Genomic DNA, 243,793 nt, shown 5'->3' on the forward strand with positions numbered 1-243,793 from the left:
GAGGAAGATTAAGGCCTGGGGACATCGGAACCTTTGTTCCAGGGAGAGCAGAGGACCACCCCACCCCTTGGGAGCAGCTAACTGCCCAGGACAGGAATGCTGCAGCTTCTGAATCTCGAAGCCCTCACCCCACCTTGTGTGTCCTCCCCCACCCCCTTACAAAAGATCTGGCCAGGAAAGAGAAGGGAAGATGGGTTGTTAGGGTCTGAACCCGCCATCTTCTCAGACCGCCGGCCATCTGAATAAAGCCCCGTAAAAGATTCATTCGCTGGCATTGATTATTGGATTTGGCAGTGACAGGCAGCCCAAACGCCGGTGTCTTTTCTGGTTACGGTTGGGGTGAAGGGTAAACCATTGACTCCTAAGTGTCCTCCTGTGACGGGACATAGCTGAACAGCAGCCGTTGTCAGGTAGGCGCTGACCGGCCGCTGTTCCCGGACAGCAGCCTTTCCCCGGGAAGCAGTCTTGTGCTCGCTCACAAGGGCGAAACACTGACCTTCGCTTCTGCTTCTGTGTGCTTGCTTTTAGCAGTTGCTCCCCCCTCCATTTTTGCCTTGTAACAAGCACATAAAGGAAGCTCCAGCTTGAGCTCATGGCCCAGAATTCAGATTTTTTATCTCCTCTGGGTCCGAATGCGTGAACAAGCCCCACTTCGAAAACTCCGAGGCCGTCTGAGTGTTCTTTTCCGTAACACTTGCTGGAGGGAGGTGGCATTTCCCAAATGGCTGCAAAGTGCTCGTTGGACTGCCTGTCTCACTGTCCCTCTTCCGCTGTCCTGCCCTCCTCCATGGGACCAGAGAGGGCGAGGGAGCGTCTCGGGGGGCCGGGGTGGCAGCGGGTGGAGGGGAAACCACTTCCCTGCAGCGGGACCACACAAGGTCACAGGGAGAGCAGCTTCCTCCCCAGAGCTTCCAGCCAGGGGCAGGCACAGAGGCCCAGGGACCCAGCCTCTCCTCCCCCTTCCCCCTGGATTCTTGGAGGAGGGAGCATTGGCCTGAGCTGTCTGTCATTTGTGTGACCAGAGTGGTCCCTCCTGTCTCTCCTTTCTTCCTGGGATGCCCCCAGTCTGCATTCCTGGGGAGCCCTGGGTCTCTGTCTGAAGATCTCTGGGAAGTGGAGAAATCTGTGCCTGAAAAGTGAGGGTAGACCCACTGTGGTGTGGATGGGGCGGGCGCTCAGGAGTGGGAACATCAAGAAGCCTACTAGGTAACAACTGTGAAAAGCTGTTGTTTCAGGAACTGCAGGTAGGACCCAGCCTGTGGTGAGGAGAGCACAGCCATTGACCTTTGTCCTCCAGGAGAGACCTGGAGCCATCCAGGTGGTTTCCCAGCCCTGGGGTGCCAGGGACAGACAGAGGACTGCCCGGGCCCCAGCCCATGGCTCGGAGCAAGAACCCTGCACTTTGCTTCCATCCAGTCTTCCCTGAATTGGACACCCCTCACCACACTTTGGTCTCCGTTCTAAGAGGTTGGCTTGGAAGGAAGGTGGGGCACTGTGTCAGGGCACAAACCCTGGGCCTCCTCTGACCCCACCCAGTTGAATAGAGCACCCGGAGACCCCACCCCTGTGTCTGCTCATTGGGTCTGGCAGGTGACCGGCAACTCGAAGGCTGGCTTTTTGGTTCCAACGTGAACATCTTACTCATCCAGAGACCCTGGGTCTTTTCAGTGTTTTATCAGCACTCAAGAACGTTTGTTCATTGTGTTTGCAGAGAGAGAGAGAGAGAAACACTGATAGTTGCCTTCCCACCCAAGCCCCGAGAGGACGTGGAACCCACAACCTACCCAGGCGCCCTGACCGGGAATTCCAACAACTGAGCCACACGGGCCAGGGCCACTCTGGGCCTTTTTCCAGGAGAGGCTCTGGGCCCAGCTGACTTCAGTCCGGGGCCTCACCACCCCCAGGCCACGAGGGGAAGGCCTGGCAGAGAGGGATAGGGGAACTGGGGGCCTCTCCTGGGTCCCTCCAGGAGCAGCCTCTGAAGACCTGGAGAAAGATTTGGAAGCAAACAACGTTGTTTGATCGTCAAAGCAAAGCTCCACTGCCAGGGACCAGCACATCTCCAAGGCCTGGTCCTTGTCAGCGCGGGTCCCCAGGGCAGGCACCCATTCCAGGCCCAGCCACCCTCAGTCTGCCAGCCCGCCCAGCACACAGCCGGGAGTCACCTGGGCCTCTGATCAGAAGCAGCTCCTTTGCTTTCCCGGACAAAGTTCTGTTTTCCCCTCGTTTGGGATTGTTTCCCTTCCCACTCCTGCAACTTCCTGGACTTGAACTCAAGAATTGGAGCCCAGGTTCTTTGACTCTCAGCTCGTTGAGGGAAAAGATCCTTTATTTTCTGCACTGGAGTTGCCAGACAACGTTGTATTAGTCTCGGGCGTGCACCCCAGTGTGATCGGCAGAACTGAGCGAGCACCCCAGAGACTCAGTGCCCAGCGACACCATCCTTGGTGCCCATGGGACTGACTGTGTTCCCTGGGCCGCGCCTGACACCCCGGGACTGTTTGTCATCCCGACCAGTGCTTCCGGTCCCCTCACCTTTCTCAGCGGCCCCCAACCCTGCCCCTCTCCCCGTATCTGCGGTCCTCTTCTCTTCTCCTTGTTAGACTCCCCCACAAATGGGCTCGCGTGACTTTGGTCCTTCTCGGGCGTATTTTGCATGGCCTGATGCCCTCTGGGTCCATCTGGGCTCTCGCAACTGGTTTCCCCTTTCTGCAGGGCCGAGCCCCGTCCGTGGTCTGTCTGCTCCGCTTCGCACGCTCTCCTCTGCCCCGGGCAGCCTGCTTGCTCCCTTCTAGGGGCTGTTTAAGCGCTGCAGCGGACACGTGGTGCCTAGGTCTCGTCGAATGCGTTCCTCCAGCCTGATCGTCAGCAGTGGAACTGCCGGGTCCTTCTTTGCCTCTTGTCACCGTCTGAGATACAGTGCATTTCCTGTGGCACGAGTATTGGTACCCCAGCTTTTTTTGTCTGTTCCCAATGTCATGAAATATGTTTTTCCACTCTTTTCCTTCAGTCTGTGTATGTCTATTTTTTAAAAGATTTTAGTGATTCACTGTTAGAGGGAGGGGAAAGGAGGGGAAAGGAGAGACACAGTGAAACGGATGTGAGAGAGAAACTAATGGAGGACTCAAGAGTTGGAACATTTTAGCTTAAGGGAAATAGTTATAAGCCTAGTGAGTCATGCATATGTTAAAGCTTTTGTTTCATGGGTGGGTGGCCTGGAATGGGAGTAAAAGGCAGAAAACTGTAGTTCAATAGTGATTAAAATAAAATTTAAAAATTTAAAAAAGCTTTTGTTTCAGAAACCACAGATAGATAAGGCCCACCCTGTCTCCGGGGAGACTGCGGCCTCCTGGGGGTACCGCTAGAGACTTCCGCCTGTGGTCAAGTGGAGACATCTGCGCCCTTGTGTCCCGGAGACAGTCAGACCAGCACCAGCCCCTGGGAACAGCTAACTGCCCGGGGCAAGAATAGCACTGTTTTTTTCCACCCCCTGCTTTTCGAAACCCCTCAGCACACTTGGTCCTCTGTGATAAGTCTGGCCTGGAAAGGAAATATAAGATGGTCTGTCAGGGTGTGAACCCACTGTCTTCTCAGGTCGCTGGCCATCTGAGTAAAGTGCCCAGAAAGATTCAATCCCTGTGTCTGCGCCTTAGGTTTGGCAGTGACGGTGGCCCAAACGGAAGTGTCTTCTCTGGTTTCAAAGCATCAGGGGTTGCCTCTGGACCGGGACCCACTGGGACTGAACCCACAAGGCAGGCCTGGGCCCCGAGAGGGCGTGGGCAGGGGTGGAACCCATGACCTTTAGCTTTGCAGGACCTTCAACCACCTGAGCCCCAGGGGTCAGCGCTGTGTGTGTCTGTGTGTTTGAGGTGTCCCCTGTAGACAGCCTTCGCAAGGGTATGGACTGCTATCCCTTCAGCCCCGCCCACGCGGGTCTTGATTTGCACAGTAAACTCTCCCCAGACAGCGCATACGGGGAAGGGGCTTCTGTTCCCAGCCCGGGATCTGAGCTGCTGCTGGCTCAGCCTCCGCGGGGACCGTCTGTGCGCTGCACCCCGGTGGTCCCCCCTTTCCAGCGCCCCCACCCGCTGAGGCGCGAGCTGGCGGCGGCTCCGCTGGAGGCCGCGGGGGCCGGACCAGCTGGAGCTCCTCTGGCGAACACTGAGCTCGTCCACGTCCGGGGAGACGGAAGCAAAAGCTGCCCCCGCCGTCCCTGGGCCGCGAGGACAGGTCCGTCTGGCCGCTGCCGGGTCCTCCTCGCCTCCCCACCCTCCAGTCCGCCGCCGCTTGGTCTCTCGCTGTCCCGGCAGCTGCCAGGTGAATTACGACGACGGGGAGGAGGGGCCCACCATTCCCAGAGCCAGCGCGCTCTCCATGCCCCCCTAGGAACCGCAAGTCCGCCGCTCCCTCCCCAAACCCACCCCGCGCACGTCACTTCGGGGAAACAGAAAACAGCTCCGGGGGAAGGCGGGGCGACTTGGACCGAACCGCCGCGCCCCAGTCCTGGCCACGCCCCCCGCCTCCACCCCGCCCCCTCCCTGCCGCGCGTACCCCGAGCCCCCGCCCCCTCCTCGCGCGGTCTCCCCTCCACGCTCGCAGCCCTCCAGGCCAGCCGGGCCCACCTGGTGAACCTGGTCCAGCCCCTGGCACCGGCCCCGCCCAACCACAGAAGCCCCCGTCCTGCCCCCAACGCAGCTCCTTGACCCGCGCCCCTGCCCCTCGGGATCCTCTCCCGTCCTCTGGTGCGGCGCCCCAGCCGCATCCCCCCGCGGCCTGGAGCGTCCCGGGTCTAAAGCACGCGGTTTCTCCGGCACCTTCTGGACCACCGTGACCCAGCCCCGGCCGCAAGTACAGGGTCTGGTCTGGTCCCGGGGACCTTGTGCACGGCCTCCGTGGCGCGCCGGGAAACGGGGCCCCCTCCCGACACACAACACCAGCTCTCGGGTGGCTCAGGCCCGGTCGGCCGCCCGCGGGGGCACGTGCGCACCCGGAGCAGCGAGGCCGCCAGCCACGCGTGGTCCTGCGCTGCCCCCTGGCGGCGTCCGGGCAGACAACGACCGCAGGGCCTGTGCGATGCAACGCGAGGGGGCGCGGAGTGGGATCCCCGCGGGGAGACGTCACCAGATCGGTGCCGTCAGTTCCCCGGGCCCAAAGACAGGGAGGGGCGTTAGACCCCGCAAGGCCCGAATTCTGACTTCATCCGGATGCTGTCCCAGAGTGGTCCCCACCGCGTTTGTGATGAGACTGAAGTCCAAATTAGGACCCGCTTTAACTAGGGGCCCGGAGGTGAGTGGCTGGACCCAAACGTGGTGGTTCTTGGTTTAACCTGTGGCTGTTGACCCCAGGCACTGGGGACGACCCACAGAGATGGCGGAGGTCAGTCCTGGACCTGCCCCTGGCGGCCTGAGGTCAGGGCCAGCGTCCCTAGGGAGGGATCGCTGCCTTTGCCTGGGGTCCTCCAGCGCTGCCCATCAGTCCCCCAGGACACCCGTGTCTGAGAGCTGCAGGACACATACCCCCAACAACAGCCTGCCGTTGTTGAACAGCCGGCGGCCAGCAGGGCGGGAGCAGGTGCCGAGAGTTCAGGCGGACCCCTCCGCTGCCACCCACCCCCTTGAAGAGGAGGTTGGGTGAGTCCCCACAAGGGCTGGGGACACGCAGGCAGGAAGGTGCAGGCTGAGTCCCCAGGGAGCTTCAGGTGCGGCAGGGTAAAGAGGGAGGAAGAGGGAAGCAGGGTGCTTTCAGAGCCTGTGAGGCGGGGAAGCTGTCTGAACTGAGGCGAGGGGAGGCCGTGCCAAGGACCCTGCCAGGAGGAGGGGGGTGAGAGCCCAGGCCGGGGACGAGGTGGGGGGGAGGCCTCAGGAAGGCCCTGGGCTGCGCCAGGGCTGTCTTCTGCTGGGTGAGGGGATCCGGAGGGGCAGTGGTCAGAGTCGGGTCTGGACCCAGGGCAGTGGCGTGGTCTGTGTTTTGTTGGTCTGGAGCTGGGTCGCATCGCACGTGGGGGATGTGTTGCTGAGGTGCTGGGTGTCACCGGGCCCCACTCCACAGGTGCCAGGATGGCCAGGGAAGAGCAGGATCACAGCATTTGGCCTCTGTCGGCAGTGCCAGGGTTGCCACGACAGGCTGTACACACAGTAGGTCAGGTCACAGCTGGAGGGCCCAGGGTCTGGGGCCAGCAGCCTCCCCACCAGTACCCGCCCCCCGGGAGCGAGCAGCTGATGGTGGTCACACTGAGGCCCCTTCACTTGCCAAAGGCCACAGAGTCCTCCCCAGCTTGGACAGTTGGCCCTGTGGTCTGGCCACTCAGCGAGGACATGCAGGACCCCCCCAACAGTCCTACCCTCAGCTGAACTCGGGTGGCCACAGGCCTGACACGCTGGTGGGCTGGGGGCACACACGCTCACGTTGTCCTGTGCGTGCTCTGTCCATCCACTCGCAGGGTGAGGTGACCCGCAGAGCCGACCTCTGCCTCGCTCCCGGGGCCCTGAGTCAGAGCACGAGTCGGGGGGGTGCCTTTCTGAGGGCCTGCCAGTGACAAAGCCCCCAGAACAGCCAGAGGGGCTCCCCACTCAGCACGGAGGCTTCCAGGCTGTGTGCTGCCCCTTGTGACCCACACAGGTGCTGGGTCGAAGCCGCTGGCCGCAGGGCTCTGCCATCCGTGCCGCCTGGCAGGTGGGGTCCGGACCGTTGGCCCTGGGCACGGCCCCCACCACCTGGAGCCGGTCCTCACCCTGCTGCCTGAGGCCAGGCGTCTGTCCCGCACCGGGACAACCTGGCGGTCCAGGCAGAGGACTAGGTCTGGGGGTTCGGCGGCAATCGTTAGGGGTGGGGGGGCCCGCCCTCTCCACACCTCAGCACGCAACCCCAGTTGAACTCGGTCCGGATCACCGGTTCATCGGTTGCTTAAGCCACGGAAGCAATGCCACTGAGCATTTGCAGCCTCCGCCACCGTACATGGCAGAACCCAAAACCCCACTTGGGCACAAATGAAGAAAATAAGTCCCAAGAGAAATAAAAGAAATTATAAAGTGCAAAACAACTTATTTTCCCCGAAGGCTGGGAAGGCAGCAAAGGCGGCGCTCGGAAGGAAGTCCGCACTGCCCGACGTGAACCTAAAAGGAACAGGAGAACATAAACACGAAACCGGAACAGAAGTCGGTGACACTGAAAAGAGGAAAGTGATTTTTTTAAAACAGTGAAACCCAAGCTGGTTCTTTGGGGGCGGGCCGGGGGACGTCAGGAGGACTGAAACTCCCACGGCCAGGTGACCAGAAACACAGAGAGAAGTCCCTGCCAGGAGAAGCGAGCGGCAGCCCCTGCTGTGCCTGTGCACAGGGCGGGGACCACGAGGACGCTCAGGGCAACTGCGTGCCCACAGGTTTGACAACTGAGGTGGAAGGGACCGATCCCTGAAACGCCCATCCCTAAATGGACCCGTACCCACACTCACACAAGGAAAAAAAGATAAATAAAATAGGCCTGTATTTATAAAATCAGTTGTGCCTGGCTGGTGTAGCTCGGTGGATTGTCACTGGCCTGTGAACCAGAAGGTCACGGGTTCAATTCCCGGTCAGGGCACGTGCCTGGCTTGCAGGCCAGGTCCCCAGTGGGAGGCGTGAGGGAGGCAACCACACACTGATGTTTCTCTCCCTTTTTTTCTCCCTCCCTTCCCTTCTGTCTATAAATAAAGTCTTTAAAAAAATTTTTTTAATCAATTGAAGCAATAATTAATAACCTTCCAAACAAGAGAGCACTGGGCCCAGAAATTTATTTCCACTGGTGAATGGTCTTAAACTTTTAAAAAGATTTTTTTTATTTATCTTTGGAGAGAGGGGAAGGCAAGGAGAAGGAGAGGGAGAGAAACATCAGTGTGTGGTTTTCTCTCACCCACCAGGGGCCCCTGCCAGCAACCCGGCCACGTGCCCTGACTGGAAATCGAACCGGCAACCCTTTGGTTCGCAGTCTGGCACTCAATCCACTGAGCCACAGCAGCCAGAGCTGAATTGTATTAAACTTATATATATATATATATATATATATAATTTGGGCGATTTAATTCATTTTTTAAAGATTTTATTTATTTATTTTTAGAGAAAGGGGAAAGGAAGGAGAAAGAGAAGAAAAGAAACATCACTGTGTGGTTGCTTCTCGTGTGCCCCCTACTGGGGTCCTGGCCTGCAACCCAGGCATTTGCCCTGACTGGGAACTGAACTAGCGACCCTTCGGTTTGCAGGCCGGCACTCAATCCACTGAGCCACAGCAGCCAGAGCTGAATTGTATTAAATTTTTAAGGAACAAATATTATCCATTGTCTATAATCTTTTCCAGGAAATAGAAACAGGAAAAAATGCTTCTTACCTCATTTTGAGGCCAGTATGACCCTAAGGAAGCCAAAACCAGACAAAGACATAAAAAGGAAAAAGAATCCACAGATCACTACAGGCCAATACCTCTCATGCATGCATGCAAAAACCCTCAGCAAAAAATGAGCCAATCAAATCCAACAATGAATTGCACTCCACAAAAAGAATTCTATGCCTCTACCAGGTAGGACTGATTCCAGGTGTGCAAAGCTGTTTGAATATTTTAAAAGTTAATTAATGTATTTCACATCTACAAGCTAAGAAAGAAAAATAATGCCCTGGCTCATGTGGCTCAGTGGACCAAGTGCCAGTCTGAACCAAAGGGTCGCCGGTTCAATCCCCAGTCAGGACACATGCCTGGGTTGTGGGCCAGGTTCCCAGTAGGGGGCGTGTGAGAGGCAACCACACATGGATGTTTCTCTCCCTCTCTTTCTCCCTCCTTTCCCCTCTCTAAAAGTAAATAAATAAAATCTTTATTAAAAAATATCTTCAAAATGGGCAATAGATCTGGACAGATACCTCACCAAAGGAGACACAGCCAAGGGGCTGTCCTCAGTGGCCAGAGCTGGGGCGGTCGGAGCAGCACAGGAGGGGCAGTGCTGCGTCAGGACCCCAAGTGAGAGCGCGTGTCCGCGGCCACGCTGACCAGGACACGGGTCACAGGGGTGGGGGGCCGCTATCCCACGCAGCGAGCGCCTGCAGCCCTGAGGTCCGGCGTGCGCAGCGACACGCTGGTCCTCACCGGGACGGCGGCTGGGCCGTGCTGGTGGCACTCCCACCATACTCCCATCGCCCAGAGGCAGCCGGGCTGACGGAACGGGGGTGGGGGTGGGACGGGCCCTGGGAAACGTGAGGCACCAGCTGGTGGCTACGCTGTGGAGCTGGCAGCGGGCCCTGGGCTGCGGCAGAGGCTGAGTCAGCGAGGCACGGCCCTGCCACGGGCTCCAGGCCCGGGTGTGCGGAGGTGGCCGTGGCGGTGGCGGTGTTGTGATCCTGGACGGTCCGTCCTCTGGTGAGACACCTGCTTCCTGGCCAGGCACGCAGGCCCCCGCGGGGCCAGGCTCCTCGATTTGGAAAGGGAGCGGCTTTAGGGTGACCACGACCATGGCCCTGGCACCGAAAGTCCCACACCCGAGGCCTCTCTGTCCTGGGCCGGCCCCAGGGGACGTTCCCCAGCAGACACACGGGACAGGGAGGTGAGTCTGCCACTTCTGCCTGGGGGAGCGACCCTGAGCCGGCTGGGGTGAGGGGTCCCCTGATGGAAAGCGGGGCTTTCGCTGCGGAACAGGGATGAGGAGGGCAAGGTCGGGGCAGCGGGAGGTGGGTGGGGAACGAGAACCACCGGGACCCCGAGTTGCCCCACCGGCGGGGCACAGAGGGAACATGGGCCAGGGCGTGGGGGTGGGGACAGAGACCAGCGACACACGCGTGACCTCAGGGACACCCCCAGGGACCAACGCTCACACGGCACTCGCAGGTTCCCCCCGTCCTCTCCCTCCCCTTCCATCTACAGTGACCTTACATCTCAGAGTTTGCCCCGTGTCCGGAAACATCTGCACGAATCCCATCCTTAGAGTGCACGTGACTCAGAGTCAGCGTCACCCGAAGGTGGAGAGAGTGACGGGGAACCTTCCTTCCATCTCCCCGGGGGAAATGCCCTGCTTGGGCTGGGGCAGCGGCACCAGATGAAGCCGAAGCTCGATCCCACCCTTGCGTTTACTTGGAGGCTGGACAGGTTTGGGGAAATTGCGTGTGCGTGCCGGGCCGTCGGGAGGGGTACCTGCCAGGGCAGGGGGTGCCGTCAGCTCGCGGGAGCTGGAGGTCGGAGAGGTGGGGGGGGGGGGTTGCTGCGCCTGGGGTGGCTGCAGGAGGCACAGAGGTGTCTCCCACCCTCCGGCCACCTGCTGGTTTCCAGCGCCTGCCTGCTATGGTTTGTCTACTTCTCGGATCAGCTGTCACTCCCCCAAGCGGGACCACCCTGCCCGAAGAGACCCTCCCCTCCAACCCATCTACCCGTTGCCCTGTACGTCCTTTGCAGCACTTACCAGGATCTGAACCTGTGACTTGTGCCCGTTTTTGCCTCTGCTTGGAAAAACATAAACTCTGCCCCGCCTTGCTCAGTGCATTGAGCAAGCCAACGGGTTGCTAGTTCAATTCCCAGTCAGGTCACTTGCCTGGGTTGGGGGCCAGGTCCCCAGTGGGGGGGGGGTGCGAAAGGCAACCACACACTGATGTTTTTCTCCCTCTCTTTTCCCTCACTTCCCTACTCTCTAAAAATAGATAAATATTGTTTTAAAAAGGAGAAGTGTTCTTCAAACAAAAAAAGAAAAGAAAAATATAAACTTTGGGCCTCCTCAGCCCCGCCTCCATCACGCCCCAGCCCCCTCACCTACCCACGCGTGTCTGTTCCCCAAACTTCCTCTCTCCCTCCACCTTGAGCCCCACTCCCGGTTGGCTGTTTGCAGGGGGCTTGTTCCAACTCCAAGGCCAGGCTGCCCCCCACACGCATGAAGCCCCCGGTGTCCCCGCCGTCGCCCCCCACCCACAGCCCGCACCTCGCCTCGCGCTCCCTCCCTGCACACCCGGGTGCTCCGCCCTGCGTTCCGACCCCCGCGTCCCCGAGTCTCCCGGTCCTCCGCACCTCCCCTTCTTCGCACCTCCCCATCCCCTGTGCATCTCCGACCCGTGCCCCGAGCCCCGCGTCCCCGCACCTCCCCACACCGCCTCCCCACCCCCAGCCCCGCGCCCTGTCCGGCGTCTGCCGCCGCCCTTCGCATTCCCTTGTCCCCGCGTCCCGCATCCCCGTCCCTTCCTCGGCTCTCGTCCCATCCCGGACGCCAGCGCCCCCGCGCCGCACAGGCCGGCGCGCCCAGGTGGATGCGCGCGCGTTGCGTGGAGACAGGCGCCCGGCACACCCTAGCACGCCGGCCCGCCTCCCGCGCCGCGGATTGGCTTCCCGCGGGCTGGCGGGACCCGATTGGCTCGCGCCGCGCGCAGGCCGGGCCCGTTTCACGGTGGGTAGCACCGCATCGTGGATGCTGCTCAGTCCCGCCGCGGCCCCCAGGAGCTTGGAGCCCCAGCGCCCGGGCGGGGCCGGGCGGGGGCACCGCCTGAGCCGCTCCGCCGCCGTCCCCGGGCCCGCGGCCAAGGGCATCCTAGGGTCGCGGCCGCAGCCTTTGGTTGCGGGCGGCGGACAAAGGGCCATGCAGGGCCGAGGGATGCGGCGCGGAGCGCGCGGGAGCCGCTGAGCGCGGCCCGGGGCGGGGCGGGACCGGCCGCGATGCCGTGGTTCCCGGTGAAGAAGATCCGCAAGCAGATAAAGCTGCTACTCCTGCTGGTGCTGCTCACCTGCGCCGCGTGGCTCACGTACGTGCACCTGAGCCTGGTGCGCCAGGGCCGCGCGCTGCGCCAGCGGCTGGGCTACGGGCGAGGTACGGGAGGGGGCGCGCGCCCTGGGGAGGGGGCGGTGAGGGCCCTGAGCAGGGTTGGTCCCAGCCCTCCCGGCGCCCGGCTCCCGACGCGGGCCAGACCCACCCGCAGCCCTCGTCCGCCCTTCCCAGAGCGGCTGGATTGGGGCAGGGGGCGCAGTTTGGCCGGTCCAGGACACCCAGTGACGTCATCAGTGGCGAGCGAGCGCGACCCTCTTGGGAACGTCCCGGAACCTGGGCAGACCGGGCTTTGGCCGGGCCCGGCGGTGACAGGGTTAACAGGGATCTCCCCGGGCGCGCTGGGAGTTCCAGAAGCGGAGCCCAGCTGCTGCCTCCACCGCTGGTCTGTGCACTTAGCACAGCCCCGGATTCCCCATCCGCTGGGGGGTGGGGGTGGCGGGCGGGGGGCGCAGAGAGCCGCGGGAAGGCGTCCCGGAGCGCGCGCCCCAGGTGCACCTGTGCCCCGGGCCGTGTGATGGGGGAAGACTTGGCGGCGGAGCCATCGCGGGGTGAACTCGCGCGGGCTGCTGGCGCTGACCCTCCAGTGGGGACAGACAGCGCCCCCGGGAGACACCTGGGGCCCTGGTGAGCTCGGTGGGCGAGCCAGAGGAGGGGGCCCTGGAAGGCCCTTGACGCAACCTTTGGGGGAAGGGCGCTCCAACGGCAGGAACAGCATGGCAACCGAGTGCCGTGAGGAGGAAGGACAGAGCGCCGGGCCCCGACAAGAGAACAGGGGAGAGGGAACCTCCTCAGGCCGGAAACATCCCAGCCAGGCTGCCCCATGCCTCTCCAGGAGGTGGGGTATCCTTGGGGGGTGGCGGCGAGAGTCCCAACAATGACTCTGACTCACCGCCTCTGGGGCCCATCCACTGAGGGGTCCAGACCTCCCGGCTGGGCCCCATTCCCTCCCCCGCTCACCGAAGCCCCTCCCCCTCCCTGCGGTGTGCCGGATGCCTGGCCCCATGGACCCCAGGCCAGGGGTCTGGCCTTGACGCCACCCCCACCCCCAAGCCATGCCCCTCACAGACACCTCACCTTCAAGAGGCCTCCAGCAAGGCTCAGCCCCCAAAAGGAGCACCCTCCCCCGGCCTCCCCTCCACCCCGCCACCTATCAGCGAATAAGGCAGGACCCCGGAGCATGAGCCAGGACTGGGCAACACCAGCCCGCTCCTCACACAGCTGTGTGGTTTTCGGAGCAGCCACAGTCCTCCCCAACCTGACTTCCTGAGCAGCGGGGAAGCCTAGCTCAGCAAAGCGGAGTGGGAGGAGGTGTGGGAACTCCACTCCTGGGGCCTGTGACGCCGGGCAGGAGCTGTTCAGGGTCCTGGAAGACCAAGCCTCACATGGCACCCTCCAGGGGCGGCCCCCGCCCCCAGGCTGCAGCCCCTCCTCCTGCTCAGGCGCCTGTGCCCCAGCCAGGGCAGGAGCTGGACATGCCTGCGGCCATCCTGACTGTGGGTCCGTGATGCCTTCACCTCCAGCAGGGAGGCCACCTTGGGACGGGGCAGCAGTATCTTCCCAGTGTCCAGCATCCTGTGCAGTCAGAGGTCCCCCAGGGAGGAGGGGTGGGAGCCAGGGAGCCTGTCCAGACCTCGCCGTGCTGGGGCTGAGCCCCGTAGGACCACGGTAGCAGCCTGGGCTGGGGTCCTATTCCAGAAGGCTCCCCCGGGATGGGCACGGATATCACAGCCCAGGCCTGGCCCTGGGACAGAGGGGAGATCCTGGGTTGGGTGTTTCTGGGAGGGGGTCCTGGAGGGCAGAGGTGGGGTGCAGTGAGGCCTCCCCTCAGAGGCCTAGACCCAGGTTTGGACTCCCAGTGGTGGGAGATGTTCAGGAAGGAGGCCTGGGTGTTGGGGGTCCAGAGGTGGTCTGCCCCGGGCTAGGAGGCTGGGGTTACCACGTGCACAGACGGACCTGGGACGGGTTCTGAGCCAGAGCAGCGTGCCTGTCCCTCCTCTGCTGGGGGGGGCAGTGCCCGGGCTCCTTTGGTCCCTGGCCCCCGTCTCAAGGGCAGGAGGTGGTGCAACCACAGCGGGGGTGGCTCAGCCTCAAGACAAAAAGCTCCAGCAACAACCAACCCTTAGCGCTTGGTTCTGGGAAGGGAGGCAGGCGCAAGACACCCCGGCACACGGGAGGAGAGCTGAGGGCACAGAGCGGTGCTGGGGGTCATCCTGGAGGTGGAGTCCCCGGGGAGGCTAGCCAGATGCGGGGGGTGTGCACACACATAACTCTGATCTGCTCCCCCACACCCGCCAGGGCCTGGGAGAGCCAGGTACAGGGCTCCAGGCCGCTGCAGTGGGACATGGGAGAAGGCCCCAGCACCTGTCCCGCTGAAGGGCAGGATGCCTGGTAGCACGAGGGAGCTGAGGGCGGAGGGGCCTCAGTGGGAGACGCTGGCCTTCCTGCCCTGGTCCGACCATGGGGATGGCAGTGCCTGACCCCAGCAGCAGGGCCGGTGGCCCCGGGGAGATCCTGGGCCCTGGTCACACCCACGTGTCCCCCACAGACGGTGAGAAGCTGACCGGTGTGACGGACGGCCGGGGCGTCCGGGGGGCGCTGTCCACTGGAAGGGCAGAAGACTCCAGCGAGAGCCGCGAGGAGGAGCAGGCGGTGAGCAGGGCCGTGGGAGAGGCCCCCGTGTCCCACACACGGGGACCCTGAGTCCGTGCGTGTGGCTCGGGGGTGGCCCGGCACCACTCTCGGCCCAGACTCAGGCAGAGGCGGGCCTGGAGGTCCAGTGGGCGTGGGGCCGAGCCCGGGCCGAGAGGCCCTCCCCGCCTTCACGTTGCTCAGCTCGGCCCCGGTGCGCTTCCTCTCCTGCAGCCCGACGGCCAGGGCCCAGACATGCTGCTTCCTGGGGCCACCGGAAGGCTGCCCCCCCTGAACCTCACCCATCGGGCCCCCCCGTGGCGGGAGGAGGTGAGCTCTGAGCCTGCGGGGGCCTGGGGGCCGGGGGGGCCGGGTGGGCCGGGCGGGCTGGGCGGAAGGTGAGAGCCTCCTCCCTCCCCAGTACCTGGGGCAGGCCAACCTGCATGTGTTCGAGGACTGGTGCGGCGGTGCCGTGGGCCACCTGAGGAGGAACCTGCACTTCCCTCTGTTCCCTCACGTGAGTGCCTGGGGGCCGGGCCGGGTGGGGCCCCACTGGCCCTGGGGGGGGAGGGGTCGAGTGGGGGCTGACGCCAGAGTCCCTGCCCAGATGCGCACCACCGTGAAGAAGCTGGCCGTGTCCCCCAAGTGGAAGAACTACGGGCTCCGCATCTTCGGCTTCCTCCACCCGGCGAGGGATGGTGCGTGGAAGGGGCCTCGAGGGGGGTGGGGGCCTGCCCTGCAGGGCCCACAACCCCCTGAGCCCCCATCTCGTGGCCTAGGAGACGTCCAGTTCTCTGTGGCTTCGGATGACAACTCTGAGTTCTGGCTGAGCCCCAATGAGAGCCCGGCAGGTGCCCGGCTGGTGGCCTTTGTGGGCAAGGTACCCTGACCCCAGCCCTGCCCTCCACCCACCCCTGCCTCTCTCTTTGCTGGGTTCCCTGTGGCTGCGGTCCCCGAGCTCCTCCAGCTCCTCAGAACAGGGTCGGGTGGGCTGGCGCCCCCACAGAGAGGGTGAGCCCCCGCCTCGTGTCACCCCCCTAGACTGGCTCTGAATGGACGGCGCCTGGAGAGTTCACCAAATTCAGCTCCCAGGTGTCCAAGCCCAGACGGTGAGTGACAGGGAGCATGTGCCCACACGAGTGCCCGCGTGAGGGCCGGAGGGACGGGTCCTGAGCCCCCCACCTCCTCTGGGGTCCTTGGGGCGGAGCAGAGCATGCCCCCCTGATGCCTCGTGCCCCCAGGCTCATGGCCTCCCGGAGGTACTACTTCGAGCTGCTGCACAAACAGGACGACCGAGGCTCGGACCACGTGGAAGTGGGGGTGAGTGCGCCCCAGCCCCCCCACAACCCCGCCGCCCCCCCCCCCCGCAACCCCGTCCCTGTGGAAGGAAAGACAGCTGTGGGCCCTGCCCACAGGGGCTTCCTGTCTCATGACATGACAGGCGTCAGCACTTTTGGGAGGCTTCCTGGAGGAGGTGGCCCTTGAGTGATGAGAGGCTGGGGGGAGGGAGTGGGGGGAGGGGGCATCGGGAGCCGTCCCGAGCAGCAGGGCCTGGGCCGCTCCGGCTTCCGAGAGTGAGGCCGCCGTGCGGAGGAGAGAGCCTGGGGGTGCTGGTGCAGTCTCGGACGGGAGGTGGGTTTGGGAGAGCGGCAGCACAGAGGCCTGCGCCCGGCTGAGGGTGGGCCGGTGACCGTGGTGGGCGAGGGGACGCTCGGCCCAGCTCTGGGGCGCCCCGGGTGTGTGGCGTGTCACCTCGCTGGGTGGCGGGTCGGGGCTGAGATATGGGTTTGGGGTGAGCTTTCAGAGGCCAGGTGTGGCGGGCTCAGGATGAGTGAGGAAGAGAAGAGGGCCTGCCTGGGGCAGCCCTCGGGACCCCCAACTTGAGGGGGGCCGGGGAGGGACAGCCCCTGCAAAGGGGACTGGGGAGCAGCTGCAGAAGTGGGGGGTGGGGGAGGCGTGGGCTCTGGCCCTTGGAGGGGCCATGGCCTCCAGGACCTCAGTGGACTGCAGACTGGGGTCGGGGGCAGGTGAGGGAGCACCTGGGATGCCAGGACAGGCTCGGGGGGGCCCTTGCCTGCCCGCAGGGTGCCCAGCCTTCTGGGCCTCCCCTGGCTTCCTGCAGCCCCTCCCTGGGACCCCTGGGGGCTTCCTGCGTCCTTGAGGGGCCGGCCCCGCCTCATCCCCTGCTGTCTGGTCAGGGAAGACCCACACCTCTCTGTCCCCGCTGTGTCCCCACCCCTCCCCACCCCACCCTCCGGTCGTGACCACCGTCTCCGCCCCCCAGTGGCGAGCCTTCCTGCCGGGCCTGAAGTTCGAGGTCATAGGCTCTGCGCACATCTCCCTGTACGCAGGTACGGGGCTGGGGCCTCTCCAGGTGCGTGGGGGGTGGCCTCCGGGTGTGGGCAGGGAGGGGGAGGGGCGTTCTGGGCAGCGCGCACACCCTTCCTTCCCCAGAGGAGTCAGCCCTGAAGATGGACCACGTGGCCCACGTCCCGCAGTCCCCAGCCAGCCACGTGGGGGCGCGCCTGCCGCAGGAGGAGCCCAGGGCCGACATGCTGAGGCCAGACCCCCGAGACACCTTCTTCCTCAGTGAGAGGGGGCCCGCCGGGTGGGGAGGCCGTGGGGGCTCTGGGCTGCTGGGCTGAGGCCAGCCTTCCCGCAGCTCCCCGCGTGGAGCCCTCGCGTCTGGAGAACGTGCTGGAGCCCTGCGCCTACGCGCCCACCTACGTGGTCAAGGACTTTCCCATCGCGAGATACCAGGGACTACAGTTTGTAAGTGCCGCTGGCCAAGACGGTCCGGGGCCCTGAGTCCGGGGCCCTCCCCACCAGGGTCCCCGGAGCGCCCCCAGCCCTGCCCTGAGCCCTCTGCGCCGCCCCAGGTGTACCTGTCCTTCGTTTATCCCAATGACCACACGCGCCTCACTCACATGGAGACGGAGAACAAGTGCTTCTACCGAGAATCGCCGCTGTACCTGGAAAGGTGGGTGGGGCGGCGCCAGGCAGGGGGCGGGGCCTCTGCGAGCGGGCTCTGATGCTCCGCCCCCGCAGGTTTGGGTTCTATAAGTACATGAAGATGGACCAGGAGGAGGAGGGGGAGGAAGACGAGCAGGTGCAGCGCCGGGCCTTCCTCTTCCTCAACCCGGGCGGTGAGCGCCCCCCCCCCACCCCGCCCACACGCCCCCAGCTGGCGCCCGCCGGGCGGGTCGGGCTGAACAGCGCTCTCCGCAGACTTCCTGGACGAAGAGGACGACCGGGAGCTGCTGGACAGTCTGGAACCCACGGAGGCGGGCCCGACGAGGAGCGGCCGCCGCCGGGCGGCTGCCAGAGCCCCCACGGAGGCTGGCGCCACCCCCACCCCGCCCACGCCCCCTGGGCCCACGCACCAGCGGATCCCCAGGCGCTCCCGGGCGCTGAGCTGGGCCGCCAGGGCCGCCCGGCCGCTGCCCCTGCTCCTGGGCCGCGCCCCGCCGCCCCGCGCCGCAGCGGCTCAGCAGCCCGCAAAGGTCTATGTGACTCGGGTGCGGCCGGGCCCGCGGGCGCCCCCTCGGGCCCTGGAGGCGCTCAGCCCAGGTGGCCCGCCGTGGCCGCCTTTCCCCGGGGTCTTCCTGCGCCCGAGACCTCTGCCCAGGGTGCAGCTGCGGGCGCCCCCACGCCCGCCCCGATCTCGAGGCTATAGGACCGGAGGCTCCCAGGCCACAGGGCCGAGGCCTCCCTCCCAGGCGCAGGCCACCCAGGGGAGCCGGCAGGGCCCGTCACAGCCGCTAGTACACGCAGCGCCCACGGAGAACTTGAATACGTCGTCCGAAACCCAGCCCGTGACCTCCTTCCTCAGCTTGTCCCAGGTGTCCAGGCCGCAGCTGCCTGGCGGGGAGGAGGAGGAGGAGGAGGAGGAGGAGGAAGGGGACGACGGGGCGCCGGGTGACGAGGCCGCCTCGGAGGACAGCGAGGAGGCCGCGGGCCCTACGCTCAGCCGCTGGCGCGAGGAGGCCATCGACTGGCGGCGCACGTTCAGCGTGGGCGCGGTGGACTTCGAGCTGCTGCGCTCGGACTGGAACGACCTGCGCTGCAACGTGTCCGGGAACCTGCAGCTGCCGGAGGCCGAGGCCGTGGACGTGGTAGCGCAGTACATGGAGCGGCTGAACGCCCGCCACAGCGGGTAGGGGGAGGGGCACGGGGGTGGAGACCCCGCCTCCTTGGGACCCTCAGGGAGGGTGTCCTCTCCTTCCTGGACCCGTTACTGCCTGGGGCCCCGTCCGATGCTGGGAACCCCACGCCCACCCCTGGCAGGGCTGACTCCCTGCCCCGCACCTCCAAACCCCAGCCTGTCCCTTGGGCCCGGGTCCAGCAATGCCTCTGAATGCTCAGGCCACTGCTGCACCCCGAGGTCAGGCTGAGAGCCCCCAGGCCCCTCCTCTGCCGGCAGAGCCTCCCTGGGCCCCGCAGTGGGGTCTCCTGGGGAGGGGCTAGCCCAGGCCGGCTCCTGCCCCGCTGCCCTCGGGGGTCAGCCCCAGGCTCCGGGCACCCCCTCTGGCCTCGGGGAGGCGCTGGGGGCTGCGCAGAGCTGTGCTGTGCCTGGAAGGGGGGCAGAACCCGGTCGTGGGTCCCGAAAGCCACAGTCAGGGCTGATTCCATGCCTTGTGACACAGCACTCTGAGCAGGAGGGTGTGACCTGTTTGGGCTGGAGGCAGCCATGGTGCTGCCGCGGAGGAGAGTGGACGCGGGGGAGCCCATGGGGACCGTGACTGGTGGGTGGGTTGACGTGACCTTGGCAGTGACTGATGGGCCATCCTGGCCTCTGGGGGTCGGGGAGGTTTGGGTCTAGAGGCTGAGGGGACGAGCTTGCCCTCAGCTCTGTGCTCGAGTGTCCCCTGGGCTCACGGGGTCTGCTCAGTAGAGTGGTCGTGGCCATGGCCCCAAGACAAGAGTGCAGACAGACCCAGGGCATGGGGGGCAGAAAGCCCCTGGCTTTGGGGCAAGTGTGTGGGCATGGCAGGGGTGGCAGCGGGGCATCTGGACCCCTGGGGAGCCAGCCAGGCCCCCACTGCGGGGGCAAGGACAGGCCGGCGGGAGGAAGCTGGGCCTTTGTCAAGGTTAGGGTCCTGTTTTCCCAAGATGAGGAGAAGCCTCTGGGTGCTTTGCAGGGGGAGCGGGCAGGGAGGGACCAGAGGGCTGCTCAGGGCGGACCCAGGGCCTCTCCCCAGAGACCAGGGCAGCCCCTGGGTCAGTGCCAGGGAGGCAGAGGCTTGGAGGGGCCACGCAGGGCCTGGGAGGGGCTGGGAGGGAGGGGAGGAGCTTGCCAGAGGGACACCCCGGGGGACGGACGAGGAATGTGCCCGTGCAGTGTGAGGGGACACAAGGCCACCAGCTAGAGACTGCTGAGGCCTTAGAGGGCTGCTTTAGACCCCTCCTGTGTGCAGGGGGCACCGCTGAGTGGTTCTGGGCCTGCCGGAAGGGTTGCGGCTGGGAGACGACCAGAGAGGACCGGCCTGGGCTAGCTGGCCGCCTCCCCTTGCGAGCTGCCCTGCGTGGGGGTCGCAGCCTGGGTCTGCCTTGGGGGATGTCCCCCCCAAGGGGCGATGGGCGGAGCCTCGTTTCCCCGGGCTGGGGGCTGATCCGGCCTCGGTTCCCAGGCGCTACGCACTGCTGCGGATCGTGAACGTGGAGAAGCGTCGGGACTCGGCACGCGGGAGCCGCTTCCTGCTGGAGCTGGAGGTGCGGGAGCGCGGGGGCGGCCGCTTGCGCCTGTCGGAGTACGTCTTCCTGCGCCTGCCCGGCGCCCGCGCTGCGGACGTGGATGGGGACGGAGAGAGTCCGGAGCCCACGCCCGCCGCCTCCCTGCGCCCCGACGGCCGCCCCGAGCTCTGCCGGCCGCTGCGCCTGGCCTGGCGCCAGGATGTCATGGTTCACTTCATCGTGCCAGGTGCGGGGGCGGGGGGGGGGCTCCGGTTTGACGGGGACGGTCTAGGAGGCTCTGTGGGAAGGGGCGCCGGCGTGGGGGCTGCGCGCGGGTGTGTGTGTGTGGGGGGGGGTCGGATGGGCTCAGTGGCCCCGTCCTCTAGTGAAGAACCAGGCCCGCTGGGTGGCACAGTTCCTGGCGGACATGGCTGCGCTGCACGCACGCACCGGGGACTCGCACTTCAGCGTGGTCCTGGTGGACTTCGAGAGCGAGGACATGGACGTGGAGCGGGCCCTGCGCACTGCGCGGCTGCCCAGGTGGGGGCACACCCCCAACACCGGTGGTGGGTGGGGGTTCCTAGCGCATCCTCCCTCCTGGGGAGACCGGGTTCTCCGGCGCCCAGGAACCCTTCCCTGTCACGCGCACCCGCAGCTACCAGTACCTGCGGCGGACCGGGAACTTCGAGCGCTCGGCGGGGCTGCAAGCGGGAGTGGACGCGGTGGCGGTAGGTGGGCAGGCCGCGGGCGGCAAGGCGGGACCTGCCTTTCCGAGGGGAGGGCCGCTGGCCGACCCCCCTGCTGCTTCCAGGACCCCAGCAGCATCGTCTTCCTGTGCGACCTGCACATTCACTTCCCGCCCGGCATCCTGGACGCCGTCCGCAAGCACTGCGTGGAGGGCCGGCTGGCCTTCGCCCCCGTGGTCATGCGCCTGGGCTGCGGGAGCTGGCCGGGGGACCCGCACGGTAACGCCGGGGCAGCAGCCAGACCTCCTGGGGCCTCCCCCATCCCGAGGCTGGCCTGCACCCCACCAAGGCCCCCGTAATGCCCTGTAGCGTCTAGGACACCCCCCCTCCCCAGAGTACACACGTCCTCCCCGGGTACCCCAAGGTCATGCCCCGCCGCTGGGAGCCTCCTCCCTACCTAGTCGTGTGCGGGGTTCCTAGGGTAGGACCCACAGGGAAGGGTGACCCTGGGAGCCCCCGGCTGAGGGGACCCGCCCCATCAGGGGACTGGGAAACCACCCGGGGCCAAGGTCCGAAAGCCCCCCTCGGCCCCCCAGGGTACTGGGAGGTGAACGGCTTTGGCCTGTTTGGGATCTACAAGTCGGACTTCGACCGCATCGGGGGCATGAACACTGAGGAGTTCCGGGACCAGTGGGGCGGCGAGGACTGGGAGCTGCTGGACAGGTGACCCTCCCCCCGTTGTGTGGGCAGACTCCCTCACCCAGGACCTGCGGCCTGCAGAGACCCGCAGCCCCACCCCGGGGTCCTGCAGACCAGGGACCAGTTCTGCCCCAAGACCTTGCAGGCCCAACGGGCGGGCACCCCCAGGCCCCCACCGGCCCCCGGGCCCTGCCGTGTGGAAGCCCTGGCCAGCTCCCTGCCCTGTAGCCCCCAGACCGGGGTCCTGGCGGCCCCCAGCCCCCAGCCCTGACGCCCGTCTCCACCCAGGGTCCTGCAGGCGGGGCTGGAGGTGGAGCGGCTGCGCCTGAGGCACTTCTACCACTACTACCACTCCCGGCGGGGCATGTGGGGCACACGCGCCCGCGGCCGGAAGGGCGCCCGCAGGGAGGGGCCTTGAAGAGCCGACGCTGCCCGGTGCCACTGCAGTCCCCAGCGCTGTCGGGGGCGGGGGGGCAGGGGCTCGCCGCAGGGGCCCAGCCCCACCTGTGCCTGTTCCCCGCGGCCTCCCGGGCTGCTGCCCCTCAGGCCCCCACCCAGACAGGCAGCCCTGACCGCGGGTCAGGCCCGGGCTCGCCCCCACCCGCTGTGCGACAATTTCTGTGAAATTTTGCCGTAGCGATGACGTTGTTTTCAGGATTTCCAAGAGTTCCGTCTGTTCCGTTTTTTATTCAGAATGAAATGAAATATTTTTTTTAGTTCCGACTGGTCCTCTGCCTGGCTCTCTTGGGAGGACAGAGATGGGCCCCCGTGGCGGCCAGAGGGCCCTGCACCTGTGGGTGGCCCTGGGCCCTACCGCTGCCCCCCGCGACCTTCCCGACCCGCAGCCACAGCGGCCTCGCTGACCCCGCCCTCCACCCCCAGGTCCACTGTCCCCTGCCCCCTGCCCGTCCATTCCCTTTGGACTTCGGCGTGGGGCCCTGGAGGGGACGGGCCGCAGACGGACACCGTCCTCACCACCGTGGCCCGTGGAGTCATGTGGCCTTCCCACCTGCGAGCAAAGCGCCCTCGCCACGCACTTGGTCCCCCACCCCGGAGACCCGAGACCCCGGAGACCCGAGCGCCAGCCCTGCCCCTCGCTCCTCGGGGGTGGGGGCCCGCGGCACCCTGGGTGGGGGCTGACCTGGGACCAGGCGCGCGGCGTGTGTCAGCTACATGCGACTGTTGCTCATGGAGCCGGCAGTTCAAGGGCGGCAGGGCACTAAAGAGTATCGGCCCAGAGGCTGAGGACCAGCTATTCCGGGGCACAGCCCCAGTTTCCAGCTGGGTTCCGGCGGTGGGAGGGAGGCGGTGGTCCGCCTGGTGCCAGGGGCCCGCCTGCATGAGGCGCGTGCAGCCGCTGCCACAACTTCCACAAGCGGTGGCGTTTCTGACCTTGCGGTTCTGAAGGTCACATCCTGAAACCGCCGTCCGACAGGGCAGCGCCCCTGGGGGCTGCAGGGTGGAAGCCGCTTCCGTTCCAGAGGCCGCCTGGACTTCTGGGCTCCGGGGCTCGTGCTCTGTCTTTGGAGCCAGCGCCCTCCCATGTCCCCGTGTCTCCGTGTCCCTCCCAGCCCTGCACCCGTCCTCACGTCCGCTCCGACCCTGGCGCTCAGACGGTCGTCCCCGCATCTCAGTCGACACCCTTTCCTCACTCACAGCCACAGGCCCCTTCCCCACGCGAGGCGGCCGTCGCGGGTCCCAGGGCTTACGGCGCGGACCCTTGCCGCTGTCGGCCTGGGCACCTGCTCCCTGGCACTCAGTGGGGAAACCGCCATGCATCTGCCCGGCGGCCCAAACAGTCCTCCAGGGATGCGCCCAAGTCCTGCCCCTAAGGCACTCCTCACTCAGATTTGTAACCTACGGACACAAAGCAGCAGGAAGAATTTGATAGAAGGAACCAGAGAGACGCTCCCGCGTGGCCCCGAGAACACCCTAGAGGTGTCCCTGCTGGAGGAGCAGCGGGAGGCACTCGGCTCTGGGCTGCCGGCTGCAGCAGCCAGCAGGTGTTCAGAGATGCCAAGTCACCTGTGACGTTCGGGCGTCATCGTAAGTCCCGCTGGCCCACGTGGGCAAGTGCCCACGGGGTGGAGCACACAGCTGACCGGCCACCTGCCCCCTCAGAAGCCCCCTGATGCCCCCAGCTGACGCTGCCCACTGCTCCCTGAGTACCCAACCCGGACGGGCCGTCCGCACTTGCAGATGCCGCGCGGCGAGGGAAGAACACGCTCGGGACTCAAGAGTCCACACGGGGCGGGGGTGGGGAGGGAGAGGAGCGGACTTCAACACATGGCGTCGGGACAGCTGGACAGACACGTGCAAAAAAAGGGCACTAGACCACTCGGTTACACCACACACAAGGCTAAACCCGAAGCAGAGGAGGGACTCCCACGTGAGACCGGAAACCGGGAAGCTCCCGGAGGGAGACAGGCAGCACAGCCTCCAGCTCCACCCTCAGCGGGGCTCTCTCTGTCTCTCGGCCGCGTGTCCCCGGGGCGGGGGGCGGGGGGACGACGACGCGGCAAACCGTGAGACCGCATCCCACTGGACAGTCCTGCAGAGGGAGCCGCCCACAGAACGACAGCCCGCTGCACGGGGGGGGGGGGGGCATCCGCCAGTGACTGACATTCTGTGAGGGGTCGCCGTCCGAAATGCACGAGAAACTCACACCACTTCCCACCGAAACACCAGACCGTCTGACTCAAAGACGGGCAGAGGCCCTGAATAGACGTTTCTCCCAAGAGGACACACAGATATCAAACAGGCATTTGAAAAAATGGTTGCTCGACATCACTAATCAACAGAGAAACGCAAGTTAAAACCACAGTGAGCCCTGGCTGGGGTGGCTCAATGGACTGAGTGCCGGCCTGTGAACCAAAGACCCTCTGGTTCAATTCCCAGCCAGGGCGCATGCCTGGGATAATGGCCAGGTCCCCAGCAGGGGGCGTGCGAGAGGCAGCCACACACTGATGTTTCCCTCTCTCCCTCCCTTCTCCTCTCTAAAAAATACATAAATAAAGTCTTAAAAAAAAAAAAAAGAAGAAAAGAAAGAGGAGACTTCCGGCCAAGATGGAGTCGTGGCTAGGCACACCTAGGATAACTCTCTGGTGGGTTTTTTTTTTTTACCATTTTATTTAAAGTTTTTATTCATTTGTTTTTAGAAAGAGGGGAAGGGAGGGAGCAAGAGAGGGAGAGAAACTGTGTGTGTGGTTGCCTCTCCTGTGCCCCTCCCACTGGGGACCTGACCTGCAACCCAGGCACATGCCTTGAGTGGGAATCAAACCAGTGACTCTTTGATTCACAGACCCATGCTCAGTCCACTGAGCCACACCAGCCAGGGCTACTCCCCAGTTTTAATCACATCTACTGAGTTCCTTTTGCCTGGGCAGGTAACTCACAGGATCCTCATATTAGGGTGTGGCATCCTAAGATTTTTTTTTTTAAGATTTTATGTATTTACTTTGGGAGCAAGGAGAAGGGAGGGGGAAAGAGAGGGAGAGAAACATCACCATGTGATGGATACATCCATCTGTTGCCTCTTGCATACCCCCAGTGGGGGACCTGGCCTGCAACCCAGGCATATGCCCTAACTGGGAATTGAACCAGCGACCTTTCGGTTCATGGTCTGGTGCTCAATCCACTGAGCCACACCAGTCAGGGCAGATTTTTTTTAAAGCTTAATTCAGCCCTGGCTGGCATGGCTTAGTGGATTAAGTGTGGGCCTGTGAACCAAGGGGTTGCTGGTTTGATTCCCAGTCAGGGCACATGCCTGGGTTGCAGGCCAGGTCCCCAGTAGGGGGACACATGAGAGGCAATCACACACTGATGTTTCTCTCTCTTTTTTTCTCCCTCCCTTCTTCTCTCTCTAAAAATAAATAATAAAATTTAAAAAAAATCGATGATAAAAACACTACTTAGGGACAAAGTAGAAAAAAATACAACTTTCTTTTCTCTTTTTAAATTGCTGTTCAAGTACAGTTGTCTCCATTCCCCACCCCGCCATTCTCCCCCGCCCCCCCAAACCCACCTCCCTCCCTCAATCCTACCCCCCCCCCCGCAGAAAAATAAGAGCTCAACAGAACTACAGGCCGCTTGAGCAATTCCCCAAACCAGAGCAGCCGCTGCCGGAGGCCCCGTGGAGAAGAGAAGACGGGTCTGGGGAAGCACAGGACGCGCGGTGGGAGAGAAGAGCTGGACGTGACGCCGGCCGAGAAGGCGGCAGAGGGCGGGGCACAGACCGGCCAGGAGACAGACAGGGACGGGAGCGGGGGGGCAGCGACACAGCGGGAGAAAACGCCGTGGGTCGGCGTAAACACAGGCCAGAGGCGCGGTTGGAAATGCTGACGCCAAAATGGGACCCTAGACGCACGTGCGGGAAGTCCCGGGCTGGGGTGAAGACCCGTGGGCGGCGGGCGGGCGTGCGGGTCCCAGCCCACCGTGGGTGAGGCGAACTCCGGCTCCTCCGCCGTGGGGGTCAGCAAATCGCCGGCCGAGTCCTGAGGGGCAGAAAGGACCGGCCCCAAATTACGCCCCGCTGCCCTGCGAGCCAGAGGCTCCTGGCGCCCAGGAGCTGACCACCACGCCCCAGAGCGAGGGGCTGCGAGCCCGGGGCGGGTGCCTGCCTAGGCCTCCGTGCCACCAGCCAGCACCAGCCCCCGGCACCGCTCCTGCCGTCGGGCTGTCCCTCGGTAAGACATCTCTCTGCACCCCCCAGCTTGTGATGTCACTTCTGGAGACCTACTTCGCCTCAAGGGGCCTCGGTTTCCCGACTGCAGCAAGGAGGGGGTCCCGGCTTTGCCTTCCTGAGGTTCCCGTGAGGGTCAAGAACGGGGAGTGACAAACTTTTTCAGCACCCTGCCCGGTACATGGGCCGCCCTAAGGAATCGGTGCCCCTGGCTGCCTCCTACCGGTTCTCTCAGGACCGACGAGGGAGCGTGGGCTCGCTCTCCTCCAGGGACAGGGGACTCACTGCTGGGGGAGGCGAGGCAGCTGTCCGCCCCCAAGCCCCCCGCCCCCACTGGGCCCCCGCCAGTCTCCCAGCTCACTCGAACTCACTCTCCCCACAGAGACTGAAGCTCTTCTGAGACACGAATCTGATCACCGCCCCCTGCTGGAAGCCCAGGGGATTCCCATGGCTCCTCCTACCGTCCCCACCTGGCGGTGCCTCCCGCCATCCTGCGCCAGGCAGGGCCCTCCAGTGCAAACAGGCTCCTCTCCGGGGCTCTGCCCAGACAGCAGGGACAGGCGCGGAGGCTGCGGCTGCCCTGCGGTCCCCGCAGGGTTCGCTGCCCGCTCACTGTCCACTCCCCCTGGACCCCAGCAGCCCCCGCAGAAAGATGCAGCTGTCAGGGTCACACACGCCTGTCTCCTAGAAGCACCGGGCTACAGGAAGGGCTACAGGAAGAGCTCAGAACGAGGGGCGGGCGATAGGTGGGGGGGGGAGCGTAGGTGAAAGGTGACAACCCGACCCCTGGGACCAGTATCCCTAGGGCACCATCCACGCCAAAGGCCAAGGCGGGGTGGGGGTGGGGGCACAGAGGCGGCCAGGTTCCCCGCCCAGGGTCACCTAGGGTTAGGAGAAGGTCCCAGGACGACAATCTAGGCAGGCTCCCCGGAGGAGGTGGGGGCGGGCTGGCCTGGAGGGAGAGCCCAGACCGCAGGAGGTGGGGAGACTTGCGAGCGTGGGCACGTCACCGCGAAGCGAAGCGCCCTGACGCCCCTGGCTGCAGGTGAGGCGCCACACCTCCGGGGGCCTCGGGGAGCGCTGCGCCCACGCCCTTCCGGTCCCACCACCCTGAGCCAACCCGGTCCCACCCCTGCAGGTCCCCCACCCGCAGCTACTCGACCTCTCTGTGCGCCTGCGTGTTCCTGGCTTTGTCTGGTCTACTATTCTGCGTTCATGCGCTCCCGACTTCTGCCGCTGGCAACCCCTGCAGCCTGCGACCGACCGCAGGGAGGCAGAGGGGTCTCCCTCGTGTCCCTCCTCCGCCTCCGGGGCGCGAGGGCTCCAGGGGCCCTCCTTCCACCGCACCCCAGTCTGGCTCTCAGCCCGAGGCCCCTCGTCGTCCGGAACCCCTGTTCTTTTCCCCAGCTCCTCCTCCTCCACAGCGTTTGTGGGTCCCCTGCCCACCAGTTCCACCCGGCAGGGGGAAGGGGTGTAAATGTGACCTGCCCCCCACCAGCCTCCCCTGGGCAGGCTTCAGGCCCTCCCCGGCCCCCCGCCGCCCGCCTGCCCAGTAAGAGAGCTGCTCACTCACCATCAGAGGCTCCCGGGTTCCAGGGTCTCACCCGGGCGATGCACCCGACACACATGGGGGGTTGAATGTGGGTCCCCAGGCTCCCTGGGCAAACCCCCTCCCTCTGTCACAGACCCGCCTCCTCCAGGAAGCCCCCCCGGAACCCTCCTGGTGCTCCCTCCCCTTGCACTGGGCCCTGGGGTAAGAGGACCAGCAGGAAGCTGTCCGGGGGTCAGGCTGGCCCCAGCCTGAGGTCGAGAGCGGGGGGAACAGGTCCAGGCCACGGCTGGGCCCCTGGCCCTGCATCAGTCAGGGAGAGTGCGCCGGGGGCCCCAGGCTTCTCCCCAGACACTGAGTCACAGAAGCACGAGGTCCGTGCTGGGGAGGGGTCTGCCTGTCGGGGAGGTGTGTCACGGCCTGGGCCCCCGCAGCCTTCCCTGCCCAGAGGAGAGGGAAAGTTCCTCAGAACTGGTCCCGGGCCCCCACAAGCTGCTGAAAACAGGGCCGCCCCACGCCGGGTGCCTCCTCTCCCTCCCGTGGCTGGGACCCCACCCGAGTCCCCTCCCCCCGGGACCTCCCCCGGGCCCGTCGGACCCCCGACCAGGCGCCGGGCTGGCCTCCGGGGGCCCAGGTGGACCCCCACGGAGGGCGGGCCCGGCCCTGCCCAGGCGTGTGCCTCCGGGTGCGCCCTGCGCCGTGAAGACTAGTCTCCCGGGATTTTTCCACCCAGAACACGTCTCCCCAGGAAGCAACCGGTCCGATGAGCTGGGCGTGCGGGCATCCCCTCCCTGCCCTGTGGCGCCCCCACAGCCCTGTGCCGCAGTGAGGCGCCTCCCGGGACAAGCTCTCTGGGCCAGGGATGGAGCTCAGGACCCCTCTGCGGGCAGCAGCAGCTTCTGGGATGAGCCACGAGCCCGGCAGTGTGTGGGCCACCAGCAGGGTAGGTCTCCCCCCCGCACCACCTCCTCCAGCCCAGAGGCCCCACCCCAGCTTCACCCTGACCTTTCCAGGGACCCCTAAATGCCCACACTGCCCCATAAACCCCCCTACACTCTGCCCTCTGACCATGCCCGGCTCCCTCCGCCCCACACTAACCCCCTCTTCCTCCCCGCCAGGCCCCTGCCCCCAACACCATTCCCACCTGGAACCACAACCCTGCCAGGACTGATTGCACAGTAAGGCAAATATCTCTGGGGGGGACCCCTGGGGGGCAGGGCGGGGCCAAAGGCAGCCTCTGGGGGAGGGAGGCTGTGAGAGTGGCCCCACGGGGCTTTGTGGGGGAGTGAGGGGGGATCAAAAGGTGCATGAGGCTCCCACCCCTCATTCCCACTCCGTCTACCAGGGGCCTCTCCCGGACACACGCCAGGCCCACCGAGAGGCCGTGCAGCTGCCGGTCGGGCTGGGTGAGGGGCTCAGGGAGATCCCCGGGCCTCCGGCACCCCCCACTCTGACACCGAGTCCTGGCTTGCAGGACTCCTGGGTTCTGTTCCTCCAGTCCTGGCCAGCAGCTGGGAGGGGCTCCTCTGAGTCAGCCCCCTGGGGTGGCCCCACCTGCGAGTCCCATCACAGCCCTGACTCACGTGCTGGGAACGGCTCCCCACCCGCATGGCCCTGGGGCCAGGGGCCCGGGAGGGGCGCCAGGGAGGCCCAGCCAGCCCTTGAGGCCTCTGCAGAGGTGTTGCGGGAGCTTCCAGCACCCGGGGACTGGGAGGCTGTGCCCCGGAGAGTGAGCTTCCGAGGCCTTGCAGCCACTGAGGACGGTGACCAGGACTCCTTGGGCCCCTTCCAGCCGCAGCCCCGCATCCTCAGTCCTGACCCTTAGCACTGACCCGACTCCCGGTAGTGACCCTGTGTTTTTCTAAACGTTCAGCCCCCGCCTAGGCCCACCTCAGCCTCCAGGTGGGGCCCCTGGAGCCGCCAGAGGACAGTAGGGCCCGGTTAGCTCAACCCCACACCCAGGGGCCGTGAGGCCTTCTCGGTCAGGGAGCAAATCCGGGCCCAGACCCGGCAGCCGGGTCCAGGCCGGGGCTGGAGGCGGAGGCAGCCAGGCCTGGACCTGGGCCTGTTCTTCCACCTAAATTCCACCTTAAGCGGGCGGTGGCCCCTCCCTCCCACCTGGCCCAGGTGTCCCCGCCCCCAGCCGAGCTCAGGGCTGGGCGGGCGTCCGCCTCCCAGCCAGCGGGGAGGGAACTTCGGGGACAGGGCCGCTCGGGACGGCACCGAAGACAGTTCAGGCTGGAGGCGTCCACGGCGGCCCAGGCCAGGCGGCCCTGGCCCCGCGCGCCTGCCGCCATGCAAGACGGCAACTTCCTGCTGTCGGCCCTGCAGCCCCAGGCTGGCGTGTGCTCCCTGGCGCTGCCCTCCGACCTGCAGCTGGACCGCCGGGGCGCCGAGGGGCCGGAGGCCGAGCGGCTGCGCGCCGCCCGGGTCCAGGAGCAGGTCCGCGCCCGCCTCCTGCAGCTGGGCCAGCAGGCGAGGCACAATGGGACGGTGGAGCCGGACGGGGCGGCCAGAGGTAGGCGGCGGCTGGCAGGGTGGGCGCCGGGTGGCGGGGGTGGCGGGGGCGGCGGGGGCGGCGGACAGCGGTGGCCTTGGCGGGTGTGGTGGTGCCGGGCCAGAGGCCTCGGCGAGGCTGGCTCCAGGGTTCAGCTCCCTGACTCACCCGGGCCCTGCACTGAGTCACCCACCCCGCCCAAGAGGGTGTGGGAGAAGCCATGGGTGGGGCTTCCCACCACCCCTCGGGGCCCAGGGGGTCCCCTCGGCCAGGCCTGGCTGGGCCCTCCTGCCCCTGCCCCTCATCCCTGACCCCCCCCAGGGGGCTGACAGGGCGGCCGGCACTTGGCACACGGCAGGCCCGTCTCCAGGGGCACACCTGCAGCACCCCTGGCACACGTCCCGCCCCCACGACAGGCTCACACACGGTCCCCGGGACGGGCGGACGCGCACGCCGGTGCCAGGGAGGCAGACGCCCCGGCTCCGGTGCCCGCCCCACCCCCACGCCCCACAGGGACGGGCAGACAGAGACGTGAGGGCGGGTCTGGGGATCCTGGACCAGCGCCACCCGCCTGCCCGTCCGACCGGGGCCCCCTGCGGGACTGCAGGGGGCCCCACTGCAGTGACCCAGATCCTCTCCGTGACAACAGCAGCGGGGGGCTCGGGGCCAGGCAGACCGCCCTGTGCAGGAACCCTGGCTCCACTGCATGCGTGTGTGCACACGTGTGTGCGCGTGTGTGTGCACGCAGGTGTGCATCCTGTGTGAGCGTGAGTGTATGCTGCCATGACTGTGAATGCCATTTCCCCACTCACCAAGCCACAGCGGCGGGGGCCAGGGTCAGGGAGGCGAGCCTCCCAGGATGGCAGGGGCAGAGACCTTGGCCCCCAGGGGTCCCCGTGAAGGTCAGCCAGTACAGGGGTCACCAGAGCAGCCTGGGTCTCTGGGTCCTCCCCTGCCCCCCACCCCCAGGCCCCGGCCTCCCTGATGGCTTGGGTGGCGCCCAGGGGTCATGGGGTGGAGGGTGGAGCAGAGAAGGGTTAATTACCACCCTGGCTGCCCTGCCAATTAGGGGCAGGAAGATTATAATTTGGGGTGGGGGTAAGTTCCCCAGGCTGAGCCTCGCTAGCGTCAAAGGGTTAATAGCCCCTGCCCAGAAGCCTCATTAGCCAGGGCAGGTCGGAGACAGAGGCCGGAGGGCAGGCCAGGCCCCTGGCCTTCACCCCAGCCAGAGTCCTCCGGGGAGACCGGACCGACCCCTGCAGGTGTGGCCCCAGCTGGACTCTGGCAGGGGCGGATGCCCCAGGCAGCCCCTCCCTGTCCAAAAAGCCCACCCGTCCCCAGTCCGCCCCACTGCCCCACCCTGGTGTGTCCCCCCATCCGTCCATGCACCCAGTTGTCTGCTCCGCATCCTCCCGGGCTCCCTTCCCCCAGCTTGGAAGCCCAGTCATCCTCCAGTCTGTCCGTCTGTCCACCCGCCCATCCTCACCACAGCTCATCTCCCATCTCTCCGCCCTCTGCCCGCCCCACCCCGTCTGTCCACTCACCCACCAGAGTCAGGCCGGCGCCAGGGCCCTCGGTTTGTGAGTGGCTGGGCAGCCCGGGCGTGGCTCTGCCAGGTGGGGCAGGGGACCGCCCCTCAGGACAGACTGGTCCAGGGACACTGTCGGCGAGCAAAGCCTTGCCCTGTGTGGCCACGGCACGGGACGGGCTCCCGGGAGGTCACTGAGGCTTCCTGGAGGAGGGGCCCGGCGCCCTGCCCTGGCAGAGATCGGAGCGCTGACGCAGGGGCCCTGCCACGCCACCCGAGGGGCTGCAGGTCATCGGGTTGAGCGCGTCTGCCCCCAGCGCAGCTCGGGGAGACGGAGGCGGTGGCAGAGGGGCCACCAGGGCTGACATCAGCGGAGACGGATGAGGCGATGGCAGGGACCGGGGCCAAGGCCCCTGCCCCCCACCCCCTGCCCTTGGGCCCAGGGCCCCGGGGACAGGCAGGACACCGGTGCTCTGCCGTGCGGCCTGGCCCAGCTCCCACTGCCCCTGTCTGCAGGCTCGTCGTGGGGCCAGTTCCACACCCTGCAGGCCGGCTTCAGCTCCCGCTCGCAGGGCCAGAGTGGGGACGGCGCCTCGGTGAGTGACACCTGCTCCAGCCGCAGAGTCGGGGCTCCGTGGTCCCAGGGGAACCGCTCCGGGGGAGGCTGTGGTCCCCAGGGTGGGGGAGAGCCCCGGCCCTGCCTCACCGCCCCCCACCCATCCTGCCCGCAGACCTACCGGCAGCTCGCCAAACCCTCCTACAGCCCGGCCGCCTGGTCCTCGCGCTCGGCGGTGGACCTGAGCTGTGGTCGGAGGATGAGCTCCGCCCACAACGGGGGCGGCGCCTTCGGGGTCGCAGGGTACGGAGGAGCCCAGCCCGCCGCCTGCCTCAGCACCCGGCCTGTGTCCTTCCACGAGCGCGGAGGTGGCGGAGGCAGCCGGGTGGACTACGACACCTTGTCCCTACGCTCACTGCGGCTGGGCCCTGGGGGCCTGGATGACCACTGCAGCGTGGCATCCGAGCAGCTGGAGCCCGCGGCCACCTCCGCCTACAGGGCCTTCGCCTACGAGCGCCAGGCCAGCTCCAGCTCCAGTCGGGCAGGCGGCCTGGACTGGCCGGAGGCTGTGGAGGGGCCGCCACCCAGCCGGACTATCCGTGCCCCCGCCATGCGGACCCTGCAGCGATTCCAGAGCAGCCACCGCAGCCGCGCGGGGGCTGGGGCGGTGCCGGGGCCCATCCTGGAGCCCGTGGCCCGAGCACCTTCGGTGCGCAGCTTCAGCCTGGGCGAAGCCGGCCACCTGCCGGATGTGCGTGGGCTGGACAGCTACGGCGGTCAGCGCACTCTGCAGAGGCTCAGCAGTGGGTGAGCTTTGCCTGGCGTGGGGAGGGGGCTGCTGCCGTGGCCCCAGGTGTCCCCAGGGTCAGCCTGACCCTTGGCCCCTGTTTCTGCAGCTTCAATGACATTGACCTGCCGTCGGCAGTTAAGTACCTCATGGCCTCGGACCCGAACTTGCAGGTGCTGGGAGCGGCCTACATCCAGCACAAGTGCTACAGCGACGCTGCGGCCAAGAAGCAGGTGACCGCCCTGTGAACGCCCCTGCTGACCCCAACTCTCACTGACCTCTCTGCCAGCTGACTGGGCACATTCCACCCTGCCCAGAGCATCCCCGGCAGGGGAGGAGCAGGAGGGAGTGCTATGCACACCTCTGCACACACTTGCACACCTGCACAACCTGCACACACCTGCACACCTCTGTGCACACCTGCATAGTGCACGCACACGTGCCAACCTGGCATACCTGTGCCCGCAGGCCCGCAGCCTCCAGGCTGTGCCCCGGCTGGTGAAGCTCTTCAACCACGCCAACCAGGAGGTGCAGCGCCACGCCACGGGCGCCATGCGCAACCTGATCTACGACAACGCGGAGAACAAGCTGGCCCTGGTGGAGGAGAACGGCATCTTCGAGCTGCTGCGGACACTGCGGGAGCAGGACGACGAGCTGCGCAAGAACGTCACAGGTGCCCGCGCCGCCCCCTGCTTCCTGCCGCCTGTGGCCCTCCGCCTGCTCCGGCTCTGTGCTCGCCCGCCCCCTGTCCCGTCGCTTTCGCTGGCTCCCGTGACTGCCTTTGTGGCAGGTCTCCAGTGCCCAGGGCCCTGTCCCCAGGGTCTGCTGCAGCCCCGGGGCCCTGCAGGTCACACTCCAGCTGTCCCCAGTGGGCTCTCGGGTGAGGCTCACCGTGACAGGTGAGCTCTGGGTGGGGGCGGGGTGGCTAGAAGCTTCCTCTCAGCATCCAAGGAAGAGCCAGAGGGATTGCCGGGCTGCCCCTGACCACGGCTTTGGCCCCACCTGCCGCAGGGATCCTGTGGAACTTGTCCTCCAGCGACCATCTGAAGGACCGTCTGGCCCGAGACACGCTGGAGCAGCTCACAGACCTGGTGCTGAGCCCCCTCTCGGGGGCCGGGGGCCCACCCCTCATCCAGCAGAATGCCTCTGAGTCCGAGATTTTCTACAATGCCACGGGCTTCCTCAGGTGCGCTGGGCAGGGGGCAGTGCTGGGCAGGGGGCAGTGGGCTGGGAGAGGCCGAGGCGGCAGCCATGGGGCAGGAGCGGGAGTCCGGGAGGCCTGACACCAGGGCAGAGACGGCCAGGGAGCTGGGAGCAGAGAGACCAAGCAGGGCTGGGAGCTGGCGCAGGAGGCTGCCAGGTGTGGTGCCAGCAGACTCAGGGCTCATTAAGTCAGGGCTCGATCTGACCTTCGTGACCTCTTCTGGACGCTTCGGGGTGTGAACGGGATGGCTGTGCAGTGGCACCTGGGCCAGCGGTGTCTCAGGGGGACCAGGGGCAGGAGGTGCCCGAAGGACCTTCGGCCCTTGGGTTCAGGTCCCTGTGGGGGTGGGATCTTCCTGGGGGTCCCCGGGGGTGTCTCTGATCTGCCTCCACCCACAGGAACCTCAGCTCAGCCTCCCAGGCCACTCGCCAGAAGATGCGGGAGTGCCACGGGCTGGTGGACGCCCTGGTCACCTACATCAACCACGCCCTGGACGTGGGCAAGTGCGAGGACAAGGTGAGGGGCGGCCAGTGCCGAGGGGGTGGGGGGGCGCCGGCCCGTTCTGACCACCGCCTGCCCGTCGCAGAGCGTGGAGAATGCCGTGTGTGTGCTGAGGAACCTGTCCTACCGCCTGTACGACGAGATGCCGCCGTCAGCCTTGCAGCGTCTCGAGGGCCGGGGCCGCAGGGACGTGGCCGGGGCGCCGCCCGGCGAGGTGGTGGGCTGCTTCACGCCGCAGAGCCGGCGGCTTCGAGAGGTGGGCTCGGGCCCGGCGGGCAGGGGCGGGGAGCCTGGCCCGACCTCGGCTGACCCTCCGCACCTTGCTGACCAGCTGCCCCTCACTGCCGACGCACTGACCTTCGCCGAGGTGTCCAAGGACCCCAAGGGCCTTGAGTGGCTGTGGAGCCCCCAGATCGTGGGCCTGTACAACCGCCTCCTGCAGCGCTGTGAGCTCAACCGGCACACGACGGAGGCGGCCGCAGGGGCCCTGCAGAACATCACCGCCGGGGACCGCAGGGTGAGGGGCCCCGGAGCGGGCACCCGGCCGAGGGGACCCACGCCTGGCCACCTGCCGGGGACACGAGGAGCGCACGGGGGGTGGGAGCCTGCAGTCTGTTGGGGGAGGGGCAGCAGACACACACAGACTGGTGGGCGGACCAGACAGAGGGAAGAAGGCAGGCGAGCGTCGGCCTCAGGCTGGGCAGGAGGGGCGGGAAAGAGGGACGTCTGAGGCGCAGCAGGAGTGAGGCCAGCGTCCCAGCTGGGACAGCCCTTGGGGCTGTGGGCTTTCAGGCTGGGCTCTAGGTCTGAGCGGAGGTGCCCCGGGAAGCCTACGCCGGCAGGGGCCTGACCGGAGCCGTGCTCCGTGAGGTCCTGGCCGGGGTGCACAGGGGATGGGAGCCAGTGCTGCCTCAGTTTCCCCACGAGGGGACCGGGAGGATGCAGGCGGGCACCGGCGCCTTCACCTGCTCTCATCAGCCCCTCCCCCACCTGCAGTGGGCGGGCGTGCTCAGCCGCCTGGCTCTGGAGCAGGAGCGCATCCTGAACCCGCTGCTGGACCGCGTCCGCACGGCCGACCACCACCAGCTGCGCTCGCTGACCGGCCTCATCCGGAACCTGTCCCGGAACGCCAGGAACAAGGACGAGATGTGTGAGTCAGTGGCCGTGCGGGGCCCCGCCCTCGGCTGCCCAGCGGGCGCTCCCCTGGACCCGGTCTGAATCGCTGCCCGGCCGGGCTGGCTCCTCGCCAGCTCCCTGGGGCTGCGAGCGGGGCCGACACTGACCGCCTGGCCTCCCCCAGCCACCAAGGTGGTGAGCCACCTGATCGAGAAGCTGCCGGGCAGCGTGGGCGAGAAGTGCCCCCCGGCGGACGTGCTGGTGAACATCATCGCCATACTCAACAACCTGGTGGTGGTCAGCCCCATCGCGGCCCGAGACCTGCTGTACTTTGACGGGCTCCGCAAGCTGGTCTTCATCAAGAAGAAGCGCGACAGGTGAGGCCGCCCTGCCGCCCAGCCTGCCTTCCGGCTCCGCCCGCTGGCCCCGCCCCCGCTGGCCCCGCCCCCGCTGACCCTGCCGGCTCTCCCCAGCCCCGACAGCGAGAAGTCCTCCCGAGCGGCCTCCAGCCTCCTGGCCAATCTGTGGCAGTACAACAAGCTCCACCGGGACTTCCGGGCGGTAAGTTCCAGCGGCGATGGCGCTGGGGCCGGGGGCAGCGCGTGGGCGGCCTTGCAGACCGGGGTGGAGCCGCAGACCCAGGGAGAGGGGTCCCCATCAGCGCCCCTGGGGGCGGGCGGGACGCAAGGTGGCTTGCACCCTCTCACTCACCCCCTCGCCCCCAACTGCAGAAGGGTTATCGGAAGGAGGACTTCCTGGGCCCCTAGGCAAGGCCTTCCTGGAGGAGGAGGACGCAGCGTGACCCAGCCTCCGAGCGACAGGCTCGGCTCGGCTCCGCACCGCCTGCCAGCCGGCCTGCAGGAGAAGGCCGGTGGCCCAGGGGCCGCTCGCTGCCGCCCCACGTGCAGCTTGGAAAGGCCTGGGCCACCAGGGAGGAGACGGGGGTGGGGTGGGGCAGGGGGGCTTCCAGCTGGGGACTTGGCTTCTGCAGGGCAGGGAGTGGGGCAGGGCTTGAGGCTGCTCTGGTGTGTGGGCTGGTGGCCGTGGCGGAGGTGGGGCCGGCGGGGCGCGGCGGGGCCTCGGGACAGCCGGCGCTGGGAGTAAATAAAGGTGGTCATGGCGACAGCAGCCACAGTCCTGCGTGTTTTCTGGCCACTCTGACCCCTGGGTGTTCCAGTGTCCCCAAGCACAACCATGCCATCCTCTGGGCCTCCTCTCAGGCTCGGGGAGGGGGTGTCCAGTGAAGAGAGCTGGCCAGGGGGGGCAGCGGAGGCAGGGCACCCCGCAGCGGCCTCAGTGCCACCCCAGGCCCAGACGCCGCAGAGCTGGGGACTTCAGGCACAGGGCATGACCACTCCTGACTTTGGTGCTGTCCTGCTCACGAGACAAAGGCCCCCAACACTTCTCCTTGCCCTGCCCCCTGGGGGATCCTGGCTGGGGACTGTCCTGCTATCCATCTGAGGCTCGGGACCCAGGAGGTTCTGGGCCCCACCCGCCTCGCCCTGAGTCAGGCCCCTTGGTGGTGAAGCGCTCACTGATCTTCTCAGGGCTTCCTGAACAACAAAGGGCTTCCTCTGCAAAGCTCAGAACCTGGAGTCTCTTAAGGGGGTTGACTCCCCCGGCATCTGTCTCCGTCAGAGGGGGCTGGCGACAGCCACACTGCCCCCCACCCCCAGCCCCGCAGAGGGACCCAAGGAGGCCACACCAGAGCCCGGCCTGAGCTGGCTCTGCATGGAAGCGGATGGAGAGAGGGAGGGATGGAGCGGACGCCCAGATTCTGTGGCGGAGTGGCCATCAGCGTGGAACAAGGGAGGGGTTGACGGCCCTGAGGAGCCTGAGACGGAAGTGAGGGGTGCCCAGCGCCCAGGACACTGAGTGCCCCCTCCTTGCCCCGGGAGAGGACAGGATGCGGCCCCAGCAGGGTCCAAAAAGACTTTATTTTTCTGGCATGAGGACAGGTCCCAGGGCCCCAGGGCCCCAGGCAGGCAGGGCTCAGGGTCCCACTCCCAGCTGTCCCTGGCCTCCTGCGGCACCATCGGAGGCGAGGGGCCAGTTACATGTCCTCCTCAGACACCAGGCAGTAGAAGTCCGTGCGGGCGCTGTAGTTGCGGGAGCCAAGGTCAGAGACGTCCACCTCGCTGCCCCGGGCCTCTCCCGGCGAGACCCCACTTGCATGCGGTGGAGCTGGTGGCTCCCCAAAGACAGGGCCTCGCACACCTGCGGAGGGGACACCACCAGGCCTGAAGCTGAGCTCCCTCCCTGCTCACCCTCCTGGGAGGTAACATTCGAGGGCCCAGAAGCTCTGGGCACGCCTTAGGCCCACGCGCCTCTGGGGAAGCTGTGTGGTGAGGGGTCCTGGGGGTGCCAAGCCCATTCACAGCCTGCAGGGACGAGTCCCGGCCACCTGAACCCCTTTCAGAGCTCCTCGAAGCTGTGAGCCCCCCTTCCATCCCAGGTAGAGTTCCTCAGGGTCAGGGGTGGGGCTGGGTGCACATACCCAGGTCCCCCTCGGGGTCCAGGTCCAGCTCCGGGTCCAGGGTCCGACCCTCGGAAACCTGGCCTCGCACAATCAGCATGGGGTCCTTGTCATCCTGCAGCCGGGTCTGCGGGTCTCCCTCCCTCGTTCGGTACTGCACCTTCCGCGGCAGCGCCAGCTGTAGCTCTTTCCAAAAGTCGGAGGAAGGCGTCTGGGGGCCAAGGTGGGGCTCTGAGCACGTGTGGACACGTGGGGGAGGCCCACGCTGGAAGTCCTGGCCCCAGACAAACACTCCAGGAAGCGCCCGCACTGGCTCCGGGAGCCTCAAAGGAGGCTGCTCGGGCAGCGCGCCACGGAACTCCGCCCACCCCGAAGCCCGCACCACCCTCCGCACCACGGAGCCGGGCCTCCAGCGCAGCAGGGTCACCAGGTGGCGGTGTTGGCGCAGCAGGAGCAGCGCAGGATGCTCGGGGTCGCGCCGCTGACCCTCGAAGGTGATGAAGATGGGTCTGCGCGTGAGCTCCAGCAGCCGGCACAGGCCCTCCCTGCGGGGGCGGGACCGTCAGCAGATCGCGGTTGGGCCCCGCCCCCACGGCCCCGCGCGACACCCACCGGAAGCTGTGGCTGCACCAGGCCCGCCCCAGGAAGGCGTCCGACAGCACCACGATGAGGCGCCGGCAGCGGCTCAGGTTCACCAGGAGGTCGGCGGAGGGCTCTGCGAAAAGCCGGTAGGCTGGGGCCCAGGGGGTCAGGGTCCACGGCGAGAGAGGGTGGGGCCCAACGAGAGGCGAGGCCAGGGCCGAGGGGCGGGGCCAGGGCCGAGGGGCGGGGCCAAGGGGTGTCTAGGAGGGGCGGGGCCCAGCGCGGGGGCGGAGCCCCGGAATCGCGTGCTGTTGTACCTGCCCGGGGCAGGAGGTCGCGGTCGTCCAGGAAGAGCTTGTAGCCCCGATGCCGCTCCAGCTGCGGCTTCAGGATGAAGTTCACGAACTTTCGATCTTCGGGGCTGTCGCTGTAGGAGACGTACGCGTCGTAGAGCTTCCCGTCTGCAGACGGCGGCGGGTCAGCGCGGCCCTTCCCAGGCCCGGCTGCCACTTCCAGGTGCCGTCCCTTAGGGCCCCCTCACCCTTCCCCCACATGGCGCACAGGACCGAGGCCCGCACCCCAGACGCAGACCCCGCCCACGACCCCTCCCCAGTACAGGATTCTTAGGGGGGCTCTAGAAACAGCAGACTGGCCTCCTGGCCCCTTTCTGCCGACCCTCTGCCCTCCCGGGCTGCGTGTGTCCCTCTCTCCTGGAATGCAAGCTCACGGGAGCCCTGCAGGGCTGGTGCGTCCTTATTGCCCACCTCCAGAGCCCCTCCGCTTGCCCGGGGCAGCCCCACCCTGAGGGAGCCGAGGGAGGCCGATCCGGCCAGGCCACCCGCCCACCTACCGTTCATCTCCACCTCCCCGTAGTTGTCTTGGTACCAGAGCTGCACGTTGAGCCGGCACTTCACGTAGAGCAGGGCCGCCAGAAGCAGGGCCAGCAGGACCAGCAGCGAGGCCAGCACGGCCGCCAGGTGGCCTGCGGGGCCTGGGGACAGAGCTGCGGCCTGAGCGGCTGCGGCCCTCACCCAGCCCCCTCCAGCCCCCAGCCTCCTCGGCCCCCTCCTACCTGTCCCCCTGAATCCCCCTCACCAGCTCTCCAGAGAGTGAAGGAGGAGGAGCTGACATTCCAGACAGAGCAGGTGAAGGCCCCGTAGTCCTCAGCACCCGTCAGGTTGACCCCCAGGACACTGGATACGAGCACCTCGGACGAGTTGGCCTCGACCCTGGGCAGACCGGGCCCCGCTCTGTCACCTGGGGCCTGAGGGCATCGGCGGACCCCCAGAGCCCCACCTGTCTGGGGTTCGCCGAGAGGCTGCAGCTGGGCCTCCCGGGGCAGCCCTCAGGCCATACGCTGAGAGAGGTGACAGAACCCGCTGAAGGCAGGTCTGTTCAGCGACGGTCGCCCTGATCCCGGGTCTGTGTCTGGGTCCCAGGGGCCCTCGGGTCCCAGGCTGGGGCCAACGGCCCACGCCTCGTTCAGGCCTCAGGACACTGCTGGCCCCCGTGGCCCTGGACGGTGGTGTACGGAGAGTGTCCGCAAGGGCCCTCTGTCCCTGCGGTTGCTGACTCTCAGTCTGTGTCCAGAGTGGCACTCTGCCCACGTCCCGTCTGGGGAGTCACTCCCCAGGTGGTTACGGACCAGGTGTGGGTCAGAGAGGCCGCCTGACGTGTGCGTGTCGGGGGTCCCTTACCAGGAGTCCTCGTGAAGGCCGTGGTGGCTGCCGTTGCCCAGTGGCAGCCCGTCTTTCAGCCACTGGACTGAGGGCAGAGGACAATGGGGCAGAGAGACCACCCAGGCCGTGCAGTTCAGAGTGACCACACTGCCCAGGGCTGGCGCCAGTGTCTGGTCTCCAGAAGGGGAGAGGAAGTCGGGGGGCCTGCTGCAGACATCTGCAGAAACATGACACACGGCAGGTCAGCCGCGCTCAGGGCACCTGGCTCCCACTCCCCGCAGGTGGTCTGTGGGCAGGAAGAACAGGCTGGCCAGAGGCATGTGTGGCTTGGTGGCCACACTATGTCTGTCCCAGGGTCTCATGGAGGGCAGGGCCTGGCATCTGGCTGCACGTCCACCCAGGACAAGAGCCCCAGGTCAAGGGGCAGGCACTGTAGCCTCAGCCCTGCCCCCTCCTGGGGGAGTTGCCATGAGCGTGGGCACCTTCCACCTGGGATCGGAGCCTGGGATCACAGCAGACCATGGGCGAACCTTCCCACCTCCCTGAGACCGGGACTTTCTCATCCTCAAACCGGGCTGAGGAGCACTAGAAGCAGTCAGAGAAGACAGCCCTCATCTCATACCACGTCCCCCAGCCACCCACATCTCCCTGCCCCCCCCCCCCGACTGTGCCCACCCCCACCGGCCTGAAGGAGGGTGAGCAGAGCTCGGGCAACATGGCAGCCGGGAGCCAGGGAGGTTCAGGAGGTGGGTGAGAGTGGGGCGCGTACCCCCGCCACCCGTCTACCTGCCATGGTCTGACCGGGCCCTCCTCCGGCAGGTTGGGCACGGTGCCAGCCCTGGCTGAGTGGGCTCCTCAGCTGAGCCGACCGGACCCCGAGGGCTGGGCGGGACTCCCTCTCTGTCTTCTCAGCGGGTCGGTCAGGGCGCCAGGATGGGTCAGAGGCTGCCGCCATCCCCAGAGAGCGAGTTAAACAAGAACAGGATGAGTTAACATGTAACTTTGGCCACAAACAGCACCTGCTGCCCCTTGGATGCCAGCGGAGCCCCAGAACAGTGTTGGAGCTGGAGCACCTCACACAGGCCTGGGAGGGGCCCTGGGGGGACCTTCCCCTGCCCCAGGGCCACTGTGATGGCCAGGGCAGGAGAGTGGGCACACACCCTCCGGCACCCTCTCCTTCACAGCCTCCCCCTGCACACCCCTCCCCTGCAGTCTCTGTGTGGCACACCCACCCCTACACACACAGCCCCTCCCCACACACCTGCACCGAACCCCACACCTCAGCACTCCGGTCCACACGCAGGCACGCACGGCACAGACTTGGATCGGTCCCTGCAGGGGCAGAGCCCCACCACACCAGGAGCCACGCACCCACCTCCTGTTGTCCCTCACTGTCACCAGCACGCATGCTGCACATGCTGCGGCCTCCCCTCAGCCAGGCCTGACGCCGTGGAGGGGCCTCGGGCTGGGCAGGCAGCAGAGGAGGAGGGTTCAGGCCCACGGCGGCCCGAGCAGCAGGCCGCCGTGGGAGGGCACCGAGTCACCTGGTTCCGGCTCTTTTCTCCAGCAGGGGATGCAGTCACAGAGGTCATTGACCTGTGCTTGGGAGCAAATTCTGCCCAGCTGGGCCCCTGGCCCAGCCCGAAGCCCCGAGGCCGCCCTGGACACGGCGCCAAAGGGGGTGAGGACCTGGCTTTGTTCTGGTGTTTGATCCGGACTTTTCCGTAGTTTCCTGGCCTCGCGGTCACATCCTCTCCTGAACCGAAACCCCACCCCGGCACCCACCCCTCCAGGCAGGCGGGCAGTGAGGTTCTCACAGCCCCGCCTGTCCCCGCCAGCTCCGCCTGCCACTGCTCTTCCTGTAGCTCTGAGTCAAGGGCTCCTTCCTCTGGGCCCGCCCCAGCCCACCGGGGCTGCACTTCCTGAGGCCAGGCCTGAGGTGTGGGGGAGGTGTCAGAGGCTGGAGCCGAGGGCAAGGTGAGGGGCTCTGGCAAGGAGACCCCTGGTTGGGGCTACCCTGCACACACAGGAGGAGGGCCAGCTGGGCAGGGTGGCCTGCTTCCTGGAGACCCCCCACGATGCCACCCCGGGAAAGCAGGGGACTCTCCATGTCCTCCCGCGCCCCCCCACCCCCACATCACAGTGAGCAGGCCCATGTGTCTCTAACCTCTGACCTCTCGGGGAGAGGGGTCCTATGGAAACTCCTGCCAATAATAGGGCCTTGATCAGGGATGTTTGCCCCCCCCCCACCACCACCTCCAAGGTGTAGACCCCAAACAGTGAGCAGTTACAAGTGGGCTGTGGTGTCAGTGTGGCCCTTGGTTTCAGGCTGGGGTGTGAGGATGGTGCCCCCCTTTCAGGAGAGGAAGTAAACAGGGGGCCTCGGAAGAGGCTCCCAGCTCTGTGCTGGGGGCAGCCAGCTTTGCCAGTTGTCACTGCTGACTCCGCCCCCAGACTGACCTAGGACTCGGAGGTCCCGCAGCAGGTGGCTGGTACTGATGTCCATAGACAAGGGTCCCTGCCCCAGCCCTCACCCACAGGGGGCCAGCAGCGGGGCACCTCTGAAGCAGCATCAGCTTTGCAACCCCCTTCCTCCGGCCCCAGCCCTGCCAGCCTCGCTGTGGCCCTCCAGCGCCTGGCCCAGGAGCCCAGGCAGGAAGCAGGGTGGAGCTCTCCCAGCGACCCCCACCAGCCTCGCTGCCTCTCAGAGCGTCCGCCAGGCTGCCCCCATCTGTGCCGCCAGCTCCCAGCTGCGCCTGGATGCCCCCTCCTGCACCAACATCTGCCCTCACCTCCGGGGGGAGCAGAAAAACCACCCACATGGTCGCAGGCTCGCTCTCAGAACAGTGTTTCTGAAACCAACCCCGCCCCCCCTTGCACCACCCAGCACCTTGGGCCCCACAACCGCGGTTTCTGGAAAGTCCAGGCTCCTTCCCCTCAGGTCTGCGCGGTGGGGCTGCTACCCCAGCCTCAGGAAGGGACTGGCCCCCAGCCGGCCACCGGGTTTGCGGCTCAGCACCCCATAGTTTCCTAGCGTCTGTCTCATCCAGGGCGCGCGGCCACTGCGCCTTGCGCGGTGCTGCGCCCCCGGAGCGTCTCTCCTGAATGAAGGAACCTGCGTGGAAAGCTGTGGCCTCGCAGGCCCTGGGGCTCCATCCTGCCCTCTCAGCCCACGATGCCCAGCTCTTCTACCCCACCTCACACCCCACACACTGCGACCCGCAGTCCCTGGGGTGGACCGGACTGAGTGCCTCCACCGTCCAGGTGCACCGCTCAGGCGGCCGGGGGCGCGCACAGACGGCGGGCACGCGCCGGCCGCGGCTTGGAGCGCGCAGGTGGCGGCAGCTCTGCCGGGCGACCGGCGCGCCCCGGCTCCGGCACTCTTCCCGGGTCGTTCCCCCAGCCCTGGGAGGCCTCTGGTCTGGGGTCTGGGATTGGGGCGTTGGTGGGTGTCCCAGCGTGTCCCGCTCCCCTCCCTCTCCTGCGCAGAGGCCACGAGGAAGCCGCTGCCTGCGTCCCGAGCCGCTGGGAGGCCCAAGAGGCGGGTAAGCGACGGGCTCGGGCTTCCGGGCGGGCGACGCGGGCAGCCAGGCGGACTCCGAGCTACTTCCTGCGGGACCGCGCCCGCGCAGAGGCTCCTCGGGGCAAGCAGCCCCCGCCGCCCCAAGTACCGGGCCTGGATCTGACTTCTGGGACTCGGCGACCTCCACTCACCCAGGTGGCTCTGAACCGTGACTGCCACTCGTCTGCTGCCAGGACGCGGGCCTTGCGAGCGACCGCGGGGGGGCGGGGCGGCTCACCTGGGGCAGGTGCGCAGCGGCGACAGCCCCGGCGGCGGCAACAGGTGCAGCCCCGCCCAACACCCAGGGCCGAGGGCGGACCCAAGTGTCCCGCTTTGCGCCCAAGGCTGGCGGGGAAGACAGTTAGGCGGCTCAGCGCCTCAGTCGGGAGCCCCAGGCCGGGCTTGTGGCCAAAGCGCACCAACGGGCCCTGAGAGCCCTGCATCCCAGGAGGGACCCCTTGGAGGTCCCTCTATCCCCAGGGGCACCTTTTGTGGCTTCTTCCTCCAGGAAGCCTGCCTTGACTCCAGCCCTGAAACCCCAGGTGCGGGGACCCGGGCCTCGGTAAGGTGCCCCTCCCTCGGAAGCCCATGGGAACCAGCAGGTGGAAGGCCAGGAGGCTACCACATTCAGACCTTTCCCCACCTGGGCCTCAGTTTCCCATCTAGCCCCGAGAGCAGACACAAGCCACCAGGGGCCCAGAAGTCGACACAAAGAGGTTTTTATTTTATTATCAAAAGTTCTGCTGGGTGGGGGGCAGGGCAGAGAGGAAGGGTCGGGGCCCTCTGACCAGCCAGCATGTGGGCGGGGCAGGACGGGCCCAGAAGTCAGAGGGAGGCCCGGGAAAGGCTGGTTTTCCTGTGTTGGGAGGTCGTGACGGCGTGAGGAGCACCCCCCCCCATTGTGTGGGTGGCCCCCCAGAGTTCAGGTGAGGGTTGTGCGAGCCTGAGCCCTAGCAGACAGATGGGGACAGATGGGGGCGCTGCTCACTGGTGCCGCAGACACACACACGGCGTCCCAGGACCCTCCCCCAAACACGGGCTTCCCGGGACACCCCTGCATACACACCCACATGCACACGAGCCCTCTCGCAGCCCCCCCACACACACACAGCCACGGGCGGGGGTCTCTCTCCTCGTGCCCAGCGAACACCTCGGGGCCCTTACACGTCTGTGCTCTTGGCACTGGCGCTGGAAGCAGGAGTGCAGTTGTGGGGGGCTCCAGGCCCCGGGCCGGGCTCGCACTGCCACCTCAGCCCCCCACACCACATCTTCTCCCGGAGCATCCGGTACTTTTCTTCCAGAACCTTGTTCTTCACCGACTGAGGCACGTCAGGCACGAACCAGGCGGCCACGAGCTTGATGCACAAGGCCACGTGCTGGGGGGACAGGCAGGGACTGAGCGGGGGGGGGGGGCGCACAGACGGGACTGGGGCCCAGGGAGGGGGCCCCCCAGTTCCAGCCCACCTCGAAGAGGATGAGGAAGACCAGGCGGATGGCCAGGAGGAACCAGAACTGCTCCGACAAGTTGTAGTCCTGAGCGTTGCGGTAGTCCCGGTACCTGGGGCGGGGAAGGGCCTAAGGTCAGGGGTCAGGAGTTCGGAGGGCACTCGTGGTGCACAGTGGCGGCGGGCGGGGGGGGGGGGCCCGAACCTGCACTCGGTGATGTTCTCGGAGCCTTCCGTCACGACTGGGTTCTCGAAGTCAGCCGTGCGGAACACGGACAGGCTGTGGTTGACGTAACCCGTGAGGCAGCTGGGGCGGGGGGAGAGGGGGCTGCAGGCGCGGCCCTTGCAGGCCTCCGGGGTGCTTCCCTGGAGCTAGTTCCTGTCTGGTGGGCCACCGGTCAGGGTGGGACACAGCGCAGACCCCCTCCTCCACCCCCCTGTACGGGAGAGGGGCCACCAGCCACCTCCACGGGCCGAGGGGGAACCTCAGGGTGGGAGCCCTTGAAGGCTGGAGGGGCTGGACGAGGACACTGCCCCGCCCTCTGGTGCCGGCGCAGGCCACCCAGGCTCTGACTTTGGGAGACAGGTGTTCAGGGGCTGCTCAGGACACAGCTGGTTCTGCGCCCCGCCCCCCCACCCAACACTGGGGCCCCAGTGAGCACTCGGGGCTCCAGCCCAGGGTCTGCAGGTCAGTGCAGGGCCCATGACTGGCAGCCTGCGCCCTTCTGCGGGCGGCCCTTGCGGGGCTGTGGTCGGGCCGGGCTTCCACGGGTCTCTGGACAGTCTGGGGCCCCCAGGGCCGTGTGGCAGCCCGTACTCGACCGAGGAAGAGGCGTCCTGCTGGCACGGGCCGTAGCGGTACTTGTACACCACTCGGGGGATGAACTCGGAGGTGAAGGCGATGACCATCCCGTTGGCGATGACCGCCAGCACGCCGATGGTCTCCAGCACCTGCAGCCAGGTCCCTGGGCCACAGCAGCAGGGTCGTCTGGTTCCTCGACCCGGAACCTCGCTCGGTGCAGCCCACCCCGCCCCACCTCCACCTGCCCATGCCCCAGGGCCTCGTCACGCCTCTGGGAAGGGCACCCCGTCGCTGCCGTGGGGCCAGGCCACTGATGAGGGGACCTGGCCCAAGGCCAAGGGGCCCCTCCTTGCTCTCTGTTCGTCCCTGCTGCCTGCCCGTCTCCGTGAGGCCAGTCTGGGTGGCTGAGGACACCTGCCCTCAGTCCCGCCCCAGCTGCTGGGCGCCCCCCTCCCTCAGCACCCTGTCCTCCAAGTCCAGCTTCTCTGCCTGGGCCCTCGAAGGGGGCTGCAGGCCCTTCAGCCCGATCCCGGGTCCGGCCGGAGGGGCCTGCAAAGTGCATGCCAGCCCCAGCTGTGCCTCTCCTGGAAGGGGCCTGAGCACACCCCCAGCCCCAGCCCCCTCTTTTCCCGCCCACGGAGACCTGGGGGAGTGTCTGCGGGGGCAGAGGGATCAGCGTGGGCTCAGCCCCCCTCGCCGCCCACGCCCCCAGGCTGGGCGCCCCGCCCTGCGCGGCAGCCCCGCGGGCCCCCTCACCGATGTCCTTGGCCTTGCGTGGCACCAGGCGCCGCTGCAGCCGGACCATCTTGATGGCGTCCAGGCGGATCTCCACGACATTGCTGAAGAAGGCGAGCAGCGGGGCGAGCGGGAAGGCGGCCACGAAGATGGTGGTGAAGCCGTACTGGATCACTGCGCGGGGCGGCGGCGGCGGCAGCAGCGCCCTGAGCTCCGGCCCCAGGCCCCGCCCCCTCCGCGCAGAGCCACACCCCGCCCGCCCCGCCCCGCCCCCTCCGCACAGAGCCACGCCCCCGCCCCGCCCCGCCCACGCACTCATCTCCATGAACTCGTCGAACAGGCTGAAGGTGTTCACCCGGTTCAGGCGGTAGTTGCGCTGCCAGCTCCTCAGCTCGGGGTCTTCGGACTCCCAGCCCCGCAGGGAGCGATACTTGAGAGTCAGCCACCTGGGGGTGACAGGGACCAGGTAGGAGACAGGGGAGGTGCCGGGGTGGAGGGTCCCTGTGGGCAGCCGGCTGGGGGCGGGGGCGGGCAGGGGGCGGGCAGGGGCGTCCTCACGGGCCCAGGTACTCCATGCAGTTGCTGAGCGTCTGCTTCAGACCCATGATGACGGCCATCTGCACGAACAGGTCCATCATGCAGCCGCTGAGGTGGCACTGCGGGCAGCGGGGGACGGCGGTCAGGCCCAGGAGGGGCAGCTCGGGAGCGGAGTGGCAGGGCACCCAGGGCAGACTGACCTCCTCCAGCTTCCACAGGCCCGCCAGGCGCAGGTACTTCCCAGGGTGACCGTTGATCCTAGGAGGACACCACAGCTTGCCTCTGGCCGGTGGGGGGGGGGTCGGGGGGCAGGAGGACCGAGGGGACGTGGGGACAGTGGTGAGGAGGGAAAGGAGCCTGTCCCCCCCTGCAGGTGAGCGAGACGCACACCCACATGGGCCACATGCATGCACACAGGTGCACCGGAGAAAGCCCGAGGTCACGTGCTGTAGACACAACCTGTTAGGAGGGGCCTCGGCCCCCCCCTTGGAAACTGGGCATGGGGTTACTCTGTGTTCAGATGGCCCGCTTTCCCTCGCGTGACAACAGACAGTGTGACCTGGGCCGCTCCGAAGGGCAGGCGCGGGTGCAGGCGCCCCTGCTGCGGTGCAGGACGGCTACCATTTAACTGACGCAGTTCCGGAACTGCGGTACACAGTTACAAAGAAAAAAGTTACAAAGTTTACAACAGTTGTAAAGTTACAAAGAAAAAAATCATTCTTCCGGGAAATGTGGCTATGTTCCTAGGACAAAACCAGCGGAAAGGCTGGATGACCAGCTGACAGGGGCCCAGAGGGGACACAGCCGACGGCGGGCTCCCACGGGTCCCTGGACGCTGCGAAGACCTCGGGAGCCGGAGCAGGAGGCGTCTGCTGCAGACACCTCCCACGGTGGTCGCACGAGGACGGAGAAAGTCGCATCTGGGGGCCCCACGTGGAGAAGGCTGGAGAACGTTACTCAAGAACATTAACAAAAACCTGCTCTCCGGTCGGTCGGAAGCCCGGGGTGGGGGCGTTTCGGGGTAGACAGGAGGATGCCCCACCCCCACCCCCAAAGACCTCCACGTCCTCCTCCCTGGAGCCTGTGACGGTCCTCTGACTCAGAAGAGGGCATTCAGGTTGCTATCTGCTGGCCTTAAAAGGGGGCCGTTCGTCATCCAGGACCAGCGGGGTGTGCCCCAAGCCGCTGGCTTTGCAGGCGGAGCAGGGAGGGGCCTCTGGGAGCTGGAGGCGGCAGAAGAGCCCCCCCGCCGCCCCCCACCCCCCACCCCCCGGGGCTTCCAGACAGACTGGGCCCTGCAGCACCTCGGCCGGAGCCCTGAAGTCTGCTCAGGGCGGCTGGTCCGCAGGACCGCACGCTAGTTAACTCCTGTAGCTGAAAGCCTCTCAGCAGGGGTCACTCGTGACGGCCGCGGAGGACACGAACCCCTGCCCGCCCCCCGGCATCGGTGCGGAAGCCTCCTGCGGCCTGAGACCGAACCTCACAGAGCGTCGATGGCGTCTGTCGGAGCGACCCTAAGGTTCGCCAGAGTGAAGAACCGAGCGGTCACCCGCCAGCACGGGGACAAGGACAAGGACAAGCCAGGAGAGAAACAGACGCTGGCCCATCCGGCAGTGAAGCCCGAACACCCAGCATGATGTCACAGCCGCTCTCCGAGAAGCAGAGCCCAGGAACCGCCCACAGCCAGGGCCCGGGCATTTGGCGGCGTGGAGACGGGGGCTTCCCTCCTCCGCCCTCCAGCGCCAGGAACCCCTCCTGCCCCGAAGACCTGACGCTCCAAACGCTGGAACTGGACCCATCTCAAGGGAATCACACGTTTGCATCGGGGTGGCAGGTGGCTACAGCCCGGGAAAAGGACGCCATAAGGAACCACGTGGAGCCCCGGCTGGCGTAGCTCAGTGGGTTGAGCACGGGCTGCGAACCAAAGTGTCGCAGGTTCGATTCCCAGTCAGGGTACATGCCTGGGTTGCAGGCCACAACCCCCAGCAACCGCACATGGATGTTTCCCTCTCTCTCTCTCTTTCTCCCTCCCTTCCCTCTCTAAAAATAAAATAAAATGAATAAAATCTTAAAAAAAGAAAGAAAGGCAAAAAGACAAGGTGAAGGAAAAGTCAGCTGTGATTGAAAAAGGAAAAAAAAGGTGAAGGAAATCTCTCCTGATGTTGACTCCAAGGACCAATGGGGGCTGTGAGAGAAAAGATAAAAAACCACACAGGACAAGAGTTCCGCAAAGACAGAGCGGAGGGGAAAGAATGCTTTGACCCAAGGAGAAGGTTAAAACTAAAAGGTGGTGAGCCAGAACAGGGTTGGGTTAGGAAGGACCCAGCAGCTTACCCGCGTGAGGGGGAGAGGAGCCCTAAACCATCCCCCAGTTTGAAGACGAGACCCCAAACTTCCAGCAGGGAAAGAACACAGTCCACCAGGAAGGAACAGCACTCAGACCCCCTGCACCTCCCTGGGCACCGGTTCCGCACGCTCGAACACAGCACAGCCGTGTCCTCTCGCGTCCTGGAAGGAAAACCCCCAAGCCCAGCGCCCGCCCCTGCGCGGTCCACTCGTGGGCGTCTCCGGGCTCACGGGGACTCGGAAAGCTCCTCTCCGACTCACTTCCTTCAGCAAAAAACAGATGCCAAGACCCAGGGGGAGAGGGCATGGGAGCCCCGGAGATGACAGTCCCCGCCCAGGGGCACGGGAGGCCCACCGAGCCGCCACCACCCAGCGCGGGGAGGGAGCTCGGCTCCCAGGGAAGGTGTCTGGGAAGAGAGGCGCCCGTGACACGGACGGTGTGACCGCGGGAGGCCGGTCAGCTTGGCGTGACGGGCGTGCAGGGAATGCAAGGCAATCGGAAACGCCGGGAAGACAGAGAGCCGGGCAGCAAAGAGAGGGTCAAAGGCAGAGCAAAGCGAACCACGCGGCGGTTTTAAGAAGCCGCTGGAGTCGAGTGGAAGGGAACCGCTCGGCCGAGACGCCACAGAGACCAGCAACGAGGCGCAGGCGAGAGGAGCAGCGTGCAGGAGAGCGACTGCGACGGTCAGGGAGTGCCGTGCAGCTGTAAAAAGAAAAAAAAGAAGAGAAAAGGGAGAAAAAGAGTAAGTGTCTGGGAAGAGGTCCGGCTGCAGCCGTCAGACGAGCCACGGTGGGCGCCACAGGCCCCCCAGGAGCCACGGAGGAGGAAGTGGTCCGTGCCTCGGGGGGCCGCGCCAGGACCGCCGGCTCTGTGCGCTGCACGGCCCCACCCCCGCCCCACCCGGCCGATAAAGCCGCAGGCTGGGGCACCGGGCCAAGCAAGGTCACGTCACCCATCGGATGGGTGGGCGCTGCGGTGGCCGCAAACACCCTGTCCCTAAGGGCACGGCCCTTGGTGAGCCCGTGCATCATGGCGTTGACCAGCTGGCATTTGCTCGGAGACCCTGTGGGGCCTGGAGGGGCCTGAGTTCTCCTGGGGGGTGACGGCCCCACGGCCATGTTCCCTGAGGTGGTGCCCGTGAGGCTGCCGGAAGGAACCCTGACACCCAGTGGGTCAGCAGACCGGTCCCCAAGCACAGGGAGCGGCGAGGGCTGCCACATGCACGGGGCACGAGCCATGGCCTTGCAGACACATCCCACCACACTCCCGGCAGCTCTTGCCCTGCAGCCTGGAGATGGCGCAGCATTCTCCTTTTTACCTAGTAAACAATTTAGGACAGTCAAAAAAAGACTCTCACTAATACCTTTTTTAAAAGGCACCTTGAAAATGAAAAGCCACCCCTAGCATGTGTGGCTCAGTGGATTGAGCGCCAGCCTGCAAATCACAGGGTCGCCAGTTCGATTCCCAGTCAGGGCACATGCCTGAATTGCAGGCCAGGTCCCCAGTAGGGGGCACACGAGAGGCAGCCACACATTGATGTTTCTTTCCCTCCCTGCTCTAAAAATAAATAAATCTTAAAAACAATTTTTTAAAGCGCAAGAGACTCAGAAGGGACAGAACCAGTGGCAGAGTGGGAGAAAAAGAGGCCCCACCCCCAGACAGGAGAGGCTGGTGGCTGCAGCAGAGGCCAGAAGGAGCGCCTTGCATTTGGGACATGAGCAGAAGCGAGACATCCAGTTGCAGGGCTGGACGACAAAGTGAGAAAAAGTCCCAAAAAGCTGGAACAAAAGCAGAGAAAAAAACCCACAAAAATTAGGTGGCCGCTTCAGAAGATTAAATTTCCAAAAAAGATTTGCAGAAGAGGAAGCAGAGGTAACAGATACAAGATGCTCAAAAACTCCTCAGGACTGAGGTTGTGAGGTCCTGCCCAGTGAGCCGACACAGCGGGCCTGCTGGTGTCCCCAGAACTCAGCAAAGGACAGGTGCCACCCCTGTCCAGAGCCACCTTCCTGAGAGACAGGGAACGCAGGTGCAGGGCAGCCAGGTGGGGCAGAGTGGGCAGCGGGGCCTTGAGGGGAAGAGGAGTCCGGGGGACCAGGGTTCTTGCTGAGCCCGTGCCAAGGGGGAGGCTGGGGGTGAGCCCGCGGGACACCCCGCCGGAAAGGCCTGTCCGCCTGGCGCCAGGGAGAGGTCTGGGCTGGAGCCAGGAGCGTGGGCCCCGCTGGTGGCTGGAGTCACAAGAAGGGGAACAGGAGCAAGCGAGACTGAGGAGGGAGAGGCAGGCGGGGCATGTCACCGTGGAGGGCTCTGTGAAAGGAGCGTGGCAGCCTGTGCGTGGCAGTGGGGACAGTCTGAGACGAAAGCCAGCCAGGCGGAGCAGGGACGGAGCACTGAAGCTCGTGAGAAAGACCTGCCGGACACGCAGCAGAGACATTCAGAAGCCAGGGGACAGGAGGAGAGGTTCAGTCACAACTGCCGTAGCAGGGACCCCTGGGACGGAGCCGCAAACGAGCACCTCCAGCCCCGGGGAGGGGCCGCCACTTAGAGGCCCCCACGAGCGAAGAGCATCTGATTCCCACCTGCCCTCCTCAGGGGGCCACGGGGACCTGGGGGCCTCCGCAGATGGAAGGGGCTCACAGGGCCCCGAGGGGAGGGGACAGACGCCAGACGCCGTCCTTGGCGTCTCTGGACACACTGGAGAGGCAGGGGCTCTTCAAAGCTCTGGGGGAGCTTGGGATCAGCTGCCCGCGTGTGTGTACTCGACAAAGTTAACCAGACACTGAGCAGACGGGGCAAGGATTTTCTCCAGAAAAGACAAAAGCATCTGTCGCCCTGGCTGGCGCAGCTCAGTGGATGGAGCGCGGGCTGCGAACCAAAGCGTCGCAGGTTCGATTCCCAGTCAGGGCACATGCCTGGGTTGCAGGCCACGGCCCCCAGCAACTGCACACTGATGTTTCTCTCTCTCTCTTCCTCCCTCCCTTCCCTCTCTAAAAATAAATAAATAAAATCTAAGACAAAAGAGTGTGCACTGATCGAAGCAGACACAGGCACTGTGCTGGGGAGGAAGGTAAGGGGAAGCATGTGCACATGTGTGACCTGGCAGCCCCGTGCGGCTCATTGGCGAAGCTCAGCGCTGGGAACAAGGCGCACACTACCCACTGCCCCGGCGGCACCCCACAAAGAACGCTCCTGGCGCACGGTGAACCGAGGCCCCCACCCACGCGGCCCCCGACGCAGCCCCCAGCACACTTCCGGCGTGGGGGGGGGAGATATGATCCGCAGGACAGAACCGCCCGTGCCCACGAGAGAGCCTGTGAGCGTGCAGGAGTCCCCGGCTCAGACCCGCGGACGGCGAGGCGGCGGCGCCCAGGGAAGCCCGGCCGACTGGGGCAGCTGCGGGCTTCCGCCACACCGGTCTGGAATGCGTCTCCTCCTGATCCGAGCGTGCGTTACTTTAAAACTGACAAAGAGCAGGCGTTCCCCTTTTTAAGGGGCAGAGAGCGGCCCTCACCTGCCCAGGATGAAGGCGATGTAGACCAGCGAGGAGAAGTGCGCAAAGAACTGCAGGGTGAAGAACTTGACGGTGAACTTGCTCTCTCTCTCCGAGAAGGTCCTGGGCTTCTCTGGAAAAACGCCCGGGCCGTTCCTCGCCCGTCCCTCAGCCCGTGACAGTCCCCCACTCCTGGTCAGTCCCGGTTCTGACGCTCAAGGACACCTGAACCCTCACCTGTGTCCCAGGCGGCGGCGCCTGCCCTCTGCTGGGAGAGGCCATGGAGACCACAGGAGGGGCCCGCCCCTCCCCACGTCCACTCCCCAGTATCCCCGGAAGCCAGGGCGGGGCTTGGGGTCCCTGCTCTCACCAAAGTCACAAAGCTTCAGGGCCACACGCTTGTTGATCTGCAGGGAAGGGAGACCAGAGGGCTCGCTCCGGGCCGCAGGAAGACTCCCCCCACCGCCCCCCGCCTTCCCCGCCCTGCCGACCCACCTTGGTCATGATGAGGATGGTCACGTAGTGCACCAGGGCCCCAGTCACCACCACGGCGGTGGTCACCTGATCCTCCAGGAAGGGCAAGGCGGAGTTGCTGAACATGTCGGAGGCCAGGACGCGGTAGACCACCAGGACGTGGGCCATGCCGATCATGATGCCGATCTGCGGGCGGGTGGCCAGGACGGTGGGCTCCGAGGGCAGCCCCCCGCCCGGCGGACAGCCCGCCAGGGGCTCCCCAAGAGTACCATGAACAGGGACAGGACCAGGATGACGGTGCTCCTCCAGTAGGAGTGCTGGTGCGTCTGCAGCTTGTAGTCCCGGCAGTTAATGAGTTCGAGCGCCACTTCCTCCTGGGGAGGGCGCCAGGCACGGCTCAGACACACACGGGACACGTGCGTCAGACGCGGGGGACACGTGCGTCAGACGCGGGGGACACGTGCCTCAGACGCGGGGGCGTGTGCGTCAGGCTCGGCGGAACCACGTTCGGGCCGCACAGGGCCCTGGGGAGAGACAGCTCCCGCCCGGGGCCGCCCGGCCCCACGCACCTGATCCTCGTCCCAGCCGTACAGGTCCCAGTGCAGGACCACGCGGGCTCGGTGCCGCTTCCAGAGCTCCAGGAACACTGTGGCTGCAGCGGGAGTGGGGAGGGGCGTCACGTGTGTCCCTGCGGTGGCGGCCAGGGTGCTGGGGGCAGGAGTGGCCCTGGAGCCCAGGCTGCGCCCCCCCAGGTGCCCACAGCAACTCACCCCACAGCGCCATGAAGATGGCAAACACCACAGTGCCCTCGTTGTCAAAGAGGTGGGTGAGCTGGGGGGAGGGACACTGGGGCTGGCCGTGTCCTCCCCCCACCACCTCCCCACCCAATGACACCCAGCTTCGCCAGGGCGGGAATAAGCCTGCACAGCCCTCCCGCGGGGCGAGCGGGCCTGGCGTGCCCCCCACGGCGGCAAACCTTAGCAAAGGTGCAGGTGTCCGAGAGGCGCTGGTACCTGCGGCGGTAGTCGCCGCGCGGGCACATGAAGACTTGGTGGGCTTCACAGATCTCCTTGCTGCGAGTGCAGGGACCGCTGGTAGGCTCCGCCCTAAGGCTCCGCCCCTGCCCCGTCCTGACCCCGCCCCACGCATTCCCCCCCACCCCTGGCCCCGCCCCTCCTCCCACTCAGCCGGGCCCCGCCCCCTGCCCGCCCCGCCCACCTGATCTGGCTGGCATTGAACAGCGAGAAGCCGCTGAGGAAGACGATGAGGCCGACCACTGCGGCCGGCACCAGCATGTAGGTGTACCAGCCCAGCCAGGCGAAGTACAGGGCCACCTTCTCGCCGAAGTAGTACCTGCGGGCACAGATGCCCCTTCTCAGGGGCCCCGCCTCACGGGGCGCGGGGGAGTGGGGGGGAACGGTGCGGGCCAGGGCAGGGTGGGTGGGGCAAACCACGGGGCGGGGGGGCGAGGGGAGAGGACTGACGGCGTAAGCGGGGCGCGCGGACACGTTTGCTATAGGTACAGGCGTGTCTGTGGGTGCACAGGTGGGTCACGGTGGCACACAGGTGTGTCTGTGAGGGGGACACAGGTGGTTTTCGGGGTCAGGGTTACCTGATGTCGTCAATGGGCTGCTTGCGGAACAAGTTTCTCCACCGGGCCCATTTCACCTCCAGCTCTTCCTCCCCCTGGGCACGGGCGACCCACAGGGTCAGTGTCCTGCCTCCAGCCCCGCCGCCCCCCCCCCGGGGCAGCCCTCACCCCGCCACCCCGCCTCTCACCTGGTGCAAGGGAAACCTGGTCTCGAAGACCCCGTCATTCATCAAGTCCCCGAACGTGTCTAAGGCCACAGAGAGTCTCGGGTCCCAGGGGAGCGAGGTGGGGGAGGACCCCGCCACCTTCCTCCCACCTCAACACCCCTGGTGGGCCACCGCCTCGGCCACCCGCCCCTCCCGTCCTCACCACCAGCCGCCGTCTTGCTGTTCAGGATGAAGTTGACGATTCGGATTCTGGAACGCAAGGGCTGGTTCAGGGGGGCCCCGGGTACCTCAGTGGGGCCCACCCCCTCTCTGGCCAGGTATGGAGCCCCACAGCCTACCTGCCTCACGGCCAGACCCGAGCCCAGACCCAGGGCTCATCTAGGAGCCGTCCCTTGACCTCCTTGGGTCCTCCCAGGTGCAGCCACCTCGTGGCTCCAGGACAGAGCCCCGCCCCCCCGGGAGTGGCCCCTCTCCTTCCAGGGCCCCAGGAGCCTGGCCTGGCCACCCCACTGCCAATCGCACGCTGGAGCCCCCACACGTCCAGAGCCCACCCTGTGCCTTCAGGAACATGAATCCTGTTTTCTCTCGCTTTTATTGAAAGATTTTATCTATGTATTTTAGAGAGGAAGAGGGGAAGAAAGAGAGGGAGAGAAACATCGGTGTGTGGTGGCCTCTCTCGCACCCCCTGCTGGGGACCTGGCCCACAACCCAGGCCTGTGCTCTGACTGGGAATTGAACCAGCGACCCTTTGGCTCACAGGCCGGTGCTCAGTCCTCAGAGCCACACCAGCCAGGGCTTTTTTTTTTCTTTTTTTGTGTGTGTGTACATGAATCCTCTGTATATCCACAGAAGCTCTTTGGCCTATGTGAAGACTAGAGCTCAGAGAGGTTGAGTAATTTGCCTAGGGCCACACAGCTAGGAAGTGGCAGGATGGAGCATCTCACTGCAGAGCCACACTCTTCCTGAGCACCCTCCGATGAGACGTGGTCCCCGGGACTTCCCAGGGCACTCACCCCCGCGGCTCCCCCCAGGCCCCACCAAGCTGCCTCTCCTCCTTGTCCTCGCTCTGCTCCTCCCCGAGACCGCTGCCCTGGGTTCCCAGCAGCCCCCTCCACGGCCTCGAGTGCACGTGCCGGGAGGGTCCTTTGCCAGTTTCCACTGACAGTGCCCCGCTGAGCTCGGGGGGCCTGGGATGAGGCAGGCAGGTGATGGAGGAGGGGTGTGGGGAAGGCGGGTGGACCAGCTTGCAAGGCTGGAGGGTAAGGGGGAGGAGCAGGTGCTGGGGGAGAGAGGAGGGGGGGTTTCCGGGGAGGCGGGGGCAGGTGGCTGCGGAGGGCCATGGGGTCTGGAGTGGAGAGGTGGGGACCGCATCTGGGCGCAAAGCCAGGAGGGATGGCTCTGGGGGTCTCTCTCAGAGCCTCTCTGAACCTGCCCATGTCACTTCCAGAACACACCAAAAGGACTGTCATCGCCCTTTTCACAGGGGTGGGGACTGTGGCACAGGGCCCAGAGGCCGTCCTTGGGAGCCCCTCCTGCCTGGACCGGGCATGCGCGCGGTGGGCAGGGTCCTCCTGGGCGGGCCCCTCACCTGGTGGTGGCTGGGATGGGCGTCGGCCAGGGCGGCTCCACTTTGGGCGCCGGCTCCTCGGGCTCCATGAGGAGCGTGCGGTACAGGCTGAAGATCCTGTTGTCGGCTTTGATGGCGAAGAACACCTTCTCCTGGTCCTTCTTCACCTGGGCAGGGCCGGGCCGGGCAGGACTCTCCGTTCTACCTGGGGACCCTCCCGCCCTCCACCCACGGCCGCTGACCTGGCCCCTTCACCCCAGGCCCAAGGCCACGGGAAGCCCCTCCAGACCCCTCCCCGGACCCGCCTGGCGCCCACGACCCCTGCCCGCTGTGCCGGCCCACCTTGTACTGGAAGCCCTTTCTTTTCAGTTCCTCCAGGAACTTCCACTGCTTGTGGACTGCCCTGGGGTTTCGCTGGGTGCGGTAGTCGGCGACGAGGATGTAGTCCGGCTGGTCGGTCTGCAGGAGGGAGGCAAGGGCCAGGCGCAGGGCTGGGCTCGGCGCGGGAGAGCGGGAGGGGCCGGGCCTAGGGGGGCTGGAGCGGAGACTCACCTCGGCAGGGCTGACCTCCATCAGCGGCAGGCTCTCCCCCTCGTTCCTCATCAGGATGTGCAGGTGCTGCGCGCCCTGGGGCGGGGACAGAGGCGGGTTTGGGGACAGAGGCCCAGAGCCCCTGAAGCCCCAAGATGCAAACGGGGGTTTCACAGGCAAGGAGCACCCACAGGGGAGGACCGGGTACGCCAGGTACACGGGAAGACCGGGAAACACAAGGCAGGTGACCCAGAGGCACTGCCTTTCACCTACTCGGTCGCAGACATTTTAAGGGGCTGGCAGCTCCGGAGCCGGCAGAACCCCCGCGTGCTGCCCTGGTGCGCGCTCGGCCGTGTGAGTTGGGAGGACAGCTGGTCTCCCACGGCCGGGCCTGACCCCGCCTGGAGACGCGGTCAGGGCGCACGGGGGCAAACGGTTTTCACAGCGGACGGTGGAAAGAACCTGCATTCCCACCAGCGGGCGGAGGGGTGGAGACACCGTGCTCCCCCTCCCACGGTGGCAGGCCACACCCCCGAAACTCGAAGGGGCCGCGGCCTCACACACACGGGGCATCGGGGACAAACCTGACCTGGCACCTCGGTCGGTGAGACTCACTCGGACGAGGACCTGCGGGGGCATCTGGGACAGACACACGGACGCTGCCACCAGCGAGCGGCACCGCAGGAGAAAGTGGCTGCATGCCGGCCACCATCTGCCCGAGTCTCCTGCCTCACGGCACTGGCGGGGGCCCCCGGGTGCAGTATCAGCCTACCCTGAGGCTGCGCTTAGTGACCGGTGGAAAAGGCGCCCACCCCCAGGCCGTCACGGTCAAGGTTGCGGGACGTCACTTAGATGTGAGGGGCCCTCAGGGACTGTGCTGTGACCCTGTGCGGTCGCCTCGCTAAAACCCGTGGTCCCGCCGCCTGTCACGGGGCCCCCTGCAGAGCTGAGCTGCGGACAAGGAGGGGCAGAGGGGCCATCCCAGACGCGAGGGGGCCAATGCCACACAGGCCCCTGCACCGGCTGGGGCAGGAAAGGACCCAGGGGGGAGGCTGGTGACCTCGAGGCGTCTGTGGTGGGCTCCTAGTTCTGACCAGTGCCCCAGGCGACGGGCAAGACTTCGGGGGAAGCCGGGCAGAGGGCGCCCCGCTCTCTATCACTCTTTTTAAAAAATATTTCATCTGTTCATTTCGAGAGAGGGGAAGGGAGGGAGAAGGAACGGGAAAGAAACACCCATGTGTGGCTGCCTCTCGTGTGCCCCACGCTGGGACCTGGCCTGCAACCCAGGCTTGTGCCCCAGACCGGGAATCGAACCGGCGACCCCTCGGTTCGCAGGCAGCACTCAATCCGCTGAGCCACGCCAGCCAGGGCTGGTGCCCTTTTAGCCCTGACAGGTGTGCCGAACCTGCGGGAGCAGGAGTCGAGGTGGGGCAGCTGGGGGCCCATTTACCCCAGCGAGCAGGCTCTGAGGGCTGAGACAAAGTGACCCAGGGCCGCTCCGCTGGGGGAGCCGGGTGGCTGAGGGGTGGGGGACAGGGCAGACTCTCAGAGCAGGTCACTCGAGGGGGCCCTGGGCTGACACGCAGGAGAGGACCCTGGCTTTGGAGCTGAGAGCCAGGGGACGCCGACACTGTGCGCCCTCAGGGGAGGTCAGCCACCTCCTCCCGTCTTGTCCCCGACGCCCCACGGGGCTTGACGCCACACACCCAGCGTCCTGTGCCCCCAGCACGGCCTGAGCACACTGGCAGTGTGTGTAACTGGGACCCCCACCTGCCCCCCAAGGATGCACAGGATCCCGGGGGGACAGGCACCTGCTGCATCCCCGTGTAGGGCTCAGGGGGCAATCTGGGGGCTGTGTCCACAGGAGAACCCGCCCCAGGCCAACTGCTGGCAGGTCTGGGCACCTCCCGCTCCCCCATGGCCCTGGGCTTCTGCCCCGGCCTCCTGCCCCTGGGGAGTGCTGGCCCCTCTTCCCGCTCACAGCCCTCACACCCCGCTCCAGCCGCCCACGACCAGCACGTTGGCCCCGCTGGCCCCCGCCTGCTAGCCTGCCCCTTCTCCAACCGCATTCCTGCCAAGCTCACGCAGGCCTCTTCCAGGAAGCCCGCCCGGACTGCTCCAGCCAGTCTGACCTCCAGGATGACCAGCCGCATTTGAATTTCAGATACACAATCCTCATTCGCGTACGTATGTCCCAACTGTTACCATGGGGCGTAATTATACTAGGAAGATTGTTGCCCTGGCCGGTGTGGCTCACTGGATTGAGCTCTGGCCTTCGAACTGAAGGGTCGCTGGTTCGATTCCCAGTCAGGGCACATGCCTGGGTGGGAGGCAATGCTTCTCTCCCTCTCTTTCTCCCTCCCTTCCTCCCCTCTCTCTAAAAATAAATAAATAAAAATATTTTAAAAATTGTTTATGTGCAGTGTTTAGCCACAGGAGCCAGAAACCGCTGAACCACAGGTGCTATGGCATTGGACACCATGGTCCCGCAGAGATGGGGCTGGTGCCGGCCCAGGCACTGAGCCTGTCACCCCTGTGGGCCACGGGGCCCACCCTGGCCCTCTGTCCCCCTTTCCTCCAGCATCTGCTCTCTCCCTGCCTGGCCTCCCCCCCCCCCCGCCCTGCAGGCTCCTGGGCACTCCCTGCCCGCCCACCAGCGGCCCACACACACCTGCACTCAGGTGTGGCTTGCGGCACCTGAAACTGCTCCCCCGTCCTGGGCCAGAGGACAGGCCTGCCTTTCACAGACGAGGGTTCAGGAAGGAACAGGGCTGAGGTGCCGCTGTTCCGGGGAACAGAGTCGAGGCTCGACCAGAAAGGACGGGGACTTTAGTGTCACCAACGTCACAACTGGACTCTGGACGCCCGGCTCCAGGGTCTGTCCCGGAGGGTCTTCACATCCCTTCCAGCCCCACCCCGACAGGCTCACCCACGGCTCCGACGAGGGAGCTTCCTGAGACGCGCAGCTCCGGGAGACCCTCCCCAACCCCCCGGCCGGGACACTGAGGGTTGCAGCTGACAGAGCCCCCTCTGTCCCTCCCATCCAGTCTGGCCCCGGGTCGCCGGCGGGACCCAGGGCACGGCTGTGCAGAAGCGACCACCACCCGGCCTGGCCCGGCGGCTGCGTGGAGCGCACGCTTGTGACACCGCCCCACCTGCATGCAGACACCTGTGGGCCCCCCTCCGTACTCCCGAGGGTCACATCTCACCCCGGCCCTCCTAGCTCAGCCTCGAAGGCACGGTGCAGTGTCACCGCTCAGCGAGGGGACATGCCTGTCCCCACCAAGGTGTACACCACCCTGGCTGGCCCAGCCCGATGCCCTCCGACCACCTTTCCTGGGCAAATGCCCCACCTGGATCCGCCTGCTCACAGCTCCCGGAGCAGGTTGTCGGCCCCTCCACCACCCCTCCAGCTCTCCAGCTGTGTCATCCGTCAGTTCCTTCTCCTGTGTGCCGGCCACCCCCCACCCCAGACCCTCACTGAGGAGGCGGCCGGCCCTGTGCGCAGCCCTCAAGGGCAGTGGAAGTGGACACCGGGGCCTGGAGCTTGGCCTTGTGGGGCAAGGGGTTGGCAGGAGGCGAAAAAATGGGAGCAGCTCCTGGGAGGGGGAAAGGTGTGTGGACAGGCCCTGAGGGGCAGGTGCGACCAGCGCCCGGGGACTCGGCCCTCAGCACCTCTGGGGACTCTGGAGTCGCACTCCTGGGGACCTGGCCCTCGGTGCGGCTGAGGCTTGGTAGTCAGTCACTCCCCGCCGGGGACAGGGCCCTGAGCACTTCGGAAGCACAGAGAGCAACACGGTGAGGCTGGGGGCTGGCAGGAGGCAGACCAGGGAGGGCTGTGCGGGCATCTAGGGGCTTGGACTTCCCTCCGCTGGGGGCACCTGGGAGCCGGGGGGGCAGGGACGTGGGCAGGGAAGGGGCACGCTCACACCTGGCTGGGGGCCGAGTCTGGCCGTCTGCATCGGAACCTTCCCTTCGAAGGTGGTTGCTCTCACCTCGGCCGGGCCAGGCGCGGCCTTTCCACCCACCCTAAGCCAGCCCCAGGCCTCTCCTCCGCCCCAGCACGGACCCACCTGACTTGACCACTTGACCGGCATGAGAGGAAGGGGCCAGCCGGGGCCTGGGGGTCCTGCTGAGGGATGCCAGGATACCAGGGTGCCAGGGCTGGCTCTGGAAGGACTGAGGAGCCGCCCCCGCCCCGCCACGGCAGAGGTGGGGCCGAAGGCTACCTCTAGGCCCACACCTGGGAGGGCCCTGGTGGCCCAGTGGGAGGCTGGTTTCGCTCTCCACCTCACGTGGGTCTCCTTCTGGCAGCCCAGGTGCTGACCCTGCCCTGCGACCTCTTCCTGGTGCCAGGAACACAGGTATCTGCCTGGGCTGTTCTCCTGCCCACCTTCCCGGGGCCCCTCACAGCCTCCTGCTCTGCTCCCCAAATCAGAACCCGGCAGCCCTCAGCCGGCTTCCACCGTGCCCGGGGCAGGACCCCAGGGAGCAGAGAGGGCCCAGCTGGCCACCCTGGGCCTCCCCAACCCAAGGTCAGCCCACGCTGGAGGCCCCCACCCCCCACCCCGGCCCTGCCTCCTTGGTCCCAGCTGCAGGGCAAAGCTGCCCAGTCTGAGGGTTCTCGCCCTGACTCGGGAACTGGGGGTGGACATGCCTGCCAACTCGAGCCCCCACGCACGGGGACCCCCACCCTGCAGTCGCCGCACCCACCCGGGGCTGCTCTGCCCCTCTGCCCCGCCTCAGAGATGGGAAGCCAAGCGCCCGCCCAGGACTCTCTGGGATCCTCCGCCCGCTCCAGGAGCCGGCAGGGACTCCCCAGATGGGGCTGGAGGGGCTGGCTAGAGGGGTCGCTGGTGTGGGCCCCTCCCGGCGCCAACTCACCGGCATGGTGGCGACCCCGCGGTGTCCCCGAGTCCGGCCAGCGGAGGCCTCTCGCACCGGCGGGACTGCCGTGTCCCGGGCGGTACCTGACTTCCGCGTGGGACTCACCTCCCTCCTCCCGCCCGGCCTCCTGCCTGCTCCCGGGTTGGTCCCTCCACCCGGCCGCCGGTGGCAGTGGGGAGGAGCCAGCAGCACGGGGGCGGCGGAGGGCACACCCTTCCCCTAGTCCCTTCACTCTCACCTGCTCTCACCTGCAGAGAAGGTTTCGCCTGTAAGACACCCCGCCACAGGGGGGCGGGAGGGGGTGGGGGCGGCACAGGAGCACGCCCCAGTGCCCCAGCTCCGTGGCTCGCCTGCACTGTTCCTGACCCCAGGTCCCCTCCAGCACCCAACCCTCCACCCACTAAGTCCAGAGTCAGTTGGTTCCCTTGGAGGAGAAACTGGGGCATGGAGGATGGAGGATGAAACAGATCCCCAAGAGAAACTGTGTCTCTTCCACCCAGAGCCGCTGCTTTGTGGAAGCCAGCTGGGGGGGTGGGCAGCGAGGAGCCCTTGGCGTCCAAGGATGCATCGCTAGCCGCCCCCCCCCCCAGAGCATGTCTGCTGTGTTCCGTGGGCGCCCACAGCCAAGGGGAAGGCTCTGGGGCTGCCTGCTGCCCCCATGGGGAGGTGGGCTCTGAAACCACCCGGGCTCTGAACGCTGAGGACGCCTGGGGACACTGAGCAGCTTGGGGGCACACCCAGCGTCACGGGGGGGGGGGCGGTGGCTCCCAGGACGTCCTGGGAGCAGGGGGCACCGGGTGCTGGGGTGCGTGCGTTCTCATCATGCAGCCTATGCGCAGCCTTGTGGTTCAGACCTGGGATGGGCACGTTTGCTCTGGGTTCCCCAGGACCTCACGGCCCCACCCACATTTCCGCTTGGGGGACCCATGGCCGGCTGGGACAGCGGCCAGGGCCGGGACTGAGCGCTGCGAGGCTGTGACGGTGGCACAGACGAGGGGGGGGAGGGGCAGCGGAGACCCCGCGCCGCTCTGAGGGCTCGCCCACGGCGCCTCGTGACGGGTGCGACAGAAACGCCCTGCGGTGGCTGGGAGAAGCGTCTGCGGGCGCCCGGTCCGCGACGCCCTACCGACGGCTGCGTTGCCACTTTAAAAACGGGTGCCACCACCTGGCTGCAAACGGCTGCCCCAGCCCCAGGGACCCTGTCTGCACTTGAGGCGGCAGGGAAAGGAGGGCGCGAAGGAGAGACACTCCCTTCACGGGACTCGTCTCCCGGCCACGCCTCGCTGCGTGGAAGCCTGAGACCTGGGACCACTGTCCCCAAGATAGAAGGCGGAAGGGCACAGAGGGCAGCCGGGGTCTCTGCCACAGGCCCGAGGGCCTCCCGTGCCGAGTTCGGGCGCAGGAAACGGGCAGCGGGGGGTGGAGCTTCGTCGGAACTCCTCCGGGTCCACGCGGCACTCCGACCCCCCCAGGCTGCCGCTCAGCCCGGGTGCGTCTGCGTTTGCGTTCCGCGGAAACAGTGCGTCTGCACCGCTGCCCTCCCGTCCCCGTCCCACGTCCTTACTGTCCGCACCCAGCCACACTGCCGCGGACACACGGCCCTCACCCCCACCTTCCGGGCGGTGGGGTGCTCAGGGGTCCGCTCCTGCGGCCTCTCTGACCTGGGGCGCAGGGGGCGGGGGGAGGGGCCCGCGGCGCACAGGCCGGCCCCCGTGGGGGTGGGGGAGGAATGAAAAAAGGGCAGGTCTCCTCGAGTCCCCTCTGCAGAGAAAACAGGACGAGCCCTTTTGGAACGTAACTCAGCGGTCAGGATCAAAAGCCTTAAAATTGTTTACACTTTGGTCCACTGATTTAACTTTTTGTAAAGTTAACTGCCCCAAGGAAAAGTCCCAGAATAAGGCATCTATGGTGGACGAGTGCGTCTGCGGAGGTGAAGGCTGTGAGCCCCGCGGGCGGTCGGCCGGCCCTGGGGAAGCGTCTGAGCGCCGCGCTCCGCCCTCGCGCGGAGTGAGCAGCCGTGGACATGCCGGCCTTCCACGACTGGGCGAGAGCACGGGAAGTGCTTGCCTCACGCTCCGTGGAAAGCGGGCTGCAAACGCGCATCCGTGCTGGTCTCGCCCGGGTTAAGATGCACGCACGCGCTGGAAGAGCAGCCTGGAGCCGGGCTGTTCGTGCGGCTTTCATGCCAACGGCGGACGGTGGGGCGGGGGCGTGGGGGGGTGCTTCTCTTCCTTTCGGTTGCTGTTTTCACGTTCTCACACTATAGAAGGCACTTTCATACACTTTATTACTAACTTCACTTTACTGCCGCGAGTGTGTCCCGAGAAGAAGCCGCCACACGGTGTGGCCAGCCCCACGGAGGCGGGTGGCCCCGGCGGCCCGGCCGTGGGCAGGGCCGACCCTGTCCTGTCTGCCGCAGAGAACTTCGGTCTTCCGTCGCGGCCCACGTGGCCCTCTGGCTCTTCCCTGTGGACCCTGGACCCTGCTCCCTCCCCTCCCCTCCCTCCTCCAACGCCAGAGAGCCCTGCCTGCCTGGGGCAGGCTCCCCTCCCACTTCCCCCGGGGGGCACCTCAGACCCTCTCCACTGGGGGCAGAGGCCGCCCCACAGTGGAGGTGCAGACGACCAAGCCTGCAGGTGTGCCCCGGGGAAGCCCCACAGGCAAGAGCGAGCACCCCCCCACCCCCGTCCACCCAGCCCCAGGGGCCTGCATGGGCCCCTGGGGCTTCCTGAGTCATCTCTGGGCTGGTCCCAGGCCCCCGGCCCCCACCTCTTTGGCTGCAGGCCCCTGCAGGGGAGACCCCTCTCCCAGCTGGGCCTCTGGTCCTCGGGTCTGCAGGGAGCGGGTCCTCCCTTGTCACGCCAGGGTGGGGACCCGGCCGCTGAGGTCCCCACCTGAGAGACACTTCTGTCTCCCTGCTGCTCCCTCCAGCCTTAAGTTCTCACCAGTTCCCGTTTCCTGTCTTAGGGAGCAGAGAGCCGTCCCGGTCCTCCCTCAACCTTGGGCCAGCGCCCAGATGGCAGGTGTGCGGGCGGAGGGTGGGGTTTCTTGTGATACATTCACCTTTACACACTTACCGAAGCAGTGGAAGTCGCGGGCATTGTTCCTTCACAGATTTGCAGATTGCCCGGCATGTTTAGCAAGCATTCCCACTGTTTAGCAGCATGAATGTGTCCTGCAGGCCTAAGGAAACCTTGGGATCTGAGGCCAGGTCATGTCCACGTGAGCCTGACCCTGAGGAAGGCCAGAATCAGACACCTTTAGAGCCCTTGCCTCCCCCTGGTGCCCTTGGGCTTCTGGCGCTCGTCCCCTCTGCAGAGGAAGGTCAGGGCCTCTGCCACCTTCCCCAGGTGGGACCAGTGAGGCCTGCTGTGTGGACAGCCCTCCCCCGCCCCCCCGCCCTGCCTCCCCCCAGACCTCCACACAAGTCACATCCCGTGTCCTCAAAGCTCTCTGCTAACTCCTCTCACCTGCCACCCGACCACTTGAGCCAAAACCACAGGCCTTCCAGCGCCCACTCCACTCCCCCTCGCCAGTCTCCAAAATCGCCAGTGGACCCTGCCCGCCCATGCGTGTCTGAAGGATAGGGGTGAGCAGGGCTGCAGCCAGGGCGAAGGGTAGTGGTCAGGACAGGGGCCGGTGGAGGTGAGACCCAGATACCAGGCCCCAAGTGCGAAGCCGCAGGGGGAAGGCTCACTGCGGAGTGCGAGGGGGCTGGTGCGGGAGTGCGGGGTGTTCCGGAGAGAGGCTCCGGGATCCAGGAGGGCAGAAGGAGCTGGGCGCGGGGATCGCCACCCTTCCTGTCTCTAAACCAGAGACGAGGACAGGACTCAAGGGAGTGTGAAGATACTATAGTTGACATTTCTAAAGCCTCGGGGACTCTCGCAAGTACAAGGCCAGAGCTCCATGGCGATTGATTAACTGGGGTCAGCTCGCCAGGTAGAGGGCGCCAGGCAGTGATCCGGGTTGGTCCCTCCCGCCCTACGCGGGGCCCACTCCGGCCACGCCCACAACGGACTCCCCACTCCCGCCCGACATCTGTGGGTCCCACCAGGCCCCGCCCCTCCCCGCCCACAACGGACCCTCCCATTCCGTGTCCCTGTCCGTCTCACCCAGGCCCCGCCCCCAGGACGGCAGGACCTGAATAAACCCCAGGCGCTCCAGATACCCCAGGGGAACCGAGGTCGCCCTGCCGGGCCTCTGCGCCCTGGAGAGGCCGCCTTGGTCCCGCGCCGCCTTGGGAGGACGGCACTGGGTGCAGTTTGGCAGAAAGACCCACAACCAGGAATGGATCCCAATTGCGCCTAGTCAGCCCGGAACCTGAGCGCCCGCACAGCTGGGGTGGGAGCAGAGGGGCCCTGAAGGATGGCTCAGGCCCACGGGGGTGTTGCTGCAAAGACTTGGTGGCCAGGAGCCGGCTTGCTCTGGGCACTTGTTGCTCGTGGGTCACTTCCCAGGACATGGGGACTGCTGGTTCCCCCACAGTGCAGCCCGTTGACGCCGACCTCATCGCGACTCCCTGTGGCCCTCAGGATGAACCCCGGGGTCCACCTCCGTCTGTGCTCTGCAGCCTCGCCGCCACTCCCTCGTGCACACACTGGAGATTGGCCACAGGGAAGCTGGCTGCCAGGCCACTCTGGACCACCCTGGCAACCCTAGGAGCGTGACGCTGCGGCCCCGGGGCAGGGAGCGGGCCCAAGGGCAGGCAGAGGGCAGCAGCAGGCCCCGGAAGGCCCCACCTCCTGGAGCCCGCGTTTCCTGGCCCTGAGCCCCAGGTGGTGGTCAGGGGCTGGGACTCTGGGCCCCATCACAGCCACACCCCATGCGGGGCGGGCCTGGCGGGCGGGCGGGAAGTCCCCACAAACATTCTTTTACACGTATGTTTTAACAGCTTGATGGATGTGTAATTCACATGCTATACATACAATCTACCCATTTAGAGTGCACAGCTCATGAGTTTCGAGTGTATGCACAGATATGTGCCCCCTCGGCGGTCCGTTTTAGAACATCTGGCCCTGAAAAGGAACCCGGGATCCTCTGGCAGGCGCTCCCCGTGTCCCTTCCCCAGGCCCTGGCCGCCACTCGTGCTCTCACTGTCCGCACGCGTTTGCCTGTTCTGGACACTTCGCACGAACAGATCGTAGCCTGCGCAGTCTTCTGTGACCGGCCCCTTCCACTTAGCACAGTGTTTTCCAAGTTCGCGCGTGTTGTAGCCTGTGTCGCTACTTCCTTTTGTGGCCAAGTAACTTCCCGCGGCATGGTCGCACACCTTCGTGCGCCCGCTCAAGGGTGGTGGACAGCGCCCGGTCCCTGTTTTGGGCTGCCATGAGTAATGCTGCTGCGAAAGCGGAAAAAAGCAGCCTCATTTCAATGGAGCCGGCAGGCCTGCAGGAGCGGCCCTCCGGACACCCCAACGGAAGAGGCGTCGCCTACAGACGCGACAGAAGACGCCATGAATTCCCAGCAACAGGCGTCTCTACCACGCCGGCCGGAGGAAGGCTTCCTCCTCGCCCAACAAGCCCAGCGGGCACCGGGACACGGCGGCCACGCGCTTTCCTGCAATGGACTTCCATTCCCGGGACCCTCTTTCGCCAGGAGGGGACGTCCCTCCCGGTCTGCTCTGCGGCCCCTGAACGAAGCCCCTCTGCGGCTAAAACAACGGGCCGTTTTCTTCCGGAGGTCGACCCTGCTGGGATCGCGCAGGCGCGCGTTCGGCGCGCGCCTTTTCCGGTCTCTTGGACAGCCCCCCCCGGGGGGTGGGGTGGGGGGCTGCGGGTCACGTGGTCACTGCGCTCGGCCGCGCCGTGTGGCCGTTTCCCAGGGGGCGCAGGGCCGCGTTAGTGCGCGGCCGGCCTGCACCCAAACACTGCGTCCCCCGCGTGAGCAGGTCTGCGCCCTTCTCGGGCGCCAGCGTCCCGCAGAAGAACGACCGCCGGCCGCCGGACCGCCCCGCCGGCTGGAGTCCGCGGCTGCCGGCGGCTTCTGGCGGCCGAGGGCTCTTTCCCGGAGGCTTGGGTCCTATGACTCGGGCAAATCCTGTGACTCCAGTCCCTGGGCCAGGGTGACGGCGCGAGAACAGCTGGCCCCCTGCCACGACGGGTGGAAAACAGCTGCCGTCGGTCGCTCCCAGCGAGGCCCACGCTCCCTGTGCAGAGTGGGCGGAGAGGCGGGCCTGCCAAGAGAAAACTCGAGGTGTGGCCGGGATGCCGAGCCCACGGCGGCGCCTCGGCCGGGAGAGGCCAGACGCGAGGGCTGTCCCAGGCGCGCAAGGGGCATCGTGGCCGTGACGCTGACCGCACCATCGACAAGGCAACAGCTGGGGAGCCATGCGGCTGGAGCAGCGGGCCCACTAGGAAGGCGCTCAGGAAAGCGCGGGCGGGGCTGGGGGTGCACTCGGGCCAGGCCGCCTGGGGAGGTGGGTCTGGAACAGCGCCTGAGTCGGGCAGCTCCGGAACCACTCCGCTCCACCTCGGGAGCCGGCTCCGGTTACCTAGCAACTGGGCGGCATCCTTCCCAGCAAGCACCGCTTCAAATCCGTGAGGTCCGGGACTACGATGCCCAGCGTGCCCCGCGGCCCAGGAGCACGGACTACAAGTCCCACAATGCATCGCCCCCTTTCCTAGCCGCCCCCAGCCCCTGTTCTCTGGAGACCCCGCCGGCGAGCCGCGCGCCAGCGGTGACCCGTTGTGCGTGAGGTTAAGGCGCGGGGCGGAGAGGCTCGGGGCCGAGGCACCATGCGGCGGGGAGAGCGCAGGGGCGCTGGGGGGCAGCGGCCCGGGTCCCCTGTACCCGCGGGCAAGGCCTCGCTGGAGGAGCCGCCGGACGGTGCGCCCGTGGGCCGCCGCAGCACCGAGTCCGAGGTCTACGACGACGGCACCAACACCTTCTTCTGGTGAGTGGCGGCGGGCGGCCGGGGTCCGGCTGGGGTCGCGGGGGCGTGGCCACGTCGGTCGGAGCCCTGGATGGAGGGGGGTGACCGAGGGACTCCGGGACCGGCGCCGCCCTGCCCCAGCCCGGCCCCCTTGGGGGTCCCCAGCATCTCCACCCCCGTCGCCCGCATCCTGGAGGACTTGACTCGCAGCACCTGCGACCGGCTTTTCCTGACCTCCCTGTCCAGAACTCACCTCTGCCCTCCGTCACGTGCTCCCGCCGCGCTGCTGCTGCGCAGCGCGAGCTCCTTAGCCCGGTCGGGACCTGAGTGGGTGTGTGTCCCAGCCACGCCGCCAAGCTTCGGGGTCGAACTGTCCCCCGGTCTTCCTCGGTGGGGTCGGGGGTGGGGGCACGCGCCTCTGTTGGAACAGTCCGTGCTCTTCATGCGGTTTTTGTGCGTTTGAGGGATCGGGACCTGCAGGTCCCAGGGGTGCTGCTCCGCCTGCGTGCTCCGTGACCTTGGTCCGGCCCTTCACCTTTCTGAGGTTCTCTGCTCACTTGTAAGAGACTCAACGCCCGTGGCGTTCGCTGGGAAGCATGGTTCATGCTTTTCTTTGGTCGGTGCCCGTTCCTGTCCGGCTGAAGGACAGACTGTGCTGGCCTCTGTTTCCCGGGGTGAGCCCTGGAGGACGGGAGAATACATGTGGTGTCTGCTTCCTGGAAGCACGTGGGGGAGACAGCCCTGTCACAGCAAGGGGGTGCCGTGTGGCAGCAGCCCTAGGAGGCCTGCGTGGTGGGGCTCATCAGAGGTCTGACCAGGGAGCAGGGAGAACCTGCCAGTGCCACAGAGAAGAAAGGTCAGGAGAGCTGTGCCCAGGCCGTCTGGTGCCCGGTTTGTGCCGGACTCAGGGGAGATGCAACAGGAAGGCGGGTGTTGGGCTTCCCCTCCTGTGGGTGCCAGCAGCTGCAGCAGGGGGGTGGCCACGGAGCCCAGCTCTGGGGAGGTAATTTGTTTGGGGTGCAAAGCAGCCAGTGGGGGGAGAGAGGGATGGGGTGTCCACAGGGCTGTGGCCCAGAGCTGTGACACAGCACTGCTGGGTCCAGCTGTCCCACTCGGGCTGCAGGAGGGAGGCACCACCTTCTCACAGACCACCTGATGACCCCTGGAGACTCGGAGGTCCTGGAACACTGTGGCTGAGCCCCTACTGGGTGCCAGGGACTGTTCTAGCACTGAGCAGGAAGCTTCTGGCAAGAGGCACAGAGTTCACTGAAGGGATGCAGGGTGTTGTCCCCACAAACCAACAGGTCACCGGTTCAATCCCCGGTCAGGGCACACACCTGGGTTGCTGGTTCCTGGTGGGGGCACGTGAGAGGCAGCTGGTTGATGTTTCTCTCCCTTTCTCTCTCCCTTCTCTTGTCTCTAAAAAATAAGTAAAACCTTTTTAAAATGTAATGTTACAGAAAGTTAATATAAAGGCTGAAAATACATATTTGTGGAAATGAGTTTATGTTCTGGAATCACTCAAAGGAACTTTTGCACAGCTCAAAACCATGCTTTTTAAGATTTTCCTTTTCGAAGAAGGGTGATTGTTTGGGCCCATGATGGTGGTGTGGAGGCCACACACGGGGGTTGAGGCTTTTTCTGTTACTACGTGTCAGCCACAGGGCGTGGGCTCCCACGAACTGGGCCCCTGGGAGTGGGCGTGAGGACCACGGGGGTTCCGTTTACTGTGGTCTCCAGTGGCAACCTCAGCATCCGCAGAGTCAGAGGAAATGCGCACAGATGCGTCTGCTCACGTGTGAAAACTGTCTGGGGGGTGCTGTGGGGCCTGGCGCCCTGCCCCGTAGAAGTGACGGTGACTCGCCACCTGCAGATCGATCGAATGGCCACTGGACACCACCTTTCCTGGTCCCTCCCGACCCAGGCGCTGGCTGTGCTGTGTGGGCAGTGGCTGCCCGGTGCTCAGCCTCACACGCTGCCCTGCAGCGAGCATCTCGGGGCCTCTCGCCCACCTGTGGCCTGTCCCCCCGGGAGCTGCCGCGGTGTGGGGTGCTGCACCCAGATGCCCAGGTTCCAGAGCACACCCTTCTCTCTCAGTCACCGGGCGAGGGGCTTGCCGGCCTTGCCCACATCTGGGAAGCTGACTGCCCAGCTGTTGTCTTTTCGGTCATGCAGTCAGCGTCCCGGCCACGATGCCCCTTGCGCGCCTGCGACAGCCCTCGCGTCTGGCCTCTCCCGGCCGAGGCGCCGCCGTGGGCTCGGCATCCCGGCCACACCTCGAGTTTTCTCTTGGCAGGCCCGCCTCCCCGCCCACTCGGCACAGGGAGCGTGGGCCTCGCTGGGAGCGGCCGACGGCGGGTGTTTTCCACCCGTCGTGGCAGGGGGCCAGCTGTCCTCGCGCCGTCACCCTGGCCCAGGGACTGGAGTCACAGGATTTGCCCGAGTCACAGGACCCAAGCCTCCGGGAGAGAGCTCTCGGCCACCGGAGCCCAGGGTGGAGCCTGCTGAGCGCCCCGCCCCCCTTGCTGCCACACACATGGAAACACACTGTGTGCGAGGCAGGGACCCCCTCTGTGGGACCAACCTAGAGGGACATTTTTATTTCCCACCCCTAACTTGCAAGTTGGTGCTTCTGTCCCCATTTCAAAGACGGGGTAGACAGTCCGAGGGACGGGCCGAGCAGAGTTGCTGAAGGTCACAGGTCCAGTGCGTTGCGAAGCTGGTGCCGAAACCCCCATTTCCCCGCTGTGCCGCCTGTCCGCTCCAGGGAAAAGTGTCCACGCTGCAAGCTGGGCCCTCACGAGAGCCGTGGAGGGAGCGCCAGGGGCGGCGCCGCCCGGGCCTTCCTCTGCCACCACCGGCTGCGTGTCCCGGCGCTGCGCAGGGCTCCAGGCTCACGGCGCAGGCGCGGCCTCGCCCTGCCCGCCGTGGTCTGGTGGGCGCCGCACTCCCCCCCCGCCCCCCACCCCGCCCGGGGAGACCGGGCTGACCACACTGCGTCTCTGTCTGCCGATGTGCTGTGACGGTGAATGCGCGGAGGGTGGTCCCAGCTGGAACGAGGTGCCTGTTCTTGAGGAAATACTTGCCTGTTGATTCTTTAGAGAGAGGGAAGGGGAGGAGAGACCGGGAGAGGAACGTCGCTGGGCTGCCTCCTGCGCCGCCCGACCAGGGACTGAACCCGCCACCCGGCACCTGCCCCGCCGGGGATCGAACCGGCAGCCTCTGCTCCGTGGGGCGACGCCCAGCCCGCGGAGCCACGCCCCCGGTCAGGGCAGCGTCTGCGCACCACTGCTGTCGGCACAGAAAGTGTATACAGTGGGTTTTAAAATGCGTTGTCGGGGAAACCAGGGTTATTTATTTACCCTTGACCGTCCTCACGCATCTCTCCCCCACCCCCACCCGCTTCCGGCTGCGTCCGTCTGTCTGTCCCCCGGAACCCGTGCGTCTGGGGCGTCTGGGTTCCGGTCACAGCCGGTGGTACCGGGACTCGCTTTCTCCGCTGGCTGGCTGGCTGACGATCTCAGCCGGTGCCCCCGGGGTCCCTCACGTGGTTGAATGTGCGGTTCCGTCCTTTCCGACGGCCGGGGGACCCGTCACCGTGGGTCTGCGGCACCGGGAAGCGGCCGGGTTTCCGCCACAGCCGGGCTTCTGTGCGCGCGGGCGCCCGCGCGTTTCCCAGCGGGCGCTTTTGTTTCCTTCGGGTGGGTGCCCGGGAGCCGGGGGTCGCGGGTCGAGGGCAGTTGTTCCACTTTAACTCTCCGAGGAACCTCCACGCCGCGCCCCAGTGTGCAGGCCCCCAGCAGCGCAGGGGCCCCTCTCCCCACCTGCGCTGACCCCGGCTGGCAGGTGTGCGGGTGGGGCCACCCTGACCCATAAGGGCCACCCTGCCCGGTGTGAGCGCTCTGCGGGCGGCGGTGGTTTGCGTCCTTCCGACCGTCAGCGTCTCCTCGTGCGTGCGCCGGCAGTCTCTGGGTCGTCTTTGGAAAACTGCTATTCAAGTCTCCTGCCGTTTTAAATCCGATGGTTTTTTGGCTATTGAATTTCACGAGTTCTTCATATATTTTGGGTGTTAGCCACTTATCAGTGATGCGATCTGCCAGTAGCGCTTCCCAGGGGGTTTGCCGCTGAGCAGAGGAGGGAGCCTTCCCAAAGACGACTCGTGTCACCTGCAGGACCACTGGGCTCTGCTCCGAGTTCTCCACCGCCGCCGCCCTCCCCTCCAGCCCGGCCGGGACAGGGGGCGGTCCTCTCCGTTCCTCCTCTCTGCTTCCCGGGGCCCCGAGGGTGATGCCTGAGTGGCGGCGTGGACACACGTGTGTCAGGGTCAGGAACACGCATGTCAGGGGCAGGGGCTGTCTTTTCAGGTGACCTTGTGTCCTGAAGATGGAGGAAAGATGCGGGGCCATAGCTGCCCCGGCTGCATGGCCCGGTCTGGAGAAACCACCAGAAAACCTCTGAGTGCGAGGAGAGTGGTGTGAAGGACACAGGGCGGGGGTCTGGCGCTGTCCTGTGGCCCCTGCAGGGACACGCTGTGCCCACTGCGGCCGTGCTGGCTGCCCCAAGCGGCCCCCATCCGTCCTGGATCTCGCCAATCCGGTCTCCCCCCCTCCCACCTAGGGTGCCCAGACCACGTCTGTTCTGTCACAGGCACCTCCTGGGCACGAGGGCGCTCCTGGCGGGGTGGCCATCGGTCCTGTGGCCGCGGCCCTGAGACAGGTCATCTGTTTCCCTGGTGGACGCCGCCCTCCCAGTACCCCTGGGAGCCCAGCACACTGTTGGGCCACCTGCTGGAGGCTGTGTGCGCCCTGGGACGCCCCCCCAGGGGCCGTGCTGCCTGCTCCTTCCTGCCCCGCTCTCTGGGGTCCGCCTCCTCAGAGGCCTGTGGGACTGCTCCGCTGGCCTGCACCCCGCCCTGCACCCTGCCAGCACGTGGTCCTAGGCCCCGACCCCATCCCCAGAGTGGTTGTCCCGTGACCTGTTGGGCCTGTTGTATTCTCTGAGTGACCATCCTGTGACCCTGAGCCTGGGGTGCGCAGCCTTGTGAGCTTTCGCTCAAGTGGCTGCTGGAGCCCCTCACCCCCCAGTGGGGCTGCCCGCCCCCTGAGACCCTGCGGCGACGCACCTTTGCGCCCGCTGCGCGGCAGAACCGGGTCCATGGAGCCGCCTCTCTGCGCCGTGGTGTCTGGGTCCTTGCGTGCGCTTCCGACACACCTGCGCGCTGGGAGCTCTTCCCCGCCCCGCCTTCCTCTGCGTGCGCTCCACCACGCCGCCACGCGCTTACTCTGGGTCTGGCGTGCAGGGCGCAGCTCCAGGGCCACGGTAAACGGCCCTGCGCCCTCCGCGAGGCCATGCGTGCTTTAAAGGACGCACATGGGGGAGAGGCGGCCGTCTGGTGCCGCCTGGCGCCACTGCCCCTCCGCCCGCCTGAGACCGCCTTACAGCTCCCTCCGCGCAGCCGCGCTGACCCGAGTCCCGCCCTCGCTCTCCCGCCTGCCCTTTGGGTCTGGAGGGTGTTCTGCTGGACTCCGAGCCCTGCACAGTTGGAAGCGTCTACCCGGACGGACACGCGGAGGCAGCGCTCCCTGACCGGCTGTGTGTTTGGGTTGCAGGCGCGCGCACACCCTGACCGTGCTCTTCATCCTCACCTGCGTGCTCGGCTACGTGACGCTGCTGGAGGAGACGCCTCAGGACACGGCCTACAACACCAAGAGGTGAGCAGGCCCGGCCCGGCGCCGCCCCCGCGTGGCCTCTCCCTCGGCCCCTGAGACCCCTCCCCAGCAGTTCCGGGGTGGGGGGTTGGCCGCCAGTGCCCATGCTCAGGGTGCCTCCGTCCCGGCACCACCCACCCAGAGGCAGCATCAGACCCCACAGCCTAAGGGCTCCTCCTGCGAGTCTCCCTTCCCCGCCCCCTCCAGACGCCCACAGCAGGTCCGCAAGGGCGCGGGTCCTGTGGCGGCCAGCCCCAAGTCAGGTCCCTGGGCCCCTGCTCAGGTTTGGAGATGTGCTGGAGTGGCCTCGGAACTCCGAGAAGCGTTTGCTCTCTGGCGCTCGGGCGCGGCCAGGTGGAGGAGAGGCGTGGGGCGAGGGGTGGGGCGGGCTCGAGGGGCTCCCGGGCACCCTCGGGTGCTGCTGTCCCGCATCCCCACGTGCTCTCACCAGCGCAGGAGCTCTCAGAACCTGCCCTGGGTTGCGTGCAGGCCTCGCCACACGGGCACTATCCCCGAGCTCACTGGCCACTGGCTGCTGGGCTCAGCCTGCAGCCCCTGTGCCCCCCCGAGGTCAGGGCGGGGCGGAAAGCTCCCACTCCAGTCCCAGGGGCAGCGAGCCCCTGTCCTCACTCACAGAAAAGGACACCTTTGCTGTCATCACGGACAGTCCTGTCATCATGGACAGGCCAGGGGGAGAATGGGCCCTGTGCTGGGGAGGGGCACAGAGAGCAAGCAGACCCCTCTCGGTGTGGGGCCTGGTGCCGCGCCTGCAGGTGTGGGTGTCGGGGGCGGGGGTGTCTGCGACCAGGGAGGCCCCCGTCAGTGCGCACCGTCCGATGCTGCCTCCACGCTGACGCTGGAACGGCTCTCGGATGCCGGGCAGCTGTCCGGCAGACCCTCTCGGGGGGAAGGGGCGGACGGTCTTCTCAAGGGCGTCTCCCACAGACTGGCCGCAGGCCCACGTCCGTGGCCTGAGTCCCGTGGGCTCTGGGCTGGACGTGTGGGAGGGCGAGCTGGTTCCACACCCCATTCCTGCGGTGTTCTCACTCTGGGTGGGCTCGCCGCTCCCCCTCCAGGCTCACGAGACCCCCAGTGCTCTTCTGATCTTGGGGCCTGGGCCCCGCATGCTCTGGTGGGACGGCAGGAGGAAGCCAGCAGGGGCCTGGCACTGGGGGGTACAGAGGCGGGGGAGGCACTCAAGGCTCAGCAGTGCCAGGGGCCGCTGGTCAGCTGTGGTGGGTGGGGCTGGGGCCGTGAAGCTTCCCCTTGGGAGCCAGCCCTCGGTTCTGTGGAGTGAGGGTCTCAGCACCTGCTGGGGGGTGTGGAGCGAGCTGCGCTCTGCCGGGGTCGGCAGCCGTCGGGTCGGCAGCCGTCGGGCCTGCGCTCGGCCTGCTGTCCGGGCAGGTGCTGGCCCACCTGCCACCGGCCCCGTCCCCCAGCTGGCCTCCTGGGTGGGAATGGCTGCCAGGGGTCTGCTCCGCCGAGGAGCCCCCACCTTGTCCTCACCTGGAGCTGTGGCCCCACTGTCTGTGGGGTTTCTGCCCCTCTCCCCCCCCCCAGCCGGCCGTGCTGGGTCTGCCTTTTCTCCCCGAGCGCTGGGTGTCAGCCCCCAGGTCCACACCTCTCCCCAGCGCTGCCTCTGCCCGCTGACCTATGGGCTGTGGGGTTCAGGCTGGGCCTGTGGGCAGCCCCCCGCCCCGGACTGCCTCCCTGCAGCAGGGCCCTGTGGGTGCAGGGGAAGCAGAGGCTGCTGGCAGGAGCCGGCGTTGGCCAGGAGGGGGGCGTTTCCGAGCAGAGCTTGGACTTTCCTGTGAATTCACCCAGCTGGGTCTGTGGACCGCGAAGGTGAAACAGACCGTTACTTGGCCGGGAGAAAATGGGTGTCCTCGGGAGCAGCAGAGAACTTCGAGCAGGGACGAGCGAGCCACAGTGTTGAGCAGGCGGAGGGAGGCGTGATCGTCCGTGGGGAGAAAGGGGGGTCTGCCGGGAGGCTCCCTGGAGGAAAGGGCACTGGCCTCGGGGAGGCGGCAGTTCTTGCTGGCCGAGGTGCTGGCTGGCATGGGTCCTCCGACCCCTTTCCTGTTGGGCTGTCCCTGGTGATGCTGACCTGGGGCCTGGAGGGGACGAGGGGTGCCATTGGAGTGCGCCCTCTCCTGCCCAGCTCCACGTCGGCGTGGAGGGCTTGTGGCACAGCAGGGCGGGGAGGCCCGAGAGGCAGGCCTTGGCCGCCTGGAGGCAGTGTCCCCACGGGCCTGCGCAGTGTGGGCAGAGGTGAGTGGTCACATCATCAGGCAGGTGTTGTCCTGGGGAGAAGGTGACCCCCTGCAAGAGTGGGCCCCCGAGGAGCGGTCTGGGAGCCCCTCCCAAGTGCAGGGGGCTGCAGGTGCTCTGGGGACAGCACCCTGCTGGCCTGCCGGGTCTGGGGAGGCTGCGGGGGCTGGCTGCGCACCCTGTTACCTCGGAGCTTCCAGTGCGCAGGGGAAGGTTTCGGGTGCAGGCTGTGCTTGTTTCCATAAATGCACACATTGTTGGAAATTCAGGAAATTGCTCTCCGTATGCTTTTACTCGTGGCCTGTGGACCACTGTTCTTCTTGGGGGGCCTGGTGAGCTCCGTGACCCCAGGGGAGCAGGGTCAGCTTTCTTCCTGGGCCCGCCTCTCGACCTGCGACCCGCCGCGCCCAGTCGCACCCGCGCACAGTGAGCGCCCACAGACGCACGGCCCGCCACTCGGGGATGCGGGCCGTTTCCCTGAGCCCTGCGGTCAGTGTGGTCAGTGTGGTCAGTGCGGTCAGCCACCACCGCTGCCCCCAGGTCTTGTGGCCGCCTCCACCCGGCCAGACGCCCGCAGGGCCCGGCGGCTCGTCGCCGGCTGCCCCACCGCGTGCGGGCGCCGCGCCCTTCAGTGACGCTTCTCCTGTCGGTGACGTCGGGACGGTCACACGTTCCGCATGGAGACGTGTGCTCGGGAGTGCGGCCGGGCCCGTGGAGACAAGGAGGGAAGGACAGGTGCAGGCTGCCAGCGGGTGTTTTTGGAACATACCTGACAAGGGGCTTGTACCCGGAGCACGCGGAGAACCCTTCGGACCCCACAGTGGGGACGGACGGCGCAGCTGGGCAGCGGCTCACCCGGGAAGATGCGCGGATGGATGGCCAGTGAGCACACTCGTCGTCAGGGAAACGCAAACTAAAGCTGAGACACCCCCACGCACCCGTTGGGACCCTTAAAAACACCCGCCCCCTGCACTGGCGAGGCCACAAGCAGGACCCTCCCGTGGCCACTGCCGGGAGCCATGATCTGGCCACGTCATGCGCCTGTGGGACACTCACAGCCGCCTGCGCACGGGTCCCGACGGCAGCGTCACGCGCGGCTGCCAGAGCCTGGCAGGACCCAGGCGTCCTCAGCAGGTGGTGGCCAGGTCAGACCACCCTCCCAGGTTCCTTCGGCTGCTGTGACTCAGATCCGCGGGAGACGGCAGATGGACAGGAGGAAGAACCGGCTGCAGCCTCCCGTGTGCGTGGGGGTGCTGCCTGCCAGAGGGGCGCGGGCACAGGACGAGGGGTGGACGGCCGTGCGGAGCTGAGGACCCAGTGAGGGACGGCGGCTTTGCGGGGGAAGTGCGGGGTGAGGGGATGCACAGACCAACAACCAGGTGCTCGCCCTGCCCCGTGGGCGGGTCATGAAAACCGGTTATTTCCGGCCCTGGCTGGTGTGGCCCAGTGGACTGAGTGCTGGCCTGCAAACTGAAAGGTCGCTGGTTCAATTCCCGGTCAGGGCACATGCCTGGGCCGCGGGCCAGGTCCTCATTGGGGGGCACACAAGAGGCAACCACACATTGACGTTTCTCTCCCTCTCTCCCTCCCTTCCTGTCTACCTAAAAATAAATAAAGTTTTTTTTTAAGGTATTTTTGGTAGTAACTCTTACAGTGAGCAAGGCCACAAATTTAAATTTTTCGAGGGAGAGGTGAAAGTTTCTCTCGAGCCCGTGGGGCCTCGACTGCCTTCCGCTCAAAAGAACCCCGTGCAGAGAGGCCTCGGGGAGCTGTTCTGAGCCCCTCCCACCCGCCCCCGAGGCTTCCTGGGAAGCAAGTGCTGGGTCTGCAGGGGGTCCCGTGTCCCGTGGACCCGGCCTCGCATGTGCGAGCGGTTCATTCGAATGGCTGTCTCGTTTTGGGAGGCGGGGATTCAGGTGGGCGCCCCAGGCTCGGCCCAGGTGTGTGGAGTCAGGCGGTAGTAATAAGAGGCCTCTCCGGAAACAGGAGAAACCATGGCTGATGGTTGCAGCCGACACACTCCCGGTCTCTGGGTCCTGAAGGTGGGCCGTGGGGTGGGGGAGACGTGCAGGCGTCGGTCTCGAAGCGTCTGGAGGTCGGGGGGCAGCGGCGTGACCGGCAGGTGCTCCTGCCTGCGGCTCGAGCGTCCGGTGCTGCCGGAGGTGCGGAGTCTGCCCCAGGGGCCCTGGGGTCCAGCGGCCCGGGCACAGCTCTCGCAGCCCTGGGCGGAGGGCGGCGTCAGTTCTCAGTGACTCTGGGAACGGAGGGGACAGGAGTATGGCAAGTCACGGGCAGGTGTCGGACGGAGCCGCAGGGACCCAGGGACCAGTCCAGCCTGCAGGCCGGAGCGAGGCCGGAAGGACGCGAGCGGGGCTGGAGCGGGGCTGTGAGGTGTCCTGCCGAAGCGAGACCTCCCTCTCTCCGCGGCCACCCCTGCGTCTCCAGCTGGCGGCCGAGTGGCCTGGTTTCCGTGCACTTGGCCTGCCACCTGCAGAGGAGGAGCAGCAGCAAGAGTCGTTGTCACCCATCATGGGCTCTTTTACATCCGTGTTGCCGGCATTTTTCATGAGGAGCTTCCAGACTGAACTGGACCTCTCAGGGCCAGCAAGGCCAAGGCAAGGACCTCGTCTGCGGTACCTGCGGTTGTGGGTCCTCCCAACAGCTCCAGTCTCCTGACCCTGCCAGGAAGCACCCTGGCCCGCTCACCTGGCGAGGCTGCAGGGGCGCCGGGCGGCACCTCCCAGGGTCCTCCTTGGTTCCTGTCTGTCCGTCAGTCTCCCACGTAGCTCCTTAAAGCCCTGCGGTCCCACCCGGCTGTCTGCGTGTCCCTCTCAGGTGCGACCTCCCTCCCCGTCTGAGCCCCGGCAGTGTGCCCAGTCTCCAGGAGGACAGCCTCCCGCTGAGCCCGGGCAGACGCAGTGTCACAGTGTGGGGTGGGTGGGGGGTGCCGGTGCGTGCGGAGCGGCTCGGAGTCTGGGAGCGTTCGGGGCGGGAGACCAGCGCTTCCATCCCGCTCACGGGGGTGTCGCCGCATCGCTCCTAGCACAGCTAACGTCGGAGGACTTCCTACCTTCTGTCCGGGAGACAGAAAGGTCAGAGAACCAGCCGTGTTCTGGGGCAGCAGTCACACAAACCGGTGATGCTCATCAGCCCCCCCAGCCTCGTGAGAGCACCTGCTCTGCCGGAGGCCAGTTTTCTGTAGTTCTCGCGACCTGGCCTGCCGGCCGTGGGGGAAGGACAGCACCCCGAGCTGGGACAGCACCCCGCGCTGGGTGCTGAGCTCGGTGAGGCGGTGTCCCGCTTGGAGGCTGGGGCGGGTGCGCCCTGCGCGCAGATGCCTGTTCTCGGAGCCTCTCCCTGGCGACGGCGCCCACCCAGCCCACCCAGGACTGGCGCTCGCGGCCACAAGCACGTGCTGGTGCCGTGCTGAGCCTCCGTGTGAAGTCTGGCTTCGAGGACAAAGGCTCGAAGACTCCGGAGACCAGGGCTGGCCGGCGCCCCCTGGCCCCACGCTCCGGGGCCCCTCCGTGGGTTTCGGGGCCGCCGCCCAAGCGTCTCCACTCTGTGGGTCCTGCGGCTGCCCCTTTTCCGTGCCCCGGCACTTCAGCAGAAAGGGCCGAGGACCCTGGTCTTGTCGACCTTCCCCTTCGTGGACCGGCCGACTGCCGGCCCAGGGCGTCTCGCTGCGACTTCTGCCCGCAGGGTCCTGCACTTCGCCCCATGAGCAGGGCAGACTCGCTCGGCCCCCGGATGTGCCCCCGGCCTGGCCTTTGGGGTGGCGGGTGGCAGCCTGTGCTGGCACCCCTCCAGCATCCACTCGGTGACTCCCCCCCCCCCCGGGTCTGTGACCTCTGACGGCCGCCCTGTGGGAGGGGTGCCCTGGCTGCCCTGTCTGCCTGCCTCTTTGGCTCCCACCAGTACCTGCCCCTTTCTCTTAACTGTGAATTATTCTGGTGTTTCCTCAGCACCTGGGGAGCGGAGAACACAGACTCCGTGAGGCTTCCCGAGCCAGTTTCTCTCTGTGAGGCTCGCAGTTACATTTCTTTGTACTTATTTCTGGAATAGTTGGGTCTCCCTGTGGGAGCCAATAAAACCACTGTTACGGTGAGAGCTCTCTCACAGTTCCCAGGTCGGAGGGTTCTCCTGTTCAGAGGGTCTCTGTCTGGCTGGCAGTGCTGGAGGGATCTCTCGCCTCCAACAGCAGCCTCAGCCAGGCAGCTTTCCTGGGAGACGGCTGGAGCTCACTCCCCAGGCTCAGCGTGAGGTCCAGAAGCTCGCGCCCCAGGGGGACGCAGCGCAGCCTCCGTCACCCAGGCCGCTGGATGGTGGCATGCACACAGGGTCTCCAGGCTCCACCAAACAGGAGACGCCTCTGGCCGCAGGCCGGCTGGTCCTGGCCCCCGCGGGCGCTCCTGGAATGGGGTTGTTCTGGCACTGACGGTGAGGTGACGTGTGTTGAGACAACAGGCCCTTACGGTCTAGGTTTCTCATGACACGCTCCCACGAGAGCTGGCACGGCCAGAAAGAGACACCGGGACCCCGGTCTGTTCAGCGTGCCACCAGGCGCAACCCGGTAGGCGCACCTTCCAGGGGACGGAGACTGGAGGGGAAGCCACGCCCCTGGGACGTAGAAGGCGACAGAAGGAGAAACCTCGCCCCGTCTCTGGTGGGAGGCCACTGCCACCCAGCCTCAGCAGGTGCCTCTAGACCCGGAGAGAGTCGCCACGCCCAGGAAGCCAGCCTCACAGATGTGTTTCCCTGCCGATCTACATTGAGAAGACAGAGGGAGGCCTTTCCACCCTAAACTTCGGCGGAACTTGAGGAGGAGGAGGCCAGGGAGGCTGCTGGGGAGCTGGCTGGCTCACTAAACTGGGGAGTTCTTCTGGCTGGACTGACAATGAAATGAACCTGAGACCAGTTAGGAGAGAGCGACTGAATTTATGATGGTGTCTATGTGGGTCTGCACTGGGCGTCTTGACCCGGGAAGCCCAGGTGTCACGGTAGTGACCTGGGCACAGTGCACGGCCCCCAGCAAGAGGGCTTCTCCCCCAGCGTCTGCCTGGGCAGGCGGCCGGCCGGCCGGCCCTACCTGCTGCCAGGTCATGCGGCTCTGCCCCCCAGGGCCTGCTTCCAGCTGCCCTGCCCCGCTGGGGTTGGGACTGTCACTGTGTGGGCGCCCCAGAGGTGTCTCCCGCCTGGCAGGAGCTGTGCAGACCTGCGCTGACACACACTGAGGGGCTGTTTGTTCTTTATTTGCAGAGGTATTGTGGCCAGTATTTTGGTTTTCTTATGTTTTGGAGTCACACAAGCTAAAGACGGGCCATTTTCCAGACCTCATCCAGGTAACTAGCCATTTTGTTTGCGTGTGTGCCCGCGCGGCAGTTCTGTTCCCAGCGGTCGCTCTGTCTGTGCTGCCAGGGTGTGCGTGTCCTGCCCTCCCCTTCCTGGCCCGCAAGCCGCACCGTTGCCACCTGAGGCCGCCCCGGGGGGTGCTCCTGTTCCTGCAGCCGCTGCCTCCCCGTCCTGCCCCGCAGCGTCCCCACCCTCCCGTCCGCCCCCTCCGTCTCCCTCGGGGTTCTTCTGCAGACGAGGTTTCCCCAGGGCCACCCGGTGGGGTCGGGGTGGGCCCCAGCGGGCGGCTCGGCCTCAGGTGAGAGGCGTCCACCCTGCCATCAAAACACTGTCTGCTGCAGTGAGTTGTCCTGGCCGTGTCCCCCAACCCCTGAAGTTATGGGGAGTCCTACTGACCTCGGGTCCTGGAGCCCAAGGGCGCGCCCAGCTCTCCTGAAGGGGCACAGCTTGGTTGTGTTTCTTCTCACAGGAGTGTGTGCAGTATTCATTGTAGAAAATTTTGAGAATACATTAGATGTTTTTAAGTGTAAATAAATACCACTCACAGGAAATAACTACTGTTAAGTTTCAATGTGTTTGTGTGTGTCTGCACATACTGAGCTTTGAAAAGTGGAGTCCTGTCACGTGAGTGGTTTCCAATCACGTGTGTTCCACCTCAGCCTTCACACAAGCAACTTCCTGATCTTTCATTTGATGATTGGATTTTCAGTGGCTGCTTGTGTAGCCGTCATCTGAACGCAGTACCGTTGGTTTAACCAGCTCCACGTGCTGTGTTGTTAGGGGTTTCCGGCTGTAACTGGCGCGAGCCTGTGCGCACGTCTCCGGTCCCCGTCTGACAGAGGCCTGGGAGGCGGGGCCGTGACTAGGTCCTAGTGGCCCTCAGGAGGGATGTGTCCACGGCCCAGTGAGCACCATGCTCGTCAGCGAGCTGCCTGTCTCTGGGCACCCGAATGGCAGGGCACGGCCATGCTGAGGGCTGGGGGCCTTTCCACGCGCCCGGGGTCTGCACCCGCAGCCCTGCCTCAGCACGGTGTGGCCCCAAACCAGAGCGGTGGGACCGGGATGTAACGGTCTGGAAACCTCTGAAATCGCAGTGCAGACTGGGTGCAGTCGGGTTGTTGAATCGATTTGGAGGGAAGAGGGAGCCTGGCTGGAAGCCCAGCCAGAGCTGGTCAGTTGTGGAAGGAAGGCGTGGTGTGTCCCTCGAGGGCACCAGGTGCTGACAGAGCAGGAGCAGGACAGGCGGCCCTGCCGGGGTCCAGCTGCCCGGTGGGCATCTGCCTGTCCCAGCGTCTGGCCCCATGGCGGCAGGAGATGGTGGGAGGCCAGTGGTCTTTGAAAGCCGCCACTGTGGCTTTTCGGAGCCGTGGGAGTGCGAAGCCAGCTCCCTGCAGAGAGACGGCGGCCCCCATCCGCCTGGGCCCTGCTCGGCCCTCCTTTCAGTTCAGTGGCTCTGCCTGAGCCCTGAGCCGAGCTTCGCTGCGAAGGATGTGGTGGCCTGGCCTGGAGCACTCCAGGTGTCCTGTTAGCCTGGGACGTGCCAGGAGACCCTCCAGCTTCTCCCGGCAGGCGAACCCCTGAGCAGCCCTGCACAGCCCGCCAAGGGGGACAGCGGGAGGGGTGTTTTGCCTCCACAGAGGGGGCGCTGTGGGGTGCAGCTCCCCGCTGGCCCCCCGGGCACTGCTTCCTCCGGAAGCTGGTGTTGCCCGTGGGAAAGATGTCCTTTTCTCAGATCTGGGGTGTCTTCTCACTGGCTCCCTGCGACGGCTGGGACAAACCAAGGCATGGTCAGGGCTGTCAAGGCAGCCAGCATCTGTGACTGGGAAGGAAGAAAGAGTGTGGGGAATGGGCTCTGAGTCAGGGAGACGGGAGACCAACCTCCTTTGGTGGACATGTGCAGGGAGGGCCGAGTCTGTCAGAGACCCTGGCAGGCACTACAAGGCAATAGAGACAGGAACTCTGAGGTTGCCCTCTGCCCAGGGGGACGTGGGGCCTGCAGGTGCACAAGGACGGCAGGCAGCGGTGTGGAAGGAGACGCCCTCACACTTGTTCTGCGTGCTGTGGGGAGCACCTGCAGGCAGGGAGGCCCCATCTCTCAGGGATCTGTCACCTGCCTACAGCAACCCTTGGGCCACGGGGACTGTTCTGAGCATTGCCCGTCCCCAGCTGTGAGTCTCCAGCCCCGGAACTGCACCCACAGGCTTCCCTGACAACCCACCGTGCTGGTGTTTTCTGCCTGTGCCAGGCTGGTTTGTTACACGGAGTGGGCAAAGGGAGGCTTGCAGCTGCAGCACGAACAACAGTAATGCGAGGTGAACCCTCTCGTGGGCTCACATCACAAGTGTAGACCTGCCTCCGCCCGCCAGTACCTCTTCATGGCTGATTGTCCTCCAGCAGATGAAATGAAGCACAGGCCCCTGAGGATGCTGGGCTGGCCCTAGAGACTCTTGGGGACACGCTGCCTGGCACTGCAGAGCCCTCCCCCCAGAATGGAACAGACTGGGACCCCCAACCCCTGGCCCCAGCTGGGGGTGTGCTGTGCACGGAGAACCTGAGGTTTCCCTAGACCAGCGTCAGCAAAGGGAAACTAGAGTTTTGGGCCTTCATTAAGCAGGATCATCAAGACTCTCGGGAGATACAAGTTACCGTTTGCATTTCAGACTAGTTCTAGGTCATCTCACCCTGCACTGAAAACAGCTTCTGCTGGACAGAGTGGAAGGCGGGTGGTAGAGGGAGGATTCCTCGTAAGTGCCTGGCACAGCATGAGTTCAAGGCATTCCAGGCGTATGACGTGGAGACTCCGTACACGCACACAGTGGGAAACCGTCACCGCCTCCCTGACTTTATGTGATCAGTTCTGGCGATGGGCGCACTCAGGATCTGCTCTTAGCAGCTTCAGGCATTGACACAGTCACCACAGGGGCGAGTTCCTACGTGTTGTGACCAAAATTGAGGAAGTCCCCTGAAACAGGTCATGGTGACCAGGCATCAGAAAAAAGCTGATCCTCCCAAGTGCAGAAAAATGACATTTCGTACTCATTTGTGATAAAAACTTGCCCTACCAGTGGTAAAAAGACTTGTGTTGACACGACAAAAGTATCCACCCAGACCTCCTGCAGGTGGCGTTGAGGGCTGGAAACGCTGCAGGTAAACGCAGGACGGTGCTTGTCCCCGTCCCTCCGTGCTGCTGCGCTAAGGCGAGGGAAAGTAGCGTGAGGGACTGGAGTGGACAACAAGGAAGGAAACACCTCCGAGAGCAACGGTGCTCACTTCCGAGTTAGGCCTTGCTCTGTCGAGGCTCTGCCAGACCTGGCGGCCGGGCCCTGACGCTGTGCTCTGTCTTTGTAGCCTACTGGAGGTTCTGGCTGTGCGTCAGCGTGGTCTACGAGCTCTTCCTCATCTTCATCCTCTTCCAGGTGAGTGCTCTCCTTGCTGGGGTACGCCGCAGTGTTAGGTGATGATGTGGCCGTGGCCACGCCCACCCTGAGTGCGAGGCCACCGAGAAGGCTTTGCACAGGAGCTCCTCCAGAGCTGTGAATCAATGCCCGCAATCGGTGCATGGAAGACGGTGCTGAAGGGCGACTTGACTCGCACGAACAGTCAGCAAACTGGCGGAAGGACAGGCTTGGAGAGAATGGAAAGCATGTGTTCTGAAGATGATGGGGAGGCTGCCCTTTATAGAGAGAATTCCTGCCCTGGTTCCTGATTGGTGCATTTCTATGTAAATGAGGGATCCAGAATTGCACAGTCTGATTGGTCCAAAAAACCCAGAGTGGTCAGCTTTCTGTGTCCTGATTGGTGGTTATGGAGCTGCTCCGATTGGTCCGTGTAATATAAGTGAGGTATAGGCGCGGTGCTCCAGGGGCACGAGGCAGGTCTCAGCCTGCTGGTGGGAAGGTGGTGCCAGGAGCTCTTGCATGGGGGCGCGCCGAGTGCGGTGGCTGCGGGCTCGGTCTGCGAGGGAGGCCCGTGCGCACGATGGCTCTAGGCTGGCCCCGAATCCTGCCCAGTTAACCACAGGAGTCCTTCCCCAGGCCCCCGGGAGTGAGGCTGAAGCCCAGCGCCCATGGGCGGAGGCTGTGAGGGGACCTCCGGAAGGTGACCCGAACATCGCCTCTCAGCAGACCCGGGTCTGAGTGCGGAGCTCGGGGCCTGGCCCCGCCGGCCTCCGGGGCGGGGAGCAGGTGGGCCGCCTTTGCTGGGAGCGGCGGGAGACCCAGACCTGCGCAAGGGTCGCAGCGGCGGAGGGAGGGCCGCACGCCTGACCCGGCTCCCCGTGCGCGGACTGCCTCGGGCGGACCTGCGGCCTGACCTCGCCAGGGGCTTCGCTTCCGGTTGACCCGCCGTGCCTTCGCGCGCGCCGTCCCCTCCTGGCGGCCCCTCTGCGGGACGGTCGGGGGAGGTGGGAGGCGCGTGTCCTTAGTAAGTGCCAGCCCGGGGTTCGTCGCCGCCCGGGTCTGCTGTACTAGTTTCCCCGTTCTGCCTGGGTTGACAACCGCCCGTTTCAGCGGCGGTCCGCGGTCTCCGACATCTGTCAGCGAGCGAGGCGCGAGGGTCGTGGTCGCCGGGTAAATTGTACTTTGGGGGGTAGGTGTGCAGCCCCGCGAATTCCAACACCTGTTCGTGTTTGCGTGAGCACCGCAGTGAGGACAGTCCCGTTCCGCCCTGCTGACCAGGGGCTGCTCTCCCTCCATCCCCACCGCTTTGTCCTCTAGTCTCCTGCGACCGGTGTGACCGTCCATGTCTCTGAAGTGCAGCCGGCGCGCGCGCGCGCGCCTCCCTGACAAGGATGTGCCTGTCTGCCCTGCGGCAGATGTTGGGAGACCTTTTCTAGTCGGGGCCGCGGGGGTGGCCCTGCAGCGAGCGCCCCTCCCCCGCTGCCGTGCGCGCGGGGCTGGGCTGCGGCGCCACGTTGGGCGCTGTCCGACACCCAAGGGCTGCCCGCTGCGCCCCAGAGCACCCGCCCCCGCTCTCCCCGCAGCAGCCCGCGGGCTCGGGGTGCCTGGCCCTGGTCCGCGCTCCGCACGCCAGGCGCTTCCTTCCAGCCTCTAAGGGGAGCGGCAGGTCTCGTCCCATTTCTCGGTGGCTGATGGTGACCAGCTTCTTGTGCCCCCGTTAGCCAGGCACACTTTCCCTTGGAGAAGTGTTCAAGTTCTTTGCCTTTTAAAGAAATTGATGCTTTTTCAGCAGCCCCTGCCCAAGGTCTGGTGCTGGAGCGGTTTCCTCTCCAGGAGCAGCGCTCATCCTTTCTTCCCCAGGCCGCCGGTCCGCTGTCCCGGCGGAGGCGTGGTCTCTGACACCACGATGTCAAGATTTCCTCCTGTATTTTCTTCTGGAAGTTTCACAGTCTTCCACGTTACGTTTATATCTTCAGCTCGGGGGTATTTGAAGTGTTTTGTTTTGAACTAATTCTAGACTCACGAGAAGCTGTAGGGAATTGTACCGTGAGGTCCGGGCACTCTTCACCCAGGTCCCCAGTGGGAACATTTTGCGTGAACACCGGAAGTGCCAGACCAGGAAATCGATGATGAGAGCTTACCACTTTTCACCAGTATCCCATGCACACACATGCACATGTATGGGCACGGGTGCTTGTAGAGTTCTCTGCAGTGTTTTAGCTTTGTTACAGCGCATTCAACATTTGAGTTTTTTAAATTTTAGTAAGAAACACAAAATATAAAATTTACCACCTTGCGCTGACGGGTGTGGCTCAGTTGGCTGGGTGTCCTCCTGCAAAGCGAAAGGTCGTCAGTTCGATTCCCAGGACGCACACCTGGGTTGTGGGTTCAGTCCCCCGTCAGGGCTCATATGAGAGGCCCCTGATAGGTGTATCTCACGTCGGTGTTTCTTTACCTGTCTCCCTGCCTTCCTCTCTCTCTAAAATAAATACATTTTTACAATGCCTCACCTTCATTTTTAGATCAGAGTTCAGTGGCAATAAGCACATTCACACAGTTGTACAGCCTTCACCACTATCATTTCCAGAACTTTCCATCTTCCCAAACTGACCCTCCTCATGAAGCACTCCCCCACCCACAGCCCTGGCTCCCAGTGTCCTGTGTGCCGTCTCTGTGGCTCTGACTCCTGCAGGGACCTCTTGCGAGTGGGTCGCACAGGGTTTGCCCTTGTGTGTCTGGCTCATTTCACTCAGAATAACACCCTCAGGTGCCTCCACATTGTCGCATGAGTCAGTGTTTCCTTCCTTGTTGAGGCTGGGTAATACTCTATCCCGTGGACACGCCACGTTCTGCATGTCTGTCCTGTCCATGGACACTGGCTGCGCCCCCCTCTCGGCAGCTGCGGACACGCTGTCAGCGTGAGTGCGCAGCTGTCTGCCACGGCCGGTGTTTCCAGTTCCTGGGACCATGCACGTGGGGGAATCGCTGAGTCAGAACGTAGTTTCACGTTGAACCCTGAGGAACCTCCTCGTTGGTTTCCCACGGCATGTCCACCATTTTGCATTTTCACCCACAGTGCACAGATTTCCAGTGCCTCCGCCTCCTCTCCAACACTTGTCACTTTTCCTTATTTCACCTTTTATTGTTGGACAGCAGCCACCTTCACGGGGGCGAGCGGTGGGGTCGTCCTTCCTGTGGTTGACTTGCACTTCCCTGGCGGTTCCTGATGTTGGCCATCTTCTCGGGCTCGGGGGCCCTCCGTCTTCTGGGAGACCAGCTTGACTTTTGATGTTTTTGTTGTCAAGTTTGTTGTATTTGTTTGTTTGTTAGTTTAAAATAAAGCTTTTATCTAAGGACAGAGGGATGAAATCGCAAAGTTAGTACAGAGAGGCCCTATACATCCTGCTCCCAGTTTCCTGTTAGGGACCAATATCAGTGCCTCATTATGAACCAAAGTCCAGTTTCTCAGATTCTCTCCACTCTCCCCTGTGAGCCAGCGGCCGCTGGTGCCAGCTCATCGCAGAGCGACCCCTGGTGTGGGGTGTGGTGCGGAAGGAAACGATGCAGTGCCAGCAGCAGGCTTCTGCCGCGGTGGGACCGCCGCAGCAGCGCCAGGAGACCTGGCCCCTCTCTGGCCGCACTGCTCACTCTGCCCTGGAGGGACCCAGCCGGGAGGCAGCCCTGGGTGCGGAAGGCAAGGGGCTTAGAGCCTCAGGGTGCTGGCTTCTTGGGACAGCAGTCCCTGCCCTGGCCCCTGATTGGTCCATCCTCTTGCAAATGAGGGCTCCAAATCTTTAGTTTGATTGGTCTAAAGGCACTACGCTGATTGGTCAGGATAGAGCCACTCTGATTGGGCGGAGCTGCATAGCTTGGATTGGATGAGGAAAGCCTCAGTCCTATTGGCTGAAGCAGGATCCCAGGCCGTCTGCTCCTGGCTCGGGGCGGCAGTGCCCGCTGCTCCCTGAAGGTGGGGCACGTGGGAGGCCTCCCGTGCCGCCGGCTGCGAAGCTGTGGGTGGGATAGCTGGTCAGTTGGTTTTTAGCCTCGTTGGCGACCGACAGCCCTTCTTAGCAGGTGTCTTTCTCAGGGTCCACACCCTAATCCCCAGGATCCCAAAACCTTTAGGGTCAGGTCCCCCCAGGCCCGCTGGGGTTGTGGCAGTTACCAGGTGCTCCCTGCTTCGTCCCCTGGACAGTCTTGAGGAGCGCTGGCCGGGCCTCGATCAAATGTCCCTCCAGCGGGACGTGGAATTGGGAGGTGATTGCTCCTGTTTTGCAGGGCGGCTTTGGTCCTGCGAGGTCTCCCACGTTTGCATGTGCCTTTTAGGGTCACCTTGTTCGTTTCTGTGGCAGCAGGTGGGGTGCAGTGCCTGACCGGGTCACCCTCCGCCGCGGCGCAGGGGCCTGCCGGTTTGTTCGGGCCTCAGTTGCTGCAGCGGCGCCTGTGGTTCTTGAGCGCGTTCCTGCTGTTCCTGTGAGTGGAATTGCCCTGTTTCGTTGTGGGCGTGGTTGCTGCCCGTCTGTAGAAACGCGGTTATCGCTGTGCATCAACCTTGTGTTTCGCAACCTTGCCGAACTTGTTTGTTCTGATGGTTCTGTTGTTGCTGCTGTTCTGGTGGGTTTCTGAGCGTTTTTTGGATACTGGGTCATGTCCTGTGCACGGAGCCAGGGTTCTGTCTTCCTGTCCATCCCAGCGTTGGCGGGAGAGACCTGGTTCCTCTTACATGTAAAGAATCACAGGTCAGCCCTGGCTGGTGTGGCTCAGTGGATTGAGTGCCCGCCTGCCAACCAAAAGGTCACTGGTTCGATTCCCAGTCAGGGCACATGCCTGGGTTGTGGGCCAGGTCCCCAGTAGGGGGCACTTGAGAGGCAACCACACACTGATATTTCTTTCCCTTTCTCCCCCCCTTCCCCTCTCTAAAAATAAGTAAATAAATGTAACCTTGAAAAGGAGAGAGAATTACAGGTCAGCAACTGCTAGCGTGACATCAGAGTTTATTAGTGCTCCGTTCCCGTGGAAGAGGACAGGCCTAGCGGGGGTGAGGGTGGTGAGAGGCTCAGGTTCAGGGCAGAAGCAAGGGCGGCTGAAAGATAGGGCGGTGATCCCCTGCATGGCCAGCGGCTGGGCAGCCTCAGGCCTGGTGGCCAGAGAGCCAAGAGGGTGCATCCTTTGTTCTGAGGACTCACACAGTTGGCGGGAGGGAGTAACACAGTTACACATCGATCGACAGATAAATGCGGTGCTGGCTTTCCCGGGGAGGGGGGCGTGTGCCCTGGCTGGGAGTCTGACCTGCAGCCGTCGGGCGGCGCTCCAGCTGGCCGGGCTCCACGCCCGGGGCCGCTGTGACGTGTAGCTCTGAGCACGCCCCTTTCTCTGGTGCCAGAACACACTCCAGGCCCCTCCTGGGCCGTCGTCCCTGCCCGGCAGGACCGGCCGTCTCTCCCAGGAGCCCTGGCCCTTCAGGGGAGGAAGGGCTTGCGGCCGAGGCCTGGGCGCCACCTTGCCCCTCACCCCGGGGTGTCGGGGCCCCTCAGGGCACAGCAGGGAGCCGCAAGCGTGCCGAGCCATGTGCCTGTGTGTCTGCGGATGGTGTCCTCGCCGTCCCGCCCTCCTTCCCCGCGCCTGCCCCCTCTCCTCCGGCCGCGGCCCGCCCGCCCTTGGGGGCTGCGCCGGCCAGGGAGGCCGAGGGTCAGGGCCCCGCTGGCTTCTGCGGGGGACGGAGGGAACATCGCCGTCTGCCGTCCCCGGAGGCGCCGGCCCTCGGGTGTCCAGACATTTGTCTCCTGTTGGTCCCGTTTTTCCCCGTCCGAGTGTCGCGTGTCCGGAGATCCGCCCGCTTGCTGGCCGGCCACTGGCTCCGACAGCCCTTCCCGCCCTCAGGTGCTGCGGTGACCGCCCCGTGCGGGCGCTTCGGTTGCGTGTCACGTCGCCGCCTGAGGGGCCCTCCAGAGCCCCCACGTGGAGCGCGGGGCCTCGTGGCAGCGCCGGTCTGAGTGCCACCTGCCCGCAACGCCTCGCGCCGCCTCCCTGCCGCGTCCCCCGGCTGCCGCCTGGACTGGGGCGCGCGGGGCGCCTTCCTCTGCCACCAGGGCGCACGTCTGCCGGTGGTGGCGCCTGCGTGTCGGGACAAGCTGCCCTGACACGTGGCAGCTGGGACCCCCGTCCCTCCCACGGAAGGCACGGCTGAGGCCCCACCCGGCAGGGTCTCTTGGGGGTGCCGAGTGTCCCCAGGACTCCCCGGTGTGCCCAGCCCCGAGGGGGCGGTGGTGCGTCAGCCACGCGGCCGGTGGACGTGCCGTCTGCGCACCACGGACCCCACGTGCGGCCGCAGTGACGGTGAGGGCAGGGTGCGCCCCGCTCACCGGGTGCTGGCCTTGCAGACCGTCCAGGACGGCCGCCAGTTCCTGAAGTACGTGGACCCGAGGCTGGGGGTCCCTCTGCCGGAGAGGGACTACGGGGGGAACTGCCTCATCTACGACGTGGACAATGAGACGGACCCCTTCCACAACATCTGGGTGAGGCCCAGCCGGGGGGCCAGGGGCCGTGTGGAGGGGTCCCCAGTGCTGCCCTGTGCGGGGTGTTGCTGGGACCCATGTCACCGCACGGTGGGGTGTGCCGCCCACACACACCACGACGCCCGTGCGGGAGACCTCGGGTCGCCCCTGGGTCCCGGCACGGGCACCGCTCCACGGGCCCTGGCGGGGGCGGGGGGGGGCAGCGTCCGTGAGCGGCTGCTGGGGAGGCCGGCCCCAGGGGCCAGGAGGGGTCCGGGCTGCCGGGGAGGGGGGGGGTGCGAGGCCCACGTCCGGCCCCCGCCCGCAGGACAAGCTGGACGGCTTCGTGCCCGCACACTTCATCGGCTGGTACCTGAAGGTAAGGCGAGCCGGCCGGCCGCGGGCAGCCCGGTCCGCAGCGGCCTGGGGCCGGGCCGCGCAGCGTGGTCCGAGCTGAGGGCGGCGTGGCCTGGGGGCCACGGCTGGACCCGGGCCCGCTGTGCAGAGGGCTCCTGAACCGCCTGGGAGCCGTGGGCGGGGCCCCCACGCACCCGTCCTCGGCACCCGGTGGCCGGGAGGACAGTGGAGAGACCCCGAGGCCTCTGACCGCCGCGCGCGCGCGCCCGCCCGCCCGCAGACCCTGATGATTCGGGACTGGTGGGCGTGCACGGTGGTGAGCGTCATGTTCGAGTTCCTGGAGTACAGCCTGGAGCACCAGCTGCCCAACTTCAGCGAGTGCTGGTGGGACCACGTAGGTTGGGGGCGGGGGGGGGGGCTCGACCCTGGCCTGTCCCCGGGGCCCAGGCCCACTGCCCCGCCCTCGGGGAGGGGGACATGGGTGCAGGGTGCCCTCAGGGGGGCCGGACGGAGCTGCAGGGCCCACGGCGCCCGCCCCCCCCCCCACAGTGGATCATGGACGTGCTGGTCTGCAACGGGCTGGGCATCTACTGTGGCATGAAGACCCTCGAGTGGCTGTCGCTGAAGACCTATAAGTGGCAGGGCCTCTGGAACATCCCCACCTACAAGTACGTCCCCCGAGGGCCCTGCTCCGGGGCACCGGGCGTCCGCACGGGCCCTGGAGGTGGCCCCGAGGTTCCGGCCAGGCGGGGTGACAGGCGAGGATTTTGCCTCTTACGGTCTCCGCCTGGGACTGGACCCGGGCAGCCCTCGCAGTGGCTGCACGGCAGCCAGCCCCGCCTGACCGGCGTTTTCTCCCCAGCGGCCCTCGGGCGGGCACCCCACAAAGCGTTTGCCAGCTCTGTCCTTTTCACTTGGATTTCGAGAGAGAAACGGCTCTGGAAAAGAGCTGGGGGATTGCGGGGGGTGGGGTCTCCTCTCCCACCCATCGTGGTGCCTGGGGGCAGGTCAGGGGACCAGGACCCTGCTGACCCCCACCCCCCCACCCCGGCTCCAGGGGCAAGATGAAGAGGATCGCTTTCCAGTTCACGCCCTACAGCTGGGTCCGCTTCGAGTGGAAGCCGGCCTCCAGCCTGCGCCGCTGGCTGGCCGTGTGCGGCATCATCCTGGTGGTAAGGCCGGCAGCCTCCCGCACGCGCCTGGCGGGCCCGGGGCTCGCCGCCCACCCTCCTGCCCGCAGTTTCTGTTGGCAGAGCTGAACACGTTCTACCTGAAGTTCGTGCTGTGGCTGCCGCCCGAGCACTCCCTGGTCCTGCTGCGGCTGGTGTTCTTCGTGAACGTGGGCGGCGTGGCCATGCGGGAGATCTACGACTTCATGGACGACCCGTGAGCCTCGGGCCGGGCCGGGCTGGGGCGGGGGGGTGCCTCGAGGCGGGGCGCCCCTCACCACGTGCCCCCCCCCCCGCAGGAAGCCGCACAAGAAGCTGGGCCAGCAGGCCTGGCTGGTGGCCGCCATCACAGCCACGGAGCTGCTCATCGTGGTCAAGTACGACCCCCACACACTCACGCTGTCCCTGCCCTTCTACATCGCCCAGTGCTGGACGCTCGGCTCCGTGCTCGTGCTCACCTGGACCGTCTGGCGCTTCTTCCTGCGGTGAGGGGCGCGGGCGTCGGGGTCTCAGGGGTCTGTGCTCCCCGCCCCGGCCATGCAGGGCGGGCTCCGAGGCCTCCGCCCGCAGCCAGGTGACGCGCCGCCCTCCCCTCCCCCTCAGGGACATCACCCTGCGGTACAAGGAGACCCGGCGGCAGAAGCAGCAGGGCAGCAGCGGCGACCAGGGCACGGCTGTGGACAGCAAGGACGGGTGCCCGCCTGGGCCCTCGGAGGCCACAAGGGCAGCGGCGCCGGCTCTGCACTGACCTGCCCGCCCACCGGGGACCGGGCCTGCTGTTCGCCCGCCTCTGGTTCCCACCAGGAGCCTCCACAGGGGGCGGCCCGTCCTGGCTGCCGTGCGCCGGGGGGCATGTGCGCACGACTGTGCTCCGTGCTCCTGGCTCTGGAGCCTTCTCCGGCCGGCAGGCGGGGCTGGCGCTTGTCCGGGGCAGCGGCCCGCTGTCTGCGTGGTCTGCCTCTGGACCACACCGAGCCCTGGCACCCAGAGGGCCCGGCCGGTTCCTCCACTGGCCCCTGCCGCGCCCCCTGGCCACACGTGTCGCTGGCACGGTCCTCCGACTCCCGAGACGGCCGAGACGGGTGGGCCTGCGCCGCGGCCCTGAGCCGTCCTCCCGGGGCCTCCCCCAGCCCCGCTGACCGCAGGGGTGCGGGCAGGGGAAGAGGTCTCTGGGCAGGGCGTCAGGTCGGGAACCCCAAGGCCCAGCGCCCGCGGTCGGAAGGAAGGGTCCTGGGGTCTCTGGCCGCGAGCTGATGGTCATCTCCACGAGCAAACGGAACAAATAAACGGAAGGTGGTTTGAGGTTTGCACCCTCGCTGTCCGCAGCCTTCACTGTGCCTGCCGCTCGGGGGCGGTGCCTGGGGGGTGGGGGTCGTGGGGCGGGGCTGCTCAGGGGCACGGGGTCACCTGCTCTGCTGGCTCAGGCCCCGGGGACCTGGGGGGTTTAGGGTTAGGGTGGGGAATGGTTGTGGTTGGGGGGTGGCTGGTGATGGACCCTGGACATGCAAACAGGCGGGAAGTGGAGAGGGTCCCCCCCACCCCTGTGGACCGCGGGCAGCAGACAGGACCGGGACCTGTCTCCTTGAGCCCAGCCGCCCTGTCCCCAGTGCTGGAAGGCCCCCCGCCCTCCCTGTGGGGGTGTCCAGCCTCTGCTGGCACAGGGGCCGCTGCACCCCCGCTGCCCCGGGCTTGCTCTGCTCGTCCTGGAGCGGGCTTTGCTCCACCAGCACAGCAGGGACCCGAGGCGCCCCGTGCCCCCGGCTGCACCGCGGTGCTGATGCCTGCGGCGGGCGGTGCCTCGTGGGCTGGTGCTCACGGCCACTCCTTTGGGTCCCGGCCTCCTTTCCCCCACGTGCAGTCCCTTTAGCGGGTGGCTGCCAGGCTCCGTCCCTAGCCCAGCTGCCTGGTCCCTGAGCTCTCCCGGGCTCACCGTGCACAGACGCAGCCCAGACTGGTTGCCTTTCCTTCAGGGAGCCCCGTGTCCTCACGGTGGGGGGACGGGGTCCCGGTCAGAAGCCGGGGCCTCGGGCACTGCGGAGGGCCTCGCAGCGGCGAGCTGCGGCCGCCACCCCTGAAAGCCGCTGTGGGCTGCACACTCCCCCATACTGTGCCAGCAGGGGGCCTGCCCTTGCCGTCCAGAGGGCTGCAGGCTCCGTCAGCAGACCGGCCCGGGTGGAGCAGTCCCCAGGCCGGAGGTGCAGGTGGCCCGGGGACGACTCCCACTGGGCTGTTGGGCCAGCTGCTGACCAGAGGCACGGGCAGGCCCCTCCTGGGGCGGCCGCTGGGGCCACAGGGGCAGGTTCCCGGGAGCCCACGCTCGCCAGGGCCTGCAAGGCGCTGACTTGTTTGGGCTGCCCGGTGTGGAGCTTGGGGCAGCTCGCGCCCGAGGAAGCATCACCCCGAGACACAGGTCTCTGGGGTCCCTGCAAGGAAGGACGAGAACCCCTCTGCTCAAAAAGTACTTTAATAACTATAAAGTGTCTAAAACGTTCTCCGAGGTGAGCCTTTCCCTTCAGTAAAGCGAAGGCACCGGGAAAGAGCCCCCGGGAGCCGGCCAGTCCCCCGGGGGACTCGGTGGCCGGCGGCTCTGGGAGCCGGCGGGGGCTCAGCAGATGATCTTCAGGCTGGGCTTCTTCTCCGCCAGGGCCTGCAGGCGGTCGTCCACCTCCTCCGTCCAGTAGATGTCGTACAGGCTGGTGGGGGCGGGAGGGTGTGGGCCGGGGCACGCCAGGGCCGCCACGCCCCCCCGCCCTACCCCCCACCCCCCACCCCCGTCTGCCCCGGCCACCCGCCCGCTCTGCCCCCAGCCCGCCCGGGCCCCGTCGCCCGCCACGCTGCTTACACCAGCTTCTCCAGGACGCAGCTGGGCTGCTGGGCGCTCTCCGCCAGCCTCAGGACGCCCACCTCGCTCATGCAGTTGTTGCTGAGGTCCAGCTCCTGCAGGCTGCGGCTGGTCAGCAGGAGTGAGGCCAGGTTGCCGCAGCTGGCGTCGGTCACCTCGCAGTCCCCCAGCCTGGGTGGACAGCAGGGCGGAAGTCAGGACAAGGGCACGCCCCTGGCGGCTGCTGACTGGTTGAGTGACCTGGGCCTGTGCCACCAGCAGAACCCAGGACGGACGGCGGGGGTGGGGCACACACTTCGAGACCCCAGCGTCCGCCCTGGCTGCTGCGGCGCAGTGGGCCGAGCTCCGGCCTGCGAACCAAAGGGCCGCCAGTGTGACTCCCAGTCAGGGCACACGCCCGGGTTGTGGGCCAGGTCCCCTGTGGGGGATGCATAAGAAGCAACCACACACTATTTCTCTCCTCCTCTTCCTCCCTTCCTTCTCCTCTGTCTAAAAATAAGTAAATAAGGTTTTTTTAAGTATCTTTAAAAAATATATACGGAAGAAAAGAAGGCCCCTGGGTTGGAGCTGTTCCCAGGTCTGTCTCCGTGGCCCTGAACAGACTGGGCACAGGTGCAGAGCCCCCTGGGGTGGGCACAGCGTCGGCGGCTGGCCTGCGGCTGCGGCCACACCTGGACATAGGGCTTCCACCGGCAGGGGCAGAGGGCAGGCACCCAGTGGCCTCCGGGAAGAGCGGTGCTGGGTGGTGGGAGGACAAGAGGAGGAGGGCCGCACCCCCACCCCCCACCCCCCAGCTGGCCAGAGCTGCCCAGGTGGGGAGAACTCGGCTGAAGCTGGGGGTGGCGCAGGACACGGGCTTCCGGGCTCCACAGGCCGTGGACACGGCCCAGAGGACGGTGGAGGGCAGGCCTGGCACCCACTGGCACCAGCAGAGGGTAACACCAAGGTCCAGGAGTCCCCAGGGTGCCACGGAGCCCTGAGCTGGGGCACCCGGAAGCTGCAGGCGCCCTGCCCTGTGTGGTGGCTGAGCACCACGCCCGCGGGGGCCAGGGGGTCCCAGGGAAGCCGCCGGTGAGGCGCAGGCCAGGACAGAGGATGAGGATGGAGCCCGGGGAGGAAGGGCGGCAGAAACAGGACGCGGAGCAGGGACAGCCGGGCCGAGAGGCCTGGCGGCGGGGTCCTGAGCCCTCCCGTGGGAAATGAAACGCGCACACGCGTGCGCACACGCACAACCCCCCACCCCGCCTGGCCCTCCGTCAGCGTCAGTGCCACCACGGGTGGGGCGCGGGGTGGGGCCTCGAGGGGGTCAGGAGGCGCCGGGACTGGGCGCCGACGCACGCTCACCAGAGCGACCGCAGCGGCACGCCGGGCTGGCTGAGGCCGCGGCACAGCTCCTCCACGCCGGCGTCCGCCAGCTTGTTGTTGCTGAGCTGCAGCTCCTGCAGGCTCCGGTTCTGGGCCAGCATGGCGCTGACGTGTGGGCAGCAGGCTGCGGTCAGGCTGCAGGACTTCACCCTGGGGGGCACGGGGACTGCTGCGGCCCAGGCTCCGGCACCCCGGGGGCCCCACACAGCCCCCAGCACGCCCCCGACCAGGCCACCCCGGACCCGGCCACGGCCACGCGGCTACAGGCGTTCCCCCGGGCCCCACCGCCCTCCCCTGGCAGGTCCCCTCGGGCCACCTGTCCCCCGCACACACCGCCGGGCGCTCACCACAGGGACTCCAGGTGGCAGCGGGGCTCCCGCAGGCTCTCGCACAGCAGCCGGACCCCCTCGTCCCCCACCGCGTTGCCGGCCACGCTGAACTCCCTCAGGCTCTCCTTGGCCCTGAGGACGCGGCAGAGGTCCCCGCAGCCGCTGGCCGTGATGTCACACTCCCAGAGCCTAGGGGCCGGGGACAGGTCATGACGGGGCCGGCGGGGCGGTGCCAACCCCGTGCCAGTGCGGTGACGGTGGTGCACGTCGCCCCCCCCACCCGGCTGCAGTGGTGGCCTCGGACCCCAGAACACAGGAGCGGCAGCCCCCGCGCCCCCGCGCCCACCTGCCCAAGTCCAACTCACCACAGGGTCTTCAGCTGGCAGCCGGGGCTCAGCAGCCCGGGGCACAGCGCCGCAACGCCCGCGTCCCCCAGCCTGTTGTCGCCCAGCTCCAGGTTGCACAGCGAGGCCTTGGTGGCCAGCACGCCACACAGGTCCTGACAGTTGGCTGAGGTGAGGCCGCAGCTCTCCAGCCTGGGGCACAGGAGGCGCTGTGGGAGCCGGGAGACCCCACCCAGCGCGGGGGACGCCCCACCCAGCACGGCGCCCGCCCCACCCAGGCAGGCCAGCGCTCACTTGAGTGACTCCAGCGGGCAGGCGGAGTCCACCAGGGCCTGGCACAGGGTCCGGGCGCCGGCCTCCCCGAAGTCGTTGTTGTTCAGCACCAGGTCCTTCAGCTCCGGCCGGGCCCTGAGTGCCGCAGCCAGGGGCTCGCAGCTGGCGGCCGAGAGGCTGCAGTACTGCAGCCTGGGGACAGGCGGGCAGTCAGTCCTCGCCCCAGGAGTGCCCTCCGCTCCCGGCCCTGGCCTGAGGCCTGCGGACACCGCACCAGGCAGCGACGGCACTGCAGAGGCCAGGAGCCATCCCTACGGAGCCCAGGTAACTGGACCGTCCTGGGGACCACCCACCGACCTGAGTCCTGGGTTCAATGGACCAGCAGCAAGGCCCGGCCTCCCGCCCCACCGCATCCCCAGCCACAGCTGTGACCCCCTGCGCGTTTGCGGGGCCAGGCCACCCTGCAAGCAGGTGCAGGGTCACCAGCTGGCTGCCAGCTCCTCTGAGAGGGTCACGGCCGAGTCACAGGGGAGCAACGCCTGTCCCCGAGAGCCCCTCCTCAGGCCTCCCTGCAGCCGGCATGGGGCAGGGCCTGTGCAGCGCAGGCCCGGGGACAGGAAAGCAGGCAGCTCGGGGACCGGGTGGGCACACTCACTCCAGACTCTCGACGTGGCACTGGGGGTCCCGGAGTCCTTCACAGAGCAGCTGGAGGCCCACGTCCCCGAGGGGGTTGTAGCTGAGGTCCAGCTCGCGCAGGGAGGGTGCGGCACGCAGCACGCTGGCCAGGGTCCGGCCGCTGGCCTCGCTCAGGCAGCAGCTCTGGAGGCTGTCGGGCCGCAAGCCCACCGTCACCGCGAGGCCAGACACCGGGCCGCGGGGCTCTGGGGTCCCCGGGCCGAGGGCAGGAGGGGGTGCACGGGTGGGGGTGTGAGAGGCTGCGGTGCGCCTCAGGGAGCAGGGCGGCGGGGTCCCCGTGAGCCTCCCACGGGGGCAGGGCCCAGGCCCTGCACGGTTGGCCGTGCGGCCCACGGGGGCTCACCTGAGCTTCCGGACCTTGCAGGTGGGGCTCTGCAGGCCCTGGAGCAGCAGGTCCGTGCCGGCGTCCCCCAGCTCGTTGGAGCAGAGGCTGAGCTCCGTCAGGGCGGCGTTGTCCCGGAGTGCGGAGCTCATGTCCCGGCAGCGCCCCTCGGTGACGCCGCAGTCCACCAGCCTGCGGGCGGACACCCCCCGACAGTCACGCCGCCACCGCGGGTCGTGGCCCCCACCGCAGGTTGTGACCTCCCGCTCCAGGGCCGAGGACGGGGCGGCTGTGCACGCGCGGGGCAGGGTCGGCGTGTCCAGCCCCCCGTCCCCTCCCGGAGGGTGTGCCCCTCAGAGGGCACGGCCGGGCTGCGATGTGAGCAGCCGGACGCACGTGAAACCCAGCTGCAGGTGCCCGGGACCGGGCCACCTGCTCTCGTGGGACATCGGAGAGGCCCTGGGGGGCGGCTGTGACAAACTGAGAGGGGTGGGGAGTGAGCAGTCCCAGCGAGGGCCCCGGCCGGGCGGCTGGGTCAGCTGGAGCGTCGTTTCAGCCCCGGAGGGCCGCAGGGTCGATTCCAGGTCAGGGCACCCGCCTGGGGAGCGGGCTCAGCCCCCACCCCGACCCCCGCTGTCGCGCCTGCGAGAGGCAGCCGGTCGACGCTTTTCTCTCTCCCCTCTCCTGCTCCCTCTAAAGTCAGTAATGTCCTCAGGTGAGGATTTAAAGAAAGGTCCTGGCAAGGACAAGGCCCAGGGGTGACCGTGACGAAACCCCGGGCCGCTGCAGGCAGGGGGCAGAGCTGCAGGAGCAGGGCGTGAGCAGAGCGTCCGGCCCGTTGCCCGAGGCGGCTGCCACGACCCAGGGGGAGACGGGGCTTTTTAACCTGTTTTTTTTTTTTTTCCTAGGACTTTTTGACTTATTTTTAGAGAGGGGGAGAGAGGGAGAGAAACATCCACGTGTGGCTGCCTCTCGCACGCCCCCTACTGGGGACCCAGCCGGCAGCGCAGGCCTGTGCCCTGGACGCGGTGAAACCAGGCCCTTCGGGTCGCGCAGGCCGGCACTCAGTCCGCCAAGCCACAGCAGCCAGGGGAGTTTTTGTTTCTGTTTCTTTGTTCAGTTTCTTTCCAATAACACGACTTCTTTGTTCAGCCGTTGTGGTAAAAACGCCCCTCCAGGCTGGAGGCTGCCGCCGGCCTCGGCCGGCCCGTTGTGCCCTCGCGCGGCAAAGGGACGGTGGCCGCACGGGACAAAACCAGCGGACGCCCCGCCTGAGCGCAGGCCGGCCACAGGGACAACCCGGGGCGACCGCGGCGTGCCCTCGCGGCCGCGCACCCCATGGCAGGCTACGCCAGGCGGGACGCGACACGGATTCTGCGTGTGCTGGCCAAAAATGTGTCCCTCCGCCGGGAGACGACGTCACCCGGACTCTCTCCAGAGCTGAGCGGAGCCACAGAGGGGGGCGGGGGGGGACGGGGGAAGGGGACAGAGGGACCGTCCCAGACGGGAGGCGGCTCAATGCCACGCGGGATCCTGCGCTGACTGCGACGGGAAAGGACCCGGCGGGGAAGCCGGTGACGTCCAAGTCCAGGTGGCTTGCCCAGTGCCCCGGGCGCTCGGCGCTGGCTTCGGGGGAAGCAGGGTGGCGGGCAGAGGCGCCCCCCAAACCACGTTCGTAACCCTTCTGTGAACCTAAGCCCGACCCAGACCAGCTAGAAGGGCAGGCGGCAGGCGGCTGCGGTGGTGTGAAGCCGGAGGGGCGGCTGGGCTCAAGGACCTCAGCCACAGGCCAGGTGCGACCAAGGCCAGGCAGCACCTGAGAGGCGAGGGCGGGGCTGTCCCTGGGGAGGGAGCCGGGCAGAGGCCCCGCCCACCCGCCTCCGGAGCCTCCACACCAAGCCCCGCCCACAGGCAGGAGCCAGGAGCAGGTTTACGTCTTTAAATGTTTGGGGGAAACACAAGACCATCTCGCACCGTGGGAAACTCATACAGTCGGTGCCACGCATCCACAAGGAAGGTGCTTACAGCGCCCACCCGGGGCCCGGCTGGCCGCCACCCCTCGGGGACCCTGCACGCACCTGATCACCGGGCACTGCTGCATCACAGGCAGGAGCTCCGTCCACCGGGCGTCGCTGAGCTGCTCGTAGTGCAGGTCGAGATTCATGGTGAGAGGCAGGTGTGTCCTAGGTGGAGGGCAGAGGGGGCAGGAGGGCAGCTCAGCCCAGGTATCTCAGGTTTCCGGGGCCAGAGACCCAGCGGAGGACGCCGCAGCCTCTCCCCCAGGCCTCAGCCCCCAGGGACAGAGACGGGGAGGGCAGAGGGACACGGCACCCGTGGGCTGCCCTGGCAAAAACCACCACAGAGTTTGGGGCCAGGGCTGCGGGGGGCAGAGGCTGCACTCGCCCCGCAGCCTCCTGCCGCTGCCTGGGAGAGGGCGGCACCTGGGCTTGCCTCCTGGAGCTCCCCTGCCTCATGTGCCCAGGCAAGGGCCGGCGGGGAGGGGGTGGCCTGTGGGCCTGGGCACAGCACGGGATGGGCAGTGCACACCGTGCTCTGGAAACTACTTCTGCCTGCTCAGCCAGCTTTCCCTCTGAGAACCAGAGGGATGCCCGGGCTGGGCCATCCACAAAGCCAGAGACCCCCCCACCCCCCAAGATGTGAGGACCCCAGGCCTCTCCGCCCGGAAGCAGCTGCTTGGGAGGGACAGGTGCCTGTAGTCAGGTAACAGCTCTCCAGCCAGGAGCACCAGCCATGGGTGCCCTTGGACAGGACACAGCAGAGCAGTGGGGACCCCAGGCCCAGCTTCTGTGACCCTTTCCCGAGGGCCTGGGACTCCGACGGGCTGGGGCACAGCCTGCCCCACCCTGGACCCGCCGCTGGAGTAGCCGGGCCATGGGGCAGGCTGGGAAAGACAGAGGATCTGGCAGCAGGTCTGGGGCGGCAGCAGATCACCGGCTCCGACACAGCGCCGCACCAGGGACCACCCACACCGGGACAGTTGGGGGGGGGCGGCAGGGGCCGGCCTCGCTGCTGAGACGGGTGGGGGGCAGTGCCGGGCATCTGCGTTCGCTCAAGCACGATGGAAAGCCCTGGAAATGATGCGACTGGAGCTGCCCTTTAGATGGGCCTGCCCAATGGGATGACTCAGCCCCACGTGAGGCCCCGGTTCCCCAAAACCTGGGACTCCTGAGAACTCGGCCTCGCTCAAAACCCCCGCCCGCGGTTCCTGGGAGCGCTTCCCTGCGCGTGTTTGCATCGGAGCCTGGCACTGGCCGGCCAGGCTGACGGAGGCCCGTCCCCCTTCCCCCGCCCCCTCGGCTGCCCACAGCTGGTTCAGAGCGCAGTGGGGGCGGGGCAGGCAAAGGCTCTGGTTCCACTGCCGCTGACCTGCGACTACCAGCAGGCAAAAGTCCTGCTTGCAGGTCCCCGTAGGCGGCCTGCGGAAACGGGGCGAGGGTGGCTGTGACTGGCCATGCCGCACGGAGAAGCCAGGAGTCCGCCAGCCCACAGCTCAGAGTGTGTGAGCAATCCCAACCTCCCCCCACGGGGGGCCAGGGTGTGGTCGGCCAAATCCTGACTCAGAATCCCCCGCCCTGGCCAGAGGGGAGAGGTCAGGGCTGCTGCTCCCCGCGCCTGCCAGCCTGGGGGACCACTGAGCCCCCTAGCCCCTGGGCTGCTGCCCCAGGCTGCACCCTCTCCGGGAAGCAGCCTGACACCAAGGAGCGCCGCTCACACGTGGTGGTCTGACGTTGAGAAGAGGGACAGGGCCGCCCCATCGGAAGACACTCCCTGGGCTTCACAGTCACTGGGGCGCCCCCTTCGCTGGGCCTTTGGGTACCTCGAGAACCCCGTGGGAACGTCCGGCACCCCCCAAAGACGCCCCCATTAAGGTCCCCGACCTAGGGAAGTACGACCGCATTTCAGGATCCCCAGCCGGGCTGCTCCCGAGGGTCCCGAGGGTGGAACCCAGGAGCTGAGCAACGCCCCGAATCAGCGGTTTCAAGTGCGACAACAGGCCGCTCAGCGGGACCCGCGCCAGATCAGGCGCTGGGCTTGGGCCTTCGCTGGGGCGGCGCCCACGGGTGGCATCCACCGGGGCGGGCACGTCCCGGGTCCACCGAGCCTCCAGCTGGCGGCCGGGACCGTATGCTACCTCCGCCAGCGCGGAGACGCGGCGGCGGACCACGGGGGGGGGGGGGTGTCGTGGGCGGTCCGCGCCGGGTTCCGCGCGATCCCTCCAGGTCAGGCGGTGCTCTGCAGCCTGGAAAAGGATGCCGACGCCCGGCCGCGCCCTTCTTGGGCCGCAGCCAACGCCCGCGGGAGTCGCCCGAGCTCACCCGCCCCTCCAGGGGCGCCGCGAAAGGTCCTCCCCAGCCCGGCCGGCCGGCTGCGACCCCGAGACCCTCAAACCCAGAGCTCACCTTGCGTCGCCGCCGCTTTAGCCTGGACACTGCTTCCGCCGGGGCTCGGGATAGGGGCGGGGCCTCGGGAGGAGGGGCGGGGCCCGGCCCACGGGGGCGGGGCGCCAGGCCGAGGCGGGGCGTGGGGAGGGGCGGGCCTGCGGGTTTCCCTGGAGCAGAAACCAAGCACCTGAGACGCCTCTCAGCTCCGGGACTGGAGATCGAGTGGCTGTGCCACGGGGGGCGAGGCTGTCCCAGGCTCTCTGGGGCGCTGGTTCGTTATGTAAAACGCGCGTGCACCCGTTTCTACCCACCCACCGACCTGTCCAGAGCAACCGTGAGCTTAGGCGACAGGTCCCCAGGGTGTTTGTGCAGCGTTTTGTAACTGTTCAACCTGGAAACAATCTAAATGTCCATCGGCAGGAAAATGGTTGAATAACTTCCTGCCGATAGTTGAATAAACGGTTCAAAATGGTTGCATAACACACGCACGTTCCAACAGCTAGAAACACCACTCCTGACAGGGGATGGCCCTCGGGGGTGCACCACTTGAGTTTTTTGAGCACGTGTGGAAACCTCCGAGGGCGCGCGACTGCGCAGGGCATGCCCGTGGGGGCCACAGCCGCAGCGAGCGACCGCCTCCCGGCTGCGGTGCCCCCGCTGATTCGCACACTTGCGGGAGCAGAGGTGCTCCGTGTGCTGTACCGCTCAGGCCGTCATCAACCCAACCGGGTATCGGACACCGACCGTGGGCCGGCCACTGCTACCGGGCCACATTGGTGCGCAGAGCCGGGCCAAGGTCTGAGCCAGCGCCCACGGAGCCCAGGCCCGGACGGGGAAGGAAATTTAGAAGTGAACTACACAACAGTATTTGGATGGTGGAACGTGCCTGGGGGAAGTGCTGCCAGAGGAAAGGAATCCAGGGGCAGCGCGGACGGGCCCAGGTAGGTCCCGGGGGCTACAGCGCCCGGGAGGGGGCGGGGGCGCGGGCGCGGCGGGGAAATCGGGCCCACTAGGTAGGGGATGCTCGCCGCAGGCCCGGCCTCACGTCTGCGGCCGCCAGGGGGCGGCACAGTGCGCATGGGGGATGAGAACCGCCGGGCTCCCTGGGTGGTCGGCTCTTCGTGGGGATCAAGTGAGATGTTACTCGATGCGAGAGAGTGTTTGGCTGGGCCAGTCTTCGGTTGTGTAGCAAGGGGGCCGGGGCCACGAGAGTGGGGACAGGAGTCCTGGGAAGCCCAGGGCTCTGTAGGGGCGGACCGCCAAGGCCCAGACGCCCATAAGCCTCCGCGGAGCAGGAACAGATGACACTTGTCAACTCAACTGAGTGTCAAGTGAAGACAGGGGAGCAGGACCAGGAGGGCAGGGTTTCGGGCAGAGGCCACTGCAGCCGGAGGGCGGGAGAGGGGCAGAGGGGGACTTCTGGGGGCCCTGGCGGGCACTGCGGCCGACTTGAACATGACTTCGTGCCTCCAGCAGCGTGGGCTCTTGCAGAAAACCAGACAGAGGCAGGAAGGTGAAGGGCCTGGGGCGCCCATCTCCGAGACCAGCGCCCCTTATGCCTCCTCTTTTTTTCTAATTCGCAACATAAACTGCAAAACTGCCATTCTCCAGAGCGTTTGCTTAATCCACTGAGATTTCACTCCCAAGCACTCGCCAGTTTGGCTCTAATACACGCATAAAAATTCTTCCAGGTTTGGACAATTCTTACCTGGACGCCATCCTAGAGGGGGACCTGCCTGGTTCTAAGGTCCTTCCAAGACACTGCTGAATTGCCGTCCTGGGAAGCTGCAGAAGTCCACCAGCTCTCCCCGCACCCGCGTGTCTCCACACCTGCGTGGGCACCTTGGCTGGAGCCCGCCCAATTCTGCAAAGTGGGGGCCCAGTGTTTACATCTCTCCAGTCCTCGTGACACCGCTGGATCAAAGCCCCCCGAGGTGCTGTCGCCGTTACGGCTTCTCTCCCCAACCTGAGTCGCCGACCCAGCGCCCCCCAGGTTCTCGGGCGACCTAACAGGGCGGAGTGGTGGGGCGGGCACATGGCAACGCTCAAGGCCCACTGCCCTGTGGGTCGACCCGGGGAGTCCTCTGCCAGGGCTGTCCTGCCTGGGACCGGCTCCTTTAGGAATAAGGTCGAGGATTACTCAATTTGGGAGAGAAAGTCTGGCGAAGCCCGCTCTAGCTTGTCCGGCTGGCAGGGAGCCAGGGAACCAGTGGCTCTAGCCGGCGGACCCAGCGACTGCGCTAAGGCCTATCCACCGAGACGCGGACCGCGCAGGCGCACCGCCGCCGCGTCCTGAAAGGGGGGCCGACGCGCACGCGCAGGGACGCATCCGGAGCTGGGAAGGCGAAAAGGCGCGCTGACGTCCTCCCGCCCCGCCCCCCCCCCCCGCGCGCGCGCCCGCGTCGCCCGAGCAGCGTGACCGCAGTAGTAGTGCCCGGAGTGCGTCCGCAGGAGGCCGGACCGAGGCCGGTGCCGGTAAGGGATGACCCCGGGCCGGCCGTCTGACCGGCCCGCGGGTTGTCAGACGGCGGGAATGACTGACCTACGGACGACAGCGGACTGTACCTAGCCTGTCACCAGGAAGGAGCGGCACGCTGTCTACAGGGGGAAGGGAGGGCCTAGGGGGACCGTGGTCAGGTCGCCGTCCAGACCCGCGGTGGGGGCGTGGTCTGGAGGTGCCGCCGAGGCTTGGGGGCGGGGCGGGGCGCGAGGGGCGGTGTCTGCGGTGGGCGTGGCCAAGACGAGGGGCGGGGTTGGTGGGCGGGACTATGGGCGGGCTGGGTCTCTCTCGCCGCCACCCACAGGGCCGGGCTGTGACCTGGGACCGACAGAGGGTCCCGCGCGTGCGTGGGCGGGCCTCGGACATCCCACGAGGAGAGGACGCTGCCTGGAGCTCGCCTCTCGGGCGGGGTCAGGACGTGAGCGTGGCGGATACGGGCTGGGTTCGGTGACTTGGAGCGGAGGCTGAGTCTGGGTCTGAAAATTCCGCGCGACACCCCCCGCCGAGCCCTCGGACCGCGCCGTGGGGCGGGGGACACACGGACGTTCGTAGGCTGGTGTGCAGATAGATGCGAAAGACAGCGTCGACGTCATTCAAGGCGGCGTCTGTGATCTACGGGTAACGTCGCACTGCCCCGACGTTGTGGGCGAATGTTGCGGACTGTGCCCCGCGGCGCCGCAGGTGCCGAGGGCCCAGGCCTGAGCAGAACAGACGAACCCCGGAGAGCCGAGGCTGCGCTTGGTGTGGGTTCACTGGTCAGGGATCCTGCCCGTTGTCGCTTCTCGGAAAACGCCTGTGTGTGCCCCCTGTATTTGAAGGACACTTCCGCTGGGCCGAGAATTGCAGGTTCGCAGTCATTTCTGTCCGCACCCCGACGACGGCACTCCCTGTCTCGTGGCGCCCACACTTTCTGTCCATCCGTTGGTGCTCCCGTGCGGGTGGCGGGCCTTCCTGGGTGCGTAGGCTGGCCGCTGTGAGCGTGGGAGACAGGGGTTTGTTCCTCTGTTATCACGCGCCCCTCCTGGTCTTGGTAGCCGCCTGCTGGGCCTGGGGGTTGTCTTAATGCTGGGCTCAGCCTTTTGGTTCTCAGGGAATGAATGGGCCACCTCCCTCTTTTCAAGGCGTGGACGTGCAGCCTGCACTGGGGTTTGCACTGGAAGCCCTCGGCCGGCTGGGCAGTAGGTATTTCTGAGAAGCAGAGGTGACCCGCAGTGTCCTGGCACGCGAAAGTTACCGCTGTGGCCTTCCTTAGCAGCTCGGAGCGGACCGGGCGGCAGGCTGAGGTCTGCCCCTGCCTCACCCTCTTGGGGAGGAGACCGGAGAGGGGAGTTAATTTTCTGCTCGGGAACAGGACTTGCTGGAGCAGTTAGTGACACCACTGCACGAGAGACATCGCACCGGTTTCCTTTTGCGGCTGCAGTCGGGTCTGCTCGGAGCCCCCCCGCCCCCCGTGTTGGGTGCCGCGTGCACAGCCAGACCTCTCCGGTCACAGGTGCAGGGAGGCCGCCACAGAAGTGGGGGGGCCTCTGGGAGCCACGTGGAGGTCATGATGGCTCCCCAGCTGGGGCACTGGGATGGGAAGGCGGGGCCGCGGAGGCAGAGCCAGGCACGGCCAGCCCCAGCTCATGTCAGCAGCACTCTGTGGGAGGGGAGGGGGGCTGAGGAGGAGGGAGCCTCGACAGTGACCAGAGCCTTCTGGTGGGGTGGGGTGCCAGGCAAATGGGGCGGGTTTGGGGGAAGACGGTGCACTGGCTAAACTGACCCCTGCTCTGAGGGTCCGAGCTGAAAGGGCACTCAGTGGCGTGGCGGTGGGCAGGGTGTAGGGAGGAGCTGGGGGCTCTGCCCGGCCTCTTGCTCCCCACCCCCACTGACCAGACCCCTGAGGTGCGGCTGAACCCACAGAAAGCCCACCCAGTAGGGGCCCTTCAACTCCTGTGCCTTCCTTCCCCCTCCTCACCTCCTCACCCCCTCCCATCAACACCTGTGCAGCCTGCCAACTGGCCCGACCTCAAAGGCCAGCCCCACTTTTTGAGAAAACTGTAGGTTCCCATGAAGCTGCAAGAAATAATACAGGGAGGTCTCTGTCCTCCAGCACCGCCCCCTCCCCCGTGGTAGCGCCCATCCCCGGCGGCTGCGTGTGTGCTGTGGAACTGCAACAAGCCCTCGGAGCCCTGAGCCCCCACCCAGCCCCGTTCCCTCACGGCTGCCGTCTGTGGGTCGAGCGCTCCCAGGAGCCCGGGGCGTGAGAACAAGCCTGGTGCGCCCGCCGTCCGCCGCGCCGAGCCTGTCTGCACACGTGGGCACAAGGGCCAGCTGGCAAACCCTTTAGCCTTGGGCCAACCCGAGTCTGCCCAGGAAAGCTACCTATTTGCCCTGATCAGCGTAGCCCAGTGGGTTGGGCATTGTCCTGCAAAGCAGAAGGTCGTGGGTTAGATTCCTGGTCAGTGTGCAGACCTGGGTGTGGGTTTGGTCCCTGGTCGGGCGGGTACAAGAGGTAACTGATCGATGTTTCTCTCACATCAGTGTTTCTGTCCTTTCTTTCTCCCTCCCTTCTCCTCCTTCTAGAATAAATAAAGTCCTTTTTTTTTTGAGAAAAAGCTTTAAAGATTTTTTAAAGATTTTATTTATTTATTTTTAGAGAGGGAAGGGAGGGAGAAAGAGAGAGAGAGAAACATCAATGTGCGGTTGCTGGGGGCCCTGGTCTGCAACCCAGGCATGTGCCCTGTTCCCTGACTGGGAATCGAACCTGCAATGCTTTGGTTCGCAGCCCGAGCTCAATCCACTGAGCCACGCCAGCCAGGGCTAATAAATAAAGTCTTTTAAAAAACAGGCCCACGCCCTGAAGACACCCGACAGAGACGAGGCACACTTGGGTCCCTGGGGTGCGGCGTGTCACCGTGCACCCAGCAGACCCAGGAAAATGCTCAGTGTTCACACGGGACGCCGCTCCACACCCACCGGTCGGCCGCAGCCCAGCGCAGCCCGTGCGGGGAGGGTGCAGGGCCGCAGGCAGGGGAGGCCGCTCACCGCAGGGGCCAAGGACGGCGCATCCGCTGCTGGGGCAGCTTGGCAGCTTCTCACCGTGCAACCCAACGGGCTCCCGGGGAGTCGCCCCACCGACCTGAACAGGTGCGCCCGTGCAGCCTGCGCGGGACACGCGCTGCTTGTGGTCGCTGAAAGCCGGGAGCAGCCAGGTGGCTTTGAAGGTGGACCTCAGCAGGGAGAGGTGGACTGTGGTGACCCGAAAATGGATGACGAAAAAGAATAATCTGTGGACCCACTCAAGGCAGGATGAGCCGAGATGGACTTTGCTCAGGGAAAGAGGCCAGACCCTCTGTGACCCACTCAGAGGACATTTCGGGGAAAGGCAGGCTGAGGGGGTGTGGGGCTGGGGCAGAGAAGCAGGGGTCACCAGGGGCTGACGGCCTGAGGACAGCCTGGCCCCCGCGGGGCGCTTCGGGGCGCAGGGGCACTGGCAGCTCCACCTGTTGAAAACCCAGAGACCAAACTTGAGCGTGTGCAGAGCACGGAAAATAAAAACTGTTGCAACCGCACACCTGAGCTGTGGGCATTTCACTGCGTGCAGATGTTCCTCTCTGAGTCTCAGACACCGCGGCACCCTGAGGATGTCACTGGTGCCGGGCTTTATCGTGAAGTCGACCTGTAGCTCAGAGACGCGTGCAGAGCGCTCTCTGCAGTCACCGGGGCTGGCGGGTTAGGGCGCCCTGCTTTCTCTTCCCAGACAGACAGGCAGTCCCAGCAGCACCCCTGGGAGCAGAGGGTGCCCCGGGGCGGAGAGCGAAGATGAGAAAGTCTCAGAAGTAACCTGAGGGACGGCCCCCGGGTCCTCTGCGTCCTGCTCTGGATTAAGGGTGAACGGGGACTAGGTGTCATTGAGCCACCCGTGTCCTGTCTTGTCCTCAGGGTCTGTCAGACAAATGAGACCCACACCCGCTGTCCCCTCACCGGGCAGCAAGCCCTGCTCCTCACACCGCTGGCCTGCGCCACCCACAACACCGTGTGTACCTGCCTCTGGGAACGGAGCCCCTGTGAGCGCCCAGGACAGCTAGTCGGCACTCGGGCAGGCCCACGTCGGCACGGGTGCGCGTGGCTGCTGGCGGGGACCTGAGCCCCCAGTGCCGGTCAGGAACTGGCAGGGACGACAGTCCCCACTGACCTGAATGCACCCCCCCCTCGGGGAGCCTGTGCCCCCAGAGTGCTCCCAGGACGAGGCCTGCAGGGCTCGGGGCTGCGGGGCAGGAGCAGGGCAGCCTGGGAGGCTGTCCAGGAGCTCCGGGAGACTGGAGCGCATGTTGGAGGGGGGTGGGGGGTGGGGCGTGTCCTTGCACCAGGTCTCCGGGTGGGAGCCAGGCACGGGCGTCGGGTGGACTTTCCTGAGCCAGGAGGGCACCTTCTGTGCAGCCCAGCTGATGGCCAGCAGAAGGCATGGCGCACACACACCAGGTGGCCGCACGGGCCAAGGAGGGCCTCCCCGAGGAGTCCCCCCAGCAGTGGGGCAGGTGGGGAGCCCCACCCTGCCCGTGTCCCATCAGCGAAGGGTGCTGCCTCCCAACACCGCCCCCGGGCTCCTGTGGCCACGGCCCCCGGTCTCCAGCCCGTCCACACGCTCCTACACCCGCTGCCCCTTCACCTCTGGCCTGGCCCTGGCCCAGTGGCTCTCGGGCCCATGGCCAGACGAGGCCCAGCTGGCAGCGTGCCCATCCTGTGGGCCCCAGCCTGACTGCTGAGCCCAGGAGACACCCGCACACTCTGTCCCTGAGATCTGGGCCCTCCACACCCGCACTGTGGCCGCCGTTGGGGAAGGGGGGTAGCTGAGGCTGGGACAGATGCCCGGGCCTGTGAGGGGCCTCTGCCCCTGGTCCTCCCGTCCTGCTCTCCAAGAAGAGCGTGTCCCCCAGACCTTGGGGTCGGGGGCACACAGTGGGGCTGCAGCCAGGAGCAGGCTCTGGTTTGTTGGGGGGCTGCTTGGGGCTTCTTCAGCCGGAGGCTCCAGACCCCAGGGGCTCCAGGCCCATGGGGACAGTGCCGTGGGAAAGCACTGCCGAAGGCGGAGAGGTGCCTGGATGCCTGCCCCAGGGGCTGTCCTGGGGCCCCGGGCTCACACTGGGAAGGCTTTCGCCGGGAGGCAGGCCCTGAGCACCCTCTGCTCTCCGCCAGGACCAGTGACAGGTGGCTGCCCACCAGCCAGTTCCTCTAGGACTTCACCATCGGGGTCGGGCTGCCCAGGGAGACCCACCCCCAGGCCCCCCACCCCCTGCCCCAGGGGCCCAGCCCACCCCGACAAAGCCCAGGCTGAGGTTCTGGGCCAGACCCACCCTAGGGAGGCCCAGAGCCCTCGAGGAGAGCCCCTGGGGACGGTGGCCCCAGAGGGAAGGCTGGTCAGCCGGGGGTGTGGACGAGGCCTGGGCCCAGTGTGCAGCCAGAGTAGGGCTCCCTTGGGGCACATTCTCCAGAGCACGGGGCAGGCTCTGCCGACCCCCAGCCAAGGTTACTGGTCGGGCTGACCTGGCCCTTAGAACCAAGTGGCCTTGGCAGGAGCACCCTTGTCCAGGAGCCGTGTCCCCACCAGCCCAGTCTGCCCAGTGAGGAGTCCTGAGCCCCCCTGGGAGCCTGCCTGGACTAGAGGTCAGGGGCCCTTGCTCCCTCCCACACCTGCTGTCCCACGACCCTGTTCTCCCTCACCCTGGAGCTGTGGGGCACCTGCATCCTGCAGGACAAGCATGTGCTCACGGCCCTGCCACAGTCCCCAGGGTGCACAGGAGTGGCCTGCATACAGAGCTGAGTGAGCAGGGCACCCTCCACTGAGGGGTGGGCGGGGGGAGGGCCCTTCACTGGCTGGCCTCCCCCGCCGTGGCACAGCCCCAGGCCTGCAGGGCACAAGCAGACCCCCACGTGTGGTGCACACCAGAACACAGCAGCAGCAGCTCAAGGTGCCATGGGGGACAGGTGGGAGCCTGAGCCCTCCCACGGGGGCCCCCCAAGCCCTGTGCCCACGCGCAGGCCGGGGCTGCCCGCTGTCCCGTCCTGGGCCCTGGAGGACACTGGGCTCAGGCACCTTCAGGTCTCGATGGCCTGGCTCTGAAGTGTGACCTCCCCCATTCCTGGGGTTCAAGCACAGTCCCGTCCTGATTCACCCTCTTGGAGCAATAAACAGTGGGGAGAGGCCCCGGGTCCCTGTGCATCCCCCCTCCTGTTGAGGTTTGGAAAATCACGCTGGGGCCGGGCACCAGGGTGGACACAGCGCACCCTGGGGGCCAGCAGCCCAGAGCGTGGTTCAGTGTCAGGCCAGGACAGCCACAGAGGGAGCCAGGACGACTCCACAGGGCATGCCTGGCACAGCCACCTGGCCCGGGACAGAGGCTCCCGCTGTCTGCTTTCTTCCACAGGACCAGTTCCCATGGTGCCCTTGGGCCTGGAGCAAGTGGCCCCAGCACCCAGGACTCGCCCAGCCCCAAGATGCTCCCCAGAGAACAGAGGCTGACCCGCCCTGGCTCGTCTCCAAGTATGAGCAGCCCCGCCAGACTGTCCCCAAGGCTGAAAAGTGGCAGCATGAGGTGGCCTCTGCCAGGGGCCTGAGGCTGTGTCTGGTCTGCCTGCCCCCCAACCCAGGACAGCTCCGGGGTGTGCCTGCGGCCACAGCAACAGCAGCCCCTCCCAGTGAGTCCAGAGACTCGGACGGGCAGCCCCTCGAAGAGCTACAATGCTGGGTCCCTTCAACACCTGCCTGGGCCACTGCCCAGGCCCCAGTGGCAGGTCCCGCCCAAGCCCCCAAAGGCTGAGCCCTGGGGCCCAACACACTGCTCCTGCCGCAGGGAAACTGGGTACCTGCGGGGGGGGGGGGGGGCGGCGCGGTCTGCAGCTGGAAGGGTGATTGAAAGCCCGGGCGCCCCACGGCCCTCGCCAGCCAGCGGCACATCCTGCCTCCCAGTGATGGCCGGGCCTGAACTCGGGCCCTGGGAGAGCAGGGGCACCCTGAGCCGGACCCCAGCCGGAGTGAGAGCTGAGCGCCCTGGGGTCCCAGCCAGCCCGGGGTCCTGGCGCAGGTCAGGGCGGGCCCTCTCACGGAGGGTTGTGGCCACCTGCCACCTGAGTGTGCCCCACGAGGCCACGTGGGCCGGCAACCTGCGGCAGGTCTGGGAGCCACGGGCCACCCTCGTGGGAGGTGGAAGGGGCCGGCGGCCGGCCCCACCCTCACGCAGAGAGGGCAGCAGGTGGGCCGGACTTGGGCCCTGAGTAGCCACCTGGCGTGGACGGCGCAGGGCCTCTGCCCTGTGTGGTCCTGCTGCTGGAGAGCTGCAACCCCCCGCAGTCGGGGGCTCCGAGGGGCAGGCACCGGCCGCAGCCCCGAGGGTTTCCGTGCTCACTGAGGACGGCCCTTCCAGGGGACGGGACTGGCCCCTGCTCTCAGGTCCCCCTTGCTGGTTCAAGGTCGATCAGTGGCTTTTTGTGAAAACTCTGAAACGCATGACCAGCCTGTGCCTGCAGCACTGGGACACCCTGAGCGGCAGAGGGGCCGCTGGCCGGAGGAAGCTGGGGTCCCACACACCACCACCACGGCTGCCCAGCCTCAGCCACACACCGGGTCAAGACCATCCAATAATTTACTGCAGTCGAGCCCGCGCCCCGGGGGCCGGGACGGGGCCGCACGCAGAGGCACACGGGGGTGCCGGCGGCCTCAGTTCACGCCAGTCTGTGCACAGTGTCCTGGGAGGTCCGCGGTCACTCTGTCCATTGACCCCGGGCTGGCCAGGCTCCGGCAGCACTTCCTGCCTTCCTTCCCGTCCTCCTAGCGCCCGGCGCCTCCGGGGCCCACGCCGGTGCAGGCGGCCGCGGCCATCAGGACAGCAGGCACTTGCAGCTCATGCAGCCGGCGCCGCCCTCGTCCGGTGGGCTCAGCTTGCGCACCTTGTGCTGCCGGATCTCACGCACCAGTGTGTAGAAGGCGTCCTCCACGCCCTGCGGAGGAGGGGCCGCTCAGAGGGGGCCTGGCCTGAGGGCCCAGCGGGGAGGAGCCCCTGTGCCCTTCCCCACCCACCCGCACACCAGGAGCCTTGCCTTGCTCCTCTCGCTGCCCCGGGGCTGGCTCGGAGCTCGACCGCTCTGTGTCCAGCTCCCTTCCAAGCTACTGCCCTTGTCCCCAAAAGCCCACTAAGGGATTAGGAGCATGCTGGGGGCAGCGGGGCTGGGGCCCCAGGGTCACCGCTCTGGCCCGGCTCAAGACAGCTCTCTCCAGGGACCTCCCCCTCCCCCTAGAGGTCCTTCAGCCCAAACCCCGGCCCTGGCCTCCCTGGCTGCCCTGCCGTCCCGGGAGACTTACAGCGCGAGGGGCCGCTGGGTCACGGGGGTCCCGGAGGGTCCCAGAGGGTCCCGGAGCTGGAGCCAGAGCCAGAGCGGCTGCCCTGTGTCAAGGGAGAGGGGCCGTGAGCAAGGATCCCTGGCGGGGTGGGGCGGGGCCCTGGCTACCTGAGGGCGGGAGCCAGCTCACCTGGCGCGTCTTGGCCGAGGTCTCGATGTAGGGGATGCCGTAGCTGCGGGCGAGGTCCTGTGCCTGCCGAGACTCCACCGTGCGCGCGGCCAGGTCACACTTGTTCCCCACCAGCACCATGGGCACGTCATCCGAGTCCTTCACCCTCTTGATCTGCTCCCTGCAAGGAAGAAGGCGTGAGTGAGCTGCAGGCAGGGCTGCACCCAGGCGCACAGCGAGCACGGGGCGGCCTCCATGCGCGCATGGCGGGCAGCTCACCGGTACTGGTGAATGTCCTCGAAGGACTTGGTGTTGTTGATGGCAAACACGCAGAGGAAGCCCTCCCCAGTGCGCATGTACTGGTCCCGCATGGCGCTGTACTCCTCCTGGCCGGCCGTGTCCAGGATGTCCAACAGACACGTCTCCCCGTCGATGACCACTTGCTTCCGGTAGGAGTCCTGCGGGAGGACACTGCTCAGGGGTGCCCCCTCCGAGGACGGGGCATCAGCACCACCAGCCCTGCCCACACCTCTGGCGTCTCAGGCCCTATGCCGAGGGGACCCTCCTACACAGCAGGCAGAGGCCTGGCCCACTTGGGGATGCGGGGCTGGGGTGAGGGGCCGGCCTGCTCACCTCGATGGTGGGGTCATACTCGTCCACGAAGTGGTTCTGGATGAGCTGGATGGTCAGGGCGCTCTTCCCCACGCCCCCAGCACCCACCACCACGAGCTTATACTCCGTCATGGCTCCTGGAGGCGCTGCAGCACCCGGCAACGTGGTGGTCCTCCGTCCCACCTGCACAGGAAGCCCCATCAGCCGCGCCCAGGCCCCAACATCCAGGTAACAGGCGCGGAGCCAGAAGGATGGTCCACCACTCACCTGCGGCTCCTGCAGCTGGGGGGGGGCGGGGGAGGGGGGACGGGACCCGCCTCTGGCCTCACGAAGTGACCGTGTGAGAGGCAGGAAGCCGGCCCCCGGAGAGGCAGGGCTGACAGCTGAGAGTACCTCCCTACCACGCACCCAAATTAGAACTTGCTGGGTAGGCAGAAAGCCTGAACTGGAGGTGCCTGGGGCTGAGGTTACCAGTGCCCCCCCCCCCACCAAGAACAGGTCCTGCCACAGTGGAGTACAGAGCAACGTGCCCAGGCAGGCCGGTGTCAACCGGCAACCGGTTCCAGGCCCCACCGGGCATGTGGGTGCACTTGACAAGCACTACTGAGCACCTACTAGAAGCCAGGAGCTGTTGCAGGCACCGGGTGACGGGCAGAGAAAGAACCCAGCCCCCTGACTGTGGATTCAGCATAGCTCTGGGGAGGAGACCCACACGGTTAAAATGAAGGGAGACCTGTGGTGTCCACCTGCCTTGGGAACTTTGGAGAAAACAAGGCAGGTGAGGAGGCCAAGTGGGCCAAGGGTTCCAGAAAGCACAGGTAGACCAACAGGAAAAGGCCCAAGGATGTGTGGGAGCAGGGAGACAGGTGGGAAAGAAAAAGGGCCCCAGGCCAAGGCCCCAGCTGGGGTGTCTCCAATTTCTGACGTTTAATTAGGGGTGCCCTGGTGAGGACGTAAGACTTCCTAAACCTCAGATTCGCCCGCTACGCTCCAGCTCTTCGAAGGGGTCCTGGGGACTGTGGAGGGTGGGAGACCCCGCCTAGAGCATGGCCACCGGCGGGCCTCGGCGCAGGGGACACCACACACCGCCTGAGGGCACTTGGGGACCCCAAGGAGGACAGGGCCAGGCACACGGAACGCGAGCAGCTGACCAGGGCGAGGCACACCCAGGGCCCCCGCCGCCCGCAGACCCCGGCCCCCAGCCGCAGCGCCCCGCCCGCGGCTCACCTGCGCCCCCGCGCACCCCGCGAGGACGGGGACTCCCCGCCTCGAGCTGCTCTGCCCCACCGTCCCGACTCCAGTGCCCCCCACCCGTTGCGGCCGCCCCCCACCGCACTCACCGCTCACTGGTGCGACTGCCCCCGGGGCCGGCGCGGGCGGGGGAGGGGGCCGGGGCGCGCGGCTCCCCGGGTGCATGGGCTCCGTCCGCGGCGGGTGCGGCTCCGGCTGCGGGCAGCGGGCGCGAGCGCGGGCGGCGGACACTCGCCCGGGCTCGCGCACGCGCCGCCCTGCGCCTGTCCATCAGCCCAGCGCGGCCTTCCATTGGTTGTGCCCTCCGGACTCAAACCAAGAACCGCCTATCTCTGCTCCGGTTGGCCGAGGGGCCCGCCCTTCAGAGGCCGCGGCGGGCGGGGCTTCCGGGAGCGGAAGGCGCGGAGGGCGTTGCCGGGCTAGTTGGCCCTCGTGGGCCGTGGCCCGGGGACGGGGGGGAGGTGTTGCCGCCGGCGCGGGAGGGGAGGTGCGGGGCTCCAGCCGAGCGTCCCAACCCAACGACTTCTCCGAGAAGGAAGGCCCGGACTTTCCCAGGCCAGAGAGATAGAGGATGTGCGGAAGAGCGAGTCGGCTCCCGGGTGTGGGCTGGGGCGGGGTCGCTGGGGTCCCCGCTCCAGGCCCTTGAGCTGCTCCTGCCCCCGCGCCGAACTCCTCGGCACCTCGTTGGCGCGCGCAGCTACAGCTGCGCCTGCGCCCTCGGAGGTCTTCTCTGCGCCTCGCAGCCCACCGATGGGCCGAGAACGGAAGAAACAGTCCTCAGGGAGGGCGGAGCCCGCAGGGTCAGTACCACGGGCGCCCTGCAGGATTCTGGCTGGAGAAGGCGGAGGGGCCGCCAGATCGAGGGTCGGGCGCCAGGAGCAGGCTGGAACTGCGCCAGGAGCCTGGAATCCTCAGTGGCAGGGGACACGGCTGCCCTGCACCCCCTTCCCCGCAGGTGGCTCCGGGACGGCTGCTCCCCCACCAGGACGCCTGGCAGCTTGGGCGGGGCACGGCTGCGCGCCCAGGGGCAGGCGGTGCTGGAGCGCCTGGGCTGAGCAGGGGCATCTGAGTCCGCGGACGAGCGAGTCCGGCTGGGAACTTACACCTCACGTCGTGCGCAGCCTGTCACCCTCTCGCCCCTAACCTCTCCCAAATTGGACAGGCCCTACAAGCTGCCGGCCCGCCCCGTTCCGCTTCCCCCAGACCCGGAGGTCCAGACCTGCAGAAGAAGCTCGCTGTGTGGCCCGATTAACAAACGATGCCCCACAAATCCAACGCAAAAGTCGCCGTTGGACTGTGAAGTCTCCCTCACCTGAAGCACACACGTGTACAAAACTGGCTTCTTTGAAAACTCTAAGAAAGACATGTTTTAACATTTCTTAAATTTTTAAAGTAACGCATAAACACCCTATTTACAAGAAAGGTGTAGTGCAATGTAAGGCTCAACCACCACCGTCCACCCCTCTCCACCAGGCCCCCTCCAGCTAAGGCTCCGGTGCCCTTCCCCTGAGCTCATCCCACTGCGAGCCGTGACCCTGGCGCGCCCCTGGGGGGTTGCCCCCACCCCCACGACGGCACCAACCCCAGGTGCTGTGGTGGTGTCCGGATGGCCGGGCCGTGCACTGAGCCGCGCGGGAACACATCCCGATCGCTCCAGATGCGCGTGGACGCTAACTAAAGGCTGATCAATGAAACCGAGCGGCGGCGTCCCTTGTGGGCGCGGACCTGGCCTGTCCTCCAGGTATCCAGGCCTTCGCTTCCATCCCCAGGGGGTCCTTCCCCACGGCTCATCCTTTTAACGTGGCCTCGGCCTCACGTGCTGGTGGAGGTAAATCTCGCCCTCCGGATGACCCTCCCGGGGGCCTCACGCCTAGGAAGGTTGGGCGAGAGTCCACTACAGATCGCCCTTGCTGGGGGCTGACACTTGGAGGATCTGCGCCCACCCCCCCCCCGCCTGATGGCGTCTCTTCTCCACTGCAGCTGGCGTGGCGCCCACGCGCGAGCCCAGCAGCCCCTGCCGGGGGGCCCCCCGCCCGCGGCCGTGCTCTCGCCCCCTGCCCTGCCCTTGCCCCCTCTGGCCTGCCATAGCAACCATTGCTAAGAGGTGTGGCTCGGCCCGGTGGTGCTGGGGTGATTCCATGGCTCATGAATATTTGATTATTCAAATGAGGTCCTGCCCCCCGTTGCCATGGCGTCCAAGTCCTGCAACCTCCCGGCCGGAAGAACAACCTCGTATGGGAGAGAGCAGAGGGCGCCCAGGGCCGAGCCCGCAAGGCCGGGGCACGGGGGCAGAGCCCTCAGGTGAGAGCCGAGGGCGCCTTTGAGTCCTGGGCTTCAGGCTTCACTATCTTACTGGGGCCAGAGGGGAAACTGAGGCGTGAGAACTAAGCAGCAAAGCCAGGGGGGAAGGAACCCCGTGATATCCCCAGATGTCAAATCGGGTTCCCTGAGGACCCTGCCTGCAGCCCCTGGCCATGCTGTAAGAGGGCCCCGTCACTGGGACTGCAGGGCCCCAGCCCTGCCCCCCGGGGGAGATGAGGCAGGAAACAGACTCTGGGGTGGGAGGGTCTCCATGGTGGCGACTTGGAGGGGAACAGACCCTGACCTCAGAGCCTCTCCCCGAGTGGTGAGGGATGGAGTGCTGGAGGGGACCCCGAGCAGTGCCGAGCCAGGCCAGGGGCTGGCGCCAGCCTGGGCTGCAGAGACGGAGGGTGGCAGGGCCACGTGGACGCGGCCGTGAACAGTGTGTGCAGCCTCGGGCGGCACAGCGTCGTGAGGGGACAGTGCAGGGATGGGAGCCACAGCCCCGCTCCTTGGGCCCCAAGACCTTTGGGCCAGACCGGACAGATCCCTGGGGCCTGGTCCAGGGCGGCACCTCAGGCTCTTCCCTTAGAACTGCCTGCGGGACCCCGGGAACAGAACCCGGCCAGCCCACACGCCCCCTCCAAGGCCCGAAGCTGGCAGGCCTGGGGTAAACGTGGGCAGCCTCTTCCCAGGGGGTGGAGGGGTGGGGCCCTCCTGCAAGGCCTGGGGCCTTCCATTCACCGGCTGGAGAGAGGCGGCGGCAGAGGGAGCTTCTGGAAAGAAACCCTGGCCAGAGGCTCCAAGAGACTCTATGTCGGGCGAGGCTCGCCTCCAGAACCCAGGCCTCCGTGGGCTTTCCCCATGGGGGTCCCCTTCCAGATAAGGGCCCTGAGGCACTGGGGGCCTGGGCAGCGTGTCTCAGGGCCCAGCACCCCCACACAGCCCGGCCTCTCGAGGGCCGGGTTGGGGGTCTGCAACCGCGACGAATCCTGAGTGTCCCCAGGGGCTGGCAGGCAGGCACGGTAGCACCACGAGCTCCTGGGCCAGCATCCCAGAGCCCCTGTGGTGTACGGTGGGCGTCCTGCCCACACAGAGCCCGCCTGTCTCGGGGCGAGGAGCCCGCTCAACCCAACAAGGCGTAAACCACAGAGGGCTGTAGACTGGCCAGTCTCATAAGGACGGTCCATCCAGGAAGGGTGGTAGGGAGCATGGGGGTGGGGGGTTGGGGGTCAGGGAGCCTCCACGCAAGATGGAGGGAGGTGGCCAGGGTGTCGTAGGCAGACTCGTGGGGCTGGCCCCCCAGGTGATTCCAAGGTCTGGGGCCAGTGGGGATTGGAACAAAAACCAGGCACCGGCGTTGGAAGAACCCCAGCCCCTCTGGCCCACCTGGCTGTCTCCTGGCCCCCCGGCCAGGCCAGGTTGCCGTCAGGGTGGTGGAAAGGGCTGAGGCCGACAGCCCCTGCGTCCTGTGCTCCCGCCTCGTCCTGGGCCAGGGCCCGGCCAACCTGCTTTCTCTTGCAGGTACCGCCTGAGGCCACATGCCACCCCCGCGCCCGGATGTGTGACCCACTGAAGGAAAAGGCTTCTGCCTGCGGGTGAGGGGCCTCGGTGGGCACCGGGGCAGGTGGGCCAAATGCCCGAGACCCCGGTCCTGGGGCCTCAGGCTCAGAAACCATCAGGCGGGGAAAGCACAGCACAGGGCCCGGGGCGGTGCGGCCTGCTGCCGGTCACGGTGGACAGCTAAGCAAACGTGGTCTGGAGCCCACTCCCCTCTTGTGGGCTCTGAAGAAATACAGGGAGGGTGGCCCACCCAGGCAGGGGTATGAGCCAAAGCCCAGGAAGGGGACGGTGAGGCCCCCAGGCAGGCAGAGCAGGCCAGGGCACCTGGGAGCCCTCTCCGGCCCCGGGGCCATGTGTGGGGACACGCTGAGCACCCCTGTGCCTGTGCCGCAGGCTGGATGTGAATGGACAAGACCCAGGACAGGGCCCTTGGGCCTCGGCCCAGCACGGCCAGCATCCAGGTGCGGGAGCTGAGCTGGCAGGGCCTGCACAACCCCCGCCCGCAGAGCAAGGACCCAGACGGCAGGGAAGGCCTGGGCAAGCGGCTGGTGGAGGAGTGCCTGTCCCCCGCCCGACTGGTGAGTGCGGGGCACTCGGGGGCTGGGAACCCAGGCTGTAGGGGCCTGCGTGGCATGACGTGCTGGGCTGGTGCCTGGCCTGCCCTCTGACCTGGCCCCACTGGCCTTGTCCCCCGTGTGTGCCCCACCCTCAGGACTGACCCCAGGTGCTTGGGGAAACAGGGGGCCCCCAGGTCTTCAGGCCACGACAGGGGCTGAGCTAGGCAGGAACTCCTCGATATTTAATGAGCACCCACCATGCCCTAGGCTCTCGGGGCCACTCTGTGAACGCAAGGGGACACCACTCATCTGTACTGGTGGGAGACGGGGTGGCTGAGGCCCAGGCATGCGGCCTGCAGGGCACGCAGCGAGGGAGATGAATGACATCACGACCTGCTAGCATCACACCCATCACCTCTGGGTGGCTGCTGAAGGCTTTGTCCCAAATCTCGGGGGGAGCTCACTGTTACCCCCACCCCCTACCCTCAGCCTGTGGGTTCTACAGAGTCCTCTGGCCACAGATCCCCACCCACAACCCCCTTGGGCAGCCCTGCACCTCCCAGCATCCCCACCTCCCTCCCTGGCCCACCTCTTGCCCACCGCTGGCCGCAGTGAGGGGCGGACCGTGCCAACCCTGGGCCCTGCCTCGCTGCACCCCGCTTACACCCACAGCGTTCCTCGGGGACGCTCAGTGATGTGCCACCAGCATGCAGCCTCGCTGCCCGAGGGGCCCACCAACCTTCCTGGCCAACTCAGACAAGGGTCCGAGCTCTCTGGCCGCTGCAGGTGGACAGGACACTCGCACCATGCCCCCTGCTGGCCGCTCAGTGACACTTATGTGACCCTCCAGCCATGCCTGCGGTGCCCACTCCTCCCCTCTGCCCCGTCCGGCAGGCAGCTGTCCACCAGAGGGGCGCACCCACCAGCTCACTCTGGTCCTTCTGCAGCCCCACCCTGGACAGCGGGAAAGGGTGGGGCTGGGTCCAGCTTGGCTACACCCAGGAAGAGTGAGGAGTGGAGTCCGGCAGGCAGTGACCGCCAGGGCGCTTTGCTGGGGCCAGAGGGGGCCTGGCCTCAGCTGCCCAGCACCACACACCAGGAGCCTCCCAGGCCAGGCGGGAATGAGTCAAGAGTGGCCTTGAGCAGGGTCTGGGGAGGGAGGGACCACTGTCCAGTGCTCCGGGCTGACTCCCCACGGGTTTCCGCAGCGGACCCTGGCCCAGGTGGACGACCTCCGGCTGGTCACCGTGCTAGAGATGTGTGTCGATACCCGCGAGCACAGCCTGGGCAACTTCGGTGAGAGCCCGCACTGTCCCGCCCACCACCGTCACGGCCAGGCTGGCCGCACTGCTGGGGCCTGCCAGCCAGGCTCTGCGGTGTGGACCCCTGCACCCCACCCCACAGATCCGCTCTGCACCCCACAGGCCCACCCTGCTCTCCTCTCTCCCGGGACGGGAGGGGGCACGGTCCCCCAGGGCCAGGGCCCAGTCCTTTGTAGGAGTCAGGAGCCCCGAACCCTTTCTCGGGGAACCTGGGACGCACCAGGACACCGGCTGATGGAGGCTGTGGTCTGGGGGTACCGGGCTGACCACAGGTGGGCTCTGGGAGGTGGCTGGCAGCAGGACCCAGGGTTTGGTGGCCCCAGCCATGCCTGCTGGCTGCCCTCCTCCAAGCCAGCTCCTGGAGCCCAGGGGCCTGGGCCCCCCCCCCCATGTGGCCCTGCTGACTCAGGTGCACCTTCTGCACCTGCTCCATGTGTTTCCGTTGGGCCTGGCCGTAGACGGAACAGTCACTCTGGGCCTCAGAGCAGCCACCAGGCGGCAGGGCCAAGGGCAGCAGGGCACAGGGAGCTGGGGAGGGGGTCGCTGGGCCTGCCCCCAACCCCTCACTGTGGCCCCGCAGGGCTGCACCTGCCCAACCTCAGCCAGCTGAAGCTGAGTGACAGCCGCCTGGGCTCTGTGAGGTGAGTGGCCGTCCCGGGGACCCCAGGGGTGGGGACAGGGGCAGGGTCCCGCGGGGTTGAAGGGTGAGCTCAGTCAGGGCGCGGTCTCAACTGGGTGGGTCCCCATGGAGAGACCCCTGGCTGTCCTGCGGTCCAGCTGCCGGCCCGAGGCGCCCCTCCTGCCTGGCTGGCGTTGATGCCCACCCCCCACCCCCGTCAGAGGCACCTGCTGAGGGAGACACCAGGGCCTGCATTCGGGGTCAGGCCCCTCTCGCCGGGTCGTGTGGCTGACGGGCTCTCCAAGGACCCACCGTGTAGTGCCCGAAGGCGCCCACAGACCTCGGGTCAAGGGTCCCCAACCTGTGGGGGGGGCTTGGGCGCCCCAACACCAAGCAAGGCCTGAGGATTCGGAGCGTCCTGGCGCCGAGAAGGGCAGAGTGGGGGGGTCGCGTGGAGGGCCGTGGGTGTGCCGTGAGCAGAGCGGATGGCTCGGCCTCACCAGGCAGAGGCGACTGGCACAGCAGCACGCCCACCATCGGGTGAAAAGGTGAAACTCGAGACTTAGGGCGGGTGGACGGTCCCTGTTTGCCCTGAGGGGCTGCGAAGGGCACAGCTCAGGAAAGTTGGACCCATCTCTGGCTTTGAGCAAAGTGGGTTTCGCGGAGCCCCCTGTCCGGCGGTGCCAGGGCCCTCCGGGGAGAGGAGAGGGTGCAGGGCATCCTGCCGCTCAAGACCAGGGGCTGCCGCGAAGTGGAAAGACAGGGAGCCCCTTCCTCGGCCCAGAGGCTGCCTCGAGCCACACTCACAGCTGCCCCTGCACCTGGACACGGCTCGATGTGGGTGATGGCTTGGCACGATGCACAGCACCAGGCCATGGTGGCCACAGCCCAGCTCTCCTCCCCAGAGAAGCACTGACCACCCCACCCTGCCCTCCACAGAGACCTGGGCACCTCCCTGGGCCACCTGCAGGTGCTGTGGCTGGCTCGCTGTGGCCTGGCCGACCTGGACGGCATCGGCTGCTTCCCGGCCCTGCAGGTGGGTCTGTGGCACCCAGGGCTGGGAGGGCGCCCGGCCAGGCCCCGGCTGAGGCCCCCGTGCTGCCCAGGAGCTGTACGCCTCCTACAACGACCTCTCGGACCTCAGCCCGCTGTGCCTGCTCGAGCAGCTGGAGGTGCTGGACCTGGAGGGCAACGGCGTGGAGGACCTGGGGCAGGTGCGCTACCTGCAACTGTGCCCACGGCTGGCCACGCTCACCCTGGAGGGCAACCTGGTGTGCCTGCGGCCACGCCCCTCCGACCAGGTGCGTGTGGTGGGCGAGGGAGGGGCGGTGCCCTGTGGTTCCGGCCCCTGGCTCTCCTGTGCCCGGGGGGGTCGCCAGCACGCTACCGCCGTTTGCCGCAGCCTTGTTCTCTCCTGCCGCCGGAGGCCCGGCAGCTGCCAGCGTGTCCTCCAGGCTGGGACCAAACCCCACACGTGCCCTGTGCTGCGGAATCGTGTGTACCCACTCACACACGCATGCACGCAGGCCCGGTCCCGAGCTGCCCCACCCCCACAAGCCTGTGCACACCCACGGCCAGTGGGAGCTCACACCACCCGCCCTGGCAGCTGCTGCTCTGGCCTCCTGGGCCAGGGCTCTGAGCTCAGGGTGGCTGCACAGGCCAGAGGGCTCTGCTGGACCCTGGCCATGAACCTGGACAGTGTGGGTGAGAGCCCAGTGTCCCTGAAGCCCCTGGAGCCCAAGACTGGCCCAGGCAGCCTGGCAGGGCGGGTGGGCCCCACCGCTCCGGCTCCCTGGTCACGCCCCACAGTGGGCCTGGCAAAGCAGCCCCAGGACAGAGCTGGCTGAAGGGCCCGCAGCCCCAGGCCTGCTACCCCTCTCTGCTCTGCAGGCGCCCCAGGGCTACAACTACAGGGCAGAGGTGAGGAAGCTCATCCCCCAGCTGCAGGTCCTGGACGAGAGGCCCGCCGCGCACACAGGTCTGCCAGCCTCCCGGAAGCTGGACCAGGACTGGCTCATGGTGAAGGAGGCCATCAAGGAGGGCAGCATCCTGGACAGCCTGCGTCCCAGGCTGGGTACGGCCGCCGCCCGCCCGCCGGGCCTCTGGCACGGGCTGCCCCACCCCCGGCCTGGTGATCTCGCCCTCTGAGCTCCCTGAGGCGCCTCTACCCCACAGCCGCCCCAAGACCAAAGCTGTCTCCCACCAGCCCCCCACCCCCAGGCCTCGCGGAAATGGACGGTCTCATGTAACGCCCCTTCCCTGCCTTAACCGCCCACCCCAGGGCCCTGCACACCTGCCCCCCTGGCCAGCACGCCTCCCCGGGGGCACCCCCCATCAGAGAGAAAGAGGAGGTCCCACACGTGGGTGGAGGGGGTCCCTGGTCTGTGGGAAAGTCTTGGGGGCTCTGGGGCTGGCTAGTTGGCATGGTCCTTGGTGACCTCCAGTTCTAACCTTTGGGCAGACGGCCCCCACGGAGACCCCACTCGGAGATTCGGCCCCGAGCGGTCCCTGCCCGTGCCCAGGGCTCCCAGGCCTTGGCCCCTCTCCCTCCTGGTCCCGGGAGGTCCCCCGCCTGAAGGTCTGCACCCCAAGAACCCGGCCCTGGAGGACGACGCCAGTGACCTCACACACGGTAACTGACCCCCCTGGGCAGGAGGCCCACCCTGCAGCCCCTGAGCCCCGGCCAGGCCCAGCACACCTTCTTCTGCAGGTGCGGGCCAGGTCCTCTGTGGGAACCCCACCAAAGGCCTCCGGGAGCGTCAGCACCGGTGCCAGGTATGCCCTGCCCCCCGGGGGCCGGGCCCCCAGGGCTGGCACTGTGCACCTGCATCCTCGGCTTCAGCCCCCAAAACGGGCCAGCATCCTGGGCTCCCCTCCAAGTGGACAGCGTCCCGGCCCCGAGCCATCGCCACTGCAGGGCCAGCCCCCCCACCCCATGCCCCCTGCAGCCGACAGAGTCTTTCTCCGCTCAGCCCGCCGGCCCCCCAGCCCCTCCAAGGCCACGCACCCCAACCAGCCCTTTCCCCACTCAGGCCGGAGTGCCCCCAGAGCAGCTGCCCCCACCCAGGCTGGAAGACCTGGTCGCCCGGGCCTCCACCCCGGGGCCTGGCCCTGCGGAGAGCGGTGACCTCCCAGCCGCAGCTGGACCTCGGACGTGGAGGGGGCAGCGGCGCCTACGGTGGGTGCTTCTCCCTGCACTGAGCCTGCCGCGCGTCCTGTCCGGTGGGGGCCCTGGCTGGGGGGTCCCTGGTCTCCAGGGTGGCTGGAGGAGCCGGTCACGGGGACCTGAGGCTGGGCACCATCCCAGAGCCACACGTTTGGGACTGGCTCCCAGTGGGGCAGGGCTGCAGCCTCTCCCCTTCCCCTCCCCCAGGCACCTGAATTCCGGGCCGGAAGGAGCAGCAGCCCCCCGGGGCTCACAGAGGGGCCTCGAAGAACAACAGGATGGGACAGGGCCCAGGACTTCCCCCAACTCCCCAAGTCTGGCCCCAGGTACTGAGAGAGACCCCGCCCCCACGCCAGGTCAGCACGGGCCCTCACTCCCCAGGCTCAGAGAGTGGCTGTGGCCCCTGGAGGTCATCTCCTGTGGGTGGGGGGCTCAGAACAGAGGGGACAATTCCAGGTGCCCCTCCCCTGAGCCCATGGGACCACGAGGCCACCAGGGATGGACGAGAGACAGAAAGAAGGCAGCCAGCAAAGGGCCAGCGGCAGGGGCCATGAGAGGCCAGGACCAGTGAGCAGGACAGGCCCAGGGCCAGGTGCCAGCCGAGTGACAGAGCCTACCGGGTGGGCAGGAGGTGTGGGCAGGGCAGGGTGCCTCCCTCTGTCCGGCGGACAGGGCCTGAGCTGGACTCAGGCCACAGAACTGGCCAGTGAGCCGGGGGCCCTTCCCCAGGGATGCGGGCTTCCGAGTGACAGCAGCTGAGCGGGGCCAGCCCAGGCAGCTGTGCAGCGGAACCACACCCCTCACCCCGTGCGGCCCAGGGAGGCTTCCTGGAGGAGGGGTCTCGTCCAGCTGGTGGAAGGGGGGTGCCCCGGGGAGGGGCATGGTAAGCAGGAGCACAGGCTGAAGGTTTGCCAGCGACCCTCCTGTGCCCTCCCCATCGAGGGCCAGGGCCAGGTGCCTGGGGGAGGGGCCAGAGAGGGTGGGCCCTGAGATCAGGTAGTTGGGGGGTCAAAGGCCAGCCACCTAGTGGAGCAGTGGCGGGTGAGCGGCAGGCGGGGCAGCCCGCAGTGGCGGCCAGCGTGGGGGCAGACGGTGGGGACTCAGGGCCTCCCATTCCAGACTGGGTCCAGGTGGGTGCCAGGCGGCCCTGCCCAGTCGGCCCTGAGGCAGGTGCCGGGGCCTTATATACAGGGGAGTGTTAGGACGCGGCCAAGGGCCACTGCCCTCCAGCAGGCCCCAGTGACCCAAAGCCAGAGCGCGGGCCTGTGGCCTGCGCCTCCCTGGAGCTGACTCCAGCTCAAGTGAGGGTCCGAGGGGGTGCTGACGAGGGAGGGGCTTCCCTGGGAGCACGGGGAGGGGGGCGGGGAGGTGCTGCGGGGGGTGAAGGGTCAGGGGAGGGGCCGCAGTGGACTCTGCAGCTCTGCCTGCGGGGGGGCCCCTGCCTGGCAGTTCCTGGAGGGACCCCCCCAGGTCTGACAACCCCTTTCCTTGCTTTCCAGAGCCTTCTAGGACCTGGGGCTATAACCTGCTCCCCTCTCCCCCCAAGGTCCCCATGCCACCTGACTCGAACAGCAGCTGCTGGACGTCCAAAGACCTGCAGTTCCGGGGGCGTCGGCTCCGAGCCCTGGGCGGCTCGGGGCCTGGCCTCGGTCAGGGGCTGGCCACAGTGGCCGCTCTGAGAGCCCTGGAGCTGGCCTCCGGACCGAGCCCTCGAGCCCCAGGATGTCTGGGCCCAAAGGCAGCACCAGACGCAGCCGCAGCCAGACCCACGGCCCTGAGGTGCCTGCCGCACCTGAACCCGATCACGCCAGCCCAATCCCACCCCTAGCGGAAGCCCCCGCCCACTGCCCAGCTGGCCAGGACCCTGGCCACGAGCGCCCCAGCTTGGCTGAGCAGCCTCCGGACACCCAGAGCGTCTGGAGGGTGTCCTGGGACAGGAGGTGGGCGGGACCAGGAGAGGCCCCTGTTGTTGGGGAGAAGTGGGTGAGAGCCCAGGACGGCCTGGCTGCCCACTTCTTCCACGGCTGAGCTGTCCAGTCCACTCCTGGCAGGGCCCCCGGCCACCGCAGGGGCACTGTGGTCCCAGGCCCCCAGGGCAGTTGCCCTGGACACAGAAGTGTGGGGCCAGGCCTCCCATCCCCACGGACGCCTAGGTTCGTCCTCTTGGGGCGGGAAGTCTGGAGACCAAGAGAATCACCTTCGACTTCCGGGTGCACAGAAATGCAGTTTACTTGGTAGGTGACGTTGGTTCAGTAAATTACGCAGCTGACACCGCCTGCCTCCTGCCACTGCCTCTTCGCGCCCCCGCGGCCTCCCGGCGCCCCGCCCGGCGCTGGCCCGTCGGTGTCACGGAGCTGGCCAGCAAGCGCAGGTGCCTGGACTGCCCGGCCTACACCCGCCTGCACGCGTCCACGGTGATGGGCGGGCAGCCGGGTAAGCGGAACCTGCTGTTGGCCCTGCTCTGCACCGACAGCGCCACCATCGGGCAGCCCCGGTCCACGCTCTTCCGGCACACCTGGGGGGCGTGGGCCCTGAGAGGCAGGCCAGGTGGAGGGGCGGGGCGGGCGGGAGCGGTCTCCCCACCCCCGGGCACCCACTGTGGGCACACTCACTCGGACGGTGGGCTCCATCTTATACCGGTAGACGGTGAGGCTCGGCCCGTCCTCTGTGTGGGACAGTGATGGGGGGTGTGGGCCGGCCTCCCCCTCCCTGCGGAGGCCCTCCCTCCGTATCCCTGCGCGCTGACCCGTGATGGCAGGCAGCAGCACCCGTGCGTCGTCGGTCTCCACGCGCTCGGGAGGCGCGGGCGCCTCCTGCAGGCTGGAGAGCTTGCTGGTGGCCAAGCACGGCGGCAGGCCCTGTGTCCTGCTGGGGCGACAGAATCGCGAGGGCTGGAGCCAGCCCGTGGGGGGCCTAGCGAGGGGCGGGGGGGGGGGGGCGTGCGGAAGTGGGGAGTGCTCCTGCCGGGTCTGAGGGACGGTTTTCTCGGCTGGGGCGGGGCCTGGGGAGGAGACCGAGACCGAGGGTCGCGCGGTCCCCACCTGGGCCTCCGGCTCTGCGCCCTGGCCTCCCGCCTCCGACGCTTGCGCGAGAGTCGGGGCGGCCGCCGCTGCTGCCGAGCATCGGCCCTGGGCTGGGCCTCTGAGAGTAGGAAGCGGTCGATGGACAAGTCGGTGTCAGCGAAAATCCTCAAGGCGGGGGCCGGGCAGAGCAGGGGCTGGTACTTGCTCAAAACCTGTGGGCAGCAGGGGCCAAAGGTCACCTGACCCAGGGAGGCCTCCCCACAACCACCCCACCTGGCCCCCCATTGGGACCCTCACTGACCTCACCCTTGGGGCTCAGGAGAAGAGTCACGAAGCTCGGGCTCGGGTGAAAGTGGGCAGGCTTCCGGCCCACGGACGAGGGGCCCGGCTGCTTCCTGGTGCAGCCGGGCCCCTCCCCCCATACCTGGGGACAGCGCCGGGCATGGGTGAGGGGCTTGGGCGACGGGCGGGCGCGCGCGGGCTGGCGGTGAGTGGGGCGCACCGTGACGTGGTGCTGCGGCTCCAGCAGCGTGTGGGGCGGGAAGCGGTAGGTGCGCACGGGGAAGTCGCCCTGGAGCTGCTGCAGCGTGGAGCCGCCCAGGTCGGCCGTCTCCTCCGCGGACTCGTTGAGGATGCGGACGAACCCCTTGCTGAGGCTCACGGCCACGATCTTCAGGCAGGAGGAGGTCTCGCTGGGGAGGGTGTGGCAGGTCAGGGCCCCTCCTGCTGGGAAACCCCGGGGTCTCCCTGCTGTGCTCCTCGAAGCCGCACCCCCCTCACCTCCAAGGGTGCACTGAAGGCCCGTGGTCGGCGTCTGCGGCCTGGCCCGGCTGGTCTGAGTGGGTTCCACAGGAGTCTGGAGAGACCTCCTGTTCCGGAGGTCCTGTTCAGAAGGGGGACCCCCATATGGAGCATCTGCCGGGGGACCCACTGGCCTGCAGTGCCCTGGGGGTCCACGTGGGAGAGCAGCAGCCTCAGGGGTCCCCTCCAGGGCAGGGGGTGGCTGGGCCCTGGGGGCTAAGAGGAGCAGAGGGGTAGCTCGCAGCACTTGGGGCACTCTGCGCAGACCTCAGAGGCCTCCAGACCACCCTGACCCCCCGCAGATGCGGCGGGAGGGGCCCCAGCAGCGACCCCCGCCCCCACGGGCTCCAGGGAAGGCCAGGCTCTGCAGGACCTCCTCCGGGGCGCCGGGCAGTGCGTGCAGCCCCGCCCAGCCCCGCCCCACCTTCAGGCTCTGCATCCGAGTCCCTGCGGAGGCTCCTGTCTGGTGGCGGTATGTTCTGGAAAGAAATGTGGCCCGGCGAGCGGATCGGGTGCCCCGTGGCCTTCTGCCCACCGCTCCGCTCCTCCGGCTGCCAGCTGGGGGGGTCCGCGTCGGCGCCCCAGGAGTTGTCGGGGCCCACGAAGGGCCCGGAGCCCCACTCCACACTCTTGAGACGGTGCTGTCTTCCGCTCGACTCCAGGCCACACTCCTCGGGCAGTGAGTCCCCGGGGGGCCGTGGGGGCGTCCGGGGCCGGGGGTGCCTGCGGGCCGCGGGGTGCTCACAGGCCGCTCGGCTCCCGCTCCAAGGCCGGCTGGGCACCCCGAGTGGTGATCGGGACCCCAGGACCCAGGCTGGGAAAGGGGCTCGTGGCAGAGCAGGGGTGGCCCAGAGCCCAGCCCGGCTCCAGAGGTCAGTGAACTGGCTCTCGCAGGGTCCAGTGGGTTCGTCTGGGAACGCTGAGGGTGGGACGCGGACTCGGGTCCACACCCGCCCAGGTGAGCCCGCCCTCCCCGCCCCCGGCCCGGCGGGAGCCCCTGCCCAGTGCAGTCACTTGTAATCCGAGTTCGACTTGATGTTGGCGAGGAGGTTGGGGTAGCGCTGGGCGATGGTGTTCCAGTCCACATGCTCCAGCCGGAAGCCCTGGTCGGGAGGCGACAGGCATGTGGCCCTCGCTTCCCGCGGCCCCGCGGGGCCACGCACACACACGTCCCCCCCGGGCTCACCTCCCGGGCAGGGGAGGCCTCGTCATTCTCAGAGGAGTCGCTGGGGTCCACCAGGGTCTCTGCTGTCACCACCTGCGAGAGGGACCGGAGGCCAGCGGGCAGGGGCGGGGGGCAGGGCATCCCTCCCCTTCAGCCTCCCCTGCACCTGAGGCTGATACACTTGCCGAGTGTCAGGCGAGCCGGACGGGGGCTCCTGCGGCCTCCCCGTCCCAGGCCCCCGCCCGGAGGCAGCCCGAGGGAGGCCAGGCCAGAGCCCCCCAGGAAGCACAGACCGGGACTGGGCAAGTTGGCAGGCCAGGGCGGGGGGAGGGGGGAGCTCAAGGAGGCCCGGGGAGGGGACAAGGGAGGCAGGAGGGCGGGCCCAGGGGCGCAGGCTCACCTCCACGCTGCCGGTGGACGAGCGGAGCATGCGGCCCACCCAGGAGGAGTGGGCCAGCTTCACGAGGCAGGACTTGTGCAAGGCCTGCAGCTCGGACTCCCGCTGCTGCAGCGAGGTCTGGGTCTGCAGCAGCTGCTCCTCCAGGCGCTTCCTCTCCTGCCCCGGGGGAGCCCGCAGGTGGGGTGGGGTCTTCTCGGACCCCACCTGCCCAGGCCAACCCCTGCCCATCTCCCCGGCCCCCTCACCAGCTGGGCCCGTTCCTTTTGTTCTTCCAGCTCCAGGGTCAGCTTCTGGACCTGGGCCCGCAGGAACCTGTCCTGACTGTGAGGGCCCCTGGGAGAAGGGGCGATCTCAGTGGCCCCCACCTCTGGGTAAGCAGCCAAGGAGAGGAGCTGCAGGGGCCCAAGGGCCCCCAGTGCTTCTGGGCTGGGCCAGTCAAGCTCTGGGAGGCCTGGATGGAGGCGGGACCCAGGTCGAGCTCAGCACCACAGACATGTTCAAGCTTAGGGTCCAGGCAGGTCTAAGGCATGTCCACTCTTTCAGGGTTAGGATGGAGGATCAGAGTCCAGTAAAGGCTAGGGCTCGAGGCACAGCACAGGCCAGGGTCAGGGTCAGGGTGACTTCTGGGTCAGGCCCAGTGGCTGGGGTCAGATGGAAACCAGCAGTTAGGGCCAGGGCTGGGTGGGGCTGGGGGCCGGCTTCAGCCACCGACCTCTCGGGCGGAAGCCCAGCCACCTCCTGCAGGATGCGGCGGTGGCGGGCATCCTGTCGGTCCTGGACGGCATACCGCAGAGCTTGGATAGCCAGTTCCCGCTGCCCCAATGGCAGCTGCAGTGGGTGGGGGTCCAGGACCTTGGGGGCGGACCTACAAAGCCAGCACCCGAGCCGCTTGACCAGGCCCTGCCCTCTAGCCGGCCCGGCTCGCGAGGCTGACCATGTCTCCCTCCCCTCCTTACTGCAGGCCCACTCGTGTGGGGGTGGCCTTGATGTCCTTCCGGCCTTTGGGAACCACCAGGTCTGCAGGTGTGCCAGCGGGGGGGCTCCGGCGGTCCCTGACTGGCTCTTCGTTCCCCAGAGATGAGGGAGCCCCTTCCTTGGCTTCTCCACCCTCGAGGCCAGACTCAGGGCCATGCGTCATGTTCTTGGAGGACCTGAGCGGGGGGGGGGGGCTGTCTGCCCTGTGCCCCATGTGTGGGCCCTCCTCACGTGACCACGTGCACGTCTGCGTGGCTGAGAGCCCAGACGGCACCGGCGGGGTGCCTCTCCAAGAGTCCCGTGGGTGTGGGTGTGGGTGTCTGCTCCACAGGACACCTGGCTGTGGGTCATTCGGGTGTGTGTCTGACCCGGCCAGGGCAGCAGGTCACACCCCAATCAACACGTCACCTGGGTTTTCATATATTCCCTGTGGCCTCCCTATCACCCTTGCCCTCCAGGTTCTGCGATGTCTCCCAGCCTACAGCAAGGGTCCCCACAGGTGCTGGTCCTTTACCCAGGACACCCATGCCCCCCCCCCCAGACACAGGGCCCTACCTCCAACGCTCACCTGAGGCCTGAAACCCAGGCAGGCCTGGGGAGAGAAAGGCCCCTAGCATTGCCATGGATACCAGCTCCCAGGAAGGGAGGGGCTGTTTGTTACCAGGAGCCTCCCGGGAGACCCCAGACCATGGCCCTGAGTGAGTGCTGGGCCCCTCCCCCAGCTAGAAGGAGAAGCTATAAGAGGTTGACCTGCTGCCCTACTAACCCCGGGAAGGCCCAGGAGACCACAGAGTGACCAGCGAGGCCTGCCTCAGTCATGGCTCAGCCCAGCATTCCAGAGGGCACCCCTGGGGCCACCCACCCTGACCGTGGAGATGGACAGTGAGCATGGGGGTCTCTGCTGCCCTGCCAGTGCGCGCACCGGCCAGCAGGACCACCCTCCTGGGGACTTGGAGCTCCCCCGCTGAGCTGACGGGCGGGGAGGTGGGGCAGCAGTGGGCAGGGCGGAGGAGCTGGGGCGGGGCTTGCCCGACTGGAGGTGGGGGCTCACTGCCTTCTACCCTCTGCCCTCAGTGCCCAAGGCCCGCCTACCTAACCCCGAGCCCGAAACCTCACCTTCCCCTGCCTATCTCCACCACCTGGGCCAGGGCAGGGACCCCTGGGGACACTCCCATCACCATGACAACTGTTCCCTCTGCCCTGGAACAAAGGCGAGGCCCCAGGCCTGACCAGCAAGGCACGTGCCCTCCAGCCTTTGCCCCCACCCCCCTTCATTCCTCCGCCCTTCGTTTACTCAGACTTTCCACTTCTGTCCCTGGGTGGATGGGGGGGTGGGGGGTGCCTCCTGTGCTGGGCAGGACGCCGCAGGCGGGAGACCGCCCGCTGCCCCGGCTGAGCCCCCACGGGGAGCGCTGAGGCGGAGGACCCTGGCTGCCGGCGGGCGTGGGCTGTCCCGCGGGCCAGGCAGAGCAGTGCCCACAGCTCGGGAGGGCACCGGGCCCCCCTGGGCACAGAGTGGGTGGGAGTAAGCCTCCGACCAAGAGCCGGTGCCTCGGTCCCCAGCAACCTCGGAGCGGGCTCCCGCCCCGACCAGGACTGTTAGTCCGGCTGCAGCCAGAGGGCCCGCGGCGCCCCAGCTGCACATCGGGGGGCTCACCGCCCCTGATCCCTGTGCCCACGCCTGTCGACGCGGACCCCGAGGGAGCAGGGTCGGCGGGACCTGGGGGCGCATCGGGAAGGGTTCTCTGCGCGGCGGCGGGCTCGTGGGGTCCCAGGCTGGCGCCCCCTGCCTAGTGGGAAACTCGTCAGACTGGGCGGCTTCTGAGGAAGTGGGTCCTGGATCGGGGTCAGACACCTGCCCCACGCGCCGCCGCCCGTGGGCCGCCAGCTCGGACGCGCTTCCGCGTAGTTCGCGGGCTTCGGCGGTGAGTGCAGGGGACTCAACCCGCCCCTCCGCGCCGCTTAGCCCCGCCCATACCTGGGCCTCGTTGGGGGGCGGGGCGGCGGGAAGCCAATAGATAGAGGCGGGGCACAAGGAAGGTGACCAATGGGCGTGTGCGCTAGGTGGGCTGGGCGCATCGAGAAGCCAATAGGGGCCTGAAGGGAGGGGCTGAGCGCTCGGGCTGCGAGCCAATGGGTCGTGGTCAGGGGCGCTCCCGCCGCGCTGGAGGCGGCAGGTTGCGGCGGCGCCCGGCGCTTGGGAAGGAACCGGTTCGAGTCCTGGTCTCGGAGGCCGGCGGGATCCCAGGTGAGCCGCCGGGAGTCCCGAAGCCTCCTGAGTGCGAGCGGGGCCTCTGGCAGGCGCGAGCGGCAACTCGGAGGCGCAGCAGCCAGGCAGTGTGTCGGGGGCCGCGCCGCACCTGCGCCCGCCCCGCTGCGGGCGAGACGGCCTCCGGGGCGAGCACTGCGATCAGTGGGAGTGGGAGGGGGCTGCCTGCGCCAGGCTCGGTGAGTTCGGAGGGCCGAGGTGTGAGTCGCCGGGGAGGGTACGTTCCCATGGCAGCGAGTTGCCAAGTTTGCGTACGAGCGCCCTTAGGTGACTGGGGACGGCGCCCTGCGGGAGGGGCACTGTTCCCGTGCCAGGTGACTGGGGCGTGGGGGGGCAGGAAGTCCTGCATCTGGTTAATGATTCTCCGGGAGAGGGGTGGGGCGAGAGGAGGCTGGGAAGCGGGGTGGGGAAGCCTCCGAGGGCTCCTGGAAGGCAGATCGCTTCCCCCTTTGGGGGGCTGGTCTTGACTACCCCCACCCCAGGAATGTGTGGCCTGCGGGTAGGGCTGGGCACAAGAGAGCAGGGCGGCAGCCCTAAACCAGTTCTGGGGGTGAGGCGCAGGCCAGGAGGAGCCAGCAGAGGAGGGCCAAGCAGGGCTTGACCCTGTGGCCTTAACCTGCACGACAGGGATATGCTCTCTGGGCCTGCGGCGATGGAGCTGAAGGTGTGGGTGGACGGCATCCAGCGAGTGGTCTGTGGGGTCTCGGAGCACACGACCTGTCAGGAAGTGGTCATCGCACTAGCTCAAGCCATAGGTGAGTCCCCTCAGGAACAGACAGGCCCAACAGGTGGACCCGGGGTGGGTCCTGGCCCTCTGGCCCTGTCTTCTCCCAGGGAGGGTGGGGCTGGTAGCTGATCCCTCTGGCCCTCCCCCAGCTCCTCAGCCTAGGCAGACACAGGTGGGGGGGCGGAATACAGACTGACCCCTCTCCCCCTGCCCCCCAGGCCAGACGGGCCGTTTCGTGCTCGTGCAGCGTCTCAGGGAGAAGGAACGGCAGCTGCTGCCCCAGGAGTGTCCAATGGGCGCTCAGGCTACCTGCGGACAGTTTGCCAGTGATGTCCAGTTTGTCCTGAGGCGGACAGGGCCCAGCCTTACTGGGAGGCCCTCCTCAGACAGCTGCCCGCCCCCTGAGCGCTGCCCAATCCGCGCCAGCCTTCCCTCAAAGCCAAGACCAGCACTGGGCCGTGAGTCCCACAGAGGACTGACCTTCAGCCTCGGGTGCCCCAGGCCGGCCTCCAGCGCAGCGCTGCCCGAGCCTGTGGCCTCTGTAGCACCCATGCCAGGCTGCTGTGAAGACCTGCAGGGCCTGGAGCGGAGGGTGCAAAGGAACGCGGCGGAGCTGGGCCAGGAGGCCTTCTGGGAGCAGGAGCTGCGGCGGGAGCAGGCGCGGGAGAGGGAGGGCCAGGCGCGGCTGCAGGCGCTGAGCGCGGCCACTGCCGAGCACGCCGCCCGACTGCAGGCCCTGGACGCCCAGGCTCGTGCCCTGGAGGCCCAGCTACAACTGGCCACAGAGGCCCCTGGGCCCCCTTCGCCCTCAGCGTCTGCCGCCGAGCGCCTGCGCCAGGACCTGGCCGCCCAGGAACGGCAGAGTGCGGAGGTGCAGGGCAGCCTGGCCCTGGTGAGCAAGGCTCTGGAGGCTGCAGAGCAGGCCCTCCAGGTGAGCTCCCGGGACTGGCAGCGCTGCCTCGGTGGATCTGGGGGTTGGCCTCAGGGTCAGACTAGGGAGGGTCCTGGAACCCCATGGCTGTGCCCCCTGAGGGTCCCGTGTGCCCCAGGCCCAGGCCCAGGAGCTTGAGGAGCTGAACCGGGAGCTGCGTCAGTGTAACCTGCAGCAGTTCATCCAGCAGACGGGGGCCGCCCCTGGCACGCAGGTCAGAGTGGCCCCAAGGCAGGTGGGGCCGTGGGGGGCCCAGCCCAGCTCCAAGCTGACTGGCTTTCCCCCACAGGACCTCATGCCTCCAACCAGAGGAGAGCCCCTCCCAGGAGCTTCCCGGAGTCCTGCCCTCGTGTCCAGCCTGAGCCCAGAGGGTATGTCTGTCTCCTCCACTTTGGTGGGATGAGGTCCTCCTATGGTCCCTCAGCCCCCTCAGCCTGTGCCCTCTCCACAGTTGCCCCCATGAGGCAGAACTGGAGGTAGCAGCATCTGCCCCCAGAGCGAGTGTCCACTACCAGCCCTGTCCTGGGCTCTGATGACACGAGCAGGGGCCACCAAGGCCAGCCCAGGCTGGACAGCAGAAGAGCCGGCAGTCATAGCAGACTCGTGCCCCCATGCCATTGGAAGCCTTGTGCCCTGGCTCGGAGACAGAACGCCTCAGGATCCTGGGGTCTCTGCCGCGAGGGGCAGGGGGAGGCTGAGGACTCTCATCCCGGTGCTTGCCGAGTCTGCCAAGCCCCCTGGAGAAGCTTGGGGCGTGGCCAGCTCAGGATGTGCCAGGCCCCAAAGGGCCATAGCTGCTCCTCGGAGACAGATGCTGTGTTCAGTCTGTGGGGATGTGCTTGTGTGTGGAAAGTATCCTTCAGTACATACGTACGTGTGTGTGAGCATGTGTACACGTGTGTGTGCGTGCTGCATCCCCTACCGCAACACTGAAACCTCAATAAACCGCCTGAAGTGGCACTAGGCATGGTCTGTGGGGTCTGACACTTGAGATTCCACCCAGGGTCCTCGGGGAGGACCCCGAGCTGCCAGGGGCTGGCCACGGCCAGGGTTCCTGAGATCAGGTCTGCCATGGCCAGTGGTCACTTGGGTCCGAGGCTGGGGCTCCCAGGGCCTTGTATTCCAGGCTGCTGTGCCTCCTACCCTCAGGGGCCCTCTGCGGCCCGAGCCCGGTGTTGGAGCCGGACAGTCTGCAGCCTGAAGGAGCCTCCTTCCTGATGCAGGTTTTACCTGACCTTCTCCCACTCGGCCCGCTCCTCACCAGCAGGAGGAACTGCCACCCACTCGAGGGTGGCTCCTGGATATGAGGACTCAAGGACACGCCAGACCTGCCCGTCAGGTTGGCTGAGTCTAAGAGCTTGTGGGGGCGGGTCCCCAGATTCCTGGGTGGTTCAGGTCCAGGGAGCTCTGCAGCCCAGTGAGGGTGTGGCCACCCTGCCCTCCAACACCCAGCTCGGCCACCTGGGTGGGTATGAAGCTTCTGCCCAGAGCCCGCAGCCTTAAATCAGGGCAGGCACACAAGTCGGTCCTGCCCTGGGCTGGGCCGCAGGCTCCCAGCTTTGAGGGCTGTGGCGGAGATGGGAGACCGTTGTGATGGCCAGACCTTGGGGGGGTCCAAGCCTGGAGTGCAGCTATGGGTGGTACTGGGGAGCTGCATGGGGATATCCTCGACCACAGGGCCTTTATGCTGAGTTTTGGGGTGGCATCAGGCCTGGTGCCCCCACTTCCTCTGGGGCAGACCACCGGGGCCATGGAGTCCTAAGCATGAGGAGCGGCGGAGCCAAGCACCCAGCTTGCGGAGAGTCACCTGGACGGGGGGCTTCCTGGAGCACGATGGGGAGCGGCTGGACAGGCCGAGTGGCAGAAGGAGGCTTCCAACCTTGGTGTCGGGGGACCCAGCCCAGGTGTCTTCTCCGTGAAGCTCTCAGTCCAGCCACACTGCTGTCTACACTGTCACCTGAGACAGCTGCCCAGCTCACAGCAGCCTGTTTTCAGCCTGTGGCTCCAGGCAGGTCTGAGCACAAGGTCACATGGAGTGTAGCCTGGACTGGAGAGGCTGAGGGGCCTGTGTCCCGGGTGGAAGGGTAGGAGCTCTGGGCAGGCACCACAGGTTCCAGGGGCCCACTCCCTTCCCCTGCTGCCCCAGCCACACTCAGGAAGGCCCGATGGACCAGGGTACTAGCCCTGAGCCGCGGAATGCACAGGCCGGCAGGGGCAAAGCCAGGTGCCACCCAGGGACCCCCCCCCTCGCACCCCAGGGCCGGTGGAGCTAGTGCTCACCCTCACCAGTGTCATGAGCTTCTCCACCAAGTTCCCCAGCCCCCACTGGGAGGCGGGCACAGAGCTGACAGCTCACACGTGTGTGGTCTCCTGCGCCTGTTTCCAAGGAACACCTGTTTCTTCTGAAGCCACCACCAGGGGCTTGTCCCTGGTCTGCTACTGGCTCTGAGCAAGCTTAGGGGCCCACTTCAGTGGGGGTTCCCTCCTCCGGCAGCCGAGGTGGGAGCTGGGGCAGAGCCCTCCTCTGTGGCTGCTCTGATGCACACAGTCCCACCCACCACGTTGCCAGAAGGACTTCAGGTCACTAAGCAAACCTGTGAGTGGCTGCAAAGTTTACTTTCGAGTTTTAAATTGTACATTGACAACAATGACGTGAGCCGTGCTGAGGTGAGGAAAAGCCCTGCTCCCCCAGACGTTGTTCACAGCGGGGCAGGACCAAGCCAGGCCGGGCCAGCCCCCCAGGTAGCTGAGGCAGGACCCCGGCTGCTGTGTGGGATGGGGCAGCCATCGCCACTGGTCACTGCGGCCCTTCGGGGCCAGGCTGTGTTGGGCGACAGCACAGGAGCCCCCATGACCTCAGAGTTCCTTCCCACCCCCAGCACAAAAGCACCCTCTAGGGCTGGCTGAGAACACCGGGGTTCACGGGGGGTCGCCCACAGAAAGTCGCTGCCCAGTGTCGGTAAATCAGCTCCACTGGTTCCCCACAAGGCCACCACAGCCTCCCTGTCACCGACAGAACCTGGCCCTACCAAACCTGCTGGGTGTGACACCACAGTGACCATCAGGACAGGGTCACTCCAAGAAAAGTCCACGTCCATGCAAATCCCTCAGGCCTCTCTCCCCCAACGGCAGACTCCAGCCACCAACCCCCACTGCCCGGAGAGGGGGCCGGGCCTGCTGCAGGCATCCAGGCACCTGCGGGCCTGCTGGCGGCTGCTCTGTGCACACTCCATGCCCTGCAGATGTTCACAGTGGACTTGAGAGCACCCAGCAGAGAGGGCGGGCCCAGTGGTCCGGTCCGGGACTGCGCCAGCGCCACCGGCCTCTCGGAGGGGCGTGTTGCTGGGCACCACAGATGAGGCCGGGCGGTCCTCACTCCCTTCGTGTCCTTGCCAAAGTGGCAGAAATGCACAGAAAAGCCAAATCTGTCAATGTTCTCCTTAAGAAAGTTCCCAGAGGTGGCCCTCAGGAGGTTGGTTCTGGAGGCTCCAGTCCATGCTTGTCCAGGGCTGCTCTCCGCTCGGCGACGTCCAGAGACCGTCCCGGGAACGCCACGCAACCTGGCACCCTGACACACACAAGGAAAACAAAGTTCCCTCCCGGAGGGCATCTGGTAAAGCCCGAGCCCTCTCAATGTCCCTTCGTTCCCTCCCATCCCCCTGGGCGTCTGCTGGACGCAAACAAGCAGACCCTCCCGTAGGGGCGCCCTGCCCCTCCCCCTTGGGGCGCCCCCTCCGAGCGGCGTGGCCTCTCCCTGCCTGTTGTGGCCACCCCTGCCCGACAGAGCAGGGTCACAGAGGGGCCGGGGCGGTCGCGCTGCCCAGGAACAGATCAGCCGCTGTCACACGCACAGTGGGTCCGGAGCAGCGCAGTGTGCAGTGGGCAGTGGCTGCCCTGCGCCTGGAGGGACCGCCAAGCAGGCGGAGGGGTCGTTCCGCACCCCGACCCCTCCTTCCCCTCCAACTTGGGCGTCCAAGCCCCTGCAGCCGTCAGGGGCGGGCGGCCTCTGGGGTGCGCCCCCGCCCGCGGGCCTGGGACCCCTAGCGCGTCACCTGCGATCCCGGCGCGGCACCGTCGCCGGCCCTCGGCCCAACTTCGGTGGCGGCCCCCTCGCGCCCCCAAGGCCCGGAGCCCGCGTCCAGCGCCCAGCCCCTATGCAAATGTGAGAGCAGGACAGCCAATCGTCCGCCCGGCTGGGCCCGCCCTGCCGCGCCACAGCCAGTGGGCGGGAGGGGGGTGCGGACGCCACGCCCACCGCCGCGCGGCCCCTTGCGGGCGCGGCCGGCGCGTTCCTTTCCGCACGTCGGCCTCTGGGCGGGGCCGCCACCTGCCGGGCGGGGCCTGGGGCGCCCTGCTACCGCCTCGCGGGCGGCTCCCCCGCGGGTCTGGCCGGGTGGTACGGCCCGAGGCGCTGTTCCCCTGCCCGCCGCGCGGGGGCCGGATCCTCCTAGGGAACCCGCGGGACTCCGCGCACGTAGCCGGGTCAGGACCGAGGAGGGGCCTCAGCCTGGGGACGCACGTAGAGCCCGCGCCGCCCGCGCCCACCCCGAGCTGTCTGGCTGGCGGGACAGAGTGGGGTGCGAGCTTCGGCTCCGCCTGGTTTGCCCGCAACCCCGCGGACTGGCCCTGAGCGCCCTAGAGCCCTCCCGTGGGATCTGTCACCACGGAAGGTTCGCAGTCCGAGCCGGAGCGCGGGTGCGGGGTCCTGCTGGGTCTCCTCCCGGCGCTGCCCGGTCCTGTCCGAGAACTGAAAAGGTATAAATCAAGGAAACGGACTGGTTCAGCCCCGGAGTTATTGACTCCTGGGTGGAGCCCCCGAGGTGGCAGCCAAGGGACATTTGGCACTAGCGCCCTTGTCTTCACACCCCTCTTCCGTCTCCACGGCTGAGTTGGGAGGCGGAATCGGGTCATGCAGACCCCTAATTAGGCAGAGGAGTACCTGCTCCCCCTGTTTCCTGGCACAGGGGTCCTCATAAGCCTTTTGTGCCCCCTCCAAGGTCAGAAAAAGCTCCCTTATCCCACCTCCCTCAAATCAACCAGTATCTGGCGCCTGCCCCAGAGCCTGGCCCTCCCTGGTGACTCCACTGGCTTGACGGAGGCAGCTCCAAAGGGCTCCTCAGCTCCCGCCTGTCACTGTAGTCCTTGCCCCAGGGCGAGAGCCTGAGCCACCCTGGCCCCCTGGCCGCCCTCCTTCAGCCCTCCCTCCTGGTCCTCCCCAGCCCATGACTCACCTGCAGCCCACACGAGCCGGGGCTGGAGCCCACCGATTGCTGTGAACCCAACGCGGGCCCCTCCCGCACCCTTCCCTCCACCGTGGTCATTTCACTTCTTCCTTCAGAACTTTCACCCGGTGGCTCCGTGCTGGGGCTCCAGGGAGGCATCTCCCCTTGCCTGGGACCTCAGGATTGTGAAGTCGGTGCAGGGAATTGTGGGGTGTGGCCACCTGTGGGTGGGGAAGGAGCGCAGAGTGAGGAGTGGCCTGGCTCCACCCGGTCAGAAGTTGAGGGGTCATCAAGGCCTAGGTCGTGTGGATCCCTGAGCAGGCCCACTGCTTCAGGGCAGGGCAGGGCTGGGGGTAGACACACAAGGCAGGGGTTTGCAGGGCAGAAGTCTGGGGCTTGGGGACATGCAGAGGCCAGAACTCAGGCTGACTTCCAGGTCCTGTTTTGCCCTGCTGGTACAACCCCCAGCTGTGTCCCTAGTCCTGGCAGCTCCAAATGCACCCCTTTCCACCCTCTGTAGTGGACTCAAGGGTGGCCCCTCAAAAGGATATATTCGGCCCTGGCAGGTGTGGCTCAGTGGATTGAGTGGCAGCCTAAGAACCACAGTGCTGGTGGTTCGATTCCCAGTCAGGGCACAAGCCTGGGTTGTGGGCCAGGTCTCCAGTAGGGGGCATACAACAGGCAACCACCCACTGATGTTTCCCTCCCTCTCTCCCTCCCTTCTCCTTTAACAATAAATAAAATCTTAAAAAAAAAAAAGACATATAATTGGTAGGTACAAAACAGACAGGGGGATGTTAAGAATAGTAAAGGAAATGAAGAAGCCAAAGAACTCATATGTACAATTCCTAGGTATGACCCATGAATGTGAAGTAAGGGGGGGATTGTTTGAGGGAATGGTGGTATTGGGCGGAGGGCAAGAGGAAAAAAAGTGAAACAACCATAATAGCACAATGAATAAAAAATGTTTAATTAAAAATAAAGATGAAAATAAAAATAAAGTTCACTCCTGGCTGGTGTAGCTCAGTGCACTGAGTTCCAGCGTGTGAACCGAAAGGTCGCTGGTTTGATTCCTAGTCAGGTCACATGTCCGGGCTGTGGGCCAGCTTGTGGGAGGTGAGAGGCAATCGACTGATATTTCTCTCCCTCTCCTCTCTCTAAAATAAATAAAATCTTTAAAAAGAAAAGATATATTCATGACTTTACTTGAAAAAAAAAGGGTCTTTGCAGATGTGATCAAGTTAAGGGTCTTGAGAAGAGATCACCCTGGATTGCGCAGGCTGGCTGGAAACCCAGTGGCACGTGGACTTCTGACAGACAGGTGGCAGACACAGGAACACAGGGAGATGGCCGTGTGAGGACCGAGGCGGGGACCAGGGTGATTCTGCCACAAGCCAAGGAAGCCCGGAGCACCAAGACCCAGGAAAGGCAAGACGGGATTCTCCTTACAGATTTTTTTCCTTAGTGTTTTATTTTTCCCAAATTACTATGCACATATGTAAAACATTATTAGGATGTGAAAGAACCCCTGTCATCTTCTTACAGTTTTTAAAGGGCGCGTGACCCTGCCAACCTTGACTTTGGACGTCTGTCGTTTCAGGCCACTCGGTTGTGGTCACCTGCTGCGGCGGCCCCAGCACAGAGCTTCCTGCGAGGGTCCTCCTCCAGCTCCAGGCCTGTGTGTGTGCAGGTCTGGTGACAGGGAAGGGCTGGCCTGGGCTGCAGAGAACCAAGGAGGCTCCCATCCTGGCTCTACCCTCCTGTGCTCAGGAGAGCTGCCTGCCCGTGCCTGTGGGGAGCAGGAGCAGAGGTGGCCAGGACACACCGCGAACACCTCGAAGGCTTCCGGGGGCAGGTCTGTGAGGGGCAAGTGGGCAGGGTGCACACTGCATCTTTGTGTGGCACTAGCCTGTGGAAGGGTGGCAGGTGGGTGGCTGGTCAGGGAGCACCAGAGGTGACAGTGCTGATGGGGGTGATGGGGGTATACATGGAAGGTGCCCCCATGTGGGGGAGGATAAGGCATGTGTGTCAGCTTGTGGGGGGCATCAGTATATGGGAGGCACAGATACATGTCTGTGGTCTTAGGGATACCACCTGTGCTCAGGTGGGGCCCAGACCAGTGGCTCCGGGCTGTTTCCTGGGGGTGTCTCCCATCTGAGCACAGGTTGGCATGCACTGCTCAAGGATGCCTGCTAGGGCAGTGTGCTTTGCATCTCATCGTGGGTTTGTGCATTTATTGTGACAATTTCCCAGTAGTCCCCAGGAACAGCTGCCAATGAAGTGGGGAGGGGTTGGCCCCCCTCCAAGGGCACTCCAAGTTGGTCATAAGCTGCTTGTCTAGTTCCTTCCCAGGAGCTTCGGCATTCCATTTGGAACACTCTCCTGGGCAGTGTCCTTACATTTCATAGTCTTCGGCAGGTAGGCATGCGTGTGTACAAGGGCCGGCACATTTTGAGTGCCAAGGGGGGCGGGGGGGCGGGGGCGCCTGTGCAAGGTGTTTGCCAGGCTGGACCCTACCCTACCGGAAGCACTGTCCCCATACTGATCCGTCCTCCCTCAACATCCCTGTTTTGCAGCCAAGGACGCTGAGGCACAGAGAGGTTGAGAAACCCTCCTGGGGGGTCACATGACCAATATGCTTGGAGCCCAAGTACCTGGGTTCAGGTGCCTGGCCTGGGTGACACCCAAGAGGCTTTGTGCCGGGCCGTCTACCCCCTCCAGACCTAACCCTCCCGGTGCACAGAGAGGGGTCACTGTGGAGTCCCCCGGCTCCCTGGCACCTTGCCCTCTTCCTTCCTGCAGAGTCCTTTACAGACCCTGGGAGCAGGCTCTCCTCTCTCGAGTAAACAGAAAACATAAATCAGCACCGCCCCCCCAGCACCGGACTCGCCCCTCGGCTACCTCCACCCGTGCCTCCCTGTGCCACAGAGGCACTAGCTGCGCAGCGCAGGCTTGTTGGTGCTTGCTGTCTGGCTACTGGCCTCCGGTTCTCCTTAACCGCCCGGCCGCCCGGCCCTGCCCCCAGGGCTGCTGTCCTGAAGGTCCCCGTGGCCTTGGCTCCACCCAGGCCCTCTCCCTGCCGTGCTTTCACTGGCTTCTGGAAGCCCCAACCCTGGCGCTCCTCCTCGGTTTCCTTTGCAGGTTCCGGATCTCCGTACGCAGGAGGCCTGGGGTTCAGGCCTTGGTCCTCCGCTGTTCCGCCCCACCCCCCAGCACAACCCCTACATTTTTATCTCCAGCGGAGCGTCTGCCCAACTCTAGTCTTCAGCTGTCCATGCAAGGTCTCTTCCAGGATGTCCCAAATGTGCGTCTCAGGTTCCCGGGGGGCCTCCCATGAGCATGGCGCCCGTCTTGACCCGGGCCACGATGGTCGCGGAACGGGGGTCGCGGAAGCGGCCTGCGGACCGGTCTCCTGGGGTCCGCCCTGGCGGCTCGTTTGCTCCCACGCGGCCGCCCAGGGGATCCTGTGACATCGTGTCATCTGGCTCCAGCGCCCCGGATCCCAGGCGCTCACCGCGGGCCCTCTGGGCACGGCCCGCGCTGGCCCAGCCCCGCCGGCTCCCTTCTGTTGTCCGCGCTCGTTCTGTCCGCGCTCTCAGCCTCCGGTCTTCGCCAGGTCCGTCCCCGTCACCCTTGTGCGCCGGGCTCCCACCCGGCTTATCTATCACGGTACTGGTCAGCCGGTCACACACCACGCGATTCCCCGAGCTCTGGGTGTGGACCGCGCGGGACTCGCGGCGCCCCGCTCCTGGAGAAGCCGCGCGCATCGCTACTTGGCCCACGAGTGAACGGACGGAGAAGAGGTGCAGGTCCCGGGCGCACCCTCAGGCCTCCCTCGAGGTGTGGTCCGGGCAGTCTGCGGGCCGCCGGCGGGCCGCCAGCGCTCGGGGGCGGGGCCTCGCCCTCGGGGGTGGGGCCGGGTCGGGCTGGGGGCGTGGCCCAGGTGTGCCCGAAGGCCGCTCCCATTCGCCCTGGGCTGCGGGCGGAGGGTCGGACTGCACCAGCCGCGCGCGGTGGGGGAGACCCGGGCAGCCCATCGGCGGGGAGTTGAAACACCACAAATTCCCTAGGACACTGGCCTGCTGGGCTTTCGTCCAGGAAGAAACAGTGTTCCCAACGCCTCCATACTCCCGACCGCGGGGAGCGGCGTCTTCCTCCGCTTCAGGCCGCACTTCCTCTCCTCGTCCCAGTGGTTCCCGCCAATAGGCGGGGCTGCCGGGTCCCGGAAGCCGGCTCAGTGCACTTCCGGGTCGAGGAGCGCGCGGCGGCAGCGGCGGCCGGGCCTAGTCGTTGCTCTCGCTCGGGCGGCGGCGAGCGCCTGGGAACTGCCGGCAGGGCACGAGGTTCCCGGGTACGTGCGGGGTCCGCCCCGGCCCGGGGTCCCCGCCGCGTCCCGGCCGCGCAGGCCGCCTCCAGACGCCGCGCGCTTTGTCTGTGGCCTGCCCCGGCGGAGCGAGGCCTGGGCTGCGCTGGCTCCAGGCGGGCGCGCGCGCGGGCGGCGGCGGTAGGGACTCCGAACCGGCGCGCGGAGGCCTCGCGCCGAGGCTGGGGAGATCCCTCGGCCCGCGAGCGCGCTTCCGGGGTGGCCGCCTTCCTGTCCCTGTTGCGGGGAGCTCACCCGCCTTTGCCGTGACACCCCGCCCCTCGCGCTGTCGCCTCCCCTGCGTGAGCGAGGTGTGACCTTTCGCTGAGTGGTTTCCAGCTCCTGGTCCACGTTGCTTCGTCCGCGTTTGTACAGGCTCGCGCGGGCGAGGGGTGGGTTCCGAGTCATTAAGTCAGGTGGACTTAGGGCACCCTTTCGGGAGTAGTTATGCCTACCCTTGAGCCCAGAGAGGTTGCGTAGCTTGTCACACAGCGACTGGTTCGTCCAGCGGCCGAATGGTAGGTAACTTGCTTGGTGAGCCACAGTGCGGCCACCAAGTGGTCGCCAGGACAGACCCCGAGGCTCAGGTGCCCTTTGACTTGGGACTTGGCATGCCTTTCCTCTCCCTGGACCTACCGGGAGAAGACTGAGTCAGGGTGACAGCTGCTGGCCCCTTCTGGCGCGTCCCCTGCACCGGGCCAGTGGCCGAGGCCCGGTGGGAGAGTCTCGCGTTTGCCCTCAGCAGCCCTGTCCCAGCTTTCTGATGTCTGCAGCCGTTTGGCTTCAGAGTCTCGCGGCCGCTGTGGCAGAGAGTGAATAAAGTGGGCCGGCGGGCTGGCCCTGGGCCTGGCAGGCTGCAGCGGCTGCGCCAGAGGCTCTTTCGGCTCCTTAGCAGTGGTTGGAATTGTGGGTGCTTTGGGTCCCTGAGTTTGAAGAGAGAGGGAAAGTTCTTTCGGCTTTAATGTCCCCCTTAGTTCCCCCAGATCCGGAGGGTGAGGAGGAGAGCCCCTGGGTGCTGCCAGCACCCCAAAGGCGGCCTGCAGGCGGGAGGGGCTGCAGGAGCTGTGGGCAGAGGTCGGGCTGCAAGTCCGCCCGGGCAGGTGTGGTGGAGCTGTGTGGTGGAGCTGGGGGCCTGACTGGTCTCTTCTTGGTGCTGGCACAGGCGCTGGCTCCGGCAAGCACTTTCGGGGGCCCGCCTTCGCGCTTTCTTGGGTGCTGCTGGTGCAGGCTGTTGTGTGGTGACACAGGAACGGCGTTCAGCCTCCTCGCCTGAGCTCCCCTACCCCGGTTCAGGGAGGTGAGGATGCCTGTGGGGGTCCCCAGCCGCTGTGGCGAAGGGCTGCTCAGCCTGCGGACTTGGCCCCCAGGTGCAGGCACTCCTCGGGTTCAGCTGCGTTCCCAAGCTGGCGTTTCTGGCAACCCCCCCGTGCCAAACCCCATCATGGCCTTAGTGTCCTCTGAAGCAGGCCCTGCCACTGCCCCTGACCAGGTGGTCGCAGGTCTCAGCACAGCAGGGGGCGAGCCAGCCACACCTGTTCCTGACTTCCCCCTTGTGGACGGAAGCACAGCCTCGGGGCGGACGCTCTGCAGTCGCCCGGGGCCCCAGGGTCTGCGACCCCTGGTGTCTGAAGCGTCCCTGGCAGGCCTGCGTGAGCGTGCGCACCCCTCCCACCGCTGCGTTTCTGCAGAGCGGACCCCGTGCTGTGCGCAGTGGGGGCGGGTGTCCCAGGGTGACGTTGTGGTGTCCAGTGGGAACAGTCCCGCTGGGGCCGGAGAGTTACAGGACTTACCTGGGCAGTGCAGCGGGTGCACCTTCGGGACAGCTGCCTTGCTCCCCGTCACGTCGTTGGGTGGTGCGTCCCCGGCAGGAGTGTGGCCTGGGCACGGGTGCAGGCGGGCAGGGTCCTGCAGCGACTGGAGCTGAGGTGCCGAGCGCTGGGGGCACGGGCCCTGGGTCGAGTGGGACTGGGGCTGGCTCCCTTCTCTGCAGGGCATCAGGTCGGTGAGTTGGCCCCACAGAAGCCCTGCTGGGTTCACTGTTTCCAGGTACCAGTAACACGGGCATGGGCGGGGGGCACCTGTCAGAAAGGACCCTTACAAGGACCAGGTCTGCAGGCCCTGGTGCAGACAGATGAGGTCACTTGTCTAGCTCTTCCACTGTCTGTGCCGTGGCCTCGCAGAGTAGAGAGGACAGGTGTCCCCAGATGGAGCCCAGGAGCCCAGGACCGGGTGGGTGGGCATGACGGCTGGGAGGCACAGCTGACCTCTGCGCCCTGTGGCCTTGTGCGCTCCGGGTGTTTTGGGGTGGGTATTGCACACAGCCCCCCAGTGGGTGTCCGGTGAGCGGAGGCTGGGACGGCCAGCCTTGGTGGAGAGGGATCTCTCAGAGGAGTGCCCTGCTTGTCACCTCGGCCTTCCTGGTGACCCCCCCTCTTGGAAGCCCTGCTTTGCCTCCGCTCCTGAAAAACCACTTCGTCCAAATGCAACCCGCCAGTCCGAGGCCGGACTGGGTCCGTCGCAGTGGAGGTCTGACTGGACGTCGCTGTGCGGCTGAGAAGACTCGGTCTTCCTCTGCGTGCACAGCGACGCGTGTCACCTCTCGCAGCTCGGCCTCCCTGGCCTGCAGGTGGATGCGTGTCGTGTCCGTCAGGGGTGGGCCGGGCCGGGAGTGACTGCCGTTCTCTCTGGGGGGGCTCTGCGGCCTGGCAGCACGGGCGGTCACTCGTCTCTGGTCTCCTTCAGATCGAACCCCCATGTCCAGCGATGGACGACGACAGCCTGGACGAGCTTGTGGGCCGCAGCCCAGGGCCAGATGCACGCCTGCCACTCGGTGCTGCCGCCCTGGCTGGCGGTGCTGGTGAGTGTCCCCGCCCCCAGGCAAGCCAAGGGTGGGGGCTCGCAGCCGGCCGCTCCACCAGGGTGCTGGCCCCGGGAGAGCTGGGCTCCCCAGGCGTGTCTGTGTTTTTCAGTCTTTAAAAACCTCTCGTTTTTAAATTATAGAAGTGGTGCGTTCTTTTGCTTTCTTTGTAACGGAAGCAGCACAGATGTGAATAGAGCGAAAGGCTTCTGTTGCTCCTGCATCTGCCCCTCCCCGGCCCGGCCCCGGGGGCTCCTCCCTCCGCTTATCCCTGGTCCTGCCGCGGGGCTGACCGCCCGGCCTGGGTGTCTGCCTGTCTCGGTCCAGGAGCGAGCGGGGACGATGACAGTGGGGACTCTGAGGAGGACACGGGCAGTGAGCTCGGCGACAGCACGGATGCGGAGGACGACGCAGACGCCGGGTCTGGTGAGGACGCTGCCGCGGGGGCGGCGGCCTGGGGCGGAGTGTCCTCGGTGACGTCGGGGCCCTCCCCGCTCTGGCCGGCTGAGGGGCTGCGAGGCTGGGGAGAGGCCCCTGGGCGGGACAGGGCTCGTGGGACGGTCCCTGCATGCAGTGTCCCCTGCAGCGTGTGGTCGGCGTCCGGGGGGCACTCTGGCCGGTGCTCCCTCGCGCTCTGCTGACCGGGACGCCGGAGAGGGTGGGCACGCGCAGGACAGGCCTCTGCGGGGACTTCCCGGCCCGTCTCCACTGGTTGACGTCTGTGTGTGCCCTTGAACTTCCGTAGGGGAACCGTGGCTGGAAAGGGTGACGGTGCCACATGAGGGCCAGGCTGCTGGGCTCTGGGTGGGCTCGTGGTGCCTTCTTCCGGCCACCCTGGCTGCTGCGTGGCCTGCAAGGTCCCCAGGGCGGAGCGCCCCGTCCCAGCCCAGCCCGGGCCACCTTCCTGGAGGAGGGCACTCTAGCCCTCTGCCACCGGACGGGGGCTGGGCCTCGCAGCTGGGCCACCACTGCCTGCCTTCCGATGGCATCGCCGAGTCGGCGGGCGCCTGCCCCTGCAGCGTCTGCGGCGGTCGGCCGTCACAGGCCTCAGGCTCCTGCGGCCGTCAGCGCTAGAACGCTGCGGGGAGGGGACCCGCGCGTCTGGGGCAGTGCTGGTGAAGGGGTGGGACTGGCACAGTGTCCGTCAGTGGGGGTTTGCGGCTGAGTGTGTGGTGACGTGCTCGTCCAGAGTTGGGTCTGCGTCCTGGGCAGGGACACGGGGCCCTGGCCTGCAGGTGCGGGTCACAGACGGGGCTCTCGCATGGGTTTCCCGGGGCTGCGTGGGGAGGTCAGCCTCCTTGCCGTGGGCCTCGGGCACCGGCGCTTGGTGTGGGCACGGATGCGAGGTTCTGCCCATTCACCCCTCGAGCAGAGGTCTGGGGGCCTGTTCGACCCCGAGAGTTGGGCCGGAGGGAGGGTGGGAGCCGGCTCGTCTGGGCTCCTCGCCGACCCGGCGTCCTCCCCCCGGCAGCGCAGAAGGAGAGGGGTGAGCGGGGGTCTCAGGGAGGGGGGGAACTCAGGGTGGACCTGGGTGGGGAGGGAAGCTTCCAGAGAGAGCCAGGCCTCAGCTGGGACCTGAAGGACAGGGGTGGTGGGGGCTGGGGGCAGAGTGCTGGGGGGGACAGTCGGCCCGGAGCCGTGTGCGCGGGGGGGCAGGCGCCCCAGGCCCGCGGAGGGCGAGGAGTGCTGCAGGCAGGGGAGGCTCTGGGGAGGCAGCAGGTGAAGCTGAGGGTCCGGAAGACTCGCCTGAGCACCCCCTCCCTCCAGCACAGGCTCGGACACCGGGGGGTGCAGTCGGGGGCCAGAGGGCCTTCTCCGGGGGGGCCGCTTCCCAGGGAACGCCCTCCGCTCGCCTGCTGCCTCTGCCCCCGTGTGTGTCCCGGAAACCACTCGCGTTGCACCGTGCGGGGTGTCCAGCGTTGGGTGGTGGTGTCCGTGGGGGTCTCACCGCGGAAGAGGAGGTGGTGGGGCTCTTCCCAGCCCCTCCCAGCCCTGCGGGCGTGTGCACGGGAGTCTGTGGCACACGCCCAGCCTGCTCAGGGCGCAGCCCTTCCGGTGAGGCCCCAGCCTCAGCGCCCCTCAGGTGCCGACCGGCACGCTCGTGGCCAGGTTGTCTGGTTCGGCAGCTGTGCTGTCTTCCTGCGGAAGGAGGGGAAGGGGGGACCGCTGAGGGCGGTGTTAGCCGCAGGCGGGCCGCTCTCGAGCCCGTGTTTGGAGGAGGGGCTGGGGGCTGCTGGCCTGGCCAGGTAGCCTGGTTGTGGGAGGTGTGGTCTGGCCCTGGCTGCCCCGCCCCCCGGGGGCTTCAGCTGCTGTGGCTGCTCAGCAGGCAGCTCTGGGCGAGGGGCCCCGGGACGGTCACACCTGGGGGGCTGCTGGGCGGGTCTGCCCCTCACGCGTGGGGTCTGGGAACCCGCTTTCCTGAGTGTGGCTGTGGCTGCCGCCACTGGCTCCCCCGCTCCCGCTCACGAAGTCGCGTTTCCTCTTCCTCGAGGCTCGGAAGGTGCCACCACCGACGACGATGACGACGACGACGTGGAAATAGTGGCAGCGGCAAGCACCCAGGGGCCACTGGAGGCCGGGGGCGAGTGGCCTTCTGATGACGACTCCGAGAGCTGCCCGATCTGCCTCAACACTTTCCGGGGCCAGGCCGTGGGGACGCCGGAGACGTGCTCCCACCACTTCTGCCTGGACTGCATCGCGGAGTGGGCGAAGGTGAGGCGGCCCCTCTGGGCCCGGCCTGCTGCCGGGGGTGGGGGGTGCTGCTGTGCGGCTTGGTCTCAGGCCGTGCGCGCCACAGAGGGGTGGACAGCAGCGGTGCCCGTGACGACCTGCAGGGACGGGGCGGGGCGGGCCTGCAGTGAGACTGAGGCCCCTGCCAGTGACAGGCCTGTGTTTCACCGTGGGCTCGGGTAGCGGCACCTCCCACATTTTAAACTTCCTTTTCTGAAAACTTGGAAGACACAGGCACATACAGTCCCCCGCCCCCCGGTGACCACTGTGCTCAGGAACTGCCCCTCGGCCTTTCTTGTTTCCGCCCCATCCTCACAGACACACAGATCACGGAGCTCGCAGCGCCGCGGGGCCCAGCAGGGCTGGCAGGGGCGGTGGGGCCCCGGCCCCAGCAGCTGGGGGGCGTCGCCGTGCAGCGCGCTTGCGGCCTGGGACAGAGAGGGCACCCGCGGCGGCGGCCTCCTCGCAGCCTGCGGGAGCCGGCGTGCTGCGTCCTGAGGCGCTTCCCCACCTCTGGCCCATGGTCCCCCCGGGGCGGCGGGTCTGCGGCCCCGGTCAGGGCCGGCGCCAGGGGCTCTGTGCGGGCGGCGTCTCCCCTGGGCTCAAGGAGCGGGCGGGCATCCGCCTCCACCAGTGCGTATTTCCAGTGGGGGCACTGGGCGCTGGGCCCTGCGGGGTGGCTGGCTGCAAGGTCAGCAGGGATTCAAAGTTGTCGTGCGCTTAGAAGTGAGTCCAAAAAGCCATTTCAGGAATTTTTGTGAGACGGTTGGGAGCCAGGGAGGAAGGGCCACCTTCTGGAGGCTCTCTGCCCGGGGTCCCCTGGCAGCTCCTGCGGGGTGGGGAGCGACCTGCTTGGTCAGACGGCTCATTGGCGGAGGGGAGGACGCTTCTCGGAACGGGTGCGGGGACAGACGGCGCCCCAGGAGCACGGCGGGCGGTGGTGGCACCTCGGGGTGCAGAGAGGGGACTTTCCCATAAGCCTGTGTGTGACAGGTCCGGCAGCCTGCAGGGCACGCAGGGCCACGAGGTCTCCCGACTGGAGCCGAGAGGGCTCTCTGCCTGTTTCACGGACAGAGAACGCGGGCGAGGGGGGGTCCTGCTTCCAAGGCTCACGGACGGTCGAGGGAGAGGGCGACGGAGGGACAGTGGGCACAGTAGGCGACGGGGGTCACGGGGCTCACGCCACGTGGACACCACGAGGTGGCGGCGTGGCGCAGCCGTCCCCGCCCCCTCCCGAGGGAGGCGGAGCCCCTGTGCCTGGAAGGAGAGCAGCCCCAGGCTTCCCCGCTGCTGGGGTGTAACAGGTCTATCTGCAGTGAGAGCCCTGGCACCAGGAGCCAGCAGGAGGCACCCGGGGGTGCAGCTGACAGGTCCACACTTCACTGCCCACACAGGCGTTGGCCCAGGAGCGGGCGCAGCCCCAGCCCTGTCCCAGGTCCCAGGGTGCAGGCAGAGGGCGGGGGCTCGGGTGGCGGCTGGGCGGGGTGCGCCCCGGGCCCCACAGTTCAGTGAGTGTGCTCGGTCGTGCACACGCTCGGACGACGCCCTAGCGAAGGCGGTTTGAGAGGGAGGGTCCCTGTGGCAAGCGTCTGTGAGGCAGGAAGCGGGCATTTGCGCGCGACTGAGGAGCGAGACCCTCGGAGTCCACTGAGAAGCGCCCAGCAGTCTTGTGGGGACCCTGGCAAGGCCTTAAACAGAGGCGGCGCCCCTGGGGCTGGCCCCTGCGCGCCCCGAGAGGAGGCACCCCAGTGGCTCAGCACAGGGCCGGGCACGTGGGGAGCATTCGGTTTTCGGCGCGCAGGCGTTGGACGGGCTCCGGGCGTGCGGCTCCCGGGGGAGGGACGCCACCACCCTGACGGGCCCCCGTGTCTCGCAGAACGCCAACTCCTGCCCGGTGGACCGAGCCCTGTTCAGCTGCATCTGCATCCGAGCCCAGTTTGGTGGGAAAATCCTGAAGAAGGTGAGTGTCGTCGCTGGGCAGCGCCCCCCCCCCGCCCCCCGTCCATCGCATGCCCCCCGCCACCCCCTGCCCATCGCTCGGCCCCAAGTCGTGGGAAAACCCGCTCTCGCAGCTGCCTCCCTGGCACGAGTGAGTTCGGCTCAGGTGCTGGCCAGGAGTCCGCCAAACGCCGTTCTCAGGCGTGCACGGGCAGCCAGGGCTAGAGGCGCTTCCTCGCCTGCCGGCCGTGTGCGTTCTGGGGGGGAGGCATCGCCGGTGCCACTGGGGGCGGTTTCCGGGGCTTCCTCTCCACACCCATGTGCTGCCTCTGCACCCCAGGGCGGCTCCGGAGCCCCAGCAGCCGTGGGGGCAGGGCAGCCCAGGCCCGGGCAGGAGGCCGGCTCTCTGGGGACCAGGTTTCGGACTCCTGTCCTGCTTTTTAGAGGGGCCCCCACTCTTGCCCGGAGGCCGAGGACAGGCGTTGATCGGCGAGACTGCTGGAGGCAGGCCACAGGTCTGAGCCTAGCCCTGGGGTCTAGACCCCGCTCGGGCTCCTCCTGGGCATGTCACTGCCGGGCCCGCGTCCCCGTGGGGGGCTCGCAGGCCGGAGCTGCAGGTGGCAGCTTCGGTCCTGTTGATGCAGGTGCGCTGCCCTCCTGCCCGGGGCCCGGGGCCCGGGCCTAGGCCGCCTGGACGCTCTGCCGGGGGGGGGCTGTGGGGCAGGAGGGGCTGGGGCGCGAGTCCGCCAGACGCCTGGTGGGGGTGTGCCGCGGCCGCACGGCAGCGCCGCGTGTGGGGGCCCCAGGCCCCTGTGGGGCCGCGGGGGGCAGGTGGGGGCGTGCCCCCCAGGCGTGTCGTGTCCACGGAGCTTGCGGGTGGCAGGGCACACACGGTGCCCGCAGCTGGTGAGCCCCGCCCCTGAGAGCACCTGTGGGGGGAGGGTTCTCGGGGGAAGGGCGCAGCCGTGACTGTTAGCGTGTGGAGCCATGTCTCCGTGCCTTTGGTTACGTGACAGCCGTCGAGAGGTCAGCGCTGCTGCCTTCCTCGCTGCCGCAGCCGCCAGCGGGCGTGGGGCTGGGCTGCCTGCTGCCCCGGGCCCTGCTGCCCGCTGCCTCCCCTGCGAGGGCCGCCTCCTGTCGGGTCAGTGCTCTCTTCCCCGTGAACGACCGACCGGGGAACGGGCACCTTTCGCCTGGGGGCCCCGCGGCTCTGGGTCGGGCTCCGGGCCCCGTGCGGACCGTGCGCTTCTGCCCGCAGATCCCGGTGGAGGGCGCCCGGGCCAGGGAGGAGGAGGAGGAGGACCCGACCTTCTGTGAGGTGTGCGGCCGCAGTGACCGGGAGGACCGCCTGCTCCTCTGCGACAGCTGCGACTCGGGGTAAGCGTGGGGCCCGCCGGCCGCCCTGCGCGGCCGTCCTGGGGCCCGAGACGCAGGGGCGCCCCGGCCCTGCCTCACCAGAAGAGAGTGCGTGAGCCTCGCCCCGGCCCCCGCGAGAGGCCACACCCGCGTCTGCAGGTGCGCGGCTGCCACCTGGGCCCCAGGTTCCGTGCCGTTGGTCGGCAGCCAGCAGGCTCTCTTACTGTCGCCATTTGTCCCCCGGCCTGTCCCCAGAAGTGGGCTGAGGCCGCCCACAGAGGCGTGTGTGCCCTGTCCAGACGGGGGGAGGGCCAGGAGACCACGACCCGGGGGCCCCGGAGCCTCTTCCCGTCACCGTGCAGGCAGGCCGGCAGGCAGGCCTCTCCCCCCACCGGGCCGCAGGGCCCTGCACCGCGGGGGGCGTCTGCTGTGAGGTGCCTGTGGAGACTGTTGCTTTGGGAGCGCCAACCCCTGAAGGGGGCGGAGGAGTCCAGGGAGGCGGGTGGGTCTGGAGCTCTCTCTCGGGCAACGAGCCGCAGGTTCAAGGGCTGGCTGCGAGGCGAGAGGCAGGGGAGCTGGAGCCCTGGGTGCCCGTCTGTTCCGGGGTCCTTGCCCCAGGCCCCGCCCCTGCCCCTGGGTGCCGGGGCCCTCTCCTTGCTCGCACGCGTAGCTCGGAGCTGGGTTTCGTGGCAGGTCACCGGACCGGATGATCTTTGCCTTTGGGATCTCAGAGCCGCCGCCTCTGCCGCTGGTCGCCCGCGGCGCAGGCCGGCTCGCCGGGCGTCTGGATGGCCCGTTGGTGGAGCGTGAGCAGGCGGCTGCGTGGTGGGGCGTCCTGGGGACGGAGGGCCCAGGGGTGGCTCAGTGCTCCGGCGGCTCACACACGTCCTCTCCCCGAGGGAGGGCCTGGGACCCCCGGATGCGGCGCGTGCTGGGAGCAGGGGGTGGGCCCGCGGGGCCCTCGTCCCCGTCCTTGCTGCTGCGGGAACCCGGCTCCGGCCCGGGGAGCCTGGTGAGGAGAGCAGGGCTGGGCCGTGGGGGCTCCGGGGCGGCTCCACGAGCTCGCTTCACCCGGTCACGCCCAGGTGCGGGCTGCGCTGTGGCCCCGGCGCGTCTGGGTGCCCGCTCTCCGGGGCTCCGACTGACAGACCCTTCGCCCCACAGGTACCACATGGAGTGTCTGGACCCCCCTCTGCAGGAGGTGCCGGTGGACGAGTGGTTCTGTCCGGAATGTGCCGTCCCCGGAGCTGCCGTCCCTCGCGCAGGTAGTCCCGCCTCCCCGGGCGGCCCCGCGCCCAGAGCGGGGCAGCTGGGGTCTCCGTGGGCTCGGCGCGCCCTGGGCGGGGGCGGGGGCCCCGGCGGGGCGGCAGCCCAGGCCTCTTCTCTCCCAAGACACGGACTCCGTGACGGAGGAGGAGGTCTCCCTGCTCTTGGCGGACGTGGTGCCCACCCCCAGCCGGCTGCGGCCCCGAGCCGGCCGGACTCGGGCCATCGCTCGGACGCGGCAGAGCGAGCGCGTCCGCGCCGCTGTGGACCGGAGCCGCATGTCCACGGCCCAGAATGTCCAGGTGGGCTCCCCGCCCCTCCCTGCCCCGGTCGGGGGGGCACACGGGGTCTCGGGGCAAGCTGCCCTGCAGCTGGTGTCTGCCCACAGCACGCCCAGGCAGGTTGGGGGAGGAGCCGGGGTGGCCTGGGCCTGGCACCCTGGTCACAAACGCCTCTGCCCCCGCCGGGCCCCAGACCAGACTCCTGAGGTCCTCCCCGGCGTCCTGGGCTCCCGCCCACGTCCCCGGCGTCCCGTCCCGCGGGGCTCGCCTCGCTCGGTGGCCTGGCCGTGCGGCTGCCCCGCCGTGCCGCCCCGGAGCCCCGCGAGCTCCACAGGCCTGCCTGGCCCTCCTCGCCCGGCGCTGGCCCTGCGCCTGCGTCCTGCGGGGGCCCCCGCCCTCAGGAGGCCCCTGCAGTGGGTCTCTCAGAAGCAAGGGGGCGATGCCAGCGGGGGTCGGGCCGGGGCTGTGTGTGTGTCTGTCCCGCTGGGGCCCTCACTGGGGCGGGCGCGTGGGAGCGAGCCCGGCCGCCCTGCCCACCAGCTCCACCCCCCTGCTGTGCAGCGCGTCCCGAGGTACCTGGTGTCCTCTCTGCTGGACGAGACCATCGAAGCCGTTGCCTCTGGTCTGAGCACCGCCGTGCATCAGCGCCCGGCGACGCCGCGGGCCCCCACCAGACGCAGGAGGAAAGCCAGTAAGCCCGGGTGTGGCGGCTCCGGCCGCGGCGCTGCTGTGCCGTCGCCGTGGGGGCGGGGCTCGGGTGGGCTGAGCTCTGCCGGCCATCGCTTGGTGGCGTGGCCTTCCCAGTGGACAGCGGACAAAGCAGGACACCCGTCCCCGGGCCACACCGACGCCCGAGTCACGGCCAGCACTGCGGGGCTCGTGCTGCTGCTGCTGCTGTTTGCGCCCCGCGTCCCTGTCTGTCGTCCGGAGGCCGCCCGCTGGCATCCCCCGTGGCCGGGGAGCGGTCTCACGGTGCAACCTCGGGCGCTGCCCGGGGCCCCCCAGGCGCGTCAGCCCCGGATGACCCTTCGCCTGTGCTGAGGGGACCAGAGGTTCTCTCTCGCTGGCGCCTCCTCTGTTTCGTCTGCGCGTTCGCTTTGCCGGCAAAGCTGCCACCGACGGGGCTGGGCGGGGCTCGCGCCGGTGGACGGGCGGGCTGCAGGGGCGGCCTGCGAGCCCCTCCGCACCCAGCCCTCCCCCCGCCACGCCCTCCCCGTCGCTGCCCCTGTGCCTGCGAGTGCCTCGCTCCGTGTCCCGGAAAGAGGGACGCTCTCTGCGGTCACAGCGGCGGAGTCACATGTGGGAAGACGAGCACCAAGTGCTCGGAACCCCGAGGTCGCCCTCGGTGCTGGAGGGTCCAGTGGGGTCGCAGATGTCGTGTGATTTCATTTCGTTTTACTCTTTTTAAGATTTTATTCTTTTTATTTTTTTATTTTCACTTTTTAAAAAATTTTGGGGCACCTGGTGCCTTTGGTTTATGTGTACGTGCGTGCGTATTTGTTTTCAGGAGGAGGGGAAGGGAGACGGAAGACGGGGGGAGAAACCTCGGTCAGTTGCCTCTGGCACGCCCCCAGGCAGGGACCAGCAGCCCACAGCCCGGGCATGTGCCCCGACCGAGAGCCGGCCTGGTGACTCTGGGTGTGAGGGATGGCGCGCAGCCCCCTGAGCCACACTGGTCAGGGCTCTCCCGGAACCTGAACGGTGGTTTGTTTGAACCCACAGCCGAGTAAGATTCTCTCGGCTGCTGGCTGTACCCGGAGTCCCTGTGTCCTCTGGGTCATAAGGGGCATTCTGTCCCAGTGCCCCCAGCCAGCTGTGCCCACCGCACGGCCAGCTAGTCCCTGCCTGTCTGTGGCCTGAGGGTGGAGCCCGGGGGCCCCTGCAGGGCCGGGTGCCAGTCCGGCTTCGCTGGTTTGCGCGAGCCAGTCGCCGGGGGTGGGCGTGCGTTTCCACTGGAGCTTTGTCCAGGGACACCCTGGGACCGGGACGGGGCCTGACAGCTGCCACTCAGCCTCCCCGCTCTCCGGCCCCGAGCGAGACCTGGGAGCCACCTCCCTGCAGAGCCAGAGCGGCTCCTCGGCGGGGCCGGGCAGGGTTCCGCCCCTTTGTGAGCTCACAGGGTCGGGGCGCCGGAGCCGTCCCGTGGCCGTCCCAAGGGGGCTGGTCGGGACCGGACCCCGGGTGCGTTTGCAGGCTGGGGTCAGGGTGTGTTTCCCTGGAAGTGCACCTGGAGTCGCGCGATCTCCGGTCTCGGGAGAGTCCTCTGTGGGCCCCTAAGCGGGCACAGGCCTGCGTCCCTCACCAGTGCACTTGGCTGGCTGGTGGGGCTGGGCCCTCCCCGCCTCTGACTCCGCCTCTGACTCCGCCTCCAACACACGTGCCAGTTCCCCAAGCCCCCCCCGTGTGCGGCCGCCCCTAGCTCCTCGGCAGGCGGTGGGGCTTTAGAGCCGCAGCTTGTTGTTCCGCCGAAGACCCCGAGCCTGTGCATGGTCGCCCGCAGGCCGGACCCCTCGGAGAGCAGCCGCGCCCCCTGGGGTGCGCCCAGGGCGGCCCGGACCCTCGACGTCCTCTTTGCAGGGAGACGGAGGAAAGTGCGGGGGAGGAAGAGAGCCCAGCCCCGACCGGCCGTGAGGAGCAGGAGCTCGGGGACGAGGTCCAAGAGGCGCCAGGGCCGTGGGAAGAAGAGGAAGGGGACGAAGACCACGGTGAGGCCGGTTTCCGCTGTAGCGGGGCAGCAGGGGGGCCCTGCCATGGCCCCTCTTCTCCGTGTCTCCATGTCTCTGTGTCTCGCTGGCGCAGAAGACCCGCCAGCGCCTGGGGGCGGGGTGGGGCGGGGCACCTGAGGGCTTGTGCAGCAGTCCCAGGACCCGAGTCCTCGCGCCTCAGGGGCGGCGGGGTGAGCTCATGCAGCGCAGCCCGGCATGAAGACCTGTTTCCGTCTGAAATGGGGGGTTCGGTGCCGGTCGACCTCGGAGTGGAGGCCGTGTGCGGGCTGCCCGCCCGCGGCCCCTCTGCGTGCGGCCCTGGGTCTGGTCTGGCCGCGTCTGGGCTCCGGCCGTGGCCCTCGGGACCGCTGTGCTGGGAGTGCTGCCCGCGGTGTCCGCTGCTCGGGGGCAGCCACGTTGGTCACCAGGTGGACGGCCCGGCTCCTCTTCTGTGCCTGGCGTGGGCGCAGCTGCCTGGGCGCCGTCTGCTCTGGGGACGCCGCTGCAGTCTCCTCCCGCAGACCTCGGCCTGCCGACAGCTCCTCCTCCTCGTCCTTGCGGCCAGGGGGAAGTCACAGCCCGCTGCCGCATCGCGCGGGCGCTGGGCCTCCGGGGGCCGACCCGCGGGGCCTGCATCCCATCCGTGTACAAGCCCGCGGACCCCTCCCTGGGGCTGATGCGTGCGGACATCGGGGTCGCCCCCCTCTCTCTGTTTGGAGACCCCTCCGAGCTGGACCCTGTTGACAGGTGACTGCGGGGCGGTGCGGGTGCGGGTGCAGGTGCAGAGTTGGGGGGCACGCCCTCAGCTCCCCGCTCCCTTGGGCGGGCGGTGGGTGAGGGGTCACGCGTGCTCATCCCCACCCAGAGGGGTCTGCGTGCGGGTGGCCCTGGCCGGTCCTTCTGGGTGCTGTCGAGCCGGGGCGCAGGGCGTGCCCCGCCTCCGGGCAGGGGTCACCTGCTCCCTTGGACTGTGTCCCCCCCAGCAGCGAGGAGCCGTCTGCCAGCCCCGCTTCCCCGCTGAGCGCCAAGAGGAGGGTCCTCTCCCGCTCGGCCCTGCGGTCGCACCAGCCTGTGGCCCGGCCTGTCTCCATGGGGCTCTCCAGGTGGGTTGGGGCTGGGCAGCGAGGGACGCTGAGGCCCATGTCCTCACCTCGGGGCTCCCTGATGGGGAGCCAGGCAGCCACGGCCTCTGCTGCGGAGCCTGCTGGCCAGCCACGCTGGGCAGGCCACCGTGTGCTGCTGGCTGGGTCTTTTCTGGCCTTGGAGCCCCTGGGGCAGAGCAGCCGCTGAGGCCGCAGAGTCAGCCGACGCTCGCCGACCTGCGCCGGCCTCCCAGTGCTGTTGGCCAGCCGCACCCACACGCCTGCCTGCCCTGCCTGCGTGGGAGCTGCCTGGCGGGCCTCCCCCGGTCCCGTGGGGGGGCTGGGGCGCGGGGGGCCGCAGCAGCCGCAGCAGGGCCTGTCTGCGCTGCAGGAGGAGCGTGCCCGCCGCGGCACCCGGGCCCGATATGGACGAGGCGCCCGTCCCGGACCTGCTGGGCAGCATCTTGTCGAGCCAGAGCCTGCTGCTGATGGACAGCGCCGACATCACCATCCACCGGGACGGCTCGCTCAGCGCCAAGCACACCGGTAAGGCGGCCGCCACACTCGCCCCCGAGACACGTGTGCGCTTCCCGCTGAGGGACGTGGAGGCAGGGGCCTCGTGCGGGTCGAGTCTCTCGGTCAGTTTCTCATCGTGCTCTGAGCGGAGGTGAGGAGCACACGGTTCAGATGGTGGTGGAGCCCGCAGGCCCCTTGGCCGTCCGTGGCTGGCCTGTGTCTCGGCCCTGGAGCCAGCCTCACGGGGCCCCTTACTCTGCGTCCCTGCAGGCTGGAGGGCAGGGGCCGGTCCAGCTGTGGAACTGGGCATCCAGCGATGGGTGGGGCTGGGGCAGAGGGCATCCTCCGCACCCCGCACTGCTGGGGGGCCGGCTGCCCCTGCGGCAGGTGGGGGGGACTAGAAACGCACCCTTGAAAGCAAAGGCACTCAGGTGCAGGTTGAGCAAGTCTCTGAGCTTTTAAAGAGGGGCAGGCCCTGACGGCTTCTGCCTTCCTGTCTTGCAGCTCCTCTCTGTTCTCCGCGAAACCCAGCTGGTTCGCCCCAAGAGAGAGAAGGCCCTGGGCCCAGGGATGGTCTGCAGCCCCCGGCACCAAGCCCAGGGTGCCCGGGAAGCCTGGGGTCGCGCTGCCAAGGCCGGCCGGCCCCCTCCCGTGTTCCCGCGCTCACGCCAGGGGCTGCGAGGAGACCGGACCCCTCGGCGGCCCCACGGTCGGGCCGGCCCCGCTCGCACCTGTGGAACGGGAGCGGTCTCGGCCTGAAACCACCCAGCCGCCCCCATGCAGGCGGTGGCGGCGGCAAGCACGCCGTGCCTCTTAGGTTCACATCTGAGATCTCCAACGGTGGCTGTGACTTGCCGGCCAAGAGCACGGTGCCGGGACAGGCCCCGAAACCCAACCCCAGGAGAGCGGACATCTCTGAGCTCCCCCGGATACCAAAGATAAGAAGGGACGGCAGTGGGCGGACGGACCCGGCCCCAGCCCCCACGGGCGGGCAGCCCGTTGAGATCCCCAGCTCCTGCATCAGCCGGCTGACGGGCAGGGAGGGCCCCGGGCAGCCTGGCCTGGGCGCCCGGACGGAGGGCGAGCCCCGCGGCCGGGGCTCCCAGGAGCCCGGCGTGCCCTCGGGGGGTGGCGCCCAGCCCCCCACCCCGCTGGGGCCCTCCAGGGGGAAGGGCGGCAGCTCCACCTTTGAGAGCTTCAGGATCAACATCCCGGGGAACACGGCGCCGCCCAGCAGACCCGCCCACCCCGGCTTCTGCCACACGTTCCGGCCCGTGGAGAGCAAGGCGCAGAGGAAGGAGAGCCCCGCGCCCCTCTTCTCCCTGCGGAAGGCGAAGCAGCTCAAGGGCGAGATCTACGACCCCTTCGACCCCACGGGCTCCGACTCCAGCTCTGCCGGCGGCAGCCCCGAGCGCCTGGGCTCCGGCCTCCTGCCCTCGGAGATCACCCGCACCATCTCCGTCGGGGGCAGCCCCGGGACTCCGCCCTCGCAGGCCGTGCGCTGCGTCACCTCCTACACTGTGCGGACTGCCTTCGGGGCGGGGGCGGAGCCCGGGCCCTGCCGCGGGCCTTCCGCCGGCGCGCTCCAGCTCCGGGGCGAGGGGCCCACCGGTGAGCTGGGCGGAGAGGAGGAGGACTCCGCCGGGGGCCTGGGCTCCGCGTCCCGGGCTCAGAGGCCGTCCCCGCCGCGGCGGGAGCCCTGGGAGGACGAGGACGAGGACGAGGACCGGCCGTCCCGCAGCGCCTTCTTCAGCTCGGAAGAGCGGACGGTGACGTGCGTGACCGAGGCGGAGCCGGACGCCCTGCCGGCGACCACGCTCCGGGTCGTGGAGCTGCGGTCCCCCTCCCGCTCGCGCTCCCGCTCCACCTCCAGCTCCCGGGGCCGGAGGAAGGACGGGAGGGGGCAGGCCGCCGCCCGGGAGCGCAGGAGGACCCGCTCCGGCTCCCGCTCCGGGGACGGGAGCTCCAGGTCTGCGTCACCACCGGCGGGCGAGGACCACACCAGGAAGCACCGGCCCAGGGTCAGGGCGCGGCGGTCCTCCAGCGACCGTTCCAGCAGCCCGGAGCGAGCCCGGCGGAAGAAGGACAAGGACAAGGGCAGGGAGAGGAAGAGGGACTCCGGGGGCCGAGGCCGGCGGAGGTCCAGGTCCCGCTCAGGCAGCCCTGGCAGCTCCTCCCATGAGCACCGCGAGGGCCGCAGGAGGAAGAAGAGGCGGTCGGGGGGCTCTAGGCCTCAGGGGCGGGGGTGCTCCCCCCCCAGCAGCCTGGAGTGGGCCTGGAGGCCCCGCCCCGCCCGGGGGAGGAGCCGTGAGCGGCCCCGAGACTCCACACGAGACTCGACCCGGGGCTCCCGGGAGAGGAGGCGGCACAGGTCCCGGTCCCCCCGGTCCCCCAGCACAGAGCGCAGGCCCCGGGAGCACCGGCGGCCCCGCTCCCGGGAGAGGCGGCCTCGGCCCCGCTCCCCGGAGAGGAGGTTGCCTGTGAAGGAGGCCTCCCCGGCACCCCCTGCCCAGGAGGGGCTGGGGCCAGGCAGGGAGCACCCCACCAGGCTGCCGGGGGAGGATGCCTGGTCAGAAGGGGCTGCGGCCCACCAGCCCCCCTCGCAGGGCCCCCCGGTGCTGGAGGTGCCGCCCGAGGGCCCGCCCGAGGACCTGGATTACGGAGACTCTGTGGAGGCGGGGCACGTCTTCGAAGACTTCTCCAGCGAAGGCCTCCTCGCTCAGCTGGACGACATGAGCTCCCCGCCTTCCCCGGAGAGCACCGACTCCTCCCCGGAGCGGGGCGCCCTGCCCTGCCTCGCCCTGCCCACCCCCAGCCAGCAGCCAGGCGCCGGCCTGGCCGGGGCCGGACTCAGGGGGGAGGTGCCACCGGTCCACAGGGAAGATGCCGTGCAGCCCCCGCCCTGGGCGGAGGGTCCCCAGGGGGGGGTCTCGTTCCAGCAGGACCAGGCTAAGGCTGTGACGCCCGGCGCCCTGGGAGGCCAGGCCGCAGGCGGGGCGCTGGTGGGGCAGGAGGAAGGGCCCTGCCAGACAGCTGTGCTGCGGGCTAAAGCCCCGGTGAAGAGGGTCACCTGGAACCTGCAGGGGGCAGCAGGCGGCGCCCCGGCCGAGGACAGAGGCCTGCGTGAGTGGGGCGCACCTGCGGCCTGTGGGGTGGGCCGGGGTGGTGTGTAGCGCGGCATGGGGTGGCCACCACGGGAACTGCCTCCCTGGGCAGCTCTCGGGGTCACGCCGGCCTCGCAGGCCCCAGTCCGAGAGGCGGCTGTGGTGCAGCCCGTGGCCCTCGTCACTGGGACGCTTCTGGAACTTCCCGCCAGGAAGTAGCCTTCCCCAGTGGCACGGCCGCGAGCACCCACCTGCCCCGTGTCGCCCTCAGGGATGCCGCTTCACAGGCCGCAGCCGCCCCGGGAAGAACCCTGGGGGCCCGAAGACGGGGGCCCCCTGGTGGACACCCAGCAGGCACCCTTCCCCGAGCCCCCCCCTCCTGGCCACAGCCTTCCAGACCCGGGCTTCCTCAGCGCTGACCTGTCTCAGGTGGGTGCCTGGGCCGGAGGGAGGTGACCCTGCACTTGGGCCGGGTGGGCTGGCAGCCTCCCAGCACCAGCCCTTCCCGCCGAGGCTCCCACGGTGCGCAGGCGGGTGTGGGGGTGCTGCCAGCCCGGAGCCGCACCCGACAGGCTGTGTCTGTGCCCAGGGCTATGGCCCCGGCCTGCCGCCCACCCTGGCTCTGCCCACAAGTGTCCTGCCCTACGCGCCTGCCAGCCAGCCCTCGGTCCAGTTCACCCTGCAGGGCAGCCTGCCCCCGGCCGGCTTCGGGGCGGCCCCGAGCCCAGCCCCAGTGCCAGTGCCCATCGGCCTGACCGCAGCCTCAGAGCCCGCTGGCCAGGCCGCTGCCACCAACAGCTCGGAGGAGAAGCCGGCCGCTCCCCGGCCGGCCGCAGAGAAGGCCAAGAACGAGGAGGTGAGTCCCGCCCCTCCCTCCCTCCCTCCCTCCCTCCGGGCGGCCCGGGCAGGACAGCGGGGAGCACTGTGTGCCTCTCCAGAGGGCCCCCCAGGGCTCTGCGTGTGTGTGCACGCTCACCCGCGTGTCCTCGCCCCCAGTACATGAAGAAGCTGCACATGCAGGAGCGGGCGGTGGAGGAGGTGAAGCTGGCCATCAAGCCCTTCTACCAGAGGAGGGAGGTGACCAAGGAGGAGTACAAGGACATCCTCCGGAAGGCCGTTCAGAAGGTGGGCGGGCCCGGGGTGTTGGAGCGGGGGAGGGTGCGGCCGGGGCAGCGCGGCCCCGGGGAGTGCTGGGGTCCGGACGGCGTCCTTCCTCGCTGCTTGTGAAGGAGGCCGACGGCACCCTGGGGTGTCTCTGGCCACCGTGGTGGGACCCTCGGTGGCCCTGAAGGACCTCTGGGTAACTGTGCCTCCCCTCGCCCCAGATCTGCCACAGCAAGAGCGGGGAGATCAACCCTGTGAAGGTGGGCAACCTGGTGAAGGCGTACGTGGGCAAGTACCGGCACATGCGTCGGCGCCGGCGGCCAGAGGCCGGCGAGGAGCCCGCTGCCCAGGGCGCCGAGGGCTGAGGCCGCACCGTCCCCAGCGCCCAGGGGCTGCTGTCCCGGCCCCCGGCAGTGCTGCTGGGGGTGGCAGGAGCAGAAGGCTCCGGGGACACCCAGCACTGTCCTCAGGGCTCCTGTGGCCACACGAGGCCTGTGCACCTGTCCCGCTGGACTTACATTGGACTTTTTTATATGTGTACATTATAGATACACTGTTTCATTGTGTTCTAATTTATCAAAAACAAATTATCTTTAGAAACTTCTTGGTTGCCTCAGTGCTTGAACAGTGCGCCCTTTGCTAAAGCCGGGTGGGGGCCCTCGCGGGCACAGGGGCTGCCCGCGTCCTACTGAGGCGACCCCCGCTGTCTTTGCCGGTGATGGCCTGCCAGCAACGGCTCCGGTGTCCGACCGGTGCCGCCACCGCTGGCAGAGAGAGCACTGTGCACGCTGGGACACTGGTCCCCGGGGAGGCCCCGGGAGCCACAGCACGCCCGGTGGGAGCCGCTGCCCCGGGCGGCTGGTGCTCGTTGGTGGGGTGTCGGCTCTGAAGTGTGTGGCCGGGTTTCTTCGTTGTGAGGATGGAGAAAGTGGGTGTGCTGGGGAGGCCCAGGTAAGGGTGGGGGGCCACTTCCCACCCGGCCCCGCCCTGAGTCCCCCCAAAACAGGAGACCAACACCAGTTCTTGGTCCTCTTTATTGCATTGGGGAGGGGCCCGGCCCGGCCTGGGCTGCCTGCTCTGCCTGCTCGAAGTCCATCAGGAGTTGCTCCAGCTCCTCAAACAGGTTGAAGCTGGACAGGCAGAGGTCCAGGCTGCTGCTGTCCAGGGAGGACACGCCTTCCCGCTGGGCGCCCTCCAGGTACACGCGGCACAGCCAGGGCTCCAGCTGCAGGGGCACACGGTGAGCGGGGCTGGACCAGGGCAGCAGTCAGGCACCGCCCCCCACCCCCACCTGGGGCCCCAGGCCCCACCTTCACCAGGACCAGGCTCCTCTCCTTGGGCCTCCCGGCCGACAGGTCCTGCCCGAAGCCCAGGTAGATGGTGTAGTGTGGGGATCCCTGGCGCCGGCGAGCCCGGAATTCCAGCAGCTCTGCAGGGGGTGGCTCTGGTGAGGGCGGGGCGGGGCGGGGTGGGGGGACGCCGGCCCCAGGACCGCACCGCACATCACTGACCCCTGAAGAAGGTGCTGAAGTCGAAGATGGGGGTGTCGCAGTTCCTCTGCAGCAGGCGGGCGGGGCTGGAGGGGCTGTCCGAGGCCAGGGGGCCGCCCACCTCCCAGTAGACTTTGCACTTGCCCCCACGCCGGGCCCACAGCTCCGACCCCCGCAGGTCGAGCTGCAGGCCCGGGGCCACGTGCTGCAGCAGCTTCTCCGTGTACTGCAGCTGCTTCTGGTCCGGCAGCTCCGCGGGGCTGGGGAAGGCCACCAGCTGCGGCGCCGAGGCCCGGGTGGCCGGGTCCGGTGTCCCGTACAGCAGCACGCAGCTCGGGTGCCCGACCACCTGCTGCAGCACCGTCCGGCCCTTGTACAGGATGGTCACGTGCAGGGCCCCCGGGCCGGGCTCCGGGTGCGGCTGCAGCCCTGGGCAGGGGGGCCGCACCATCCCGGTGCAGGGCTCTGCCTCCAGAGGGCGCTGCCAGGTCTCGGGGGCTGGGCCTGCGGCGGGAGGAAGGCCTGAGCTGGCACCTGGTTCCCCGGCCCCTCCCCCTCCCCCTCCAGGCAGCCCCCAGCTCCTCTCACCTGTCACCTGGGCCTGGAACTGGGACCCGGGGCTGGGGGCCACCTCCACAGCCTGCTGAAGGTACATCTCAGCAGGGAGCTCTGCACCTGAGAGCGAGGACCAGAAGCACTGCACTGTCTCGGCCTGGCCGCACCCGCCCTGCGGGGCCCAGCCCCCCCGGGCTCCGCTGTGCTGCCTTCCCCTCCCCTTGCGCAGAGCCCTCCAGGGCAGAGCCCCCCCCGTCCAACCCAGCCCCTCACCAGAAGCCTCTAGAGGGCCTGCGTCGGCCCCCTGCACAGCTTCCAGCAGCTGCTGCTCCAGGCAGCTCTGCTGCAGGGCCTGGAACAGGAGGTCCTCCACGCAGTCCGCCGGGCCCGGGAGGGGGCGAGGGGCGCAGGGCACGGGGCTCAGCCCGGCTGGCCTGGGCCCCAGGCTCTCAGCAGCGCCTCCTGTGGGGCACAGCCCCGGCAGCCCACCCTGCAGGGGAGGACAGTGCCGGCATAAGCAGCCCCCAGCCCAGCGAGGGGGCGGCCCCCACCCCGCAGCTGGGAGGGCAGAGCAGCCTTACCCCCGTGGGCGGGGCGTCTCCAAGGGCTTTGTCCTCCCTCTGGCTGGTGCCCGGACCTTCTCAGGGAGAAGTGGGAGGGGGCAGCAAGGGCACGTGAGGCTCCACGCCGGTCCACGGCCCCCTCCCCTAGTCCCAACAGGTCCCTTCAGCTCCCTCCCCCGCACGCCCCTCCCACCCGGCACCAGCTTCTCCCGCAGGAGAGAGTCTCTCACACCACGGAGCCCAGCAGACCCCCTGGCAGGCACGACGCCCCTGCACCCTGCGCCGCGCCACCCCTCTGCCCCGACCTGCGGCTCCCCCGCCGCTCACCTCTGCGTTCCAGGGCAGACCGGAGGGCAAACACCTTGTGCGGGTCGGTGGGGTCTCCGGAGTTGTCCTGCAGCATGACGAACCGCTTGGTGCTGTCCAGGGCGCAGCGGAAGTTGGTCTTCCAGCTGGCCCGGAGCGGGCCCTCGGCAGCGGCTGGCGGGTCTCCCGTGCCCCTGCTGGGCGGCCACCTGCCGCGGGCCACGGCCCAGGCCTGGGGAGGGAAGCGGAGGGTGTGGGCCTGGGGGGACGGGCCCAGCCGACCCTCCCCCACGCCCCGGGCTGGCTGGGGTCCTACCTTGAAGATGCGGGAATCCGCCTCGCCCAGGTCCTTGCGCGCAAAGTGTTTCCAGGGCACTCGGAAGAGCGTGCGGGCCCCGTTCAGCCACCGCAGCCCCTCGTAGCGGCCGCTGCCGACCTCACCCAGAAGCCAGTCCGCAAAAAGCACGCGCGGGGTCCCCCTGCGGGTGGAGCAGCCAGTGGGTCGGGGCGCCCGGCACGGCGGGCGGGCCGGCGCAGGCAGGCAGCGGGCTCTCACCTCTCAGGGTCCGCGGCCATGGTAGTCAGCTGGCCCCACAGGCGGGGGCGGGGGTAGCTCGGGGGCCGCCACAGAAGCGCGGCCAGGTGTCAACGTGGCCCAGCCGTTACAGGCGTTGGGGTCACAGACGCGGGGCGAGGGCTTGTAGCCAGCCACAAGGTTGCCCCGGTGTGGATCCCTTGGCAAAGGTGGCGATGGGCGTGAGTACAGACGTGGCAGTGGGCACACGTGAAGTCACAGGTGTTGAGCCAGAGTCCCGGCCTGGGGGCGCGCGGGCCGGGCCCTGCGGAGACAGGGCGGGAAGCCGCTGGAGGGCCTGGCGCCGGGAAAGCGAAACCGCGAAGCAGCGAGTCTCGGGAAAACGAAACCTAACCCTCCACTCCCACGAGGCTGGCGCATCCCCGTCCCGACCAACCCCCCGCCCGTGCCGTCGACCCCCGCCTCCGCCTCGAACCAGGAGCTGCCTCTCCGGCTCCGCGTGGGCAGGGGTCCTGCGTACCTGGAACCGGAGCCGCCGGCGCGGGAAGTTCGCTTTCGCGGAGAAGCCGGGAACCGGCGGTTTTATGCTGGGACTACCGGGGGCGGGGCGGGGGCGGGGCGCCGCGGATCCCAGGTGCAGCCGCGGGTGTCACGTGCTGCGGCGGTCTGTGCGGGGCGGGTTGCCGGGTGCGCGCGGTGTGAGCCCCGGGGCGCGCGTCCAGGCTCTCCAGTGAGGGTGCGCACGCCGGCGGGGGTCAGTGGCGGGCCGTCGCGGAGGGGCGGCCGGCGGGGCTGGTCCCACCCGCCATCCCCCACCCTTGGTCCGACCACTGCTCCGGACTCCCGTCCCCACTGGGCGGCGTCCCACCCCATTCCACAAGCCACAGGCCAAGCGCCTGGGTGTTTCCTGCCCTCACTGGACGGCACAGGGACGCAGGCTGCGCCCCCCGGAAGGTCCGGGAGCTGTGCGCCCTGAATGCTCTGGAGGGTGGCTCCGGGGGAGGGAGCTCCTAAGCCTCCCCCAGGCCCACAAAGTCCCAGTCGGGTCGGGAGGGGGCCCCAGGGCAGGCGCCCTCCTCCTCCAGCCGCGATTGCCCGGGGAGAGGAACCTCCCGCCGCCAGCTGGCCGGCCCAGGAAGCCTCGCGGCAGGTGCTTTACGGGAAGCAGCGCCCGAGAGCCCAGTGGAGGGATCGCCCCGCCCGCCCGCCCCACTCGCGCGCAGCCCGCAACGCGCCACGGGAGATTCAGAACCGTCACTTTATTCTGCGCGGCGCGGGGCGGGGGTGGGGAGAAAGGGTTGGGGGGCGGCGCGGCTGCCAGGCCCCTGCTCCGCTGGGGGGCGCTAGATGTAGGTGGAGTCGTGGGTGGACGTGTAGGGGGCGTCGCCCAGGTCCGAGGCTCCGTCGCCTTCGTCGCCGCTACCCTCGCTGCCCGGGTCCGCATCCGAGGTGGGCGCGTTCAGCACCACCACGTCGGCTTCCGCCCCGATGTTCTCGCCGAACCACACGGCCTTGTAGCCGCCCTCGGGCCGCCGCTCCTTGGTCAGGATGGACCGCACGCCCGCGGGTCCGCCCTCGTCCCGGGCAACCGCAGGGGACTCGGGGATGGGGCTGGGGGACGCAGGGGCGGGCAGCGTGGGCAATGGGGGCGCGGGCGGCTCGGGCGTCAGAGGCTCGGGCGACGCTTCGGCCGGGACCTCAGCCTGGGTGTGGGTGGGCGGGGTGCTGGGGGCGGGCGCCCAGTTGGCCTCTCCGTCGTCCGCGAGGAAGGTCTTGTTGTCAAAGCCCTGGAGCTCCTGGGGAGGGGCGGGGAGCCAAGGTGTCCACCGGGACCTCCGAGCTTGGACACTGATGGCCCCCAGCCCTCCCCTGCTCTCTGCGCACCGCCCCCCGGGGGGCCCTCCCCACCCTTCCACTCTAGGCTGCACCCCACCCTCCTCACCCCTGCCCTCCAGCCCCGGGCTGGCTCCAGGCCTCCAACCTGCTGCCTCTGCCCCACCTTGCCACCACTGTCCCTGCCCTCACATCCCACCTCTGCCTCTTCGCTTCCGTCCCTCTCCCACCCTGTGCCCTTGGCCAGGGCCTCACCGGCGCCTTGCTGGAGCAGCACCGCAGCCGGTGGCCATAGTGCTTGTGCACCAGGATCACCAGCGCGATGATCGCCAGCAGCAGCAGCGTGCCCAGCACCCCGCCCAGGGCCGCCATCTCCGTCACAGAGTAGCGCTGGTCATCCGCGTGGCTGCCACCTGGAGGGACCCCGCCAGTACCTCCTCCAGTCCCAGGGGGGCCTGCAGGTCACACCGCCGCTCACTGTCGGCTCAGCACCCAGCTCCCCGCCTGTACCGGGCTCGGGACCCCCGGGAGCTCGCTGGCCTCAGGAGTCCAGCGCCTCCTGAGCTGGACTGCGCCCCAGGATGTTGCAGGGAGGGAGGGGGACGACCCGGTGGGGCAGGTATCTGACACCACAGGATGGGAGGTGAGGGCAGTGCCAGGGCCAGTGGCTTGGGTGGTCTGGGAACGGTGGGCTTCATTGCACCCCAAATCTGGCCTCTGGCCCACCCTTGATGCACTTCCAGTTTACCTCATTGGGCCCCCCCAGGACCTGTCTGTCTCCCCCAGACCAGGGCACCCCCCTGCATTTCACAGTCAGCAGGGACCCCGCTCTGCCATGACTCCAAGGCCACCCAGTGTCATGCGCCAAAGAGCAGGAGGGTGGCTTCAGAGCCAGTGGGGTGCTGTCCCAGGGTGGGGGGTCCTCTGGGCCCGTGGGGTGCCATCTGAGAGGTACCTGGGTTCGGGGTCTGTGTTGAGTTCCCAGTGGGCGAGGCTGATGAGGGGGAGGTGCTGGTTCCCTCACCGGAGGGCCCCCCAGGTGTGGACGAGGCAGGTGGCCTCAGGGTTGTGCCTGTGGGGGGGTGTGGGCCAGGGGACCCCCCAGAGGTGGTCGTAGAGGATCCCTGGGATGGCCCGGGGGGGCTGGGGGCTTCTGAAGTGGAGCTGCTTGTGGGGGGGGCGTGTGGGGGGGCGTGGGCCAGGGGACCCCCCAGAGGTGGTCATGGAGGGCCCCTGGGAAGGCCCGGGGGGGCTGGGGGCTTCTGAAGTGGAGCTGCTTATGGGGGGGCGTGGGCCAGGGGACCCCCCAGCGACCGTCGTGGAGGGCCCCTGGGACGGCCCCGGGGGGCTGGGGGCTTCTGAAGTGGAGCTGCTTGTGGGCCGGGCTGTTCCTCCAGTCTCGGGGGGTGTGGGGGAGCCTGGGGGGCCTGGGGACCAGGACACAGCTCGGGCTCGCCTCTGTCCGGGGCACGCCCGAGACAAGAAGCCCTCCCACCCGAGGGTCTCCCAGGCCCCGAGGCTCACCTGTGGGGGTGGGCGGTTGCTCGGTGACTTCGATCTCCAGGACGGTGGCTGCCGTGCCCGACGTCACCGTGTTGGTGGCCTCCACCTGGGGCGGGAAGGGGCTGGTCCCTTTCAGGTCCCTCTCTGAGGCCCGTCCCCGGGAGAGGCTGCCGGTGCCTCACCTCTGCGTAGAAGACCCCGGCCTGCCCCAGCTGGGCGGCCGTCAGCACCTCCTCCCCATGCATTCGGAAGTTGGAGTTGTTGGTGACTCGGTAGGTGATGGCTGAGTTGAGGTCCTACACAGAGACCGCCCCAGTGGGCCCTGGGCCCAGGCTGCCCCCGGGACCCCCAACCCCACCCCAGACCGGGGGCCCAGGCGGTGCCTACTGGGAACTCGGGGTCCTGGGCCCAGATCCTCAGAGGCTGGGAGGGGGCGGCTGCGTCCTTGACTGCCGCGCCCACACCGGAGCCCACAGCCACGGTGCCGCGGTACAGGCTCTGAGGGAAGCGAGGCAGGCTCCCCGAGGCGTTCCGGGCCTCCACGGTGACCTGGGTCACCGAGTAGCGGGCGCGGTCCTCCTGCTCGCCCTGGCGGGAGGGAGGCGGCCGTGACCAGCGGGTCCTTGAAGGGGAGAGCCCCGCAGCCTGAGGCTCAGAAAGGGGCCTTGGAGACCTGGCCAGGGGCACACCTTGACCAGCAGAACGAAGGTCCGGGGGCTGGAGACGCTCTTGGTCATGGTGAGGTTGCCTGAGTCAGCGCCAATGGCGAAAGTGTCGTCCTCGTTCCCCTGTCCTGGGAGGATGGCGGGAGGGCTTGGCCTTGACCCCCCGCCAGAGGCAGGAGGCCCAGGGTCCCGGCGGGCTCTGCCTGAGTGGCAGGTCCCCTGGGGTCTCCTCACCCGTGGTGGGGGCAGCCTGGGGCCTGGGGGTCATGCAGGAGGAGCTGGGCTGGCCCCCACTCACGTCTCACGAGGCTGTAGATGATGCGCTGGTTGATGCCCCAGTCCCCGTCCACGGCATAGATGGGCCCAGGCCACAGGGTGAGGGGGGACGGCTGTGGGGACCCGGAGAGGAGGGGTCCGTGCGGGCCAGCGCGAGGCCCCCGCTCGGCCCCTCCTGGTGGCCTGAGCGCCCAGTGGGCCTGCTGTCCAGCCAGGCTCCCTCCCGCTCCTCGGGACCCGTTGGAATGAGCTGCTTTGTCCGAGGACGCCGGGCTGCTGTGACCACTGAGTGTCTCAGGAGGTGGCACCGCTGGGGACGGGGCAGCTCCCGGGGAGAGGTCTGGACCCCTGCCCTCTGGCGTGGGGTGTCGGGACGTCGTCCCCCGTGGCAGGAGCGGGGACAAGCAGCCCTGGGCCCCGCCCCCCCCAGGGTCCCAGCCCACTGCAGCCACCCTCCTCCCTCGAGCCCCAGGGGCGTCTGCTCCCCGCCCAGGAGCACGGGGCTGGGAGATGGGTCTGCAAAGCAGCGCTCACATTCGTTTAAAAGTCCCAGCCGCGTGCGGCCCCACCCTCGGCAGGCACCCACCCTGAGCCTCCCCCGGCCCTGACCCCGGCTCTGGCCTCGGCCCTGCCCAGCCCGGGCCCCAGTACCAGTCTGTGGCCTGTGGGGATGGCCCCTCGGTACTGGGCCGAGAGGCAGAAGTGAGGCTCTTCGTAGACACAAGGCAGGAACCAGGGGGGCCGCAGGTCGGCGGGCTGCACCTCCAGGACCAGGGTGGCCGTGGCCGTGTGGCTGGGTACCACATCCTCCTCCTGAGTGTCCTGCAACCCCGGGGCCCTGACGGTCAGCCTGGGAGCCGGGCGGCTCCAGCGGGGACCCGAGGGGCCCGGACTCGGCCTCGGGGGCCGCGGCCTGCTCACCCGGACCAGCAGCTGGAAGGTCATGTTCCGATGTCGGTCGAAGTCCAGGGGCCGGTCCAGCCGCAGGGCGGGCAGGTTCACACCCACCAAGGAGAACAAGTCCCTGGCACCCTGGAGAGATGGGGCCGGCTGAGACCCGGGAGGGTGCGGGGAGGATGGGGCGCCCCAGGGTGGGGCGGGGGATGGCCTTGCTGACCGGGGTCACTTCCTGCAGGGTGTAGAACAAGATGTCATCTTTGTCCAGGTCCTCGGCCTGCAGCTCCGTCTCCGGGATGACAGTGGTGTTCACTTTAGTGTCCTGGGGGGCGGAGGGGTGGTTGGTCTGGCCATTCCCCCTGACCCCACAGACCCATCCCCAGGGTCAGGCCCCGCCGGCCCTCTGCACCCCACACACTCACCTCGGACACCTTCTGGACCTTGACCTCAAAGCGGAACCTGGGCGGGTTGTCATTGACATCCAGCACGATGACAAGCACCTTCTGCTGGGTCACCTGGGGGGACCGGGGGCGGTCAGCCTCCTCCCCGTGGTCCCCCCCGCGCCGCTCTGCTCAGGCCCGGCTCAGCTGCAGGACCAGGCTGTCTGCTCCGGCGGGGTCACAGAGCCGCAGAGCGGCCGTGAGACCGTGCACAGGAGCCGCGCCTGCTGAGGGCCCCCCCCGCCGGCCAGACCGCAGGCGAGGGCCGGGCCGGACGAGCCTCAGTCCTCCTGCCTGAATCTCAGGAAAGTGGAGGCAGAGGGGGCCTGGGTGGGGACACTCGGGGAGACACTGGCCCAGAGCCCCACCTGCCCTGGTGGGCGGCTGTGACTGAGTCTGTGACCCCGGGGCAGCGGGCACTGCCCATGGTGCCGGTGTCACCAGAGAGGCGTTCCTCGAGCGAGAGGTGTCCTCATCTTCGGAGACACCCTGAGACGCGAGGGAGGGACACGGTGCTGCCCGCCTGGGGTGCCCGGGGGCTCGGGAACCAGAGGGGCGCGGCTCGTGGGGGCCGAGGCGCGGGGGCAGCCACACCTCCAAGCGTCTGCTCTCTCCCCCCTGGAAGGCACCTCAGGGGCGGAGGCGTGTGGGGCGAGGGGGTGTCCTCTGGCCGCATGTTTGAGTGTGGGCGGCACCAGACGCTCCCCCCAGCGGCGCACTTGGCTTTGACTCTGAGAAAGCGGCCCAGGAGTTGTAGGCAGACACTCGGGGAAGGTGAGGCCGAGGGCGCAGTGAGTGGAGCCGTCGGAAGGTTCCAGAAAGGAGATGCTGGCGGCCAAGACCCGCGTGGGGGTGCACGGTAAGGCTCCAGCTTCAGGCAGAGTCGGCTGACAGAAGGGGGTGGGGACCGGGAAGGTGACGGGGGACGGCGCCCTGTCTCAGGGCGGTCTGGCCGGAGGGCGTGTGGGTGCTGCCCGCATGGGCGACACCTGAGAAGTGCCCTCAGGTGAGGTCGCCTCGCCGGGCAGGGGCTCTGACCGCACAGGGTCAGGGGAGGGGCCCCCAGGCGGGCGGCGCGGGGTGGGACTCACCAGAGTGTCCCCTCGCCTGCACTCCAGGTGGGCCTCCAGCACCGGGTTCTCCTGGGGGGGCGGAGGGGGGAGAGTCAGGGGTCCCCTGCTCAGCTGGCCGCAGCACCCGCCGGGCTCTTGGGCGAGGGGAGACGGAGGCTGAGGGCGGGGCAGGCGCTCGCCCAGGGCCCCGGCGTCCGCTCCGAGTCCAGAGGGGACGGGGCCCCGGGCAGCTTGGTCCTCCCACACCCCGGTCCCCTCAGGTCTGCCCTCGGCCGGGCCTTGGGTCCCGAGCAGGGTCGGTCACTGCCCGGGGCCCGGGGCCCTTCTCCACGTGGGTCCCGGGGAGGGCCAGCCCCCTCCATCCGCCAGGCCCCCCGCCCCCCCAGGCCTGCCGTCCGAACCTCGTAGTCGGGAATCACATTGAGAAACAGCTGGGTCCCCTCGATCCGGAAGGCGAAGGGGGTGGACGAGGACCCGAGGGTCACCTGCTGGCCCTGGGGGACGGAGATGTCCACCAGGGGCTGGGTGTAGTTCTTGTTCTCCTCGACTTCGACGACGTTTGCGCTCACGGAGCAGGCTGGAGAGTGGTGGGGGTGGGGGGTGTCGGTCAGCGCCTCCCTGCCTCCCCCAGCCGCCCGCCCCCCCGCCCCCGCCCCAGCCACGCACCCTGCGCCTCGGCCGGGAGCAGCGGCAGCAGCAGCAGGGCCCCAGCCCCCAGGAGCAGGGCCCAAGCCCCCATCTCGGGGCGGTGGGAGGATCGCAGCCCGCCCGGTGTCCGGCGTTCGACTGCCTTCCGGGCGTCCGACTGCCTTCCGGGCCTCCGAGCAGCCGGCCTGCCCTGTCTCCGCCGGCTCGACCTTCGCCCCTGCCGGCACCGCCCCGCTTTATGGCCCTTTACGTGGGACTGGCCTCCGGCAAGGAGGCTCCCGCGGGCCGCGGGCCAAGCACCCGGCCTGTGCGTGCAGGAGAGCAGCCGGGTCACGTGCAGGGGCCCACAGGGCCCAACCCACAGGCGCCGAGACCCGGGGCGGAAAGGAGCTCAGAGACGCCCTGGGCCTGGGGGTGGGCGGTGCCCGAGGGAGGACAGGAGTTGTGGGCCCTTCAGGGCCCTGTGGGGCCAGGCAGAGGGGGCTGGGAGGGCCGGCCTCCGGCTTCCGGGTGTCCTGCCGCCCCCACAGCCGCTGCCCCCCTGCTGCTGGCAGAGTGGTCTCAGGGTGACTCTGAAGGCGGCTCCTGGGGCTCAGACCCGGGGTTCCCTTCCGGTCGCCTGCTCTTGCCACACCCCCCACCTCTGTCTGGAAGGACCGGCTGTCTGTGTCCTGGGGACGCGCCCGCCAGCCCCAGGAGCAGGCCGGCTCCCTCCAGGTGGAGGCGGCACTGTCACGGAGATGACGGTGCTTCGGGGAACCCTGGGCTGCCGGGGGGCTCTGGTGTGCGGCAGCGGGCAGCGGGGTGATGCTGGCCCCCCGCTGCCCTGCCCTGGCCCAAACCCACATCTAGGGGAGGCCACTGGGTGGGTCAGAAGGGAGGGAGGGGCTAAGCACGGTCCCCGGCCTCCTGCTGTCCCTGCGCTGTGGCCCCTGCAGCCCCAGCACCCCCTGGGGCATCCTCGGTGGCCGGGCCTCTGCTGGTCAAGCTGCCGTCCGAGACCGCACGGCCTGGACGGGGAGCTAGGGTTCCTGGCCTCCTGGATGTCCCCTCCCCAGCTGCCGCCTTGTCCAGCCCATCCTGGGCCTCCTTACCTCCTCAGACTGACCCTCCCCTCCGAGCCCCTGCTGAGTGGGTGACAAGGGGGTGGGTGGGGCCCAGGGAAGGCCAGTCAACGGGACAGGAGGTGGCCCTGACGCCGGAGATAAGGGATCGGGAAGGGGAGGCTCCCACTGGCTTCCCAGGTTTAAAGGGCAGCTGGGTGTGGCCTTGGGTGGACACCGTGGACGGCCCCTCGCCCTCTGCCCAGCTGCCTCGGTGGTACCAGGATGACACACACACGGGACTCATCAGGCCAGGGTCTGAGTTCTTCCTTTATTGGTGCCAAGGGCAGCCCCACCCCCGCCCCGCCCAGGCTCCCCTGGTCCATGGAGGGGAGCTGCTGTGTCCTCAGGGGCTCCTGGGGGTCTCAGCAGGCACGGTGGGGTCTGGAGCCACTGCCGCGGCCCTCAGTCCTCGAGGCAGCCAGGGAGACCAGGCCTGGTCTAGGGGGGACCCCGGAGGTGCCCTGCAGGGAGAGCCAGGTCGGGGGCTGCGGCCTGAAGACCCAGACCCGCCCGCCTCCCGGCTGGCCCAGTTTCACCGCCCAGGCCCCTGGGCCACCGCCTGTCCAGTTCCTGGCCCTGGCCCAGGGTGCCTCCCCCGGACCCCAGGGGACCCGGGGGGAAGGGTCTGGGGAGGAGCTCGGGTGGGGGGCACCGCAGGGGTTGCTCACCAGGCCCGAAGGGCCGGCGTGTTGGACCACAGCAGGCAGACAGGGCCCTCGGGGGGCTCGGACCCGGAGGTGCGGTTCTCCGTGTCCTGCTCGCTGCCCCCCACCCCAAATCAGAATGAGTCCTGGAGCTGGGGGTGCAGACTGCTGGGGCGAGGGGCCCCGCATGCCGGGCTGTCCCCCTCCAGGCGCCCCACCGCAGCGCGGGGAGCTCCCTCCTCGCAGGCGCAGCCCCCGCTCTCACCTGCGCTTCCCCACCAGGCTCTGGAGCAGCCGCTGCAGCCGCGCGCTCTCCCGCAGTCGGCTGAGCTCGCTGGTGAACGTCCCGTCCGAGTGTCGCGGGGCCCTGCGGAGGGGGAGGGGGTGGCGGGGCGGCGGACGCGTGAGGGCCGGGCGGGGGCGGGCGCGGGGCCGCGAGGGTGGGCGGGAGCGGCGCGGCTCACCTGCCGGGCGCGGGGCGCGGGGCGCAGCCCCGGAGCAGCGGCGTCAGCAGCAGCATTAGCAGCAGGGCCCGGGGGGCCATGGTGGGCGCGCCGGGGGTGCTGAGCTCTGCTGCCGCGGCTCGAGCCCCGCGCGGCCCTTATAGCGGCTCCCGGGGTGGGGGGCGGGCCGGGGGGTCCGCACCGCCCTGGCTCCGCGCAGCCCGGGCAGCGCCCCATCGATCCGCGGGAAGGTCAGGGCCGCCCCCCCATCTGTCGTCCCGGCTGGCCGCCCGCCCCCCTGTCCCGACGACTTGGCGCCCCAGGGCGGGCCGGGGCGGTTGGGGGGAGGGGGGCCGCCTGTGCAAGGCGTCGGAGCCTCAGCTCCCAGGGCTCGGAGCCTCGGAGGTGGGCTGGGGTGGGGGTCCCGGCCGGACCACAGGTGAGACGCCCCGAGGCCGGCGGGTGGTGCGGGGGGGCGACCTGCGGTGGAGACGCCCAAAGACGGGGGGTGGGGGAGGGAGAAGCCGGGTCCCTGGGGCTGGACCCGTAGGGGGCGAGGCTGGCGAGTGAAGGCGCGAACTAGCAGACGTTCCGAACACGACCGGCGGGCTTCTTCCCGAGCCGCTTCGGGCGGAAATTTGGGCCGAAAGACGGAGCCCCGCCCGCCGCCTCCCCTGGGCCCGGCGCCTCCCGCGGCGCCGCGCTGCCCACGGCGGATGGGCCCCGAACGACACGCGGCCGCGGAGCCCGCAGCGGGCGCGCGGGCCCCTCTGGCTGCCGCCCGCTCTGCGGGGCCGGGCACACGTGACACGGCACACGTGACACGGCACGTGTCCCCCGCTGCAGTCTCACTGGAGCAGCCCCCCGCCGGACCCCTCTGCGCTCCACCTGCTCAGCCCGCCCCTCCCCCACCCGCAGCTACCGCGAGCTTTTCGCTGTTTCCACTTTTGTCTTCTCCGGAGCGTCGTGCGGGTGCAGCGGACGCTCCGCGGCCTGGCCAGGCTGCTCCTCCCACTCAGGAACATGCGTTCACGTTTCCCCCACGCTCTTCACGGCCCGGCAGCTCATGTCTTTCCGGCCCTGAATTCACAGGCCGCCGTCTGGATGGACCACGGCTTGTCCATCCGTCACCCCCCCCCCCCCCGCCCGGCGGGCGTCTGGTCCCTTCCCAGCTTTGCGGTCAGGAAGAAGCCGCCGTCACCACCGCGTGCGGGTTTTCGTGTGGGCGTGGACGTCGCGTTCAGCCCCTCCGGGTCAGTGCCAAGGGGCACCGCGGCTGGCTGCCACGGGGAGAGCGAGATGGGTCCCTCGGGGGCTGCCCCGTCCGCACTCCCAGCCGCAGTGGGTGAGCTTCCTGCTGCTCCGGGTACCCCCCCCCCCAGCGCCTGCCGGGTCCGCGCTCAGGACGCGAGTCACCCCAGACGGCGCGCCGCGGAGCCTCCCTGCTGCTCCCTTTACCCCCGTTTTCAGACAGCTGCTGGGACTCGTTCTCGCACAGACGTGGCCGGTTAAATTCCAAACTTGTACACCATTGACCGATTCGACACATTCGCGAGAACGTCCCTGGTACTAACTTGACCGGTTGACTGTCTCAGCACCGCCCGCTCCGAGTAAACAGGCAGGTCTTCATAAGGGACACCTGATTTTTTAACAGATTTTATTTATTTTTATTTTTTTAAAGATTTTATGTGTTTCTTTTTAGAGAGGGAAGGGAGGGAGAAAGAGAGAGAGAGAGAGAAACATCAATGTGCGGTTGCTGGGGGCCATGGCCTGCAACCCAGGCATGTGCCCTGAGTAGGAATTGAACCTGCGATGCTTTGGTTCACAGCCCGAGCTCAATCCACTGAGCTATGCCAGCCAGGGCTGATTTTATTTATTTTTAAAGAGGAGGAAGGGCGGGAGAGAAACATCCGTGTGTGGTTGCCTCTTATGCACCCCCCACCGGGGACCTGGCCCTCAACCCAGGCCTGTGCCCTGACTGGGAATCGAACCGGGGACCCTTTGGTTCGCAGGCCGGTGCTCAGTCCACTGAGCCACAGCAGCCAGGCAACAGCTTCCCATTTTTAAGACAATTCACCTGCGGTAAGGTTGGCTTTAAAAATTCACACACAGTGAGGTCCGTACACAGTGAAAACCGGATTCTGGCAGATGGATAGATGTGTGTGGGCACCACCGTGGTCGGGAAGCAGGACAGTCCTCCCCCAGAGCACGCCCTCCGGCTGCCCCGCTGTGGTCACAGCCGCGGCCGGGGCAACCTGGGTCACACCTGCACAAGGGCGCAGGCAGTCACTGCCGAGAGGCACAGGTGGGGGCTGAGGCCAAGGGGAGGCTGTGTCCTGTGCATTCCTGTCACTTGGTTCTGTACCTACTTCATCTCACCGGAAAGGCTGTCACCCGCTGTCCCTGCCGCTGAGGTTTTCCTGCGTCCTCGCCAATGCCCAGCCGTGCAGAAGCGCAGGCACCGAGGTGGTGCGTCCAGGCTCTCCTGTGCCCCGAGGGGCGACTGGGACCCGGAAGGAGGTGAGCTGCGGGGTCCCGGGCAGCCCGACCCTCCCCTCCTGGGGGGAGGCACTACCTAGACTCAGTGGACAGACAAACGACACGGACAGGCTGCCGTGCGCAGCCCACAGACGCCGGCGAGCCAGCCCCGCTCCCCGGGCTGCCCAGGACGGCCGCCGGCTGGGTCCGCCTCTGTGGACCGTCCTTCAGACCGCACTGCCGAGGCTCCGTCGGGGTCCTGGTGCCACCAGTTCAGTGTCCGGGGTTCCACCAAGAAGACACGTCGTCTCTCCAGCGTAGACTGTGGGGAGGAAACCTCTGCACGGCCGAGGGTTTCGTCCACTGCTTTGTTCTGAGTAAGCAAAGCTCGGGGGATACTCTCTACGCCTTTCCCGCCTCTGCCAAGATCTAAACGTCCAGTTCAAGTCACTCCCGTCTACTCTCCGTTCTAGATCAGGGGGTGCATGGGAGAGAACCCTCTCTCTGCACCCGGGGGTGACCACTGCGCCCTTCCCGCCTTCCAGCAGCCACGGGCTGCGGCCCAGCCTGCTGGAGGCCGGGGACCATCAGGGACACTTTCAGGGCGTGAGCCCGGCCACACAGCAGCCTGGTGACCTCACTGTGACCTTAGCGGCACCCCGCTTAGGCCTAGAGAGAGAAAAACCACGTGCGTAGTGTGACCGAGAATTTCAAACATGCGGAGTAGACCGAACAGTATCATGAACTCACCTTCAATCGTTTATGACCAATCTTATCAACTCCATCTACTTCCTCTGTTTTTTTTCAGAATTGATTTTGGAGCAGATGGCGGAAATTGTATTATTTCATCTGTAAGGACACACTATACATCTTGGAGAGATAAGGACTGTCAGCTGAGGGCCCCTGACCCCTGGCGAGCCCCCCAAGGGCCCCTGTTGGTCAGGAAAGCTGAGTCATTGAGCCCCAGTGAGGAGGAGCCCAGCTGGGGCGGGGGTGGGGGGGTGGGGGGCGGCTGCAGGGCGGGCGTCCAGGCGTCCGCGGGGCTTGGGGCTGAGGCTCGCCTGCTTGGGGGGGGGGGCCTTCCCGAGCAGGGGCCCAGCGGGCACGGCTGTGGGCTCAGGGCCACAAGTCCGAACAGGAACCCGGCGACACATCCGTGTTTCTGACGTTTTTGCCTCTTGCCTAAGACGACACGTGGCACGTGGAGGGGCCGCTGGGGCCCTGCCTCCGGAGCCGCAGTCTCGTGGGCCCCTGACACAGACCGGGGGATCGTGGTGCCCGTGGCGCTCGTGGCGCTGGAGGGGCTTTGGCTCCTCTTTTCCCAGATTGGTCTGGTTCTGTGGGTTCCTTGCCGTTTCATGGGAATTGTGGGACCGGCTGTTCCATTAAAAAAAAATAAAGCTGTTAGGGTTTCGACAGTGAGTGTCCGACATCGGGGCCGGTGCGGCGAGGAGAAGTTGTCCGTCCGCGGGTCCGTGGACACTGGGCCCCTTGGCCGGGTCGTCGTCGTCTTCTTTTTTTTTTTTTAAAGATTTTATTTATTTATTTTTAGAGAGGGAAGGGAGGGAGAAGGAGAGAGAGAGAGAGAGAAACATCAATGTGCGGTTGCTGGGGGCCGTGGCCTGCAACCCAGGCATGTGCCCTGAGTAGGAATTGAACCTGCGATGCTTTGGTTCACAGCCCGAGCTCAATCCACTGAGCTATGCCAGCCAGGGCTGATTTTATTTATTTTTAAAGAGGAGGAAGGGCGGGAGAGAAACATCCGTGTGTGGTTGTCTCTTATGCACCCCCCACCGGGGACCTGGCCCTCAACCCAGGCATGTACCCTGACTGGGAATCGAACCTGGGATGCTTTGGTTTGCAGCCCGCGTTCAATCCACTGAGCTACGCGCCAGCCAGGTGGCCGGGTCTTCTTTACGCCTCCCGGCAGCGCTGTGTGGTTTTCAGGGCATGAGCCTTTCACCTTCTCGGTTAAACGTATCCCTAAGTTGTTTTATTCTTTTTGATGCAATGAATGTTTTTTTCTCCAAAAAATCTTTTAAAGATTTTATGTATTTATTTTTAGAGAGAGGGGAAGGGAGGGAGAGAAACATCAATGTGTGGTTGCCTCCTGAGCGCCCCCTACTGGGGACCTGGCCCACAACCCAGGCCTGTGCCCTGACTGGGAATCAAACCGGTGACCCTTTGGTTTGCAGGCCAGCACTTAGTCCACTGAGCCACTCCAGCTGGGGCTGAATGATTTCCTTAGCTTGATTTTTTGACTGTTCATTGCTAATGCACAGAAATGTAACTAACTTCTACATGTTCGCTGATACTCTGCAACTTCGCTGAATGTGTTCATTAGCTCTGACAGGTTTTGTGGCTTTGCAGATTGTCTGCGCGTGAGAGCACCTGCGAGCAGAAACGGCTTTCCTTCCTCCTTTCCAACCGCGGATGCCTCTTCTTTCTTTCTTCCCCGCCCCCTGCTGGGACCGGGACTCTCGGGGCCGTGTGGACTGGACTGCCGAGAACGGGCCGCCTCGTCTGCCCCTGACCTTGGAGGGAAGCACCCGGCTGGTCCCCGAGGGGCGTCGGCCACGTGTCCCGTCGGCCCCGGGCTCTCCACACGTGACCTTTATTACACTGAGGGAGTCGCTCTCTAGTCTTCGCTCACTGAGTTGTTGTTTTTTATCATAAAAGTGTTGGGTTTTGTCAAATACCTTTTCTGCTCCCACGGAGACAGTGTCATGGGCTTCTCCTCCGCTCCATCCAGGGGCCTCCGCAGGCCCCCGGCCTCGGGGTTGGTTGGTGGGGCCAGCCCCCTGCCCGTCCCCCTTGGTCTCAGCGCCCGCCCTTTCGCGGAGGCTGCTGGGCACGGCGGCTCCGGTCTGCGCCTGGGTTTTGTGTCTGGATCCCTAAGGGACTTTGATTGGGAGTTCTCCCTCGTGCTGTCGTCACTGTTGAGTTTTTGTTTTTTTAGTCCTCAACCGAGGACATGTTTGTTGATTCTATTTTATTTTATTTTTTCAAAATTTTTTATTGATTATGCTATTACAGCTGTCCCATTCCCCTCCCCCTTTGTTCCCCGCCACCCGCACACCCCTTCCCACCCACATTCCCTCCCTTTGATTTGTGTCTATGGGTCGTACATATAAGTTCTTTGGCTTCTCCATTTCATATACTATTCTTACCCACCCCCCCCGCCATCTATTTTCTGCCTACCGTCTATGCTTCTTATTCTCTGTACCTTTTCCCCTCTCTGCTCCCCCCACTCCCCTGTTGCTAACCCTCCATGTGACCCCCATTTCTGTGGTTCTGTTCCTGTTCTAGTTGTTTGCTTAGTTTGTTTTTGCTTTTGTTTTAGGTGTGGTTGTTAATAATTGTGAGTTTGCTTTCATTTTACTGTACATGTTTTGTATCTTCTTTTTCTTAGATAAATCCCTTTAACATTTAATATCATAAAGGCTTGGTGATGATGAACTCCTTGAACTTGACCTTATCTGAGAAGCACTTGATCTGCCCTTCCATTCTAAATGATTGCTTTGCTGGATAGAGTCATCTTGGATGGAGGTCCTTGCCTTTCATGACTTGGAATACTTCTTTCCAGCCCCTTCTTGCCTGCAAGGTCTCTTTTGAGAAATCAGCTGACAGTCTTACGGGAACTCCTTTGTAGGTAACTGTCTCCTTTTCTCTTGCTGCTTTTAAGACTCTCTTCTCACCTTTAATCTTGGGTAATGTAGTTATGATGTGCCTTGGTGTGTGCTTCCTTGGGTCCAGCTTCTTTGGGACTCTCTGAGCTTCCTGGCCTTCCTGGAAGTCTGTTTCCTTTGCCAGAATGGGGAAGTTCTCCTTCATTAGTTTTTCAAATAAGTTTCTAATTTCTTGCTCTTCCTCTTTCTCTTCTGGCACCCCTATGATTCGGATGTTGGAATGTTTGAAGTTGTCCCATAGGTTCGGAAGCCTCCTCTCATTTTTTTGAATTCTTGTTTCTTCATTCTGTTCTGGTTGGATATTTCTTTCTTCCTTCTTTCTGGTCCACACTGTTGATTTGAGTCTCAGTTTCCTTCCCATCACTGTTGGTTCCCTATACATTTTCCTTTATTTCACTTAGCATAGCCTTAATTTTTTCATCTAATTTGTGATCATATTCAACCAATCCTGTAAGCATCCTGGTTACCAGTGTTTGGAACTGTGCATCTGATAAGTTGGCTATCTCTTCATTGCTTAGTTGTATTTTTTCTGGAGCTTTGATCTGTTCTTTCATTTGGGCCATACTTTTTTTGTCTGCTTGTGTAGTAAGGGGCTGAGCCTTAGGTGTTCACCAGGGCGGGGCAACTACGTCACTGCGTTGTGACGCTGTACGTGGGGCGGGTCCAAGAGGGAACAATGGCGCTTGCTCCGCTCTCTGCCTGTTTTTGGTCACTTCCCCCACTTCCCACAAGCAAATTGGGCCCTTTGGTGCTGATTTCCAGGTGGGTGAGCTTGTGTGTGTTCTAGGACCCTGTGGGTCTCCCCAACGGACTCTCCTGGGAGGCTGGGAGTTTCTCCCACCGCCTCAACCCCCACAAGTGTTTTCAGTCAGAGGTTTGAGGCCTTATTTCCCCGAGCCGGGGCCCTGGTTTGTGGGTCTGTCTCGCTCCCCAGTTGTTCCTCCCGGTTTATCTGTGCGCCAATGTGGGACCGCCAGCTCCTCCAGCCGCTGCCTGGCCGAGAGTCCTCTCCGCCCAGCTGCTGGTCTCTGCCCCTCCTGCCGGTCTGGGTGAGTGTTTCTTCTTTAAGTCCTTGGTTGCCGGACTTCCATACAGTTCAATTCTCTGTCAGTTCTGGTTGGTTTTTGCGTTTAAAATTTGTTGTCTTTCTTTTGGTTGTGCGAGGAGGCACAGTGTGTCTGTCTACGCCTTCATCTTGGCCGGAAGTCAAAAGAATCTGTTTATTGATTGTAGAGAGAGAGGAAGGGGGAGGGGGAGAAAGGGAGAGAGAGAGAGCGCACACACGCCAGAGCCTTGTATCCGTGCCCCGACTGGGGATTGCACCTGAAACCTAGGTATGTGCCCTGGCCAGGGGTTGAACTTGCAACCTTTTTGGTTCACACGACACTCCAACCAACTGAGCCACCAGGCCAGGGCTCATTACTCTTGAATTTTGAAAGTCCTCTGTGTATTTTGTATACAGCTCATTTGCTAAAATTTTCTGTTCTATTCTGTGGCTGGAAGTTTTTAATTTTAAGGAAGTTCCATTTATCTGTTTTTTTTAAGTTTATAAACCATGCTTTAAAAATTTTTTATTTATTTTTAGAGAAAGGGGAAGGGAGGGAGAAGGAGACGGAGAGAAACATCAATGTGTGGTGGCCTCTTGAGTGCCCCCTACTAGGGACCTGGCCCCCAACCCAGGCGTGTGCCCTGACTGGGAATCGAACCAGTGACCCCGTGGTTCACTGGCTGGCCCGCTGAGCCACACCAGCCAGAGCGGTAAATCCGGTTTTTGATATCACATCTAAAAATCTCTTTGCTTAAGTCCTGGTCACAAAGGTTTCTTCCAAAAGTTGCATAGTTTTAGGTTCATATTCAAATCCGTGATTCCTCTCGAGTTTGTCTTCAAATAAGGCGTGAGGGTTAGGTCAAGGGTTCTGGGGCGGGGGGTACATCTGGAAGTCAAACAGCGTAGTTCTAAGTAATTCACGGGTCACCGAGGAGGTTTCAGGGGGCGTGGGAAGCACCTCCCCCTGAGCGTAGCTGAAAACACCGAGGCGTGTGGGACGTGTCTCAGGGGGAACTCGTAGCCTGGCAGCTCCGTTAGCAGGGACGGACCTCGAGCGAGTGGCCCCAAGGAACGAGGGCAGGGCCCTGGCCAGCGCGGCTCAGTGGGCCGGAGTGTCACCCCACAGACGGAAACGGCGCGGGTTCGGTTCTCAGCTGGGGCGCGTGCCTGGGGTGCAGGTTCGGCCCGGCCAGGGCCTGTAGGGGAAGCCGTCGGCCGCTTCCCTCCCTCTCTCTCTCACAAACAAAGGGAACTAGGAAAAGGGCACACCAAGCACCAACCGAGCAGACGACAGGCAACCATCAAGATAAGAGTAGATACCGATGAAACTGAAAACAAACCCATGGAAAAAAAAATGGAAAAACCCATAAAACCAAAAGCCGTTCCTCCGGGAAGACCCACAAGGTGGATAAGCCTCGAGCGAGCCTGACGGAGCGTGAAGGGCAGGAGGCAGCCCACACGCGTGTGGGCGAAGCGGCCGAGGGCGGCGTCCCCGGAGACCTTGCAGGGGTGACGGTGGCGAGGGACGTCGCGCACGGTGCCGGGCCCGACTCCGGAAACCGCGGGACACAGACCGGCCCCTGGGGAGCCGGCAGGCTCCGTGGGTAAAGCCTGCGCAGCCAAGGGGAGCCCGGGCCGGGGCGCCACGCTGGGAGCTCGCTGGGGCACTTGGGGAAGAGCTCCCCTCGAGGCCCCGGAGTCCACCCCAGACAGCGGGAGGGAGGGGAGTGGTTCCTGGCTTGTGCCTGAAGCCAGCATGCGTCCTGCCCCCAAACCCCAGGGGGGCCGCAGAGCCCTGCCAGCTGCAGGGGGCGGCCTCGCCTGCCTGCCTGAGGGACCCAGCCGGGCTCAGGGGGCCCGAGGGGCGGGGGGCGGGGGGCGAGAGGGTTCTCACTGGGGCTTTGCTTTTCTCTGCCGGAGTGCTTCTGCCCCTCCCGGCCCCAACTCAGGTCACCTCGAGGGAGGCCTCAGGGGTCGGCACCATTTCCAGGGTCCCAGTCCCAGCCCTGGGGGGACGCATGCTTGCTCAGGGTCACAGGCTCCGAGGTGACAGACTGGGACGGGGGTTGAACCACTCAGTGGGCCCCTCTAGAGGACGGAGGGTCAGACGGAGGGTCAGGCAGAGGCTCAGGGTGGTCCCAGGCACCCCACAGAGGCTGCTTCCCGGAATGGGGTGCAGCCTGCAGTCCTGGGGGACGCACCAGGGTGCGCAGGGGTGGGCTCTGAGGGGTGGAGGAGGGAGGGGTAGGGTGGGCCTTGGGCCTCAGGCACTAGGGACCCTCCGGGGCCCAAGGGGGGTGCCCGAGAACCCAGGGCCCGCGGTGGAGCCAGGGCTCCCCGAGTCAGGTCTCTCCAAGTCTGGAGGACCGGCCTGAGAAGTAAGTCTTCCCACGCTGCGTGGACAGGGTGGAGTGAGACCCAGCCCCGTCAGTGCCTCCAGGCACCTCCAGGAGTGTCCCTGGAGAGGCCCAGCTTGGGCGCATGTAGGGACCCCGGGGATCTCCGCGTTGGCGTGGGTGCTCGCGCGCCTCGGGGTGTGGTCCGGCCGACCTTCCAGCTCCATGGCTTTCTCTGCGCGCAGACCCAGGACACCCCCGCCAACCTGGAGCCGGGCCGCCCCTGCCAACCACCCTGCTCACCTCGCATCTCATTTGGCAGTTGCATTGTTCCGCCTGGCTGTCCCCTCAGCGCAAAAGTCCAAGCTGGGCAGACACAGGGTGACCCTGGAGCGCCCGGGGCTGATAGAGCTGGGGCGGATCAGGAGGGACCAAGGCCGGACTGGGGCGTGCCCGAGGGGCGGGGTTCCCGAGTTCCGACCTGGGCGCTGTCCGCGGTGCTGAGCGCCCACAGGGGCGCGCGGGGCCGGGGCGCCATGGGGAACCGCAGCGCCACGGATGCTGGCGAGCTGTTGGCGGGGCGCGGGCCTGGCGCCGACAGAGGTGCGGGGGCGCCGGCGGGGCTGGCGGGGCCGGGGGCGGCGGCAGCGCTGGTGGGGGGCGTGCTACTCATTGGCGCGGTGCTCGCGGGGAACTCGCTAGTGTGCGTGAGCGTGGCGGCCGAGCGCGCCCTGCAGACGCCCACCAACTACTTCGTCGTGAGCCTGGCGGCCGCGGACCTGCTCCTCGCCCTGCTCGTGCTGCCGCTGTTCGTGTACTCCGAGGTGGGCACCGCCGCGGCTGCGGGGGCGCGGCGCGACCCGGCCCCTGGCCTTCCCAGGAGCCCGCGCTGGGCGCTGCTCCTGGTGCCCCCCTGAGTCCACCCCCCTCCCATCTCAGACCCATGTGCCCGCCTTGCTGTCTGTCTGCTCTTCTTCTGTCCCTCCCTTCCACCCCTCCCTGTAGCATCTGCTACCCGAGAGGTGCCTCTGTCCTTCAAGCCAGGGACCCCGCAAACAGGAGACCTTGGCAGTCCAGCCACCTGCCCACCGCCCTGCGCTGGGTCGGCTCCCCAGGGCAGCCAGCGGGACAGGCAGGCAGACTCAGGCTCACCCCGGCTGGCTGCCCCGGGCACAGGGACACACACGGCTGCCCAGGCCCCAGCCACGCGTGACCAGGAACACGCACCAGCACAGACCTGCACTCACTCGCACAGAGGCAGCCCACAGTGGGGGGTGGGGGGCAGTGAAGGGCAGAGGGAGGGAAGGGAGGTGGGGTGGGGGGGCAGCAGAACTGAGGCGGGCGCGGCTGCGGGGTCCATGGCCCCTGAGGAGAACCAGGGCCAGGAGCCTCCACTCCAGACCAAGTCTGGCGCCCAGGTGGGTCCCCTGGGTGCTGGCTCGGTCTCCTCGGCGGTTGGGGCAGAGAAAAGCTGCTTAGCGCAGGGTCGGGGACGCCGTGCCCTGGACTGGGGGGGAGGGGAGGCTTGGTGTCTCCAACGTGGACGCAGTGGCTGAGTCGGGGGGGCGGGGCAGAGGCTGGCAGGGCAAGGGCATGCGTGACCTTCTGTCCCCTGCCCTGGAGCAGCGGGCGGACGTCACAGCGGCGGCCTTAAGCTCCTAATCGTCCCGAATCAGCGGGAGGAGATTTACCAGGGGGGCAGCTGTCCACTCCGGGCGCGGGTCACGGTGCTGAGACCCGTGTGCTTTTATCTCATTTCCCCTCTGGACGACGACGAGCGGACCGTCACCCCCCTCGCTTTCCAGGTGTGGGCCCAGAGGTGCAGCCGCCGGGCCAGAGTCCCGGGCGGGGATGGAGTCTGAGCAGAGGGGCTGGCTCTCCGCTGCGCTCTGGGGAGGAGCGGGGGTACCCTGCACCCCACATCACCAGAGATCAGGGTCCTCGGGCCACGGTGCCCCCACCGCCCCCAGGCCTTCCCAGCTCTGACAGGAGGAGGCCCGGGAGTGGCCGGTGGTGGGCTGCTGGCCTGGGCCCGGCTGGGCCAGCCAGGTGGCCGGGCTTGAGTCTCAAACCCCCTGTTGCTGTCCCGCCCGGTTCTGGTGGCCCAGGTCCAGGGTGGCGTGTGGCGGCTGAGCCCCGGCCTCTGCGACGCGCTCATGGCCATGGACGTCATGCTGTGCACCGCCTCCATCTTCAACCTGTGCGCCATCAGCGTGGACAGGTGGGCCGCGCAGCTCGGGGCCCGCCCATCCTCGCCCGGCCCCGCCCCCTGCTCCCGCCCCTTCCGCCCCAGGTACCACGGCCCTCACTGCGCTCCCCGCAGGTTCGTGGCCGTGGCCGTGCCCCTGAGCTACAACCGCCAGGGCCGGGGCGGGCGTCAGCTGCTGCTCATCGGCGCCACGTGGCTGCTGTCGGCAGCGGTGGCCGCGCCCGTGCTGTGCGGCCTCAACGACGCGCGCGGCCGCGACCCCGCCGTGTGCCGCCTGGAGGACCGGGACTACGTGGTCTACTCGTCCCTGTGCTCCTTCTTCCTGCCCTGCCCGCTCATGCTGCTGCTCTACTGGGCCACGTTCCGGGGCCTGCGGCGCTGGCAGGCCGCGCGCCGCACGAAACTGCGCTGCCGCGCGCCCCGCCGGCCCAGCGGCCCCGGCCCGCCGCCGCCCCCCACCGCCGGCCCGGCCCAGCCCCCGCCGCCGGCCCCAAGGAGGCGCGCCCAGATCCCCGGCCGGGAGCGCAAGGCCATGAGGGTCCTGCCCGTGGTGGTCGGTGGGTACCCACCCGCCCGCGGAGAGGAGGGCGGCAGCGCCGGGCCTGGGTGCCCGGGGCCGCGGCTCACGCCTCCCCCTCCCCCGCCACAGGGGCCTTCCTGGTCTGCTGGACGCCCTTCTTCGTGGTGCACATCACGCGGGCCCTGTGTCCCGCCTGCGCGGTGCCCCCGCGGCTGGTCAGCGCCGTCACCTGGCTGGGCTACCTTAACAGCGCCCTGAACCCGGTCATCTACACGGCCTTCAACGCCGAGTTCCGCGGCGTCTTCCGCAAGGCCCTGCGCCGCTGCTGCTGCTGCTGCCGCCGCTGAGCAGAGGCCCCACCCCGCCTCCCCTGGCGGCGGGTGATAGCCCCAACTATCAAACGGATTCCGTCCTAAATACCCACGCAGAAGGTTCCAAGGGCGTGCGGGTGGGTGGGGAAGGGGCCAAGGTGGGGGTGGCTCTGCCCGAGTGGAGCCCAGGCCCCTACCGACCCCCATGAGGTCAGCTAACCCCTTCCTTCCGAGGAAGTGCAGAGGACAGGCCCCACAAGCTGGCTCCTGGCTCAGGGCGACGCAGGAAGGGCACCTCGGCCCTGGGCCCCCCCACAGTGGCTCCCACCCTCCCCCGGAGCCCCCCTCCACTCCTGGGCACCAGCTGTGGGCCCCCGCCCCTGGGCTCCCTCCCCTCCCTCCCTGGGCTGCTGTCCCCTCTGCTGGTGGGAGTCAGTGGACACGTCGCCCTGCAGGCACTGAGGCTGGGGTCAGCGGTCAGGGCCTTCCCGGACCGAGGACCAGCGGAGGTGGCCCCCACCGGTCTCTGGAAAACACAGCTGAGCTGACCCCACGGAGGCAGACGCCCCTCCACCCCCCAGGACACACAGCCACCCTCAGGGGAGCGGCCGCCCAGGGCGCAGGGGGTGGGGGCGGGACAGGGCAGGGCCACCCCCCCGCACCCCCAGGAAGACCGGATTTCCAGATCGCCGGTTGGGTTCCCAGTTGGGGCACATGCCCAGGTCCTGGGCCAGGTCCCCAGTTGGGTCCAGAGTTCTCAGGTGTCACCTGAGTGAAGGGGACGAGGTCACACACAGGCTGTCCCTGCGTTGCGGCCACAAGGAGCCAGTCACTTCCAGGACTGCATGAGCCCTCGGAGGCCTGAGGGACCTGCATGCCGGGGGGGCGGGGGGCAGGCAGCCCACCCTGCAGCTCCTGCCTCTGTTCCGGCTCCTTGGGTGGCAGATGCAGGGAAGACACCGCAGGTGCCCAGCTCCCCGGGGTCCCACACGACCTGGGCCGGGGCTCCCTTGGGAGCAGCAGAGCTGGTGGGGGGGCCACTCGCCGCCTGTGCCTGGGCAGCTGGGGCCAGGACTGCAGCCGGGTGGGGCAGGGACACCGACTTTATTGAGACACATGTATGTACACCCGTGTTACAAACACAACACACCCGTGGGTAAGGCCGGACCCTCGTGATCCAAGGATAAAAGAGCACCGTGCAGCGGCCCGTCCTCGGGGCGCCCCTCCCCCGGGCCTCGGGCCTCGGGCCTCGGGCAGCAGCGGCTCTGCAGGGCACAGGCCGCTTCCAGTCTGTCCACAACTTGGCCAGCAAGTTTCCTCACATCCTCAGTGGCCCCCGCAGCCCCCGGGGGTCCGGGTCCGGCGACGGCCCCGCCACGCTGCAGCGAGGGGGCCCGGCGGGCCCTCACACGGCGACCTTCTCTATCACGCTCTCGGCGACGTGGACCTCGTCCCCCTGCACCGTGACAGCCGCCGCCTGGCCGCACACGTGCTGGTGGTCCTTCCAGTCCTGCCGGGAAGGACACAGCCGTGTGTGCGGCCGGGAGCTGCCCGCTCCGCAGCAGCGAGGAGTGTCCACCCCAGGCCACGGCCCGCCCGCCCGCTCAGGCCTCGCTGTCCTGTGCCTGTGGGACCGGTTCACAGGGAGGCGGCCAGGAGGGGCCGTGAAGCACGGGACCCTGAGAGGCGTCCAGGCCCTGGGGCCTCTCAGGGACTGCGAGGCACGTGGGGGGAGCAGGCTGCACCTGGTGTCGCTGCCCACGGGGCCATGTGTAATTCTGGAACATGGAGAACGCGGCGGGGGCTGGGCCGGGGCCTGTTTCCAGGCAGGACAGGGTGCTGAGCACCACGGCGGCCCCCTCAGGCGGGACCAGGGCTCTCAGGAGGCCGGACAGCCAGGGACACGGGCACAGGGGGAGGTGAGGGTGTGGCCCAGAGTGGGGGTGGGGGGAGCAGGCGCCCCTGGAGGCACAGAGACAACTGCGTGCAGCTGCACGAGGACTCCCGGACGGGGCAGCGGGCTGGTGAGCTCCAGGACTGCAGGGCTGTGCCCTTCCCGGGTCCCGCTCAGCAGGGAGAGGCCTGAGGGCCCCCAGCTGCCTCCCCCGCTGTGGAAAGTCCCAAACCTCTGAGCCAGGCGGCCCTCCAGCTCCCAGACCCTCCTGTTCACCTCCTCACTGACAAAGGCCAGAAACACGCAGGTGTCCAATCACTGACTCTCGTGACTGTGAGGAGGCCTCCAGGGCTGGGGGTGCCGACCCCAAGGTCAAAGGGCACAGCGAGCAGGGTACCCCCCCCACCACCACCACGCGGACCGGACCGGGCGCAGGCCCGGGGGGGGGGGGCCTACCTTGCGCTGGCAGAAGGTGGAGCAGTAGTTCACTTTGTGGCAGCCGGTGCACTCGCTCAGCGCCTCGCGGCCGCAGTTGGCACAGGACTGCTGCAAGGACAGGGCCGTCAGCACGGCGCGGGGCGACAGGGCGCCACCAGGACCCGGCACGTGTGCCGCCCGCCCGCACACGCCCCTCACCTCCAGAAGCGCTGGCCTCGTTCCCACCACGCGCACAGAACCGAGCCTGGGGACCGAATTCCCAAAGCCGTCGGGGGCGCGTGGGCCCGAGCGGCCGGGAGGACACACCCGCACTGCGGTCAGCACGGGCCAGGCAGCCCACACCCCGTCCCCAACCCCGACTCCGAGCCCTCCGCCCACCGGTTCACGGAAATGTGCATTTCGTTTCCCCACACGCTGTCACGGGAGCCTTTCTCTGCGGTCGACAGGCGCGCTGTCCCAGGCAGTCCCCGGTGGCACGGCTTTGGTGACATGTGCAGATGGCAGCCTCGCCATCGACTCCAGGGGCGGGGACGGCGCGGGCACGGCCACAGCACGCGGCGTTCGTGAGGCCCCTGTCCCGTCCCGTCCCGCCGCGCCGGCCCTGAACCTGCGCCCCGCACCCAGCCGGCCGCTCCGGGCTTCCGTTCCGGCCGCAGCTCCCTTCTCCGCGCAACGCTGTGCTCGCCACGAGCAGCGTTTTCCACGAGTGACACTTTCCACTCAGAACACCATGTAGTGTGTGCTCCCTTCAGAAAACGGGCACGTCCCACGAAACCCGAGGGTCCGCTTCCTCCGCCCACGGCGGGACTTCCGGGGACGAAACGCCCCAGGAGAAACAAGATCCGGCCGAGGGCGGAGGGCGGAGGGCGGTCTGCGCACGGGCGCCGGTCGGGGGCGGTGCAGCGAGGTCCCGGCCCTCCTGACCCCGCGGCCGCCCCGCCGCTGTGGGAGGAGCCTCGGCGCAGCTTCCCCCTCGGCTATCGGGGTTTGCCCCTGCAACCCCAAAGCTTTCCAGCGCCGCAGGCAAGCAGCACAAACGTGTCCTCTTGTCTCCGGTGGCGCGAGAGCGGAAAGTCACTCTCACGCTGGCTGACGCCCGGGGTGCGCAGCAGAAACCCCTGAGCACGTGCGTGGGAAACACCGGGACCTCATGCACCCTTGCCACCACGCCGCGCCCGTGTCCCACGTCACTGCTGTCCTTGTGCTCCTGGGACACGGCGGGTGTCTCCTCCCTCAGACGCCGCTCAGGTCAGAGCCCCCAGTCCCAGGACGCCGCTGGAGAGGGGCCTCCAAGTTGTCCGTTGTCACCCGACAGCCCTTCACTCCACAAGAACCGAGTGTCCAGGTGCCGCAGAGCCCAGACCTGCCTCTGGAGCTGGAGAGGACGCGCGGCGCTGGGTGTGGCCAGTGCTCGCCTGCACGCACGGTCCGCGGGGACGCCCAAGGTGCCCCATGCCGTGGCGGGTGGACGGCGAGTCCACCTGTCCCCACGTTTGTGCTGGGCCGCATCGCGGGGATGAGGACGGCCACGTCTCGTTGGCCTCCTCTGGCTGACATGCTCAGCTTTTGATAATTATTTTTTATTGAGTTTATTGGGGTGACACTGGTCAATGAGACACGCAGGCTTCAGGGGCGCAGTTCTGAGACGCCATCTGCATGTTGTGCCGTGTGCCCGCCACCCCGAGGCCGGTCTCCTCGTGCCGTCATCGTCATCCCCGCCTCTCCCCCTTGCCCGGGCCTGCAGCACACCGCGTCTGTGTTTGCGGACAGTGCAGGAAGGTCACGGCGGGTCCGGAGCGGGGAGGAGGCGGCGGCAAGGCCGCGTCACAGGCTCAGGCGCCGCAGCGGGGCCAGGCGGCCTCCCCACCGGGATTTCAGGGTCAAGGGGGCAAGGGGTCTCCCAACACGTTTCTTTCTGAGAAACACATCAAATTACAAATGAATCGCCAAGCCCGGCCTTCCGCGAGGGGACCTCCAACGCTGCCACACCCGCGTCCCTGGCTGAGCAGCACCCTTCTGCCCTGGCGGCCTGCCACCGTCACAGGACGCAGCTCCGGACCCCCTGGGAAGGGAGGCGGCTGGGCTGGGGCTGTTCCCGTGAGAAGGACAGCAGCTGACGGGGCCGCTGGCTCAGCAGGGCCGCACCTGGGGCTGGGCCACATTGCTGCGCTCCACCGGCTGCCCCCCGGGCCTGCTGGAGGGGGCGGGGCGCCTCCGTGCAAACCTGAACCGCCAGCGAGAAGTCAAGGGCCAGGGCAGGGGAATGAGGAACTGACAGTTGGGAACGTTTCCCTTTCGTTTCCTCAGCGGCGAGGAGTTCAGTTCAGATTTCGGGGCAGCTGGCCCTGTGTGCCCCAGGGGGAGGAACTCAGCCCTACCCGCACAGTCCCAGCTGCCTGCGTGGGGCAGAGGCCGGGACCCCGCAGTTCAGGGGCCGTCCTGAGTAAGGACCACGGGCCTGTTCCCAGCGAGCTTCCCCGTGCACCCTGAGTCGGAAGACACACCGGGGGGCCTTCCTCTTCACTCCCAAACGCGCCAGGATGGCTGTGGGGAGACCTGCGTCCCCGACCTGAAGGAGCTTGTGGACGGACAGACGGACAAACGGACAGCCAGGCAGCTGGCCCGTGTCCCCCGCGCACCTGGGCCGAGGGGCACGAGGGAACCGCCCCACAGGGGTCTACACCTCATGTCCCCTCCCCGCCCTTTAAACGACCCCCAAATCTCTGGACTATGGGGCAACTTACAGAGGCCACCAACGCGTGTTCGCCTGCACAGCCCCGGCCGTGTGGCAGGCGGTTGGCGGTGTTCACGACGCAGTGGACACCCTCAACGGCTGTGTCCCACTGACTCTTTCACCCAAGTCACAGCGCGCACTGGGTCTGGGAGGTCCTGCCCCGAGGGTCCACCCCCAGCTGCGGGCACCTGAGGAGACGCAAGTCAAGCCTTGGGACACCCCCGCAGCCCCCAGTCGGCGGAGCCACGGTGCAGGTGGAGGCAGGTGGCATGGGGACCCGGGACGCCCGCAGGCCCTGCGGCTGGGGACGCCCCCTGTGCAGCCGCTCGGAGAGCAGGCTGGCAGCACCCCGAGGTGTTAGACAGGCGCCCGGTCACCGCATAACCCACAGGTCCCGACCTGCCTGAGAGACGCGGCGACGTCTTCAGAGCAGCCAGAAAGCAGGGACTGCCCGAGCGGGCATCACCGGGGAACCCGGTGCGTCCACACGGCGGGCCATTCGTTACACAGCCTCCCGGCGGCGCACGGCTCCGGCTCCGGCTGCTGCAAGGAGGGGCCGGCTCTCCAGTGCCGAGGGAGGCGTCCGGGATCTGCACACCCGCTGTCTGTCGGTGCCTCGGGGTGACGGAGCATTCCGGAAGCAGACCGCATGTCGGATGCACAAGTTTGAGTTTACTGAAAGCTACGGCATCACACACTTGAAAGGGGTGAATTTTATGGTGTGTAAACCACACTCCCATGAAGACAACGCGTCCGTGAGACTTCGTCTTGCGTGTCAGGGGTTTGTCTGAAGTGTGTGATCAGAGCCCTGGCCCGCCGGGCTCAGTGGGCTGAGCATCGTCCCACAGAGCGGAGGGTCGCCAGTTCGGCTCCTGGTCAGGGCACACGCCCGGGCTGTGGGCCAGGTCCCTGGTTGGGGGGCACTCAAGAGGCAAACACACGTGGATGCTTCTCTCCCTCCCTTCCCAGCTCTCTAAAAGTAAATAAAAAACATCTTTAAAGAAACCAGTACACCAAGGACATAGAAATTAAATTGGAAACAGGCAGCTGCACCACAGCACGACCCCACATCTGCCCGTGTGCACAGGTCACGCTCACATGGTGAGCGAGCTCAGGCTGCCGCCCTGGCCGTGCCAGAGCCGCCGCGCCAGGCGCACCCGCCCAGATGACCCCTTAGAGACACAGGAAGCGGCCTGGAGGCTGGGAGCCTGGAACGCCAGTGGGGGCTCGGCGGCAGAAAGGGGCGCAGCACAGGAGATGTGGTGTGAGGGCTGCCGTCCCGGGGTCTCCCTGAACCCCAGGAAAGCCACACGCCCCAGACGGAGAGTCAGACGGAGGGGCCGGCACACGCCGCCCCCAAGAGGTGGAGGGGGGACCAGCCAGGAGTCTACCCGCTTTCCAGAACCCGTCCGACACTCTTGGGGGCGCAAGATCACTGAACCCAACAGGGTCCCCATGAGACGGCACCGCGTCCGACCCCCTGGGAACGACGGACGAGTGAGGGAAGGAAGGCGCCCGCAGCCGGGCGGAGACAGGCCGCAGGGACGGACCCCTCGTGAGGGGGCCGAGGGCTGGGCCTGCCGAGGGCTTCCTGGGGACATTCCGTGAACCGGGGGGGACAGAGGCCCCCCAGGGGGCAGCCGGGCACACGGCAGAGACGAGCACGCAGAAGAGCCGCGCGGACGCCTGGGCGGGGTCTCCCTGAGGACCCAGGCCCCAGTGTCTCTCCCAGTGCGTGGGGGCCGTGGGGGCCGGCGGGAGGTGTCTCCGGGGTCCCGAGCACCGGCTGGGGTCCTGCGGGTGTCGGGGCCGTGGCTGGCATTTTCCCTCCAAGCACTTGCCCCTAGCTGTCCTGTGTCACTAGCTGGCCGAAAGGCAGTTCCTCAGGAGGAGGCAGAGCCCATCCGGGCCACGGGCGTCTGCGTGGGGCTGGCAGTCTCACTTCTCCACGGCTAACTCAGGGGCCGGCGCTGCCATCAGTTCAGTTTCGTTTCTCCGTCGGCAGAGCCCGGCAGCTGCTGCCATCCTCGGGTTATTTATAAACCTTGGCTTCACGGCGGTCGGCCCTGAAGAGCGGACAGGCTGGCAGCGGTCTGCCGGCGGTGGGCGCCCGCCCACAGGGCGAGGACTTGCGTCAAGACTCGGTTCCTGGCCTGGAGACACCCCCGCCCCCCCCCCCCGCCCCGCACAGCACGGAGGCGGAGGCCAAGGCCTGCTCCGAGGGCGCACGGTCGGGCCCACGCTGTCCGAGTGAACGGCGCTCTCTCTCGGTGGTTCTTACGCTTGTTCCTTTCCCGTGAAACTCAGCACTGAGGAGGTGTTAGTTTGGGATTATATATATGTATTTTAAAGATTTTGTTTGTTTTAGAGAGAGGGGAAGGGAGGGAGAGAGGAAGAGAAACATCAATGGGTGGTTGCCTCTCTCGCGCCCCCTACTGGGGACCTGGCCCACAACTCAGGCCTGTGCCCTGACTGGGAATTAAACCTGCGACCCTTTGGTTTGCAGGCCAGCACTCAGTCCACTGAGCCAGGCCAGCCAGGGCTAGAATATAGTTAAGTATTTTAAGTGATCTCTTTAGAGATTGAAGCACCATTTTTCTTCCTTGGAAACAAATGAAGCACTACGGCTAGGAGGGTGCTGGCTTATCGGGGAGTCACCTGATAAGGTACAGAAGTGTCTAACCACCCCATTGTACACCTGAGACTAAGGTAATGTTGTATGTCAACTGTAATTGAAAAATGGAAAAGTTTAAAAAGAAAACAGTTAATCACATATTAAGAAATCATTTACAAAATTAAGAACCTTAAAAGTTCTTCTTTCCTCTGATCTATGAGAAGCAAAAAGAAGTGAAAAATTATCCTGCACTGATTCGGCAGAAGACAATCTGAGCCCCGGCGGGGAAGCTCAGGTGGTCGGGGCATCGTCCTAACCCACCAAGGTGGCAGTTTCGACCCCAGTCAGGGCCGCACAAGAATCAGCCAAAAGCCTTGGCTGGTGTGGTTCAGTGGATTGAGTGCTGGCCTTCAGACCAGAGGGTCGCAGTTTCAATTCCCGGTCAGGGCGCATGCCCGGGTTGAGGGCTGGATCCCCAGTAGGGGGCGCTTGAGAGGCGACCACCTACTGATGTTTCTCTCCCTCTATCTCCCTCTCTTCCCCTGTCTAAAAATAGTCTTTAAAAGAAAATCAGCCAACAAATGCATCAGTAAGTGTAACAACAAGTCGACGTCTCTAGCTCTAAAATCAATCAATAAATTTTAGAAAAGATTTTTAGAAAAGGAAATCACTTTGACTTCTGCCTACGAACCCAAAGGCACGCAGGCTGCGAGTGAGGACGCTCAGCTGCATGCGCAGTGCCGCCCGATTCAGAGTGCTTCCCGAGGAGCCAGCAGCCCCGCCCGCCCGTCGAGCCCCGCCCCCGTCGAGCCCCGCCCCCGTCGAGCCCCGCCGGACCCGCCCCACGACTCACAGCGTCTCCCACGCTGGACGTGGAATGCAGTGGCACCACACAGCTCGCCACGCCGTTCCGACCCTGACCAGTCCCCGGCGTGGTGGCGCTGGCCACACCCGCCCCCCAGTCACTGGGACCCCGAGGTGCCGCCCGCGCGAACGTTACCTCCTTCCGCTCGGTGTCCGCCTGCACCCGGGCCTGGGCCGCGGCGGCCTCTCGGTAGGAGCTGGCCTGCTTGGCCTGTTCAAACAGCGTCTTCAGCTGCTGGGCTGTGCTGAGCAAGGAGTTGACCATCTCTTCTAGGTACAGCCAGCTCCGCGGCTCCGACATCTCCAGGCCGTTGACCACCGAGGGGGAGACGGCTTTGGTGGGGTTGGAGGGCGGGACCGCCAGGGCCGGCAGGGAGGTCAGCACTGGAACGGCGTGGAGCGGGCGGGACACACCCGCGTTAGCACGGCCCCTGGCGCCCCGGCGCCCCCCGTCAGGCGCTCCCACCCAGCACCGGCAGTGGGGTGGGGTGGTGGGCGGCCACGAACGCCTCGGGCCTGCTCCTAAGGTGCGCCCGACGCAGGGACGCTAGACACAGGCCTTGGGCGAGAGGTGCTCGGGCAGCGTGGCTGCGAGTCCCGCAGGGCCAGCCGGGAGGACAGCGGACTGGTGAGGATGCGGCTCCGGAACAGTATCTCACAAACGGAGCCGCACAGGTCGGGCCCCGAGCGCGCACCGACGGCGGCTGGACGCCGGCGGCGGGCACGTGACCGCGCCCGTGTGCCTTAGAGCGCCTCGCCCGGGACGCTCGCTACCCTGGACTGACGTCACCTCCGCCGTGCGGGAGGTAAGTGGCCGGAGGGAGCCCAGGAGCCTGCGGGCTGGACTCCGCAGAAGCAGCAGCCTGGGCCCGCCGCCCCCGGTTTCTCAGCCCGAGGGGCAGTTGCACAGACCAAAGGAGGGCGTGCGGGCGCCGCGGATTCTGTGGTTTGGGCGGGAAGCGGGGGCTCAACACGCAGCCTGGGCGCAGGGGCCCCCCAGCAGCAGCGCAGGCCGCCCGGTGGGGGGTGGGGGGCGTGCCTTCCAGGGAAAAACCCTGGTCTGTGGCCAGAGCCTGCGGCCTGGGGTCAACACGCCCCACGGCCGGTTCAAGCCAGAGGGAGGTCCCTGGACACAGCGCTCGCTGGAGCCGGCGCGAGCCGGGCCAGACCTGGGCTCCCGCACACCGGCCCGCTGAGAGGGCCAGGGCTCCAGCGGAGCCGAAGACCCGACCCAACCTCCCACCTCTCACTGTGCCAGGAGGCAGGGAAGTGCTCGAGGACAACAGGCCAGATCTGGGACAGTGTGGGACAAAACTGTGACAGAAACAGGTCACGGCCCGGAGAATGGAACGGGAGACAGCAAGGCCGGAGGGAGGGGCAGCCCTGGGGCGCCCACGCTGACCCCACGGGAGCCGGCTCCCACCCAGCCCCAGCCCGGCCCGGCCCGCTGCACCCGCCGGCCGGCCCTGGGCCCTGGTGGCGCGCTGGGGTGAGGGGCAGAAGCAGCAGCCCTGAGGGGGGGAGGTGTAAATGGGTCGGCGAGAATGGAACAAGCAAGTGACACCGTGGTCACGAGGTCATGAAAGGGCAGCCGGTGCACCGCGCGGGGAGGCCCCGCTGGGGGTGCGGCGGCGGCGGCGGAAGCGTGCGTGGGGCCTGGAAGGAAACATCGAGGTCAGCGCTGGCTCCTCCCGGGGACGGGCCGGCGGCCTTCCTGTCGGCCTTCCCGGGTCGCATGGTCCCCACACCCCCCACGGGGACCGGGTGCAGCCGTGTGCTCACGGGCCGTGCTGACACGCCGTGGCGGGCACGGCCCCAGTCCACAGCGTCCACAGAGAAAATCAAACGCCCTCTTTCGCCCACAAACGCCTTCGAGGGGAGCAACGCCAGGGACAACCGCCCGCGTGCGCAAGCAGCTCCTCCGAACTGACCTATTTTGGGGTGAGCGGTCGGCAGCGCAGCTTCCGGAAAGGGCGCGACCTGGCAGCTGTCCTGGAAGCCGGGGTAGTGGGGCTCGGCGTGGCCGACCCTGCACGGCGGCTGCACGCCTGCTTCCTGCACTGTTGGCGAGAGCGGGGTGGGCGGCCCGGTGACCCCGCTGCTGGCGGCCCCCCGGCCACGCTGTCCCGGGGGGCCCCGCCATGGGGGGGGGCCTTCCCGAGATGTGCGGGTCTGAGTCGGGCGAGTGGCCGAGTCTGGGGCGTGCTGGGGGGAACACGGCACAGTTGTTTCCACGGTCGGCCCCCCGTGCGGCGACCGGAGCACGCACACCGCACGCCGGGTGCCTCATCCACACCGGGCGGTGCCAGGGAGCTTTTCAGATCCCGGGCGGCACGGCTCCTCGACCCCACCCCCACCCGCCCCCTGCCCCGTCGAGACCCTCTGGGAGCCAGACCGCCCACCAGGCCCCGCTGGGCAGGGGCGAGGCCGGGGCTCAGACAACTCGCCTGTGGCTCCCGCAAAGACGTCGCCCTGCGCCGGACTCTCCGAGATGACCGCGGTGGCTTCCACAGTGGACGCCCGGTCGAAGGTCAGTGCGCCGGAGGTAGTGATCTGTCCTGAGGAGGTCACAGTAACTGGAAGACCAGAAGCGCTTCTGACCACGTGGCCGGGGCCTCGGAAGGGCCGCAGGCGCCCGGGGCCCCCGGGTGTGGGCGCCGCACACGCTGCCGTCCCGTCTGCAAGGACTCGCAAGAGACCGGGGACCCTGGCGCCTCGGGGGGGACGGGGGTGGGGGGAGCAGGGGACACTGACAGGCCCGCCAGCCCTGCAGGACCTGTTTTAAACGGGTGGGGACCCACAGGGACACCGAGGGGCGAGGGCAAGCGCTGCCATGGGCGCTCACAGGTGGTGGCGGCGGTGGCCGGGAGCAGCGTGACGTTCTTGGCGGCCTCCTTCTTCCCCGGGGCCGCGGGCAGCTCGTTCTCCTTCTTGCGCCGTTTGTAGGGGACGAAGAGCCGGACGGGGCCGCTCTGGGGGGAGCACAGAGACACGGGGCCGCTGGGTGTGGGCGCGGCCCTCGCGCCGTGCCCGGGCTCGGGGGCCCGAGTCCGGTTGGCCGAGAGGCCAGCAGGGGGCAGGCTGCTCTCGAGCTCCCCCCTTTAGGCCCCACCTTCCTCAAAGTGACAGAGAAGGTGCTTCCAGAAAGAACGTGTGGGTGACGGTGCTGGAACACCGGAAAGAGCGTCGTCGGCGTATCGGGCGTCTGGGAATCACCAGAAGACAGAAAACACTCGGGGACCGAGTGCAGGGAGAGGAGAAACCGCCGCCCAGAAGGAGCAGCAGGCGCCTGTGCCCCGCAGGAAGGAGGAGGCGCTGAGGCCGCTAACCGAGCGAGAAGACCCCGTGGACCAGGGGAGGCAGCAGACAGCCCCTGGGGAGGAGGCCCCAGATCCCCAGGGACGACCGTCCGGCCGAGTGTCCCCAAGCCCCAGAAAGGACCACACCCTTCCGTGGCCCCCAGCAGGAAGTCTGCTTTCAGTTCTAGAATTTCCATCTGATTCCCCTTTGCAATTTCCACATCTTTACTGACACTCCTCACCTGATGAGATACTGTCATTAAAGAAGTATCTGGCCCTGGCTGGTGTGGCTCAGTGGATTGAGCACCAGCCTGCGAACTAAAGGGTCACCAGTTCGATTCCCAGTCAGGGCACACGCCTGGGTGGCGGGCCAGGTCCCCAGTAGGGGGCGCTCGAGAGGCAACCACACAGTGATGTTTCTCTCCCTCTCTTTCTCCCTCTCTTCCCTTCTCCCTAAAAATAAATAAATAAAAACCTTTTTTAAAAAGTGTTTGTTTCAGGGTCAACAGATGACATCATAGGAGCCTTCCGTTTCCCAGGACATCTCCACCAGCATCCCCTGAACAACCACCCAGGGGCCACCCACGTGCCCCAGCCGGGGTCCAGCCACCAGAGCAATGTGTGGAAAGAGAACTTTTTTTATCCTCCCCCAGGACCTGCAGGTTGATTTCAGAGAGGGGGAGGGAGGGAGAGAAACATCGATCAGTTGCCTCTCACACGTGCCCTGGCGCGGGGGACGGAAGCCCCCCAACCCAGAATGCGCCCTGACTGGGACTCGAACCCTCAAGCTCTGGGTCTGCAGGAGGCACGTCAACCCCCGAGCCACACGGCCGGAACGAACCTGAGTTTGTGTGGGAAGCTGGTGACCACCTCCCCCCGCCTCGGGGGCCCGAAGGGGAACCCGGGAGCCTCGAGCACAACGCCCGGGCGGGCCGAGAGGTGCTGAGGGCCCCGCCGGGCACGTGACCTCCGGCCACTCACCAAGGTCATGTCATCGCAGCAGGCGGCGCAGGTGCAGGAGGCGGCGTGAGGGTTCAGGATCCCGTCCTGGGCGAGAAGAAGGCAGCGCCGCGTTGGCCCTGACCGTGGCCCGCTCGGAAGGACGAGTCCTGCACCTCCCAGACCCTTCCATCCTGTGCTCCCTCCCCTGACGCCTCGGCTGGGGCGGGACCGGCCCCTCTCCTCCCAGGAGCCCCTCGGCACCCTCCCTAACTGCCCCCGGGGGCTGAGCTGCAGAGACCACCCAGAAGCCTCCTCTCGGGAGGAGGCTGATGCAGAGGGAGGCCCCGGAAACTCGGGGCAACTGCCCCCCTGGCCCAGACCTCCGGCCTCACCCCCCCCCCCCACCCCCGCCACCGCGCTGGCAACGCCACCGTCATCCTATGTGCGTCCGGAGGCTGCGAAACACAGAGGCCAAGCGACCTGCCCAGGGGACTGGCGCTCAGTGGGAGCCCACCCGGGGGCCCCGCAGCGGCCCCCACGCCCACCCCGGCCACAGAGGGCACCGGCGCGGCACCTGGATGAGGCACTGCAGCGGCCTGCCGGCGTAGCGGATGCTCCGCTTCCAGTCCTTGCTGCTGGCCCTCCCCGCCATGGCTTCGAACTCCGTGGGGCTGTACCAGTTTTCCCCCTGCTTGATGCACCGGCCCCGGCCTCCTGGGACGGCAAGGAGGGTGGTCCGTCCCCGCTTCCCGTCCTGGCCCGTGGTGCCTCACCTGCCCCCGCCGCGGACCCCCGCAGGCTGCAGGCTGACCCCCGCAGGCAGGCGGGGTCTGCAGCGCCGCCCACGGCCCGCACGCCGCGCTCACCCCAGCCACCTGCGTCCAGGCCCCGCTCCCTGTTTGCCCCCAGTGCCACCCAGCCCTCCCCAGGGTGCCCGAGGCTCCGCCTGTGCCCTTCGCCGGCTCCCAGGGCCCCGGTGCACGGGGGGGCGGTGGGCAGCGGGCAGCGGGGTCCCTACCGGAGCCCAGCCGGCTCTTGTACAGGGTGCCGCTGACGTTGCGGCAGCGCACGGGCAGCTCGCTGTCGTAGGCCGACGGGTCCCAGTTGTACCTGCTGCCCGCCTTCTCTTGGCCGGGGGCCAGGGGCGCCGGCGGGGACTGGGGGCCTGGCAAAGACAGCGTGGGACAGTGGCGGACCCTGAGTGCACCGGGAGACGCCCGAAAGTGCGTGACCCCAGCCCGTCTCCCATGGCGGCGCTCAGGCGCCCCAGCACGCCCCTTTCCGCTCCGGGGTGCTGTCTCGGCCCCGAAACCCCACCCCCTCCCTTCACACCTGCCGCTGCGAACCCGCCACAGAAACGTGCCGGCCGGACTCCGGGACACGGCCCCCGGGGCACGGCTCACCGGGGCAGGGGGCGGGCACCCCTACCTGGGGTGAGCGGAGCGGCGGGCCCCTTCAGCCCCGCGGTCTCCACGATGCTCCCGTCCGTGTGCACCACGATCAGCGTGGCCTTCTCGGCGTTCAGGCTGTCTCCCAGCTGCAGGGCGGTCCTGCCGGACTGGAGGGGAGAGCGTCCCGCCCGTCATGCCGGCTCTGCGGCCGCGGGCGGGTCACTGGGCACAGTGGGCGGGCTCCTGCCAACCAGGGGCTGCCTGCCACACCCCCCGGCCTGCTCCCAAGACGTCGCTGAGACCGGAGCACAGAGCCACCCCCGGGATGGGACAGTGCCAGGTGTGTGGCCCTGAGCAAGCCGAAAGGGCAAAACTAACGCGGGCCATGAGGGCCGCCTCACGTCTGCAGACGCTGCCCCCCATTTGGGGGCGGCGCCAGTGGGCTGTCACAACGAGGAGGGACCCCACCCCACCCGTGAGTGTGCACGCCGGCAGGGCCTGCACTCGGGGACCGGGGACCGGGTCAGGGCGCAGGTGGGCATCCCTGGGGCTCCTGCCCGAACCACAGAGCGTCTCTGTCTCTGCAGCAGCAGGCGGGGCCCCTCTCTCGTCCTTTTCCACCACAGTTTCCGGCCCGTCCTCGCAGCCACAGACGGTGCCCCACGCAGGAGGCCCGGCTCGGCTGCCCTGGCTCTCTGACGTGTGGGGACACCTGCTGCCGGGAGGAGGGCCCGGCCGTCAGCCTGCGGCGCGCCAGGGCCCCGTGGAAACGGGCCGGGCTTCTCGCACCCGCACGGGGCCTCCCTGCGTCCTCTGCCCCGAGCAGGGGCTCTGCTCCTGGCCCACCCAACGCCAGTGACTCGGCCAGCAGGCGCCTGGAGTCCCGAGAGTGGGACCAAGGCCCCAAGCACCCCGACCGTCGCGGCAAAGGCCCCAGGAAACTCCCCTTCTGGAGACCGCCCAGCCCTGGCCCCGGCCACCTGGACACCAGGCTGTGCTCCGAGTCACAGAAGGCCTCGGCCGTGAGAGAGGAACGGGCAGTGGGACAGTGACCGGTGGGCTCTGACTCTGGGCACAAACGCCACTGGGAAGGAAGGGGACTCGGCTGCGAGGTGAAGGGGTGGGCGGTCCCTGGTGCGGAGCAGGCCGGGTCTGGTGGGGGCGGGGCCTCCAAACCTCCCTTGACCAAGAGAGTGGCAGGGCGGGGTCCCCCGGAAGGATGCTCCCACCCCAAGGGCCTTGAGCGTCCTCTGGCCAGGAGGGCAGAAGCGCCGTCCCCTGACCCCAGGGCTCCGACGGGTGCCTCCGCCTGCCCACACTTCCAGGGCGAGGTGCCCCCCAGCTCTGACGGCCCTGCCGGGGCGAGGCTGAGTGCAGAGGCCGGGCCGGCGGAGAAGCTGGCAGTGCCGCTTACCAGGACGTGTCCCGACAGCGAGGCGGCGTTGGCCACCGACGTGGTGAAGACGTTGTCCGCCGAGGCGCCCACGTTCGCCACCGTCACCGTGGTCACTTCTGCAACACGGAGGCCCTGCTCAGCGCGCCCTCGGGGCCCACCCCAGGAGGGAGTCTGCACCCCTGGCCCCTCACACAGGGTCTCACCGGCCCTGCCGGACCACTGTCTGGCCAGCCCCGTCCCGCCAGGGAAGAGCCTCCCACCGCAACGAGAGGCCCCCAAGGGCCCCTCCCCGCACCCACTGGGCCTGTCCAGGGTCCCCAGGCTGTGCCAGCCGCCCCCGGCTTCTGGCCCCTTTTAGGAGGAAACCAGCACGTCCTGCAACAGCTGCCAGCCAGAGAGGCGCCCCCGCCTGCTCCCACCTCCCGCCCCGCCCTGGGGGCCCCACCCCTTCCCCACACCTCCCCGCAGCCACCAGGTGTCCCTGAGCCTCTGCGGCGTCAGTCCTCATGCAGGTGCGCTGCACCCACCTGCCCCGAGGGTTCCCTGGCGCCACTCAGCCAGGGTCTCCCCCAGGCCTTCCCTCGCCTGTGCTCCGCCCCTCCCAACGACCACGGCCTTCTGCTCGTGCGCCACCCTGAAGAGCTCCCCGGAGGAGGACAGCGCCTCCTGGGGCCACACGGCACCCCCTGACCCCGTGCCCAGGGCCTCTCCAGCACGCAGGAGGCTCGCAACATCACCGCCTCAACGATGTCCGCACATCCCACTGGCCTGCACTCGCCACCGGCCCGGACACCCCCTCACCGTCCAGTCCACCGCCCAGCCGCCTGCAGCTCTCCCGCAAGCCGAGGCGGCCCCGTCTGAAGGCCACACAGCGGCCCTCTGCCAGACACGCCAGGAACACACACGGGGACCACACATGCCAAGGCGGCGGCCGCCAAGGGCTCCCGAGCCCCTGCAGCAAGCAGCAGAGTGTGTTACCGCCTCAGCGCACGCACGACACAACCGTCAAGTTTTGCAGAAAAAACCAGCGTCCATACGCCTTTCTGACGTCACGACAGGTGTCACGTTTCCGCGCTTGGAAAAAACGTGTGCGGAAAGGATAAAAGCCTGAAAAAGAGCTTCACGGTCCAGAGTCCCAACGTGACTCCAGAGTCCGGCGACGAGGACAGAACCCTTTCCCTGCTTCTCCGAGGACCCCAAACCAACCACAGGCAGAGCACAGGCGCCCGGCCCTGCCCGGCCCCCCACGGCGCTAAATGAGCGCCTGCGTGAGTGTGCAGCAGACCCACCCTCGAGCACACACGAGGGGGGCCACACACAGGGCACCAGGAGGCTGCTGTCCAACTCGGAGGCCTGCGAAGCCACGGGGGACAGCGCCTCAGCTGTGGCACCACCACACACTGCTCTCCAAGGGCTCGGGCACTCCGCTCCCAGTCGTAAGGACACCCCTGGGAGAGCGTCCACCCCCTCTGGGACACGGCCTGGAGCGACCTCTGAAAGGCGCTGTGGGCCGCTCTCTGAGGCTCCATGGGTCACAGCCCGTGAGAAGCAAAACGTTCTGTGGGTCAGTAAACGGAACGTGGGTCAGCACCCGGGCCTACTGCCTTCCCCTGGGGGGAGGACAGCTGGATGGAAAGGCCAGCAGGGGAAGGGACAAGCCCTGAAGCAGAAGGGGACAGGCGGGGGACAGGCAGGCAGCTGACCTCCGGCGTCACTGCCCCAGAAAGCAGCTGGCTTTCCCAGGCTGGGTCGCTGCTGTCTCGCTACCCAACCCTCAGGCCACACCGGAACTGGCCCCTAGAAGTCAGGACGACCAGACATGCCCACCCTCCAGCAACTCCAGGACGGAATCCATGTCTGACCCCATCCCCCACCCCACTGTGTCACATGCACCCAGGACAGACGTACAAGACAGGCAGGGCAAGTGGCAGGCGCTGGGAAGGTTCCAGAAAAAGCGCAGAGTGCTGAACAGGAGAAGGGGAGCTGTCACAAGGAAAAGGGACTGAGGAAGCAGGTGTGCGTGCACAGCAGGCGGCGTGCAGGAACGACAGGGCACACGTGGTGGGTGCGGCAGGTTCTCCGGGAGGGTGGGCGGGCTGGTCCTGGGGCATGTACAGGGTAGGTGTGTGGTGCAGGGGGTGTGTACGGGCAGGTGTGAGCGAAGCAAGTGCAGCGGGTGTGTGCAGGGGAGCTGTGGGTTGGTCACTCTAGGTGCGTGCAGGGCAGGTGCAGGGGGTTCAGGTGCGGGTGTGGGAGGTCGTTGAGCTGTGTGCAGGGGGTGTGCGCGGGACAGGTATGCGCGGGGCAGGTGTGGCCTGGTCTCGTAGAGCAGGTGCGTGGCAGGTGCGCGCGGGTCAGGAGCGGGAGGGCGCGGGCCCGCGGCACTTGCCTGCAAAGGCGGCGGCCGCAGCAGCCTCGTCGGGGCCGGGAAGGGCCTCGGTGCCCATGTCCATGTGCCTGGGCTCTGCGGCCATCACCGCCACGGCTGTCACCCGCCGCGTCTCGCGCTCCGCCTCCGAGTCACCGTCCTCCTCCGAGTCCTCGTCCCTGCTGAGCACCGACTCCTCGGCCTCACTCCCCGCCGCGGCCGCGGCCGCCGCCGCCACAGCGGCCGCGGCCGCCACCGCCGCTGCCTCGGCCAGGCCCAGCTGCTTGGCGGCGGAGTCCGAGTCCTCCATCCGGACTCCGCCGAGCCCGCCCGAAGGCGCTGGCCGGGGCCGCCCGAAGGCCGGGATGGAGCCCGAAGCGCGCCGCCCGAGGAAGGCCGCCCGAACCGAGCCGAGCCCAGCCGAGCCGAGGCCGCCCGAAGCCGCGCGCCGAGCCGAGCCGAGCCGAGGCCGTCCGAGAAGAGGCCGAACCGGCACGAAGTGGCCCAGTCGAGCCAAGCCGACGGCCGGGAGTCCGGAACCGAGGAGGCCCGAAGAGGCCCGAAGTACGGAGCCGAGGCTGTCCGAACTGGTACGAGGCCGCACGAGCGTTTCCGAGCGGCTCGGCGCTGGCCTTCCTTGGCGCCTAGGAGGCCGTGGCCGCCGTCGTCCCCGGCCCACAAGGTGGCCGACCGTGGGCCCGAAGCTCGCCGAACACCGACACGGCGCGGCCTAGGCTGGGGAGCCTCGCGCTGCAGGCTCCGCCCGCCCCGCCGCGAGCGAGAGCCGAGCTCTTCCGAGCGGAGCCGAGCTCTTCCGAGCGGAGCCGAACGCGCCCGAGCCCGGGTCCTCCCAGCCTCGGCGCCCCTCCCCCTCCCTTCCGAAAGCGCCCGAGCGCAGCCGGATTGGCTAATCGGGTCTCCGCCGCGGCTCGGAGTCAGCTCTGAATACGCGGCGCCGTCGGGCCCCTTCGGGGTCGAAGGCGAAAATGGCCGAAGAGACGCGAGCGGCGCGGGGCCGAGAGGCTGCCGGGATCGCGGCGGACTGGGGGGCGGGGCCGGACTGGGGGGCGGGGCCGGACTGGGGGCGGGGCGAAGATGGCGGCAGGCCGGCGAGGTGAGCGGCGCGGCTGTCCCTCGGCCGGGAGCCTTCGGGTCTGGGATCTGGGGGTCGCGTGCCCGAGCGCAGGTCATCCGGGGAGGGGTGGGTTCTCGCTGGAGCTGGACGGGCCGCCGGCCTGGCAGTTCGCCGTGGCTGCTCAGTGGGGAGCCCTGCTCGTCGGTCTTCCCGCGCCGCTCGGGGGCCCGGAGGCCGTCCCTCTTCGTGCCGGTGGCGTGGACAGACCGCGCTTGGCGGCCCTACCCCGTGCTGTGGGCCACGGGGTGCCAGTGCAGGCGTGAGAACCGGGCACGTGTGCGGGCCGCAGGGACGGAGCCTGTTCTCAGGGCGGCTCTGCTTGGCGACCCTGCAGGGCCCGGGGAGAAGGGCCGCTTAGCGTCCGTCCGGGCAGCAGTGGGCTTCCCTTCTTCCTCGCGACCCAAGGAGGCCGAGGCCGGGGTCGGTCGCGTCCACGGTCCCGAGACCGGTGGAGCGTCTCGGGGGGCTGCCGGCCTCACCACCCGCCGCTTCTCTTGCAGGGAGTGCCCCCTCCACGGCCGTATCCTCCTGCTGCTGCTGCTGCTCCCGGTTCGCGGAGGCCCCAGACTCGGCCTCCCGCTCTCGGCGGCCCGGAACCCCGACCCCCTTTTCTGCCAGCTCTGGGTGCAGGCCTACTTGCCAACGGGGGCGGTGGAGTCGGTGTCGCTTCCTAGCGGAGCGCGCTGGCCCCGACCCCTCCTGCTTGCCCAGCGCCCGGGCTCTCGGTGGGGTCGCCAGGGCCCAGGAGGGGGAGCCGCTCTCCTGCAGTGTGCATAGGCCCCCATGCGGCGTGAACAAGGGCAGAATGTGCAGAGCTCAGGAAAGTGGGTGGTGGGTATTTAACTGCTCCGCAAAAGGAGAGAAGTGTATTTTACTTGAAAAAAAAAAAAAAAACAAACAACGGAATCCCCTTTCCCCCTTTATTTTGTCACCAGGGCCACAGTCAGGGTGCTAAGGCTGTCCTGCCTGCAGTGGCTGAGGGTTTCATGCCTAGTACCCTGCCTCTGGGCCAGGGTGTCCCTGTGAAGAGAGGTCCTGGCCCCCACCCCCCTCTGACACCAGGGGGCATATCCATGGGTGCCCAACAGGCCGGACTCCGGGGCCCCCTGTGGGCGCCTAAGCAGCACCCACATGTTGGCTGAGGTCCAGGTGGAGCGGCTCCTCTTGTTGAGCCTGGGGTGGGCACGTGGGGCAGTGCGGCTGCTGGGCTGAGTCCTTAACAGCACCCCAGCTCTCCTCGGTGCCCCTGCAGATGCTGCTCTGCCTGGGTGGGACGTGCTCCGCCCTGCATTTCCTGGCCACGCTCCTGATGATCGCGTACAAAAGTGAGTTGGGCGCGTGGGTGGGCGGAGCTGTCACTGTTGCTGCTGCTGCTGCTGCTGTAACCAGAGCCCCACCGTGTTGCCCGCGTCTGCAGGCCAGGTGTTCAGTTACCCTCAGGATCACCTGGCCCTCGACCTGGCCCTGCTCTTGCTGATGGGGACCCTGGAAGCACCCCGGATATACCTTGGTGAGTTGGCCGACGGTGAACACTGTACCTGCTGGGGTCCTCTGAGTGGGCCCCATTGTGCACGTGGCTCTGGGAGACAGTGGGTTTAAGTGCTCCGCGAGTTGCCTGCAGGCCTCGCCTTCCGGCCTCATTAAGCATTAAGTAGTTTGTTGAGAAGCTTCGTTCAGGAGGCCGTAGCACGCAGCATGCTGGGAGAGAGGTTTCCTGTCAGAAGCACGTAGCCACTGGGCAACAGCACTGTCCTCGCAGCCAAAGCACTCACCTCCCGGGCTGCCCTCCCCTCAGCCTGGGGGTGGGTCTGCCCCGTGCCCACCAGGCCCGCAGGCCAGGAGGTGTGGGAGGCTCTGCTCAGAAGCACAGCGTGCCCTTTGCCCTCTGCCCACCCCCATCTCCCCTCAGGGGGACAGGGCTTCCAGCCCCGTCTGTCCAGGGTCCTGGCCCGTCCTGGCCAGCCGCACACACGCAGCCAGCCACGAGACCACTGACATCTCAGCCCTCCTGCTGAGCGCCCTCGGCCTCAGTGTCCCCGTCACAGACTGAGGCTGTGCCAGGGCGGGCGGTGAGCAGCAGCCGCACTGCCCAGCGTCTGATGCCCCTCTGCCCCTGCCAGGCGGCCCAGGCACAGGCGGTCAGCTCTCGGCGTCCCGGGTGGGCGTGTTCCACAACTGACCCATCTGTGGCACACGTGTTGAATTTCCAGACTGGCGCCGAGAGGAAAATATTTTTGGGAATTTTGAACAGAGTCCCCTCGGCCCCCTTGGAATCCGGGGAGGAGTCAGAGCGCACTTGGGTGGGTTTCGGGAGCCAGACCTCCATCCCCACCCCCACAGCTGACCCAGAGACCTGGGCGAGGTCAGAGCTGCCCTGGTCTGCCCCTCCTTCCTGGAGCTACACCCTCGTGGGTTTGCCTTCAGACACTGAGTGGGGGCAGGGGGCAGTCTCTCACTGGACATCCTGAGGCCGTAGGCCTGCGTGCTGGCCCGGGGCCTGCAGCCTCGCCCTCCTGGACACGTGCCGCCGCTGGGTCCCAAGCGGCGCCCACAGCCAGCTCTCACTGTGTCTGTTCTCTTCTCCAGGCACCAAGGGCAACCTGACGGAGGCCGAGGGGCCACTGGCCGCCAGCCTGGCACTCACAGGGGCCAGCGCCCTGCTGTCGGTCTACTTCCTGCTCTGGCAGACCCTGGTGCTGTGGGCAGACTCGGTCCTCAGTGCCACACTCCTGGCCATCCACTGCCTGGAGGCCGTCCTGGAGGTGGTGGCCATCGCCGCCCTTCCTGGGTTAGACAGGTGACGTGCAGCCCCCGGGATGCCTCAGATGGGAGCCCTCACGGGGATCCCCGATGTCCCCGCCCCATGGCACAGAGGACAGGGCCCTTCCTCGACGATCAGCCTTGTGGATGCGGCTGGGTGGTTTGTGAGTCTCGTCAGGGCCAGGACCGGGACAGAACAAAGTGTGGGGCCAGGGCCAGGGGGTGGCCCCGAGCCAGCAGGGGGCCAGTGGGCTTCGCCCTGTCACCTCCCAGGAGGAGCCGCTTCCCGTGGCGTCCCCAGCTGGCTCCCTCGAAGGTGTGTCCCGATGCCGGCCAGCCGGCCAGGACCCCCTGTGGCACAGCATCCCGTGGGGTCTCTGCATCCCTGAGTGTTTACATGTCCCCACGGCAGGAAACGGCTGTGTGGGTGGGGCAGGGGTTGGGGGTCTTCGGCCGCTCGGACAGACGGCTCCAAACGAAAACTCGCAGCGGGGCTGGTCGGCTCCAGGGCGGCGCTCCTCGCAGCAGCCCCAGCCCCAGCCCCGCCCCCGGGGGCCCACCGGTGGACGCCTGTGAGGCTGTGGGGTGGCTCTCCTTGCCCTGGGGCTGGTGACCGCCGCTCGTCAGAACCTCGGTCTGTCTGTACTCGGCGCGGCGAGAATCCGGGTCTCCCGAGAGCTGGTCCTTCCTCGTAACTCCCCTCCGTCTGCTCCCAGTCCGCGTGTCCTGTTCGGAGTGACGTGTTCAAACGGACTCCTGGGTTCTCTGGGCCGTAGTTCTACAATAAAGAAGTGTCTGTACCTCGCTGAGTTTTTCTTCATTAAGGCCGCCTGCCTCCTGCAGGTCTTGTGTCCCCTCGGCACGGGGGCCAGCGTGCGGGGCAGGCCGCACCGCCCAGCCGGCCACCCAGAGCGGTTTCCCCAGAGGCGGAGGGGCCGGGCTCTCCCTCCTCCGGGCTCTCCTGGGCCTTGAGGGGGGCTGGCCTCAGCGAGGGGCAGGGGCAACACCGAGTCTTGCGCTTGGCTGGGGTGAGCGGGGCCTCTGACCCGGGTCCCGAGTGTCTGCAGCCCTGGCAGAGGGGCGCCTGCTTCCCCGCCTCCCCTGGTGCTGCCGGGGCGACGTGGAGCCGCGCATCCTGCCACGGGGGCCTGGCCCGTGGGCCGGGAGACCCCAGACCCAAGGATCTGGGCCGTGCCCTCGATACACCCCTCCCTTTGGCCCCAGGGTCTCAGGAGGACGTCCCCGTGACTCCAGGCGGCCTACACCCCGCTGGCACTCCAGGCCCCCCGAGGCCTCCTTGCCGGCCAGGGCTCCTCCCCTGAGGACACTGCTCAGCAGGCGCTCCCTGCCCAGCACACGCGCCCACACGGGCTCGGCCCCAGGAAGGGTGAAGGCAGGCGCGGGCCTTCCCTCCCGTTGCTCGGCAGCAGGGAGACAACCAGGAAGCCAGGACTCGGCCCGGCCCGGCCCCAGGACGAAGGCCACTTCCTGCCCCCTTCCATGGGCCCCCCTGTGAGGCCTTGGAGACCCCTCCTTGGGGTCCTGGCGCCAGGGAGGTGCAGGGGGCGTGCCTCCCAGGGGCTCCCGGGAAGGGCTCCGTGCCAGCCAATGCCTCACCCTTCTGGGACTCCCTTTCCTGTGCCTCCACCCTAAGGAGAAATAGCCGGGGCCTTGGGGTCCTACATGTAGCCTGTGGGGCCCATCTCTACCTGGGCCTGCCCTCCGACCCTTCTCCCCTGGGGGAGCGGGGGCCCCTGAGAGTCCGTTCAAAAGGAGGGCGGCCCTGCGCGGAGCACTCCACGGGTTCCCCCTGACCCCAGGCATCCCCCCCCTTCCTTCAGACACCCCCAGCCCTCAGGGGTGCCCAGGCTGGGCTCGGGGTCACGGAGGAGTGGCTTCAGGGGCTCTTGGGTGGTGAAGACGGGAGCCCCCGCCCTGAGAAACTCCCAGACTGCAGCCGGGCCCAGCGACCCCCCCCCCCGCCCGAGCCTAGAGGGGTGGCTGGAGGAGGGACTCTGCCCCGGAGCCTGGGGCCGAAGTGGGCCCCTTCTGGGCACGCGGGGCTGGAGTCCGACCTCCCCTGGCACCCCGAGCCACCCCCGATGGCGATGGGGCCCGGGGCCCGGCTCAGCGGCTCCAGGAAGGCCTCAGAACCTCAGGGCGCGCGTCCCGGCGCAGAAGGGGCTCCGGGGCCTGTCCGTACGTCCCTGGGTGCCAGGCTCCAGGGCTGGGGTCCGAGCCCTGGCCACAGGAGGGTGGCGGGAACGCCCCGCTGGGGGGAGCCCCGTGTGGGGAGCCCCGTGCAGGCGGGTCTGGAGCCGCAGGCGGCGCTCGGACGTCGCCGCCCCGCCCCCGCGCCGCGTCGCCCAGGTTCTAACCTGCCGCTCAGGTTCCTCCTGGCGGCTCCGCCCCCGTCCAGCCAGGCCCAGCCCCGCTGCGCGTCCTCCTGCCCGTGGACCTGGCCGCCGACAGACAAGCGGACAGACGTGCGGCCGTGGGGACCCGGGGCCAAGAGTAGCAGGTGAGCGCCCCGCGGGGTCACGGCCTGGATGGGGCGGCTTTGGCGAGGGAGACGCGGGAGGCGCGCGCACCGACGGCGGGCGGCCCGGGCCTCAGCCTCCCCAGGAGGCGGCGCAACGCGGGGCTCAGCCCGGGTCTGCCGGCCGGGTCTGCCGGCCGGGCCGCGGCAGGAGGCATTGGTTGGGGGTCGAGGGGCTGCGCCGGGCTTGTGGCCAGGAGCCCGTCCCGCTGCGGCCCTGCCGGCCCCGGCCGTCCCGGGCGGCGCTGGGGCGCGGGGACATTTTTAAGCCAGGGCACTGAGTCAGCCGGCCGGCCCCATGCCAGCCCTAGGGCTCGGTGCGGGGAGCCCGGTCCTCCGTCGAAGGGGCGGTGGGCGGGGTTCTTCCGGTTCTGGAACACCCCACCACCCGGTCCCGGACTGGCCTCCACCGGGCGAACACTGTTGAGATTGGCCGGGGCTCCCTGTGGGTCAGACGGCAGGAGACACTTCCTGGGTGTGTGTGGGGGGATCCAGGGCCAGGGGACGTCCGGCTAGGGTCAGACTCCCGGTCAGGGTCAGGGTGTGGGAGTTTCAGGGAGGAGGCGGCTGGGGGCGGGGCAGAGCAGGGCGGGGGCCAGGCAGGGGCCTGGGCACCCCGTCCCTGGCTCTCAGTCAGGCCCCCTCCCTGGGCCAGGCTGGCGGGGGCAGCCCCTGCGCCTGGGGCTGTGCCCGGTGGCAGCGCAGGGGGCTAGGCAGTCCCTGCCCCCACCCCAGGCCTAGAGGCAGGGGCAGGGCCCAGCTGGTGGCACCTCCCCTGCCTGACCTGTGTACACAACACTCTCACACTCTCACACACACTCACACACACACTCTCACACACACACACTCACACACACTCACACACTCTCACACACACTCACACACACACTCTCACACTCACACTCTCACACACACTCACACACTCACATTCACACACACTCTCACACACTCTCACACACTCACATTCACACACACTCTCACACTCACACACACTCACACACACACACACACACACACACACACTACCCGAGCCCTGCCTGGGCCTCTCCTGGTCCCTGCCTAGTGCCGTGCCCGGATGGCTCAGAGCCCCTGCCGGCCCTGCCGCTCCAGCCTGCCGCTCCTGCCACCCCCCCCCCGGGCGCCCTGGGCACCTGCGGCCCCCAGCCCTCCTTCCCAGGCGTGGCCCTCCCCACCCAGGGCAGGCCCCTTCCTCACCCGCGGCTCCCGGACCTGGGCACCCCTGAGCCTCAGAGGGTCTCCCCCTCTCAGAGCCCCGCCTGGCTCTCCCGGGCCTTCGGCTGACTCCTCCCCGAGGTCACTGGGCTGCAGGCTGGAGTTTGAACCCAGGGCCTGTCCTTCCGCCCTCTCTGCCCTGCTGGGGCCCCCGCCCCCCCCCCACTCTGTGACCGTGTGCCGCTCGCTCCCGGAAAGTGACTGCCGTAAACAGAAGTGCGGCCTGGGCTGGCCCCTGGGGCCGCACGGCACCCCCGCCCCTGCCCCCCAAGGAAGCCCCACTCCCGCCACGGGACCCCACGTGCGCCCCCCCGAGGCAGATGCAGTGCCCGCGCCCACCGCCCTGCTGCCCCGGGAGCTGAAGGCCACGGGGGCCCAGGCTGGGCTCCCGAGGGGAGGGGCCCGTCCTGGCCTGGGCCCGCCTGTGTGCCCGCAGGCCTGCGCCTCACCCAGGTGCGAGCCCCTGCACACACGTGCCCAGCGCCCTTGGCTCAGCCCGCCAGGAATCCCATTAAGCAAATATTCGGGCTCACCCACTGAGGTCACGAGCGTTCCAGGCATTCTTGGGCGACAGGCAGAGGAATCCGGCCAGGCCCCTCCCCCGCCCCTCCCCACAGAGGCAGGTGGGAGGCAGTGGCCCCAGGCCCCCAGGGAGGCCTTCCTGCAGGAAGGACCTCGTCAGACCAGAACACCCTGGGCCGCTCCCTGCCCTGGACACCAGCACCCTGGTGTGTGGCCACACCTCTGGCAGACCCCAGACACAGAGACCGCTCTCCGGTGACCTTTGACGGGAGGACGATGTGGGCCCAGAGATCCCCACGGGGCACAGACCCCCGGGAACCAGGCTCTGCCCGTGCCCCAGGGAGCCCCCTCTTGACTTTCCCCAGGGTCCCCTGGTCTGGCCCCGTCCTGTCTCAGGGCTCTCACAGTGCCATTCCCTCTGCTGAAAGGTGCTCCCACCTCCCCCCCCCTTCAAGGCCCCCGGGACCCTTTGCAGAGTCCCCCCCAGACAGCCTCTAGGGGCCCACCCTCGGGTGTCCGTGTGCAGGACCAAGGGTCTGGGGTGTGGCAGGGCTGTGGTGACGGCCTGCCGGGACATGGGGCGGAGACAGGTGGTCCCGGGACTCTGGACAGGCGGTCAGGGCTCCAGCCCCAGGGCCTGGGGAGCAGTAGGGCGGGGACCAGCCCCGGGAGGTGTCAGCGCTGCTGTCCGTCCACTCAGGTGTGAGCCAGGCACGAGGCCCTGGACTCAGGCCACACTGAGGTCCGCCCTCCGCCGCCACTGAGGACGCCATGAGCCAGTCAGGGTCTCTGAGCTGCTGCCCGGGCCCTGCCAAGTGAGTCCCCACCCGCCCGGCTCGCCCCTCGCTCTCAACCACCGGCCGCGGCCCGGGAGGTGCAGCTGGGCCCCGCCCTTACCGGTGCCTTCCCCGCAGCGGCAGCCTGGGCCGGTCTGACACCATGGCCAAGATGAGTGCCAAGGACCTGTTTGGTGAGTGCGGTCGTAGGAGGGAGGGTTTGCCACCCCCTGCCCCCGTTCCGTAGTGCTCTGCTGGGCCCCACCAAGGGGTGATGCGGGGTGGCCCCGGGCACCCAGAGGCGGCTCAGGGACCCTGGCCCTCCAGGCCCCAGCAGCCCTCCCCCGTGGCGGTAAGGGGAGAGGCCTTTACTAATAATTCAGGGCCATCAATACTGATTTGGCCGAGCTCCACACTGCAACCGGATCGGACGGCACTGAGTGCCAAGTGTCTGCTCCGGGGGTGGGGAGGCCCCCCCGGCCAGCCCCTCCCCCCAGGTGCACCCCAGCCCTGCCCCAGAGGCACCAGCTCATTCATGCCCGTGGACAGGGCGCCTAGTCTGGAGGGCCAGGAGCCCCACAGAGGGCAGGGAGGTGTTAGCTGGCGGGGAGGGTGGGGAAGGCCCTGGCCCTCCCCCTCCCCCGGGGAAGGTGGGGCGGCCCCCTGCACCCCCACAGCCACAGACCCTGCTCACAGGTGCCACCACCTGTCTGAGTGGTCGTCCTCAGGACGGGGGTGGGGGAGGGTCCGCCTCCTGCCGGGACCTTGAGCCCCTCCTGGTGGCCACAGGGGCCCGCAGAGCAGTACCCCTCGTGTCCACACCGCCGCCCCCCCTGTGGCCCAGCCCGGGGGTCCCAGTCACGTGGACCAGGGGCCCTGGGGCCTGCCGCCTGGGGTGGATGGTGACTGGCATGTCCCCGTTCAGAACAGAGGAAGAAGTACTCCAACTCCAACGTCATCATGCACGAGACCTCCCAGTACCACGTCCAGGTGAGGCTGCGCCCCGGGGCACCCCGTCCTGCCCAGCGCCCCCCCTCAGTACCCCAGGGCCCCCCGGGTGGGGGACACCGAGGCCCCGGGAGAGGTGGGCCGTCCAGGTTCTGACCCCACAGCCGGCGACCAGAGCCAGGGCTGCCCTGCGCCCCACCTGGGCTCAGCCACAGTGGGGGCTCCCTCCAGCTCTGGGGGCTCACGACTGTGGTCTGGGGGTACAGGGTCGGTGCCAGGCAGACAAGGTGCTGGTGGCCGGCACAGCCCAGGGGTGTCCGGTGTCCGCGCCCTGGGTCCTGTCTGGCCGCCCTTGGGGGGCAGGCCCAGCGGGAGGGAGGGGCGAGCCCGAGGGGAAGATGGAGCCGGGCCGCCCTGCGCTAGGCAGCTGCAGGGAAGGCCAGGGGCGCGGGGGGAGCCTGGTCGGCTGCTCGGGGGACGGACCAGCCGCCAGTGCAGGGGTTTCCTCCGAGGTCAGTTGGAACTCGCTCTCACACCGTGGGAACCCGGCTCTTTAAGTGGCCTTCCTGCTGCGGGCAGCCAGCCACGTCCCCCGTTCCTGGTCCCTGTCCAGCCTGCAGGACAGCGGGGCTGGGGATGGCCGAGGGGAGAGAGAGGCGGGGTCCCCTGGCCCGGGAGGTTGGGGGACCTGGACCAGGAAGGCAAGTGCTTCCCTCCCCGCCCGCAGAGGTCAGGCAAGTCACTGCTTCCTGAGCCTCGGTTTCCTCATCCATACAATGGGTCCACAGAGACGCCGGGACTTCCTTGGGCTCTTGCACTGGGCTGTGTCGGGTGACACGCCCTCCCCGGCCGCCTGGGCAGGCTGGTGACTACTGCTGGCTCAGTGTCCAAGGTCAGGGCATGGACAGTGGGTGGGTCAGGTCTGTCCCTGTCCTCGGCGGCTGTGCCACATCTCTGGGGGAGGGGGACTTTGCCCTCCTTGGTGAGGAGCCGCCTGTGCCACCAGGCCTCCGGGCCCTGCTCCTGGACTTTGGTCCGGACTGGCCTGTGGAAGGACCCCCCAGGGGGCGCTCCTCTGCCCTCCCTGCAGCCAGCGAGGCCGGGGCACCGGCAGGGTTGGCCAGCTCCTCCCAGATGAGGAAACTGAGGCACAGAGAGAGGGTGAGAGGTGGAGGCCGGGGCCGGGTCAGACCCACCCTGGCAATGAGGGTTTGGGTTTTTTTTTCCTAAATTAGCGTCAGAAAAATTGATGTGGAGGACGGAAGGTGTGCAGTTTGGTGACAGACCATGTGGTCACCACCAGCAACGGAGCCGTGCCGGTCTCCGTCCCCCCAGACGGTCTCCTGCCGACCCTGCGGGGCCCCCGGCCCCACCTCGGGCAGCATGCTGCTCTGCCCCCAGTCACCCCGCTTTGTCCAAGTGTCCCCCACAAACAGAATCACGCGGCTTGTAGCTGCCCTTGTCCTGCTCTGTGAACTCACTTGAAGGAAACAAGAAGGGGGGGGCAAGGCTCCTCCCGGCGCTGGGCTGCAGGGGCGCTTTGGCGGCACCCCCCCCCCCCCTGCTGTGCCCGGGCTCGGGTCCTGGCAGCTGGCAGCGTCCCGCCCGCACCCCGGGCGTGCGGACCAGCCGGACCGGTTGCCAGTGTGGCCTGCGGATTCGCGAGCGTGGCTGTCTTGGGCTGAACGGAAATGTTTAGTTTTGGCAACACCCGGCGTATCCGTTGTGTTTCAGTCGTCGTGGTCTGGTTGTCGGCACTGCCTGGCCCGTGGCGCCCGAGGTGCCTTCCTGCTGTGGAGGTGTTCTCCCCCCGCTGTGGCGCCGGGTGCTTTTGCCGGACACGGGTGGGCTGGGTCCAGGCGAGCGGACTCCTGGACTCTCCGGGGGACGTTGTTTTACCCATCGCGGCTCTAGCGGTCTTGGGGCCGGCCGGTGCGAGTTCCCCAAGGGTGTTCCTGCCTGTCCTCGGTTCTGCGGACGTGCGTGTGTGTACACTGCGGAGTCAAAGTGGCTAGTTCTGCCCCCAGAAAAGCCTGCCAGGGTCCCAACTGGCACTCGGCCAGCCCTGTGGGCCGACCTGGGCGGCGGCAACCCCTTCGCTGCGGGGGGTGTCTTCCCAGGGGACCCCCCCTCCCGGCACTGACCAGGGCACCTCCAGTGCCTCTCAGGTCCTGGCTGGCCCTTTCCACTGCGGAGCTCTTGCGTGTCTTTGGTTGAAACACCCCTTAGGTACTTGGCTTTTGTGTGCTGTTATAAACGGTATTCTATTTTTCTTTTCCCAATTTCACTTTCTGATGGTCTGGCGGCAGCCTGTAGAGGAACAATGGAATTTCTGCACCGGGACCACGCGCCCCGAGTCCAGGCTGAGTGCCTTGACTTCTCCCCAGGGTTCCGCTGGCGGAGTCGCCGGATGCTCTGTGTGTCCATCTTCCGTGCTCCGTGTCCTCTTTCAGCCGCTTTACCGTTCTTCCTGGGTGGCCCTGGCCAGGGCCCCAGGGGCACACTGACCAGACCGCCGGCCTCGAGTCCCGGCTTGGGGGCAGCTGCTGCTGCCACCGCCGCCCCTCGTGGACAGAGGAGGTCCCTCTCTGCGCTGCGCGTGCTGAGGCCTCGCAGCGCGGACGGTGGTTGAGCTTCAGCGAGCGCTTTTTCTGAACAACAGTGACCGTGTTTTGCTTTTCGTTTTTGTTTTACCGTTGAACCAGGCTTGTGTTTCTGGGGTAAACCTCACTTATCCGTGGTGTGTTACAGTTCTATAGTTTTTATGTGTGGAGGTGCTAATTCGCTAACATTTTGTTTACGGGATTTTTTGCATTAACGTTTATTAGAGATACTGGTCTATAATTTCCTGTTTTTACTGACTTGAGAACGACAGTGAGACACACAAACTATGCGGTGACCAACAGTTACCAGCGAGGCGAGGCCCCCCATCAGTAGTGAGCTGCGAGCAGTCACCTTTGTGGGGAGTCAACAGTTACACTCGTATTTTCGAATGCACGGAGGTTGGCGCCCCTCACCCCCACGTTGTTCAGGGGTCACCTGTGCTTCCTAATTTTCCTTGTGTCTGCACGACCCATGGGTTACTCAGACGCGTGGTGCTTAACTTGCAATAACTTGGAGTGTTCCGGCCATGTTTTTGTTAGTGGTTTCTACTTGGATTCCGCTACACTCAGAGACCCTGTACGGTTCCACTCACTCGAAAGTTGCTGACTTGAGCCCTGGCTGGGGTGGGGGGGCATCGTTTGGATTGAGCGCTGGTTTGCAAACCAAAGGGTCGCTGGTTCGATTCCCGGTCCCGGCACATGCCCACTTTGCAGGCCAGATCCCCAGTAGGGGGCGCACGAGAGGCAACCACACATTGATGTTTCTCTCCCTCTCTTTCTCCCTCCCTTCCCCTGTCTCTAAAAAGTAAATATATAAAGTCCTCAAAAACAAAAGAAAGAGAAATTCCCTGGCGTGTTTCGGGCCCAGCCGCACGGTATTTTTCGGTTCGGCGATGCGGTGTCTGGCTGCCGGCGCGGGTGTGTCTGCCCACTTCCCTGTGTCCCCTGCCGGCGGACGCGGAGCCGAGTCCAGCCTGCGCTGCCACTCGTGGGTCTGCAGGGGGCAGCCTTGGCCCCGCACCGCACTTACCAGCCCCCCACAGCGGCCTCTCCCCCCCCAGAGGGCTCCCACGTCCCCACATCTCAGCCCACGGGGCTCGTTAGCACTGGTCCGCCGTCGAGGTAGAAAACTCAGCGGCGACTTGTTCCTGAAGTAACGGCCTCCGAGTTTCCACCTGCAAGCCTGTCGTTGGGTGAGATCGCGTGCCGTTCCCTGCGGTGACGCCACGTGACTGCGTTTCCCTGCAGGCTCTCTGGGCACGTCTTCTGCCCACTGAGTTCTGTTATTGAGATGATAACCTTCTACGTAGTCGTTCATGCATTTGTGCCGATACCCTTAATTATTGCGCGTGCCCCGGGGGAGCCTGGAGCACAGCGGGAGCCACCGTTGGGGTGCGTGTCGGCCTCTTCACGCGTTAAGACGACTACCCGTCGCCGTGTCCGTTCACCTGTGCTGTCCCCACGTTCTCACTCTGCACATGGCGTCTTGTCCCGGGAGGAACAGTCACATTTTCACTGACGTCAGATGTGTTGGCCTCTTCCTCGGAGCGCTGGGACCGGCTTCCTCGCTCCCGAGTCCCCCTCCACAGAGCCCTTTCTGGGACCCGCAGAGACCACCGGCCCTTCCCTGTGGTGCTTTCACGGAGCCTGCCTCACAGCTGGGGGCCAACGGCCGAGCGTGTGTTCGCGCGGCATTGCTTCCTGAGTGCAGGCCCGACCCGGGCGGGCGGAGCCAGGCTGGGGGACACAGGGGCAGTGGTGGGGGGTGCGCCGGGCTGGCCGAGGGGCCCCAGGGCTGCCGCCAGAAAGCTCCCTCGTTCCCTACACGCTCACCGAGGGCCTGCCGTGTGGGGGCGCGGGCCCTGGGGCCCTGGGGACAGGGCAGTGAGCCCAGCAGCCCGAATGCCTGCCCTCGCGCAGGCAGCACAGAGGGCGTCACACACAGATGGGGTCGACTCGTGATAAAAAAAAACATAAGGCAGGTCCGGAACGTGGTGCGGTGACAGGGCCGTGCTGCAGCTGGGAGGGCCCTGTCTCCGAGCGGGGGAGGAAGGGGGAGGGGGAGGGGCAGCGAGTGCAGAGTTCCCTGCGGTGAGCCCGCCAGGAGGCGGGGGGTGTGGGGACCACTTGTGTGGGGCAGCCAGGTTCTGTCAGGGCTGGGCCGCGGCCTACAGACCTGCCCAGGGAGGGAGGGAGAGACACCCTGAGGGGGTGCCGTGCCTCTTCAGGCCCCAGGGCCGGTGTTCCTCCCCCGGCCCCTGGCTCCGGGCACAGGGAACACTCCGCCCGGGGTGACCGCCCGCCCGCCCGCCGCCCCCAGCACCTGGCCACATTCATCATGGACAAGAGCGAGGCCATCATGTCGGTGGACGACGCCATCCGGAAGCTGGTGCAGCTGAGCTCCAAGGAGAAGATCTGGACGCAGGAGATGCTGCTGCAGGTCAACGACAAGTCCCTGCGGCTGCTGGACATGGAGTCCCAGGTAGCGCCGCAGCAGGGGGGCAAAGAAGGCCCCGGGGCCTCTCTGCGGGGCGGGGGCAGGGCAAGGGCGAAGGGCAGGCCGGCAGGGCGGGGGGCCCAGGGCCCAGAGTCCAGGGAGCCGCGCACCCCGGGCGCACCCGCCTCTGCGGAGCCTGCACCCCGGCGCACAGAGCCGGGCGTGGCTGGGCCAGGGGGTCTGTGTGTGGGAGCTGTGGCCTCTGCCCCGTGGGGTCCGTGTCTGCGTCCACACCTGGGCCACGTCCCTTCTCTGTGCCCGCAAGTTACGCTTGTACCTGGGTCCGTGGCAGAGTCCGCGTGCTGGGCCCACAAGTCACCCCCGGCCCACCGCCGGTGTGCTCTGCTGGTCCAGCCAGGTCTGAGTGCCCCTGCGCGCCCCCATCCCCGCCCCCGCAGGAGGAGCTTGAGAACTTCCCGCTGTCCACCGTGCGGCACAGCCAGACGGTGCTGAACCAGCTGCGCTACCCCTCCGTGCTGCTGCTCGTGTGCCAGGACTCGGAGCAGAGCAAGCCCGACATCCACTTCTTCCACTGCGACGAGGTGGAGGTGAGCGGGCCGCGCTGAGCGGTGAGCCGCCGAGCGGGGCGGTGGGCCGCGCGGGGGCGGGGCCGAGCCAGCCTGACGCCCCTCCCCGCAGGCGGAGCTGGTGCACGAGGACATCGAGAGCGCGTTGGCCGACTGCCGCCTGGGGAAGAAGATGCGGCCGCAGACCCTGAAGTGGGTGTGGGGCTGCGGGGGAGCGGGCAGGGGCCACCCCCAGGAGGGCGCGGCCGCTGAGCAGCCTCGCCCCCACTGCAGGGGCCACCAGGAGAAGCTCCGGCAGCGGCAGTCCGTGCTGCCTCCCCGCCAGGGCCCCGCCCCCGTGCCCGTGCACCACTACGCCCAGGACGCTTCTCCGCCCAAGAACCGCGTGAGCCAGCCAGGTGGGCCGCGGGCGCTGGGCTGGAGGCTGATGCCGTCCCTGGGAGGGGGCTCAGTCAGCAGCAGCTCTGCCTCTCCCCCCCCCCATCCCCTATCCAGGCTTCTATCGTCAGGAGTCGCAGGACGAGGAGCCGCCGCGGGCCGTATTGGCTCAGAAAATAGAGAAGGAGACGGTGGGTCTCAGCCCGATAGTGCCCCCCGCAGGCTGCACCCGCCCCTCCCCCGGGCCAGGGGCCAAGGGGCATCACGTGGGTGTTCTGGGCGCCCAGCTGACCCCCGCTCCTGCTCTGACCCCAGCAAATCCTCAACTGTGCCCTGGATGACATCGAATGGTTCGTGGCGCGGCTGCAGAAGGCGGCCGAGGCTTTCAAGCAGCTGAACCAGCGCAAGAAGGGAAAGAAGAAGGGGAAGAAGGGGCCGGCAGGTGCTGAGGGCGGGGAGAGGGCGGCGGGGGGAGGGGGGCAGGGACTGGGACGCGGAACAGAACGGGGGCAGGCTGCAGCGGGCTGCAGGCGCGACCCACCGGCACAGTGATAGGGCCAGCCAGGCCCCCCCCGCCCCGCCCCCCTGTTGCAGAGGGTGTCCTCACGCTGCGGGCCCGGCCCCCCTCCGAGGCCGAGTTTGTAGACTGTTTCCAGAAGACCAAGCTGGCCATCAACCTGCTGGTGAGTCCAGCAGCCCCGCTCCGGCCCTGCCCTCTGTGCGGGCACTGAGGGTGGGGCCCCGGGTCCGCGCCCCCGCTCGCCCCCCAGCATGCCCCACCCCCCCCCCACCCGTGTGTCCGCCTGTTGCTCACTAGCGCCCTCTCTGGCCCCCAGGCCAAGCTGCAGAAGCACATTCAGAACCCCAGCGCCGCGGAGCTGGTGCACTTCCTCTTCGGGCCTCTGGATCTGGTGCCTGGGGTCGCGGGGCGGGCGGGGGTGGGGGGAGCACGTGCCTGCCGAGGGGTGCAGCCGGCCTGGGGTGCTGCGGGCTGGGGCAGGGCTGGGGCCCCCTCTGAACTGCCTCGTGCCTCAGATCGTCAGCACCTGTGGGGGCCCGGACATCGCTCGCTCCGTCTTCAGCCCCTTGCTCTCCCGAGAGGCCGTGACCTTCCTGCGGGGCCACCTCGTTCCCAAGGAGATGGGGCTGTGGGACTCGCTGGGGGAGACTTGGACGCGCCCTCGGTACGGCTTCGGGCAGGGAGGGCGGGGGGTTGTGGGTGGCGCCGGCTCTGGCTCACCCTGGATCTCCCGCCGCAGCGCCGAGTGGCCGCGGGAGCCGCAGGTGACCCTGTACGTTCCCAAGTTCCACAGCGGCTGGGAGCCGCCCCTGGACGTGCTGCAGGAGGCCCCGTGGGAGGTGGAGGGGCCGGCCGCCGCCCCTGGTGACGAGGTCAGACGCCCACCCTTGCCTCCTCAGCCCCTCCCCCCACCACCCTCACCACTGCCACCGTCCCCTCGCCCCTGCCCCTGCCCCCCCTCAAGCCCAGGTGGCCCCCTCCCCCACAGCAGACTCCAGCCAGCCGGTCGTCCTTCCGAAACTCCTCGAAGCACAGCCTCGCACCTGAGCCCACAGCCCCTGGAGACGTCCTCCCGCCGGTCGGCTCTGCACATGCGCACAGGTGAGCTCCCCTCCAGGTGAGCGAGTGTCACGCCGGCCACCCGGTGTGGCGAGTGCCTTGCTCCCGTGGGTCCACGTAGAACTTTCCAGACCAGACCCAGGTTCCCGTTCTCACTTGATGATGTTCGGTTCGAAGAAAGGTGGCGGCGGCCACCCGTAACCTCACCGCCCTCGTGTAGCTCTCGGCCCCCACGTTCACGTCTCAGAGCTGTGGCTGGAAACTGACCGGGCCACCGAGCTCGAGGGGCTCACCAGTCCCTGTCCCCGTGCTGGAGTGGACTTAGGCCCAACCTCAGAGCCGGAAGGGGACACAGCAAGTCTGGGCTGCAACAGGCTGCCTCCATGCCCGCCCTGCAGCCCCGGGACCTGTTCTCACTCCTGGCCGGGGGTCGGCCTGGGGAGCACCCGGCCGCCCTGCCACCCCCCAGGACTCAGCTGCAGGAGGGGAGGGTCCCAGGGCCAGGCTTTCACAAGGGCCCCTGTGAGGGGCATTTTCCTCCTCTGATGTGGCTGGCCCCTTCTGGCCAGTCCGGACCGGGGGCTGTAGCGGACACCCCAGCCTCAGACCCCTTGCCTGCTCAGGGTCCCGAGGCCAGCCACTGGGTGAGGGAGGCACCGTGATGGTCAGGGGCCAGGACCTGCCAGAGGGCTGGGCTGGGTGGCAGCCACCGGCTGCCCTGGGCTGAGGTCAGGGCGCCCACAGGCAGCCCCCCACCAGGGCTCTCGGGCACCATCTGTGCCACGTGAAGGGGCCACGGCTCTGCAAATGTCCGGCCTCCCCTCCATGGCCAGCTGCTCTCCAGGGATGGATGTGACCCTGTCATTTCTTGGGTCCGCACCTGGCTCTTGGGGGCTGGGCCTGGAGACCCCCAAGGGGGCCTGGGCGGGCGCCGGCCTTGCTGTGCCCAGGGCACCCGGGTCCCGCCAGCCTCCCCCGCCGCTGCCTGCTGCCTGCTGCCTGCCCCCGCCCCCCTTGTGGGGCCCCGGCCGCTCTGCGGCTGCCACAGTTTCCATTCCCCACGATAAGCTGACGCTCTCTCCACTGCGACCTTGGAGAGCGGAGCAGGAGGCAGCTGAGCGCCTGGGAAGCGGCTCCCCCCAGTGGGGCCCCAGGTCCAGGAGACCCCGGCTCAGCCCCGCCTGTGCCGCGCAGGGGCTACGAACCGGAACCCACGCCAGCCATGGCCAAGTACGTCAAGGTCCTCTACGACTTCACGGCCCGAAATGCCAACGAGCTGTCCGTGCTCAAGGACGAGGTCCTGGAGGTGAGTGCCCCGCCCCTGCAGGGGGGGCCGGCTGTGGGGGGGGGCAGGGGCAGATTCGTAACCTGGGACCTGGCCTGTGGGCCTCCGCTCTCCCCAGGGCCGACCCCTGGGGCTCCCATCCGGTCCCACGGCCCCAGCCCCCGCCCCCAGCAGACACTGGAGGAGGGGCCCCCTCCTGTGGAGGCATTAGAGGGGGCAAGGACCGGGGGACCCTCCAACCCCCCCAGGGGCTTGTCACTCGTGCCCACGTCTGGATTCAGTGCCAACCCCAAATCTAGGTCGCCCCCTGGGGGAGGAGAGGGGAGCCAGTGAAGGGGTCCATCTCTGTCTGTAGCCAGGCTGGGGCTCCTGGCTCAGGGTGCTGGGGAGGCGTGGGCCCCTGTGGGTCTGCAGAAAGGTTACACTGGGCCAGGGGCGCCTGGAGGGGGCCGTGATGGTTCCCATAGGGCCCTGGGGCTCAGGGGAGAGATGCTAAAGCTGTCTCTGGATCATCTGTGGGGGAGGAGGGTGCGTGCTAGTGGTCCCAGCGTCCCACACTGGTGCCTGTGGTCAGAGGGGCGGGGACTCGGGGGCGGGGACCTGTTGACCAGGAGTGACAGCGGGTGTGCGGCGCCCCCAGGTGCTGGAAGACAGCCACCAGTGGTGGAAGCTTCGCAGCCGCAGCGGCCAGGCAGGCTACGTGCCCCACAACATCCTGGACGAGGTCCGGCCGGAGGACGTGGGCGCCCCCCTGGAGCAGGTGATGGGGGCACGCGGCCTCGCTGCGGGTCTCTGCCCTCTGGTGGCTGCAGGGGGTGACGGGAAAAGGTGCCGGACGGGGTGGGGTGGGGCCCTGGCTCAGGTCCTGGGAGGGAAAGCGGGGAGGGGTTCCTCACCCTCTCCTGACTCCAACCCCGCGGCGGGGATGGGTGTCGCTGATGGTCCCGCCCCCTGCTCTCCCCCACCTGCAGCCTGGTCTGAAATACTGGGGTCCTGCCAGCCCAACGCACAAGCTGCCTCCGAGCTTCGCAGGAAACAAAGAGGGTGAGGGGGAGGGCGGGGCGGGGGAGGGCGGGGCTGGGGGTGGGGCGCCCGGGGCCGGAGGGCGGGGCCTGAGCCGCTGGCCCCCTGCAGAGCTGATCCACCACATGGACGAGGTCAACGACGAGCTCCTCAAGAAGATCAGCCACTTCAAGGCGCAGCCGCAGCGGCACTTCCGCGTGGAGCGCAGCCACCCGGTGCGCCTGCCGCTCACCTACGAGTCGGGGCCTATGGAGGTCCGCGCCTGGCTGGAAGCCAAGGCCTTCAGCCCGCGGTGAGCGGGCAGCGCGGAGGGCGGGCAGCGCGGAGGGCGGGCAGGTGGCCGCCACGCCCACGCCGCAGCCCGCCGCGCTCACGCCCGCCTGCCCCACAGGATCGTGGACAGCCTGGGCATCCTGACCGGCGCCCAGCTCTTCTCGCTCAACAAAGACGAGCTGAAGAAGGTGTGCGGGGAGGAGGGCAGCCGCGTGTACAGCCAGCTCACCGTGCAGAAGGCCGTCCTGGAGGTGAGCCGCGGCAGGCCTCCCGCGCCTCCCTTCCCCCACCTGCTCCGCGTGCCCTAGGCTGACACCGCCCCGCTCCCGTTCCTAGAAGCAGCAAGGCGGATCGGAGCTGGAGGAACTCATGAACAAGTTCCATTCCAAGAACCAGAGGAGGGTAGAGGATGACAGCTAACCTGGTCCCGCTGGCTGCGCTGCCGCACCGCACCGCCCCGCGACCCGGCAGGGGCAGAGCCCCAGGCGGCCGCCCCCATGCATGGAGTGTTATTTTCCCACGTGTATGGATTTCTCGCCCTGGACACAGAGGGAGTGTGGTGGCGGCCTCGGGCCCTGCCCCTGCCTGGGGGCCAGCTCACCTGCCTCATGGCCCACGGCCTGTCCTCAGGCTCAGCAACATCCCTGCCCACACTCACCTGCCTGCTCCAAGGCCCACCTCAGCCAAACTTGCCACCTGGCCGTGCCAGCCCCTCCCCCCTGCCCACTGCCACTAGACCCGGCCTGGCCCCCTCCCAGTGCTCCCCGAGGCCATAGAACCCCTTTCCTCTGGCCTCCCCCACCCACGCGAGGGTCCCTGGCGCTTCTGAGTCTGCCCCTGTCCTGCCTCCGAGATGCTCAGTCCACACGCCTCTGAATCCCCTCATCCTCGCCGCCCCAGGTGCACTGTGGGCTGGAAGGGCAGCTGCCCCCGGCTCGAGGCTGACCGGGCTGGTGACCCCCTGCCCCAGACGGTGCCCACAGCTCCCACCCCGTGCACTGCTCCCTGGGGGTGCCCTGGGGGCGCCTGCTGGGCTCCCTTCGCCTTTTCACGGAGGAGGCATGGACTGGACTCACCTGAACACTAACCTCGGACACCCCACCCTCACCCCACCCCTGAGGCGGAGCCCCAGGAAAGGAACTGTCTGTGACCGGGTCTCAGGCCAGCCTCGCCCTGCGAGGGCCCTGGACTCCAGGTCACAACCCAGAGCTGAGAGGGAGCCAAGCTCAAAGGCCGTGACATTAAACCAATTGTCTCCTCTCGGCTGCTGTGTGTCTCCTGGAGCTGGGGTGGGGGTCGGCGGTGGGTCCTGCAGCTGACCTGAAGTCACGCCCTTCGCGAGGGCAGTCGGGCAGGGCGGGCTGCGGCCGGGCCGGCAGTGAGGCCCCAAGTAAGACCCTGACCCCAGAGCCCAGGTGGGGCGGTGGGGAGACCCTCCCCTCCCCTCCCCTCCACACCTGTCAGAGAGGGCGTGGCGGGGGGGGACCGTCCCGGGAGGTGAGGGGTTAGGAGGGGCCCTGCCCGGAAGGAGAGCCGGAAGACTGTCACCGAGGGGAGTGGGAGTGGGGGAGGGGCGGCAGAGGAGCAAAGGAGGGTTTGATTCGGAGAGCTAAGCTGAGGATGGGGTGGGGGCGGGGGGCGGAAGAGGGGGCTGGGTGGCTGGGTGGCTGGGTGGCTGGGTGGCTGGACAGCGCCAACAGTCAGCTGGGCTGCCCTGGGTGCCAGAGCAGAGTGGTCCCTGAGGTTCCTGAGGGCTGAATGCTGCACCTGCAGGCCCCAGACCACCTGGCTGGTGCCCACCTTTGGAGGCCGCTGGCGCCCTCTGCTGGCAACTCTGCGTGCTGCCTTCCCTGGCGGCCAGGGGGCGCACTAGCACTTGTCTGGTTCCCCAGCGCCTTGACCTGCGTGGGCCCCCAAGAGTGGATGGGCCAACCCTGGTTCAGGGTATCCCAAGGGCCCAGTCTTGGGGCCTCTGTCTGCTGGGCAGGGGTGTCCAAGCGAGCTCGGGTGCAGAGGGCAGGTTGGGCTTGGCGGGGCTGAGTTGGGAGGGCTGCCCCTAGGCTGGCGGACCCCTGAGACAGGACCAGCCCCTGGGTCTGGAAAATCCAACGTAGGCGGGACAGGCCACCCTGGGCCAAGTCTGTGCAGCAGGGCTTGGTCAACGGGACTGGGGGCTGTCTGGTGCCCTCTGGGCCACCGCTGGAACCTGACCAGCTCAGCCCCTCTCTCCGGGGAAGAGAGGACCCAGCCCCACCTCCAGGCCGGAGAAGCAGGTCTGCCCTTGGAGCTGGGCAGGACCCTGCAGACAGGGAGAGGGAGCCCCAGAGGAGAAGGGAGCAATGTCCTTCCTTCTGGACACCCACAGACCCACCAGTGTGGCATCACCAGAAGGTTGCAGGTACCCCGACAAGACCACCCCACCATCCCCACCAGGCTGAGCCCCTCCCTCAGGGTGGGGATGGGCCCCCCGCTGGATGGGGCCGGGTGTCCTTGTCCTCGTGGGCCCGAGGGGGGACCCGGGGGATAGGGCTCATCCTGCTAACCTCACTGTATTGGTTTTAAAAAGAATTTCTGCCCTGGCTGGCATAGCTCAGTGGATTGAGCACAGGCTGCGAACCAAAGCATCGCAGGTTCGATTCCCAGTCAGGGCACATGCCTGGGTTGCAGGCCACAGCCCCCCGCAACCGCACATTGATGTCTCTCTCTCTCTCTCTTTCTCCTTCCCTTCCCTCTCTAAAAATAAATAAATAAAATCTTAAAAAAAAAAAGAATTTCTTACAGAAATGAGCTCGTCCCGTGTCAACTGCCGGCTCTCCAGAAGGCGGCCCGGTCACGAGAGGATAGTGATACGTGGGCTCGCCCCTGTGGGGGTCTTAGCCGGGTGGACGAGGCTGGGAGTGTGCAGCTCGGGGCCTGGACGGGGGCTTGAGTAGGAGGGGCCGGCAGGAGACGTCGCGTTTGTGCAGTGCGTGGGCACCGAACCGCGGACGTGAGCCCAGAGAGTCGCCAGCCAGGCTCAGCGCTCTGCCCACAGGCCTGGGGCCCCTGCTTTCAGGACGGTCCTGAAACGAGAGGGCATCCGAGGCCCTTCTTCCTGGTGGCGTGCAGCAGCCAGCCAGGGGACGGACGCAGGTGCTTTGGGGTGGTGGCCTGTCACTGTCCTTGTAAAAGGGAAGAGTCGGTGCACGTCCTTGAATTTTCAGTGAGCTTCTCACGACCGTGCACATCAGCAGAGGCGACCCACAGACCCAGTCCTGTGGGGCCTCCAAGACTCTGACGTGCGTGCCGGGGTCCCGAGGCCCCGAGTCGGACTCACACTGCTGTGGCATCTACGGTCGCAGCTCCTGCAGGTCAGCAGGCCGGGCACTTGTGGGGGGGCCCCCACAAGCCCCCCCAGTCCTTGAGCAGGTGCTCAGGCCCGGGTGCCAGAGAGAGACAAAGGAAAACCCTTTCCGCCTATCCGACCGGCAAAGTAGGAAGCTGGCAGACGCCCCGTGCTGGGAGGCGTGGGGACAGGGGACCTCCGAGCCGTGCTGGGCTTAGTCACCCGTGTCACCCCCTCATCAGCCCTGCTCCTGTGCTGTGACCCCAGGGCCCTCCCTGGCGTCCACCAGGGCGGGGTATGGGGGTGGGGGTGGGAAGAGCCCAAGCTGGGGGCCACGGGAGAGCCACGGGGAAGGCAGGCGCTGCAGACCAGTGAAGAAGCCACCCACAGGTTCCATGAACTAGAATACACAGACACGAGGAGGAAAAACCAAGTGTTGGAAACAGCACGTTTTACAAGAACTCAGGCAAACCAAGGCCTCGGGGAGCCGTGAGGGGCGGGGTTTCGCTCTGAAGGAGAGTGAGTGCTGAATCAGGGAGGGGGAGATGAGGGGTCGGCGCAGCAGCTCGGGGAACAGCCAGCGCTCCCCCTCCAGTCTGCGGAACCAAGCGCCTGGGACCCCGTCCCGCCCCGCCTGCGCCCCCACGGCCACTGCTGTTCTGAGCGGGGGTTTATCCTTCTGACGAGCGTGTCCGTGGCTTACGGCCTGTGCGCTTCTCCCGGATGCGTTTCATGGTTGCCGTGGGTGCCTTTAAACAGGACGGGACCAGACACGGCCGGACCACCCCTGTGGCCGTGAGCTGGGGCTTCCGGGATGCACGTGGGGAGGGCAAGGGGAGGCTCCAGATGCCGAGGCTTCGGACGGAGGCGGAGCCGACCGGTGGGCCACGCCCAGACGCTGGTCTGCGGCTGTGATGAAAGAAAGACACCTCGCCTTTGCCGACTTGCCCGCGTCTCAGCGCTGGGCTCAGGGGCGTTAAACACACTCACACTGCTGTGCAGCCGTCACCTCCGTCGTCTCCAGAACTTTCCATCTTCCCCGCTGACGCTCCGTCCCCATTAAACATTCACTCCCGCCCTTCCCCCTCTCTGCCTCGGGCACCCACCGCCCTACTTTCTGTCTCCGTGGCTCTGACTCCCCCAGGGACCTCCTGCGAGTGAACCGCACGGGGTCTGTCCTCTGCGTCTGGCTCATCCACTCAGCACAGTGACCTCCAGGCCCATCCGCGCTCTGGCGGGGGCCAGGATGCCCTGCCTCTTCACCGCGGAGTGATCGTCCGCTGTGTGGACTGCAATTCTGCAGCCAATCCCGTGTGTGGGTCTCTCTCTCATCAATACAAATGAATAAAAAATTTACCTTCGATCTTCCCAAGATCACAGTGGCCTGTGTTGCATCGTTTGAGTTCTGGTTTACATTCATCACGTGCACTAGGTCGCTCTGTGGATCTAATTCTGTTTCGACTTCTTCCTGTTACTAAGCTGTGCACCTGCTGCCTGTTAACCTCCAGCCAGAGCTGCGCCCTCTGACGGGAGAGGCGACACCCAGCAGAGGTCTGTCCTGCCACTGAGGGACACAAAGGCCCAGGTCAGAAGACCAGACCCATTGATCAGCGATGTGCTCGGGGAAAGAGCTCCATCAAAAGGGGGACACCTGGCTGGCGTAGCTCAGTGGATGGAGTGCGGGCTGCGAACCAAAGTGTCGCAGGTTCGATTCCCAGTCAGGGCACATGCCTGGGTTGTAGGCCATAACCCCCAGCAACCGCACATGGATGTTTCTCTCTCTCCCTCCCTTCCCTCTCTAAAAATAAATAAATAAAATCTTAAAAAAAAGGGGGGGGTGATAACGGCTGACTGGGACTTTAACTTTCTTTAATCCTCACACAAGTATATTTTTCATTGATTCTAGACAGAGAGGGAGAGAGAGAGAGAAACATCCATCGGTTGCCTTCCGTCCGCACACACCCCAACCAGGGATCAAAACAGCAACCTGGGCGTGTGCTCTGACCGGGAATTGAACCTGCAACCTTTCGGTCATGGGACAATGCTCCGGCTGACTGAGCCGCCCAGCCAGGGCTGGCTGAGGGAGACTTTAAGCTAACAGGGTCTGTGGGAGCGGCTCGGGCTGTGGGTGGCGTTCGCACACTCAGCCCTTCACGCCCTTTGTCCTGCGCTTGTTCAGGTGACTCAACTCCTCCTCGAAACACTTGCCCAGGACCTCCACACCGGCCCGGCTCGGCTTCCCCATCGCCGTGGCCTCTGACTTGTCCTACTCGGGCCACACCCCATCACCCCTCCCACACCTCCCCAGGGGAGCAGGAGGAGCAGGTGGCCGAACCCACCGGCCACGCCCAGGTCGGCCACAAGTCACTGGCCCATGGCCCAGCCGTCCTGCCCCCCTCCCTTCCCAGAGCCTGGACTTGCTTGCTTGGACATCCCGAAGAAAGTGAGGTGGTCAGCAGAGGCTCTGCCCACCTGCCCTGTCTGTGCCCAGGTCGGCTGCTTGTCCCTCCGGTCAACCTCGACTGACCGCACAGGCCACCCTTACATGAGTGCCCTGTATCCCAGCCCTTGTCCACCAGGAGCCTGGTTGGGCACGCCCTTCTCCTCTCCTGCCACCAGCCACAGACCCGAAGTCACTTCTCCCCACAACACGGGCCCTGCTCCCTGCACAGCAAACCCCAAAGCTCGGAGACCTTCGCACTGTCTCCCCCTGGCGGCCTTCTCCCTCCACTGCGGTTGTCCTGGCAAGGCCCGCACTGAGGTCCACACAGGCCACACCCAAGGCCCTCGAGTCCCGGAAACCCCAGCTCCTCCCTGACCTTTACCTCCCCTCTCCCGGGCACCTGCCCTACATACGTGCTTGACTGGAAGCCTTGAACCGGGCCTCCAGGTTGACAGAGTTTTATTTCCTACATCTGATTAGGGCACAAGGCCCTTGGGACCGCTTGTGAGCATAGTGCTACTCAGTGCGCATCCCAGAACCAAGGCCGGGCGTGCGGGCCCCATGCTTGCGGCCCCGGATCTGCAGGAGACAGTAAAAACACGGGCCTAGTCTCCCGCTGCCCCACCACTCCTGGCCCCCCTCCAGGCACCAGGCACCACTGACCCCAGGGCGGGCCTGGAGGGGCAGCCAGGCCTGAGGGGCGCAGGTGCACCCAGGGCACCTGCAGCCCGCCCCCTCACTCCGGGGACTGGGGTAGGCAGCGACCCAAGCCCAGGCCCGCACCCCAGTTCGCTCCGCCCGCCCAGCGCCCACCCTTTGACCGCGGGAGCAGCTGCCTGGCACAGCCGCAGTCAGGAAACAAAGGCCCTTTTCGTCTCCTAGGGGCCAAGGGCGGGGGGTTCCGTCGGACAGCACTCAGGCTGCGGCCCATACGGAGGCTGAAGTCTCCAGGGCGCCCTGGGACTCCGCGCCTCCGCTCACTGCCTTGGTACTGCGCTCTGCGTTTTGCAGAGGGCGGAAACCACGGGGGTCTCCCTTCGGGGGGTTCCGCGCGGGGCGCGCCGCTCCGGGGGGCTTCCCACCCCGGCTGCAGGCTCAGTGCGCGCACTGGACGCGCCGGCCCTGGGCTGCCTCGCAGACCTGTACGCGTCGTGCCCATTTCACCAGCGATCGCGGGGGCCCCGGGACCCCCGAACCAGCCGCCGAGGCCGCTGGGAGGCGGGGCCTCGCCTGGGGCGGGGCCTCGATCTAGGGGCGGGGCTTCCTCTCGACGGGGCCTCGCCCACCACCCGCGCCGCTCCCGATTGGCTGGCGGCCGGGGCGGGGCCGCGGGGCATTGTGGGTCGCTGCACTGCCGCTGCTACCTCGCCATGTCGGGCTCCCCGGTAAAGCGGCAGAGGATGGAGAACGCGCTGGACCAGCTCAAGCAGTTCACCACCGTGGTGGCCGACACGGGCGACTTCCACGGTGAGCCGCGCGGGGCCCCGAGTGCGGTCGCCGGCGGAGGCCGTGCGGCGGCGGGTCAGGAACGCAGATCTGGTGCGCTCCGGGCCCGCCTTCCCGCTGACCCGCGCCGGGCTCTGCCGCTCCGCCGTCCCGCACCCACGGTGGGGACTCGGGGAGCTCGGGGCCGGCGTCGGGACGGACCACCCGAGCGCGGGGCCGGAGAACGGCGCTCGGGGCGTGGGCGCGCAGCGGAGCCACGCCCCCGAGCCGAGGGCGCCCCGGCAGCCAGGCGGGACGGCGCTCTAGCCCGCGGGCGTCGGGTCGCGAGGGCACGGGATCGGGGAGGGTGCGAGGGGAACCCCGAGCCGGGCTGCCCCGGGCGGTTTTGACTGCTGAGCAGGACACGACTGGGTGCCGGGGTCACCCTTGGGCTTTGCTCCCGCCCGTCACACACTCCACACCCGGCCTCGGGCGCAGGGCCACCGGCTGCGGCCCGTGCCGGCCACCGGGCCGCGGAGCTCGGCCAGAGCCCGGGGCGCCGGGCACAGCAGGGGCCGTGCTGTGCCAATTTGGATCAACTGGTGTGGTTCATCCTTCGCCCGGGAGCGTGGAGGGCTCCGCGGCCCATCGGGAGCCCCCAGCCCGTCCCGGCGACTGGTCGCCCCTCCGTTTCGCCGAAGGAACTTGCATTTCCAGGGAGCTGGTGCCTTGTGGGCGTGAGCTCCGGGGCTCCCAGCGCGGAAGCGCCTCCTCTCTTTTCTGCTTTCTCATGCTGACTTGAGAAAGTGGGTGTCACCCCTCTTTGGTAGTACTGAGTAAGAGCGTTTTGTTTTCTTAAGAGGGTTGCTTTTATCTAGCAGAGCTCACCAGCATGAATAAGCATGTTTGGCGATCAGCCTGGGGCCGACCTATGGGCTTGCTGGCCTTGTACCTTAACCCTCTGACCATCTAAGGCCTCCAGGGGGTCTGGAGCCCCAGGCCAGGGGCCTCGGTCTCCTCTTCATCTGCCCTGGGTCATCGGGACCTCGGGGCGACGACCCCAGTGGGACCCTGGCGGCTGTTTCCCTGCCTCTGAGTGATCGTGGGCTTTGGCCCAGGGGCATCCGGGGTCTGTGCTGTGTCCTGCAGGTTGTCGGTTCCACCTTCTGGGAAAGGCTTGCTGTCTTACTTCTCTTTCTCTAGAGGTATCCAAACCCAGGTGCTGGCATTATAAGAATGCATTAGCTGATGCTGTCTGTCCATAAACGTTAGCAGGTAGTTGTGGGCCTGTGGTTTTGTGGGCACTCGTGAAGGTTCTTACTTTCGTGGTGTGGGGATCTCAGGCCTCTTTGTAAATACAGCCAAAGTGGGGCTGCTTCACCCAGAACTGGGCCCCTCCCAGTCCCCGTTTTGCCTTCACCAGACCTGAAGGCAGTCGGCTGAGCCCCAGCTCCACCTCGCAGTTGTAAGTCAGCTCCATCGAGGCCTGACTCTCTCCCCAAGGAAAGGCCCGTTGTCAGTGCATCAGCCGGGGTTACACACACCCTGTGTCGTAAGCACCGCCGCAGAGCACTGCTTTCCTAACCCGCTGTTTTGAAAGAGACGCACAAGAAGTTGCGATATTAGTCCGCAGGGTCCCAAGAACCGTGGGCCCAGCCCCCCGGCTGTGGTGGCACCCTGTGTGACCATGGTGTGATCAGGCCCAGGCGCCTGGCACTGGGTTATTAATGGGCCACGGGCCTGGCTCAGTGGCCGCCAGTGTCAGCCTGCTCGGGGAGGGGGCTGCTCTGGGGCGGGTCTGTGACAGTGCAGATCCTTGTGGGCGCAGTTAGGACACAGGTGCCCCTCCCAGGGCCTGCCGGTGCCTGACCTCCTCCCCATCTCTGCGGTCCTGCCAGCAAAGGGCACTTTGAACACACTCCTGTGGCCCTGGCCCCTGTGGCTCGGCGGGTTGAGTGCCGGCCTGCAAAGCACGAGGTTGCCGGTTTGATCCCCAGTCAGGGTGCACACTGGGCGTGCGGCAGGCAGCTGATCACCGTTTCTTGTGCACGTTGATATTTCTCCCTCCCTTCCCCTCTCTAGAAAGTTTGTGAATAAAAACCTTAAAAAAAAAAAACAAACTAATCTGCCCCGTAAACTCGCTGAAGCCTCACGTCCCCTGGCCGCGTTGCACACCCGTGTCCTGCCCCGACGGCCGGCCGGCAAGGCTGCAGGCCAGCCCCGCGGGTTCCCGGGGACTCAGCTGGGTTCCCTAGGAATGGGCGTGTTAAGGAGAGAGTGCCTCAGAGGGGAAAGCCAGCAGTCGTCCGTCACCGAGTCTGGTCGCCGTCACTGGCGCTGCATGGGAGCTGGACGCGCCCTCTGCCGTGCTGACCACGCTCGGCTGCCTCCCCGCCCAGCACGGCAGGGACCCTCCATCCCTGGCCCTGGTGTCGCCGGTGGAGCCGCCGTTGTGCAAACAGCTGCCCCTCGGCCGGCCTCCCGGGGCGGGGAGGGACCTGTGTGTGCAGGGTGGCTGTACCCCGACTCCGGAAACACTTTTATTTCTCTAAGACTTATTTAATCTTTAGAGAGAGGAGAAGGGAGAGAGAAAGAGGAGCATGAATGTGAGAGAGAAACATCACATGGTTGCCTTGCACACGCCCCCAGCCTGGCCCGCAACCCAGGCTGCGCCCTGATTGGGCATCAAACCGACACCCTCACAGTTTGCAGGACGGCACCCAGCCCGCAGCAGCCAGAGCTTCGCAGACGCTCTGGACTCTGCCTCTGTGCCCAGGGCGTAGGGGGCACCTGGCACGGACTGCGGGGTGGAAGTGAGCCCCCACTTATCTCCTGTTCCCCAAACCCTCCCTCCAGCCATCGACGAGTACAAGCCCCAGGATGCCACCACCAACCCGTCCCTGATCCTGGCGGCTGCGCAGATGCCCGCCTACCAGGAGCTGGTGGAGGAGGCCATCGCCTACGGCAAGAGGCTGGGCGGGTGAGTGCCGGGGGCCGGGAGTGCGGTGGGGGCCACTGAGGGGCTTGACCCCTCACCGACGGAACTGCCGTTCTCGGGCGTCCTGCCCCCAGGGCCGTCGTCTCGTGTGTGTGCATTGTCACCGGCTCTGCCGGCGTGTTCCTTATGCAAAGCAGGCGTGCAGCTGGGAGCCTGGTGCGCCTGTGTGGGTCTCCACAAATGTGCCTTTCCGAGGGGTCGTTTTACACTTTCATCAGGGTGAGGACGGTGCCCTCGGGGAACAGCGGCCCCTGGTGGTCTGGGGGCATCAGGCCCACTCTGTGCCCTGGGTCTGCCCTCTCCCACCACGCACTCCCCCAGGTGGCTTTGCTTCCCCTTCTCCCACGTCTGGGCCTCGCCCCGTTACGGCAGAAGGCCACGGCGCTCCCGGCGTTAGTGGCGAGGCGTGTCTTCGCACTCACGTGCCCTCCGCCCCGGTCAGCGGCCCCACGGCTCTGGCCGTGGCGTGCTGGCCTGAGTGAGACCCCTCTGTGGGCTTGGGGCCAGCAAGGACCCTCGGGCGGCGGCCTGTGCTGGGCCCAGCGCTGTGCGCTGCGCTTCGCCCGTCTACCCAGGCAGCTCCAGAGGGGGTTTTCCCCACGTGCTCGGAGATGGAGGGGTTCCGCTGGGAAGAAGGCGGTTCCGGAGGTGACGTGGTGGTGACGGCCGCACCACGGCGTGACTGCTCCACGCACCCCGAGCTGCGCACGGGGCCGGGCACTCCGTGCGGGGCGGGGTCCCCGGGACCGAGGGTGGCACGCGAGGGCTCTCGGAGGGGACGCGGGCATCCGCTTTGCAGGGCCCTTTGCACCCGACCCCACGGGCTGCTGCCCGTGTTTTCCCTCTGGATTTCAGGGCCCAGGAGGAGCAGATCCAGAACGCCATCGACAAGCTCTACGTGCTGTTTGGGGCCGAAATACTGAAGAAGATTCCGGGCCGCGTGTCCACGGAGGTGGATGCAAGGTAAGGGCGTGGGGCGTGGGGTGGGGGGCGGGGCCCAGCCCTGCCTGTCTGCCTGCCCCCCTCCGAGGAGGCCGGCCCAAGCCGGGGTGGCGGAGGGGTGTGCGCACGCCACCGGCTCGCTCGTCCTCGGCAGCTGCCCCGAGGTGGCACCTCACTGCGGACCCCTGGCTCTCGCAGGCTCTCCTTCGACAAGGACGCCATGGTGGCCCGGGCCAGGCGGCTCATCGAGCTCTACAAGGACGCCGGGGTCGGCAAGGACCGGGTTCTGATCAAGCTCTCGTCCACCTGGGAGGGGATCCAGGCCGGAAAGTGAGTGTCTCCCTGTTCCAGGGGTCGGGGCCCACGGCCCAGGTGGGCTGTCGGCTGCCAGAGCTGGTGCGTCTGGGGCCAGGTCCCGAGGTCCTGTTCGCTGACGCTCGGAAGCCAGTGTCCCGTGAGACACCCGCAGCTGTGTCACCAGCCCTGTCCCTACCGGGCACGCTCACGCTCACAGTGCAGGGAATCGGGCCTCTCCGGCCCAGCACACGCCCCCAAGCGGGAAGGCAGGGTGGGAGGGCTGGAGTGCGGCCCTTGGGTCTCCCCGGGGCAGCGTGGGGGGTGCCGCTGTTGGGGCCCTGTGTCTGCCCCGCCCCCGCTGGCAGCCACTCCTCCACTCGCCCGGCCTGTTGCGGGCGTCACACAGACGTATTGTGACACGTGGCCTCGGCTGGCACAAGTTGGGGGCTCAGCCCACCCCGGGGGGTCTGGGCTGTGTTCTTTCCCAGGCAGATGTTCGGTGCGTGTGCACACCCCATCGTGTGCATGTTTGTTCTTCCCTGTGCACATGCATGGCTGTTCCCGCCCCTGGGGCTCACGGATGACGCTGCTGTGAACGTCTGGGTGCAGCCATGGCCCAAACCCAAGCGTGCGGGTCGTCCGGTTATTAGGTGTTTGCCCTTTCGGGGAGCTGCAGTTTCTCACTGCTGCTGCCCAGCTGTCTGCCCGCTCCCGGCGTGGGTGCCGGCCCTTAGCCACCCCAGCGCGGCCACGTGGCAGAGACCCTCCTGAAACTCCCGCCGTGGGAGTTTGTGGCTGGAGGGGTCTGAGCAGAGGCTCAGCTGTCCATGCCCCCGCCACGTGATGGGGCACGGTCACGGCCCTGTACCTGGGGCTCAGCCCAGGTTGTCACAGTGGACGGAGGGGTGGCCTGGGAAGGGGGAGAGGGGTCAGGGGGCTGTGGCTCCGGGTGAGACAGCAGGACAGCGCGGTGGCAGCTGGCCCCGGGGGCTCTGCGCTGAGCCGAGGGGCGGGCTGGGGGCTCCTGCCTCTGTCCCTGTTGGCGGCGTGGGTTTGACGGACAAACCCCGGCCGGAGAGAACGGGGCGCGCCCTGGCGCGGGCTGGGGAGCTCACACCCGCCCGTGCCCGTGCCCGTGCCCGCAGGGAGCTGGAGGAGCAGCACGGCATCCACTGCAACATGACGCTGCTGTTCTCCTTCGCCCAGGCCGTGGCCTGCGCCGAGGCGGGGGTGACGCTCATCTCCCCCTTCGTGGGGCGCATCCTCGACTGGCACGTGGCCAACACGGACAAGAAAGTGTACGAGCCCCTGGAGGACCCTGGTGAGCAGCCCGCTGGGGGCGGGGGCGGGGGCGGGGCCGGCAGGGCAGCGGGGGGGGCCCAGTAGCCACTCTGCCTGGCCACCCCCTCCAGGGGTGAGAAGTGTCACCAAGATCTACAACTACTACAAGAAGTTTGGCTACAAGACCATCGTCATGGGCGCCTCCTTCCGCAACACGGGCGAAATCAAGGCGCTGGCGGGCTGCGACTTCCTCACCATCTCCCCCAAGCTCCTGGGGGAGCTGCTCAAGGACGGCAGCAAGCTGGTGCCCACGCTCTCGGTCAAGGCCGGTAGGTCCCTGGCCGCTCCAGGCCACCTGCCCCTGGGTCACCCGAGGGCGTGGGTGACAGAGCCGAGGAGGCACGGCTGCGGGCGGAGCTGGACCGTGGGGGTCCCCTGCGCTGGGTGGAGGGCTGGGAGGGCGCAGGGCAGCCCCGAGCCCTGGTGGGGATGGCGGTGTGGGCGGACACGGAGGCCATGCCGCCTGTCCTCCCAGCCCAGGCCAGTGACCTGGAGAAGATCCACCTGGACGAGAAGGCCTTCCGCTGGCTGCACAACGAGGACCAGATGGCCGTAGAGAAGCTCTCGGACGGGATCCGGAAGTTTGCTGCCGACGCCGTGAAGCTGGAGCGGGTGCTGGCGGTGAGTGCCCCCGCCGGGGTCGGGCGGGGCTGCCACGTCCTGTGGGACCCCCAGCGCGCCCCCGGGAGACCCTGGGGGCCGGCGGGTGCCCTGCGGGTGCTCAGAGGGCAGCCTGATGTGAGCCCCCGGTCCCTGTCACCCTTGGTTTCCAGGAGCGGATGTTCAGCGCGGAGAACGGGAAGTAGCCCGGGGCCGGGTCCTGGACGACCCGGCGTGGAGTCCGGGTCCGATGTACACGAGCCTGGTGACGAGTCTTGCAATTTTTTTACTGATTGGAGCAGGGACAGATCACAGATTTCTGATTTTATGCAAAACTTTTGCCTAATGCATTAAATAGTCACGTTTTCCGCGCTGTGCTTCATTTCCCCACCCCGTCCCCCTGCACCAGCCGTCCCAGGCCCCAGCCCCCAGCCCCTTACGCAACACGGGCAGCCAGCCCCACCCTTGTGGCGTGAGCTGTGGCCTGAGCCTGGGGGCGGGGCGCACTCCGCTCCTCTGGCCGAGCCGGCCGCGGTCCACTGCTGCTTGTGCCACTAGCGCCACCTGGTGGGGGCGGCACAGCAGCACTGGCCCATCCGAACCCTGGAGCGAGGGGCACAGGGCAGCCTCGTGTTTGGACTTTGCACCCCACGTGCTATACTGGGAACGGGGCTCAGGTGGTGCTGGGTGGATGCACAGGTGGCTCTCCACCCCCACCTCCA

At 67.2% G+C, this 243,793-nt stretch overlaps 21 protein-coding genes and 3 long non-coding RNA genes across 51 annotated transcripts; 12 read left to right on the plus strand and 12 right to left on the minus strand.

Moving 5' to 3' along the window:
* Nucleotides 1-11,484: 11,484 nt before the first annotated feature.
* Nucleotides 11,485-22,016, plus strand: B4GALNT4 (beta-1,4-N-acetyl-galactosaminyltransferase 4). Its single transcript, XM_045821088.1, has 20 exons — nucleotides 11,485-11,794; nucleotides 14,298-14,401; nucleotides 14,615-14,710; nucleotides 14,802-14,897; nucleotides 14,988-15,078; nucleotides 15,160-15,260; nucleotides 15,422-15,489; nucleotides 15,622-15,700; nucleotides 16,665-16,731; nucleotides 16,835-16,969; nucleotides 17,043-17,152; nucleotides 17,260-17,360; nucleotides 17,429-17,526; nucleotides 17,609-18,536; nucleotides 20,011-20,300; nucleotides 20,440-20,593; nucleotides 20,709-20,781; nucleotides 20,865-21,018; nucleotides 21,336-21,462; nucleotides 21,727-22,016. Exons 1-20 carry the CDS (start codon nucleotides 11,644-11,646, stop codon nucleotides 21,854-21,856), a joined length of 3,153 nt encoding a protein of 1,050 aa, XP_045677044.1. The 5' UTR covers nucleotides 11,485-11,643; the 3' UTR covers nucleotides 21,857-22,016.
* Nucleotides 22,017-28,431: 6,415 nt separating this feature from the next.
* PKP3 (plakophilin 3) lies at nucleotides 28,432-36,796 on the plus strand. Its single transcript, XM_045821135.1, has 15 exons — nucleotides 28,432-28,611; nucleotides 28,787-28,846; nucleotides 30,000-30,186; nucleotides 32,210-32,289; nucleotides 32,425-33,056; nucleotides 33,146-33,269; nucleotides 33,505-33,709; nucleotides 34,048-34,222; nucleotides 34,639-34,756; nucleotides 34,827-34,997; nucleotides 35,073-35,258; nucleotides 35,738-35,891; nucleotides 36,042-36,234; nucleotides 36,331-36,418; nucleotides 36,589-36,796. Exons 1-15 carry the CDS (start codon nucleotides 28,531-28,533, stop codon nucleotides 36,622-36,624), a joined length of 2,490 nt encoding a protein of 829 aa, XP_045677091.1. The 5' UTR covers nucleotides 28,432-28,530; the 3' UTR covers nucleotides 36,625-36,796.
* A 979-nt stretch (nucleotides 36,797-37,775) lies between these two features.
* On the minus strand, nucleotides 37,776-44,451 carry SIGIRR (single Ig and TIR domain containing). 6 transcript variants are annotated; one of them, XM_045821009.1, is made up of 10 exons: nucleotides 44,309-44,451; nucleotides 41,381-41,539; nucleotides 40,613-40,811; nucleotides 40,011-40,144; nucleotides 39,766-39,906; nucleotides 39,233-39,376; nucleotides 38,946-39,048; nucleotides 38,728-38,878; nucleotides 38,355-38,544; nucleotides 37,776-38,074 (listed from the first exon to the last, which is right to left on the minus strand). In XM_045821009.1, the coding sequence occupies exons 2-10, from the start codon at nucleotides 41,385-41,387 to the stop codon at nucleotides 37,911-37,913; spliced, it is 1,233 nt and encodes a 410-aa protein (XP_045676965.1). In that variant the 5' UTR covers nucleotides 41,388-41,539; nucleotides 44,309-44,451; the 3' UTR covers nucleotides 37,776-37,910. The 6 variants fall into 6 exon arrangements, with proteins under 6 accessions (XP_045676965.1, XP_045676968.1, XP_045676963.1 ...); XM_045821012.1 differs by lacking the exon at nucleotides 44,309-44,451 and adding an exon at nucleotides 42,139-42,434; XM_045821007.1 differs by lacking the exon at nucleotides 44,309-44,451 and adding an exon at nucleotides 41,966-42,390.
* LOC123807303 lies at nucleotides 43,902-47,315 on the plus strand. The gene is made up of 3 exons (XR_006783621.1): nucleotides 43,902-44,139; nucleotides 44,665-44,872; nucleotides 47,188-47,315. It is a non-coding gene; the product is annotated as an uncharacterized LOC123807303 (long non-coding RNA).
* Nucleotides 44,860-65,639, minus strand: ANO9 (anoctamin 9). Of its 2 annotated transcripts, none has more exons than XM_045821005.1 (24): nucleotides 65,499-65,639; nucleotides 57,864-57,938; nucleotides 57,654-57,770; nucleotides 57,333-57,478; nucleotides 55,947-55,993; nucleotides 55,766-55,824; nucleotides 55,599-55,672; nucleotides 55,205-55,339; nucleotides 54,963-55,059; nucleotides 54,757-54,817; nucleotides 54,556-54,638; nucleotides 54,256-54,360; nucleotides 54,008-54,172; nucleotides 53,883-53,919; nucleotides 53,534-53,645; nucleotides 47,876-47,933; nucleotides 47,697-47,794; nucleotides 47,454-47,584; nucleotides 47,160-47,312; nucleotides 46,419-46,566; nucleotides 45,807-45,908; nucleotides 45,621-45,714; nucleotides 45,321-45,532; nucleotides 44,860-45,106 (listed from the first exon to the last, which is right to left on the minus strand). In XM_045821005.1, exons 2-24 carry the CDS (start codon nucleotides 57,912-57,914, stop codon nucleotides 45,079-45,081), a joined length of 2,313 nt encoding a protein of 770 aa, XP_045676961.1. In that variant the 5' UTR covers nucleotides 57,915-57,938; nucleotides 65,499-65,639; the 3' UTR covers nucleotides 44,860-45,078. The 2 variants fall into 2 exon arrangements, with proteins under 2 accessions (XP_045676961.1, XP_045676960.1); XM_045821004.1 differs by lacking the exon at nucleotides 65,499-65,639 and adding an exon at nucleotides 62,727-62,836.
* On the plus strand, nucleotides 47,471-48,920 carry LOC123807304. Its single transcript, XR_006783622.1, has 3 exons — nucleotides 47,471-47,604; nucleotides 47,768-47,908; nucleotides 48,423-48,920. It is a non-coding gene; the product is annotated as an uncharacterized LOC123807304 (long non-coding RNA).
* Nucleotides 65,640-69,427: 3,788 nt separating the features above from the next.
* On the plus strand, nucleotides 69,428-95,659 carry PTDSS2 (phosphatidylserine synthase 2). 2 transcript variants are annotated; one of them, XM_045821121.1, is made up of 12 exons: nucleotides 69,428-69,621; nucleotides 75,210-75,311; nucleotides 82,839-82,921; nucleotides 86,280-86,347; nucleotides 92,710-92,844; nucleotides 93,152-93,202; nucleotides 93,461-93,574; nucleotides 93,730-93,848; nucleotides 94,238-94,352; nucleotides 94,421-94,566; nucleotides 94,649-94,834; nucleotides 94,953-95,659. In XM_045821121.1, exons 1-12 carry the CDS (start codon nucleotides 69,464-69,466, stop codon nucleotides 95,095-95,097), a joined length of 1,422 nt encoding a protein of 473 aa, XP_045677077.1. In that variant the 5' UTR covers nucleotides 69,428-69,463; the 3' UTR covers nucleotides 95,098-95,659. The 2 variants fall into 2 exon arrangements, with proteins under 2 accessions (XP_045677077.1, XP_045677078.1); XM_045821122.1 differs by having other exon boundaries at nucleotides 94,457-94,566.
* A 1,138-nt stretch (nucleotides 95,660-96,797) lies between these two features.
* RNH1 (ribonuclease/angiogenin inhibitor 1) lies at nucleotides 96,798-107,171 on the minus strand. 2 transcript variants are annotated; one of them, XM_045821133.1, is made up of 10 exons: nucleotides 106,632-107,171; nucleotides 102,599-102,703; nucleotides 100,542-100,712; nucleotides 100,158-100,328; nucleotides 99,524-99,694; nucleotides 99,251-99,421; nucleotides 98,904-99,074; nucleotides 98,536-98,706; nucleotides 97,192-97,362; nucleotides 96,798-97,042 (listed from the first exon to the last, which is right to left on the minus strand). In XM_045821133.1, exons 1-10 carry the CDS (start codon nucleotides 106,958-106,960, stop codon nucleotides 96,955-96,957), a joined length of 1,719 nt encoding a protein of 572 aa, XP_045677089.1. In that variant the 5' UTR covers nucleotides 106,961-107,171; the 3' UTR covers nucleotides 96,798-96,954. The 2 variants fall into 2 exon arrangements, with proteins under 2 accessions (XP_045677089.1, XP_045677090.1); XM_045821134.1 differs by lacking the exon at nucleotides 106,632-107,171 and adding an exon at nucleotides 104,942-105,002.
* A 7,856-nt stretch (nucleotides 107,172-115,027) lies between these two features.
* HRAS (HRas proto-oncogene, GTPase) lies at nucleotides 115,028-117,995 on the minus strand. Of its 2 annotated transcripts, XM_045821034.1 has the most exons (6): nucleotides 117,861-117,995; nucleotides 116,542-116,703; nucleotides 116,188-116,366; nucleotides 115,930-116,089; nucleotides 115,762-115,843; nucleotides 115,259-115,400 (listed from the first exon to the last, which is right to left on the minus strand). In XM_045821034.1, exons 2-5 carry the CDS (start codon nucleotides 116,650-116,652, stop codon nucleotides 115,781-115,783), a joined length of 513 nt encoding a protein of 170 aa, XP_045676990.1. In that variant the 5' UTR covers nucleotides 116,653-116,703; nucleotides 117,861-117,995; the 3' UTR covers nucleotides 115,259-115,400; nucleotides 115,762-115,780. The 2 variants fall into 2 exon arrangements, with proteins under 2 accessions (XP_045676989.1, XP_045676990.1); XM_045821033.1 differs by lacking the exon at nucleotides 115,762-115,843 and having other exon boundaries at nucleotides 115,028-115,400.
* Nucleotides 117,996-119,990: 1,995 nt separating this feature from the next.
* LRRC56 (leucine rich repeat containing 56) lies at nucleotides 119,991-129,518 on the plus strand. Of its 4 annotated transcripts, none has more exons than XM_045821106.1 (13): nucleotides 119,991-120,072; nucleotides 121,597-121,670; nucleotides 122,029-122,213; nucleotides 123,401-123,488; nucleotides 124,095-124,155; nucleotides 125,073-125,169; nucleotides 125,240-125,434; nucleotides 126,024-126,207; nucleotides 126,595-126,765; nucleotides 126,844-126,908; nucleotides 127,166-127,311; nucleotides 127,507-127,625; nucleotides 128,799-129,518. In XM_045821106.1, the coding sequence occupies exons 3-13, from the start codon at nucleotides 122,040-122,042 to the stop codon at nucleotides 129,125-129,127; spliced, it is 1,629 nt and encodes a 542-aa protein (XP_045677062.1). In that variant the 5' UTR covers nucleotides 119,991-120,072; nucleotides 121,597-121,670; nucleotides 122,029-122,039; the 3' UTR covers nucleotides 129,128-129,518. The 4 variants fall into 4 exon arrangements, with proteins under 4 accessions (XP_045677062.1, XP_045677063.1, XP_045677064.1 ...); XM_045821107.1 differs by having other exon boundaries at nucleotides 126,075-126,207; XM_045821108.1 differs by having other exon boundaries at nucleotides 126,081-126,207.
* Nucleotides 129,519-129,688: 170 nt separating this feature from the next.
* Nucleotides 129,689-133,826, minus strand: LMNTD2 (lamin tail domain containing 2). The gene is made up of 14 exons (XM_045821019.1): nucleotides 133,645-133,826; nucleotides 133,401-133,553; nucleotides 132,934-133,021; nucleotides 132,689-132,844; nucleotides 132,310-132,381; nucleotides 132,138-132,226; nucleotides 131,548-131,846; nucleotides 131,103-131,205; nucleotides 130,825-131,014; nucleotides 130,624-130,746; nucleotides 130,341-130,534; nucleotides 130,046-130,212; nucleotides 129,912-129,964; nucleotides 129,689-129,814 (listed from the first exon to the last, which is right to left on the minus strand). The coding sequence occupies exons 1-14, from the start codon at nucleotides 133,824-133,826 to the stop codon at nucleotides 129,689-129,691; spliced, it is 1,995 nt and encodes a 664-aa protein (XP_045676975.1).
* A 1,943-nt stretch (nucleotides 133,827-135,769) lies between these two features.
* Nucleotides 135,770-138,555, plus strand: RASSF7 (Ras association domain family member 7). 3 transcript variants are annotated; one of them, XM_045821035.1, is made up of 6 exons: nucleotides 135,770-135,911; nucleotides 136,560-136,687; nucleotides 136,878-137,590; nucleotides 137,709-137,804; nucleotides 137,880-137,961; nucleotides 138,042-138,555. In XM_045821035.1, the coding sequence occupies exons 2-6, from the start codon at nucleotides 136,564-136,566 to the stop codon at nucleotides 138,068-138,070; spliced, it is 1,044 nt and encodes a 347-aa protein (XP_045676991.1). In that variant the 5' UTR covers nucleotides 135,770-135,911; nucleotides 136,560-136,563; the 3' UTR covers nucleotides 138,071-138,555. The 3 variants fall into 3 exon arrangements, with proteins under 3 accessions (XP_045676991.1, XP_045676993.1, XP_045676992.1); XM_045821037.1 differs by lacking the exon at nucleotides 137,709-137,804; XM_045821036.1 differs by lacking the exon at nucleotides 135,770-135,911 and having other exon boundaries at nucleotides 136,325-136,687.
* A 1,632-nt stretch (nucleotides 138,556-140,187) lies between these two features.
* LOC123807309 (collagen alpha-1(I) chain-like) lies at nucleotides 140,188-142,971 on the minus strand. The gene is made up of 4 exons (XM_045821021.1): nucleotides 142,822-142,971; nucleotides 142,253-142,337; nucleotides 141,643-142,091; nucleotides 140,188-141,158 (listed from the first exon to the last, which is right to left on the minus strand). Exons 1-4 carry the CDS (start codon nucleotides 142,969-142,971, stop codon nucleotides 140,652-140,654), a joined length of 1,191 nt encoding a protein of 396 aa, XP_045676977.1. The 3' UTR covers nucleotides 140,188-140,651.
* Nucleotides 142,972-147,055: 4,084 nt separating this feature from the next.
* On the plus strand, nucleotides 147,056-166,717 carry PHRF1 (PHD and ring finger domains 1). Of its 2 annotated transcripts, none has more exons than XM_045820977.1 (18): nucleotides 147,056-147,163; nucleotides 149,918-150,032; nucleotides 150,360-150,458; nucleotides 152,524-152,744; nucleotides 154,639-154,722; nucleotides 155,959-156,077; nucleotides 157,221-157,321; nucleotides 157,449-157,624; nucleotides 158,165-158,294; nucleotides 160,181-160,308; nucleotides 160,874-161,055; nucleotides 161,292-161,411; nucleotides 161,782-161,936; nucleotides 162,411-165,029; nucleotides 165,282-165,439; nucleotides 165,600-165,866; nucleotides 166,007-166,135; nucleotides 166,336-166,717. In XM_045820977.1, exons 2-18 carry the CDS (start codon nucleotides 149,939-149,941, stop codon nucleotides 166,477-166,479), a joined length of 4,926 nt encoding a protein of 1,641 aa, XP_045676933.1. In that variant the 5' UTR covers nucleotides 147,056-147,163; nucleotides 149,918-149,938; the 3' UTR covers nucleotides 166,480-166,717. The 2 variants fall into 2 exon arrangements, with proteins under 2 accessions (XP_045676933.1, XP_045676934.1); XM_045820978.1 differs by having other exon boundaries at nucleotides 161,295-161,411.
* Nucleotides 166,718-167,130: 413 nt separating this feature from the next.
* Nucleotides 167,131-170,189, minus strand: IRF7 (interferon regulatory factor 7). The gene is made up of 10 exons (XM_045821030.1): nucleotides 170,084-170,189; nucleotides 169,585-169,867; nucleotides 169,345-169,507; nucleotides 169,050-169,260; nucleotides 168,741-168,796; nucleotides 168,433-168,649; nucleotides 168,193-168,279; nucleotides 167,626-168,108; nucleotides 167,425-167,543; nucleotides 167,131-167,339 (listed from the first exon to the last, which is right to left on the minus strand). The coding sequence occupies exons 2-10, from the start codon at nucleotides 169,602-169,604 to the stop codon at nucleotides 167,148-167,150; spliced, it is 1,548 nt and encodes a 515-aa protein (XP_045676986.1). The 5' UTR covers nucleotides 169,605-169,867; nucleotides 170,084-170,189; the 3' UTR covers nucleotides 167,131-167,147.
* A 622-nt stretch (nucleotides 170,190-170,811) lies between these two features.
* On the minus strand, nucleotides 170,812-177,121 carry CDHR5 (cadherin related family member 5). Of its 6 annotated transcripts, none has more exons than XM_045821044.1 (15): nucleotides 176,917-177,119; nucleotides 176,652-176,827; nucleotides 176,269-176,319; nucleotides 175,160-175,252; nucleotides 174,958-175,059; nucleotides 174,762-174,872; nucleotides 174,492-174,662; nucleotides 173,863-173,953; nucleotides 173,589-173,692; nucleotides 173,287-173,487; nucleotides 173,082-173,195; nucleotides 172,921-173,005; nucleotides 172,352-172,468; nucleotides 171,652-171,809; nucleotides 170,812-171,359 (listed from the first exon to the last, which is right to left on the minus strand). In XM_045821044.1, exons 1-15 carry the CDS (start codon nucleotides 176,987-176,989, stop codon nucleotides 170,907-170,909), a joined length of 2,100 nt encoding a protein of 699 aa, XP_045677000.1. In that variant the 5' UTR covers nucleotides 176,990-177,119; the 3' UTR covers nucleotides 170,812-170,906. The 6 variants fall into 6 exon arrangements, 4 of the variants coding, with proteins under 4 accessions (XP_045677000.1, XP_045676999.1, XP_045677002.1 ...); XM_045821043.1 differs by having other exon boundaries at nucleotides 171,652-171,851; XM_045821046.1 differs by lacking the exon at nucleotides 172,352-172,468 and having other exon boundaries at nucleotides 176,917-177,118.
* A 1,183-nt stretch (nucleotides 177,122-178,304) lies between these two features.
* SCT (secretin) lies at nucleotides 178,305-179,386 on the minus strand. The gene is made up of 4 exons (XM_045821112.1): nucleotides 179,113-179,386; nucleotides 178,914-179,015; nucleotides 178,673-178,765; nucleotides 178,305-178,465 (listed from the first exon to the last, which is right to left on the minus strand). The coding sequence occupies exons 1-4, from the start codon at nucleotides 179,190-179,192 to the stop codon at nucleotides 178,348-178,350; spliced, it is 393 nt and encodes a 130-aa protein (XP_045677068.1). The 5' UTR covers nucleotides 179,193-179,386; the 3' UTR covers nucleotides 178,305-178,347.
* Nucleotides 179,387-189,163: 9,777 nt separating this feature from the next.
* DRD4 (dopamine receptor D4) lies at nucleotides 189,164-191,813 on the plus strand. The gene is made up of 4 exons (XM_045821116.1): nucleotides 189,164-189,466; nucleotides 190,751-190,863; nucleotides 190,966-191,408; nucleotides 191,501-191,813. The coding sequence occupies exons 1-4, from the start codon at nucleotides 189,179-189,181 to the stop codon at nucleotides 191,716-191,718; spliced, it is 1,062 nt and encodes a 353-aa protein (XP_045677072.1). The 5' UTR covers nucleotides 189,164-189,178; the 3' UTR covers nucleotides 191,719-191,813.
* A 954-nt stretch (nucleotides 191,814-192,767) lies between these two features.
* On the minus strand, nucleotides 192,768-210,051 carry DEAF1 (DEAF1 transcription factor). Of its 4 annotated transcripts, none has more exons than XM_045821093.1 (13): nucleotides 209,644-210,051; nucleotides 207,273-207,370; nucleotides 205,896-206,025; nucleotides 205,486-205,632; nucleotides 205,042-205,181; nucleotides 204,507-204,572; nucleotides 203,339-203,431; nucleotides 203,072-203,198; nucleotides 202,674-202,802; nucleotides 202,158-202,286; nucleotides 200,363-200,610; nucleotides 194,033-194,119; nucleotides 192,768-193,192 (listed from the first exon to the last, which is right to left on the minus strand). In XM_045821093.1, the coding sequence occupies exons 1-13, from the start codon at nucleotides 209,930-209,932 to the stop codon at nucleotides 193,088-193,090; spliced, it is 1,788 nt and encodes a 595-aa protein (XP_045677049.1). In that variant the 5' UTR covers nucleotides 209,933-210,051; the 3' UTR covers nucleotides 192,768-193,087. The 4 variants fall into 4 exon arrangements, with proteins under 4 accessions (XP_045677049.1, XP_045677048.1, XP_045677050.1 ...); XM_045821092.1 differs by having other exon boundaries at nucleotides 194,033-194,122; nucleotides 209,644-210,050; XM_045821094.1 differs by lacking the exon at nucleotides 203,339-203,431 and having other exon boundaries at nucleotides 194,033-194,122; nucleotides 209,644-210,048.
* Nucleotides 210,052-210,701: 650 nt separating this feature from the next.
* TMEM80 (transmembrane protein 80) lies at nucleotides 210,702-214,317 on the plus strand. Of its 4 annotated transcripts, none has more exons than XM_045821096.1 (5): nucleotides 210,702-210,736; nucleotides 211,258-211,277; nucleotides 211,989-212,082; nucleotides 212,175-212,267; nucleotides 213,344-214,317. In XM_045821096.1, the coding sequence occupies exons 1-5, from the start codon at nucleotides 210,718-210,720 to the stop codon at nucleotides 213,556-213,558; spliced, it is 441 nt and encodes a 146-aa protein (XP_045677052.1). In that variant the 5' UTR covers nucleotides 210,702-210,717; the 3' UTR covers nucleotides 213,559-214,317. The 4 variants fall into 4 exon arrangements, 3 of the variants coding, with proteins under 3 accessions (XP_045677052.1, XP_045677054.1, XP_045677055.1); XM_045821098.1 differs by having other exon boundaries at nucleotides 210,703-210,736; nucleotides 211,258-211,588; nucleotides 212,010-212,082; XM_045821099.1 differs by having other exon boundaries at nucleotides 210,703-210,736; nucleotides 211,258-211,581; nucleotides 212,010-212,082.
* Nucleotides 214,318-215,915: 1,598 nt separating this feature from the next.
* EPS8L2 (EPS8 like 2) lies at nucleotides 215,916-230,960 on the plus strand. Of its 2 annotated transcripts, none has more exons than XM_045821090.1 (21): nucleotides 215,916-216,038; nucleotides 218,512-218,626; nucleotides 218,726-218,781; nucleotides 219,513-219,577; nucleotides 224,459-224,620; nucleotides 225,034-225,183; nucleotides 225,275-225,354; nucleotides 225,436-225,560; nucleotides 225,658-225,731; nucleotides 225,856-225,982; nucleotides 226,135-226,223; nucleotides 226,377-226,451; nucleotides 226,576-226,724; nucleotides 226,800-226,932; nucleotides 227,049-227,161; nucleotides 228,314-228,425; nucleotides 229,045-229,164; nucleotides 229,376-229,448; nucleotides 229,539-229,719; nucleotides 229,819-229,951; nucleotides 230,037-230,960. In XM_045821090.1, exons 2-21 carry the CDS (start codon nucleotides 218,583-218,585, stop codon nucleotides 230,118-230,120), a joined length of 2,145 nt encoding a protein of 714 aa, XP_045677046.1. In that variant the 5' UTR covers nucleotides 215,916-216,038; nucleotides 218,512-218,582; the 3' UTR covers nucleotides 230,121-230,960. The 2 variants fall into 2 exon arrangements, with proteins under 2 accessions (XP_045677046.1, XP_045677047.1); XM_045821091.1 differs by having other exon boundaries at nucleotides 227,052-227,161.
* Nucleotides 216,053-218,388, minus strand: LOC123807310 (cuticle collagen 2-like). Its single transcript, XM_045821022.1, has 3 exons — nucleotides 218,318-218,388; nucleotides 217,272-217,524; nucleotides 216,053-216,499 (listed from the first exon to the last, which is right to left on the minus strand). Exons 1-3 carry the CDS (start codon nucleotides 218,386-218,388, stop codon nucleotides 216,056-216,058), a joined length of 768 nt encoding a protein of 255 aa, XP_045676978.1. The 3' UTR covers nucleotides 216,053-216,055.
* A 2,493-nt stretch (nucleotides 230,961-233,453) lies between the features above and the next one.
* Nucleotides 233,454-236,695, minus strand: LOC123807285. Its single transcript, XR_006783618.1, has 4 exons — nucleotides 236,609-236,695; nucleotides 235,882-236,047; nucleotides 234,383-234,589; nucleotides 233,454-233,934 (listed from the first exon to the last, which is right to left on the minus strand). It is a non-coding gene; the product is annotated as an uncharacterized LOC123807285 (long non-coding RNA).
* Nucleotides 236,696-236,780: 85 nt separating this feature from the next.
* On the plus strand, nucleotides 236,781-243,439 carry TALDO1 (transaldolase 1). The gene is made up of 8 exons (XM_045820979.1): nucleotides 236,781-236,935; nucleotides 239,750-239,873; nucleotides 240,747-240,854; nucleotides 241,032-241,163; nucleotides 242,276-242,451; nucleotides 242,543-242,740; nucleotides 242,947-243,092; nucleotides 243,245-243,439. The coding sequence occupies exons 1-8, from the start codon at nucleotides 236,839-236,841 to the stop codon at nucleotides 243,275-243,277; spliced, it is 1,014 nt and encodes a 337-aa protein (XP_045676935.1). The 5' UTR covers nucleotides 236,781-236,838; the 3' UTR covers nucleotides 243,278-243,439.
* The last annotated feature ends 354 nt before the right edge of the window (nucleotides 243,440-243,793 follow it).

The sequence above is a fragment of the Phyllostomus hastatus genome, unplaced genomic scaffold, assembly GCF_019186645.2.
Source record: "Phyllostomus hastatus isolate PE091 unplaced genomic scaffold, TTU_PhHast_1.1 phas_scaffold_443, whole genome shotgun sequence".
NCBI classification, from domain to species: domain Eukaryota; kingdom Metazoa; phylum Chordata; class Mammalia; order Chiroptera; family Phyllostomidae; genus Phyllostomus; species Phyllostomus hastatus.

What these genes read in the sequence shown, in the direction of transcription:
- B4GALNT4 (XM_045821088.1), top strand. Translation starts at nt 11,644, where the DNA reads ATGCCGTGGTTCCCGGTGAAGAAGATCCGCAAGCAGATAAAGCTGCTA. An exon ending in GCACATCTCCCTGTACGCAG is followed by an intron (nt 16,732 to 16,834) that starts GTACGGGGCTGG and finishes TTCCTTCCCCAG; the next exon opens with AGGAGTCAGCCCTGAAGATG. An exon ending in CGGGAGTGGACGCGGTGGCG is followed by an intron (nt 20,782 to 20,864) that starts GTAGGTGGGCAG and finishes TGCTGCTTCCAG; the next exon opens with GACCCCAGCAGCATCGTCTT.
- PKP3 (XM_045821135.1), top strand. Translation starts at nt 28,531, where the DNA reads ATGGAGCTCAGGACCCCTCTGCGGGCAGCAGCAGCTTCTGGGATGAGC. An exon ending in AATGCCACGGGCTTCCTCAG is followed by an intron (nt 34,223 to 34,638) that starts GTGCGCTGGGCA and finishes CTCCACCCACAG; the next exon opens with GAACCTCAGCTCAGCCTCCC. An exon ending in TCACCGCCGGGGACCGCAGG is followed by an intron (nt 35,259 to 35,737) that starts GTGAGGGGCCCC and finishes CCCCACCTGCAG; the next exon opens with TGGGCGGGCGTGCTCAGCCG.
- SIGIRR (XM_045821007.1), bottom strand. Translation starts at nt 42,011, where the DNA reads ATGTGCAGCATGCGTGCTGGTGACAGTGAGGGACAACAGGAGGTGG. An exon ending in CTTCACTCTCTGGAGAGCTG is followed by an intron (nt 39,907 to 40,010) that starts GTGAGGGGGATT and finishes CTCTGTCCCCAG; the next exon opens with GCCCCGCAGGCCACCTGGCG. An exon ending in TGGTGCAGCCACAGCTTCCG is followed by an intron (nt 38,879 to 38,945) that starts GTGGGTGTCGCG and finishes CCGCCCCCGCAG; the next exon opens with GGAGGGCCTGTGCCGGCTGC.
- ANO9 (XM_045821004.1), bottom strand. An exon ending in ACGGCTGGGACGAGGATCAG is followed by an intron (nt 54,361 to 54,555) that starts GTGCGTGGGGCC and finishes CGCCCTCCCCAG; the next exon opens with GAGGAAGTGGCGCTCGAACT. An exon ending in CCATCCTCATCATGACCAAG is followed by an intron (nt 53,920 to 54,007) that starts GTGGGTCGGCAG and finishes CCTTCCCTGCAG; the next exon opens with ATCAACAAGCGTGTGGCCCT.
- PTDSS2 (XM_045821121.1), top strand. Translation starts at nt 69,464, where the DNA reads ATGCGGCGGGGAGAGCGCAGGGGCGCTGGGGGGCAGCGGCCCGGGTCC. An exon ending in ATTTTCCAGACCTCATCCAG is followed by an intron (nt 82,922 to 86,279) that starts GTAACTAGCCAT and finishes CTGTCTTTGTAG; the next exon opens with CCTACTGGAGGTTCTGGCTG. An exon ending in ACCCCTTCCACAACATCTGG is followed by an intron (nt 92,845 to 93,151) that starts GTGAGGCCCAGC and finishes CCCCGCCCGCAG; the next exon opens with GACAAGCTGGACGGCTTCGT.
- RNH1 (XM_045821133.1), bottom strand. Translation starts at nt 106,960, where the DNA reads ATGTGCCCGCCCCACCACTCCGCCCTGTTAGGTCGCCCGAGAACCTGG. An exon ending in TGCCACCTGGAGTCCCTGTG is followed by an intron (nt 98,707 to 98,903) that starts GTGAGCGCCCGG and finishes CGTGCCCCCCAG; the next exon opens with GGTGAAGTCCTGCAGCCTGA. An exon ending in GTGCCGCTGCGGTCGCTCTG is followed by an intron (nt 97,363 to 98,535) that starts GTGAGCGTGCGT and finishes CTGTCCACCCAG; the next exon opens with GCTGGGGGACTGCGAGGTGA.
- HRAS (XM_045821033.1), bottom strand. Translation starts at nt 116,652, where the DNA reads ATGACGGAGTATAAGCTCGTGGTGGTGGGTGCTGGGGGCGTGGGGAAG. An exon ending in AGTATGACCCCACCATCGAG is followed by an intron (nt 116,367 to 116,541) that starts GTGAGCAGGCCG and finishes GTCCTCCCGCAG; the next exon opens with GACTCCTACCGGAAGCAAGT. An exon ending in GAGGACATTCACCAGTACCG is followed by an intron (nt 116,090 to 116,187) that starts GTGAGCTGCCCG and finishes TCTTCCTTGCAG; the next exon opens with GGAGCAGATCAAGAGGGTGA.
- LRRC56 (XM_045821106.1), top strand. Translation starts at nt 122,040, where the DNA reads ATGGACAAGACCCAGGACAGGGCCCTTGGGCCTCGGCCCAGCACGGCC. An exon ending in GCCTGTCCCCCGCCCGACTG is followed by an intron (nt 122,214 to 123,400) that starts GTGAGTGCGGGG and finishes GGGTTTCCGCAG; the next exon opens with CGGACCCTGGCCCAGGTGGA. An exon ending in GGCCACGCCCCTCCGACCAG is followed by an intron (nt 125,435 to 126,023) that starts GTGCGTGTGGTG and finishes TCTGCTCTGCAG; the next exon opens with GCGCCCCAGGGCTACAACTA.
- LMNTD2 (XM_045821019.1), bottom strand. Translation starts at nt 133,826, where the DNA reads ATGACGCATGGCCCTGAGTCTGGCCTCGAGGGTGGAGAAGCCAAGGAA. An exon ending in CCCACACGAGTGGGCCTGCA is followed by an intron (nt 133,554 to 133,644) that starts GTAAGGAGGGGA and finishes CTGGCTTTGTAG; the next exon opens with GTCCGCCCCCAAGGTCCTGG. An exon ending in AGCCGCAGCACCACGTCACG is followed by an intron (nt 130,747 to 130,824) that starts GTGCGCCCCACT and finishes CGCTGTCCCCAG; the next exon opens with GTATGGGGGGAGGGGCCCGG.
- RASSF7 (XM_045821035.1), top strand. Translation starts at nt 136,564, where the DNA reads ATGCTCTCTGGGCCTGCGGCGATGGAGCTGAAGGTGTGGGTGGACGGC. An exon ending in CGCACTAGCTCAAGCCATAG is followed by an intron (nt 136,688 to 136,877) that starts GTGAGTCCCCTC and finishes CCTGCCCCCCAG; the next exon opens with GCCAGACGGGCCGTTTCGTG. An exon ending in CTGCAGAGCAGGCCCTCCAG is followed by an intron (nt 137,591 to 137,708) that starts GTGAGCTCCCGG and finishes CGTGTGCCCCAG; the next exon opens with GCCCAGGCCCAGGAGCTTGA.
- LOC123807309 (XM_045821021.1), bottom strand. Translation starts at nt 142,971, where the DNA reads ATGCCTCCCTGGAGCCCCAGCACGGAGCCACCGGGTGAAAGTTCTGAA. An exon ending in CCGGCTCGTGTGGGCTGCAG is followed by an intron (nt 142,338 to 142,821) that starts GTGAGTCATGGG and finishes ATACCTTTTCAG; the next exon opens with TTCTCGGACAGGACCGGGCA. An exon ending in GTGCCGCGCCGGGATCGCAG is followed by an intron (nt 141,159 to 141,642) that starts GTGACGCGCTAG and finishes TGTGTGTGTCAG; the next exon opens with GGTGCCAGGTTGCGTGGCGT.
- PHRF1 (XM_045820977.1), top strand. Translation starts at nt 149,939, where the DNA reads ATGGACGACGACAGCCTGGACGAGCTTGTGGGCCGCAGCCCAGGGCCA. An exon ending in GTGGGAAAATCCTGAAGAAG is followed by an intron (nt 154,723 to 155,958) that starts GTGAGTGTCGTC and finishes TTCTGCCCGCAG; the next exon opens with ATCCCGGTGGAGGGCGCCCG. An exon ending in CAGACGCAGGAGGAAAGCCA is followed by an intron (nt 158,295 to 160,180) that starts GTAAGCCCGGGT and finishes TCCTCTTTGCAG; the next exon opens with GGAGACGGAGGAAAGTGCGG.
- IRF7 (XM_045821030.1), bottom strand. Translation starts at nt 169,604, where the DNA reads ATGGCCGCGGACCCTGAGAG. An exon ending in CGGATTCCCGCATCTTCAAG is followed by an intron (nt 169,261 to 169,344) that starts GTAGGACCCCAG and finishes TTCCCTCCCCAG; the next exon opens with GCCTGGGCCGTGGCCCGCGG. An exon ending in GAGACGCCCCGCCCACGGGG is followed by an intron (nt 168,650 to 168,740) that starts GTAAGGCTGCTC and finishes CCTCCCCTGCAG; the next exon opens with GGTGGGCTGCCGGGGCTGTG.
- CDHR5 (XM_045821043.1), bottom strand. Translation starts at nt 176,989, where the DNA reads ATGGGGGCTTGGGCCCTGCTCCTGGGGGCTGGGGCCCTGCTGCTGCTG. An exon ending in GCTCCCGGCCGAGGCGCAGG is followed by an intron (nt 176,828 to 176,916) that starts GTGCGTGGCTGG and finishes ACCACTCTCCAG; the next exon opens with CCTGCTCCGTGAGCGCAAAC. An exon ending in CCCAGGACCCCGAGTTCCCA is followed by an intron (nt 173,196 to 173,286) that starts GTAGGCACCGCC and finishes GTCTCTGTGTAG; the next exon opens with GACCTCAACTCAGCCATCAC.
- SCT (XM_045821112.1), bottom strand. Translation starts at nt 179,192, where the DNA reads ATGGCCCCCCGGGCCCTGCTGCTAATGCTGCTGCTGACGCCGCTGCTC. An exon ending in CCGCGCCCCGCGCCCGGCAG is followed by an intron (nt 179,016 to 179,112) that starts GTGAGCCGCGCC and finishes CCCCCTCCGCAG; the next exon opens with GGCCCCGCGACACTCGGACG. An exon ending in AGCCTGGTGGGGAAGCGCAG is followed by an intron (nt 178,766 to 178,913) that starts GTGAGAGCGGGG and finishes GGTGGGGGGCAG; the next exon opens with CGAGCAGGACACGGAGAACC.
- DRD4 (XM_045821116.1), top strand. Translation starts at nt 189,179, where the DNA reads ATGGGGAACCGCAGCGCCACGGATGCTGGCGAGCTGTTGGCGGGGCGC. An exon ending in TGCGCCATCAGCGTGGACAG is followed by an intron (nt 190,864 to 190,965) that starts GTGGGCCGCGCA and finishes CGCTCCCCGCAG; the next exon opens with GTTCGTGGCCGTGGCCGTGC. An exon ending in GGTCCTGCCCGTGGTGGTCG is followed by an intron (nt 191,409 to 191,500) that starts GTGGGTACCCAC and finishes CCCCCGCCACAG; the next exon opens with GGGCCTTCCTGGTCTGCTGG.
- DEAF1 (XM_045821092.1), bottom strand. Translation starts at nt 209,932, where the DNA reads ATGGAGGACTCGGACTCCGCCGCCAAGCAGCTGGGCCTGGCCGAGGCA. An exon ending in CGCTGCAGTGCCTCATCCAG is followed by an intron (nt 204,573 to 205,041) that starts GTGCCGCGCCGG and finishes CTTCTCGCCCAG; the next exon opens with GACGGGATCCTGAACCCTCA. An exon ending in CGGACACCGAGCGGAAGGAG is followed by an intron (nt 194,123 to 200,362) that starts GTAACGTTCGCG and finishes CTGTCCTTGCAG; the next exon opens with CAGTCCTGTGCCAACTGCGG.
- TMEM80 (XM_045821096.1), top strand. An exon ending in CCTGATGATCGCGTACAAAA is followed by an intron (nt 212,083 to 212,174) that starts GTGAGTTGGGCG and finishes CCGCGTCTGCAG; the next exon opens with GCCAGGTGTTCAGTTACCCT. An exon ending in AGCACCCCGGATATACCTTG is followed by an intron (nt 212,268 to 213,343) that starts GTGAGTTGGCCG and finishes TCTCTTCTCCAG; the next exon opens with GCACCAAGGGCAACCTGACG.
- LOC123807310 (XM_045821022.1), bottom strand. Translation starts at nt 218,388, where the DNA reads ATGTCCCGGCAGGCCGTCACCACAGCCCTGCCACACCCCAGACCCTTG. An exon ending in CTGCACACGGACACCCGAGG is followed by an intron (nt 217,525 to 218,317) that starts GTGGGCCCCTAG and finishes GTGCGGCCCCAG; the next exon opens with GGGCCAGCCCAGGCCGCACT. An exon ending in CCCAGGTCCGGGAGCCGCGG is followed by an intron (nt 216,500 to 217,271) that starts GTGAGGAAGGGG and finishes TCTGACCCACAG; the next exon opens with GGAGCCCCGGCCAATCTCAA.
- EPS8L2 (XM_045821090.1), top strand. Translation starts at nt 218,583, where the DNA reads ATGAGCCAGTCAGGGTCTCTGAGCTGCTGCCCGGGCCCTGCCAA. An exon ending in CCGCCGCCCCTGGTGACGAG is followed by an intron (nt 226,933 to 227,048) that starts GTCAGACGCCCA and finishes CCTCCCCCACAG; the next exon opens with CAGACTCCAGCCAGCCGGTC. An exon ending in TCAAGGACGAGGTCCTGGAG is followed by an intron (nt 228,426 to 229,044) that starts GTGAGTGCCCCG and finishes CGGCGCCCCCAG; the next exon opens with GTGCTGGAAGACAGCCACCA.
- TALDO1 (XM_045820979.1), top strand. Translation starts at nt 236,839, where the DNA reads ATGTCGGGCTCCCCGGTAAAGCGGCAGAGGATGGAGAACGCGCTGGAC. An exon ending in TCCACGGAGGTGGATGCAAG is followed by an intron (nt 240,855 to 241,031) that starts GTAAGGGCGTGG and finishes TGGCTCTCGCAG; the next exon opens with GCTCTCCTTCGACAAGGACG. An exon ending in CGAGCCCCTGGAGGACCCTG is followed by an intron (nt 242,452 to 242,542) that starts GTGAGCAGCCCG and finishes CACCCCCTCCAG; the next exon opens with GGGTGAGAAGTGTCACCAAG.